The sequence below is a fragment of the Leptodactylus fuscus genome, chromosome 3, assembly GCF_031893055.1.
Source record: "Leptodactylus fuscus isolate aLepFus1 chromosome 3, aLepFus1.hap2, whole genome shotgun sequence".
Taxonomy (NCBI): domain Eukaryota; kingdom Metazoa; phylum Chordata; class Amphibia; order Anura; family Leptodactylidae; genus Leptodactylus; species Leptodactylus fuscus.
In genome coordinates, this window is record NC_134267.1 from 38,628,057 (window position 1) to 38,895,477 (window position 267,421).

The 267,421-nt window shown below is 43.4% G+C and overlaps 3 protein-coding genes and 1 pseudogene across 5 annotated transcripts; 1 reads left to right on the forward strand and 3 right to left on the reverse strand.

The window, feature by feature from the left end:
* Positions 1-24,359: 24,359 nt before the first annotated feature.
* LOC142197279 (retinol dehydrogenase 7-like) lies at positions 24,360-35,805 on the reverse strand. Its single transcript, XM_075267451.1, has 4 exons — positions 35,418-35,805; positions 31,224-31,376; positions 26,250-26,380; positions 24,360-24,735 (listed from the first exon to the last, which is right to left on the reverse strand). Exons 1-4 carry the CDS (start codon positions 35,785-35,787, stop codon positions 24,373-24,375), a joined length of 1,017 nt encoding a protein of 338 aa, XP_075123552.1. The 5' UTR covers positions 35,788-35,805; the 3' UTR covers positions 24,360-24,372.
* An 8,545-nt stretch (positions 35,806-44,350) lies between these two features.
* Positions 44,351-46,854, reverse strand: LOC142198468 (17-beta-hydroxysteroid dehydrogenase type 6-like; annotated as a pseudogene).
* Positions 46,855-76,432: 29,578 nt separating this feature from the next.
* On the forward strand, positions 76,433-190,317 carry PAK5 (p21 (RAC1) activated kinase 5). Of its 3 annotated transcripts, none has more exons than XM_075267415.1 (10): positions 76,433-76,573; positions 124,846-125,069; positions 130,346-130,381; positions 160,824-161,606; positions 178,771-179,262; positions 183,270-183,403; positions 186,369-186,495; positions 186,621-186,746; positions 187,841-187,975; positions 189,491-190,317. In XM_075267415.1, exons 1-10 carry the CDS (start codon positions 76,450-76,452, stop codon positions 189,644-189,646), a joined length of 2,337 nt encoding a protein of 778 aa, XP_075123516.1. In that variant the 5' UTR covers positions 76,433-76,449; the 3' UTR covers positions 189,647-190,317. The 3 variants fall into 3 exon arrangements, with proteins under 3 accessions (XP_075123516.1, XP_075123517.1, XP_075123518.1); XM_075267417.1 differs by lacking the exon at positions 76,433-76,573 and adding an exon at positions 84,517-84,717; XM_075267416.1 differs by lacking the exon at positions 130,346-130,381.
* A 13,359-nt stretch (positions 190,318-203,676) lies between these two features.
* Positions 203,677-209,488, reverse strand: LAMP5 (lysosomal associated membrane protein family member 5). The gene is made up of 6 exons (XM_075266555.1): positions 209,262-209,488; positions 208,925-209,097; positions 208,485-208,616; positions 208,039-208,141; positions 206,180-206,368; positions 203,677-204,128 (listed from the first exon to the last, which is right to left on the reverse strand). The coding sequence occupies exons 1-6, from the start codon at positions 209,317-209,319 to the stop codon at positions 203,950-203,952; spliced, it is 834 nt and encodes a 277-aa protein (XP_075122656.1). The 5' UTR covers positions 209,320-209,488; the 3' UTR covers positions 203,677-203,949.
* Between the last annotated feature and the right edge of the window lie 57,933 nt (positions 209,489-267,421).

Consider the following 267,421-nt stretch of genomic DNA (forward strand, 5'->3'; position numbering starts at 1 on the left):
TTGATCAACTCCTCCAGCTAAGTAAAGGAGCACAGTGGCGTAACTAGTAACGGTAGGGCCCCGTGGCGAAATTTTAACATGTGCCCCCCCCCCGACTGACGCCCGCCAAAGACCCCGACTGCCCCCCCCCCCGCATTCCTGCGCTCTCTATTATGCCCCATAGTGGCCCCTACACATAGTATTATGCCCCATAGTGGCCCCTACACATAGTATTATGCCCCATAGTGGCCCCTGCACATAGTATTATGCCCTATAGTGGCCCCTACACATAGTATTATCCCCCCATAGTGGCCCCTGCACACAGTATTATGCCCCATAGTGGCCCCTACACATAGTATTATGCCCCATAGTGGCCCCTACACACAGTATTATGCCCCATAGTGGCCCCTGCACACAGTATTATGCCCCATAGTGGCCCCTACACATAGTATTATGCCCCATAGTGGCCCCTGCACACAGTATTATGCCCCATAGTGGCCCCTGCACACAGTATTATGCCCCATAGTGGCCCCTACACACAGTATTATGCCCCATAGTGGCCCCTACACATAGTATTATCCCCCATAGTGGCCCCTGCACACAGTATTGTGCCCCATAGTGGCCCCTACACATAGTATTATGCCCCATAGTGGCCCCTACACATAGTATTATGCCCCATAGTGGCCCCTGCACACAGTATTATGCCCCATAGTGGCCCTACACACAGTATTATGCTCCATAGTGGCCCCTGCACACAGTATTATGCCCCATAGTGGCCCCTGCACACAGTATTATGTCCCATAGTGGCCCCTGCACACAGTATTATGCCCCATAGTGGCCCCTACACATAGTATTATGCCCCATAGTGGCCCCTGCACACAGTATTATGCCCCATAGTGACCCCTGCACACAGTATTATGCCCCATAGTGACCCCTGCACACAGTATTATGCCCCATAGTGACCCCTGCACACAGTATTATGCCCCATAGTGGCCCCTGCACACAGTATTATGCCCCATAGTGGCCCCTGCACACAGTATTATGCCCCATAGTGGCCCCTGCACACAGTATTATGTCCCATAGTGGCCCCTACACACAGTATTATGCCCCATAGTGGCCCCTACACACAATATTATGTCCCATAGTGGCCCCTGCACACAGTATTATGCCCCATAGTGGCCCCTACACACAGTATTATGCCCCATAGTGGTCCCTACACACTGTATTATGCCCCATAGTGGCCCCTGCACACAGTATTATAGCCCATAGTGACCCCTGCACACAGTATTATGCCCCATAGTGACCCCTGCACACAGTATTATGCCCCATAGTGGCCCCTGCACACAGTATTATGCCCCATAGTGGCCCCTGCACACAGTATTATGCCCCATAGTGGCCCCTGCACACAGTATTATGTCCCATAGTGGCCCCTACACACAGTATTATGCCCCATAGTGGCCCCTACACACAGTATTATGTCCCATAGTGGCCCCTGCACACAGTATTATGCCCCATAGTGGCCCCTACACACAGTATTATGCCCCATAGTGGTCCCTACACACTGTATTATGCCCCATAGTGGCCCCTGCACACAGTATTATAGCCCATAGTGGCCCCTACACACACTATTATGTCCCACTGTGGACACCCATGAACAATTATTATACTCTTTATTTTTCAGACCTCAGAGTATAATAATCGGAGACTGAGGGGGGATACCAGCATAAAAAACAATGCTACTTACCTATGCCCGGCTCTGCTGCAGTCCTTGGTGGTGTCAGCCATCTTCAATGATGTCTGGGATGTCACATGACCTGGGACGCAGGCCCCGGTCATATGTTGTCAGGGAGAGTTACAGAAGCCTGCCCGTAGAGAACCCTGCCAGTAAAGGTAAGTAACACAGTTTTTTATGTTCCCTTACCTCTCCTGGACCTCCGATCATTATACTCGGGGGTATGAAAAGTATAGTAATGTATAAGTATAATAATGATGTTTGTGGGGCCCATGGCGTCACTTACCAATCCTGGCCTGTGCCAGGAACGGTAAGTAAATAGTAACTCCAGCCGGTAATGAGAAAAGAAAAAAAACGCAGCGATAGCGGTTGTTGCTGAGCTCCTAATGTACGGGCCCTGTGGCAGCCGCTACCCCTGCTAACCCGGTAGTTACGCCACTGGAGTGGCAATAAATTGAGGATGGGGAGGCAGGCGCCAGCCATCAATGGAAATTAAAGAAGTATATCCAGTCCTGCTGTTTTGAGGATGACCTGAGGGCCCCCTGATTTATAGTCCTGGTGGCAGCTGCGAGGACACTGACGATAAAGTAATTAACCCTAATTTTTAACCCTTGCCATACTTTATGGCGAAGGTTAAAACATTACAATATTTTCCTAAAGAACATTCAATAATTTCACAGTTCGGACAATAAAGTAAAACTTCCAAGCTCTGTGACACAATTACGCTTCCTTTACCTATAAACAGTGAACTAAGTACCGTATTTTTTGGACTATAAAACGCACTTTTTTCCCCAAAAATTTTGGGGGAAAAGAAGGGTGCGTCTTATAGTCTGAAGGTGGCGCCTGGCATCCGCTGTAATAGAGAGGCGGAAGCTGGCAAGTGATAGACGCCATTACAGGTGCCGGGGCCTGAGACATCGCTACATTCCTCTGCCCTGCATGAAGCCAGCAGCAGCGATGCTATTCCGCTCCTCCGTCCCCCCGCTGCTGGCTTCATGCAGGGCAGAGGATCGTAGCGATGTCTCAGGCCCCGGCGTCTATCCCTCCCCGGCATCCGCCTCTCTAGTACAGCAGATGCCGGGTCAGTATCCGTGGCCCCTTCTACCCCGGGGCCGGTCCCCACCGGCCCCGTACCTGTAAAGTTGCAGGCCGGCTCCTGCGCGGCGATATCGCAGGAGCCGACCTGTTCGGGTGAGAGCCGGGAGCCTAATGAGGCTCCCAGGCCTGTCACTGCTATATATTAGTATTGCGGCTGGGTCTATGACCAGCCGTAATACTAATAGACAGAATGTCCCATAGACGGCAATACAGTTGTATTGCCGTCTATGGGACTTGCGATCAAGTGACCGCAGGCTCAAGCCCCCGGGGGGGAATAAAATAGTAAAAAAAAAAAAAAAAAAAAGCTTTAAAAATATGAAATAAATAAAAGTTCTAAATCACCTCCTGTTTTTTTTTCAATACAAGGTGATCTAAGCAATAGATATCCCCCAAAATGGTATAACTAAAAAGTACAGCTGGCCCCGCAAAAAAAACACTCTATGCATCTCCGTACAGCTGCAGGGTCACCTGTCAATGTGGTTTTGCAGCTGTTGCAAAACTACAACTCCCATATATTAAATATTTTACCAGTTTTTGCTTCAAAATTTTTTTTCCCTATTTTCCTCCTCTAAAACCTAGGTGCGTCTTATAGTCCGAAAAATACGGTAATACACTGTACAGTGAGATAAAAAAATAAAAGTAGTGCATTTTCTTCAATTGTATTCTTTCTCCCCACCAGCAGGTGGCACCACTATATCAGCATCAGGAAGATTTCCTCAGTTTACCGTACATCATTTTTTTGTTGCAGATGTGGATTGATTTATTTTTGAGCCAAAATCAGGAATGACTACAAAAGGAACGGGAAATATTTAGGAAGTTCTTATACTTCTTACTTCTGCTCAATCCACTCCTGGTTTTGGCTCAAAAAACCGCAGCAACAATAAAAACAAACTGTGTTTCCGCAAAAAATGGCATCTCAGCCTTAAGACTGAGGCCCCACGTTGCGGAAACGTAGCTTTTTTTGTTGCATTTTTTTGTCCCAAAGTCAGAAGTGGATTGAGCAGAAAGTAGAAGTATAAGAGCTTCCTGTAAATCTCCCATTCCTAGGTTTGACCCAAAAAACCGCAGCAAAATCTGCAACAAAAGAAGCTGCGTTTACGCAACGTGGGGCCTCAGGCTAAGGCCCCACGGGCTGTATCTGCAGCACTAAGGCGCAGCGGAAAGAACGGCTGCGTGAATGCATTGTGCTTCTTTCCGTAGCGCTTTTAAGAGAAAGTTCAGAGTTTTCCTCTGCAGACTTTCTCTTAACATTATATCTACGGGAAAGCCGCTGGCATTTCCGTACATATAATTGACATGCTGCGATTTACAAAGCCGCAACGGCTTTGCATATCGCAGCGTGTCCGTGCTGCGATATTTTCGCATGAATCTCATCCACTTTGCCTGCGCTGTACAACACCGCGATTTTTCCCGCAGTGTCTCTGCTGCGGGCAAATTGCGGCGCTTACGTACTGTGGGGCCCCAGACTAAAGGGGTTTTCTGGGACTTCTCTGATAATTTTATCAATGATACCTCCCCACAGTCAGATGGCTGGTAGAGACCCAGGAAAGTAAATAAACCATGAAGCGCGGGACCACACCCATTGGAATAAATGCATACATAGGGTGTCTGCGAAAAATGTGGACATGAAATGTGTGAAAATCCGGACATATGAATAAAGCCTGAGTGATACTATAATACAACACAAGACATAATATAATATAACATCGCCTGCTAACTGGCATGTTGTGACTAGAGATGAGCGAGTACTGTTCAGATCAGCCGATCCGAACAGCACGCTCCATAGAAATGAATGGATGCACCTGGTACTTCCGCTTTGACGACGGCCGGCCGCTTAACCCCCCGCGTGCCGGCTACGTCCATTCATTTCTATGCGAGCGTGCTGTTCGGATCGGCTGATCCAAACAGTACTCGCTCATCTCTAGTTGTGACTGATGGTACCTTCACAATCACTATGACAGTAGGATATCCACCATGGAAGAGAATACAAGGGATGATGGTCCTATAGATCTTGCAGCGCTCCTGTGCAGGTCAGGGCTCGTTCACATCTGCGTTGTTCGGTCCTTATTGCAGGTTTCCGTTTCCTGCATAAAACACAGGCAGGATGCGGAAACCTGCAGGAGTCTCTCTCACCCATTCATTTGAATGGGTGAGAAAGCTGTCCGGCCGTGCGCGGCAGTGAGCGTTTTGCGCTCTCCGCCGCGAAACCGGGTTTTATAATCCGGACACAGAGTCGGACATGCAGTACTCTGTGTCCGGATAAAAAAATCCGGTTTCGCGGCGGAGAGCCTAAAACGCTCACCGCCGCTCACGGCCGGACCCGGTCTATGGTTTCCGTCTTCTGCCATGCAGAAGACGAAAACCATAGAACGGAGTCATGAACGCAGGTGTGAACCCAGCGTAACTGAGCCCCATTCACTGGGTGCTTGGGAGTGGCGCTCCCAAATAAAAGGATGTCATCCCTGTACTCGGCGAAGCTCCCAGCAGGTGTAACCCGCACGTATCACCAGCTGATACCATAACTTTGGGCTATGTTATCAATTTGGTGAGAAAACAGTTTTAGGCTAAGGCACAGTATAAAAACGCTGCGGAAAAAAATCTGGCAGAAACTAATTAGGGCGGGTTCACACCAGCGCCCGGTCTCTGCTTTCAGGTTTCCGTCTTCTGGCAAAGAGAAACTGGACAGGGGATGGAAACCCAGTGGTGATTTTTCAAACCTATTCACTTGAATGAGTTTGCAAAGTGACCGCCCGTGTGCGGCGAAACCGTCCTGCATGTCTGACTTTGTGTCCGGTTAAAAAAAACAGTTTCGCCACGGAGAGGCAGAAGACGCACATAGGCGGTCACTTTGCAAACCCATTCAAGTAAAAATTCACTGCCGGGTTTCCGTCTCCAGTTTCTTTGGGCAGAAGATGGAAACCCGAAAGCAGAGACCGGGCGCAGGTGTGAACTCGCACTTACATTTTTTCCGACGCGTTTTTGATTGTGTTTGCACCAGGTTTTCCTCTGCGGACTTTCTGTCCCTATTATACCTATACGGAAAACATAGCTTTTCCACTGCAGATTTTTTTCTGCCATGTGTGAATGGAGCCAGAATCTCATCCACTTTGCGCCTGCTGTAAAACACTGCATTTTTTGCTACGCTGCGGTTTTTTGAGCCAAGGCCAATAGTGGATTAAACAGAAGGGAGAAGTATAAGAGCTGCCTATATATTTCTCATTACTTATTGGCTTGACTCAAAAAAAAAAAAAACGCAGCAAAATCTGCAACAAAAACAGCTGCATTTCCGTAATGTGGAGCCCCAGACTAATACACAGGAGAGAGACATAGCACATTATATTGGATAACCCCTGCCAATCATGGCTCATGGGGTCACATCTCAGCAGGCTCCAATGCAGGTGTGAACACAGCCCAAGACACTTGTTAGACGGTAAATACAAAGCGCAGCCCTTCACATTTATATACAATGGACGGCTCTATCTATCAGAGACTTCTCCCTCACTCAGGCGGGCTGTAAGTACCTGGTAATGTGAATTCAGTCCGCCGCTTGTGTCTTCCTCTTAGCACAAGATGCCGCAGACAGCGCTACATTCCTGCAGCCGGAGCTCAGTGTTAGGAAGGACGCGCAGCTCCGTCTCCATGGCAACCGCGACACCGGATCAGCGCTGTCTGTCCGTCTGGGCATGCGCAGACCGGCCTACAAAGCGCCTGCGCAAATCTACTTCTGTGCGCTGCGTGCACTGGCTGCAGCTCCGGGAGGCAATGCGCTGTGTGTACGTGTGCGAGAGGGCTGAGGTGCCGATAAAGGAGTGGGCACCCTGGTCATCTATAGGGCTAGTGTGAGGGTTGGGGGTTTGCACCAGACAACTGCTAAAATAGCAATTCTTTATACAGCACTGAATACTCAGCATGCTTAGCAAGCAGAGGCTTGTGTTCACACGGTGCTTTTTTTTAAAAAAAATAAATCAATAACTGTTGTTCTTAAAGGGGTTGTCCGCCCCCAAATGAGATTTTATACAGATGTCCTATGTACAGGATATGACACCCAGACCCCGCACAGACCGTCTGCAGGTGGACATGCTGTATTGCTATAATACAAGTATTAGAAATGGCGCTGCAGTTCACAGGTATCACCACTATGCAGTGGGCGGCGCACTTGCCTCAGTCCTATTACTATAGAAGCGACGCTGAACACACTGACAATCCATTAACAGCTTCCGACACCCAGAAGCTGCTAGAAGATGTGATCTGTGCAGGGTTCAGGTGTCAGACCCCCACACATCATATACTGATGGCTTACTGTTAGTTCACACAGTTTTTTGCCAGTGGATTTTGACACGGAATCCGCTTGCAAAAATGCCTCCCATTCATTTCAATGGGAGCCGCTAGCTTTATATTCCCCGCTAGCGTTATCTATCTTCAGACGGATTCCTGGAAAAACCCATTGAAGTCAATGGGAGGCGGAAAAACCGTTATGGTTTTTGGTGCAGTTTTTGAGTGTTTTTCAAAGAGGTCCATTCACTGTGCTGGAGCAAAAAAAAAAAAACTAAACAAAACTAAAAACGCCTGTCAAAAAAACCATTTTCTAATTCCTGAAGCAGACTCTCCAAAAAACTCTACAAAGCTGAGTTCACACAGAGTTTGTTGGACCAGATTTTGATGCAGAATCCGCCTCATAATCCGACTCCAAAAAACAACTTCCATTGACTTCAATGGGAGCAGTTCACTTCTTTTTTCCGCTAGCAGTTTTCTGCAGCTTGTGGAAAAAAGAAGTGAGCTGCCCTATCTTGCCGCGGATTGCGCAGCGGAATTTGCTGCAGAGTCCGCGGCGCCACATCTCACTCCTGACTAGGCTGATTCATTTGGGCCTAATCTGAAGTGGAATGCTGCGACTGGATGCCGGTGCTGTGAGCGGAGGGGACGCCCCCAGTGCTGTGTGAAAAAAAATTTACATAAGGAAGAAAGAAGAAATTTCTCAGGAACGGAGGCGCAGAACAGAATTATAAAGGTGAGAGAAGAATCGCCTTTCTTAAGCTATTCCTACGAGTACTTAGCTAAAAAAGGGAATTCTAATGATAAAATCCCTTTAAAGGGAATTTAAAGTCATTTTTTAACTAAACGCATCCTTGCGTAGGCTTTAGAAAGTCTATTCCACACCTACCTTTAGTATGTAGATTGCTTCAGTGGTTCTTGAATAAGTCCGTTTTTATTCATATGCTAATGAGCTTCCAGCCAGCACAGGAAGTTCCCAGCAGCACTCGTCTCTGCTAGGAAGCTGAGTCATCAGCAGCAGCCTCCCATAGGAAACAATAACAAAGGGGTGCACGATGTATCGTGCACCAATCTAATTAGCATATGAATAAAAACGGACTTATTCAGAAACCACTGAGGCAATCTACATACTAAAGGTAGGTGTGGAATAGACTTTCTAAAGCCTATGCAAGGATGTGATTAGTTAAAAATGACTTTTCCCAGTGATATTGATGACCTATCCTTAAAATAGGTTATCGATATCTGATCGGCGAGGGCCATATATCTGTGTTATCGGAACCAACTTGGGTCCACCTCTGATTGTCAAGTGGTGCCAAATTCTAAAATATATTGTCACGTCGGAGAAATAACCAGGAAGTGTTACAAAAGCAATTTCTGTTTATTTGTCGTGCAACTCAAATTTTTATATTAAAAATAGTCTAAAATTATGCCTAGAAAATTTAACATATAATTCTGATTTTTTCAGCAGTGATGCTTCTGACCTCTTTTACATTTGCCAGTGCTTTGACTGCAAGCAAGCAATTTGATACCTTTTAGGGTATTCCCTCCGCCCGTGCATTTCGCCAAATCATATGTGAGACCGCTAATATAAATAAAGAAGATTGAAAGCAGAAGTTCCTAACAAGTTTGAGACATAAAATATATTTTCATGACATAAACTGGAGATAAAATATATTTCTCTATAACTAGAGATGAGCGAACACTAAAATGTTCGAGGTTCGAAATTCGATTCGAACAGCCGCTCAATGTTCGTGTGTTCGAACGGGTTTCGAACCCCATTATAGTCTATGGGGAACAGATACTCGTTAAGGGGGAAACCCAAATCCGTGTCTGGAGGGTCACCAAGTCCACTATGACACCCCAGGAAATGATGCCAACACCTCTGGAATGACACTGGGACAGCAGGGGAAGCATGTCTGGGGGCATCTAACACACCAAAGACCCTCTATTACCCCAACATCACAGCCTAACAACTACACACTTTACACACTCAATACCACCTCTCTGACAGTAGGAAAACACCTTGAAACATGTGTATTTGGCACTTGCAGTGAGGAGAGCTTGTCACCAGCAGTGAATTTGGCCCTTGTAGTAAGTTGAGGTTGGCACCAACATTTGTTTTGAAAATCAGGGTGGATTGAGCCTCTAACCAGCAGAGTTTGGGCAAATTCATGGTGGAGGGAGCCTCTAAAAACCCCAGTTTGGACCAATTCATGGTGGAGGGAGACTCTAAAAACCCCAGTTTGGACCAATTCATGGTGGAGGGAGACTCTAAAAACCCCAGTTTGGACCAATTCATGGTGGAGGGAGCCTCTAAAAACCCCAGTTTGGACCAATTCATGGTGGAGGGAGCCTCTAACCAGCCCAGTTTGGACCAATTAATGGTGGAGGGAGCCTCTAAACAGCCAAGTTTTGGGAAATTCATGGTGGAGGGAGCCTCTAACCAGCCCAGTTTGGACCAATTCATGGTGGAGGGAGCCTCTAAACAGCCCAGTTTGGGCAAATTCATGGTGGAGGGAGCCTCTAACCAGCCCAGTTTGGACCAATTAATGGTGGAGGGAGCCTCTAAACAGCCCAGTTTGGACCAATTAATGGTGGAGGGAGCCTCTAACCAGCCCAGTTTGGACCAATTAATGGTGGAGGGAGCCTCTAACCAGCCCAGTTTGGACCAATTAATGGTGGAGGGAGCCTCTAACCAGCCCAGTTTGGACCAATTAATGGTGGAGGGAGCCTCTAAACAGCCAAGTTTTGGGAAATTCATGGTGGAGGGAGCCTCTAACCAGCCCAGTTTGGACCAATTCATGGTGGAGGGAGCCTCTAAACAGCCCAGTTTGGGCAAATTCATGGTGGAGGGAGCCTCTAAAAAACCCAGTTTGGACCAATTCATGGTGGAGGGAGCCTCTAATTAGCCCAGTTTGGACCAATTAATTGTGGAGGGAGCCTCTAACCAGCCCAGTTTGGACCAATTAATGGTGGAGGGAGCCTCTAACCACCCCAGTTTGGGCAAATTCATGGTGGAGGGAGCCTCTAACCAGCCCAGTTTGGACCAATTAATGGTGGAGGGAGCCTCTAACCAGCCCAGTTTGGACCAATTAATGGTGGAGGGAGCCTCTAACCACCCCAGTTTGGACCAATTCATGGTGGAGGGAGCCTCTAACCAGCCCAGTTTGGACCAATTCATGGTGGAGGGAGCCTCTAAACAGCCAAGTTTTGGGAAATTCATGGTGGAGGGAGCCTCTAACCAGCCCAGTTTGGACCAATTCATGGTGGAGGGAGCCTCTAAACAGCCCAGTTTGGGCAAATTCATGGTGGAGGGAGCCTCTAACCAGCCCAGTTTGGACCAATTAATGGTGGAGGGAGCCTCTAAACAGCCAAGTTTTGGGAAATTCATGGTGGAGGGAGCCTCTAACCAGCCCAGTTTGGACCAATTCATGGTGGAGGGAGCCTCTAAACAGCCAAGTTTTGGGAAATTCATGGTGGAGGGAGCCTCTAAAAAACCCAGTTTGGACCAATTCATGGTGGAGGGAGCCTCTAATTAGCCCAGTTTGGACCAATTAATTGTGGAGGGAGCCTCTAACCAGCCCAGTTTGGACCAATTAATGGTGGAGGGAGCCTCTAACCACCCCAGTTTGGGCAAATTCATGGTGGAGGGAGCCTCTAACCAGCCCAGTTTGGACCAATTAATGGTGGAGGGAGCCTCTAAACAGCCAAGTTTTGGGAAATTCATGGTGGAGGGAGCCTCTAACCAGCCCAGTTTGGACCAATTCATGGTGGAGGGAGCCTCTAAACAGCCCAGTTTGGGCAAATTCATGGTGGAGGGAGCCTCTAAACAGCCCAGTTTGGGCAAATTCATGGTGGAGGGAGCCTCTAACCAGCCCAGTTTGGACCAATTAATGGTGGAGGGAGCCTCTAAACAGCCAAGTTTTGGGAAATTCATGGTGGAGGGAGCCTCTAACCAGCCCAGTTTGGACCAATTAATGGTGGAGGGAGCCTCTAACCAGCCCAGTTTGGACCAATTAATGGTGGAGGGAGCCTCTAAACAGCCCAGTTTGGGCAAATTCATGGTGGAGGGAGCCTCTAAACAGCCAAGTTTTGGGAAATTCATGGTGGAGGGAGCCTCTAAACAGCCAAGTTTTGGGAAATTCATGGTGGAGGGAGCCTCTAACCAGCCCAGTTTGGACCAATTCATGGTGGAGGGAGCCTCTAAACAGCCCAGTTTGGGCAAATTCATGGTGGAGGGAGCCTCTAAAAAACCCAGTTTGGACCAATTCATGGTGGAGGGAGCCTCTAATTAGCCCAGTTTGGACCAATTAATTGTGGAGGGAGCCTCTAACCAGCCCAGTTTGGACCAATTAATGGTGGAGGGAGCCTCTAAAAAACCCAGTTTGGACCAATTCATGGTGGAGGGAGCCTCTAATTAGCCCAGTTTGGACCAATTAATTGTGGAGGGAGCCTCTAACCAGCCCAGTTTGGACCAATTAATGGTGGAGGGAGCCTCTAAAAAACCCAGTTTGGACCAATTCATGGTGGAGGGAGCCTCTAATTAGCCCAGTTTGGACCAATTAATTGTGGAGGGAGCCTCTAACCAGCCCAGTTTGGACCAATTAATGGTGGAGGGAGCCTCTAACCACCCCAGTTTGGACCAATTCATGGTGGAGGGAGCCTCTAACCACCCCAGTTTGGACCAATTCATGGTGGAGGGAGCCTCTAAACAGCCCAGTTTGGGCAAATTCATGGTGGAGGGAGCCTCTAACCAGCAGAGTTGGGGGAAATCAGGGTGGAGGGAGCCTAGTATTAGCAGAATTGTGCAACGCTTATGGTGGATGAGTATGAGGATGCGGAGGAATTGGAGAGGTTGAGTACAGACATGGAGTTTCATGTTGGGGTGCTTTACACAGGTGGGCACAAAAATGACGGCTCTACCCAGTGGTGGTTCATTTTTATCAAAGTGAGCCGGTCGGCACTCTCAGCTGACAGACGGGTGCGCTTGTCAGTGATGATGCCACCGGCTGCACTGAACACCCTCTCAGATAGGACGCTGGCGGCAGGACAGGACAGCACCTCCAAGGCATATAGGGCAAGTTCAAGCCACAGGTCCAACTTCGACACCCAATACGTGTAGGGCGCAGAGGGGTCGGAGAGGACAGGGCTGTGGTCGGAAAGGTATTCCCGCAACATGCGCCTATACTTCTCACGCCTGGTGACACTAGGACCCTCCGTGGCGGCACTTTGGCGAGGGGGTGCCATCAAGGTGTCCCAGACCTTAGACAGTGTGCCCCTCGTTTGTGTGGACCGGTGAGAACTTGGTTGCCTACTGGAGGAACTGCCCTCCCTGCCGCCAACGTCACATGCTGGAAACATCTCCATCATATTCTGCACCAATTGCCTGTGGCAAGCATTGATGCGATTGGCCCTCCCCTCTACCGGAATAAAAGACGAGATGTTGTTTTTATACCGGGGGTCAAGGATAGCAAAGATCCAGTACTGGTTGTCCTCCATGATTTTGACAATACGCTTGTCGGTTGTAAAGCACCCCAACATGAACTCAGCCATGTCTGCCACAGTGTTAGTTGGCATGACTCCTCTGGCCCCACCGGAAAGTTCAATCTCCATTTCCTCCTCATCCTCCATGTCTACCCATCCGCGCTGCAACAATGGGACGATTCGAAGTTGCCCGGAAGCCTCCTGTATCACCATCACATCATCGGACAACTCTTCTTCCTCCTCCTCCTCCTCCTCCTCCTCCATTAAACGCAGTGAAGCGGACAGATGTGTGGACCTACTCTCCAGCTGTGACGGATCGGATGCTATCCCTAACTCCTCTGTGTGATCTGAGTTATCCCTGATGTCAATCAGGGATTCTCTCAGAACACACAAGAGCGGGATTGTAAGGCTCACCATCGCATCCTCAGAGCTCACCCTCCTTGTGGACTCCTCAAAGACCCGTAGGATGTCACAAAGGTCTCTCATCCATGGCCACTCATGGATGTGAAACTGAGGCAGCTGACTTTGTGGCACCCTAGGGTTTTGTAGCTGGTATTCCATCAAAGGTCTCTGCTGCTCAACCACTCTATTCAACATCTGAAACGTTGAGTTCCAGCGTGTGGGGACGTCGCACAAAAGCCGGTGTTGTGGCACATGCAGGCGTTGCTGGAGAGATTTTAAGCTAGCAGCGGCTACTGTCGACTTGCGAAAGTGGGCGCACATGCGCCGCACTTTCACCAGTAGCTCTGGAACATTGGGGTAGCTCTTTAGGAAACGTTGCACCACTAGGTTGAAGACGTGGGCCAGGCATGGAACATGTTGGAGTCCGGCAAGCTCCAGAGCTGCTACCAGGTTCCGGCCGTTATCACAAACGACCATGCCTGGGCCCAGGTGCAGCGGCTCAAACCATATTGCCGTCTCATCGAGGAGGGCATCCCTCACCTCGGAGGCAGTGTGCTGTCTGTCCCCCAAGCTGATCAGCTTCAGCACAGCCTGCTGACGTCTACCAACGCCAGTGCTGCAACGTTTCCAACTCGTAGCTGGGGTCAATCTAACAGCGGAGGAGGAGGCGGTGGCGGAGGAGGAGGCGGTGGCGGAGGAGGAGGCGGTAGAAGAGGAGGAGGAGGGGGGTGTTCTTCTCGTGTCCCTGCCAGGAATGTTAGGCGGGGAGACGAGGTACACCGGGCCAGTTTGGGAAGCAGTCCCAGCCTCAACTACATTCACCCAGTGTGCCGTCAGTGAAATGTAGCGTCCCTGTCCGCATGCACTTGTCCACGCGTCGGTGGTCAAGTGGACCTTTGTGCAAAGCGCGGAACTAAGGGCCCGCCTGATGTTGAGTGACACGTGCTGGTGCAAGGCGGGGACGGCACACCGGGAGAAGTAGTGACGGCTAGGGACGGCATAGCGAGGTGCCGCAGTTGCCATCAGGTCCAGGAAGGCGGGAGTTTCAACAAGCCGGAACGCCAACATCTCCTGGGCCAGCAGTTTAGCGATGTTGGCGTTCAAGGCTTGCGCGTGTGGGTGGTTAGCAGTGTATTTCTGCCGCCGCTCCAATGTCTGAGAGATGGTGGGTTGTTGTAAAGAAACGCCTGATGGTGCCTTTGATGGTGCAGGAGAAGGAGATAAGACAGGACCAGGGGAGGATGAGGTAGAAGTCAACAAAGTGGCGGAGGCAGATGAAGTGGTGTCCTGGCTCGTCCTCTGGAGTGCATCGCCAGCACAGTCAGCAGTGGCAGTGGCAGAGGCAGAGGCAGAGGCAGTGGCAGTGGCGTGAACGGCAGTCGGCCTTTGTCCTGCCGTTGCTGCCTGCCACTGATTCCAGTGCTTGGATTCCAAATGACGGCGCATTGAAGTGGTGGACAGGTTGCTCTTCTCAGAGCCCCTAATCAATTTCGAGAGGCAAATTGTGCAGACAACACTATATCTGTCCTCGGCGCATTCCTTGAAAAAACTCCACACCTTCGAGAAACGTGCCCTCGAGGTGGGAGTTTTTCGGGGCTGGGTACGAACTGGAACATCTTGGGAGATTCCGGGTGTGGCCTGGCTTCGCCTAAGCTGCTGACCTCTGCCTCTGCCTCTAGCTACCCTTTTTGGTGCTGCACCTGCCTCAACATCCACACTACTTTCCCCGCTTGACATCCCCCCTGTCCAGGTCGGGTCAGTGTCCTCATCATCCACCACTTCCTCTTCCAACTCCTGTCTCATCTCCTCCTCCCGCACAATGCGCCGGTCAACTGGATGCCCTGACGGCAACTGCGTCACATCATCGTCGATGAGGGTGGGTTGCTGGTCATCCACCACCAAATCGAACGGAGATGGAGGAGACTCTAGTGTTTGAGCATCTGGATACAGATGCTCCTCTGTTAGGTTCGTGGAATCGTGACGTGGAGAGGCAGGTTGAGGGACAATGAAAGGAGCGGAGAACAGCTCTGGGGAGCAGGGACAGTTTGGGTTATTGTTCTGTAAAGCTTCGGAATTTTGGGAGGAAGGAAGACAAGACTGTTGGGTAATAGGAGGAGAGGAGGCAGAGTCTGACTGGCTGCTGGACAATGTGCTGTAAGCGTTCTCTGACAGCCATTGCAAGACCTGTTCCTGGTTCTCGGGCCTACTAAGGTTTGTACCCTGCAGTTTAGTTAATGTGGCAAGCAACCCTGGCACTGTGGAGTGGCGCAATGCTTGCTGCCCCACAGGAGTAGGCACGGGACGCCCTGTGGCTTCACTGCTACCTTGCTCCCCAGAACCATTCCCCCGACCTCGCCCACGGCCTCGTCCACGTCCCTTTCCGGGAGCCTTGCGCATTTTGAATTCCTAGTTAGAAATTGGCACTGTATACCAGTAGTAAAAATTGTGGGTGCACGTAACCCCAATATATTCTTTGAATTCCCAGTCAGAAACTGGCACTATATGGCAGTAGCAAGAAATGAGGGTATTTGTATTCCCAATATACTCTTTGAATTCCCAGTCAGACAATGGCACTGTATACCAGTAGTAAAAATTGTGGGTGCACGTAACCCCAATATATTCTTTGAATTACCAGTCAGAAACTGGCACTATATGGCAGTAGCAAGAAATGAGGGTATTTATAACCCCAATATATTCTTTGAATTCCCAGTCAGACAATGGCACTGTATACCAGTAGTAAAAATTGTGGGTGCACGTAACCCCAATATATTCTTTGAATTCCCAGTCAGAAACTGGCACTATATGGCAGTAGCAAGAAATGAGGGTATTTGTATTCCCAATATACTCTTTGAATTCCCAGTCAGACAATGGCACTGTATACCAGTAGTAAAAATTGTGGGTGCACGTAACCCCAATATATTCTTTGAATTCCCAGTCAGACACTGGCACTATATGGCAGTAGCAAGAAATGAGGGTATTTGTATTCCCAATATATTCTTTGAATTCCCAGTCAGACAATGGCACTGTATACCAGTAGTAAAAATTGTGGGTGCACGTAACCCCAATATATTCTTTGAATTACCAGTCAGAAACTGGCACTATATGGCAGTAGCAAGAAATGAGGGTATTTATAACCCCAATATATTCTTTGAATTCCCAGTCAGACAATGGCACTGTATACCAGTAGTAAAAATTGTGGGTGCACGTAACCCCAATATATTCTTTGAATTCCCAGTCAGAAACTGGCACTATATGGCAGTAGCAAGAAATGAGGGTATTTATAACCCCAATATATTCTTTGAATTCCCAGTCAGACAATGGCACTGTATACCAGTAGTAAAAATTGTGGGTGCACGTAACCCCAATATATTCTTTGAATTCCCAGTCAGAAACTGGCACTATATGGCAGTAGCAAGAAATGAGGGTATTTGTATTCCCAATATACTCTTTGAATTCCCAGTCAGACAATGGCACTGTATACCAGTAGTAAAAATTGTGGGTGCACGTAACCCCAATATATTCTTTGAATTCCCAGTCAGAAACTGGCACTATATGGCAGTAGCAAGAAATGAGGGTATTTGTATTCCCAATATACTCTTTGAATTCCCAGTCAGACAATGGCACTGTATACCAGTAGTAAAAATTGTGGGTGCACGTAACCCCAATATATTCTTTGAATTACCAGTCAGAAACTGGCACTATATGGCAGTAGCAAGAAATGAGGGTATTTATAACCCCAATATATTCTTTGAATTCCCAGTCAGACAATGGCACTGTATACCAGTAGTAAAAATTGTGGGTGCACGTAACCCCAATATATTCTTTGAATTCCCAGTCAGAAACTGGCACTATATGGCAGTAGCAAGAAATGAGGGTATTTGTATTCCCAATATACTCTTTGAATTCCCAGTCAGACAATGGCACTGTATACCAGTAGTAAAAATTGTGGGTGCACGTAACCCCAATATATTCTTTGAATTCCCAGTCAGACACTGGCACTATATGGCAGTAGCAAGAAATGAGGGTATTTGTATTCCCAATATATTCTTTGAATTCCCAGTCAGACAATGGCACTGTATACCAGTAGTAAAAATTGTGGGTGCACGTAACCCCAATATATTCTTTGAATTACCAGTCAGAAACTGGCACTATATGGCAGTAGCAAGAAATGAGGGTATTTGTATTCCCAATATATTCTTTGAATTCCCAGTCAGACAATGGCACTGTATACCAGTAGTAAAAATTGTGGGTGCACGTAACCCCAATATATTCTTTGAATTACCAGTCAGAAACTGGCACTATATGGCAGTAGCAAGAAATGAGGGTATTTATAACCCCAATATATTCTTTGAATTCCCAGTCAGACAATGGCACTGTATACCAGTAGTAAAAATTGTGGGTGCACGTAACCCCAATATATTCTTTGAATTCCCAGTCAGAAACTGGCACTATATGGCAGTAGCAAGAAATGAGGGTATTTATAACCCCAATATATTCTTTGAATTCCCAGTCAGACAATGGCACTGTATACCAGTAGTAAAAATTGTGGGTGCACGTAACCCCAATATATTCTTTGAATTCCCAGTCAGAAACTGGCACTATATGGCAGTAGCAAGAAATGAGGGTATTTGTATTCCCAATATACTCTTTGAATTCCCAGTCAGACAATGGCACTGTATACCAGTAGTAAAAATTGTGGGTGCACGTAACCCCAATATATTCTTTGAATTCCCAGTCAGAAACTGGCACTATATGGCAGTAGCAAGAAATGAGGGTATTTGTATTCCCAATATACTCTTTGAATTCCCAGTCAGACAATGGCACTGTATACCAGTAGTAAAAATTGTGGGTGCACGTAACCCCAATATATTCTTTGAATTACCAGTCAGAAACTGGCACTATATGGCAGTAGCAAGAAATGAGGGTATTTATAACCCCAATATATTCTTTGAATTCCCAGTCAGACAATGGCACTGTATACCAGTAGTAAAAATTGTGGGTGCACGTAACCCCAATATATTCTTTGAATTCCCAGTCAGAAACTGGCACTATATGGCAGTAGCAAGAAATGAGGGTATTTGTATTCCCAATATACTCTTTGAATTCCCAGTCAGACAATGGCACTGTATACCAGTAGTAAAAATTGTGGGTGCACGTAACCCCAATATATTCTTTGAATTCCCAGTCAGACACTGGCACTATATGGCAGTAGCAAGAAATGAGGGTATTTGTATTCCCAATATATTCTTTGAATTCCCAGTCAGACAATGGCACTGTATACCAGTAGTAAAAATTGTGGGTGCACGTAACCCCAATATATTCTTTGAATTACCAGTCAGAAACTGGCACTATATGGCAGTAGCAAGAAATGAGGGTATTTGTATTCCCAATATATTCTTTGAATTCCCAGTCAGACAATGGCACTGTATACCAGTAGTAAAAATTGTGGGTGCACGTAACCCCAATATATTCTTTGAATTACCAGTCAGAAACTGGCACTATATGGCAGTAGCAAGAAATGAGGGTATTTATAACCCCAATATATTCTTTGAATTCCCAGTCAGACAATGGCACTGTATACCAGTAGTAAAAATTGTGGGTGCACGTAACCCCAATATATTCTTTGAATTCCCAGTCAGAAACTGGCACTATATGGCAGTAGCAAGAAATGAGGGTATTTATAACCCCAATATATTCTTTGAATTCCCAGTCAGACAATGGCACTGTATACCAGTAGTAAAAATTGTGGGTGCACGTAACCCCAATATATTCTTTGAATTCCCAGTCAGAAACTGGCACTATATGGCAGTAGCAAGAAATGAGGGTATTTGTATTCCCAATATACTCTTTGAATTCCCAGTCAGACAATGGCACTGTATACCAGTAGTAAAAATTGTGGGTGCACGTAACCCCAATATATTCTTTGAATTCCCAGTCAGAAACTGGCACTATATGGCAGTAGCAAGAAATGAGGGTATTTGTATTCCCAATATACTCTTTGAATTCCCAGTCAGACAATGGCACTGTATACCAGTAGTAAAAATTGTGGGTGCACGTAACCCCAATATATTCTTTGAATTCCCAGTCAGACACTGGCACTATATGGCAGTAGCAAGAAATGAGGGTATTTGTATTCCCAATATACTCTTTGAATTCCCAGTCAGACAATGGCACTGTATACCAGTAGTAAAAATTGTGGGTGCACGTAACCCCAATATATTCTTTGAATTACCAGTCAGAAACTGGCACTATATGGCAGTAGCAAGAAATGAGGGTATTTATAACCCCAATATATTCTTTGAATTCCCAGTCAGACAATGGCACTGTATACCAGTAGTAAAAATTGTGGGTGCACGTAACCCCAATATATTCTTTGAATTCCCAGTCAGAAACTGGCACTATATGGCAGTAGCAAGAAATGAGGGTATTTGTATTCCCAATATACTCTTTGAATTCCCAGTCAGACAATGGCACTGTATACCAGTAGTAAAAATTGTGGGTGCACGTAACCCCAATATATTCTTTGAATTCCCAGTCAGACACTGGCACTATATGGCAGTAGCAAGAAATGAGGGTATTTGTATTCCCAATATATTCTTTGAATTCCCAGTCAGACAATGGCACTGTATACCAGTAGTAAAAATTGTGGGTGCACGTAACCCCAATATATTCTTTGAATTACCAGTCAGAAACTGGCACTATATGGCAGTAGCAAGAAATGAGGGTATTTGTATTCCCAATATATTCTTTGAATTCCCAGTCAGACAATGGCACTGTATACCAGTAGTAAAAATTGTGGGTGCACGTAACCCCAATATATTCTTTGAATTACCAGTCAGAAACTGGCACTATATGGCAGTAGCAAGAAATGAGGGTATTTATAACCCCAATATATTCTTTGAATTCCCAGTCAGACAATGGCACTGTATACCAGTAGTAAAAATTGTGGGTGCACGTAACCCCAATATATTCTTTGAATTCCCAGTCAGAAACTGGCACTATATGGCAGTAGCAAGAAATGAGGGTATTTATAACCCCAATATATTCTTTGAATTCCCAGTCAGACAATGGCACTGTATACCAGTAGTAAAAATTGTGGGTGCACGTAACCCCAATATATTCTTTGAATTCCCAGTCAGAAACTGGCACTATATGGCAGTAGCAAGAAATGAGGGTATTTGTATTCCCAATATACTCTTTGAATTCCCAGTCAGACAATGGCACTGTATACCAGTAGTAAAAATTGTGGGTGCACGTAACCCCAATATATTCTTTGAATTCCCAGTCAGAAACTGGCACTATATGGCAGTAGCAAGAAATGAGGGTATTTGTATTCCCAATATACTCTTTGAATTCCCAGTCAGACAATGGCACTGTATACCAGTAGTAAAAATTGTGGGTGCACGTAACCCCAATATATTCTTTGAATTCCCAGTCAGACACTGGCACTATATGGCAGTAGCAAGAAATGAGGGTATTTGTATTCCCAATATACTCTTTGAATTCCCAGTCAGACAATGGCACTGTATACCAGTAGTAAAAATTGTGGGTGCACGTAACCCCAATATATTCTTTGAATTACCAGTCAGAAACTGGCACTATATGGCAGTAGCAAGAAATGAGGGTATTTATAACCCCAATATATTCTTTGAATTCCCAGTCAGACAATGGCACTGTATACCAGTAGTAAAAATTGTGGGTGCACGTAACCCCAATATATTCTTTGAATTCCCAGTCAGAAACTGGCACTATATGGCAGTAGCAAGAAATGAGGGTATTTGTATTCCCAATATACTCTTTGAATTCCCAGTCAGACAATGGCACTGTATACCAGTAGTAAAAATTGTGGGTGCACGTAACCCCAATATATTCTTTGAATTCCCAGTCAGACACTGGCACTATATGGCAGTAGCAAGAAATGAGGGTATTTGTATTCCCAATATATTCTTTGAATTCCCAGTCAGACAATGGCACTGTATACCAGTAGTAAAAATTGTGGGTGCACGTAACCCCAATATATTCTTTGAATTACCAGTCAGAAACTGGCACTATATGGCAGTAGCAAGAAATGAGGGTATTTGTATTCCCAATATATTCTTTGAATTCCCAGTCAGACAATGGCACTGTATACCAGTAGTAAAAATTGTGGGTGTATATAGCCCCAATTCTATTGCTAGGGGACTTGCAGGGTATTTCTGGGGTGAAGGTGGGGGGGCACACCGTTGGAACGGGTATCGGGGTATATATCGGGTATACGGGAATACACTGACAGTGTATTCCATTCAGGATCCTGGGAAAGCTGGGTTGCGGCGATTGAGCCCGTCAGTGCCACGTTACACTGACAAGCTTCTCCCTGGAATTTAGCTCTTACAAGAGCTGTTGGTTGTCTTCTCCTTCCTATCCTAGCCTGTCCCTGCCTACCCAGAATCTAAGCCCTAGCTAGCTGGACGGAAACCTCCGTCCTCGGTGAATTGCAAGCTCAGAATGACGCGAAGCTGGGCGTCGCTGTTCTTTTAAATTAGAGGTCACATGTTTTCGGCAGCCAATGGGTTTTGCCTACTTTTTTCAACGTCACCGGTGTCGTAGTTCCTGTCCCACCTACCCAGCGCTGTTATTGGAGCAAAAAAGGCGCCAGGGAAGGTGGGAGGGGAATCGAGTAATGGCGCACTTTACCACGCGGTGTTCGATTCGATTCGAACATGCCGAACAGCCTAATATCCGATCGAACATGAGTTCGATAGAACACTGTTCGCTCATCTCTATCTATAACATCTTAAAGAGACAGCATATTTCCATAACAGCCCGGGAACACCCACAGATCAGCTGGTCAGTATGGCAGAGGCATTTCACCCCACAGCCCAGTGACATCACAGTCATGGTAATAACTAGCAGGGTGGCAGCTGCTACGTAAGTTACTTTCTGATAACAATAGATGATGGAAAGGGATATATAAAACTGACTGCAGCTCCATTACTTTACTGGGACATCATAATGTCTGCATGTGATATTACACAGTCCAGTCCTATTAATGTGGCCACCGCCTACTTTTGACGTCAACGTTAAATAACCGATCGCAGAAGGCGCGTGTCATCAGCCATCTGGGTGCACTCATCATTGTGGAAGGCACGATGGATCAGCACAAGTATGCATCTATCCTTGTGGACCATGTTCACCCCTACATGCAAATTGTTTTTCCTCAGGATGATGGCATCTACCAGGACAATGCGATGTGTCATAAAGCTCGCAGTGTATGTGCGTGGTTCGAGGAGCACCAGGATGAGTCTACCGTACTCCCTTGGCCAGAAAATTCCCCGGACTTGAACCCAATCGAGAATATGTGGAACCACCTCGATCGGGTTGTTCGTGCCATGGATGCTCAACCGCGTAACCTAGCGCAGCTGGCCACGGTACTGGAGTCGGCATGGCTCAACATCCCAGTGACATCATCACAGCATCCCCTCTCTTCCTGCAGGTCTCGCAGCGGTCCGCTCTGCCAAAGTGGGTTATTCTGGATGTTGAAATGTGACTGGACTGTGTATAATTACTTTATTCATATGCTGTGATGTCACTATGTACACAGTGTTTATTATACCTGTGATGTGACATCACTGAACCTACTATCCCGGTACTGTGAAATCATTGTGTTTATTATACCTGTACTGTGACATCACTGAGTTTATTATTAGAGATGAGCGAGTAGTGAAATATTCGAGATTCAATATTCGTTTCAAGTAGAGCCTCAATATTCGACTACTCGAATCCCATTATAGTTTATGGGAAAAAATGCTCGTTTCAGGGGAACCACTATTCGACTAAAGGAGAGTCACAAAGTTCACGAGTAGCAGGAGGAGAGTGTTTAGGAGGAGCGCTGTGCAGTTAAAGCGCATGGACCCCATAGACTATAACAGGTCCGTGTGCTTGCAGTGCACTGCCCGCACAAATGATTAGTGCGCGGCAAGCACACGGACCCCATTATAGTCTATGGGGTCCGTGCGCTTTATCTGCACAGTGCTTGCAGTTGTGCTGATATTCCGTATGGGGGGGTCCTCCTGTGGACTCCTTCCGGACGGGAGCTAAGCGCTAATGTGAACCGGCCCTTACTCGTCCTGCAGAATCAGCATTGATTGGCTGAATGCAGTATAATACACTGTATAGCATTCGGCCAATCAACGCTGGTTCTTCAGCAGGCTCATCTTTGCTAGTCGGGAGAGCTGGCAGCTTGTGGTTATGCGGGAACTGACTTTTTCTCATAGGAATGCATTGAACCAGCGTTGATTGGCCGAATTCTATACAGTGTACAGCATTCAGCCAATCAACGCTGGTTCTGCCGGAGGCTAGTATGTGACGAGGCGGAGTCTAAGATCGGACCACAATGAAGACTGTTGTGGTCCGATCTTAGACTCTGCCTCCTCACAGACGAGCCTCCGGCAGAGCCAGCGTTGATTGGCTCGAATGCTGTACACTGTACAGCATTCGGCCAATCAAATCTGGCCAATGCATTCCTATGAGAAATAGTAATCTCCCTCATAACAGCAAGCTGCCAGCTCTCCCAACTATCAAAGACAAGCCTGCTGCAGAACCAGAGTTGATTTGCCGGATGCTATACAGTGTATTGCATTTGGCCAATTAACACTGGTTCTGAATCGAATCTTTACTGCGAATAGCAAGTAGTATTTGAATGAGTGCGAGTATTTCAAATACTGTAGTATTCTATCAAATAGTACTCGCTCATCTCTATTTATTATCCTTTTACTGTGACATAACTGAATCTATTATCCAATAACTGTGACAGCACTGAGTTTATTATCCCTGTACTGTGACATCACTGTGTGTATTATCTGTGTACTGTGATATTACTTTGTGTATAATGCCTGTACTGTGTGCAATATCTGTACTGTTAAATCATATATGTTATCCTTATGGGGCTACATGGTAAGTGTTATCCTTATGATCACAATAAGTTGTCACACGGCCTTTTTACAGCTTAGTTCCATTCAAGTGAATGGGGCTGAGCTCCAATACTAAGCACCGCCCCTTTGCATTCTCTGCAGCTGTTTGGTGGTAGTCCTAGTTGTCACACTCTGACTGAGCTGGCATCAATATTACCATCCCTTAGCCTGAAGCCTCACGTTGTGAAAACTGAGCATTTTTGCAGTTGCAGAAACACAGCGGCAAAAAAGTTATATTTTACATTACCTGCCAAGTGAATGAGATTCTGGCTAATCTCATCCACACATCGCAGAAAAAATCTGCTGCGGAAAAACTGCTTTTTCACCAATGCCTGTGTTTTTGAAAATCGCAGTATGTGAACTATACCAGCGGAAGAATATCTGATGTAGTGTGAATTGAAGCCAACTATGGAGGGGTTCACTGTTTGTGAAGTAGATGTCATCTTCATTCGATCATTATTCAGCACTCGGTAGCCCTTTCCAGCATTTTCTAGTTGGCAAAAGTAAAATTTGATCAAAAACAAATGTTGGCAGCCACATGTATAAGTAAAAAAGAATTTTTTCTGGAACACTGGCAACCTGATTACGGGGATTTGGTGTAGGTGATGTGAGCGCGTCTACAATGGCGTCCACAACCTCATAGCTATTTTTGCTGCCATACTTTAGTTTCTCCTGTACAAAATTTGCTGTTGCCTCTATGACTTCTTTGCTGTAGCCCTCCTTCACCTCTTCTGAAAGAGAATCCCAGACTTTTTCTGCCGAAATATGTGGTTGGATATTTGTGGCTGGAGCGTAATTGCCGGGCTCAATAATACATACCTGCAAGCAACCAATACAGTAAGAGAATATTATTGCCTGTAGGCATGGTGAAGCATATACATTAGGCATCATTCTATACAGTGGCGTAACTAGGATTGGCGGGTCCCGTGGCAAACTTTTGACATGCCCCCCCCCCCCCCCCGACAGACGCAAAAGACACCGACCTAACCCCCCACACATTCCTGCGCACTGTATTATGCCTCATAGTAGCCCCTGCAAACAGTATTATGCCCCATAATGGCCCCTGCACACAGAATTATGCCCCATAGTGGCCCCTTGCACATAGTATTATGTCCCATAGTGGTCCCTGCACACAGTATTATGCCCCATAGTGGGCCCTGCACACAGTATTATCCCCCATAGTGGCCCCTGCACACAGTATTATCCCTCATAGTGGCCCCTGCACACAAAATTATGCCCCATAGTGGCCCCTGCACACAGTATTATACCCCATAGTGGCCCCTGCACACAGTATTATGCCTCATAGTGGACCCTGCACACAGTATTATAACAGACAAACTAATATGAGTCCACAGCCCGTCTGATGGAATGACTGTTGATGCACGGACCAGTCCCCCGGATTGGGATGGTAAAATATATGCAAAGAGAGAAATAGTCCAGCACCAGAAGCATATAATGTGCTAAAACATAGCTTTTAATTGAATAGAAAAAATAAAAACATATAGGTGGTCCCTGCGCACAGTATTATGCCCCATAGTGGCCCCTGCACACAGTATTATGCCCCATAGTGGTCCCTGCACACAGTATTATGCCCCATAGTGGCCCCTGCACACAGTATTATACCCCATAGTGGTCCCTGCACACAGTATTATGCCCCATAGTGGACCCTGCACACAGTATTATGTCCCCATAGTGGCCCCTGCACACAGTATTATGCCCCATAGTGGCCCCTGCACAAAGAATTATACCCCATAGTGGCTCCTGCACACAGTATTATTGCCCCACTGTGGAAACCCATGAAAAATTATTACACTCTAGGGTCTTTTCAGACCTCAGAGTATAATAATCGGAGACCGAGGGGGGATACCAACATAAAAAAACTTTGTTACTTACCTATCCCTGGCGCCACTGCACTCCTCAGTGGTATCGGCCATCTTCAATGAAGTCCAAGACGTCACATGACCCGGGACGCAAGCTTTCTTACCTTTCCAGGGCCTCCGATCATTATACTAGGGGGGTCTGAAAAGACCTAGAGTATAATAATAGTGTTTGTGGGGCCCGCAGCATCACTTACCGATCCCGGCCCCTACCAGGATTGTTAAGTAAATAGGGCCCATTACCGCTGGAGTAACTCAAGGCGGTAACGGCCTTTTAAGAAAAAAAAATGCAGCAGTAGTGGCTGTCGCCGGCCCCTAATGTCCCAGGCCCTGTGGCAGCTGCTACAACTGCTACCCCAGTAGTTACACCCCCGATCCTATACATTCTAGGGTGGATGGAGGTTTAACTTACCACTACTAATGAATAATAAAAAAGCAGAAATTCTAGAGTCTCACCTTCACTCCAAACGGCTTCATTTCTAGTCGGAGACAATCGCAGAATTTCTCCATTCCGGCTTTAGTCAATGAATAAATGCCATTCAGGGCACTCGCGTATGCGTTCATGCTCGACATAAACACCATACGACCTAAAAGCATTGTAAGAAGATCAGTATGAAAACACACAGTAGGCATACAGTAACACTTTTGCCCTGCATGCAGGGTTATTCTGTCCGCTTGAGAAGTCGGACATCTTCTCTTGCGGACAGGGAAGGACGGGCACGGAGTGCAAAAGAACGCACCCGATGCCCATTCAAGTGAATGACAGGTGTCACGGACACATCTAGTGTCCGCTCCTAGTGTCCGTGACAGATTTTGAGCGGACACTAGGAGCGGACACTACATGTCGGACACCGACGGTAGTGTGAACGCCCCCTAAAATACATTTTTTGATGTATGTAAATATTTTGGTATCGCAGTTGCCGAAGAAAAAAACAATGTTCCCTAGTTTATCCTTAGAATTTCTTGGTATTATTATTGATTCTGAGTTAATGGAATTTCGTTTGCCGGTTAGTAAGTTAAATATTATGAGAGCGCTGTTAATTGAAATGTTAGCTAAGGTAAAGGTTACGTTAAAAGAGATGCAATCTCTGTTAGGTTTATTAAATTTTGCGGGACGTGTAATACCAATGGGAAGGGTTTTTTCAAAACGCTTGTACATGTGTGCTAGTGGTTTGAATTCTCCTTATTCCCATATTAGGCTGACCAGAAGTTTGCGAGAGGATTTGGGCCTGTGGCTAGAGTTCTTGAGTAAATTCAATGGAGCAAGCTGTTGGCAATATGAATTCATTGATCCTGAGCAGTGGCGTAACTAGGAATGGCAGGGCCCCGTGGCAAACTTTTCACATGCCCCCCCCCCCCCAACTAACATCCCATATCTACTCCATTATTGGAAAAGATGTGGGTGGTGCCGGAAAACATATGTTTTAATCATTATGAATTATGTTTATTTAGACCTGCCTTTACTCTGGCCTTTTTTGCAGCTTTGAGAATAGGTGAGTTGGTGGCAGCAAGCAGTATGTCAAACACAGGTTTGGATTTTAAAGATTTACATTTTTATGAAAAAATGCTGGTCATTCATCTCGGGAGATCAAAAACCGATCAATTGGGTAGAGGATGTTTCATTCACTTATATTCATTGGATAATATGAAAATTTGTCCAGTGGCAAATGTAGCAACTTGGCTGGGATTGAGACCACAAATACCTGGGAATCTTCCAATTAAATTCCAATTTAGTGCTGTTTTAAAGATATGCTTAGGTCATTTAAATATTCTGCATACTAATATTTCATCCCACTCATTCAGGATTGGTTCTGCCACGGAAGCAGCACGTTTGGGATTGGATGATGCAATAATCAAAAGAATTGGTAGATGGGAATCGAATCGGTTTAAATTGTGTATTAGACCTGAGTTATTATTCTCTTAACTGTTTGTATTTCATTACAGGTTTCCAATTAGTACTATGGTTGATTGGTCATTCCTATATACACTGGGCCCAGAAGAGGGCTGAAGTGCGGAAGTATACTGAGACTTATCGTTTGATATTAATGAGGTGAATGTGTTTTGGAGAGGTATAAGGGGAATGTTGTGGAAATCAATTGTGTTGGAGATTAAAAAAAATGACTTTTCCTGTGGCCTACCCCTAACATAATCTTTATTCATTTAGGAGGAAATGACCTAGGAAAAGTTAAAACCCTTGATTTAATATGGGAAATTAAAAGGGATTTTTCAATTTTAAAGTGTATGTTTCCAGATGTGGTTCTGCTCAGGTGGTTTAACGTACCCTCATGTGGATTTAGGGGGCTTTATTTCAGGGCTCTACAGGCGTGACGGTGTGCACCTCTCGGATGTTGATAATGATATCTTTAATCTGGGTCTGCAGAACATAGTTGAAAAGGCCGTTTGTGTTTTTTTGGGGGGGCCTTGTCTGGTTAGACAAGGCTGGTGGGGGTTTTAGTCGCCCAGCTATTGCTGGGAGGACTACGTGTTGAATTATTTAACTATTTATTGGTATTTTTTTATTTATCTATTTATTAATTAATTGATTATTTTGATCAGTTATGGTTCAGTATTTGATCGTTTTAAAGATTGATGGATTTATTTAATTATTTATTTGGTAACCCCAATAATAAGCATCACGGTCTATTTACTCCACTTGAAAAAACTTCCAAACACAAAACGGTTTTGGAAAACACAGTGTTTCCGCTGCACGTATTTTTCTGCAATGTGTAGATGGGATTCGCTATAAATGTAAAACGCTGCAAAATCCACAATGTGGGGCCTCAGCCTTAAAGTAGTAATGAGTGATAGACCTTGTGTACATGTCAGGGCCATATGGTGATACGTGGTGTTCCTCGGTATACCACCATATTACATATGTATTCTCCTCTATAAGCTTTGCAATGTTTCTCTAGTTGCTTGAATTCACACACAGCTTAGTTGATGAAATTTCTGTGACTATCACTTCTATTCATCTGAATAGCAACGTTTTTCTCATTCAGATGAATGGACAGTTGTAGAAATTTGTGAAACAAATCTGTCACTTATGAATTCCTTATTAGGCTCAAGCACCACGTTGCGGAAACACAGCTTTTTTTGTTGCAGTTTTTTGGAGCCAAACCCAGGAGTGGATTGGACAGAAGGAAGACATATAAGAACTTCCTATATATGTCAAAATCCTTTTGCAGCCATTCTTGGCTTTTGCTCAAAAAACTGCAACAAAATCTGCAATAAAGCGTTTTGTTTTAGCTGAAACCAGGGGTGGATTGTGCAGAAGGGAAAAGTATAAGATCTTCCTTTATATGTCCCATTCCTATTATAGGCTAAGGCCCCGCGGGCAGTATCCGCAGCACTAAAGCGCTGCAGGAAGAACCGCTGCGTGAACGCATTGCGGTTCTTTCCACAGCGCTTTCAACAGAAAGTTTGCGGAGTTTTCCTCTGCGGACTTTCTGTTACAATTATATCTATGGGAAAGCCGCCGGCGTTTCCGTAGATATAATTGACATGCTGCGATTTTCAAAGCCGCTTTGGCGATTTCTTCCGCAAAGTGGGCATAGGATTCGCATGAATCCCATCCCCTTTTCTTGCACTGTAAAGCGCCACAGTTTTTCCTGCAGCGCCTAGCCTAGGAGTGTTTCTGCACCTTTCGGGAGTCGACCTGGAAACAGCTTAGTAGAAAGCAGAGCTTAGTCCAATCTGAAGCTTCAGAACTATCTTGTAAGCAAATGGGGCATAACTTGTTGATAGCGCCAAGTAGCAGAGTTCGGGAGAGCTTGATGTGCATCTCCATGTGCAAAAAGCACTGTGAGCTTTGAGATGCTGATGCTGTCAGTGAGGGCCATCAACTGCGACCGTTCTGACTTTGCTATGAATCCAAGTGAACAGTTGGTAACTTTAACTACCATGAGTAAGGTACCTGATTAACCAGAATCCTGCAAGTGTCTAAGTGCTTTTTAGGCCATATCTCATTAAATGGATCTATCATTAAAATGCTATTTTTTGTCCCTAACATGTAGAAATAGCCTTAAGAAAGACTATTCTTCTCCTACCTTTAGAAGTCTTCTCTGCACCGCCATTCTGGAGAAATCTGGGTTTTCTTTGATATGCAAATGAGTTCACTTGCAGCACTGGGGGCGTCCCCAAAGCTGTGAAAGAACTCTCCAGCGCCGCCTCTATCTTCTTCTGGAACGGCCTCTCTCTGCGTCTTCTTCCGGTGCTGGCTTTCAATCTTCTAGGCATGCGCAGATTGTGCATGCCCGCGGCATTTTTCCTGTGGCCACTTACATAGTAAACTGGTGTAAGTGGCCATTTTCTTGTGGTTGCTTACACAGTAAGCTGGGGTAAGTGGCCACAAGAAAATTGCCGCGGGCATGCGCAGTTGGCTCTGCCAACTAGGCATACCTAGAAGTTTGAAGCCAACGTCAGATGAAGACGCAGGAAGAGGTCGTTCCAGGCGAAGATGGAGGTGGTGTTGGAGATTTCTCTCAGAGCATTGGGGACGCCCTCAGTGCTACGAGAGAACTCATTTGCATACAGAAGAAAAATGGGATTTCTACCGAACGGCGGCACGGAGAAGACATTTAAAGATAGAAGAATAGCCTTTCTCAGGCTATTCCTACGTGTTAGGGACAAAAATAGCATTTTAATGATAGAATCCCTTTAACCCATTAACTGCTAAGATCCCCAATTGTGGATCGGATACTTTAACCCGCCTACGAATGCCATCTGTCATTGAGGAATAGAAACAGGACATTCCCATGCTCCAGCACCATGTCCCACGTGATAGGAAACCTAAACTGACCACATGCATGCATTGCCTTGCGCACACGAGATCATTTTCAAAGTGCAGTTCTCTTATTATTAAAAATAAATAAATTGGCAGTTAATGGGTTAAGAAGCACTGAGAATAAGTAGGTCAATACCTACTGTGAATTACACAATTGTGTGAGCTGACATGTCAAGAGGTGTGGTGCATGGGCTTCATTTCAAGACAATGAAATACAGCGTAACATGGCAAACCTCCATATAAAATGTATCAGAAGGTGCAGAAGTGTTCCAAAGTCTTCTATGGAAATTGTATCACAACTGGGATTACTTGGGGTTTGTGTGCACAAGGCCTAAAGGTTAATCTGTGGGTGAAATTTCCATATCCATTCCAAACAAGTGAATGTGTTTGCTTCTGCAGCGTGTGCGTGGATTTCTGCAAGAGCAACTCATTAAAGGACAACTTTAAAAATTTCTACAGAGAAAACTTACTGTCTGTATTACTGACTGTATTACTAGTCTCACATTCTGCCAAGCAAAATCCACAGTCACTAATGTCCCCAGGCTCCGACAACATACCCATTACCAAGACCTGAGCCGGCATGGGGTGTAACCAGACCTGCTCATTACTATGTATTGAGGATTTTCGTTTTTGGTTATGAATCTCACCTTTGCTTTTTCTGATGAGTGGAGCAAAGGCCAAGGTAGTCCGAATACTTCCCAACAGGTTGACGTCAAGAACTCTCTGGTATTTTTCAACTGATAGCCATTCAGACATTCCCCACATGGATATACCAGCATTATTTACAAGTCCCCAAAGCCCTGGAAAAAAAAGAAAAAGGACCTGCCTGTAATAAGAATGGAAACGTAGTAATGGAACCAGTAAGATCAAATGTGACAGAGAAATAGCTTGATGGCGGCACTGCAATGATAAAATGAGTGCTTGGGAATAGGAATGCACAGCAGAGTGCGCCATCTTATGGTCTTCTTAAAATGAAGAGCCAAACCACCATTAGGCTGGAGCCCACGGGATGTAAAAGCTGCGATTTGCCCGCAGCGGAGACGCTGCGGGAAAAATCGCGGCGTTGTACCGTGCAGGCAAAGTGGATGGGATTCATGCGAATCCCATCCCCACTTTGCAGAAAAGATCGCAACGTGGACACGCTGTGATTTGCAAAGCAGTTGCGGCTTTGCAAATCGCAGCATGTCAATTATATCTACGGAAACGCCGGCGGCTTTCCCATAGATATAATGGAAGAGAAAGTCTGTGGAGGAAAACTCTGTGAACTTTCTCTTCAAAACGCTGCGGAAAGAACCGCAATGCTATCACGCAGCGGTTCTTTCCACAGCTCATTAACACTGCGATTACAGCCCGATGGGCCTTAGAGAGCCTTCACACGGAGTTTACGCTCCGCTCATTCAGACATGTAAACACGTGTCAAAGTGACCGCTGTAAAACACAATCCCATAGACTTCAATGTGTGCCGGTCTTACGTGTGCTACACATTGAAATCAATGGGTTTAAAAGCCTCCCATTGATTTCAATGTGTAGCGCGCGTAAGACCGGCACACATTGAAGTCTATGGGATTGTGTTTTACGGTGACCACTTTGACACGTGTTTACGTGTCTGAAAGAGCGGAGCGTAAACTTCGTGTGAAGGCTCCATAAATTTGGTTTGTCAACAGGTCTGTTGTGTAGATAAAGAATATTCTAGTAACTTTGTGCAATGTATACATGTGGATGACGCAGCGGTTCCCACCATTAATGCACATAACTTATTACACCCATAGATCTATTTTGCAGCATGTGACAAGGTCGCCCGCTCTCCCCTTTATTATTCATCACTATTACAACCCCTTTTAACCATTTCTAGATTTAACTGCACAAAAGATGGTCATTTTCCATTAAAAGTCACATCGTTTGCCAATAATGTATTGTTATTCCTTTCTGATCCTAAATCCTTTCTATCATCTTCACTACAGTAGATATCTACGGTGAATTCCCTCTCCGACTCCAACAACAATATCTATAAAAGCAGAAAATTTATAATTGTGTGGAACTGGAGGATAATGGCATTTTCGTGACTTTCTGGTATGTGTATACTATAAATCGGTACAATTCCACGGATACAGGTGAAACTTGGTCGTGTGCAGCTAGCCTAAAGCATTCACTGTATAGGAAAATGTTGTTATAAGTTTATAGACTGGGCGTTTTTGGACACAGGGATATCTAATGTTCTTTTTATGTGTCCTAGAGAAGGGGGAGGTGTAATTTGTATTTATAGTTATCTTTTTAAACTTTTTTTTAAACTGTAATTATTAGACGGCCTATGGGTTTTGAACATCAGAGGGTCACTAATGAATGTTTTACAATGATAATGCATTGCAAACTGAAAGCACTCCTATTACAGGCTGCATAGAGCAGCCTGTAATAGAAGTGATAAGGAAACATGCCTGGGAGGCTTCAGTGGTCTCCTAGCTGTCATAGCAATGGATCACCAATTCTAGATTTCACTCCTGGGGCTGTTAATCCATGGGAAAATAGCTGCACCCATGTGGCGCCAGGAAGATGACGTCTTATTCAGCTTTGGCTAACCACATAAATACCTGACATCAAACATACTAATGGTGGATGTCGGGAAAGGGATAAATAATAACCTGTATACTCACACCTGTCACACCCCTTGTCTGCTCCTGCCTGACACCGCAGGAGCACACTCGAAGGGGGGAGTTCACACGGTGTAAAGTGGAGTGCAATCTAGCACATACACGCATGTCAGCAGTTTGCGCGCTCAAAAAGATCCCATTGATTCCAATGGGATATATTACACTATGCCAGAAAAAAAGGCAAACTACCACCACATAAGTAAAATACATAAATATTTTATTAAATAGACATGACAAGTCCAATACATAACACACATATGAAGTAGGATAGGGGAAACAATATATCGAGCCAGCATTAGGGGATAATTACAGTATATAGCATGCAAGAAATGTATATACCATAAGTCGTCTCTCTAATAATAAGCATATAAATGATGGAATTTTTTATTTAAGAGAATTTCTATCTATCTATCTATCTATCTATCTATCTATCTATCTATCTATCTATCTATCTATCTATATATATACCACCAAGCCCATATATAATAAAAGGACATCTCATATAGAAATAAAGACACTATATAAAGGGCAGGTGCACATATCAAAGAATATGAAATAAATAACCAGTTTACCATCATAGATTTAACAAGCAAAAGTAGAGAAAAGATAGGTATAAAGGTGATACAAGTGTTCTACCTATTAACCGATCTAAGCTGGTCACGCGCCCCGCGGTCACCTTTATACCTTATTGTTCTCTACTTTTGCTTGTTAAATCTATGATGGTAAACTGGTTATTTATTTGATATTCTTTGATATGTGCACCTGCCCTTTATATAGTGTCTTTATTTCTATATGAGACGTCCTTTTATTATATATGGGCTTGGTGGTATAATATACTTGTCATGTCTATTTATTAAAATATTTATGTATTTTACTTATATGTACCAGTGTTGCCCTATAAATTTATGTGTTGATTTCAATGGGAGTTACGATCGTATACGGCGGCCGCAAAATTACGCGCCGTATACGATCGTAACTCCCATTTAAATCAATGGGGTCTTTTTCAGCACGCAAACTGCTAACACGCGTATACGTGCCAGATTGCGTGCCAGTTTACTCCATGTGAATTCCCCCTGAAGAGACCGAACAGTATAATAATGTCACTTTTACTTATTTATTAGTTATTATTTATTAGTTATAGATATAACTCAGCTGATTTTTCCTTAGAACGCTAGAAGTTGGATTGATCAGTTCCTAGCAGTCCTGGGAATGTTATACACTATGTTGTACACCATTTTAAAGGGATCCTATCACTCAGACAATATTTTTTCTAAGTACCACGTCGGAATAGCCTTAAGAAAGGCTATTGGTCTCCTACCTTTCGTCGTCTTCTCCACGCCGCCATTCGCCTACAAACCCATATTTTTCAGTATGCAAATTAGCTCTCTTGCAGCACTGGGGGTGGGCCCCAGCGCTCAAACAGCACTGGGGGCATCCCCAATGCTGCGAGAGAACTCTCTCCAGCACCACCTCCATCTTCGTCAGCAGTGTCCTCTTCTTCCGGCGGTGGCTTGTAACTTCTAGGCCTCGGGCGTTGGGCTGAGCAGACTGCGCATGCCCACAGGCCACAAGAAAATGGCCGCAGGCACAGTATTGTAAACGGCCGTTTTCTTGTGGCCTGTGGGGATGCACAGTCTGCTCTGCCCAAGGCCTGAGGCCTAAAAGTTACAAGCCACCGCTGGAAGAAGAGGACGCTGCTGACGAAGATGGAGGTGGTGCTGGAGAGAGTTCTCTCGCAGCATTGGGGATGCCCCCAGTGCTGTTTGAGAGGTGGGGCCCGCCCCCAGTGCAGCGATAGAGCTAATTTGAATACCGAGAAAAACCGGGATTGTAGGTAAACGGTGGCGCAGAGAAGACGACAAAAGGTAGGAGACGAATAGCCTTTCTTAAGGCTATTCTGATGTGGTACTTAAAAGAAATGTTGTCTGAGTGATAGGATCCCTTTAAGGTATGATTTGTACCAAACCTTGGACTTGAGCCACCCCAATTTGAAACTAAACGAATCCTGAAAGGTTCACCTATCTTTAAAAGGGAGTCTATCATGAGAACCCAACATATTAACCCAGTCCCATGTGTTTTCCCATGTCAACATGTTGATAAAGTAAATTGTCCAAAATGTACAACTCAACTCTCCTACCCTGTTATTATACTGTATATTTGTATATTATTGGTAATAACCGATTACCTTTGTCTTACCTTTGTCGGGGAGGTTTTCTTGCACATATCGTTTCGCCTGTTCCAACTCTTTATCACTGGTCACATCCAGCCTGATGACTTTCAGTTGCCCTGGGGATGAATGGGTTATTAGAGACTGAGCCCCTTCTCCATCTGGGAATAGACACGCAGCAAACACTGTGAAACCCATGCCAAGGAGTCTTTTTGCCAGCAGGTTTCCAAATCCTGAATCGCAGCCTGTTATAAGCACCGCTCTTCCCCGTGGATCAAATAAAACATGTTTGTTTCTTAGCCTTTTGTGGATTGCAATACTCAACAGTCCAAAGAGTAAGATGTATACAAGATTCTGTGTGCTCAGGCACCAAGACCAGAGCCAAGAGAGAGACGCCATAGCTCTAACCTCAGTGTATAAAAGAAGTGTATTCAATGCTCAGTCTCAGTCGGTCGTGCGAGGAAGAACACTCCCCTTTCATAGGGCTGCACCCTGATTCATAATAGGAGAAGAATACAAACACTAGAACAATGTACATTGAGATCAAACCATGCTCTATACTATGGTGTGTATAAACATAGGTTTTTAGATGCAGTTTTTGAAGCTAAAACCTGGAGTAAGGTAATAGGTTTTTTTTCGATATACAGTGCAAGACTTGCAATATTTAAGAAAGAAAATGGCCGTGGGCATGTGCAGTCGGCTCTGCCTGACGGCAGAGCCGACTGCGCATGCCTAGAAGTTTGAAACTGGAAGAACACACAGGGAGAAGCCGTTCCAGGCGAAGATAGAGGCGGCGCTGGAGAATTCTCTTACAGCATTGAGGGATGATTCTGACCTACAGTGTTGGTCAAAAGTATTGGCATCCCTGCAATTCTGTCAGATAATACTCATTTTTTTCCAGAAAATTATTGCAATCACAAATTCTTTGGTATTATTATCTTCATTTCATTTGTCTTCAATGGAAAACCACAAAAAGAATTGTCAAAAATCCAAATTGGATATAATTCCACAGCAAACATAAAAAAGGGGTGGACAAAAGTATTGGCACTGTTTGAAAAATCATGTGATACTTCTCTAATTTTTGTAATTAACAGCACCTGTTACTTAACTGAGGCACCTAACAGGTGGTGGCAATAACTAAATCACACTTGCAGCCAGTTGAAATGGATTAAAGTTGATTCAACCTGTGCCCTTGTGTGTACCACAATGAGCATGGAGAAAAGAAAGAAGACCAAAGAACTGTCTGAGAACTTGAGAAGCAAAATTGTGAGGAAGCATGAGCAATCTCAAGGCTACAAGTCCATCTCCAAAGACCTGAATGTTCCTGTGTCTACCGTGCGCAGTGTCATCAAGAAGTTCAAAGCCCATGGCACTGTGGTTAACCTCCCTAGATGTGGACGGAAAAGAAAAATTGACGAGAGATTTCAACGCAAGACTGTGCGGATGGTGCATAAAGAAACTCGACTAACATCCAAACAAATTCAAGCTGCCCTGCAGTCCAAGGGTACAACAGTGTCAGCCCGTACTATCCGTCGGCGTCTGAATGAAAAGGGACTGTATGGTAGGAGACCCAGGAAGACCCCACTTCTTACCCAGAGACATAAAAAAGCCAGGCTGAAGTTTGCCAAAACTTACCTGAGAAAGCCAAAAATGTTTTGGAAGAATGTTCTCTGGTCAGATGAGACAAAAGTAGAGCTTTGTGGGAAAAGGCATCAACATAGAGTTTATAGGAAAAAAAAGAGGCCTTCAAAGAAAAGAACACGGTCCCTACAGTCAAACATGGCGGAGGTTCCCTCATGTTTTGGGATTGCTTTGCTGCCTCTGGCACTGGACTGCTTGACCGTGTGCATGGCATTATGAAGTCTGAAGACTACCAACACATTGTGCAGCATAATGTAGGGCCCAGTGTGAGAAAGCTGGGTCTCCCTCAGAGGTCATGGCTCTTCCAGCAGGACAATGACCCAAAACACACTTCAGGTCAGCACTAGAAAATGGTTTGAGAGAAAGCACTGGAGACTTGTAAAGTGGCCAGCAATGAGTCCAGACCTGAATCCCATAGAACACCTGTGGGGGAGGAGAGATCTCTTGATGGCAGTTTGGAGAAGGCCCCCTTCACATCTCAGGGACCTGGAGAAGTTTGCCAAAGAAGAAGGGTCTAAAATTCCAGCAGAGCCTTGTAAGAAACTCATTGATGGTTACCGGAAGCGGTTGTTCAGTTATTTTGTGTAAAGGTTGTGCTACCATGTATTAGGCTGAGGGGGCCAATACTTTTGTCCGGCTCATTTTTGGAGTTTTCTGTAAAATGATCAATGATTTGACTTTTTTTTTTTCATTCTCTTTTGTGTTTTTTCATTGCAACCAAAATAAATGAAGATATTAATACCAAAGAGTTTGTGCTTGACAGAATTGCAGGGGTGCCAATACTTTTGGCCAACACTGTATAATACACTGCTCCTGCAGCAGCCTTATCTCAGGTCCCAGGGTTGTTATCTCTTTGTTGTAAACACATTTGCATATTATCTGATCTGCTCCAGGCAGTGCAGACAAACTGACATGGGCAATCACCTTTAATTCAAATTGGTAGTCTGTCAATTTTAAACATGCCGGGAAAAAGAAAATGTAATTTGTCGCAAACAACGAGAGCTATGAAGGAAGCCAGAAATCACAGAGTTCTCCTCAAGCGGAGCTGAGGGGGATCATCGATGCCAACAACGCATGCATTATATGGCGTTGCAGCGAACTGCTGAGATGCCGTGACAATTACAGACATGGTACGAAGAACAACTTCAGTGCCTGGCCAACGCCGAAACAGGCGGATCATCAACTCCAACAACACGCTCATTATATGGCATCCCAGCGAGCTTCTGAGATGCCACAACAATCACGGGCACAGCGCAAGGAACGAGTTCAGCGGCAGGCCAGCTTGAGAGTTGCCAAATCACGGGAGCATGCGGATCAACAATGCCAGCAACATGCTCATATGGCTTCCAAGCGAGCTGCTGAGATGCCGGAACAATCACGGGCACAGCGTGAGGAACAAATTCAGCAACAAGCCAGCTTGAGAGCTGCCAAAACGCCAGAGTATGCAAATCATCAACGCCAACAACAACACTCTCATTATATGGCGTCGCAGCAAGCTGCTGAGATGCTGGAACAATCATAGGCACAGTGCGAGGAACACGTTCAGCAACAGGACAGCTTGACAGCTGTCGAAATGCCGGAGCAGGTGGGTCATCTACGCCAACAACTCGCTCATTATCTGGCGTCCCAGCGAGCTGCTGAGATGCTGGAACAATCACAGGCGCGGTGTGAGGAACAAGTTCAGCAGCAGGACAGCTTAAGAGCTGCCGAAATGACGGAACAGGCAAACCATCGACAACAGCAATTTGCTGAATATAGGCGGATCATTGACACCAACAACCCGCATACGAAATCACGGGCAGAGGCTAGTAAAATATATTTCTCTATAACATCTTAAAGACACAGCATATTTCCACAACAGCCCAGGGCCACCCCCAGATCAGCTCCTCAATATGACAGTGACATCACAGTCATGGGAATAACTACCAAGGTAGCAGGCATAGCAGCTGCTATGGAGCCATACAGGTAAGGGGGTACGTTTCCACTGAAACAAGTTAATTTCTGATAATAGATGATGGAAGGGGATATATAAAACTGACTGCACCTCCATTATGTTACTGGAACATCATAATGTCTGCATGTGATATTAGAATTACTTTTTTCATATACTGTGATTTCACTGTGTACACAGTCATCTTTCCCTGTGTTAGGCCCTGTTCACATTATCTGTGTTCAGGTTTCAGGTTGGGGAGTTCGCTTGGGGACCCCCCAAACGGAAACCTATACGCATTAAAAAGCAGTTACAGACACTTATACTCTGAATTTCCTCCCGGTTCTACGCACTTTGCGGACTGATCTTGAGCGTTGGGACACCAGGGGCCTCTCGTGGCTGGGACGCATCAACTTATTGAAAATGAACGTTCTCCCCAGACTGTTATATCTTTTCCAGATGGTCCCGGTAATCCTGCCCTCATGTTTTTTCTCTGCGCTTAACAAAGCCTTTACCAAATTTATTTGGGCCTCGAAACCCCCTCGTATTGCACGCACCACGCTGACTCGGGCCAAACAGAAAGGGGGTCTTGCGGCCCCGGACTGTGCGAAGTATTATCTGGCGGCGGTAGCTACCCGCGTCCTTGACTGGCACCACGCTGCTAAGACGAAGCTCTGGGTTGCCCTGGAGGACTCGTTGAGCCCCGTTCCCCTCACTGCACTTCCCTGGCTCCCTGAGAAGTACTGGTCCGATGATCAGAGGTATCCGCTTCCCTACGTGGCGCGCCAGACCATGGGAGTTTATCGCAGGTACAGTGCCCTGCGTCTCCTCTCCACGAATGACGGCCCCATGACTCCCGTCTCGGGTCACCCGGATTTTCCCGCAGCCCTGGGTTCTTCCTTTCTCTCTTATCGTGCGGGTCTTCCCGTCCTCCGCTTCAAACAGGTCACCTCAGGGTCCTCACTTCTCTCCTGTTCTGAGATTCTAACCCAGACCTCCTGTCCGGACACACCTCTCTTCCACTGGCAGTACGCTCAACTTTCCCACTTCTACTCTTCTATACGATCTTCCCGGGATCTCCACAGACCCCTGTCACCGTTCGAGCGTTTCTGTATTTCCCCCTCCCATACTGTCTCTCTTCTTTATGGTCTCTTGTTGGACGGGGCGGAGGATTCGCTTCCATCATTTACCACTGGGTGGGAGAGGGAATTGGGAGTTTCATTCCCCCCAGATGTGTGGTCGTCGGCCTTTCGTGCGTGCCATACTTTCTCCATGTCATGTAGGGCACAGGAGACCAATTTCAAAATACCCTCCAGATGGTATAGAGTCCCAGCCCTCCTGCATGATATATATCCCTCCACCTCAGATAGATGCTGGAGGTGTCTCTCCGAGCAAGGCACGATGACCCATATCTGGTGGGGATGCCCTCTCCTACGCCCCTTCTGGACCGGGGTCAGACAGGTTATTCGGCAAGTGATGGGAATTGACTTGGAGGACGATCCTGAGCCCCTACTTCTTTCATTATTCTCCCGGACGTTTCGCAAATCCACCCGTAGGCTTCTTGGATTTTTGTTAGTTGCTGCTCGCTCTGTTATTCCTAGGCTTTGGAAGTCCTCGACTCCTCCTTCGCTCCTTGGCTGGCTAAGTGAGATTCTTGCTCTGCGAACTATGGAGACCCTGGTGGCTGAGCTCCACCAAGACGAAACCAAACATCAGCAGACTTGGCTCCTTTGGAACCATTTCTATTATTCTGCCGATTTCCGCTCCCTCTTCCCTCCTGTGTCCCCTGTGTAGTGTCCCCTTGTGCTGTCTGTTCATATATTTTTCTGTTTGCTTTATCTGGCAATAGATATTCCGATGTTTTCTAGGTTTATATATCTGTTTTGTTTTGGAACTCTGCTGCGACAGAGCGTTTCTTTGTCCCTTGCACCCTTACCTCCCCCTTCCTACCCCCCTTTCCTCGTCCCCCGAATTTTGCCATTGTTTCATATTTCTTTGCACCTCCCTGACCCCCCTTACCCCCCTTCCCCTTTTCCCCTCTCCCCTCCCCCTTCTGGTTTTGTAAAAATTGTAAAACTTTCAATAAACTTTTAATGTTGAAAAAAAGCAGTTACATGGGAAACCCGTGGACCCCATAGACTGTGATCGGGTTCGTATGGTTTCCGCATGAAACATGAGTTGAGAAAAGTCCTGCAAGCAGCAGTTTTCTCTCCGAATGTTCTGTGCAGAAACCACACAGACCCCATTATAGTCTATGGGGTCTGTGGGTTTCCTTTCGGTAACCACTTTTTAATGCTTATAGGTTTCCATTCGGGAGATCCCCAAGCGAACTCCCCGACCTGAAACCTGAACACAGATGTGAATAGGGACTTGCAATGTCATAGTGGGTATAATCCTTGTACTGTGACATCACTGTTTTTATTATTCATGTACTGTGACATCACTGTGTGTATTATCTCTGTACTGTGACATCACTGTGTGTATTATCCCTGTACTCTGACATCACTGTGTTTATTATCCCTGTACTGTGACATCACTGTGTGTATTATCCATGTACTGTGACATCACTGTGTGTATTATCTCTGTACTGTGACATCACTGTGTGTATTATCCCTGTACTCTGACATCACTGTGTGTATTATCCCTGTACTGTGACATCACTGTGTGAATTATCTCTGTACTGTGACATCACTGTGTGAATTATCCCTGTACTGTGACATCACTGTGTGTATTATATCTGTACTGTGACATCACTGTGTGTATTATCCCTGTACTGTGACATCACTGTGTGTATTATCCCTGTACTGTGACATCACTGTGTTTATTATCTCTGTACTGTGACATCACTGTGTGAATTATCTCTGTACTGTGACATCACTGTGTGTATTATCCCTGTACTGTGACATCACTGTGTGTATTATATCTGTACTGTGACATCACTGTGTGTATTATATCTGTACTGTGACATCACTGTGTTTATTATCCCTGTACTGTGACATCACTGTGTGTATTATCCCTGTACTGTGACATCACTGTGTGTATTATATCTGTACTGTGACATCACCGTGTGTATTATCCCTGTACTGTGACATCACTGTGTGTATTATATCTGTACTGTGACATCACTGTGTGAATTATCTCTGTACTGTGACATCACTGTGTCTATTATCCCTGTACTGTGACATCACTGTGTGTATTATCCCTGTACTGTGACATCACTGTGTTTATTATCCCTGTACTGTGACATCACTGTGTGAATTATCTCTGTACTGTGACATCACTGTGTGAATTATCTCTGTACTGTGACATCACTGTGTGTATTATCCCTGTACTGTGACATCACTGTGTGTATTATATCTGTACTGTGACATCACTGTGTGTATTATATCTGTACTGTGACATCACTGTGTTTATTATCCCTGTACTGTGACATCACTGTGTGTATTATCCCTGTACTGTGACATCACTGTGTGTATTATATCTGTACTGTGACATCACCGTGTGTATTATCCCTGTACTTTGACATCACTGTGTGTATTATATCTGTACTGTGACATCACTGTGTCTATTATCCCTGTACTGTGACATCACTGTGTTTATTATCCCTGTACTGTGACATCACTGTGTGTATTATCCCTGTACTGTGACATCACTGTGTGTATTATATCTGTACTGTGACATCACTGTGTGTATTATATCTGTACTGTGACATCACTGTGTGAATTATCTCTGTACTGTGACATCACTGTGTGTATTATCCCTGTACTGTGACATCACTGTGTGTATTATCCCTGTACTGTGACATCACTGTGTGTATTATATCTGTACTGTGACATCACTGTGTGTATTATATCTGTACTGTGACATCACTGTGTGAATTATCTCTGTACTGTGACATCACTGTGTGTATTATCCCTGTACTGTGACATCACTGTGTGTATTATCCCTGTACTGTGACATCACTGTGTGTATTATCCCTGTACTGTGACATCACTGTGTGTATTATCCCTGTACTGTGACATTACTGTGTGAATTATCTCTGTACTGTGACATCACCGTGTGTATTATCCCTGTACTGTGACATCACTGTGTGTATTATCCCTGTACTGTGACATCACTGTGTGTATTATCCCTGTACTGTGACATCACTGTGTGTATTATCCCTGTACTGTGACATCACTGTGTGTATTATCCCTGTACTGTGACATCACTGTGTGTATTATCCCTGTACTGTGACATTACTGTGTGAATTATCTCTGTACTGTGACATCACCGTGTGTATTATCCCTGTACTGTGACATCACTGTGTGTATTATCCCTGTACTGTGACATCACTGAGTCTATTATCCTGGTACTGTGACATCACTGTGTGTATTATCCCTGTACTGTGACATCACTGTGTGTATTATCCCTGTACTGTGACATCACTGTGTGTATTATCCCTGTACTGTGACATCACTGAGTCTATTATCCTGGTACTGTGATATCACTGTATAATTCCTGGACTGTGTGCATTATCTGTACTGTTAAATCACCATGTATGTTAACCCCATTTGCAAAGAAGACCAAAAAATCATGCACTTTTCAAGTTTTTATTTGCCACTTAAGATGTTCATGGTAGATTGTTGCCCATTACAAGTGCTTGCTATGGGGCTATATGGTACTTGTTACATCCGTGAGCACAACAATTTTTCACACGGCCTTTTTACAGCTTAGTTTCATTCAAGTGAATGGGGCTGAGCTACAATACTAAGCACCGCCCCTATGCTCCCCTACCCTTTGCTGTCTCTGCAGCAGATTGCTGGGAGTCCTGGTTGTCCCAGAAAACTCCTTTAGGCCTGATTTGCGCGGGAAAAATCACGGCGTATTACAGTACTTGCAAAGTGGATGGTATTCATGCGAATTCCAAGCTCACTTTGCGGAGAAAAAATCACAGCGCGGACATCATGCGATTTCCCAAACCGTTGCGGTTTTGAAAATCTCAGCATGTCAATTATATCTACGAAAACGGCTTCCCCATAGATATATTAGTAACAGCAAGTCCGTGGAGGAAAACTCTGTGAACTTTCTGTTCAAAGCGCTGTGGGAAGAACCTCGATGCATTCACGCCGCAGTTGTTCCAGCAGCGCTTGCGCGTGATTTCCGGAAACGCAACGGCAAAAAAAGTTACATTTTACATTACCTGCAAAGTGAATGAGATTCTGGCTAATCTCATCCACACATCGCAGAAAAAATCCGCTGCGGAAAAACTGCTTTTTCACAGATGCCTGTGTTTTTGAAAATCGCAGTATGTGAACTATACCAGCGGAAGAATATCTGATGTAGTGTGAATTGAAGCCAACTATGGAGGGGTTCACTGTTTGTGAAGTAGATGTCATCTTCAGTCGATCATTATTCAGCACTCGGTAGCCCTTTCCAGCATTTTCTAGTTGCCAAAAGTAAAATTTGATCAAAAACAAATGTTGGCAGCCACATGTATAAGTAAAAAAAAAAAAAATTTCTGCAAGACTGGCAACCTGATTACGGGGTTTTGGTGTAGGTGATGTGAGCGCGTCTACAATGGCGTCCACAACCTCATAGCTATTTTTGCTGCCGTACTTTAGTTTCTCCTGTACAAAATTTACTGTTGCCTTTATGACTTCTTTGCTGTAGCCCTCCTTCACCTCTTCTGAAAGAGAATCTCAGACTGTTTCTGCCAAAATATGTGGTTGGATATTTGTGGCTGGAGTGTAATTGCCGGGCTCAATAATACATACCTGCAAGCAACCAATACAGTAAGAGAATATTATTGTCTGTAGGCATGGTGAGGCATATACATTAGGCATCATCCTATACATTCTAGGGTGGATGGAGGTTTAACTTACCACTACTAATGAATAATAAAAAAGCAGAAATTCTAGAGTCTCACCTTCACTCCAAACGGCTTCATTTCTAGTCGGAGGCAATCACAGAATTTCTCCATTCCGGCTTTAGTCAATGAATAAATGCTATTCATGAAACTTACATATGCGTTCATGCTCGACATAAACACCATACGACCTAAAAGCATTGTAAGAAGATCAGTATAAAAACACACAGTAGTCAGCACTAACAATTTTGCATCTTACTAATGGTTTGCATCCATCAGGGCCACTACCATAATAAGTTTATTTTTCCATTTTTGCCTAATTCCCAGAAAACCCCCTATTGCAGGCTGCAGCAATAAAGCACTGCAGGAAAACCACAGCAGAAACACATTGCAGCTTTTCCTGCAGCATTGCTCACAGTGCAGACTTTCTGCTTGGAGTATACCTGTATGTATTTTTCTGCAATGTATAGATGGGATTTGCGAGAAATGTAAAATCCACAACATGGGGCTCCACAGAACACTGCGAGAAAGCATCAAAATCCGCAGACAAAAACTCACTGTTTTGCTTGGTTGAGGCTAAGGCTCCGTTCCCACGGAGTAACGCGCCGCTCATTTAGACACGTAAACACGTGTCAGAGCGCGGCACTTCAAAACAGATCCCATTGACTTCAATGGGTGCCGGCTTACGCGCGCTACACATTGAAATCAATGGGAGGCTTTATAACCATTTATTAAATGTCACAAATGCTGCCCAAAAATCAAAAGTTTTCAAAAGTTTGAAAGTTTACGAAACCTATTGCCCCTTCCCAACATCTGAAATACTATTATGGCGGAGTTAGGTATATAAATATGACGGCCGATACAGAGACCTGGCACTATTGCCCTGCTGACATGTCATTTTGGCTGCACAGTGCAAAAATGAAGGCCATAAGAAAGTTGCACAAAGGCACATTTTCTCCAATTCTACCCCATTCAGAAATTTCTAACATCCCAGTACATTGTATGAAGTATAAAATGCTACCATTATTAAGAACATGTTTTTCCACAATCAATAAGCCCTCATATGGCCCTGTGAACAGAAAAACAAAAAAAAAGTTACGGGCTTTGGATAGTGGGCAGTCAAAAGTGAAAAACGCCTACAAAAATAGATTTAAAGGGGACGTTTCGCCACCTCCATCAACTCCAGTTCTTAGCATCTGTTAAACAGGCGCCATTCCACTGATTCTAGCACAGTTAGAATTTTTCTCTAGTCCCCTCCCTTTTCTGAGTAAGAAGTGCAGGTAGTTTTGGTGCCTGATGTGCTATGTAAGCTCTGTAATGTCAGGTGGGTGGTGTCAAGAAGGGGGTCATGAATCAGAGCTGTAATCAGAGGCAGCCCCCCTTCCCCCATTACAACAAATGCAGGTAGTTTTGGTGCCTGGTGTGCTATGTAAGCTCTGTAATGTCAGGTGGGTGGTGTCAGACAGGGGTGTGATTCAGAGCTGTGATCATAGGCAGCCAGTGTCAGAGCTCAGAGTCACTCCCCTTGTCTGCTCCTGCCTGACACCGCAGGAGCAGAATCTGAAGAGACCCCAGAGTATAATAAAGTCACTTTTACTTAGATATAACTCAACTGATTGTGCCTTACAAAGCTAGAATTTGGATTGATCAGTTCCTAGCAGTCCTGACAATGTTATACACTATGTTCTACACAATTTTAAGGTATGGTTTGCACCAAACTTGATCAACCCAAAACAAATCTTGGACCATAGCCACCCAAACCCAACACTAAATGAATTCTGAGTGGTTCACCCATCTCTAAAAGGGAGTGTGTCATGAGAACCCAGCATATTAACCCAGTCCCACGGACAGATTGTATTTTCCCATGTCAACATGTTGATAAAGTAAATTGTGCAAAATGTTAAACTCAACTCTCCTACCCTGTTATTATACTATAGATAGATAGATAGATAGATAGATAGATAGATAGATAGATAGATAGATAGGTATATTATTGGTAGTAACCAATTACCTTTGTCTTACCTTGCACATAGGTTTTCTTGCACATATCGTTTCGCCTGCTCTATCTTTTTATCACTGGCCACATCCAGCCTGATGACTTTCAGTTACCCTGGGGATGAATGGGTTATTAGAGACTGAGCCCCTTCTCCATCTGGGAATAGACGCAGAAAACACTGTGAAACCTATGCCAAGGAGTCTTTTTCCAGCAGGTTTCCAAATCCTAAATCGCAACCTTAGCCTTTCTTAGCCTTTTGTGGATTGCAATACTCAACAGTCCAAAGAGTAAGATGTATACAAGATTCTGTGTGCTCAGGCACCAAGACCAGAGCCAAGAGAGAGACGCCATAGCTCTAACCTCAGTGTATAAAACAAGTGTATTCAATGCTCAGTCTCAGTCAGCCGTATGAGGAAGAACACTCCCCTTTCATAGGGCTGCACCCTGACTCATAATAGGAGAAGAATACAAACACTAGAACAATGTGCATTGAGATCAAACCATGCTCTACACCAGTGATGGCGAACCTTTTAGTTGCCCAAACTGCAACCCAAAACCCACTAAATTATTGCAAAGTGCCAACACGTCAATTTAACCTTAATACTGTGCAGATCCACAAGTGTGGACAATTACGAACTCGCAAAATACAGTCGTGTGAATGGGGCTTTACAGAAACATTTTTGTTGCACAAATCTGTTTTTTAGTGACCATGCAATGTTATTATGACCTATAATAATATCACGTCTTCTATAAAACCAATACTGTGTGATAAAAAATAATGTGGGGCCCCCACACAGTCCAATCTGCTCCACAGTGGCTTCCATACAGTATGATCTGTGCCACAGATGGGTGCCCACAGACAGGGCTCTCAGTGCCACCTCAGGCACCCGTGCCATAGGTTCGCCATCTCTGGTCCTTAGTATGGTGTGTTTACACCTATAGGTTTTTAGATGCAGTTTTTGAAGCTAAAACCAGGAGTGAGGTAATAGTTTCATCTTAGATATACAAGACTTGCAATCTTTAAGAAGGACAAGCTTACCTTGTCTCTTATTAATAAGTAACTTGATATTTAATTCCTTCTTTTGTTCACAATTCTTGCTCTCTGCACTGAAACGCTATTTAACCCCTTCTAACACTGCGCCTTACTATTATGTCACACTGAGCTTATAGTTAATGCTCAGCTTTGTATTATTGCGGCACTTTCATTCTGCAGACACATGATACATGTCTTATCTGTATTACTAAAATACATCAACTTAACCCTTCAGATACTGTGATCATTAGATACAACATCTGAGTGGTTCGGGGTCAAGTTTTTACCTGTCAGATCCCCCATGATGAGTTTGTTCTGACCGAGGAGTTGCCATGGTTAACCCCTTCCCAACATCCACGCTAAACAGTATGGCGGATGTCAAGTGTTTAAATATTGCGGCCGCTCAGGAGTTGAGCGGCCGCCATAGCCCACAATCTCTGCTGTTTTAGGGAGGGTGGAGTCAAAAACGAAAATCGAAAAATTCCCATGGAAGGAATCGGTTAAAGAGTATAGAAAAAATAATAATAAAAGGTTCAAAATGCCAACCTCATTAAAATAAATATATATATATATATATATATATATATATATATATATATATATAATGTAAAAAAAAAGCATGTTATCCCCAAGTGCGTATAAGCCTATCCAAAAATAGCATTAGCCTAGTTAAAAATGATGAAGAATTGGCTTTAACAAAAAAAAGTCACCAAAAATTATCCCTTTATGGGACCAGATATGTAATGTTTTTTGTTTTTTTTTCATGGCAACAATGTGGCATAGTGGAATGTGACTAGGCTGCAGGACATGTCTGGCAATCACATTGGTGGTAGCTGTGGCAGCATGAGTGGTAGTTCAGCCCCACGTTAAAGGGGTTGTCCAGGATAACTGTAATTCCCTACACTAATCTAAACACCTCCATCACCCCTCCTACTTTCTAAATAACACAGTTAATCAAAAATGTATGGGACAGCGACAGATTTGATTATCCAGGGACAATCCATTTCACCATTTCCGGAAACGGATCGCCACTATTAGTCCCCCCCCACGAATCACCTCATTATACTTATCCTCCAGGCTTCTTCCTACGAGATGGCTCCTCCTCCTGTACTGATTCTGTCTGTGCACGCTCTTCTCCAAACACTGTGCGCACTGCTGTTGATAATGTACCTTTACTGCTCATCCATGCGTGCCCAGTAGAGATGGATCACTGCTGCAGAGAACAGAGCAGCGATGGAGAAGAGTGCACACAAACAGAATCAGTACAGTAGGAGGAGTCATCTCGCAGGAAGAAGCCTGGAGGATAAGTATATAATATGGGTTGGGGGTTGGGCTGAGTAGGTAGGGGAGAGCAGGATGCTAGAGAGACAGGGAGGGGTTGTATGGGAGAGAGGGAGAGAGGAAGGGTTAGTGAGGAAGTTACATAGAAGGAAGCTGAAGCAAGTAAACAAATGCAGGAGATACCAGGAGCTCCCAGAGACAACCAGAAATCACTCAAAACATGGCTAAAGGTACATTGATGCATTTATTAACCCATTAATAGCACTAACAGACAATTTTAAAAAACAAACATTTTTTCCCACAGAAAACCCCTTTAAATAACAGATTATTTTCAGATTAGCGCAGGCTGAAAAATCACACCATGTATTCATATGACATTTTATGCAGCAGAGACCCCAAAATTGTGGTTTGGAATTTATAAAAGAACTGGTCAGATTACATTATATCCTGTTTTTTGAAGACAAATCTAAGCAATTTCTGAGCGCACAAAGGAGAATAAGGAAACATCCCAGGAAAGTGTCTCAGGAGGCATACCTTCAGTGGGACATATTCCTTCACTTTCTGTATCTTTAGAGGTTGGGGGTTGTGTGAAACTTGGAAACTGGCCGTCACTGGAGATAATTAACTCCTTGTTGACTGTTATCAGAAAAGAACTGTAATAAACTGGGTTATGACAGACGGTGTCCTCAATGAGTCAACAGACAGTCCAATACCTAATGGAGTAATACAGTTTAAAAACATTAACACAATTCTCCCGACTCCACTGATTGCGAAGGAGTCAGTGACCAGGATATCTATAAAATATTTATTCTATATTTCCTAAAAATAAATTGGTCCACTGAAAATATCACTGTTTGGCAAATTCAACAGAAGTGCCCGATCACCAACCAGAAGCGTCCAATCACCCACCAGAAATGATCACCAAACAGAAGTGTCCAATCACCAGCCAGAAGCATCTGATAACTAGCCAGAAGTGTCCGATCACCAGTCAGGAGCGTCCAATCACCCACCAGAAGTGATCACTGGCCAGAAGCGTCCAATCACCCACCAGAAGTGATCACCAGACAGAAGTCCAATCACCAGCCAGAAGCATCTGATAACTAGCCAGAAGTGTCCAATCACCAGCCAGAAGCATGCAATATCCAGCCAGAAGTGATCACCAGCTCAAAGCGTTCGATCATCAGCCAGAAATGTCTGATCACCAGCCAGAAACGTCCAATCACCAGCCAGTTTGCGCAGACTCACCGCAAAGTTGTTTTGTACAACTAAACTGCCCCCTCACCATGCAGTGTTCCTGTTAATGTTGATAGTACAAACAACAGTGTATTTTGTTGCCCTATAGATCAATAAATAACAATAACATCTCATAATCCAAATCACTATATTAAATACAGTATAATGCTTATTTTGTGTCCCCTGCACGGGATACTTCCCAATCAGCTCCCTCACATAGTATAATTCAACCTTAGTTCCCCCAGTATAATGCTGCCAAATAATAATTCCCCCATTAGTGCTACAACACAGTATAATTCCCCCTAACACTCCTACACAGTATAATGCCACTCACACGATATGATTCCTCCATCAGTGGCCCCCATGCAATATAATGCCCCATCAGTCAGTTCCACACTGTATAATGACCCCTTGTGGCCCTCACACACAGCATAATGCCCACAAAGTGCATCCACACAGAATAATGCCCCCTTGGTGGTCCACACAGTGTATAATGCCCCTTAGTGGCATCCACACAGTGTAGTAACCCCCTTAAGACTCCTGCACATACTATAATGCCCCTTAGTGGCCTCCACATACAGTGTAATGCTCTACTGTGGTCCCACACAGTGTAATGACCCATTGTGGACCCAACACACAGTATAATGTGCACTGCTGCCGGTAAATCACTTCTACTGCGTGTCAATGCATGCGCAGTAGAGGTGGAAAAAGAGCATGCGCACACAGTACAGGAGGAGACCATGCTCGGCGACCATCAAACTTAACTGAACTTGAATTGTTTTGTAAAGAGGAATGGTCCAAAATACCTTCATCCAGGATCCAGGAACTGATTAAAAGCTACAGGAAGCGACTAGACGCAAAAGGAGGATCTACTAAATATTAATGTCACTTTTCTGTTGAGGTGCCCATACTTTTGCACCGGTCAAATTTTGGTTTAATGCATATTGCACGTTTTCTGTTAGTACAATAAACCTCATTTCAATCCTGAAATATTACTGTGTCCATCAGTTATTAGATATATCAAACTGAAATGGCTGCTGCAAACACCAAAATATTTAGAACGAAAAATGATTAAGATTAATAGGGGTGCCCAATCTTTTTCATAGGACTGTATGTGCTGGGGAGCATATAATAAAGTGTGTGTGTGTGTGTGGGGGGGGGGGTATGGCGTACTGAGAAACATATAACACAGTGGTGGGTGTACTGAGGAGTATATAATACAGTGGGATGGGGGGCGTTTTGAGGAGTTGATAATACAGTGGGGGTGTACTGAGGTGTACATAATACAGTGGGTTAGGGGGGGTGTACTGAGGAGCATATAATACAGTGGGAGTGTACTGAGAAGTATATAATACTGTGGGGCGGGCGTACTAAGGAACATATAATACAGCGGGGGGTGTACTGAGGAGCATATAATACAGTGGGGTGGGGGAGTGTACTGAGGAGCATATAATACAGTGGGGTGGGGGAGTGTACTGAGGAGCATATAATGCAATGGGGTGAGGGGCGTACTGAGAAGCAAATAATACAGTGGGGGGCGTACAGAGGAGCATTTAATACAGTTGGGTGGGGGGCATACTGAGGAGAATATAATACAGTGGGGGAGTGTACTGAGGAGCATATAATAGTGTGTGGGGGGGTTGTACTGAGGCGCATATAATACAGTGTGGGTCGGTGTACTGAAGAGCATTTAATACTGTGGGGGAGGGGGCGTACTGAGGAGCAGATAACACTGTGTGTGGGGGGGGTGTACTGAGGGGCAATAATATTGTGTGTGTGTGGGGGGTCGTACTGAGCAGTATATAATACTGTGAGTGGGGGCCTGCTGTGGAGCGTATAATACTGTGAGGGGCGCTAATGTGGAGCATATAATATAAAAAAAAAATTAAACTATATTTCGGGCCTCCAGTGGTTTGAGGGACAGTGAGCTGGCCCCTTGATTGAAAAGTTTGAGGATCCCTGTATTAACCCATTAATAGCACCAATAGACATTTAAAAAAAAAAAAATTGCCTGGAAAATCCCTTTAAGCCACATCATCCAATCATAAATACTACAAAACAGGCAAAAGACAAAAAAAAGTGGAAGTTGACGAGAAATCAGACAAAAAAAGCAATAATGAATGTGCTGTTGTCCCCTCTTTATATGATGCGTGTGGTGCTGTTGGCCGAGAATACTGACAGCACACATCTGTTATATAACACTGACATGTGAATAAGGCCTTATAAGTAAAGATGTTCTAGAATTTTTATATTATGGGCATTTTCTAGAAGAGACATGTCAGGAGAACGTACAGAACCTGCTCAGGACAAATACCTGCTCACACGACAGGTTACGGATATACCCTATGCCAAAAACATTTCATTGCACTTGAGAACCTGTTCATTTTGAGCTACGGGATTTCTTATCACAGGTGAGGGGTTTTGCACTTAACTTTGCCCCTGTTGCGGTATTGTCTGCTGCCATATGAATGTTTTCTGTCTCCTAATTCCTCTACAGGCCATTACAGGCTTAAATGTGAACCTGAAAAACCTGTTTTGCAATAAGAGAATAAAACACAAAATTATGAGGGTGAAGATTTGTTCATGTGTATTTCGGTACATGGGTTTTGGAAAAATCTGGAGAATGGGTTTGTCTTTATCAGGTGTAGACCATGGAGATGATGCCTCAGTAGTGTATATGTGTTTGTGTATTTATACACGGGTGTAGCTATAGGGGTAGCAATTGCTACCAGGCCCTGGAGCATCAGGGGGCCCAAAGACCTCTCGGTAACATAAAAAAACTCCGCTATTATGGATAGCACATGGTAGGTGGGGGCTCAAAAATAAAAAACACTGTTACCCATCTATCCCTGCGCTCCCTGCTGATGTAGATCATCTTCAATGACGTATGGGACGTCACATGACGCAACGCATAAGGACGCAGGACCGACCATGTGATGTCAGGGACGCCACTCAAGTAGGCCTGAAGCCTGCCTAGATCCTGGAGAGGTAAGTAACGCTGTTTTTTATATGTTCTCTGACCCCTGAGTATAATAATTGTGTTTGTGGGGCCTGCGGCGTCACTTACTGATCCCCCTGCTCCTGCTCACAGCGGCCTACACAGTAGAAGCTCAGGAGGCTGTGAGCAGGATCCAGGATCAGTAAGTAAATAGGAGCTACTCCAGCCGGTAATGGCCTTTTATTAAAAAAAAAATAATAAAAAATGCCGTGATAGCGGTTGTCTCCCGGCCCGCTAATGTCCTGGGCCCTGTGGCAGCCATTACTGCTGTTACCCAGGTAGTTATGCCCCTGATGCCATATAAAATGATAGACATAGTGTAGTATTGAGCAAACCATTTGTATACAGCGAGGACTTTACATTGCATATTACTGCTCGCCGGGTGACATCTGCTGGATCTGATGAGTATTGCAGCATTTCATGGACAGCAATAATGTAATGTGATGGTGTGTTCTAGATTCCAGCGTTTCTCAGCTCCAGATCTCAAGTCCCCCAATACGTCTTATTTTCAGGTGACTGAACAAAGTATAGGATATATTATTCATATATGGCAGGATTCTAAAAGTCAGTTTTATTTTTCCGAATAGGGTGGAGATGGAGGGGACATTAAACCATGGAGGGTAGCAGGAGGAGGGCATGTCTGCTTCTAGTTGCCCCCAGTTTCACCGCACATTTTGTCCCTCATTCTGTCCCTTGAAAGTTGGGTTCCTTGGTGTCAAGAATAGGTCATCAATTAAAAAGTGCTGGAAAACTCCTTGAGGCTGAGGCCCCACGTTGCGGAAACGCAGCTTTTTTTGTTGTTGCAGATTTTGTTGCGTTTCTTAAGCCAAAGCCAAGAATGGCTTCTAAAGGAATAGAAAATATCTAGGAAGCTCTTATACTTCTATCTTCTGCTCACTCCACTCCTGGCTTTGGCTCAAAAAACTACAACAAAATCTGCAACAAGAAAAACTGCATTTCCGCAAAGTGGGACCTCAGCCTTAAAGGGGTTGTCCCATCACAAGGATGCTATCTATACTGCTTGTTAATGTGAATGTAAGACTTTTCCTAAATACACTGCTTCAGCAAAACTGCTTTGTTTGTCCACTATATTACTTTATTCATTTTTTTTTTTTTTGACACATCCCTTGACTTATCTGGTCATAAGTCAAGTGATGTATCTGCTGCTCTGAGGGGGGAGGGAGGAGGGGCTAAGTGCACGGGAGCGAGCCTGGAGGGGGGGGGGTAGTTTACCATTTGGGGGGAAGGGGCCGCCAATACAGACCCGGCATCCGCTGTAATAGAGAGGCGCATGCCGGGGACGGTCAGACGCCAGCACAGATGCCTGCAACATCGCTATGCTCCTGCCCTGCTTGAAGCCAGCAGCGGCAGAAGCGATGCTGCTATTCCCGGCGGGGGGGGGGGGGGGGGGGGCGGCGACGGAGCGGAATAACAGCATCGCTTTTGCCGCTGTTGGCTTCATCCAGGGCAGGAGCATGGCAATGTTGCAGGCATCTGTCCCGGCATCTGTGCATCTGTGCCGGCGTCTACACTCCCCGGCATCCGCCTCTCTATTACAGCGGATGCCGGGTCTGTATTCACATATGCAAAGCCAAGCGGCGAGATGCCGCTGGCCCTGCGTGCACGCTCATAAACCAGTCTAGCCTTCACAATGCGAATACAGACCAGTACCCACTGTAATAGAGAGAGGCGGATGTTGGGTCTGTATTCGCATTGTGAAGGCTAGACTGGTCTATGAGTGCGCATGCAGGTCCAGCGGCATCTCACCGCTGGCTTTGCATATGTAACCCCGCCCACCAATGACGCAACAAAGCAGAAAGACAGAAGAATTTACAGCAACAAAGACTGGTGAGTATGCGACGTGGGACAACCCCTTTAATGTTACATACAAGACAAGGAGAACGGTGCAAAGAGCAAAAATCAATGGTGTTTCTTCCATTCCACTCGCTAGAAAGCATTAATATCAGTCAGTAATATGTATCTGATCCTGCAATAAACAAGCCTCATACAATGATGTCTATGGAGAAATACAAAAGGCCTTGATGCTAAAAAGTACTAGAAGTTAAAGGGTTAAATCCTGGGCTGTATATGTCACCATGGTAACTGCAGCCACCAACAACCAATAGGATTGCAGGATGTAATTTGAATAGAACAGTTGGCATCTGTCAGTTGCTCCTCAGCGATGCAGGAGATGGACGTCTACACGATCGGCTCTGCCCAGCATAGTGGTGAAGACTGGTAAGAGCCCGGGGTCTGACCTTAATACTGACAGGACATATCATGGATAACAGCTAGGGGGCGACTGGTAGTAAATGTTCAGTATTAGTCCTCTCTGTTATTCGGCTCCATCATGTATAGAACAAATCATGTCCATTAAGGGTCCTCAGTGCCCAGCCCCCCTGATATTATCTCCTCACAGGGGTCTATGGAGGGTCAGAACATACGAGACTGCTAAATCCTGAGCCCACCATGTCTAGTGTTATTGGGCCAGGGCTGGAATAGTCACACCTGACACCTCCAGACATCGCACCTGATAGAAAAGATGGTTTCATTCTATTCAGCATTTCTTATTGCTGCCTATCATGTGGTAAAGTCCAGGGTCAGATAGGGGTCTCTGCACCCTCACAGGACATTACTATGACTGCCCCCCCTCCATGTATATGGGATATATGTATGGCCACTATGACTTCTATCATACACTGTGCTGATATCTGACATTGGTTTTTACTCCCTGACGAAGCCAAGATGGCGAAACGCGCCACACATGGTCGGATATCCAGATGGCGATATTTCTATGTTATAGGGACGATGTTATATTATACATTTATACTCATGTTTGTTCCCTTATTGTCACTTCTCTGGTTAGTACAATGTTGTCTTTACTATGAAGTGCACTTGTTCATATCCAGACATTTGGCCTCTTTGTTGCGATATTTATTATTGTTTTGTCAGGTTCTCTTACCTGTGAATTCATTTGGATGTGGTTATTTCCCTTCCTTTATATGTCTTTTTGTGTATTTACAAATGTGTTATTATTTTCAATAAAAATTTTACTTCATGGGCATATATGTATGTGTACAGGATGTCCATTTGTCATATATATGTGTACAGGATGTCCATGTGCCATATATGTGTGTGTACAGGATAGCCATGTGTTATATATATATGTGTACAGGATGTCCATGTGCCATATATGTGTGTGTACAGGATAGCCATGTGTTATATATATATGTGTACAGGATGTCCGTGTGTAATATGTGGATGTGTACATGATGTCCATGTGTCATATATGTATGTGTACAGGATGTCCATGTGTCATATATGTATGTGTACAGGATGTCCGTGTGTCGTATATGTATGTGTACAGGATGTCCATGTGTAATATATGTATGTATACAGGATGTCCATGTGTCATGTATTATTTTCAATAAAAATTTTGTATTTATCTAATAATCTTTTTTGGTAGTTCTGCCTTCATTGGCACTGTTTTTCTTTATATACATATATATATATATATATATATATATATATATATATATATCTATATTATAAAAATGAATTCTTGTCTGTCTGTCTGTCTGTCTGTCTGTCTGTCCGTCTGTCTGTCTGTCTGTTCTCTAATGCGAACCAAACGACTGGACCGATCTTCACCAAATTTGGTACAGAGATACTTCAGGTATCCGGGAAGGTTTAAGACGAGACTCCAACTCGCTCGGACGTACCGTTGCTGAGTTACAGCATTCCAAACACAATGCCCCCCCTCCCTTAGCCAATACAAACCTGCAAGTCTTTCACTCATATTCCAACTGCAATACACACGGTCACTCCACATGCACAATACAACACTGATATCCAAACTGAGATACATGCATCAGAGGATTAGATACACAGATCAGCACACAGTATCACACGCCAGAGGATTAGATACACGGGTCTGCACACAGTCCCACACACCAGAGGATTAAATATGCGCTTCTGTACACAGTTCCTCACACTGAAGGATTTAATATGTGCATCTGCACATGGTTCCACATGCCGAAGGATTAGATACAGGCATCTACACACAGTTCCACACTCCAGAGGATTAGATACGCGCATCTGCACACATTTGTACACAGCATAGGATTAGATGCACGCGCCTGCACAGAGTACCACATGCCGTAGGATTAGATACACGCGTCTGCACAGAGTACCACATGCCGTAGGATTAGATACGCGCCTCTTCACACAATACCACACAGGGGAGGATTAGATACGTGTGTGTGCACACAGTACCACACTTTGGAGGATTAGATACATGCCTCTACACAGAGTACCACAAGCCAGAGAATTAGATCCGCGTCTCAGCACACAGTATCACACGGGGGAGGATTAGATACGCGTCTACACACAGTACCACATGCCGGGGGATTGGATACGCGCGTCTACACACAGTCCCACACGCCGTCGGATTAGATACGCGCCTCTTCACACAATACCACACAGGGGAGGATTAGATACACGTGTCTCCACACAGTTGTACACACCATATGATTAGATACATGCGTCTGCACACAGTACCACATGCCGTAGGATTAGATACGCGCGTCTACACACAGTACCACATGCCATAGAATTAGATACACGGGTCTGCACACAGTCCCACACACCAGAGGATTAAATACGCACTTCTGCACACAGTTCCACACACTGAAGGATTTGATACACGCGTCTACACACAGTTCCACACTCCAGAGGATTAGATACACGCGTCTGCACACAGTTGTACACGCCATAGGATTAGATACACGCGTCTGCACAGAGTACCACATGCCGTAGGATTGGATACGCGCGTCTACACACAGTCCCACACGCCGTCGGATTAGATACGCGCCTCTTCACACAATACCACACAGGGGAGGATTAGATACACGTGTCTCCACACAGTTGTACATGCCATAGGATTAGATACATGCGTCTGCACACAGTACCATATGCCGTAGGATTAGATACGCATGTCTACACACAGTACCACATGCCATAGAATTAGATACACGGGTCTGCACACAGTCCCACACACCAGAGGATTAAATACGCACTTCTGCACACAGTTCCACACACTGAAGGATTTGATACGTGCGTCTACACACGGTTCCACATGCCGAAGGATTAGATACAGGCGTCTACACACAGTTCCACACTCCAGAGGATTAGATACGCGTGCCTGCACACATTTGTACACGCCATAGGATTAGATACACGCGTCTGCACAGAGTACCACATGCCGTAGGATTAGATACACGCATCTACACACAGTTCCACACTCCAGAGGATTAGATACGTGCGTCTGCACACAGTTGTACATGCCATAGGATTAGATACACGTGTCTGCACACAGTACCACATTCAGTAGGATTAGATACGCGTGTCTACACATAGTTCCACACGCCGAAGGATTAGATACGCGCCTCTTCACACAATACCACACAGGGGAGGATTAGATATGTGTGTGTGCACACAGTACCACACTTTGGAGGATTAGATACGTGCCTCTTCACACAATACCACACAGGGGAGGGTTAGATATGTGTGTCTGCATACAGTACCACACTTTGGAGGATTAGATACGCGCGTCTACACACAGTACCACATGCCGTAGGATTAGATACGCGTGTCTGCACACAGTACCACATACCATAGGATTAGATACGCGCGTCTACACACAGTTCCACAATCCAGAGGATTAGATACGCGCATCTACACACAGTTCCACAATCATGAGGATTAGATACGCGAGTCTGCACACATTTGAACATGCCATAGGATTAGATACACACGTCTGCACAGAGTACCACATGCCGTAGGATTAGATACACACGTCTACACACAGTTCCACACTCCAGAGGATTAGATATGCGCGTCCGCACACAGTTGTACACGCCATAGGATTAGATACATGCATCTGCACACAGTACCACATGCAGTAGGATTAGATACACACGTCTACACACAGTTCCACACTCCAGAGGATTAGATACGCGCGTCTACACATAGTTCCACACGCCAAAGGATTAGATACACGCCTCTTCACACAATACAACACAGGGGAGGATTAGATATGTGTGTGTGCACACAGTACCACACTTTGGAGGATTAGATACGCGCCTCTTCACAAAATACCACACAGGGGAGGATTAGATATATGTGTCTGCATACAGTACCACACTTTGGAGGATTAGATACGCACGTCTGCACACAGTACCACATGCTGTAGGATTAGGTACGCGCATCTGCACACAGTACCACATGGCGGGGGATTGGATACGCGCGTCTACACACAGTACCACATGCCGTAGGATTAGATACGCGCGTTTACACACAGTACCACATGCCGTAGGATTAGATACGCGCATCTGTACACAGTACCACATGCCGTAGGATTAGATACGTGCGTCTACACACAGTTCCACACGCCGTAGGATTAGATACGCGCCTCTTCACACAATACCACACAGGGGAGGATTAAATATGCACGTCTGCACACAGTACCACACGCCAGAGGATTAGATTAGCGCGTCTGCACACAGTACCACATGCCGTAGGATTAGATACCCACGTCTACACACTATTCCACATGCCGTAGGATTAGATACGCGCCTCTTCACATAATACCACACAGGGGAGGATTAGATACGTGCATCTGCACACATTACCACACGACCGAGGGTTAGATGTGCGCGTCTGCACACAGTTACACACGCTGAAGGATTAGATACGTGTGTCTGCTCTAAGTACCACACGGGGGAGGATTAGATACGCACATCTGCACACAGTTCAACACGCTGGAGGATTAGATACGCATGCCTTCACATAGTACCACCGCCAGAGTATTAGATACGCGTTTCTACACACAGTATCACTTGGGGAAGGATTAGATATGCGCATCTGCACACACTACCACACGCCAGAGGATTGGATATGCACATCTGCACACAGTTCCATACGCCAGAGGATTAGAAACGCACGTCTGCACACTGTACCACATGCCATAGTATTAGATACGTGCGTCTGCACACAGTTTCACACACCGGAAGATTAGATACGCGCGTCTGCACACAGTACCATACGCCGGGGGATTGGATACATGCGTCTGCACACAATACCACATGCCAGAGGATTGGATACGTGCATCTGCACACAATTCCATACACCAGAGGATTAGATAAGCAGGTCTGCACACAGTACCACATGCCATAGGATTAGATACGTGCGTCTGCTTACAGATCCACACGCCAGAGGAATAAATACACGCATTTTCACACAGTTGTACACGCCATAGGATTAGATACACACCTCTTCACACAATACCACACAGGGGAGGATTAGATACGTGCATCTGAACACAGTACCACACTTTGGAGGATTAGATACAGGCCTCTGCACACAGTACCACATGCCAGAGAATTAGATACGCGTCTCAGCACACAGTTCCACATGGGGAGGATTAGATACGCGCATCTGCACACAGTACCACACGCCAGAGTATTAGATACACGCATCTGCACACAGTACCACACGGGGAGGATTAGATATGTGCATCTGCTCAAAGTACCACACCAACAAGGATTGGATACTTGCATCTAAACACAGTACTACACGGGGAAGGATTAGATACAGCGTTGCTCCAGGTATCCATAACAACTGATCACAGGTTTTTCACTGACATTCAAAATGAGATACACATAATCACATGATGCTTATGGACATACACGCAAACAACATACAAAATACATCAGTGCAAAATTGGACAATTCTTATGGGGCCACTACACAAACATAAAATGTAATATACCCGTGCGAAGCCAGGTCCTCCCTCTAGTATATATATACAGTCCTATGAAAAAGTTTGGGCACCCCTATTAATCTTAATCATTTTTAGTTCTAAATATTTTGGTGTTTGCAGCAGCCATTTCAGTTTGATATATCTAATAACTGATGGACACAGTAATATTTCAGGATTGAAATGAGGTTTATTGTACTAACAGAAAATGTGCAATATGCATTAAACCAAAATTTGACCGGTGCAAAAGTATGGGCACCTCAACAGAAAAGTGACATTAATATTTAGTCGATCCTCCTTTTGCAAAGATAACAGCCTCTAGTCACTTCCTGTAGCTTTTAATCAGTTCCTGGATCCTGGATGAAGGTATTTTGGACAAACAATTCAAGTTCAGTTAAGTTAGATGGTCGCCGAGCATGGACAGCCCGCTTCAAATCATCCCACAGATGTTCAATGATATTCAGGTCTGGGGACTGGGATGGCCATTCCAGAACATTGTAATTGTTCCTCTGCATGAATGCCTGAGTTGATTTGGAGCGGTGTTTTGGATCATTGTCTTGCTGAAATATCCATCCCCGGCGTAACTTCAACTTCGTCACTGATTCTTGAACATTATTCTCAAGAATCTGCTGATACTGAGTGGAATCCATGCGGCCCTCAACTTTAACAAGATTCCCGGTGCCGGCATTGGCCACACAGCCCCAAAGCATGATGGAACCTCCACCAAATTTTACAGTGGGTAGCAAGTGTTTTTCTTGGAATGCTGTTTCTTTTTGGACGCCATGCATAACGCCTTTTTTTATAACCAAACAACTCAATCTTTGTTTCCAAAATGAAGTTGGCTTGTCCAAATGTGCTTTTGCATACCTCAGGCAACTCTATTTGTGGCGTACGTGCAGAAACGGCTTCTTTCTCATCACTCTCCCATACAGCTTCTCCTTGTGCAAAGTGCGCTGTATTGTTGACCGATGCACAGTGACACAATCTGCAGCAAGATGATGCTGCAGCTCTTTGGAGGTGGTCTGTGGATTGTCCTTGACTGTTCTCACCATTCTTCTTCTCTGCCTTTTTGATATTTTTCTTGGCTTGCCACTTCTGGGCTTAACAAGAACTGTCCCTGTGGTCTTCCATTTCCTTACTATGTTCCTCACAGTGGAAACTGACAGGTTAAATCTCTGAGACAACGTTTTATATCCTTCCCCTGAACAACTATGTTGAACAATCTTTGTTTTCAAATCATTTGAGAGCGGGCTGTCCATGTTCGGCAACCATCAAACTTAACAGAACTTGAATTGTTTTGTAGAAAGAAATGGTCCAAAATACCTTCATCCAGGATCCAGGAACTGATTAAAAGCTACAGGAAGCAACTAGAGGCTGTTATCTTTGCAAAAGGAGGATCTACTAAATATTAATGTCACTTTTCTGTTGAGGTGCCCATACTTTTGCACCGGTCAAATTTTGGTTTAATGCATATTGCGCATTTTCTGTTAGTACAATAAACCTCATTTCAAACCTGAAATATTACTGTGTCCATCAGTTATTAGATATATCAAACTGAAATGGCTGCTGCAAACACCAAAATATTTAGAACTAAAAATGATTAAGATTAATAGGGGTGCCCAAACTTTTTCATAGGACTGTATATATATATATATATATATATATATATATATATATATATATGTAAATAGTTACCAATCATGTAGCATCATATCTATATAAAGAATGACATGTGTACTGTATATATACATTTTAGATGGGTGAACTTCACAAGATTCATTTTGAAGAATATTCTTGAGGTTCAGATATCCAGTTCTTTTAGGACCAAACATGCTCAGCACGAAGCAGAAGTGCTATTATTATCCTCTGACTATATACCCCAGAGTATACAAGGAGGCCCGGGCGAGGTGAGTGCACACACCAAACAGTTATACCCACCATGTCTCACCTCTCCTGGGTATTCTCACTATGTCCACTTTCCCTGGACCTTCTGGGTCTGAAGACATCACCAAGTATAATAGTGTTTAATGGGTGACGAACCCAAAAAGTTTCAAGTATCGGTTCAGTCTCGGATGAGATTGAATCAGCTTTGATCTTAACTAGTTCACTTATCTCTAATGTGCACATATATGTATTCAATTATGTACACATGTCTGTAAATGATGGCACTTATGTACTAAGTATAATTAGTAATAATAAAATATACTAAGTATACATTATGTGTACGGTGTGTTTACTCTCATATATATATATATATATATATATATATATATATACAAATCTGTAAATATGTATTTCAGTATAGAGTTTACATATACAGATATATATTTAGAGTAAAGGTATGTGCATTGTATGTATATATATGCAAAATGTTGTTAAATATAAGTACTTCTATATAAAGTACATGATGATATATATGTGTATTAATATATCTGTAAGCAGTGGCTACTCATGTAAAGTCTATATCTACAGATATAGTATTCACTAACATGGCTTTTAAAGCAGTAAAACCCTTAGGAGGAACTGCCTGTCACTTCACATGAATTGGCAGACCATGCCCTCCTACCAGCAGCCACTCTGCCATAACTTTATGCAGCTTCTTCTCACAATGCCGCCAATGATGTCATTATCCCTATCCTGTACATCATAGTGTCACAGCACAGGGATAGATCATAGCGGGGCTGTAGTGGCGGCTCCACTAGGATTTTATGCAGCTTCTCACACTGCTGCTAATGATATTTTTTTGTAGGCTGCAGGGAGGGGGTGAGAGGGAAGGAGGAGGGAAGCTCTGCCTGGCAATTCAAATGAATGTGCTGGAGTGAGACATTAGCGGAGGAACACAATAACACAATCCGACATTCATGTTAACAAATACTACATCTGTATACCACTTATGCTTAATGTGTCTGTATCATTTATTTATTGAAACATGTGTAATAAGTATATTTGTATATAGTAAATGTAAGTTGTGTGTATTGTTTACATAATATATGTTTATATCTATATTTACATATCTGTATATGTAAGTTCTGAGTACTGTTCACATATATACATTTATATATAACATTTATACACTGTATATCTGTATGTATTTCACACTTGCCAACTTTTTGCAGAAACTTAAAGGAGCTGTCTAAGATCCAAGGTTAATGAATACTGATGAACTATCCACAAGATTGATCTGGCAGTCGGATCAGCTGATTGGTGTGGGGTCCGGTTGTTAAACTTCCACTGACCAACTACTGATAATGTCATCAATATCAATTATCCCTGGGTCTCAGGCAATCTCTTTAAGATGTTTGTAAAAAAATAAATAAATAAATAAATAAATAAATAATAAATATATATATATATATATATATATATATATATATATATATATATATCAGTAATTAGTGCAACTTATGTACTAAGTATTTCTATATACAATATGTGTAACTTGTGTATACTGTATATATATTTCTTTACATAAGTATGTAGTATATAAATATTGTTATGTAGTTAAACTTATCAGAAATTAGTGACTTATATAAGTATCTCTTTATACACTAGGTGTCAGGTGTAAGGTTATATAAGTGTATATGGGTGTTTAAGTCTGTACACTGTGTCACTTATGTAAAAGGATTCTCTATATTCTAAATATTTAATGATTGTGTTCTGTATATAGAGAATAATAAATAAATATATGATACAAGATACAAAGATACAAATAAGATTTATTAGCATTACCAAAGAATAAAGCATTTGGTGTTGCCAAAGCAGAAAGAAGGTTGGGGGAGGTGGAGAGGGATGGGTACGGGGTTCGTGGGTTGGGGGTTTGAGTGTCTTTAGGGTCTCCTCGTTCTTGTTTGGGGCGTTTGGGTGTCAGTGGGTATGGGGTAGACAGGAGATGGGGGGGTTTAGGGGGGTTTGATAGTCCATGCGTCTCATCTTCCTCTTAGTTGGTGACAGCTGGACACGTATTGGGCAGCGATCTCCACAGTGGTCTCCTCTTCTCCTAGTAGGATGTTGAGTTTCCTCTTCTCGTCTGCAGATGTGAAGTCTGGGATGTGGTCAGAGAGTCTTTGGTAGTAGACGGCCCTGACAGCTGAGTATTTGGTGCAGTGTAGCAGGAAGTGGGTCTCGTCTTCTAGGGCCCCCTGGTCACAGTGCTGGCACAGTCTGTTCTCCCATGGCTTGTACGTTTGCCTGTGCCGCCCCGTTTTAATCTCTAGGCTGTGGGCGCTCAGTCTGTACCGGCTCAGGGTCTGTCTGTGTTTGAGATGGGGTATTCTCTCCAGGTAGGTGGCCATGGTGTAGTCCCTTTGTAGGGATTGGTACATGGTGAGTTTCTTTGAGTTATTTATTTCATTTCTCCATTCTTGGATGTATCGCTCTCTGTTTGCCTCTGTGGTCGCCTTTATTTCGGCCTTGGTTATCATTTGTTGGTGTTTTTGGTTTGGTGGTTGGCTGTTGTTTGATTGGGGGGTGTCGGGTTTGCTCAGGTGGCTTAGCCATGCTTGGTGGTGGTGGCAGTCGGGGGTTGCTCACCTAGAAAGCTAGCGCCCTCTTCTGTATGGTGAGCCATAGGGGAAGCCTGCCTAGCTCTGCCCTGCAGGCCATGTTGGAGGTGTTGCGATGGACATGGAGGAGGTACTTGCAGAACTCCAGGTGGAAGGTTTCTGTTGGGCTAGAGTCTCATTTTGGCTGGTCTGGGTAGGTGGCTGGGCCCCAGACCTCGCTGCCATAGAGAAGGATCGGAGCGATGACTGCGTCAAATATCTTCAGCCAGACCCTCACCGGTGGTTTGAGGTGGTACAGTTGTCATCTGATGGTGTAAAAGGTTCTGCAGGCTTTTGCTTTCAGGGTTTCTATTGCTGCTTTGATGCTTCCTGATTGGCTGAGCTCCAGCCCCAGGTAGGTGTAGCTGTTGGTTTTCTCCAGTGTGGAGCCGTTCAGTGTGAATTGTGGCCCTTCTTCTGAAATACCATGACTTTGGTCTTCTTGTGGTTGATGGGTAGAGTCCATGTGGTGCTGAATTTTTCCAGCACTGACAGGATTTCTTGGAGGTCTTTCTCGGTGGGGGACAGGAGTAGGAGGTCATCAGCATATAGCAGGAACTTCACCTCCCGGTCGTTCAGGGTGAGGCCTGGGGTTGGTGAGGCCTCCAGGGCTGTAGCCAGTTCATTGATATAGATGTTGAAGAGCGTTGGGCTCAGGCTACAGCCTGATCTGACCCCTCGGGCCTGTTGAAATTATGCTGTCCTTTTCCCATTCACCTTCACACTGCACTGGTGTCCGGTGTAGGAGTTCTTGATGACGTCGTACGTTCTTCCTCCTATTCCACTCTCTAGGAGTTTTAGGAGTAGGCCTGGGTACCATACTTAGTCGAACGCCTTCTTAAAGTCCACAAAGCAGGTGAATATCTTGCCTCTTCTGATGTTGTGGACGGGGTCTTGATGAGGCTGTGTAGGGTGTAGATATGGTCTGTGGTGCGGTGGTTTGGCATGAACTCTGCTTGGCTCTTGCTGAGGACCCTATTTTGTGTGAGGAAGGTGAGGATTCTTTTATTGATGATGCTGTTGAACAGTTTCCCTAGCGTGCTGCTGACGCAGATCCCTCTCTAGTTGTTGGGGTCATATTGGTCTCTATTTTTGTAGATGGGGGTTATGAGGCCTTTGTTCCAATCTTCGGGGAAGAGTCCTGCATTGAGGACGAGGGTGAATAGCTTTGCCAGTGCCGCATGTATTGCTGGAGGGCTGTGTTTGATCATCTCTGCTAAGATGCCGTCAGGGCCACTGGCCTTTTTGTCTTTCAGCAGGGCAATTCTTTCCTGTATATCTTTTATGGTGACTGGTGAGTCCAGAGGGTTCTGGAAGTCTTTGATGACTTTCTCCATATCCCTCAGTTTGGTGATTATCTGTTGCTGTTCTGGGGTTAGGTCTTCTTCAGGGATGTTTTTGTAGAGACCTCTGAAGTAGTTGAGCCAGATATTGCCATTTTGGATGTGGAGAGAGTTTTTCTTGGGTTTTGTGCCCATATGGTGCCAGGTCTCCCAGAATGAGCTGTCCTGGAGGGAGTCCTTCAGTTGCTCCTTTTTGTGGGAGAGGTACCTCTGTTTCTTCTCTCTAAGGATGCCTTTGTATTGCTTGCGCATATATTTATATATACATAAATACATAAATATTGTTATGTAGTTAAACTTGTCAGAAAATAGTGACTCATATAAGTATCTCTTTATACACTATGTAAGGTGTAAGGTTATATATATATATAAGTGTATATGGGTGTTTAAGTCTGTACACTGTGTCACTTATGTAAAAGGTTTCTCTATATTCGAAATATTTAATGATTGTGTTCTGAGATTTAGAGAATTCCCATAATATAAGAAACCTTTAAGAAATAAGAAAATATTCTAATACTTTTACAGAAAAACTTCTCCTCCTTCTCTGAGCCTTCTGTTGTTCCCCCATAGATCCTGTGTATAAACTAGGATCCATAGTGATCTTATATCACACGTTATTTGATGTTTTTCATCCCATCGACCACTTAGTGGCCTTATTCCGATGGGTCCCTACACTAACACTTTATATATAGGGCAGGAGATGACCTTCTTATATCCTTACTGTTACAGGGCAGTCTCTGAGAACTTGACCTCTAGGGTCTTGTCTATAGGGGGGTAAAGTCTTAGTGTAGGGACCCATCTGAATGAGGTCGCCGTGACGTGGCAGATGGGCTCGCACAATTCATGAAACTGTGCGCTAAGAACCTCACATTTATATCTGTAGTCAGTGATACATGGAAGTGCAGGCCAGGGATTTTATCATTCGAAGCTCTGCACCAGACGTATAAACTCACTATACTATATAGTGAATGGAGTTAGAGGCAGATTGATATCAGAGGTAGCAGAGCTACAGTAATAGCCAATACCTTACTGCTACATGCACTGCACAGTACAGGGTATGGACACATCCCAAAACAGTGGATCGGCTGTCGCCCATTAAGAAAAATCAGGGACAACCCCTTCATTGACCTCCAACATCTGCATCCCGCCATGCACTAGATTATTCAGAGTAGAACGTCTGGTTTATTGAAGTGATTATAGACAATCCAGCTGCAATCTGGAGATATTAGAGGGGTCATATCCCTATTGTACCCGCACCGATTACTAATATATCATCAAACATTTCTACTATGGATTAAAGAATGAATGAGAAGAGGATTTATGGCCTGGTCATACAATGGACATGTGTACTGGAGCCTACCCCTACTGTGTTACTATGTAAGACACACAAGTTATCTCAGCTAAGTGCTGAGTCACAAAAAAGATAATGCACCCAGATAAAGATGTCGGGTTGCTGCAAAATTCAGAAATCAATGATGTTTCAGACAGATATGTAGATGATTATAGGTGTGGTCTGGTTAGACACTGGATACAAGAGGGTATAGAAGTGCTTCTCCAGCTGCCCTATAAAAAGGCTTGACGTTAGGGTTCCAGTATGGCAGTCTTATGGGGAGTGCATGGGGAGTGCTTTAATCCTGGCTTTGCTATGTAGTGGACACATTGCTTACACTGCTGGTGTCATAATCTGGGGAGCCATTGCATATGACATTCAGTCACCCCTAGTAACAGCTCAGTGATATGTGCAGGACATTCTGCAGACACTTCTGTTGCCTTTCAAGGCAGGGCGGACAACTGGCATTTCTCAGCAGGATAATGCTCCTCCACTTACAACAAAGGTTTCTAGGATGGTCTCTGCCAGATATTAACACTTTCCTGGTCTGCCACATTTATCTCCAATCAAGCTTTTATGGAACGAGCCGGGACAATAGTTTCAGTAACCTACAAGCGTGCAGGATCGACAGGCCTAGCTGCAACCTCTGTGTGCTAATGCATCACAGGATATCATACGAAACCTATATGCCTCCATGCTTATCTGTATCTCGTCCTGTATCCAAGCTAGCGGCGGCCCATCAGGGTACTAGAGCTTCCTTTCAGTTGTAATGTTTTACCCAATAAACTTTTTTTTTTCGTCGATTGCACGTCAACACCCATTGAACTCTACACCACAATGATCTAACTCTGTTCTGAATACCAAAGAAAGTCCATTGCACTACTAGATAAGTGTCTCTAATAGAGATGAGCCGATCCGAACAGCACGCTCGCACAGAAATGAATGGACGTAGCCGGCACGCAGAAGTACCAGGTGCATCCATTCATTTCTATGGAGCGTGCTGTTCGGATCGGCTGATCCGAACAGTACTCGCTCATCTCTAGTCTCTAATATAGTGGCCATCCAGTGTAAATGTTTTTGGGACACAAAAATAAGTGAAGAATCCCATTAGAGCTGACGTGGTTCTGTAGGATGAAGTGATACTTGGTCATTTCCTTTGACATCTAGTAAACCATATGCTAAACATGGATGTTGATGGTAAAAAGAATTGTGCCAATTGGTTTTTGGATAATCCACCATCATTACTATCATTTTTTGTTTTTTTAATATGACAAGTAAGAGTTTCTATCCAAAGCTTTCACTGGGCTGATTCTGTCTCTCCATATCTGTATATTCCATACTTCATGGTTACATATGGAGAGGAATCATTTATTTTTTATTACTAAAGGACTAAAATAGCATCTCCTTGACCTTCGGATGTTCCCAGAGCCCCGTCATACAATTGCTTCATAATCTGGAGCTGTACTTGGGCTTTATCTCTAGTTGTCCTCACATTCATCTATGCAGTGGACTAGAAAATGAGACTGGACAGCTCCTGACTAGAGATGAGCGAGTAGTAGTAGTAGGTATTCGATCGAACACTACGGTATTCGAAATACTCGTACTCGATCGAGTACCACTCGCTATTCGAATGGAAAAATTTGATGCAGAACCAGCGTTGATTGGCCGAATGCTATACAGTCGGCCAATCAACGCTGGTTCTTCTCCTACCATTAGAAGTCTTCTCCGCGCGGCGTCCCCACGGTGTCTTCTGGCTCTGAATTCACTCTGCCAGGCATCGGGCCTGGGCAGAGCCGACTGCTCATGCCCGCGCTACAAGAAAATGGCCGATTTGACTGTAAGCGGCCATTTTCTTGTAGTGCGGGCATGCGCAGTCGGCTCTGCCCAGGCCCGATGCCTGGCAGAGTGAATTCAGAGCCGGAAGACGCCACGGGGACGCTGCACGGAGAAGACTTCTCGGAGAATCCAGCCCGACCCTCACTCATGGACTTGGTAAGTTCAATTTGATCGAATGTTACCTACCCCTGAAACGAGCATTTTCCCCCCATAGAGTATAATAGGATTCGATATTCGATTTGAGTAGTCGAATATTGAGGGGCTACTCGAAACGAATATCGAATATTTAACTACTTGCTCATCTCTACTCCTGACAAATAACACCCTGAGGTCCATCTATTACTAACCCAATAAGTCAAGGCTTCTTTTTTGTAATAGTCATGAATTGTCTCAATGAATTGTCTATACAAATCATAGACTTATCGGTGGTATTCCAAATGATGACGTATGATCTGACCAAAGCTACTGGTAAAATACGACGACAACCAGATGAATCCTTCACTAACTCAGGAATACACTGGACTCGTCCTTAGGATGAAATGCCCAGCTGACAAATATTCAGTATTGTGCTAAAAGTCTTGCAGGGGTGGGAAAAAATGTGGCAAAGTAAGAATCATTTCAGAAATAGAAGGGTTAATAGTTTATTTTTGTCAATTAACAAAATGCGAAGTGAATGAACAAAAGAGAAATGTAAATTCCATCAATATTTGGTGTGACCTTTGCCCTTTGCTTTCCATCAATTCTACTTGGTATCTGCAGGCATTTTTGAAGGGACTAGGCAGGGACGTTCTTCCCGCCGTCTTGGAGAACTAAGCACAGATCTTCTGTGGATGTAGTGGATGTAGGCTTGTCCAATCCGTCTGTCCCTTCATGTCATCCCAGACAGACTGGATGATGATGAGATCAGGGCTCTGTGAGGGCCATATCATCACTTCTCCAAAGGGCAAAGGTCACACCAAATATTGACTAAATAAACTGGCCACATACAGACACATATAGGATAGACATCCTGTGTTGTGATATGATAAAATGATGGTTAATAAAAATTGCTCATCTCACGACACACACATGGACACGTCCAGCTAAGAGAAAGGGTAAAGAAGGCCCTGAGACACAGATAGTCTGATGGCTTTAATCCCATATACCATGCATGCCTTATGCTCAATTACAGACGGCACGGCGGCTCAGTGGTTAGTGCTGTTGCTTAGCAGTGCTGGAGTCCTGGGCTTCAATCCAGCCAAGTTTTTATGTTCTCCCCATGTTTGCGTGGGTTTTCTCCAGGTTCTCCAGTTCTCTCCCACACTCCAAAGACATACTGGGATTTAGATGGTGAGACATGTACAGGACAGTGAGTGATGACAAAGTGATGTGGAATATTTTGGCGCCATATAAGTAAATAAATAAATCATATATGGCTTCTGAATGTTTGCTCTTACAAAATATGACAGAACATTGTAATGAACTTGCATCCTCTGCAGCATTCATCTTCTCCTTCCATGAGTGTCCTACTCTCACTCCAACAGTATTTTATGGTCAGAAGTATGTGGACCCCATTACACCTACATGAACTTGTAGGATGCCTCGTCCGATGAGTGTTGAGTGCTTCTTTATAGCCTCAGACCTTCTCAGAAGGCTTTCCATAAGATTTTGAAGTGTGTCTGTGGGAGTTTGAGCCCATTCACCTAAAGAAGGATTCAGGTACCAATGTGAAATGAGAAGGACTGTCACAGAGTAACATGAGAAGGTCTGTCTCTGAGAAGGTCCATGTCACAATAACATGAGAAGGTCTATCTCTGAGAAGGTCTGTCTCACAATAACATGAGAAGGTCTGTCTCTGAGAATGTCTATCTCACAATAACATGAGATGGTCTGTCTCACAATAACATGAGAAGGTCTATCTCTGAGAAGGTCTGTCTCACAATAACATGAGAAGGTCTATCTCTGAGAAGGTCCATGTCACCATAACATGAGAAGGTCTATCTCTGAGAAGATCTATCTCATAATCAGTGATAAAACTGATTGCAAAAGTTTTTGTAACTGCACTTGGGGACACTTTCAAGATTTCTCAAGTTTTCAGACTGACACCTTCATTTCTTACAGTAATGATGGCCACTCGTTTTTCTTTACTTAGCTGCTTTTTTCTTGCCATAATACAAATTCTAACAGTCTGTTCAGTAGGACTATCAGCTGTGTATCCACCTGACTTCTGCACAACACAACTGATGGTCCCAACCCCATTTATACGGCAAGATATCCCACTTATTAAACCTGACAGGGCAAACCTGTGAAGTGAAGACCATTTCTGGTGACTACCTCTTGAAGCTCATCAAGAGAATGCCAAGAGTGTGCAAAGCAGGAATCAAAGCAAAAGGTGGCTACTTTGAAGAACCGAGAATATAAAACAGATTGTCAGCTGTGTCACACTTCTTTGTTAAGTATATAATTCCACATGTGTTACTTCATAGTTTTGATGCCTTCAGTGTGAATCTACAATTTTTATAGTCACGAAAATACAGAAAACTCTTTGAATGAAAAGGTGTGTCCAAACTTTTGGTCTGTACTGTATATAGGGGTTGGGTGCGTGAAGAAGTGAAGAGTCAAAGATGTCTGTGTGCTGTCTGAGGCAGACGATCAGAAGATGAACACCCCCCCCCCCCCCGGACTCAATACCAGAGGTGGGGGCATCTTTTGATTGTCCGCCTCAGGCAACAGAGAGGCTAAGTTCACCACTGCACAAATGTGTCCACCAGAGATGCTTTCCTCCATGACCATGCACTATAGCGGGGGACCTTCTATTCTACCTTCTAGCACCCTCTATTGTACGGTGTGTCAATGTAAATAAAACAATTAATTCTGATAGAATGTGGGCAGAGCGATGATAAGGCACAGAGGTGGGAAGATGCCATGCCAGGAAGTTATGACTCGCAAGCCATTCTTGGCACGTGTTCCGGGGGTTGCTGATTTCTGTATTATAATTTGGATACTGCCTTGAAGCCTGAAAACACATTCTAGATATCATAGATTCATGGTATGATAAGACAATAGATGGATGACTGGATACAAAGAGTTATTAGGTAAGATATAAGTAATTATCAGACTGACCTGAGATACAGTTGTGCTACAAAGTTTGCATATCCCGGCAGATTTTTGTTTTTTGGTCTTTTTTTTCAGATATCAGATAATATGAATGATAACACAAAACTTTTTTCTCCCTCATGGTTAGTGGTGGGGTGAAGCCACTGAGCGCCCATAACCTGGAGATGGAGATGGGGCGACACAGACAGATGTACAAGTCACGGGAGAACAGACTGTGCCAGCACTGTGACCAGGGGACCCTAGAAGACGAGACCCATTTCCTGCTACACTGCACCAAATACTCAGCTGTGAGGTCCGTCTACTACCAAAGACTCTCTGCCCACATACCAGACTCCATATCTGCAGACGAGAAGAGGAAACTCTACATCCTACTGGGAGAAGAAGTGGCCACTGTGGAGATCGCTGCCCAATACGTGTCCAGCTGTCACCAAACAAGAGGAAGATGAGACTCCACGGACTGTTACACCCCAAACCACCCACCCCACCCCACCTCCCCATATAGCGGTCACCAACTAAGAGGAAGATGAGACTCCACGGACTGTTATACCCCAAACCAACCACCCCGCCTCCCCATATAGCGGTCACCAACTAAGAGGAAGAAGAGACTCCACGGACTGTTATACCCCAAATCACCCCCCCATACCCACCACTCACCCATCCAAATCCAACTCCCCCCCCCCCACTTTACTAGCTTTGGCAATGTCAAATATCTATTCGGACGTGCCAATAAAGCTTGTTTGATTTGATTTAGATCAGTATACACAGTACGTATAGGTCTATAGCCCTATAGTGTTGGATGTATACAGTATGTATTATTATAGGTCGGTATGGATCAGTATACACAGTACATATAGGTCTATATCCCTATAGTGCGGGATGTATATGTATCACTATAGATCAGTATATATAGGTCTATATCCCTATAGTGCAGGATGTATATGTATCATTATAGATCAGTATACACACAGTATATATAGGTCTATATCCCTATAGTGCAGGATATACACTCACCGGCCACTTTATTAGGTACACCTGTCCAACTGCTTGTTAACACTTAATTTCTAATCAGCCAATCACATGGCGGCAACTCAGTGCATTTAGGCATGTAGACATGGTCAAGACAATCTCCTGCAGTTCAAACCGAGCATCAGTATGGGGAAGAAAGGTGATTTGAGTGCCTTTGAACGTGGCATGGTTGTTGGTGCCAGAAGGGCTGGTCTGAGTATTTCAGAAACTGCTGATCTACTGGGATTTTCACGCACAACCATCTCTAGGGTTTACAGAGAATGGTCCGAAAAAGAAAAAACATCCAGTGAGCGGCAGTTCTGTGGGCGGAAATGCGTTGTTCATGCCAGAGGTCAGAGGAGAATGGCCAGACTGGTTCGAGCTGATAGAAAGGCAACAGTGACTCAAATAGCCACCCGTTACAACCAAGGTAGCCAGAAGAGCATCTCTGAACGCACAGTACGTCAAACTTTGAGGCAGATGGGCTACAGCAGCAGAAGACCACACCGGGTGCCACTCCTTTCAGCTAAGAACAGGAAACTGAGGCTACAATTTGCACAAGCTCATCGAAATTGGACAATTGAAGATTGGAAAAACGTTGCCTGGTCTGATGAGTCTCGATTTCTGCTGCGACATTCGGATGGTAGGGTCAGAATTTGGCGTCAACAACATGAAAACATGGATCCATCCTGCCTTGTATCAACGGTTCAGGCTGGTGGTGGTGGTGTCATGGTGTGGGGAATATTTTCTTGGCACTCTTTGGGCCCCTTGGTACCAATTGAGCATCGTTGCAACGCCAAAGCCTACCTGAGTATTGTTGCTGACCATGTCCATCCCTTTATGACCACAATGTACCCAACATCTGATGGCTACTTTCAGCAGGATAATGCAATGCCATGTCATAAAGCTGGAATCATCTCAGACTGGTTTCTTGAACATGACAATGAGTTCACTGTACTCCAATGGCCTCCACAGTCACCAGATCTCAATCCAATAGAGCATCTTTGGGATGTGGTGGAACGGGAGATTCGCATCAGGGATGTGCAGCCGACAAATCTGCGGCAACTGTGTGATGCCATCATGTCAATATGGACCAAAATCTCTGAGGAACGCTTCCAGCACCTTGTTGAATCTATGCCACGAAGAATTGAGGCAGTTCTGAAGGCAAAAGGGGGTCCAACCAGTTACTAGCATGGTGTACCTAATAAAGTGGCCAGTGAGTGTATGTATCACTATAGATCAGTATATATAGGTCTATATCCCTATAATGCAGGATGTATATGTATTATTATAGATCAGTATACAGAGAGTGTATATAGGTCTATATCCCTATAGCGCAGGATGTATATATATCACTATAGATAGATCAGTATATATAGGTCTATATCCCTATAGTGCAGGATGTATATGTATTATTATAGATCAGTATACAGACAGTATATATAGGTCTATATCCCTATAGTGCAGGATGTATTATTATAGATCAGTATACAGACAGTGTATATATGTCTATATCCCTATAGTGCAGGATATATATGTATCACTATAGATCAGTATACAGTGTATATAGGTCCATATCCCTATAGCGCAGGATGTATATGTATTATTATACTTCAGTATACAGTGTATATAGATCTATATCCCTATAGTGCAGGATGTATATGTATTATTATAGTTCAGTATACAGTGTATATAGGTCTGTATCCCTATAGTGCAGGTTGTATATGTATCACTATAGATCAGTATACAGGCAGTGTATATAGGTCTATATCCCTATAGTGCAGGATGTATATATATATCACTATAGATCAGTATATATAGGTCTATATCCCTATAGTGCAGGATATACTGTATATGTATCACTATAGATCAGTATACAGTATATATAGGTCTATATCCCTATAGTGCAGGATATATATGTATCACTATAGATCAGTATACAGTATATACAGGTCCATATCCCTATAGCGCAGGACGTGTCCTCCTATCGCACACAGATAGCCCCCAGGCCGGGTGTAGCGGGTGTTGAGTCCCCACAGCGCCGCCTCCCGGTTCAGCTCCGCCGCGTTCTGGAGGTCGGGGCCGCGCCTTCTCTCCGCCGTGCTCTCTCTCTCTCTTTCCCCCGTTGTGGGATGGCCGTGGGTCGGGAGCGAGCAGCCTGGGCCGGCACATGCCCGGACCCCGGGGATCAGCGGGAAGATGGCGCTGAGAGCCGAGTGAGCAGGCGGGATGCCACGGATTTCATGACGGCAGCGGGTAGGTGTCAGCGCCCTGTCAGCATCAGCACCAGGCGGGAGCGGAGCATCCTCCCCCGGCCGCAGCCTCTGCATCCCTCCTCCGCTTCCCTTTTGTTCTCGGCCCGGGTGCCCTGCTCATCCCGTTGTGTAGCCGTGCAGCAGGCTGCCATCCCGGCGGTGCCCGGGGCTGCCGTGTGTGCGGGGCTTTGTTGTGTGCGGGCCTGCAGTGTGTCATCAGACATTGCCATCTTGTCATGTAGGACTTTCTGGTCTGTGCCAGTCCTGGGGTCACTGCCATGACTTTCCCCTCTGACACAGATGTGACCTCTGCTGGTGCCCCCCAGGTCAGTGCCAGGGTCAGGGCCTGCACATGGGTGACTTATTCTGTATGTGATGTGTCCTGTATACTTATATTACATTGTGTGGTCATCCTGATATCTGGTGTCATAGTCACTGCAGGTGAAAAAATAGCAAAACATGTAACGTACTAGTCACCTGCTTGCTGATGGTTTCCATAAATATTCTCATATTGTTTATCATTGTGTCTTTAGCTAATAGTAATTGTTACCATTGGGTTCTATAGCATGTTATTATTATTGTATCATGTAGAACTTCATATCGTTTTCTATATTGGTGTCTTCTCAATATTTTGTGCCTTTTACCCACTTTCCTGCCCACATTGACACCTAGGGCAAGAATTTACTTGGCTTCCCTAGCCTAGTATCTAAATCCCCTGGCCTGAGTAACTTGTTGGTACCCCGAGGCACGCAGCACTTTGGGGCGCACACCCACCAGGCAGGGACACCCGACCAAATTCTAGCCAATGGGGTTCCGCAGGACCTGTTGTTAATAGATGGGCCATTTTTCTCTTCTTCTGGTACTTCAATGGACAGAATAAGGAAGATGTGAACAGGCTCTTAATAGTCAGCCATCTGCGGGTTGTGCAGTCTCCAGTTCATTGATACGTTTCGGACTTGTATGGCGGTGGAGATTCTCTGGGCTATTGCTGAGCAGGTTATCCTATATGCTGATACAATAGTCATTGGCACTTAAAGGGGTTGTACAAAGTTTTTAAGTTATTTGCTATTGATATTATAGGCCCTATGTATATGTATAATATAGAGAATAACTTTAGATCGGCGGTGGTCTGACCACTTGGACCCGCACTGATCCTGAGAACAGGGCTGTGATTCTCCCGGCTAAGGCCTGGCTCACATCTGCAATCGGGCCATTGCAGAGAGAAAAGTCCTACAAGCAGAAACTGAGCGGCAACCACACAGACCCTGTTATAGTCTATGGGATCCGCGGGTATCCTATGGTAATCGCTTTTTTAGCCGGAAACCCATTTGCAGATGTGAACTGGACCTAAGCATAGACCCTGTCGCTCCATTCATTATCTATGAGAGTGCCTGAGATTTAACTTATCCAAGTATTCGCAGGATCGGTGATAAGGGTCTGATCAGTGGGGACCCTTGTACCCCGACACAGGGGCACTGCCACGCCATTCATTTCTTTGGAGCTGATGAAGATAGCCCGGCGCTGTGCTCTGACCCTCTGCGCAGTCCCATAGAGATTTGTGGTGCACTAACACAGTTACATGACCCTCCATTTAGAGCGGAATACAAGGGTCCCATGTTCTTATGATCGTTGGCCGCCCCCAAATTCATACCCTGACAGTCATGGTCAAACTTTAGCAGGTCAAAACTGTTTACATACAGTATGTTTTCTATATGTTTCTGGGAAAGCTGGGTCGGTTTGATAACAATATTAAATTCAATGTTGGTTGTCAAGCAGGGGTTAAACTTTTCCCATTCATGCGGCAATAGACTAATATATCACTAGGCAGATTTATTATTCAGGGCTGTGGAGACCGTAGGCCTAACCACCGACTCCTCTAGTTATCCATAGCCTGACTCTGACACTTGCCCTGACTCTGACTCCTTCAGCTGTGGTCAGTCAGAAGCAGTAAAGATCCTCTAATTCACAAAAAAAAAAAAAACAGGGATTGACTCCTATGAAAAATTATCATGAAATATTAATAAGTGTAACTTTTTTCCAACTCCACCCAAAATTGTTCCCGACTTAGGAAAGCGTGTTTGTTGTTGGGAAAGCTGGGTATGGCAGCTATATTGGATGTTGAAGGATGCTTTCACATGAAGTAACACTCTGCTCATTCTGACAAGTAAACACTAGAGATGAGCGAACACTGTTTGGATCAGCCGATCCGAACAGCACGCTCCCATAGAAATGAATGGAAGCACCTGTGACGCTGACTTTGCTGGCGGCCGGCCGGCGTCACAGGTGCTTCCATTCATTTCTATGGGAACGTGCTTTTCGGATCGGCTGATCTGAACAGTGTTCGCTCATCTCTAGTAAACACGTGTCAGGGTGAGCGCTGTAAAACAGAATCCCATTGACTTCAATGGGTGCCGTCTTACGCACGCTACACATTGAAATCAGTGGGAGGCTTTTTAACCCATTGATTTCAATGTGTAGCGCGCGTAAGACGGCACCCATTGAAGTCAATGGGATTCTGTTTTACAGCACTCACTCTGACACGTGTTTACGTGTCAGAATGAGCGGAGCGTCACTCCGTGTGAAAGCAGCCTAAAACCGATATAAGATGAGGTCCTACGTTGAGGAAATACAGTAGAAAAAAAAACCGCAGCATTTTATATTAGCGGCAAAGTGATCGAGATTTTGGTTAATCCCATCCAAACTTTATGGAAAAATACAGCGGCAGAAAAGCTCTACCTCTAAATACGCATGCGTTTTTGGAAAACGTAGCCTGTCAATTTTAAGCCTCGGAAATACAATTTATTACAGATTTTAATATAGGAAGAAAAACTACAGAGAAAAACAAAGCAAAAAGATAATGGAAAATCAAATGAATTTTCGCTACGCTTTTTCCCTGCTGCGTTTTTTAACTGCGGTTCGCTAGGTGGGGCGTTAGCCATAGAGAGATTATATGAGAGCTTTTACCAACTTTACAGAAGCTGTCTCAAGGAACTATAGAGACTAAAGGTATGTTCACACGTCAGATTTGCGTATTATTGATCTATGGCAGAGTTTCACAGACGACGTTTATTTCTGACATCGATATATAGGTAGACGTGTCTTGGACCTGCACACGGATTAGTCCCATCAGGTGATGCTGGTCAACACCATGCTAACCCGCAGAATAAGTTGCATGCTACTCATTGTCGCAACTTTTCTTCCACATGGACATTTTTCATAGGTTGCAATTAGAGTCGCAGAAACCCCATTCACATGCATGGGATGAGGATTGTCACAGATTATACACAGATGGCAGTGTGGGGTTGTAGGTCGGATTTAAAGGGGTTTTCTTGGACATATAATAATGAATCATCCATGGTCTAGGTCTTCAGTATGTGAGTGGTGGGGTCTGACATTTGGGTGAGTGCTGTAGCCTAGTCACTGAATACCAAGTATAACTCTGCCCGTGCATGGGAACTTTTACAGGAGGCTCTGCTGATTTGTTGGGGTCCCCGGTGTCAGACCCCCACTGATCACATATTATTGACCTATCCATCAGTAAGTAAGAGACACCGTGTACTTATTGCCGGACTGTTATTGAACAGCACGAACCTCCCCCATTTACTGAGGTCAGTGATCATGGGAACTGGACAAGAATAGGACCAGTCCTGAGTTTTGCCCCATATACGGGACGTGAAAATACATGTGTATGAATGGTTTAGTGTACCAGTCATGAAAAACATGGCTAGCACACTGACAGTGCACACGTGTGCATAAGGTCTTAGTCCTAAGCCGGAAACCTCTTTTAGGCTAAGGCCCCACCTAGCGAGCCACAGCCAAAAAGCGTTGCAGAAAACACTGTGGCGGAAGCGCTTTTCACATGAAGTCCGCAGAATTTTCCTTTGCGGTTGTTCTGCCCCTATTATACCTATGCGGAAACGCCAGGGTTTCCTAGGTATAAGTGACATGGTGCAATTTACAAAAGTGCTTGTGTTTTTGGAATCGCAATATTTCTGTAGCAGATTATTTTCTGCAATGTGTGGATGGGATTAGTCAGAGTCCCATCCACTTTGCAGGTACTGTAATATGCAGCGTTTTTTGGCAAAACGCTACATATCCACAAAGTGGTCCCCCGGCCTTAGGTAGCTGAAAACACACAGCAAAATCTTCACTGCATTTTGCGTTTTTGCCTCCCCCATATAAGTTTTTAGGGAAAACACTGTTTTTGCAAGTAAAATTAATTCTGGTTTTTTTTTGTTTTTTTTTTTTCAAAAATACCTGCGTTTTTAAACAATGGGGCACATTTTTCAATTATCAATGATATTGTGGCGCACATTTCCTGCAAGGACTATTCATGTGCAAAACCTGTGCTACAACCCCTGTTCTGCCCCTCACTTGCCACATGGTGTGAATGTGGGCCAAGTGGGGCCGACAGATTCATTATAACTCAGATCAATTTTCCGGTATGAGTTATAATGGAAGTCCTGGTGTAGGTTTCCTTTCTGGAGAAGGCCGAAGCCTCTTCATAAACCTCTCGTTCCCTGCGGTACACTACACCAATCTTAATGAATCTGCCTCACTGTGTTGCGGGGATGAGATTAAGCAAAAATGTTTTCACTTTTCTGGGACTGTAAAATAAGTAATTAATCGAAAAAGAACCGAAACTGAACGTCAACGAGGATAACCAATGGGATTTTGTTCACATCAGTGATTTTGGTCCAATTATTACAGTATTCATAAGGTTCTGAAGTTTCTTTCGGATTGAACACGTCCGAACTGAAGCTGCTATTTTTATACTGTATTCTGTGGGTCTCTTCAAACCTACCAGTATAATGATCGGCATCCCAGGTGAGCAAACATAAAAAAACAGTATTACTCACCTCTCCTGGGCTCCGTGAAGCTCCCTCTTCTCTTCCGGTGTTCTGACTGATGTCAGGCCGGTGATGGAGCAGTCACATTGGTCATGCAGCTTCGTGATACTTATGTCTATGCGTCATGACACCACATTTGGCAAAAGAACAGGGAGCTGTGCCAGAGCCCAGGAGAGGTGAGTAATAGAGATGAGCGAACACTATTCGAAACAACCGTTTCGAATAGCACGCTCCCATAGAAATGAATGGAAGCGGCCGGCATGCAGACTTTGCCGGCGGCCGGCCGCTTAACCCCCCGTGTGCTGGCTACGTCCATTCATTTCTATTGGAGCGTGCTATTAGACTGTTTCGAATAGTGTTCGCTCATCTCTAGTGAGTAACACTATTTGTTATGTTTGATCACCTTCTCTGGGTCTCCGCTTGTTATACTTTTAGGGCTGAAGGGACCCCAATGTATAATAGTAGTTTTGGCTCGGACATGTTCGGTTGATATGAAACCGCTGGGCAAACCTTCCAAATTGAATTTCACAAGGTTCGCACAACACTTATTTATACTTTATAAGGTGCATGATTTTAAAAGGGGCGTGCCCAAAATAATTGACATTAATCCGAATCAAGGTAAAATGCCCGCTCTACTGTAAAATGCAACATTTGTTCCATTGCGTTTTCACAAAGGGCAAGAAGTTTTGTTTGTGTTGTAGTTTTTTCCAACCTTATCAATTATATCAGTTATGCGGAATTTATCTCACACCACAAATCTGGCACCGACTAGGGTGTAGGGAGTCAATTAAGACTGGTGCACAGATCGCCAATCTTAATAAATTCTCCCCTATGTTTCTTATATTTACGGTTTGCCGTATGACTGAATGGTTTGAGGGAAACATATAGCTTTGGAGGAGCTATAGAAAAACTTTACCACCCAAAGTCAATGTTAGGAAATTATGTCACAAAATGTTCGAGGTTCGATATTCGTTTCGAGTAGCCCCTCAATATTCGACTACTCGAATCGAATATCGAACCCCATTATAGTCTATGGGGGGAAAATGCTCGTTTCAGGGGTACCAAATCCACGAGTGAGGGTCGGGCTGGATCCTCCGAGAAGTCTTCTCCGTGGAGCGTCCCCGCGGCGTCTTCCGGCTCTGAATTCACTCTGCCACGCCGCGGGGAAGCTGCACGGAGAAGACTTCTAAAGGTAGGAGAAGAACCAGCGTTGATTGGCCGACTGTATAGCATTCGGCCAATCAATGCTGGTTCTGCATTGAACTTTTACATTCGAATAGCGAGTGGTACTCAATCGAGTACGAGTATTTCGAATACCGTAGTATTCGATCGAATACCTACTCGATCGAATACTACTTGCTCATCTCTTCATGTGTTATGCTCCGCATCCTGTGGAGAATCCTAAGGATCGGACCTATTGTAAGACAATGGCAGACACTTGCGTGGATCTACTTTTGCACGTGCTACAGAAATCGGTGTCCACCTGAGGCCTAGTTCACATCTGTGTTCGGGGTTTGGGGAGTCCACATGGGGACCCCCTGATCGGAATACTGAACGCATTGACAAGCGGTAAGCACTGAAAGCACACGGGCCCTATGGACTATAATGGATCCATGTGTTTTCCGCACCATGTCCGCACGAGTCATGCAGAGAGGAAAGTGGTTCTTGAGTCAGGAGGCTCTGACTCCTTCATAAATGGCTGAAAGCCACGGTCAGATGGAAGATTTGAAGCTCCTGTAGTGTAGCAAAACAGTAGTGATTGATTTCTGAAGAAGTTACATATGCAACAAGCTCAGCGTGTAAGACTATGTGCACATCTGTGAGCATTCTCTGTTCAGAGACTCTGTCGCAGTGTCGGTCAGAAATGTCCAACTTTAGTAAAAAAAAAACAAAAAAAACCCCACATGGACACATATAGATCCCATTGTAGCCAGTGAGGGTCCTCAGGATCCATTTGTGTCTCACCCTGAATCCGTTTGTGTCCGCCATTTCTGGGGTTCTGCCACGGACCAGAAAAACAGATAGGACAGTGCAGATGTGAATATGTGAATGTTATGTAATTATACAGTATCAATAATAGTATAATAAAATTTTTAATAATTGTTTTATATTGAAGCTGGAGTCGGATCTGACTCGGACCATTCCAAAGTCCTGATTTCGCTTACAATCCTATGACCTGTATAGATGTGTTCAGCCTCTACGAGGTATCTGATCATTTGCAGGGGGAGGTGGAGACATTATCCCATATACTCCACTTCATGTTCAGTGAATCAGAAGAACTCTGTAGAAGGCCAGGACCACACAGTGACAAAGAGTTGTGCGACTTTATGCGATAAGGCCCCACGCTGCGGAAAGACAAAAATGGCTTCAGAAGGAATGGGAAATACAGTATATAAGAAATTCTTATACTTCTCCCTTCTGCTCAATCCACTTCTGGCTTTGGCTTGAAAAAACGCAGCAAAATCTGCAACAAAAAAAGTTGCGTTTCTGCAAAGTGGGGCGTTAGTTTTAAATTTCCTTTCAGGACATGTGTCATGTCCCTTCTTCTACATTCTCTATGGCCACGTTCACATCTTCGCCATGGCAGTGTCCGCCTGAGCAGAGGAAGTTGTCCTGCACGGATGACTTTTTACTCCACCGGTTTCAGTTTTAAAATCACGGACCCCATTTTAGTCAATGGGGTCTTTCAGACGAAGTATGTTACCGCTATTATGAATGGAGCAGAACAACGGAGTGTGAACCTTGTATTATATGCTATTATAACTGCTTTGATCTATTTTGTACCTTGTCATACCAAATACACGTGTTGGATTCCCTATCACTGACCCCGAGGGTCCTACGTATAGTAAGATCACGACCGGGTACGTTTGTTGCTCCTGAAAAGCCTACGTAAATAAGCGATTTCATCTCCCTGTTACTTGTAAGAGTTTCCAGGCCGTCCTGTGGAGCAGCAGAGCTGAGCGTGCGCTCCATATGGCCACCCTACAATGTTTGCGGCGCTCCCACATGCTCATATGGATTGTAGGCATCTCTCTAGGCTGCTGGAAGCCCCCAGTTGCCTCCCATTCTTATTTGACGGCGCAGTTGACTTGTTTCCCTGGTGATGAGAAGCGACTATTAAGATGAGCAGATGGCTCCAGATTATCAGGGTCAGGCTCCACAAATCCTGTTTTTGTGAAATTTATTGTTATCTGACAATAGGCGTCTTTGATATCGGGACCTGCTTTAAGAAAACGCTTCAGTGGTTCAGGATGGGAAGATGGAGGTAGTTGTTCTTAGACTTCGCTCGCTGCCGGTACGTACGATATCCCTCATTTCACTTTTGCACTTATTAATATTTGAAGGCTTGCACTTTGTGACATGGAAATAGTTGTCGGCCGGGAATCGCTCATGCATACTGTCTATAAGTGCAGCGTTACCGTTCATTGCATGCTATATCATAGCAGAACAATGCAATATACACGGGGCGCAGAGCCCGGGGCAGCACATGGAGGACATATGGCTCCCTAGATCGCTTTTAGGGGAGAATACTTCTGTGCATGTAACATCCAATATGTCATAGTATTTTGTGTTGGATTTGTAGGCACTATGTATGCTTCTGTATGAATTCGGGTGCACACAGGGGTACGCTAGATGTCTCAATGGAAACCCTGCTACATAACTGACCTGCTGTACCCCTGTGTACATGAGCCATAGTCTCTCCAGAAGTCAACTATAGAAAAGATGACTTGGGGTAAAGCCCTACATTGCCATCATGTAGGATATTTTCCAAAAGCTGCGTTGTACAATATCTGAAAAGTGAATGAGATTCTGGCTAATCCCATCCACACATTGTAGGAAAAAAAAATGCTGCAATTTAAAAAAACACCCACATTTGTAAAAAATCTCAGCATGTCAATAAGGCTGGGTTCACACCTGCGCCCGATCTTCATTCTGGGATTCTTCTGTTCCCCATTCCGAAAGCAGGACGTTTGTGTCCACATTTTTCTGGCGGAAATTGGGCGCTAACCTGGCAGATCCCATTATAGTTTATGAGGTCTGCGGGTAACCGCTTTTTTAAGTGGATTAGGTTTCTGTTCCCCAAGAAGACCCCACATATGGAAACCCAAACACAGGTGTGAACCTAGCTTTATACCCGCGGAAATGCTGGTGTTTTCCTAAGGGTAAATTCACATGGCAGCAAAGGTTTCCGGCTTTTCGTGCGGCTAGCCGCGTCAGGATGCCGGTGCAGTGCATTGCCATTCCATCGCAGCATCCCGCTCCTGATTAGTCCCCAATGAATGGGCTTAATCAGGACGGAGTCTCGAGCCTCAGATGCCGCGGCTGACTCAGCTGCAAAATCCGCATGAAGATTGGGCATGTTGCTTTTTTTCCGCACTAGCTGAAAAAAATCGCTAGCGGGCAAAAGCGGCGAGTGACTCCCTTTGAAATGAATGGGAGACGGATTTTGAGGCGGATTCCGCGTCAAAATCCGCCTGCAAAAAACTCTGTGTGAACATAGCCTTATAGGTTTAATTAGGGAAGAAAATCTGCAGATTAAAATCTCTGCAAAAATGGAATGAAAACGACTGGGGAGAAAAACATTTTTTTCGCATTTCCATTGCGTTTTTTCTGCCACTTTTTTAAAACTGCTTTCCACTACGTAGGGCCTTAGGCTAAGGGTATGTTCATGAAGATTTTTTTTGCAGGCTGAAAAAATCTACTTCAGAAATTAGGAAACTTTTTTGATGCTTTTTTTATGATTGAAAAAAAAAAAAAGCTTCAAAAACCAGGTTAACCATTTTTCCGACTCCCATTGATTTTAATGGTTTTTTTCAAGGCGGAATCTGCCTGAAAATAGGACGTCGCTTTTTTTGTTTATTTTTTCAGCTAGATGAAAAAAATCTGCTTCTGACTCTGAATGGGAGGTGTTTTTTGAGGCAGATTCCGCTTCAAAATCATTGGAAAATTCCAATTTTGCTGGAGTCAGTGGAGCAGCACCTATAAATGGATGGTAAGAACTTGAATTGGTGATGGTGAAAGATTCTCTCTATGGCTTGATATACCGTAGATTATCTTGTTTTTTTTTAATCTAAAGCCAGGAGTGGATTGAGCATTCCCTTTGTAGTCACTCAAAAAAACGTAACAAAATCTGCATCAAAAAAAGCACATGGGGGGGGCGGATTTTGGCACCGAGAGTGATGCGGGGAGCCGCGTCACTCTTGGGTGAAAACCAGCCTGTCGTGGACGCGGCTTTCCCTTTCAGAGTCGGCTCAAATGAATGGGCCGACTCCGAAGGTTGCTGCCACCAGGCAGAATCCACGCAGCTCGCTAGTGGTCTCCATAGACCACGATTGTGAGGCAGCGGATTATAACATGGATTCTGCGCCATAATCCGCCACCTCTTTCCCCTTGTGAACAGGCCCTTACCCTAATGCTTTCTCTGGCAGTTATGTGACAATTTTAATATTACTGATATACAGTAATATTCTCATTCCACCTCCTTCACCTGGGCCTAATCAGCAGTGCAATGGGAATGCTGCAACGGGATGCCAATGCCACATGCTGTCTCGGGTAGCCTGCGGGAGGAAAGCGACGGTGGAAAATTCCTTTTCCTTTTGCGCTGTGTGAACTTACCCTTAAATGTTTATTGTGCAAAATCCCGTTAAGGATAAGACCCCACGTAGTCTCAAAATCTGCCATAAAAAACGCCTCCCTTTCATTTCAGTGGGAGTCAGAAGCAGATTTTTTCCTCTAGCTGAAAACCTCCCCCCAAAAAAACGACATGACCTCACTAGTCTCATCGGACTCATCTCTGGTGCTCCCGGCACCTGTGCAGTTCTTCATTGAATCCAAGGACATACACTCTGGCTTCACTGCGCACGTGCTGACATTACAGCGCAAGTGCACTGAAGTCAGGGTGTGTTCTGACTTCTTAGAAGATCTGCATCAGTGCTCTGGGGGTCTGTTGTGACACCAGCACTTGGCATCTGGAGCAGAGAAGAAAAGCGGAGTTGAGTGCTGAGCAACAAGTGCAGTTAGTTTTGGTGCCTAATGTGCTATTTAAGCTCTGTAATGTTACAAGGGCGGTGTCAGGCAGGTAGGCGGTGCCATGAGGAAGGTACTTCGGTACCGAAACGCGTAGCAACTTTTTTGGATCTGAAACTCATGTAATCCCCTCTTTTTTAATGGGAAAAAAATAAAAGTTAATTTTTATTTATACCGGATGTCTCTTGGATCCTTTCCCAGTTTGAGCAGAGTCTTTTTATCTGGAGTCTTATATTGTGTAGTGGCCTGAGTTCATGCAGTGGCTTTTTTCATCTCCTGGGATTTATAAGGATACGCTATATGGTGAGCTGAAAACAATCTTTTTTTGTTTGTTTCGGTGTCAGGCAGGGGGTGTGACTCAGGGCACCAATCAGAGGCAGCCATTGTCAGAGCTCAGAATCACACCCTTTGTCTGCTCCTGCTTGACACGGCCCTTCTAACAGTACAGAACCTAAATAGTATATCAGGCACCAAAACTAACAGCAATGATTGCTCAGGAACGGTGGGGGCTAGAGAAAAATTCCGATTGTGCTGGAATCGCCGGAGCAGCAGCCATTAACAGATGATATAGAGATGGAGGTGGTGAAAGGTTCTCTTTAAATATTGATGACCTATCCGTGACCAAAATGTCGGACATACTCCTAAATGATATAAATAAATAAAAAAAAATACATGTTCCGGTGGAAAAAGAAAAAGCCCTACATAGCTAAGTACACAGACAGGTGTCAGAATATTACCTTTATAATAATGTTTTTGAAGTTTTAGATTTTTGTAAAAAAAACTATATAAATTTGTTATCGCCAACTCAAACAAGTTAAGGAACGCGTCATTTTTACCATACAGCGAACGCCGTAAAAACGAGACCCATATGAAGGCAGTTTTTCTCTTAATTCCACCCGATTCTGAATTTTTAGAGCTTCCTATGGAATATTAAATGGTATCATGACAAAATAAAATTTGTCCTATAAAAAATAAGTCCCCATACAGTTCTAGGAACAGAAAAATACAGAAGGTGTAAGTTTTGGAAGACGGTAAGTCAGAAATGGGCTAAGGGTGGTGAGAAAAGCTAGAATTGTGTAGCCAAACATGGATGAAGATTTTGCTAAGCCTTGTTGGATAAGGCATTGGGTTAATAAAGTGCCAGTGTGAACGTGGCTTCTTTAATACTTTTCGTTATACAGTCCTATGAAAAAGTTTGGGCACCCCTATTAATCTTAATCATTTTTTGTTCTAAATATTTTGGTGTTTGCAACAGCCATTTCAGTTTGATATATCTAATAACTGATGGACACAGTAATATTTCAGGATTGAAATGAGGTTTATTGTACTAACAGAAAATGTGCAATATGCATTAAACCAAAATTTGACCGGTGCAAAAGTATGGGCACCCTTATCATTTTATTGATTTGAATTCCCCTAACTACTTTTTACTGACTTACTGAAGCACAAAATTGGTTTTGTAACCTCAGTGAGCTTTGAACTTCATAGCCAGATGTATCCAATCATAAGAAAAGGTATTTAAGGTGGCCAATTGCAAGTTGATCTCCTATTTGAATCTCCTCTGAAGAGCGGCATCATGGGCTACTCAAAACAACTCTCAAATGATCTGAAAACAAAGATTGTTCAACATAGTTGTTCAGGGGAAGGATACAAAAAGTTGTCTCAGAGATTTAACCTGTCAGTTTCCACTGTGAGGAACATAGTAAGGAAATGGAAGACCACAGGGACAGTTCTTGTTAAGCCCAGAAGTGGCAGGCCAAGAAAAATATCAGAAAGGCAGAGAAGAAGAATGGTGAGAACAGTCAAGGACAATCCACAGACCACCTCCAAAGAGCTGCAGCATCATCTTGCTGCAGATGGTGTCACTGTGCATCGGTCAACTATACAGCGCACTTTGCACAAGGAGAAGCTGTATGGGAGAGTGATGAGAAAGAAGCCGTTTCTGCACGTACGCCACAAATAGAGTTGCCTGAGGTATGAAAAAGCACATTTGGATAAGGCAGCTTCATTTTGGAAACAAAAATTGAGTTGTTTGGTTATAAAAAAAAGGCGTTATGCATGGCGTCCAAAAAGAAACAGCATTCCAAGAAAAACACATGCTACCCACTGTAAAATTTGGTGGAGGTTCCATCATGCTTTGGGGCTGTGTGGCCAATGCCGGCATCGGGAATCTTGTTAAAGTTGAGAGTCGCATGGATTCCACTCAGTATCAGCAGATTCTTGAGAATAATGTTCAAGAATCAGTGACGAAGTTGAAGTTACGCCGGGGATGGATATTTCAGCAAGACAATGATCCAAAACACCGCTCCAAATCCTCAGGCATTCATGCAGAGGAACAATTACAATGTTCTGGAATGGCCATCCCAGTCCCCAGACCTGAATATCATTGAACATCTGTGGGATGATTTGAAGCGGGCTGTCACTTTTCTGTTGAGGTGCCCATACTTTTGCATCGGTCAAATTTTGGTTTAATGCATATTGCACATTTTCTGTTAGTACAATAAACCTCATTTCAATCCTGAAATATTACTGTGTCCATCAGTTATTAGATATATCAAACTGAAATGGCTGTTGCAAACACCAAAATATTTAGAACAAAAAATGATTAAGATTAATAGGGGTGCCCAAACTTTTTCATAGGACTGTATATGTATGGACTCATTCCACCCTGTGGGTTGTTGCAGCAGATACTGATGAGAGAGGGAGGTGAGACTTGCCGCCTACCCACCACAGGAATATCCCTAGAACAAATGTTCTTATGACTCACGTGTAAGACAACGAATGTTAGTGGGAAAAATGTGCGAGATGATGAAAGCGACTCCATCGGAATACATTACACGAAGCTTTGGTGCCGACTATCATTGGAGCATATCAGAAAATAACAAGGGCTCCATAAGCTTGCACTCCCATGGTTGGCAAGATGAAGGTGCTCACTTAACCCTACAAAGGGCTACCATGGATTGATCAATCTCAGCCATACAAGGAGAGAAAAACAGACTTTAGTGATGTGATCTCACTTTTCCAGATTTGGAGAAAAACAACTTTGATGCCAATGAGGCAGTTGGTGCACTGGGGGCGGGCCTTGATCCCTGGGAGCACTGCTCTTGTTGCATAAGTAGGATGGGGGATGTCATAGCAGTGGGAACAACTACTCTTACTGCATGAGGTGGTGCCTGCAGACGATGGTAGTGGTCTGAGTGGCCAAATCAGTGGTCCGTGGATGAAGTCCCGCCCCCAGAGCACCATCTGCCTCATTTGCATAAGACTTCAACGTTGTTTCTTTGTTTCTCTCCAAATCTACAAAAGTGACATATAACAGAGGTATATTGTTTGTCACTGTGTTATGCTCTGTAACACGGTGGTAGCTGTTACGTATTCTTGGAGGAGGTGGTCGACTCCCTTCATTGTTTTGCATTTTCATTTCTCATTTTTTGCCTTTCAAAGGTCATAACTTTTTCTTGTAATTTTGGTTGACAATGGTGTGTGAATAAAGCCATAGGCCCAGGTCACGTTTGCATTTGGAGATTCCGTTCCCCTCTCCGCATGAAAAATGCAGAGAGAAAATTCCTACAAGCAGCGCATTTCTTTAGGAGACTGAGCGGAAACCACACGGACCCCATTACAGTCTATGGGGTCTGCGGTAACCCCCTTTTTTATACGGATTAGGTTTCGCAAATGTGAATCGGGCCTTAGTCGTAAACCTCAGTAGCATACTGTCAGAGGCTCTATATGCGATATTATCTTTATGTTACAGTTTTTTGGCTGTATTTTATGCATTTGATTCCTATATTTCTTATGTTTGCTGCTTACAACATGTCAGTTTTACTTACTGTAGTTCACTTGTATCAACAGAGACTTATTCTCTTATCTCCTGGGACTGTCTAAAGCCTGTTCTTCCTTCTTGATCCTGATGCTTGCTAAAATACTTTCCCTGTTCACTGAAGTAGTAAATAATGTGCTAATGTTATTAACGGGGAGAAGGAAGGAAGAGAAAGGCCAAGATTTCTTCTCCCAAAAATATGCCGCCAATGTCAAAGGCAGTAATCCAAAGCTCTGGATGTACCTATGGATGGTGGGGTGTAAAGTAGTGATGTGAAGAGTTAACCCCGTTCCTAGATTTGCTGAAACTCAATCTGCCTTCACTGGGAACACCAATCCCAAACACTCTCTGTACGATTAGTAATGGCGGGTTTAGCTGCAGTGCTGCGGTATCTAAAGCTGCTGCTACATTTTGTATGGCAAGTAAACAGCATAGTTTCCACCATGTAAACATTACACTATCCTAGTATAGCTGATCTGCGGAGGTCCAGGGTCCTTCGTAAATGGCCCGGTTCACATTTGTATATGGGTTTCCATTCAGGGACTTTGCTTTGGGACCCCCTGAACGGAAACCTAATCCTCATAAAAAAGCGGTTAACTTAGGAAACCCGCAGATACCATAGACTATAAATGGGGTCCATGTGGTTTCCACTCGGTTTCCGCATGAAAAATGAGGACAAAATAGTGTTGTTTGCATATTTATCATGCGGAGAGGAGAATGGAGTGACCTAAAAGTAGATGTGAACTGGGTCTAAGGGTCCGTTCCCATGATGTAACGCGGCGTTGATTCTGACATCAGAGTCAGCGCTGCAAAACATAATCCCATTGACTTCAATGGGTTCCGTTTAGCTCGCGTAACACATTGAAATCAATGGGAGGCTTTTTAATCCATTGGTTTCAATGTGTTACACGCGCTAAACTGAACCCATTGAAGTCAATGAGATTCTGTTTTGCAGCGCTGACTCTGATACGAGTTTACGTGTCAGAATCAACACCGCGTTACATCATGGGAATGGACCCTACTACTGATAAACTATCTTAAAGGGGTTGGCCACCCTTAAGCTGAAAAAACCACAGTGCCCCAGGCAACTCAGAAAGATGGTTATAGGACAAATGTGCGGTAAAAATGAAATTTATCTTACCTGTTTCCCATTAACATGAGATATTGCAGTGTGAGCTCAGCCGGCCTGTGTGGGCGGGACATCAATAAACTGAAAGTAAAACTCCTGGCCTGCATTCCAGGCTGAGGCGCATCACAGCGCTGCCCACACATAGGATGTGATCACACAGCTTCATTCACCTCAGCACCTCCAGCCAGCAGAATGCGCTCACAATGGCTGTCACTGTCACAACACTGGGCTGAATCCTAGGGGTCCTGCACAATTAATAGCCGCTGAGGGCCGCTATGATTCATCCAATATGAAAGGAGCCCCAAAACACCTTCTTTAGCGCTAAATTCAAATGGACTAATCAATAAAATGCCACTGGACACCATTGATTACAATAGGGTTGTGACTAAATCCTATACTCAGTAAGGACCTGCTCCTTATCACTTATAGTATTAGCCACCTCAGTGTGATCTAATTCCCATTACTGGTCAGGACCTATTCCCCCCTAGTGGTCAGGATCTGAACTGAAGTAGTATTTAGCCAGCTCACAGTAAAATGGCTAAATCTCCTACTCCAGAAGGACCAGGTCCTCACCAGTGACTGTATGTATATATATATATATATATATATATATATATATTTATATATATATATATATTTATTTATTTATATACACACAGCCAGGTCCTCACCAGTCCAAATTCCAGAGAAAAGTTCAAATTCTTATGACCCCCCCTGCAAGATACCCCCGCACTGCTAGCAGTTATTTCACCAATAGCTATATATTTCCTGTGCACCCCCAGACAAGCATTATACATCTCTCTAGTGCACCCCCATAGTGTTAATAAGCACTCCACAGCTCAGAGCACTCCAAACAAGTTTCACACAGCTCCCCATGTGCCTTTTATGGCCGAAGCCCAACGTTTGCCTCTCATGGAAACCTAAGGCTTAGTTCACACGTAAATTATGTGTGGCTTATTTTGGCACCGGAAAAAAATGCTTCCTAATTAGGAAGCGTTTTTTTGGACCTTGGCCTGTTTTTGTGGAGCTTTTTTTTGTAAAAACTACTTCCAACAAGGCCAGGTGCTTTTCCCATTCCTTAAAAGAGAACGGGCCGCAAAAACCGCGTTGCATTTTTACCGTGCGTTTTTTTGTAGAAAAAAAAAACGCGACGCATTTGTATGCAAAAAACCGCGCGGTAAAAAAAAAGCCTGAAGAAAGATCATGTAGCTTCTTTTTTCGTCTAGGGTAAAAAAACGCTAGCGAAAAAAAAAAAGCCTCTACATAGACTATCATTGTATGGAGGCAGATTAGGACGTGGATTCCGCAGTCAAACTCCGCCTCCATGTCCCCGTGTGAACTAGCCCTAACACAGATATGAAAGATTCCTCCATTCTTCATGAGCCTCTTGTGCATCACCACAACCACCCCCCAGCTCTCCATGTGCCTCTCTACTACCGTATGCACCCCACATCTTTCCTCCATAGTACACCATGCACCCCACATCTCTCTCCCCACAGTACACACTACTAAGTACCTCCCCCACCACCACCCCACAGAGCACACCATGCACCTACATCTCTCAGCCCCACTACACAATGCAGCCCAGATCTCTGCATGTTCCTCCACTGCAATGGGTAAAGGCTAAATACTAGACACCGTAAGGACCTTCTGACGTCACAAGGTCACATGACCGGATGGGCGTGTCTTTAATTGTAAGCAGGACCTTCCACTGTATCCTGTGTAGTGGAGCAACATGGAGAGCTGCTGTGAGGTGCATGAGGTGGTGAAGGGGGAAGATACAGTAGGTGGACTGCAGGGAGCAGTGTAGAGGGGGAGAGATGGTGGGGTGCAGGGTGGGGGGGAGAGAGATTGTGGGGTGCAGGGTGGAGGGAGAGAGATTGTGGGGTGCAGGGTGGGGGGGAGAGATGGTGGGGTGTAGTGTGGGGGGGGAGAGATGGTGGGGTGCAGTGTGGGGGGGAGAGATGGTGGGTGGGGTGCAGTGTGGGGGGGAGAGATGGTGGGTGGGGTGCAGTGTGGGGGGGAGAGATGGTGGGGTGCAGTGTGGGGGGGGAGAGATGGTGGGGTGCAGTGTGGGGGGGGAGAGATGGTGGGGTGCAGTGTGGGGGGGGAGAGATGGTGGGGTGCAGTGTGTGGGGGGGAGAGATGGTGGGGTGCAGTGTGGGGGGGGGGAGAGATGGTGGGGTGCAGTGTGGGGGGGAGAGATGGTGGGGTGCAGTGTGGGGGGGAGAGATGGTGGGGTGTAGTGTGGGGGGGAGAGATGGTGGGGTGTAGTGTGGGGGGGAGAGATGGTGGGGTGTAGTGTGGGGGGGGAGAGATGGTGGGGTGTAGTGTGGGGGGGGAGAGATGGTGGGGTGTAGTGTGGGGGGGGGAGAGATGGTGGGGTGTAGTGTGGGGGGGGAGAGATGGTGGGGTGTAGTGTGTGGGGGGGGAGAGATGGTGGGGTGCAGGGTGTAGTGTAGGGGAGAGATGGGGTGCAGGGTGTAGTGTGGGGGGGGGAGAGATGGTGGGGTGTAGTGTGGGGGGGGGGAGAGATGGTGGGGTGCAGGGTGTAGTGTAGGGGAGAGATGGGGTGCAGGGTGTAGTGTGTGGGGGGGGAGATGGTGGGGTGTAGTGTGGGGGGGGGGAGAGATGGTGGGGTGCAGGGTGTAGTGTGTGGGGGGGGAGATGGTGGGGTGTAGTTTGGGGGGGGAGAGATGGTGGGGTGCAGGGTGTAGTGTAGGGGAGAGATGGGGTGCAGGGTGTAGTGTGGGGGGGGAGAGATGGTGGGGTGTAGTGTGTGGGGGGGGGAGAGATGGTGGGGTGTAGTGTGTGGGGGGGGAGAGATGGTGGGGTGTAGTGTGTGGGGGGGGGAGAGATGGTGGGGTGTAGTGTGGGGGGGGGAGAGATGGTGGGGTGTAGTGTGTGGGGGGGGAGAGATGGTGGGGTGTAGTGTGGGGGGGGGAGATGGTGGGGTGTAGTGTGTGTGGGGGGGGGAGATGGTGGGGTGTAGTGTGTGGGGGGGGGAGATGGTGGGGTGTAGTGTGTGGGGGGGGGAGATGGTGGGGTGTAGTGTGTGGGGGGGGGAGATGGTGGGGTGTAGTGTGTGTGGGGGGGAGATGGTGGGGTGTAGTGTGTGTGGGGGGGAGATGGTGGGGTGTAGTGTGTGTGGGGGGGAGATGGTGGGGTGTAGTGTGTGGGGGGGGGAGATGGTGGGGTGTAGTGTGTGGGGGGGGAGATGGTGGGGTGTAGTGTGTGGGGGGGGAGATGGTGGGGTGTAGTGTGTGGGGGGGGAGATGGTGGGGTGTAGTGTGTGGGGGGGGAGATGGTGGGGTGTAGTGTGTGGGGGGGGAGATGGTGGGGTGTAGTGTGTGGGGGGGGGAGATGGTGGGGTGTAGTGTGTGGGGGGGGGAGATGGTGGGGTGTAGTGTGTGGGGGGGGGAGATGGTGGGGTGTAGTGTGTGGGGGGGGAGATGGTGGGGTGTAGTGTGTGGGGGGGGGAGATGGTGGGGTGTAGTGTGTGGGGGGGGGAGATGGTGGGGTGTAGTGTGTGGGGGGGGGAGATGGTGGGGTGTAGTGTGTGGGGGGGGGAGATGGTGGGGTGTAGTGTGTGTGGGGGGGAGATGGTGGGGTGTAGTGTGTGGGGGGGGGAGATGGTGGGGTGTAGTGTGTGGGGGGGGGAGATGGTGGGGTGTAGTGTGTGGGGGGGGGAGATGGTGGGGTGTAGTGTGTGGGGGGGGGAGATGGTGGGGTGTAGTGTGTGGGGGGGGGAGATGGTGGGGTGTAGTGTGTGGGGGGGGGAGATGGTGGGGTGTAGTGTGTGGGGGGGGGAGATGGTGGGGTGTAGTGTGTGGGGGGGGGAGATGGTGGGGTGTAGTGTGTGGGGGGGGGGAGATGGTGGGGTGTAGTGTGTGGGGGGGGAGATGGTGGGGTGTAGTGTGTGGGGGGGGGAGATGGTGGGGTGTAGTGTGTGGGGGGGGAGATGGTGGGGTGTAGTGTGTGGGGGGGGAGATGGTGGGGTGTAGTGTGTGGGGGGGGAGATGGTGGGGTGCCGTGTGTGGGGGGGGGAGATGGTGGGGTGCCGTGTGGGGGGGGAGAGATGGTGGGGTGCCGTGTGGGGGGGGGGGAGATGGTGGGGTGCAGGGTGAATTGGGGGGGGGGATTTAGAGCTGTGTTACAGTAGGGGATGACAAGCTATGGTTGATGCTTGGTGGATTTAGGGTAAGTTCACACGGGTTTTTTTGGTCAGGATTTTGAGGCCGTATCCACCTCAAAATCCTGACTAAAATGACAGCTACCATTGAAACGAATAGGAGCCGTTTGTTCCAGCTCCCGGAAAAAAGAACGGACATGCTGATTCTTCAGGCTGAGTCACCTCGCAACATCCGCCTGAAAACACTCCGTCCTCCCGACTAGGCCCATTCATTTGGACCTAATACGGAGCGGAGTGCACTGCACCGACATCCAGTTGCGGCTACCTGTATTTTGTACTGAAACCTGAGGCAGCCTTCGTCTCATGTTCCGGTCCAAAATACCCCATGTGAACCCGTCCTAAGGTTTGTATAAGAGGCGCAAAGAAACTCCTCCATTGGCGGTGCAGAGGTGATTGACAATGTGCTTTAGGTTAAAGCCCCACATAGGGGGCCACAGCCAAAAAGCCCTGCAGGAAAAACCTCTGTGGAAATACATTGCGATCTTCCCACAAGGCCTTTCACATAAAATGCGCAGTTTTCCTCTGCGGACTTTCCACTTTCGATATACTTATAGGGAGTCTGCCAGCGTTTCCATAGATATAGTTTCCATGTGCTGCAACGTCCATAAACTCCCCAGGTATTTTCTGATATTTGGGATTCGCTAGACTCCACTTTGCAGGGACTGTAAACGCTGCGGTTTTTGCTGTGGTGTTTCTGCCACATTGGGCTTCAGCCTTAATAGACACATGGGGAGCTGTGGGAAACTTGTTTCGGGGGCTCTGAGCTGTGGAGTGCTTAACACTATGGGGGTGCACTAGAGAGATGCAGAATGCTTGTGAGGGGGTGCACAGGAAATATATGGCTATTGGTGAAATGCTAGCATTGCGGGGGCAGGCTTATAGGAACTATCTGGTCACCACAAGGTAACCCCTCCCCGTGGGTATCATGCACAGGGGTGATAAGAGTTTGGGTGTTTTGCACACCAGTTTTAATGGAATGGCTGCTCTTTAAGGTTCATGGGGGATAGTAACAGTGTGGGGGCAAACTGGAGGGACATGGAGGAGAGTGCGGTGCTTGTTAGTAATGTGGGGTACACTGGAGGGACATGGGGGATAGTGCGGTGCTTGTTAGTAATGTGGGGTACACTGGAGGGACATGGGGGATAGTGCGGTGCTTGTTAGTAATGTGGGGTACACTGGAGGGACATGGGGGATAGTGCGGTGCTTGTTAGTAATGTGGGGTACACTGGAGGGACATGGGGGATAGTGCGGTGCTTGTTAGTAATGTGGGGTACACTGGAGGGACATGGGGGATAGTGCGGTGCTTGTTAGTAATGTGGGGTACACTGGCGGGACATGGAGGATAGTGTGGTGCTTGTTAGTAATGTGGGGTACACTGGCGGGACATGGAGGATAGTGTGGTGCTTGTTAGTAATGTGGGGGTACACTGGAGGGACATGGAGGATAGTGTGGTGCTTGTTAGTAATGTGGGGGTACACTGGAGGGACATGGGGGATAGTGTGGTGCTTGTTAGTAATGTGGGGTACACTGGCGGGACATGGAGGATAGTGTGGTGCTTGTTAGTAATGTGGGGTACACTGGCGGGACATGGAGGATAGTGTGGTGCTTGTTAGTAATGTGGGGTACACTGGAGGGACATGGAGGACAGTGTGGTGCTTGTTAGTAATGTGGGGTACACTGGAGGGACATGGGGGATAGTGCGGTGCTTGTTAGTAATGTGGGGTACACTGGAGGGACATGGGGGATAGTGTGGTGCTTGTTAGTAATGTGGGGTACACTGGAGGGATATGGGGGATAGTGTGGTGCTTGTTAGTAATGTGGGGTACACTGGCGGGATATGGGGGATAGTGTGGTGCTTGTTAGTAATGTGGGGTACACTGGAGGGACATGGAGGATAGTGTGGTGCTTGTTAGTAATGTGGGGTACACTGGCGGGACATGGAGGATAGTGTGGTGCTTGTTAGTAATGTGGGGGTACACTGGAGGGACATGGAGGATAGTGTGGTGCTTGTTAGTAATGTGGGGGTACACTGGAGGGACATGGGGGATAGTGTGGTGCTTGTTAGTAATGTGGGGTACACTGGCGGGACATGGAGGATAGTGTGGTGCTTGTTAGTAATGTGGGGTACACTGGCGGGACATGGAGGATAGTGTGGTGCTTGTTAGTAATGTAGGGTACACTGGAGGGACATGGAGGACAGTGTGGTGCTTGTTAGTAATGTGGGGTACACTGGAGGGACATGGGGGATAGTGCGGTGCTTGTTAGTAATGTGGGGTACACTGGAGGGACATGGGGGATAGTGTGGTGCTTGTTAGTAATGTGGGGTACACTGGCGGGATATGGGGGATAGTGCGGTGCTTGTTAGTAATGTGGGGTACACTGGAGGGACATGGGGGATAGTAGGATGATTGTTAGTAATGTGGGGTACACTGGAGGGACATGGGGGATAGTGTGGGGCTTGTTAGTAATTTGGGGTACACTGGAGGGACATGGGGGATAGTGTGGTGCTTGTTAGTAATGTGGGGTACACTGGAGGGACATGGGGGATAGTGTGGGGCTTGTTAGTAATGTGGGGTACACTGGAGGGATATGGGGGATAGTGCGGTGCTTGTTAGTAATGTGGGGTACACTGGAGGGACATGGGGGATAGTAGGATGATTGTTAGTAATGTGGGGTACACTGGAGGGACATGGGGGATAGTAGGATGATTGTTAGTAATGTGTGGTACACTGGAGGGACATGGGGGATAGTGTGGGGCTTGTTAGTAATGTGGGGTACACTGGCGGGACATGGAGGATAGTGCGGTGCTTGTTAGTAATGTGGGGTACACTGGAGGGACATGGGGGATAGTAGGATGATTGTTAGTAATGTGGGGTACACTGGAGGGACATGGGGGATAGTAGGATGATTGTTAGTAATGTGGGGTACACTGGAGGGACATGGGGGATAGTAGGATGATTGTTAGTAATGTGGGGTACACTGGAGGGACATGGGGGATAGTGTGGGGCTTGTTAGTAATGTGGGGTACACTGGCGGGACATGGAGGATAGTGCGGTGCTTGTTAGTAATGTGGGGTACACTGGAGGGACATGGGGGATAGTAGGATGATTGTTAGTAATGTGGGGTACACTGGAGGGACATGGGGGATAGTAGGATGATTGTTAGTAATGTGGGGTACACTGGAGGGACATGGGGGATAGTGTGGGGCTTGTTAGTAATGTGGGGTACACTGGAGGGACATGGGCGGATAGTGGGATATACCTGGATGTAGTTATAGCTGCACTCATTAGTATCGGGTCTCCATTATTCAATACTGTGAAGACCCAGTGGCTATGATGGCCGCCATCTTTAAAGGTCCAGCATGTACTATTACGGATGTTGGGAAGGGGTACAATTATTTAAAGGGATCCTATCATTCAAACGCATTTTTTTATGACTAGTATGTCGGAATAGCCTTAAAGGGATCCTATCATTTAAACACTTTTTTTTCTAGCTGACACGTCAGAATAGCCTTAAGAAAGGCTATTCATCTCCTACCTTTATCCGTCGTCTCCGGCCCGCCATTCGGTAGAAATAACAGTTTTTTACCGGTATGCAAATGAATTCTTTCACAGCAGTGCTCAGACAGCACTGGGGGCGTCCCCAATGCTGCCAGAGAACTCTCTCCAGCGACGCCTCCATCTTCAACAGCAACCGCCTCTTCTGCGTCTTCTCTTGGGTCACACTCCGGCGCCTGCGAAGTCAGTTCTGCCATTGGGACGCAGGCAAGAGCCGAGCGCACAGGCCGGCTGGCAGCTATTTTTTTGGAGGCCACTACGCACGCATACGCAGTAGGCTCCTGTTCTCCATACAACTACAGGAGCGTACTCTGCATGCGCACGCAGTGGCCCCGAAAATAATGGCCGCCGGCCAGCCTGTGCGCTCGGCTCTTGCCTGCGTCCCAATGGTAGAGCAGACTGCGCAGGTGCCGGAGTGAGACCCCAGCCGGAAGAAGACGTAGAAGAGGTCGTTGCTGTTGAAGATGGAGGTGTCGCTGGAGAGAGTTCTCTGGCAGCATTGGGGACGCCCCCAGTGCTGTCTGAGCGCTGGGGCCTACCCCCAGTGCTGCGAAAGAACTCATTTGTATACCAGTAAAAACCTGGTATTTCTACCGAACTGCAGGCCGGAGACGAATAGCCTTTCTTAAGGCTATTCCGACATGTCAACTAGAAAAAAAAAAGTGTTTAAATGATAGGATCCCTTAAAGAAAGGCTATTCGTCTCCTACGTTTCGTTGTCTTCTCCGCGCTGCCGTTTGCCTGAAATTCTGGTTTTTGTCGGTATGCAAATGAGTTCTCTTGCAGTACTGGGGGCGGGCCCCAGCGCTCAGACAGCACTGGGGGCGGCCCTAATGCTGCGAGAGAACTCTCTGCAGTGCTGCCTCCATCTTCATCAGCAACGGCCTCTTCATCTTCTTCTTTCGGTGCGCGGTGGGTCAAAATTCAATGCGTGCACAAGTCTGCTCTGCCAGTGGGCCTTGGGCAGAGCCAACTTCACATGCGGGTGACCCTTTTTTTGTGGCTGCTCACACGAGCAGGCACAGTAAGAACTCCATAGAACTACAGGAGTGTACTGCGCCTGCTCGTGTAAGCGGCCACAAAAAAAGGCCGCTGGCAAAGCCGACTTGCGCATGCGTTGAATTTTGACCCACCACGCACCGGAAGAAGATGAAGAGGCTGTTGCTGACGAAGATGGAGGCAACGCTGGAGAGAGCTCTCTCGCAGCATTGGGGATGCCCCCAGTGCTGTTTGAGCGCTGGGGCCCGCCCCCAGTGCTGTGAGAGAACTAATTTGCATACAGACAAAAAAACGGGATTTCAGGCGAACGGCGGCGCGAAGAAGACAAGGAAACGTAGGAGAAGAATAGCTTTTCTTAAGGCTATTCCGACGTATTAGTCATAAAAAAATGCATTTGAATGATAGGATCCCTTTAAAAAGTGACCTCTGAGTTTGTTCATGTTTTGCTGTTATTTTGTTGTTTTTACTTTATATATTTTTTTGCCCCCAAAATAAAATTTAATAAAAATAAGTGTAAATAGTGTTTTCTGAGTGTCATAGCTTTAATAGTAAGCCATAACTTAGTAGCCAATTAGCCATAACTTAACCCCTTCCCACCCCACCCCCCTTGTGTCACCAAAGCGACTCTGACCCATCAAGGCACAACAAGATCTCTGCATACAGTAGTGGAAAATCTAGAACATGATGGATGAATGTGGATGAGCTGCAATACTCAGCACGGCCTCTGTACAGTGTATGGCGCTGTGCTTGGTAAGTAGAGAAGAGACCGCAGCAATCAATATCATAGTCCCAATAATCCCTTTAATTAATACCTTCATGTAACTCTAGGCTGAGGCCACACAAAATAGGACTGATCTAAGGGCAGCTCCACACTTGTGCCCGGTCTCTGCTTTGTGAGTTTCCGTCTTGTGCCCGAGAAACCCTGATGGAAACCCGGAATTCAGTGTCCGCTGGTGAGCATCTTCTGACTTCCAAAATGAAAACGTTTTTATTTTTTAACCAGACAAAATGTCCTGCATGTCCGACTTTGTGTCCAGTTTAAAAAAAAAAAAAAAACGGTTTAGCCACGCAGACCAGAAGGCGGACACTTTGCAAACCCATTCAAATGAAAAGTGACTGCCAGTTTTTGTCTCCTGTCCAGTTTCTCAGGCAGAGGACGGAAACCTGCAAAACGGAGACTGGACGCAGGTGTGAACCCGCCCTAAGATACATTCAGCACAGTTTACTATACAATTGTATAGTGAATACTGGATATTACCGGAAAACAGCGGCTTCACTCACAAAACTTCTTCCGATGTTACAAGCCATGCAGATTCTGGGTAATACAGCAGTTATCTACTATATATAAGCAGTATACAGTACTCATATTATAAGCCTACCTTCACACCACACTGAATAATGGCCATGTCATCACATGGCAGCCTTACATTCAATGAGGGGATTCACATTATTCGGGTTGCGGACCGTCAAACAATACAACATGTTCTCTTCCGTCACAGATCTCTTCATACACTGACTATATACTATCTTATACCATCTGACACCTCCTAAGTACAGTATATGATACATGGATACAGTGTGAGACATAAGAAAAGGTCCTTACGGAGTATAGTAAATAGCCAGTTCAGTGTGAGACGGCTAAATACTATCACTGGAAGGACCTCACCAGTATGAAACCTTGTAAGTATAGGATACATGGAAAAGGTCCTTACGGACTATAGTAAATAGCCAGTTCAGTGTGAGACGGCTAAATACTATCACTGGAAGGACCTCACCAGTATGAAACCTTGTAAGTATAGGATACATGGAAAAGGTCCTTACGGACTATAGTAAAAATAGCCAGTTCAGTGTGAGACGGCTAAATACTATCACTGGAAAGGACCTCACCGGTATGAAACCTTGTAAGTATATGAAAGGTGGAAAAGGTCCTTACGGAGTATAGTAAATAGCCAGTTCAATGTGAGATGGCTAAATACTATCACTGGACAGGACCTCACCAGTATGAAACCTTGTAAGTATATGATACATAGAAAAGGTCCTTACGGAGTATAGTAAATAGCCAGTTCAGTGTGAGACGGCTAAATACTATCACTGGAAAGGACCTCACCGGTATGAAACCTTGTAAGTATAGGATACATAGAAAAGGTCCTTACAGACTATAGTAAATAGCCAGTTCAGTGTGAGACGGCTAAATACTATCACTGGAAAGGACCTCACTGGTATGAAACCTTGTAAGTATATGAAAGGTGGAAAAGGTCCTTACGGAGTATAGTAAATAGCCAGTTCACTGTGAGACGGCTAAATACTATCACTGGAAAGGACCTCACCAGTATGAAACCTTGTAAGTATAGGAAACATAGAAAAGGCCCTTACGGAGTATAGTAAATAGCCAGTTCAGTGTGAGATGGCTAAATACTATCACTGGAAAGGACCTCACCAGGATGAAACCTTGTAAGTATAGGAAACATAGAAAAGGTCCTTACGGAGTATAGTAAATAGCCAGTTCAGTGTGAGACGGCTAAATACTATCACTGGAAAGGACCCGACCACTAGGGGGCAAAAAGGTCCTTACCAATAATGGGAAATAGACAACTCACACTGAGTCAGCTAAATACTAGACGCCGTAAGGACCAGGTCCCTCTGGAGTACGGGATTTAGCCAATTCACTGTGAGCTGGCTAAATACTATATCAGTTAAGGACCTGACCACTAGGGGGCAAAAAGGTCCTTACCAGTAATGGGAAATAGACAGCTCACACTGAGCTGGCTAAATACTAGACGCCGTAAGGACCAGGTCCTTACGGCGTCTAGTATTTAGTCACAACCCACTGCAATGGGATACAACTTTTATACAGTACATATTCAAGGACCTTCTTGCAAGCACAGACACGCCTACCCAGTAACAAGACTAGAGAGTCATGTGACTGTGACGTCATAAGGTCCTTGCTGAGTAGTGAAAGACCAGGCAGAAGAGCAGAGCAGGCACAGACACGTGACATGGTCAAGCTGTGTCAGATGCCCCTCCATGTCAGGAGCTCAGTGGTCAGAGAAGGAGTGTCAGAGAGCCGGCAGAGCCAGGGAAGCGGGGGGCGTGGCTTCAAAAATAAAGAGACAGAAGCAGAATTGAAAATGAATGTCTATGAGAAAGTCTATTATTTATCTTTGGGCTACACATTACAGACTGTTAGTTATAAACTGGCCAACCCCTTTAAGGATAAGCTACAGGTACTAGAGATGGGTACAAGTGTTAGACATGAATAAAAGTACTAGTCCTAGGTACAGATACTAGACATGGAAAAAGGTATAGACCTAGGTACAAGTATGGTACTAGACATGGGTACAGGTACTAGACCTAGCTATGAGTATTATACATGGATACATGTACTAGTCTTAGGTACAGGTACTAGACATGGGTACAGGTTCTAGACCTAGGTACAAGTATTATACATGGATACATGTACTAGTCTTAGGTACAGGTACTAGACATGGGTACAGGTTCTAGACCTAGGTACAAGTATTATACATGGATACATGTACTAGTCTTAGGTACAGGTACTAGACATGGGTACAGGTTCTAGACCTAGGTACAAGTATTATACATGGATACATGTACTAGTCTTAGGTACAGGTACTAGACATGGGTACAGGTTCTAGACCTAGGTACAAGTATTATACATGGATACATGTACTAGTCTTAGGTACAGGTACTACACATGGGTACAGGTTCTAGACATAGGTACCAGTATTATACATGGATACAAGTACTAGTTTTAGGTACAAGTACTAGACATGGGTACAGGTTCTAGACCTAGGTACAAGTATTATACATGGATACATGTACTAGTCTTAGGTACAGGTACTAGACATGGGTACAGGTTCTAGACCTAGGTACAAGTATTATACATGGATACATGTACTAGTCTTAGGTACAGGTACTACACATGGGTACAGGTTCTAGACATAGGTACCAGTATTATACATGGATACAAGTACTAGTTTTAGGTACAAGTACTAGACATGGGTACAGGTTCTAGACCTAGGTACAAGTATTATACATGGATACATGTACTAGTCTTAGGTACAGGTACTAGACATGGGTACAGGTTCTAGACCTAGGTACAAGTATTATACATGGATACATGTACTAGTCTTAGGTACAGGTACTAGACATGGGTACAGGTTCTAGACATAGGTACGAGTATTATACATGGATACAAGTACTAGTTTTAGGTACAAGTACTACACATGGGTACAGGTTCTAGACCTAGGTACCAGTATTATACATGGATACATGTACTAGTCTTAGGTACAGGTACTAGACATAGGTACAAGTATTATACATGGATACAAGTACTAGTTTTAGGTACAAGTACTAGACATGGGTACAGGTTCTAGACCTAGGTACAAGTATTATACATGGATACATGTACTAGTCTTAGGTACAGGTACTAGACATGGGTACAGGTTCTAGACATAGGTACGAGTATTATACATGGATACAAGTACTAGTTTTAGGTACAAGTACTAGACATGGGTACAGGTTCTAGACCTAGGTACAAGTATTATACATGGATACAAGTAATAGTCCTAGGTACAGGTACTAGACATAGGTACAGGTTTTAGACCTAGGTAGGAGTATTATACATTTTGTATTATACTTTTTGTTTTATTTTGCGCCGTTCTGGGTTCTTACCACTTCATTAAAAAGGGGCAGCACTGCTAGATTTATTGTCATATATGCCAGGAATCCGGTGTAAGTGATGCTGAAAATCTACGCCGTGTGTTATGTGATGTAGATAGAGAGGGGACCTATGACATGGGTGTGGCAGTAGCCCTCTTTTTTATTACTTTTATTTTTTGTCCACGAGCAGCTTATTTGTCAGAGTTGGACCGTCACTGATCAGTTACTAAGGCTGCCAGATGAACATATCTGTGCAGGGCCCAGGTATCGTACCCCACACAACAGATACTGATGACTTGTCCCGGATAGTTTTGGGGTTGGCAAACCCCTCTAATATAAATTTGTGAATTCAGTTTGAGTATTGTTTAGGGTATATTTGCAGATCTTTAGTACATTCTAGTCCATGAGGGCGCTTACGTAATTATTATATAGTGTTTTACAGAATTTATTCTCTGCTTGGCGCTCTGTTGCCTGACAGATAAATAGCTGATTTGCTTTACAAATGTAGAAGACTGAATATTATTTAGCTCCTTAGAGAGAATACGTCTTACTCTGCTGTCTGTATTCCAGCATAAGACAGTTGGGAAGGTGGGGGTGACACGACCTCTTATATGGCTGCTTTAAGGTCATATTCACGCGAGAGAATCTGACGTTGATCTTTAGGAGGGTTCCTAAAATCAGCAGTTGACTAAACCCTAAAAAATGTCCTGCCCAATATGGCCATGGATTCTGCGGCTGTTTTAGTCGCCGAGTCTGTGACTTGAGACCCCCACTGATGAGGCCCATTGATCCATTCAGTAATATATGGCTTAGTCCATGTTGGGTGAAGGATGAACAGTCTTTCTCAGTCTTGCTACCAAGAAAATCAAGGTGTTCAGTGTACTTGGGACATGGCTATATCTGTTGGAGCTACCATATAAGTAGGTGAATATTGTTCAGAGTGGCCATGGCCATGTTTACTGGATCACCCATTTTCGCCTTTGGTCACCCCTTTATTTAAGCAAGCTTAGGTGGGTGAATGTAGTTGGCCATACCCAGTGACCTCACCCAAAACTGGTTAGCATCACCTGATAGACTGTTTATCCGAAGTCATGTACATTTGTGACTGTTGTACAGATATGCATTGATGATGAAGTATATAATGTTGTGTTTCCTTTGCTGGTACAATGTGTACATGCAGAACATTGGTTACGTCTGTTCGGATGTTCCTGATTGATGACACTTTAGCTTGAAAGTGATATTTGGTTATATTGGTGCAAAGACTCAATATAAAGAGATGTCATCAGACAATTCTGTACAATTGGTTGGTCTGCTCTGTTCCAAAAAACAGTTGCTGCATCACGAGGGACTAGTGTGGTAGGGAGCGTCCCCTGTGGGAATAATAGTGGTGCCCTCAGGATCACTTACAATCAAGGTTAGTAAAATTTGGCTCCAGTATTTAATATCACTTAGTGGTTTTTGCTTCTGACATGACTACACTACCCCACCAAGCCTGAGCGGAGGTTCCTGCCAAGGCAAGGATACTACATGCAGTGCAATAAAGTGGCTGCTGCAGAGTATTACTAGAGAAGTGAATTTAGTACTATGGGAGTAATATTAACAGCCGGGCAAGCTTGCAACTCCTGTAGAAGTAAATGGTGAGAGCTGCACATTTGTTCAACCACCTCTCCTTTCATTCACCTACCTGAAGGCAGGGGTGGCCCCCGTTCTCCATTTAGGTGTGGGTCCTAGATGTGGCATATCATATGGAAATGCCATATACGTATAAGCTTGGTATACATGTCCCCAGACAATCCTCAGTACTAGCTGTAGGGGGATGCAATTTCTGCTGTGAGTGCTGAATGCGGAGTCGCAGTTGATGAGACATGTATGGAGCTGTATGTTGGTATTATTTGGGTGCTGTTATCTAGTATTTTCGTAGTCATTATGTGGCAGTGTTTGGGAGATTTGGGGAGGCTGTGTTCTAGGTGCACTTGTACCCACTGACCATGGTAGTAGATATCTTCTGTAATCTGGGTTAATATTTTTGTTACTGGGCTTACTGGTTATAACTTTGGGAACCATTGCTAGCCATTAGTGACCTGTTCAAACACTCGCACAAATGTCATCTACATTAGTTGTATTGTAAAAGTGCTGTAAAACGCTGCAAACATTTGATGTAGCAATTTAGGAGGACACCCTTACTGATTTAGGGTCCTACCAAGTGCTCCTTTGTTCCTTTTTCAGCCTGGATCAACAATAGGTGATGCCCGCAGGTCCCCTCCAATTAGGGGAAACATGCCGATCTTTGTGGAGTTCACCTATAATGCCCATGAAAGCAATGTTTCATGTCACCTCCGATCCTTTGGCAGGTGTTGTGGTGCCATTGTAAGGCAATGATGAAAGCTGTCTAATTGTCAGCAAAACTTTCAGAAGTAAAACGGTGCAGAAACCTGATCTAAAGCCCATGGCTTAAATTGCTATAACTAGCTTTTGACACAATGAAAGTGAGATTGAAGTAAGGTTCAAAGTGCCACATATCACAAATTTCTAATAGATTAGAGTCTTTGCCACATGTATGGGTGCTGTGTACTCTCTCTGACTGTATGCCACTGTTTGTGTGTGACGAGAAGCCCTGTGGCCCTGAACAGAAGCCCTTGCTCCTTACAAAAACAGCAGACTCCCTCCCTGACTGTTTGTTCCGAAAAAGCAATTGATCACCATCGACATCATGGTTTGCATTAAAAACGGAAACCTTCACTCGTGATCCAATTAAGATGGGTCCTTAATATTCAGGAGTTGACCCCTAATGGGAAGGAGTCCTGTTTGGCCCTGTATGCCGATGGCCTCATGTTATTTTTCCAGGATAATGGTCCATCCCTTGATACCACTATTCCCTCGTTGAACCTTCTGCACACATTCAGGCCGTCTTGTCAATTGGTATAAATCTATGTTGCACCATTGGAGGGCATGACCTTGTTTTGTAGAGTGGGTGTTTTCGGACAAAGGGATACCAAATGTGTATGTGTTTCTCAGTAATATTTTAGGTTTATATGTATCATTAGGAAAGGTGGGTTGATTTGAACTTTTATTTATTTTGTATACATGTAATTTTGAAAAAAAAATTTTTAAAAATTTAATTTTTTGTTTTAAACTAGTGCTTGAACCTGCAATTGATTGAGTGAAAGTTCCATAGACTGCAATACAACTGTAGACCAGCCTCAATAGTAATATCTCCATTGCTGGCCTGGAAGCCTTCAGAAGGCTTCAGGGTTCCCTGGGAAAAGGTTCTCTCCCGCAAACTCGGCCTGTAACATAAAAGGTAACTAATGGCTCATTCCTGGCTTTTAAGTTCTCTAGTCCTTATGGTCTCTGTTGCAGTTTATGTGCACACATCCTTGCCTTTAGTGTAGGAGACCTACATGTTCCTCAAAAGAGCCTTGTTTTATATATGTTGCACCAGGATTACATCTTTGACATTAACTCCGAGATCTATGATGAGTAATGAGAGCAAAAAAATCTGAATCACGGTTATTTATCCTCCCCACGTATACTGTATATTCTCTAAATTGTGACAAATTTGGCAGGGTGGTGATTAAGAGACCCCCTGTCATAAATCACCCCTTGTTGACTGCCCTATGTGATATACTAGTTCATTCATTGGTAAAGTGTCAAGAATGCAGTGGCGGATTCCAAATGATGGCTATATGACCTAACAAATCAATGGACCTGACCAAAAACCTCAATAAATCAGTCCACTCATTAACTAAATGAAATTGGAGAAGATATGTAAGGAAAGTGAATAAGACCTCTTACTTTCCATCAGTGGTATATATAGAAGATCACTGGCCCCATAACAAAGCTTAAAACTATAGATGTGCCCTGTGTTTGGACATGATGTTACAATTCTCTGTCAGATTACGTGTAAGCTATATGTGTCCATATCCTTCCTTAAATTTCCTCTTGGAAGGACATGTCCAGATATGCGTGGCTAGAAATGAGCAGCTTTTCATGATATGATATCACAAAGTGTTATGCTATTCTCTATGTGTCTGTGATGTGTTGTATTGCTAGCATGTTATGAGTTGAAGTGCATTGAATTGGTTTCAAGTGAGTTGCCAACCAACTAAATTAGGGGGGAAACACCTGTACTTGGTTACCTGTTGGTTGGGATATGAGTGTTATGGAATTGCTATATAAGCAATTCCCCAATAAGCCACGGGTAACTGATAGGACCAATAGCATACACGTTAATAAACTACCTATAATCCAACACCACTGTGGTTCAAGAGTCTAAGACTAACCAGAGGTACTGACCAGAAGGTAGGATGGGATGGACTTGGCAGCTTGGGAACCAGGTTGCATCCCCAAAAACAAAGTGTCAGAAAACAGGTGCAATTGAAGGCTAAGGACTGAAACTGAAATAATATGTCAGGCAATGAGAATAATATACAAGCTGGGGTCAAAAACCAGGAGAGGATGGGATTAGTCAAAATGAAAGCATAGGTATAACAGAAGTCCAGGCCATGGTCAAGTCTAGGAGGTTGCAGATGAAGCCAAATCAGCACCAGAGTGGTTAACCAGGAAAACAAACCAAAATCAATAAAACAGGAGATGAGCGTTAGAACAGGATAAGGTACTTGAAGTGAGTTCAGAGAACAAAGAGCCTAGATACAAGATGCAATCACAGGCTGAACTCTTGGTTGGACGTTGAACTACTGCCCTGATTGGCTCTGTGTTCTAAACCTTTAACTGACGAAACAGACCCAGCCAAAGCTTGACTGGCAAGCATGGCAACCTTAAAGCGACAGCCATGTGACAAATGCAGATGTCATACAGGATCGGACAAAAACCCTGAACAGAGACCCAGTGCAGGTGTGAACATAGCCTCAGCCCCCAGGACAGGTGGCCTGGGTGTCTCCTGTGTACTCTTATCGTCATTGTTCCAATTCTCACTATGGGGCCCATTTCCTCCATAGAAGCCTCATGTGTTGACTACTTGGTATGGTATGAGTTCTTGCATCCTTTCTTAGTGCCTAGAAAGGAGACGTACAAGAATGCAGATTTTATTTAGACGTGGTTCAGACGTGGACTGAAGCCTGCAGTTGTAATGTAGCGATGAGCACGTAGGTGTAAAAATGCTGCAATAATGGAATATTAATTGGAAAGTTTCTGTTTCAGCTTCCTGGTAACCTAAGAAGAAAAGGGATCCCATGCATCAAAGAAAATGTCCCTTATTTGTAGTAAAGAGTTAAAAGGTACCTAGTATACAATAAATGGCATCTTCAGCTAAACTGCACGGCTAATACGGAATCTGAAGCTGCATCGAATTTTGACCTGGCTTAGTGTAGAAAAAAAATCATTCAACACATATTCATGCACATATAAAACCAAAATTCTTCTGTCTCCATTAGTTTGACAGCATTTTGGCATCGTTCAGACCATCTTACAATTTGCATGCTGTTTTTTAGCTAGATGCAACATTGAAGCCTGAGGAGATGTATGGTCAGAAATGCATTTCATAATCCATTGGAACTTATAGGAACTGCATGCCAAAACTGCATTAAATGTGAATGATACCTTTATGTATGGAAACCTTGCTTGTTCCACCATTTCTTATTAGCTCTCATTGCTTTCATCATTCCTTGCACATCATTAGCGCACACATGCACACCCTTCCTCACATAGATGTTCGTCCATCAATATTCATGGCTGCCTGTTTAATCTTGTATATAATGAGCTGTCCTCCATAGTAAAAAATGTTATCTGACCACAATATCCCAGGGTGATGTTCTTAGTGAAGGCACATCACCATAATCATTGTGGTCAGCTTTGTGGTCAGTATGGACATATCATCGATATCAATCAATCAAGGATCTTACCCTAGATTCTCAGGACTCGGTCCATGTGGTGGCCAGATTTACCAGCTTGGACATTATTTCAGGAGCTGGAGTTCTAGCCATACAGTAATCTATACTGCTAAGAGTCCGTGTGACATAGTGTCCCTTACTATTAGGAGTCCCTCTCCCATAGATAACTATACTACTAGGAGTCCCTCTCCGGCATAGATAACTATACCAATAGGAGTCCCTCTCCCAGCATAGATAACTATACTAGTAGGAGTCCCTCTCCCATAGATAACTATACTACTAGGGGTCCCTCTCCCGGGATAGATAACTATACTACTAGGAGTCCCTCTCCCAGCATAGATAACTATACTACTAGGAGTCCCTCTCCCATAGATAACTATACTACTAGGAGTCGCTCTCCCGGGATAGATAACTATACTACTAGGAGTCCCACTCCCACCATAGATTACTATACTACTAGGAGTCCCTCTCCCACCATAGATAACTATACTACTAGGTGTCCCTCTCCAGACATAGATAACTATACTACTAGGAGTGCCTCTCCCGGGATAGATAACTTTACTAGTAGGAGTCCTTCTCCAGACATAGATAACTATACTACTAGCAGACCCTCTCCAGGCATAGATAACTATACTACTAGGAGTCCTTCTCCAGGCATAGATAACTATACTACTAGGAGTCCCTCTCCCGGGATAGATAACTATACTACTAGGGGTCCCTCTCCCGGCATAGATAACTATACTACTAGCAGACCCTCTCCCGGCATAGATAACTATACTACTAGGAGTCCTTCTCCAGGCATAGATAACTATACTACTAGGAGTCCCTCTCCTGGGATAGATAACTATACTACTAGGAGTCCCACTCCCACCATAGATAACTATACTACTAGGTGTCCCTCTCCAGACATAGATAACTATACTACTAGGAGACCCTCTCCCGGGATAGATAACTATACTACTAGGAGTCCCTCTCCCTGCATAGATAACTATACTGCTAGGAGTCCCTCTCCAGGCATAGATAACTATACTACTAGGAGTCCCTCTCCCATAGATAACTATACTGCTAGGAGTCCCTCTCCAGACATAGATAACTATACTACTAGGAGACCCTCTCCCGGGATAGATAACTATACTACTAGGAGTCCCTCTCCCTGCATAGATAACTATACTACTAGGAGTCCCTCTCCCTGCATAGATAACTATACTGCTAGGAGTCCCTCTCCAGGCATAGATAACTATGCTACTAGGAGTCCCTCTCCCGGCATAGATAACTATACTACTAGGAGTTCCTCTCCCATAGATAACTATACTGCTAGGAGTCCCTCTCCAGACATAGATAACTATACTACTAGGAGTCCCTCTCCCGCCATAGATAACTATACTACTAGGAGTCCCTCTCCCATAGATAACTATACTACTAGGAGTCCCTCTCCTGGCATAAATAACTATACTACTAGGAGACCCTCTCCCGGGATAGATGACTATACTACTAGAAGTCCTTCTCTAGGCATAGATAACTATACCACTAGGAGTCCCTCTCCCGGCATAGATAACGATACTGCTAGGAGTCCCTCTCCTGGCATAGATAACTATATAATGAAGAAGAGATACGTTTCCACAGCCCGGCTTCTTAAAATTTAACTTTTAATACATAAAATTAAAAATTATAAAGTGTAATTTTTAATTTTATGGATTAAAAGTTAAATTTTGAGAAGCCGGGCTGTGGAAATGTATCTCTTCTTCATTATATATTACCCAGCTCCGTTGAGTCCCGGAGCACGAATCGCAAACCCCGAAGTCTTCCCAGGTGTATATGGTGAGTGGCAACTGATTTTTCTACTTTGAATAGATAACTATACTACTAGGAGTCCCTCTCCCGGCATAGATAACTATACTACTAGGAGTCCCTCTCCAGGCATAAATAACTATACTACTAGGAGTCCCTCTCCTGGGATAGATAACTATACTACTAGGAGTCCCTCTCCCGGCATAGATAACTATACTACTAGGAGTCCCTCTCCCAGGATAGATAACTATACTACTAGGAGTCCCTCTCCCGGCATAGATAACTATACTACTAGGAGTCCCTCTCCCGGCATAGATAACTATACTACTAGCAGTCCCTCTCCCAGGATAGATAACTATACTACTAGGAGTCCCTCTCCCGGCATAGATAACTATACTACTAGGAGTCCCTCTCCAGGCATAAATAACTATACTACTAGGAGTCCCTCTCCTGGGATAGATAACTATACTACTAGGAGTCCCTCTCCCGGCATAGATAACTATACTACTAGCAGTCCCTCTCCCGGCATAGATAACTATACTACTAGGAGTCCCTCTCCCGGCATAGATAACTATACTACTAGGAGACCCTCTCCCATAGATAACTATACTACTAGGAGACCCTCTCCCGGGATAGATAACTATACTACTAGGAGTCCCTCTCCCGGCATAGATAACTATACTACTAGGAGTCCCTCTCCCATAGATAACTATACTACTAGGAGTCCCTCTCCCATAGATAACTATACTACTAGGAGACCCTCTCCCGGCATAGATAACTATACTACTAGGAGTCCCTCTCCCGGCATAGATAACTATACTACTAGGAGACCCTCTCCCGGGATAGATAACTATACTACTAGGAGTCCCTCTCCCGGCATATATAACTATATTACTAGGAGTCCCTCTCCCGCCATAGATAACTATACTACTAGGAGTCCTTCTCCAGGCATATATAACTATACTACTAGGAGTCCCTCTCCCGGCATAGATAACTATACTACTAGGAGTCCCTCTCCCATAGATAACTATACTACTAGGGGTCCCTCTCCCGGGATAGATAACTATACTACTAGGAGTCCCTCTCCCGGCATAGATAACTATACTACTAGGAGACCCTCTCCCGGGATAGATAACTATACTACTAGGGGTCCCTCTCCCGGGATAGATAACTATACTGCTAGGAGTCCCTCTCCCGGAATAGATAACTATACTACTAGGAGTCCCTCTACAGGCATATATAACTATACTACTAGGAGTCCCTCTGCCGGCATAGATAACTATACTACTAGGAGTCCTTCTCCAGGCATATATAACTATACTACTAGGTGTCCCTCTCCTGGCATAGATAACTATACTACTAGGAGTCCTTCTCCAGGCATATATAACTATACTACTAGGAGTCCTTCTCCAGGCATATATAACTATACTACTAGGTGTCCCTCTCCCGGCATAGATAACTATACTACTAGGGGTCCCTCTCCCGGGATAGATAACTATACTACTAGGAGTCCCTCTCCTGGCATAGATAACTATACTACTAGGAGTCCCTCTCCCGGCATAGATAACTATACTACTAGGAGTCCCTCTCCCGGCATAGATAACTATACTACTAGGGGTCCCTCTCCCGGCATAGATAACTATACTACTAGGAGTCCCTCTCCCATAGATAACTATACTACTAGGAGTCCCTCTCCCATAGATAACTATACTACTAGGGGTCCCTCTCCCGGGATAGATAACTATACTACTAGGAGTCCCTCTCCCGGCATAGATAACTATACTACTAGGAGTCCCTCTCCCGGCATAGATAACTATACTACTAGGAGTCCCTCTCCCATAGATAACTATACTACTAGGAGTCCCTCTCCCGGGATAGATAACTATACTACTAGGAGTCGCTCTCCCGGGATAGATAACTATACTACTAGGAGTCCCTCTCCCGGCATAGATAACTATACTACTAGGAGTCCATCTCCCGGTATAGATAACTATACTACTAGGAGTCCCTCTCCCATAGATAACTATACTACTAGGAGTCCCTCTCCCGGGATAGATAACTATACTACTAGGAGTCCCTCTCCCGGCATAGATAACTATACTGCTAGGAGTCCCTCTCTCAGCATGATGTTCAGGCCGTTAAATCCGGTGATCGCAGAGGCTGAGTTTCGCAGTCTAGGTCATCGATATCAGATTGGCGGAGGTTTGACACCTAGCACCCCCATCGATCAGCTGTTTTCAGTGGTGGAGGAAGCAGACAGCCCTGTTCTCTAGGTAGTGGATAGACCAGATTACTAATGGTCAGCTCCCATTCACTTGAATAGAATCTAAGCTGCAGTGACTGACTTGAGTGTAGCCCTCAAAACCCCCTTAACAGCTTTTTAAGATAATATTTTTTTTTTATGTTTTGTGATATCATCTTGTAAGGCAGAGGATTAACTTGAAGCTCCTGAGCCCCAGTACAAATTATATATTAAGGCCTCCACTTACCATGTGCTAGCTATAATACAAGTGTCTTCTTATGGTTTAGAGAGACCTTTGGGCCCACTAAGATCTCAACCCAGTGTAAATATGGCATATCCGTATGTGTATATTTATATAATCCTTACCTATAGCTTAAATTTGGTTAAAAGGATTCAATCATTAAAATGACATTTTTTCTCCTTAACACGTAGGAATACCCTTAAGAAAGTCTATTCTTCTCCTACCTTTAGATGTCTTCTCCGTACCGCCGTTCGGTGGAAATCCCGGTTTTCTTCTGTATGCAAATGAGGTCTCTCGCAGCACTGGTTCATTTGAATGAGTTTTTAAGGGTAACCACTGGGATTCGTAAGCAGCCTGTCCGCCTGGAAACCATTTTTTTTGGGTGGATACAAGGTCCTGCATGTCAGACTTTTTGTCCATGCCAAAAAAAAAATGGTTTTAAGGCGGAGAGGCCACATAGGGACACCGGCGGTTACCTTTAATAATCCATTCAAATGAATGAGTTTTAAAGCTGACCACCGACAAGCTGTCCCCTGTCCAGTTTCCCCGAGGTTTAGGATGAAAATCTCAGGGTGGACAGCGGCGGTAGTGTGAACAACCCCTAAACCATTAAAGGGAAGGATGGAGATATCTGTAGGGCTTGGGATGTAGATAGTGCCCTGGAAATGGGTGTAAAACCTGGATAGAGGTTGGATTATCTCCTAAATTACTTAAAGACTAAGTTCCCATGAATATACAGTAGTGCTGAAGAAAAGACTGCGGCAGAATCGCATCACTTTTTTTCATCTGCAGTGTTTTTCACAGTAAGTCAGCAAAGGATAACTTTCTGCCCTATTGTAACTATACGGTTATACAGTGTTTTTGAAATCACAGATTTTCCTTTGCAGATTTTTTTTTTCGCAATGTGTGGATGGGATTTCGCAACATGAGAGCTCCGGCCTTAAGCTAAGGCCCAACATTGCAGGAAACAGCTTTTTTTTCGTACAGATTTTGCTGTGTTTTTAGAGCTAATGCCAGGAGTGCAAAAAAGAAAGCATATGTTCTGCAACGTGGGGCCCCAAATAGATTTTTCATGAAGACCTACCTGTGGGGGTGGGGGTCTAACAACTGGAATCCCTACAGATCAGCTAGAAGCTGCTAGTGGGCAGGCATCATGTGTGTCACTGCTCCTATTGGAACGCAACACTCCTGTCTACTGTATAGTGGTGGCTCATGGGAATTGTAGTGCCACTCCTATTACTTGAATAGGAGCAGTGCTTCCAGCACAGAGGCTGCTGCAACAGCTGATCTGTGCAGGGTCCGGGTGTCGGACCACCACAGATCACATACTAATGACCTATCCTGTGGACCTGTGTGTAGGTTATCAGTATGAAAAATTGGTTTGGGGTCCGAAAAATCCTTAAGGCCGGGGCCCAACAGGACGTAAATGCCGCGATTTGCCCACGTACAGTGCAGGCAAAGTGGATGGGATTCATCCACTGAAGAAATCACTGCGTGGACACGCTGCGATATGCAAAGCCGTTGCGGCTTTGCAAATCGCAGCATGTCAATTATATCTATGGAAACGCCGGCGGCTTTCCCATAGATATATTTGTAACAGAAAGTCCACAGAGGAAAACTCTGCGAACTTTCTGTTGAAAGCGCTGCGGAAAGAACGGCAGTGCGTTCACGCTGCTGTTCTTTCCGCAGCGCTTTAGCGCTGCGATTACGGCCCGTGGGGCCTTAGCCTAAGCTTGGAACCCCACATGGTGTAAATGCTGCAGATTGGCCCCAGTGGTAACGCCGTGGTTTACGCATTCCCTGCTGAATCCCATCCACACATTACAGAAAAATACAACCAGCAGAAACGCAGTAATGTCTAAAACTGTTTTTGTAAATCGCAGTATGTCACTTATACCTACGGAAACGCCGGCGGTTTCCCTATAGCTATAATTGGAGCAGAAGGAAGCGGACTTTCTGTTAAAAAGGCAACGGGAAAACTTGGCCTAAAGGGGCTATTCCAATTTGCAAATCATTGAATTGTGGTGTAAAAGAAATAGTGAACTTTGTGAGCTCAGGTAAGCAGCGGCCTTATTGCTAAGGGGAATATCATTTTATATAGAGCTATGAGTTATACGATTTCCTAATATTGTATGTGAATTGTCTCCAAACCCGAGATACTCTGTAACTGTGTCATGTGTCAACAATATCTTGCCTATGCAAACATTTCCTAATATCATTCCGCTTCATTTAAAATCCATTTTTTCCACAGCTTGATGAATCTAGGCCAAAGCCGCTCAAGTATTTTACAAAATCCAACTTGACACTCACAAGCATTAAAACACCATATGATAAAGCTGGGAGTCTTTTTATAGAAATGATGAAATGAAGAGCCTGACACTTAGAAAGTACTTGAAGCTCTTTTGTATGTATTTATATACTCCAGGAATAGTCGTAGGCTTCTGCTATTGTATGTCGTCTGCATCTACTAAACAGAACGCCCAGAAGTAAAGGTGATTTGCAAATCTGGAAATAACGCAGACAGCAGAAACTAAACCCTAAGTGCTCTAATCCATGATACCAGCTGCATAGCCATGATATAATGGTGCACCTTGAAAAGAAATAATTCCTATTGTGCCCCCTTTAAAGTGCTTGTCACATGCAGACATGAAGGGAAGGCCTACACAATAAAAATGCATTTCTACTTACCTGCATCTTCACCTCTATTCCTCCGCTTGGCCACCCATCACACCACTGCTTTGGCCAGCCATTGACTTGCATAGCCATGACGTTATAGGGGACCATGCTGTAAGAAGGACAAGCCGTAATTGAGGAAGTAGCGGGTGCTGCTAAGATTTGCGCATAGTCAAATTTTCAAGCATCTATCTCCAATCTATGGCATGTGGGAGGGGCATAAAAGCTACATTTTTAAGCCACATGAAACTTTAGATTAACTCCCTTAGGGTAAGTTCACACGGGGTTTTTTAGTCAGGATTTTGAGGCTGTATCTGCTTCAAAATCCTGACCAAAAAGATGGCACGCATTGAAATCAGTGGGAGCCGCTCAGGAAAAAGAAGTGAGGTGCTCATTCTTCAGGCCGTTTTGCCTTGCGATTCAACTTGAAAACACACCCTCCTCCCTACTAGGCCCATTCATTGGGCCTATTTGGGAGTGGAGTGCACGACTGGATGCCAGATACCCAGTCGCAGATACCCAGTTTTTGGTCCAGAACCTGAGGCGGCCTCCACCTCAAGTTCCAGACCAAAGTACTTCGTCTGAACTTACCCTTACTGTTCTTAATGGGATTCTATCATCTATCTATCATCTATAGTTTTTAGTTAAACCCACGTTGGAATAGCCTTAAGAGAGGCTATCCTTCCCCTACCTTTAGAAGTCTTCTCTGCGCTGTCATTCAGTATATATTTCTGGTTTCTTCATTATGGTAATGAGTTTTTTTGCAGCACTGGGGGCATTCCCAGTGCCACTTTTTTGTTATTCTCCGCCTCCACCTCTTATCTCCTGTTCGGCCACTTTATCTTGGGTGCAGTGATAGCCAGAGACCATGGACTGGAGACCATGTGGGCAACATCATGAAGATGCCCTTGTAAGGGAATGTAACTTAGGTGCTACTCCCAGGATTACGGTGTGGAGTGGCAGAATGTACGGTAGCTGGACCTCTAGTCTTTATTTCAGGTACACTAATATCACGGTGTTACATTGTGGAACCAGTGGTATGGCCCTTTCTCCAAAGTCTCCCAGAAGCTCTTTTTGAACAGGACAAACTTCTAAAAAAGTTTGGGGCCAATCTCGATGATACGTGTGCCCAAGTGCATTCAGCATGGCATAACATTCCTCGGACAACCATTAAAAACTCATTGGTAGAATGCCAAGGCATGTATGTGTGTGTATTTTTGTGCGTGGTGGTCATACTCAATACTGAATACATTGACATGTTTTTAATCTATAATTTCCATAGATTATCATTTGCATATCATTAATATGCCTATTTGTTCATAATTCCTAGATATTTCCTTCTTGGTGTTGCAATTACAATATTGAGGAGTTTAGCTTGTCCTATAAAAGGAACCAGTTACTTAAAGCATGTTACTATGGATCTTCAAGAATCTGTAGCTGTTTGACTGGAACCCCTGTCATTTGCACATGGTCCTGTATGCCAGGCACGGGGTGGACACTAACAAAACTTTGTCCTAAAAGCAGCTGACTGTGGCTGGAATGTAACAATGATCCAGTTGCAACTTCCAGTAAGGCAATGGACAGGGCCGCTTGAATCATTGTGCTGCCGTGTGCACTTTTCCTGGAATCTGTCCGAGCAGTGAGCCGCCTGATTCATTTAACCCAGTGAGCGCCCATCAGTAAGCTCATCCTTCTTGGAATAATCTTATAGAGCTCCATAAATACTCTCAATCAAAGATTATGTGCTTAGAGTGAGGGACGCGCGCGGCGCAGGATGCTTTACCTGACTGGTAAGTTCTAAATGACTATTTTATTAACCTTCTGTTTTAAAAACGAGATTGTTACAAACTTGCGTTGCAATGTATATGTTGCCCGATTATGTCATCAGGTATCACCTGATGGTTATGGGAACCTACGCATGGGTTTACTTGATACATGTGTAACAACCAACCAACACCAAGATGTCGAACACTAAATATTATATAACATTTGTAGTTATGTGGATACATAGTTTAGACTTTAAAAGGGTATATGAAGTCAGTGCCTAGGGGAAACATACTATATCATTTATTTAGCCTTGACTTTTTGGCTGTTTTTTTAACCAGGTACCATTAGGTCAGGGCCCTGCATCTATTTTGGGCATGACTCCCATTGCTGTGCTACGCTGTGACTACTTCACTAATATAAGTAAATGGAGTTGCGTTGCAGCCTGAAGGGCGCTGTGATCTCAACCTCTATTGTAACATCCTCAGGGTCACAATGCAACCCCATTCATTAACAATAGTGAAGGAATCACAGGGCGACATTAATGCATTCATAAAGTATGTGCGCATGCCTTACGGGGACCCTCCTGTGAGCCAGCATAATGGGCATCACTGGTACAACTAGTGCCGATGGGTAGTTACCAGCATTGGAAGATGGCAATATGGTAGCTTACACAGCGGGCACTGCTCTCTTCTCCGATCTTTTCCCGGGTTTCCACCTAGCTGACTTCCCCTACAAGTCACCTCAAGTGTTCCCCGGCAGAGAAAGGACCCTCTTGACACCTAGCTTTTCACTGTGGTTTCCTCTTTTTCTGCAGTAGGTTATTGTAGTACAGCAAGTCACAGGGTTTGTAAACACAGTGGAGTGTTAAAGTGACTGTGTAGGTCTCAGGATCGTAGGAACACAAAACACACCTCAGTTGTAGTGGTGCATGGACTGACTGCCACTGCAGAATCTGTACTGTACTTCTGCTTAACAAGGACTTGTTGGAGATTCTTTGAATCAGCTAGGGTCTTATTTCTCTCCTTCTGTAAGCCTTCTGCTCAGCTTCTCTAGCTCATGGCTGCTCAAGGTGTTTTTCCCTTACAAGTTGACCTCCAGCAGAGAGCCATCCCACTGCTGCGACTAGCCATCTCCATACCATCTACCGAGCTGTCTCTCTCTGAACAGGCCTGAATAGCCATTTTTCACCTCCCGTGGTGCAGCTGATAGGGGTAACTTCTTTCAGCTTTTAAGAAGTCAGCATGGAATATAATCTCCAGAAACCTTGACTGACCATACAGTGGCCTGCACCCCATAAAGTGGCATTACACATGCAAATACAACATCATGCACGGGTCAATGCAGCAGTTACCCAGTGCACAATGATACAACACGTAGTTGTATTGCAGATATCTAGAATCCCTAGATCCTTTAGTCCTTCTCCTACTCTACCACAGAGCAGCTCAATTTTGGCCTAACACTTTCCGCGCCTGCCATAGGCCAATCTGACATTCTGACAGGGAAAATAACCAACTGTTCAAGGTGTCTGCACCGCCTTACATCTCTTCCTTCACAGGCCTCACTGGTGACCTCTTCACAAACAGCACTTAACTGACTGGTCTCTATGAAGAGGTCTGTGATTGGCCGCAGTGGTCATCTGACACAAATGGGGTTTCATTGGTGGCATCAACGTTTGCCGTGGGAGGGCATTGCAGGAAGTCTGTTAGGCTCAGATTCAGCCAATCAGAGAAAAGCACAAAGTGATGTCAGAAAAGGGGGCACTGTTTTAGCAACGTCTCGAAATTCTCCCATACAACCCAGCGTTTTTTTTAAATTTTCTTTCCCGTAGTATTAAAGCGGTTTTCCAGCACAAAATGAGTTTGTAATCTGTTCACATCTGTGGTACATTTGTAACATTTTATATTTGTGATAAAATATTTTTGTTACAATCCAGTCTCACCCAACATACAGATGTAGGGAATGATGTGGCGCTTTACGGTATTAATGTAGTGTACTGTACGGCGCCAAATATTCTCCTGTCCCCGATACTCCTGTGTTCCAGACCACTGTCCTATCCCCATCCCCCGGGGTTTTTCCGTAGTACTGTAGAAGGCCAATCATTGTAAAGGAACCAGAACGTCACCTGTGGCTTCCGCAAGTGATGTCCCATATCCCAGAACCTCAGCGGTAGCATGCAGCAGAGACTTCTGTTGTAGAAGTCCCAAGGCACTGCAGGGACTGGATAGCAGTCTGGGATAGGCGAGCATGTTCTTTTATTTTTCACCTCCCTGGGCCTACTGTCACAATCATAAAATATCCTGGACATCCCCTTTAAGTTATTAGCATAGGGCGTCACATTTTTGTTTAGTGGTGGCTAAAGCTCACATGGTTTGTCTTCTACTTAGAGGAACAGACCATGTTATTTATAAACAATACTTTTCCTAAATTGTCAGCCCTTTGGGTTGTGAGTAGCTGATGTACGGTATATAATAAGGAGGGCGAGCGGTCAGTGAATATTGAGATACGGATTTACAATGGAGTGGCATTGGAGTATGTATAATATGTGCCCCTGTGTGTTCACTAAAAGTTGGCATATTAAATATATATGAAGGATATACAATATTGGCCAGGAAATAAATATTTTATTGTGTTGAGTGAGTCGAGGCATGCTCATGGTAAGAACTCTGCAGTGGTGATCTTATATGTATTTTTCATGGTGAGTAATGTCACTGCATTGATGCGGCAGGCTTCAATGAAATAAATGATTTATTATATTTTTACCTCCTTTGGGGCAGAAATATGGCTGATCAGGGACTGCGCTCTGCTTGGTTGGACCTTCGTAAATCATAAGAGTCTGCAGGAAATGTGTGTTATATGTATGGTTTCTTTATTTCTTTTGATGCTTTTAGTATCATGGAGTTATTATTGCCCTTTATGCCGAACATTATAAACTCAGGACGATAATGCAGCTATAGGGTCAGTTAGATTTAAGGCTAAAGCACAGTGGGAAAAACCGCGGCGGAAACGCGCTGTGATTTATCTCACGGCACTTTTCCAGAAAGTCGGTAGAGTTGTCCTCTGCGACTTTCTTTTTTCGATTACACCTATAGAGAAACCTTTTGGCGTATTCGTAGGTGTAATTGACACGCTGCGATTTCCAAATACACGGTATTTCTGCTGCGGGTATTTTTCTGTACACTTAGTAGAATCTCATTCACTTGCAGGGACTGCAAAATGTCGCAGTTTTTACAGCAGTGTTTTCACCGTGGTTTTTATACTACATGGGGCCCCAGCCTAAAAGGGTTTCCAATGACTAAAATACCAATGGACTATCCTAAAGATAGGTCATCAATATATGATCAGTGTAGGTCCGTCACCCAGCACCCCTACTGATCATCCATTTGGAGTGACTGTGCATAATATTTCAGCTCAGTTCATCCACTTGCCATTGTGAGTGCATGTGAGTGCACAGGGCTATGGAGTTCGACTGGTGGAGTTAGAGCTGGGACCAATTTTGGGTGGAGTCGGGCTCAGAAAAAAGTTACCAACTTTGGCTTTGAAATAAAAAGTTTAATTATTTTTAATTATACTTTACTATTTTTAATATTATATAATGAATTAGATACATAGTTTACATATTTACTTTTATAGAGTTTTAATGAATTAGGGGGTGTTCACACATGCGCCCGTGTCTGCCCTGTGCAGTCCGCCGGGTTTCCGTCATCAGCCTCAAGTAAATGAACAGGTGACAGCTAACTGGTGGTCACTTTAAAACCCATTTGTTTGAATGCGCTTTTAAAGGTGACCACCGTTGTCCGCCTGCGGCCTCTCCGCGGGGAAACCGCTTTTTCCGGCCAGACACAATGGGTTTTTGAATGGGTTTTAAATCTGACCACCAGGTAGTCGTCCCGTTTTTCGGGGCTGAGGACGGAAACCCAGTGGAATGGCACAGGGCAGACACCAGGCGCAAGTGTGAACGCCCCCTTAGAGGATATTTATTTCTGTCTAACTATGACTGTCAGCCATTTATGAAGGAATCGGAGTCAGAGCAGGAGTTGGAGTCGGGCTGTTGAAAAATAGAGAACCTACTCCACAACCCTCCTCGTCCAAACAGAGTGTGCATGTGTATATGGAGGTGTAGAGGAATTAGGCATGCAAGCCTATTTGACCTGTAGCCACCTTATAGCAGACCTATGATACTCAAGACTAAGTGCTACAAGTTATACTGATATGTAATACTTGTATATGGGATTTTGTATATGTGCTTGTTTGGTTTATTACCTGGTTTTGGTATCAGGAGGCAAATATGTGCGCATTAATTCACTTTTGCGGTTGTGTACTTCAGACTTATACATTGCCCCTGAAAATACACCTATTGTGTGCTTGACTTCTATGTATGCCATGACTTCTATGTACTAACAGTACAAAAATACTGTACAAAGATGGCACCCTTACTGAGAACATGTCACCTTTCTCTTTAGGTTTAACCGGATTGCCCAAAATGTTTGGGAAGAAAAAGAAAAAAATTGAAATATCAGGGCCTTCAAACTTTGAGCACAGGGTTCACACTGGATTCGATCACAAAGAGCAAAAGTTCATTGGCCTTCCTCAACAATGGCAGAGTTTGCTGGCAGACACAGCCAATCGGCCCAAGCCAATGGTGGATCCATCTTGTATCACACCCATACAGCTTGCACCCATGAAGGTAAGATATTTTAGAACTATATTGTATTTCATTAAAGTATAAATGTCCAAAAATGACAAAAATATGAAAAAAAAAATACAACATTATCAAAAATAATTGTGTCAAAGACCTGTTATATTAACGGAAACAATGCAAGATTATATATAGTGATATTTCTCGTCTACACATACTGTTAAAGGAACACTATAGGTCATAACATATGTAATGTGGTGTTCGTTTTCAGATATTTCACTATAGGAATCCATTCTTGGCCATCGGCCATATCTCTGTTGCTGAGTGTTGGTGCATGTCCGCTTGTCGTGTCCATCCCTAATAATCTGCTGCCGGTGCCTCCGACCAACTGTGGTGCCTTCATTTCAAGCCGTGGTTTGTGCCAGTGTTCAATAAGACATTTATTTTTCATATTTACGCAATAGGAGAGATTCTCTAAGGATAATCCAGACAGAACCGCACTTTGAAGTATTTTCAGTGTTTTCTATTAAATACATGAACCGTTCCGGCAAAGACGTCAGCACGGAATCCCAATATTTTCTGCAAATGTCTTTGTATATCGTCCGCACCTACGTAAAATAGTAGTGTAAATAAGCAGGTGTCGTACAGATCATTGGCGGGTCTAGGGGGATTCTCTGGAGAATGTAAGGGTAAGTTCGCACTGGGTTTTTTGGTCAGGATTTTGAGGCCGTATCCGCCTCAAAATCCTGACCAAAAAGATGGCTCCCATTGATTTCAATGGGAGCCGGTCAGTTCTTTTTTCCGGGAGCCGAAAACTAGCGAGATGCTCATTCTTTCAGGCAGATTCGCCTCGCGACATCCGCCTGAAGACGCTTCCTCCGAACTAGGCCCATTCATTTGGGCCTAATCCAGAGTGGAGTGCGCGACTGGACGGCATCCAGTCGCAACTACCCGTATTTTGGCCTCCGCCTCAGGTTCCGGTCCTAAAAACCCATGTGAACTTACTCTAATAGCACATCTCTTCTTAAAGCTGGGCGGATGAAGACGGACAACTATGTGGAGACAGAAAATCACAAGGAAATATATGTTTTTCCAAAAACAGTGCTACTGTGTAAATCCACATGTCTGCATTTTGCAAATGTGTATTGACCATGGGTCATCTGTTAAAAACAGATCAATTTTTTTTTTTACATTTCCTATATTTGGTAATATCTCTGGACAGCAGACAGATAGCATCAGTGTATTGTCTGTGATTTCCATAGACTTTAAAGGGGTTGTCCAGGATTAAGATTTTTATGGCCTATCCTGTACTTATTAGCCATATGAAGGCTCTTCCGGCAACCATCCTATACACAATACAGGCCCAGGACTAGAAAGCTCCAAACCTTGTATAGTGGCCGGGCCCCGATGCTGCCACCCAGCTCTCCTTGAAGACTGTGGGTGTTGAGATGCATTGACTGCACCCAGATGTTATATAATGGAATGAGCTTTCTCCTTCTGTTTGGTGCAAGAAGCAGCTACGTACAGCTGATCTATACAGATGTCGCTTTCAGCCCCTAAGTGATCAGGTATTTAAGGCCTAGATTAAGGAAAAGTTATGAATCTTAATTCTGGACAACACTTTTATTTGGAGCACCGTGGTCCATAAAATGGACCTAAATACAGCATATGTCTTCTTTATGACATCACACATCCTCAAAATGTGGACATGTAAATAAGGCTTTACTGTGGCTGAATGTAGTGGTACTGCAGTGAGAAAGACGGAGTGCTTAGGATAGGCCATAAATGTGCGACCCATGGGAATCCCTCCATTTACACGTGTAGGGTTTGTTGGGTTATTCGAAAGTTAGGTCAATATTGTTTTATTCTGAGAATAAGGACCTGAAATGGACATCCATATCAGATGGTTGGGGGTCCAAGTCTTAGTACCCCTGCTGATCAGCTGTTTGAAGGGCCCACAAGCTCAGTTAAGCTCATTCGCTTCTTCATTATTGACAATTCTCCATCTACATGCATGCTGAGCACTTTAGTAGATGGCACATAGCTGAAATACTCTGTCGCTGCTAAGTATTCAGCATTTAAACAGATAGACCAGTGTCAATGGAGGTGCCAAGGGATCCAACAAACCAACCTAGCAATAGGCCACCAGTATTCTGATCCTGCAAAACCCCTTCAAGTTAGTTTATCTGAGTATAACATGGTGGGGCCTGTCACATGTTGTTGGCCTATCCTAAGCCCTGCATCTTTTTCACTGCAGTACTGACACATTTAAGGGCAATTTATTGTGTTATTGTACACCATGGACAATCTCGCCCCAATAATCACATGTCTTACATGTGCATTGTGATTGAGATTCATTCTTTGCATTGGTACGGAATGTGCAACATAAGCTCTCTTTGATGGAATAAGGAAAACCTGCTCTAGTGCTACCTTTTGGAAGGTAGATCCCTATAGATCAATGCCTGGTTTTCCAAGAAACTTAGTGACATTGACTGGAAGAGGGAAAAGGAAGAAAGACCCATATTCAGACAGCTGTTTTGTGGTTATTGCCTTCATTAACCTGAATGAGGGTACTGGTTTGGCTAGGTAAGAGGTCATAGATGTGGGTCTGAAGAAGTACTATGTCACCTTAGGGAGACATTACCTTTTTAGGCCTCATTGCTCTGTGTAGAATCCTACAGATTCTAAAAACTGTCCTAGAAATTCTGGGAAATGAATATGCAAATAAGTTTTCATTGATGAAAGAAAGAAAAACCTGCTGTAGAACCACCTTTTGGAAGGTAGCTCCCTAGAGATCAATGCCTGGCTTTCCAAGAAACCTGGAGGCATTCACTGGAATTAATGCCAAACCAGGACATTTCTTGGCTATAATGGGAGTCTGCCACCAGCATGAAGCATATTAAACCAACAACACAGTTGGATAGGTCAAATTCACGTGAGTGTAATTTGTTCCTCCACTTGTGCTCGGTCTGCGCTTTTCAGGTTTCCATTTTCTGCCCGAGAAATTGGACAGGAGACGGAAACTAGCAGTCAGTTTTCAAACCCATTCACTCGAATGGGTTTGCAAAGTGTCCGCCTATGAGCGTCTTTTGCCTCTCCACAGCGAAACCTTTTTTTTAACCGGACACAAAGTAGGACATGCAGGACTTTGTGTCCAGTGAAAAAAAAAAACGGTTTCGCCGCAGAGAGGCAAAAGACGCTCACAGGAGGACACTGATTGCTGGGTTCCGTCTCCTGTGCAGTTTCTCGGGCAGAAGACGGAAACTCACAATAGTAGAATTTGGGCGCAGGTGTGAACCCGCCTTCAATGTCACTAGGTTTCATAGAAAACCAGACATTGATCTATAGGGAGATACATTCCAAAAGGTGTCACCAAAGCAAGTTTTGTTTTCCATCCAGGATGACTTAGGCTAAGTTCACATCTGCACAGAGGACTTTTCTCTCCACCGGTTTCAGTAAAAAAACTTCAGACACCCGGCAGACCCCATTATAGTCTATGGGTATCTGCTGTTTTAGCGCTGCGGCTCCCCATTGTTCGGGATCACCAGTGGACCCAAATGACGGTGAGTTGGGCACCAGTGTGAACCTAGCATTATTTGCATATGCCTTTCACAGAGTAAAGCATGCTTAGTATTAGGCTGAGTTCACAAAGGGTATTTTGGTCAGGATTTTGAGGCCGAATCCGCCTCAAAATCCTCACCAAAAAGACAGTTCCCATCTAAATTGATGAGAGCCGGACAGTTCTTTTTTCCGGGAGCCGTTTGTTATGACTCCCGGAAAAAGAAGCGAAGTGCTCATTCTTTCAAGCGGATTCGCCTCACAACATCCGCCTGAAGACACTCCCTCCGGACTAGGACCATTCATTTGGGCCTAATCCGGAGCAGAGTGCGCGACTGGATGCCAGTGCACTGCAGCAGCATCCAGTCGCAGTTACCCGTATTTTGGACCGGAACCTGAGGCGGCCTCAACGTCTGGTCCAAAATACCCCGTGTGAACTGAGCCTAAGAGACGCTATACAGAAAGTGGCCTGCAAAGGTGACATACCCATAAAGACACATGGTACTCTTTCTGATCCTTTCCATTGTGAAGAATTAAAACCGGAGCAAGTCCATGGTAAATCCATATCAAAATCTGCATGTAAGAAGTGCAGTTTTGTGGCAGGTGATTCCACCCAATCCAACACACACTTACCAGATACCTATGCATAACGCATGGATGGCTTTGTGTCACGTACCTTACGGAGGGAGCCACAGAACTTCAACAAGTGTTCTCGTTCTGCGGATCGCTGATATACCAGGAAAGGACCAAAATGGAAACCCACATTGAGCTTGTACATCTGGACTTATAACTGGTGAAGAGTCATATTAAGTAAGCTGGACTTGTTGGGGAATTTATTGGATGTACTTAAAGTGTTTCTTGCCAGGCGTACTTAAAGGGAATGTCCACGATTAAGAAAACAATTCAGCATTTTCAGAAACAGCGCCACCCTTGTCCCAGGGCTGTTATTGGGATTATAGCTTGGTTCCATTCATTTCTATGGCACTGAACTTCAGTACCAGATACAAGATATGGGCTGTTTGTGGATAAATAAAATTCTGAATTGTTTTTCTAACCACAGTCAACCCTTTTTACACCCGTCATTAGTATGTAATGGTTATGTCTTTAATAGCTATTCTCATGCCTTTATCTTGCTGAATGACCGACCATGTGGTAGAAACGCACAACACAATATTAGTTGCCTCTGGTTTACTCTGTGCAGCCAGTGAAGTGCTAAGCATCCGAGGTGACCACTGCGGACAAGCATGGACCTCCTAGCAGAGAATTGCTAGTCCTCCAGCAGTTGTCCTCCCAAGGCTTCTTCTCCGCTTCCTTGTATGTATGACTGCATGTCTCCTTCTGTATGTACATACTATACATACAGGTTCTTATTCCTGATTTTTTTTGTTACATTAATTTTCGATACTTTCTATCTCATGGGTGTCTGTCCCCATCCTGAGCACTGCTTAGTGAATCTCTCCGAATTTATGTTTTCATGTTAGCCGGTAGGCATTTTCCTTTCATGCGCTGACCTCATATTATCAGACGTGGTTCACACTTTACACATTATATTTGTCAAAGTCAGATTACGGACTTTGAGCCACTATTGATATTATTGGGCTCTTTTTAGGAGAGTGTTCCGCTTTTTCAGTTTGTGTCTTTATAAACCCGATAACACGAGGGTTGCAATTACGTTTCTTCATATAAAATATTCTGAAAACATAGATAAAACACATTTTCTATTCATAGTCCATGCTGATGTGTGTGTATAATCTTTTCACCTTCAGAGCCCCATAAAACTGGAACGGGAAGCTTCAACCAAGGTAGGCACTACATACATACATGTCATATGAAATCTGATGTCTAATATTAAAGGGGAGGTATCATTTTTTCCCATTGTTTATATGTATAGTTGTAGATCTGCTCAAAGGGATGTTTGGAAAATGCAAATTATTTAGAAAATGCTCAAAACGGCACAAAAAGTTAAAAAAATAACTTGGTCCCCACCCAGTCTCTATTCCTGGGCCCTATCAAGACACAGGAAATGACCTGTCAGCCAATCACAGACTACAGATTTGACCATCCTCGCTCACTGATTGGCTATGATGTATGTAGAGGGACCAGAAAGCAGAAACTGTTGGAAAATCTGGGTGTGGCTTGGGATCGGCACGGTAGCTATAGGTTTTAAATACTTTTTTACACCATCCTGAGCCTTTTCTAAATTATTTTTTTTAGCAACCAGACATCTTGAATTTCTATAAAATGCCAAAAATTTAGATTATCTGCACCCTGTATAAATATCTGTAATTTTGTGTCATTATTTACATCCAGCTTTCTGGAGCAGAGGTATAATTAGAATTGATGGAGTATCAGAGCAAAACTAAGAGTCCAGACCCTGGTTGATAGTGGTACAGTCAATCCCTGATGGTTAGTAGTACAGTTATAACCTGGTGGACAGTGATACAGTCATTCCCTGATGGTTAGGGATACAATCATTCCCTGAAGGTTAGGGATACAGCCATTCCCTGATGGTTAGGAATACAGTCATTCCCTGATGGTTAGGGATACAGTCATTCCCTGATGGTTAGGGATACAGTCATTCCCTGATGGTTAGGGATACAATCATTCCCTGATGGTTAGGGATACAGATGGTTAGGGATACAATCATTCCCTGATGGTTAGGGATACAATCATTCCCTGATGGTTAGGGATACAATCATTCCCTGATGGTTAGGGATACAGTCATTCCCTGATGGTTAGGGATACAGTCATTCCCTGATGGTTAGGGATACAATCATTCCCTGATGGTTAGGGATACAGCCATTCCCTGATGGTTAGGGATACAGTCATTCCCTGATGGTTAGGGATACAGTCATTCCCTGATGGTTAGGGATACAGCCATTCCCTGATGGTTAGGGATACAGCCATTCCCTGATGGTTAGGGATACAGTCATTCCCTGATGGTTAGGGATACAGCCATTCCCTGATGGTTAGGGATACAGTCATTCCCTGATGGTTAGGGATACAATCATTCCCTGATGGTTAGGGATACAGCCGTTCCCTGATGGTTAGGGATACAGTCGTTCCCTGATGGTTAGGGATACAATCGTTCCCTGATGGTTAGGGATACAATCGTTCCCTGATGGTTAGGGATACAGCCTTTCCCTGATGGTTAGGGATACAGCCATTCCCTGATGGTTAGGGATACAGTCATTCCCTGATGGTTAGGGATACAATCATTCCCTGATGGTTAGGGATACAGTCATTCCCTGATGGTTAGGGATACAGTCGTTCCCTGATGGTTAGGGATACAGCCGTTCCCTGATGGTTAGGGATACAGCCGTTCCCTGATGGTTAGGGATACAATCGTTCCCTGATGGTTAGGGATACAGTCGTTCCCTGATGGTTAGGGATACAATCGTTCCCTGATGGTTAGGGATACAGCCGTTCCCTGATGGTTAGGGATACAGTCGTTCCCTGATGGTTAGGGATACAGCCGTTCCCTGATGGTTAGGGATACAGCCGTTCCCTGATGGTTAGGGATACAGCCGTTCCCTGATGGTTAGGGATACAGTCGTTCCCTGATGGTTAGGGATACAGTCGTTCCCTGATGGTTAGGGATACAGTTGTTCCCTAATGGTTAGGGATACAGCCGTTCCCTGATGGTTAGGGATACAGTTTGCAAGGGAATTGCAATAGCAGCAATTCCCCAGTAGCTGCTGGAAAACCCTGAGGGGAGGAGCATAACAAGACAGTGAGCCCTAAGCTGAACCCACCGCTGCCCCTACCTGCTTGCCTCACTGCCCTAGGCGGCAGAGAACAACTAGTCAACAAGCCCTTCCTATACAAAAGTGACAACACAGGATGCAGACACGACAAACAACAACAAAGGGAGGTCAGCTAGCCAAGGGTCCGGTAACAGTCAAGCAATGCAGTACATAATCGTAATCCAAGAGAGTAATCAGAAGGGAAGCCAAGGGTCAGAGGTAAGTAATATAATAATAGCAGAAAGAGGAGATTAGCAGGGACAAAGTCTAAGGACAGAGTCACAATAGCCAGCAAGCCTGTGTGGGCTTATGGCCTGTATATAGGAAGCCAAAGATCCGCCCTAGGCTTGAATAGTAGAAAGGCTGTCAATAACACAAGCCAGACTAGAATTAACTATTTGATGAACAGAAAGAAACAAGATGCAGGGTGTGGTGGAAATAGAATTACAGAGATAGGTAATAGAGTAGTGTTCACACAGTGCAATGATAAACTCTGAGCAACAAACTGTACATGCCTCATGCAGCATGTGAGCGGAGGTGGCACAGAGACCTGAACAGGCAGAGACGTTACACAGTTATTCCCTAATGGATAATGGTGCAGTGATTCCCTGGGGGTCAGTGTTACAGTTCTAGCCTGGTGTATGGAGGTACAATCATTCCCTAATGGTTAGTGATACAGTCATTACCTGGACGTCTATAATTAATGATGTCATCAGTATTTGGTTTCTGTCCGTTACAGTCAAGATCCTGTTACCAAGTGACCTGGTTGTTACAGTGAATTAAATCTAAAGACTTTTATCAAGATTGGTTAGGGTCACTTGAATCTAATGGTGTTTTCCCCTTGTGAATCGCTGCTTTTATTGCTAGGATACAACTAAAGCTAGGTTCACTCCTGCGCCTGCTCTACCATCGGAGTTTCCGTCCTCGAATCCGTTTAAAAAATTCAGAGAGAAAAGTCCTGCAAGCATTTTTTAGCGGGAAACCAGGCAGAAACCCAGGGGACATCATTATAGTCTATGGGTCAGCAGGTAACCTCTTTTTAAGAAGAACCTGACCTGGACCCTGAATGCTAGTTTGAACCAGGCGGGTTAAAAAGTAATGGGACACTAATGCAAAACAATTTATATATCAAACACGGAATCCTACAAGGAATGCAAAATGTATAAAAAAATGCATAAAACAGTCAATCATGGCAACGCGTTTTGGCGGTAACACAGTGCCTTTTTCATATCTATTCCAGTGAAACTCTATCTGATATTTAATATAAAGAGTCTCACTGTTATAGGGTTGAAAAAGGCCGTGGGTTACCGCCGGAACGTATTCGTGTTTTATTGTAAATAAATTCCTTGATCCCCATATACTTTTGGAGTCATCTCTTAATTATAGCCACAGGGGAGAGACGGCAATGACTTGTATTGAAGACGACTTCTGGACAAGCAGACATTGCCGTATTCCTATACAATCTAGACCGGTGTTATGGCAGCTCATAGCAGGTTGAGTTCTCCTGTTGCAGAGATATCGCTGTCACTGTTTTTGTCAATATGCAAATTAGCTTTTTGAAGCATTATGGGCATTGCAATTGCTTCATAGAGACGTGGCAATGCTCACATCGCTTGACAATATCTTGGCAACGGAGGCAACCATTTACAAGGGGAAAACTTGCTTGGTTCTGCTGACAGACTCTCTTTGCGGATCACAGCATAATTGTGATCTGTTGTGTCCCTACTATAGATATGGGTAAAAAATATGCAAATCTATTCTCCAGGATGTAATTAGGAGAACTGTGCACTCTGTACGCTGCCCTCTAGAGGGCAGCATCCTTAACATCATGCATGAAGTCTAATTAATCATGATGTGGATTTAATTGCCAAAGTAGTAATTCTATTCCAAAAGGAACAGATTCCCAGCTATGGACAGCGCTGTTTCGGCCTATTGGACCATCCTCAGCATAGCGTAGGGATACTGATTTAGCAGAGTGAGAGACTATAGACCAGGGTCAGGGGATAATCGTACACATCAGGGAGAGCGTGTGCCTACATAGGCAGTACGGAGACTTACAAGTCATTACTGCTCCGCTAGGGATTCTGGGTAAAGAATATGCAAATCTATTCTCCAGGATGTAATTAGGAGAACAGTGCACTCTGTACGCTGCCCTCTATAGGGCAGCATCCTTAACATCATGCATGACTCAGTTATAAAGTCTAATTAATCATGATGTGGATTTACTATAGATATATTAGTCTTTACACTGAACATTGCCCCTCTGTCATGCCATATGTTATCTTTGGTTATGTTCACATCTGCGCCGGAGTCTCCGTTGGAGACTTAGTCGCTGTGTCTGCTGTAAATCGTCACAGGAAAAGGTGACAGGTGATTTTAGTGAGAACTTAGTGTCATGCAAATATAGTGACATACAGTAGGCATATAAAAATCCAATGTAGCCACAAAAATAGCAATGTTATAATGTGACATCAACATTATACGCTGCAAACATATATATTACATAGTACCTCAATACCACAAATAGTGACAAATGGCCTTTGATATTAACAGTAGTGGTTGCAAGCCTTTGGTGTCAGGCTATTGGTGTCCTAGTAGAATGAACGTAGGAGTATTTTAGAGTGCTTGTCTAAGTTGATATCTATTGTAGATCCTTGAGAGTCCCTATTACTCGGGACAATGATTTGACCAAACTGGCTATAAGGGGGTTGCTCACTCTAGAAATAGCAGGGCAGATGCAGCTCCCTAAAATCCTATGTCAGAGACTGCTGATGATAAGACTAGCTTCTGTCACACAGTTATAATGAAGGCAATGACAGAGTATATTCGGGGTATCTTAGGCTAAGTTCACGTCTGTGCTGGAGTTGACTCTACCGCAGAACTGCCAAAAATTGGCGGAGAGAAATGTCCTGCATGGAGGACTTTTCTCTCCATTGGTTTCAGTGGACACCTGATGGCTAAAACAGCAGTCTGGCTCTCCATCATTCTGGTCTCCAAATGGACCCAAACAATGGAGAGATCGGTGCAGATATATAAACCTAGCCTTAGATTATTTAGGAGAATACAGACATAAGAATAAAGCCAAGAAAGAAGATGTAGGATGGCACTGCTGAATGCGAAGACAAAAGTCTCTACAAGCTGGAGGTGAGTATGAGGAATATAACCTTGTATATACAAAGCTGTGGAGGTGCTCAACAACCAAAAAAAGACTATAGAAAAAATGGAGCAAATACAAGAGAATGAGGAAGGGCACTCACCCACGTTCACGCTTATCTTCATAAAATACTTCTTTTATTGAGGTAACATATTCCTTTAAAAACAGGTAGTGCAGGGAGGGAGTAGAGCATATATAGGCATGTAGGCCTACATGCCTATATATGCTCTACTCCCTCCCTGCACTACCTGTTTTTAAAGGAATATGTTACCTCAATAAAAGAAGTATTTTATGAAGATAAGCGTGGACATAAGAATAAGTTCACCAGGCAGAGATGGTACTGTCTCTAGCTGCCCATTTGATGTTAAGCAGAGGCATTATGGGATTGATACAAAAAAAAAACAAGATGGTGTCTTATCAGAGCAGAAGAGAAACTGGAAGGAAGTGCAGAATGTGAAAGACTGTCAGATGGGCTGGGAAATGTGTTATTACTGGATTGCTTACTTAACATGTCCGACCTAGTGGCGGCAACACACAGGCAAGATGTCTGTGCCTGGGAATGAGATTACATAACCTCTGATCATTTGCTCTGAAAGCAATTAGAATGTGTATTAGTATATGAGAATCTCCTCAAGTATCTTGGTGTACACATTATAACCACTTACATATATTGGTTTATTTTACCAGTATGTGGTTGGAGGTTCTAGCTATAGGATGCTCAGCATTCAGAGGAGGAGGTCTACTGCCCTGATATTACATAGACAGAGATGGCAGATGACCGGGCCATACAAGTGATGGGCAGGCATTGATTTCATCCTGAGAAAGAGATGATTCATTAAATCTATGTAACTCGTAAGTTTGCAATAAGGCTTAATGAGATAAAAATCCCATGACTGTATTTTGTTTCCACAGCATCAATGCAGATTGTGTCTCCATGGTAGGGTGCGTTCACACGGAGTAATGTGCCGCATGTTGTGGCACATATACGGCATGTGAGACTTTGCGCGCCGTAAAAGCTCCCATTGATTTAAATGGGAGCTTGGATCGTATACGCCGCGTTATTTTGCGGCCGTGATTTTGCGTATACGATCCAGGCTCCCATTGAAATCAATGGGAGCGTATACGGCGCGCAAAGTCTCACATGCCGTATACGTGCCACATCACACGACACGTTACTCTGTGTGCACGCAACCTAACAGACAACAAATTCTGCGTAGTCTGATCTTCCATTCATATTCCATTCTACCTGTTTTCTACTGGATAACCAACCCAATGTACAAACTATAGAATGTGGAAGAAAGTACAAAGCTGCAAGACTGAAGGGTCACAGTACACAGGATATATGGTCTGTTTCCATGGAAAAACTTAGTATGCCTCCACCAACGTAGTATGCCTCCACCATGTTTCTTAGTTACAGTTAGGTTTTAGTATGCATTTGTGCTAAAAAGCTCATCTGTTTTAGGTTTGCCCATTGGGCTATTGGAGTGATCTTTATATGTTGCAGATAAGTTGGGGTCTGACCACTGGGACCTCCAGTCAACATGAGAATAGGGGTGTTTGCTCCCCAGTCTGCATTTAATGGTGGTTGAAAAGAGTCACTACCTCTTCATTCATTTCAGTGGGACTGGGGTTAAACCCCCACCGATCTGCAACTTATTCCCTATTTTGCAGGTAACGGATGACATGAAAAGGGGGGAACCCATATAACAGGATGTATAGCGTGCACCAACAGTCCTTAACTTCCTCCATTTGTAGATAGTAGTTTAATCGTGATTTATTGTATACTCAAGTCTTTAAAGGGAGACTATCATTAAAATCACATTTTCTTCTCAATCACACGAAGAAAAAGCCTTAAGAAAGGTTATTCTTCTCCTAGCTTTAGATGTCTTCTCGGCGCCGCCGTTTGGTAGAAATCCTGTTTTTCTTCGGTATGCAATTGAGTTCTCTCGCAGCATTGGGGGCGTCCCCAATGCTGCGAGAGAAATTTCCGGCGCCGCCTCTATCTTCTTCAGGAACGGCCTCTCCGCGCATCTTCTTCCGGAGCTGGGTTCAAACTTCTAGGCCTCGGGCAGAGCAGACTGCGCATGCCTGCAGCCACAAGAAAAATGGCCGCTTACATAGTAAGCTGTGTAAGTGGCCATTTTCTTGTGGCCACTTACACCGTAAAATTCCAATAGACGATAAAAATTTCACTCCGCTCCAATCAGGCAATTCAAACCGATATGTAAAATTTAACTTTTATTTTCATCCAGCAATTTAAAAAAGCTACATCATAACTTTGGAAGTAAATAAGTCATGATAAGCTACGCATTTCGGTACCCAATGCTGCGAGAGAAATCTCCGGCGGCGCCCCCATCTTCTTCAGCAACGGCCTCTCTGTTGGTCTTCATTCGGTGCTGGGTTCAAACTTCTAGACCTCGGGCCATGAGGAAGGTACACAATTGTACCGAAACGCGTAGCTTATCATGACTTATTTACTTCCAAAGTTACGATGTAGCTTTTTTTTAAATTGCTGGATGAAAATAAAAGTTAAATTTTACATATCGGTTTGAATTGCCTGATTGGAGCAGAGTGAAACTTTTATCGTCTATTGAAATTTCCACTGCTTGAAGTCTGTGCAGACATGTCCAGCTCTCAGGATCAAAATACTTTTTATGGATTTCATATGGTGAGCTGAATATTTATATACTTTTGGCTACTTACACAGTAAGCTGGTGTCAGTGGCCATTTTCTTGTGGCCTGTGGGCATGCGCAGTCTGCTCTGCCCGAGGCCTAGAAGTTTGAACCCAGCTCCGGAAGAAGACGCGCAGAGAGGCCGTTCCTGAAGAAGATGGAGGTGGGCGGCACCGGAGATTTCTCTCACAGCATTGGGGACGCCCCCAGTTCTGTTTGAATGCTGGGGCCCGCCCCCAGTGCTGCGAGAGAACTCATTTGCATTACGAAGAAAAACAGGTGTGGTTCTGTTTCTGGGAGAAGTAATCCTGTTTGTCTAATATGGGATAATCCCTTTAACTTCCTCCATAGATATGATTAGTATAACCATGTGACAAGCCTATTGCCTTAGTTTTTGGTTATGTAATCACTGTGACGGGGAAAAGTTTTGTGCCACTAAGTAGAACCTCTGTCAAAATGTAACATTTTTCAGTGAAGGGAGAAAAAAAAAGTAAAATTAAAGTGGTTAAAGAGAACCTGTCATCACCTCCGCCAAGTCCAGCTCTTTATCATTTAACAGGCCCCACTCCAGTTGTATAATTGGAACTTTTTCTTAATTCGTTGTCGTTCCGGAGCAATCGGTGAAGTTAGTTTTAGTGCCTGATATGCTGTGTAGGCTCTGTACTGTCAGGAGGCGGAGATACTACCCTCCTCTGATTGGAGCTCAGAAACACACCCCTTGTCTGCTCCTGCTTGGCGCCGCCCACTTGAAACTACAGTGCCACCAAACTAACAGCATTGATTGCTCAGGAACGGTGGGGGCTAGAGAGAAAATTCCGGCTGGCAACTTAACACTTGCTACAATTACGGTGAATGAAAGTTTCATTTAACCACTCGTATTGTAACATACATGTAATGGTAGGTTCACACAACTATTATCAATGTTCGTTGCTCTCATCCATCACAAGATCAGAGCAATAGTTGAGACATTATGACAGAGTAATAATAATAGGTAAAAATACACAAAATAAATATCTAGGGTCCGATTTTCCATACTAGTCCAGATAACAGATGCCCCATTTGGGTTTGCACCTAGTTTATGATGATTCCCTCTTGATGAATTAGGTGCATCCTCCAGAGTCCATGCACCTAAACAAAAATCAACTCCGGCTCCAGCAGTATAGCACGTGACTGCTGCAATCTCATGCCATCAAATTGGGAAGAGACTTGTGTTATAAGCAAGTAGATGCATACTGCCATCTAGTGGACACTTCATGCCATAGCGTGCAGATTTTGAACGATTTTTTTTTTTTATCAAGCTAAACTTTTTACTGTAATCCAGTAGTGCAGGGTTAAATTAATATATTCGCGTAAGCTTTTATCATGGCATACACATTTGGAGGTAAGAATAATACATATTAAATCTGACATCTAGCAGGTCTTGGCTTAGAGGAGACATGGCAGGTAAGGAAGCGTCAGGGAGAAGTAGGAGGGAATGTGTAATAGCTGAAATGATACCGAGCCGCCTTAAATTCTATATATATATTAGATGCAGGATTAACTAGCGGTGGATTAGACCGGACTTAAAATAGAGGAATACAGTAACGTGGACCTACATCAAATATATGGGGCCATTTTATTACAGGCTCAGGGTGTTGCACCTTGGCATTTAAGTAAAGGGAATTAAAGGAACAGGATTATCCTGGAAGTCTTCTGAATTTGCTACGTCTGTACCTGTCACTTCGCCTTAGGACTTTTTAGGTTTAACCCCTTAGTGTCTACCAATATGCCACCACCAATATCTCTCCAGTACCACGTGTGCTCTGGTAGGGGCAGTTCATGGCTTAGTGAATATACTGTATACAGTATATTCTCTTGTGTTAAAGTGCAGTCAAATTTTAATCCGCGTGCAAAGGAGCTATTCTGTGAACCTGGGGCCTGTTCTCACGTATTCTCACCACACATCCCATCCTGTCAATCTTTATATCTGGGGGCACTGGATGGATGTCCTGAGAGATGGCACATCCTGGGGGAATACAGATTAATTGCTGATTTTCATAACAGCAAGATTTTTACCTAAAACAGGTATGTTCACTATAGTACTAACCACCCCACAACACCATATACAGTAAGTGGTTTAGACTCCCTTTAAGAAGTCCAGCGCTGGGGATCTCCTGCTCTCATGGCCTGTTTTACAGCAATCTCCTACTCAGACCGTTGATTGTTGAGAACATAAATAACTGTGACACAATATTAGGAGACCCCCCTTTCCTCCCCATTGATCAGGTGATTGGGTTTTCCACTCACATGATCGAGACCTGGGCAAATAGCCCTAGAAAAGACATAGCTACCTGTAGGCTAATGCTGGCATTGCCCAGACGATATTTGTCTGAAGACATTTGGCAGATCCAGCTAAATGTGGTGAAATCAGCCAAGAATTTGATATCTCTGGTGGTCAATCACATAACATTCACAATGAATGCTAATAAAATTAGCTGGATCTGTCAGTGACCTGCAGGTAAATATCTCATATGGTCAGTTTAAAGGGGATTGTCCCTCCAAATAAAGTCAGCAGGACCGTTCTAGTGAGACTGAGCACAGCCAGGCTGAATGTCAGTGGGACTGATGGCGGTCAGCGCTACCATTTACTACTCTTTCCGGTGGTACCGTTGAAATGAATGGGCGTACTGACCGTCATCTTTCCCACCCACATTCAGCCTGGCTCAGGAAAGTTCCTACTGACTTTACTTTGTGGGATACCCCTTTAAACAGTTTTCCAGAGCTATAATATTGATGACCTATCCTCAGCATAAGCCATCAATATTAGATTGGTAAAATCGGACCCCCGGAACCCCACCGATCAGCTGTATGAAGAACTTGTATGGGCCCCACTTCCTCTTCTTAGGCCAGTGACATCACATCTGTTGGGTCACATGGCCATGCTGCAGCTCTGTACCTTTCAAATGAATGGGGCTGAGCTGCAATACCAGGCCCACGCACTATATAATATATAGCATTGTGCTTGGTAAGTAGTGAAGCGGCCACAGCACTTGTCCAAAAGCTGCAGCTTCTTCAATCAGCTGATTTGTCAGGGTTTTGGGTGTTGGACCCCCACCTGGCTGATACTGGTACCCCTTAAGCCTACTAATAGAACAAATAAAGGCCTCATTCAGATGTAATTCCTGGACTGATCACAGGTCTGACTGTCGCACGCGGGATCAGAGATGTTATCTGTCCAGGTTATTGGACGTGCAATATTTGTTATGGATTTGTGGCTATAACGTGAACGCTGAAATGTGGCCTCATGGTAGCCATCAGAATAAGGACGTGTCACCCTTAGTCTGTACTATAGTGACACAGATCATGGGGAGTATGCTAATGCTTTCATAAGCTCACCGCTTGTCAATGCGTTCGGTATTCCGTTCGGGGAGTCCCCATGCGGATGGAATACCGAATACAGATGTGAACCAGACCTTATCCCCAGGATATGCCTTACATTTCTGCTATATGCAGGTCCCTCCTATCCCCAGAACAGGAGCCCCCCAGCTTCCCGGTCCTGTCTAGTGCTGTAGTCAATGTAAACACTTACTTCTATGGGACTTATGAGAACAACGTACCCTAATACATCGGCTTGGAATTTTTCAGGGGTCCCTTAGAAGTACAGAGATCTGTGCATACATTACCTGCCCCAGACAAGGCGGGTGGTGGTGGGGGGGGGGGTCTGGAAGTAAGTGGTAATAAATAGTAGAAACAGAGGTGGGAATTTCATCTATTACACATTTATGGCATATCCTGGCAAATTTTTGAATAATGTCATCTATTTTTCAAGTGTTTCTGTAGATATTTAATTTTAGCCTGCAAATTCATAATTCACCACAAGATGGCAGCGGAATGTCTTGAAGAAAATGGATTTGTCTTCTGTAGTACATTGATTGTTCCTGACCCCGTTACCTGTATGAAGAAAGAGATCTTAGGTTATGGGTGTGCTTGTAAAATATGTTTTTATTCATCTTACTTTGCATCAGACTCTTTTTAATATCATATTATGTTTGTTACCTATGGTTTTATATAGGGCTGCTGCTCTCTATATTAGCTAGATGAAATCTTAAATGATACCAGGCAATGCTGTGAGTGGTGACAATCTCTGTACTGCACTGCAGAATATGTTGGAGCTATAGGCAATAGACATTAACCAATAGGAAAGAACTGCAAACATCATTGACATTTTTAGAATCTTCTCAGATCTGGAGGTATTTAAAGGGGTATTCCCATAACTCTTGTTCTGCAGCCTGCAGGCTCTGTGCTCTCTTCACTTCCTGGATTTCTCGGCACATTGGTGGGCAGGGTTTCACTTGCTCTGCTATCTGCTATGTTTGCAGTCAGTAATGAGGGATTGGTTGTAAATGCATTACCACAGTATGACGCTGATGTAGCAGAGCTGGATTTGAGTCAGCTTGCATTACATACAGAGGTAACAGACTCCTTATCTCAGCCCTTATCAGCCAAATTCAATTAAACCAGCTGATAAGTGGAAAAGCTGAAGATAGACAGCACAGTAATCCCGGAGCTCTCACCTCCCTCCTCCCCTATCTGAGGAGCTCTGTTGCTTGTCAGCCCCTCCCTCTCCCCCTGAGAGCAGGCAGCTACATCACTTGGGAAATGAGCAGATAAGCCCAGTGGCCATAGAAACGCAGTGTCAACAATGAAGTGAATAAATTAAGATAGTGGCCAAACAAAGCAGTTTTGATAAAGCAATGTATTTAGGAAAATTCTTAAATCCACATAAACTAGCAGTATAGATAGGATGCTTTTCATGGGACAACCCCTTTAAAGGGAACCCATTCCAAAGATATAAATCCTTCATATAAGTCTTAGTGTTGATGCAAATGAGGGCCTACTAGTCAAGTGGGCGGTCTCCAGGCTGTATGTCATGCAGTGTTATTGTCCACTTGGTTTCCTACAACAGATCACATATGTTATAGGGGTTTTCAGACTTAGTGACAAGTCCGCTTTACAGGTTTCAGTAAATTTTGCACATTTTAATATCTCTGGCGGCAGGTACCTTCTGTTTTTGGCACCATAAATCTGTGCTCTCTCCTTGCATCAGAAATGTGGCTTAAAACAAAGCACATGACTTGTCATATGAAAAAACCACAAGCTTTCCGCAGTGCAGCTCCAAAAATTTACTTAAAAAATGTGATCAATGTAGTCAACGATTTTAGATTCGACACCACCCCATTAAAACCTGTTTTAGGCTAAGGATCCACGTAGCGAGCTGCAGCTGAAAACGCTGCAGAAAAGACCGTGGCGAAAATGCATTACGTTTTTTTTGCAGCGTTTTTTACTGAAATTCTGTAGAGTTTTCCTCTGTGGACTTTCTGTCTCTATTATGCCAATAGGGAAGCCGCCGGCATTTCCGTAGATATAATTGGCATGCTGCGATTTCCAAAAAACACAACAGTGTTTGAAACAGTGTTTGAGACAGGGTCGGCCAGATTTGAGGGCAGAGTACAATATCATTTCTTTGGCCTTGTGCACACATTGGGCCCATAGTAACCAATCACTGCCCCCAGCAACCAATCACAGCCCCTAACAATCACAGCATTTTCATTGCGGATATTTTTCTGCAATATGTACATGGGATTAGCCAGAATCTCATCCACTTTGCAGGTGCAGTAAAACGTGGGTATTTTTGCTGTGGCGTTTCCACCGTAGCCAAAACGTCACATTTTTGCAATGCGGGGCCTCATTTTACAGTATCCATAAAGTGTATGGGATTCTGGCTAATCCCAACCACACACTGCAGAAAAAAAAATCTGCAATGAAAATGCATTTTCACAAATTTCAGCATGTCAATTATACCTACGGTCTTTTCCACAGTGTTTTCCAGGTGCAGCTCACTACATAGGGACTTAGCCTTACTGACACTTTTTAAAGAGGACCTTTCACCTCCTGGGACACATGCGGTGTAATACACCTCTAGAAAGCCGACAGAGCACTGAATTCAGCACACTATTGACTTTCCTGTTCTGTGCCCCCGGTGAAGAGTTATCAGTCCCGGTACTTTAGCTCTTCACTGTCAGAAGGGCGTTTCTGACAGTCAGGAATGCCCTTCCTCACAATAGCAACTATAGCGCTGTACTGTGAGAGCGGTGAGGAACGCCCCCTCCCCTCCTGATAGTACTCGTCCACAGACGCGTAGGGGAAGGGGGCGTCATGGCTGGCCGGTAAAGATGCCCCCTCCCACAGTACAGCACAATAGACGCTACTGTGAGGAAGGTCATTCCTGAATGACAGTCAGAAACGCCCTTCTGACAGTGAAGATCTACAGTACCGGCACCGATAGCTCTTCACCGAGGGCACAGAACGTGAAAGCCGATAGTGCGCTGAATTCAGCGCACTGTTAGCTTTTTAGCGGTGTATTACACCATATGTGCCCCAGGAGGTGAGAGGTCCTTTTAAGTAAAAAAAAATGCCGGAAATTTTTCTTAACTACAGCCAGATGGCGCTGCTGACAGATTAGTATTATAGTATAGTATTAGGCGTATCTTACTTATAGCAACCAAGCAGATACATATGACTTTGTTTCTCTCCAACTTCAGGCTTTATGAAGTATTTTCTGATTTCTTTTTTTTTTTAACTTTTGACCCTATTTTTAATTTTCATTGTGTCAAAGTGTTGCCATTGATTCCATCACCCAGTGCTTTATTCTCATATTATTAAGCCCTTTGTGTTTCAGAGCAACTTTCTGCAGTCTGGTGATATTGATGTGTCCACCATTTTCTCAGCTTAAAGGGGTTGTGCGAGGTATTATACATGCCTGACTTTCTCCAGTGGTTTCTTCACACTGGGCACGTGGTTCCCGTGGGTCATGTTATCAGAACAAGCCCCTGGGTCACTCCACTGATTTCACACGTCGGAGGCTGGTTGTGATCACATGACCTGGAGGTCAGAACCAGGCCCTGGACAACTCTTTTAAATTTGGTTATAGGAAGTTTGTCAGCACCAGGACCTTAAAGTGCTCAGAGCCGTGAGCTCAGTGCTATCATTTGTTTATAAAATGGCCGCTCAAGTTTGACAAAAGCTGAAGCAAATGAGCTATGCGAGTGCATGAGAGGGGTCTGAGTGACAGGAAGCACTATAAGGTCCTGGGGTTGGTTTAATAAATGTAATCATTTTGGTGCTGACAGGCCCCCTTTGTTGCTGATAGACTCCCTTAAAACAATTTTATTACATGAAAGCAATATTCTTAAAAGGTGCAATACACAACAACACCGCTGAGTGGCTGTCCATAGACATATACAGGGTAGACATCTTCTCATACTGCAAATAACTGCACTTGTCCAGCAAGGAGTAAAGGTGAGGGAAGACACATCAATACCTTGTACATTGGTTCCTACATTGCAGAGTAGGTCTATAATCCCCTGGTTCATTTTTGTAACCAGGAAGCCATCCCCTGTTCAGTTTCTCGGGGCGGATACCAGAAACCCAGGAATAACACAGGGCGGACACGGGCACAAGTGTGAACACCCCCTGACTTGTCTCCAGTGTTACATTATTTGCCACTGCAGTCTATATGGCCGTGCCTGGAGCTGCAGGTATTAGCTGCTCCCGTACAGGCCTGAATATCCTTAGGAGAAATACACACGACTGCGGTACAAAACGGACATGAAAAACATCCATTTTTGATGGCCGTCTTGCACCTGAGGGGCAGCTGTATTCACAGATCTCCCATACATTTCAGTGCATGGAGGGATCCTTGAAAGTGACACAAAGTAGGACATGACTTATATTTTGATGGTCCAGGACCGCACACCATCACACTAACGGTCATGAGACTAGCCCCCTTTCACAATGAAGTCAATGCCTCCATTAAAAAAACAGATGTCACACTGCCAGGTTTCACTGTCATGTGAATGTAGCCTTAGGTTAGTTGCACATCTGCACCTGCTCTATGTTCACGCTTTCCATCCCCAAATCCGCTTGAAGTTTTCTAGGGGACCCCATTATAGACTATGGCGGAGCCGAAGAGCAGAAACCCAAAAGTAGTTGTGAACCTGGCGTTAGAGCCAGAGAAAAAGAATCCAATGGAAATAAAAGATTCCAGCTTACATCCACGGTCCTTATAAAACGTAGCGTTTATTCCAAAGTTAAAAAACACACATGTTCACAAGCAGTATCGTCTCGTAGCCAGGCTACGACTAAGAAGACTTTATGTCTTCGAAACGCGTCAGCGAGTCTATGTAAGGGATGGATATACCTACGAGACGATACTGCTTGTGAACATGTGTGTTTTTTAACTTTGGAATAAACGCTACGTTTTATAAGGACCGTGGATGTAAGCTGGAATCTTTTATTTCCATTGGATTCTTTTGCTACGTGACCCATAGCCGGTGGGGTTGATTTCCGGGCTTCATCCGTCCTCGAGTCTACAAGACTACACTGAACTCCCAGTAAGAACGCTAGATGAAGATTCATAAGTAAGTGGGCTGCATTTTTTCTTCCTGTTTTTCGTCTATATGGTTAGAGCCAGAGAGCCTTACATTGCTTATGGGGTTATGAATGTCATAGGGCCCGTTCACACGGAGTAAACGCGCGTGTATTTTGGTAAAATACACGTGTAAAAATACACATGTAAAAATAAGACTCCCATTGACTTCAATGAGATTTTACACGTGTATTTTGACACGGAGGATACTGTGGCTGATTCGGAACGTGTAAACGTTCGGAATCAGCAGCATTTAAAGCAGGTCCCATTGATTTCTATGGGAGCTGGCATACGTGCGCTCCCCATAGAAATGGATGGGCTGCTTTTTCCCATTCATTTCTATAGGGAGCGCGCGTATGTCGGCTCCCATAGAAAGCAATGGGACCTGCTTTAAACGCTGCTGATTCCGAACGTTTACACGTTCCGAATCAGCCACAGTATCTTCCGTGTGAAGGGGCCCTAGACGTGTATTTTTACGTGTTTTTTTACACATGTAAAAAAAAAAATGCCGTTGAAGACAATGGGAGTTTTATTTTTACACGTGTATTTTGCCAAAATACATGTGCGTTTACTCCGTGTGAACGGGTCCTTAGAAGGATATGCGCTACCCGAGACCTGTAGAGACAGGGTCGGCCAGATTTGAGGGCAGAGTACAATATCATTTCTTTGGCCTTGTGCACACTTTGGGCCCATAGTAACCAATCACTGCCCCTAGCAACCAATCACAGAGCAGCTTTCATTTTTCAGAAGCAGAATATAAAATTGAAGCTGCTCTGTGATTGGTTGCTATGGGCTATGATTCATTGCTATGGGAAACTAAGACAGTTGTGCTTTTAGGCCATTTTAATAAATCTGACCACGGGGCTATTGACAAATTGGGGGGGGGGGGGGTTGGCTGTTCATTTCAGTGGATCACCATAATACAGGGCATGTCTTATTTTTGTCTATTTTCATGGATACTTCAATAGGCTCAAGTGTAATCTAGGATGGGTTTCTCAGACACAACACTGGCAGCCATTTTATATACCGCTCCTCTAGTCCGTGGAGGATTGCTAAGACAGCAGATATACCAAGTGTGCCCGACAGACAAGATTGACTATAATGGGATCCATCAGGTGTCAATTCTTTTAAACTGAAACCGCCAGATGGAAAAGTCGGACTTGCAGCACTTTTTAGTCACCGTACACTGCGACTGAGTCCCAAAACAGAGACTCCAATGCCGGTGTGTCCTCAGCCTTAGATAATAGGGACACATACGCTAATTTGTCGTAATAAACCCGCAGGAGATGTTCCTTTCTTCGCCTATCCTCAGAGCCACAGTTGTAGATAAATGAGGCCAAAACCAAAACCTTGCAAAAGCCGTATTATGCCCCTAGCAGATAGCACCAGCTTGACATGGCGTATTTCTGCCCACTGGGCTGTGTATTTCTCGGGGTTGCCATGCCTTTGTCAGCTTGTGTAGCTATGTACCAATATTCCTGCCTAAGCTCCTAGTTAACACTAATTCTCTTATCATTGGACTCGGCAGGGACTTTACGTGTTTCGCCTGCATAAACAGTAGTGTGGATTCGTCCATAGAAATGAAGTGTTTTAATGCACATTGAGTCATTTATATTCCTATTGTTGTGGCCCTATAAGCTCCTGTAGTGGCAGAAGACATGCAGTTTTCCATCTTGCAGCAGGATACGGAGATCTGTACCTTGCATAGAAGAATTTACAGCGAACAGCATGAACTATGGCTTCCTGCTTTTCTCCTAGGGACATCGGTCTTACCATTCTTATCTGCTTCGCTGGATCCTTATCTCCGGAGACCAGAGCCTCACAAATGGATTATCTTAATAAAACATAACCTGATGTCATATGTAAATGAGAAAATGACCGAACGAGTATAAAATACTATATTATTATGGTGCATTCAGGCTGCGGTGTATGCCAGGGGTATAGGCGTCCATAGCAGACATAGCAGATGCCTTGGGGCCAAAAACGAAGGCGGTCATTTCCACTGAGACCCACTCTATGTATCAGCAACAGAAGGAAGTGCAGGGCAATATGGCGGGCACAAACTACACCATCTGTAGCGGAAGTGACCTGGAGACTTTATCTGATGGTTTAGAAAGTACACCAGCGAGTTCACAGTATCCCATAGAAATGAATTGAGCAGTAATCGCCACTAGGACCCCCAATCTTGTGAATGTCGTGGGGTCCCTGCAGTCAAATCCCAAGTGATCAGATACATGTCAACTATCCAAAGGAAGGGGAAAAGTTAGTTCATGTAGTAAACTAGTCCCCATATAAAACATGAGAATAATTGTGTCCCTATAGACGGGCACATGATGCTTACTCTACCCGAAAAGCTTTCTGATCTGAAAATGAGAGGGAATGAATCACTGGAGCTTTTTATCTGTGTCCTCCCACTAATGTGAATCACGCCATTAACAGGCAGGATTAGAGCCGTATTACTGGATATGAACATTGACCGAGTGCCGAGATTTCATCTATCCCGCAGTAAGAGCCGGATCTGTGCCGCACATAGATAAAATACATTATTAATAGAGGTATCTGACTCACAGCCATACTGGTGTGTTACTCAGTGTGTGGGATTATATGAATAATTTTCCTGCATTCAAATTTTCATGTTTTTGCCAAAAATGTAAAGATTTTTACTCTTCAATGCCGTACAGAAATTCAGAACCCAGAGCTGAAGCTAATGTGAAATTAAAGGACTCCTCTGCTTTCAATAAATGGGGCTCATTGCTTAAAGGGGTTATTTGGTTTCTACTATTGATGGCTTATGACCTTTGAACGAATCCTGTTGGTTGCAATCAGGATAGGCCATCAATAGTAAAAGCCATATAACCTTTTTATTCCTTTCCCAACATCCGCGCCGCTCGTGATAGCTGCAGGATCTCTACAACCCAAAGCCTCAATCAAAGCTGACCAAAGCACTATTTTCCTGGAGGCGCATGGGCACCGCCATTTTGCTGTGGATTGTTGGCTTCCAGAACAAGATCCAGCTGTAGATATCCATTACTATGACAGCTGGGAGTCTATTGAAGGCTTCCAGGCTTCTCATTCAATTGCTTTATTAGGGTAATTTCACACTCAGTTTTTTGGTCAGGGTTTTGAGGCCATATCCGCCTCAAAACCCTGACCAAAAAGACGGCTCCCATTGAAATCAGTGGGAGACGCTCAGGTCTTTTTTCAGGGAGCCATTTCTTCCGGCTCCCGGAAAAAAGAAGCAAGGTGCTCACTCTTCAGCGAGGTGCTCATTCTTCAGCGAGGTGCTCATTCTTCAGGCCGAGTAGCCTCGCGATACGGCCAGAAGAAACCCCCTCCTCCGGACTAGGCCCATTCATTGGGCCTAATCCAGAGCAGAGTACGGATGGATGCCGGTACAGTGCACTGGCTTTCAGTCGCGGCTACCCGGTTTTTGGATCGGAACCTGTGGCAGCCTCATTATGAACTTACCCTTACAGGCTGCACAAGGCAATCTGTTATACAAGTACAGGGATTTTACAATGCATAGATGTCAGGTATAGTTCTCACTATCTTACTGGAATCAGTTATAGTACATCTATTGACCTGAGGGGCTAAAGGGATCTCTAGCCTAGTCTTCCTGCCCATCGCCCACCAAGTTGAATGAATATGGTGTACTACATAAATAGTGTACAGACATTTGTAATACTGTGCCATACAGGGCCAAATGTTCTTTCTCCACCTATAAGGGCCTGTTCACATCACGTTTTATTTATCCATTTAACACATGTATTTTGTGGATGCTAAAACTGGATGAAAACAGATGACTGTCCATTTACATAGTCAACGGTAAATAAGAACAGGTTAGTTTCTTTCCAGGTATTTTTTATGTAGGGCACAAAATTGTAGTATTATTATAGTCTATGGAGTACGCGGGGAAAAACTTTTTAAGCGGATTGGGTTTCTGCAGTGGCGTAACTAGGAATGTCAGGGCCCCGTGGCGAACTTTTGACATGGGCCTCCCCCCCCCCTTCGCCCGACACCAACGCTGAAGACCTCGACCGACCCCCTCCTACGCATTCCTGCACGCCCTATTATGCTCCAAAGTGGACCCTGCACACAGTATTATCCCCCATAGTGGCCCCTGCACACAGTATTATCCCCCATAGTGGCCCCTGCACACAGTATTATCCCCCATAGTGGCCCCCACACACACAGTATTATCCCCCATAGTGGCCTCTGCACACAGTATTATCCCCCATAGTCGCCCCCGGCACACAGTATTATCCCCCATAGTCGCCCCCAGCACACAGTATTATGCCCCATAGTGGCCCCCACACACACAGTATTATCCCCCATAGTGGCCTCTGCACACAGTATTATCCCCCATAGTGGCCCCTGCACACAGTATTATCCCCCATAGTCGCCCCCGGCACACAGTATTATCCCCCATAGTAGCCCCCACACACAGTATTATCCCCCATAGTGGCCTCTGCACACAGTATTATCCCCCATAGTGGCCTCTGCACACAGTATTATCCCCCATAGTCGCCCCTGCACACACTATTATGTCCCACTGTGGACACCCATAAACAATTATTATACTCTGGGGTCTTTTCAGACCCGGGGGAATAAAAATTCTTCAATGACGTCGGACGTCACATGACCCGGGACGCAGGCCGGGTTCATGTGACGTCAGAGACGTCCGACAACTAGGAAGGAGGCCTGGCAGGATTGTGGAGAGGTAAGTAACAGTGTTTTTTATGTTTCTTACCTCTCCCGGTCCGCCGGTCCGAAAAGACCCCCAAGTATAATGATAGCAGCGGTAGCGGCTGTCGCCGGGCCCCTAATGTCCCGGGCCCTGTGGAAGCTGCATCTGCTGCTATGGTGGTAGTTACGCCACTGGGTTTCTGGTTTTTGGGACCCGCAGGTGTGACATAGCGTAACACTGACTTTTAGTAAAGAAATGGCCACTTATTTGCATCTGTGAAAACTGATCCATTAAACAGTTGATGAAAACACAATGTGAATGGCCCCTTACTAAGGCACAAACACGGGAAGAAAACACATTACCTGTCCTCTCAGCTTGATAACAAGTTTTCTCCTCTGGCGTCTCTTCTATTTTGGTAGCTTCAGTGACTAGTCTGAACATTTCTTGACAAGGAAATAAATTCATCGTGGCAGATTTATCAATTACATCTTTGGGGACAGATTTTGGCAGAAGGTGAAAATGATCATTAATGTGAAGAGATGACTGTCTCCATAGCCGAAGACTGTCCTAACCCAGACACAAGGTCTGCCCTAGGTCTGGTTTCATCAGGAGAGCAGCTGGGGGCATCTGGAGGGGCACATGCTCAGGTAATGGGTGCATTGGCACCTGTGGCACCAGCAGTCATGCACAGCATAAAGTCTGTGTTTATATATCAGCACATATATAGGTTTTATTGTATTACTTTGTGGGGTGAGGACACCAAACTAAATCCTTGCCCCTGGTAAAAGGAGTCCATGCATCACATCGGCCTTGATACATATCTTATATTTATACCCCTTTAAAAAAAAAATCTCTAAAAAGGCATTTGATTCTGGCGCAAAAAACATATCTGATCTGATGACTAACTACATCCCCTGCATATAAATGAGGTTTCCCAGTATCACGACAGTAAGATACACAGAACAAAACAAAATAAAGCCTGTGGATTACCCCAGTTGAATTGGGCTAATCCTCAGATGGGGTGACGTGGCAGAAACTTGAGTGCTAGGCCGCATTTTTGCTGCGTTTTGTACACCAGTCTTGGTGATCCCTTTACCACCTGAGGACATGCCACCTTGCAAAACAAGAGCGTCCTCCAATGGGCCATGAACCTGTTAGATAGAAGGCACTACTACCTTACAAAATTGACCTTGGGTAGGTGACGGGTTTAGGTCCTTACCCAAGATTGGCTTGTGTAATTGTTGTGTTCAGTAGGTGATATACCTTTGGTGCCACTAGATATACAGTCTTTGTGCGCTACTCCCTCTCACAACTTCTAGTTGTGGTGGGGGGCAAGCTACTCATATGTGTGGTTTTCACAGTATTGCTGCCAATCTGGCTTTCCATCCTTGGGGTGTAATTCCAGAGCTGAGCCTGTTGCTTATTGAATCAGTTGTGAGCCTGGGAACTGATTTTTTTTTTTTTTTTTTTTTTTTTTATGTAGATTGTGAGCCCCAGATAGAGCTCACAATGTACATTTTCCTTATTATTATGTCTTTTTTGGAATATGGGATGGAAATCCATGCAAACAGGGGGAGAACATACAAACTCCTTGCAGATGGTTTTATGCCCTTGGCGGGATTTGAACACCAGGACTCCAGCGCTGCAAGGCTGCAGTGCTAACCACTGAGCCACCGTGTGGCTCCTTGGGAACTGATTATTGTGAGCGCTAAATGCAAACCCTCACGAGAACACGGTGTGCACCATGTTGTTCTCACGCTGAGAGAGGTGTTTTGTTTCCATCATGTGACTGAACCGGTTGACTGTAATGGGGTCCGACGGCCGTCCTCCATGCAGGTCTTTTTTCTTTGACCATTTTCGGAGGCCAATGCACATGTGAACCCAGCCTTAGTGGGCATAGTCACGTGCTCTGTGGGCCCTTGGTATCTATACATCTACACTAACTTGTAGCTGGTGTAGATTTTCAGATATAAAATACGCTAGAAAACTTATATAAATAGCGATAAATCCACACCACTCCCCTGTTTCTTTGAGGAAAGTATCGGGATGGCATAAAAAAACAAATTTCGTTACAAATGGCGTTTAAAAACTTGCAAAGTTTTAATGCCAGAAAATTGGCATTCGTTTTTTATTAAACCCCCCCCCCTCCCCCCTTTAATAGTGTGCTGGAAACTTTTGGATCAGATTTCTGCACTGGAATTTTGAAGAAAAAAACAAGCAGGACTAGATAGCACAATGACAGTGACTTTCTTGCCTCTGCAGAATATTCTCACAATGTTCTATTTTTAATAACGCCTAATGCGTTGTAGATAACCGTGATTGTAATTATATGTTTCTGGTGTTGTTATGGTAACAGAAAATTGAAAAACTGCTGTAAAGAGTGGTAAATTACATACCGCACGTAGCGCCTGGCATCTTTGTTTATCTTTTTTGTATATAATATTCATTTTGTTCAGGGAAACTAATAGGAATGTTTCTTACGATCGCCATTATTCCCGTATTCATCTGCTTAAAGTACTCATTACAAATGCGACCCGAGCCACATCCAGCCTGAAGACGTTTTACTTGGGCATAAAAGTTGCATCGGTGAAATATATTTTCAAAATTTATTGTGGCCTTTGACTAAGGCTGGGCGATTATAATCTCAATCAAAATTGCAAAATTTTACCTTAATTACCATTATTGACGATTATCTGAGTCATGCCCCAATTAAACCACGGACTTTTATAGTATGACTATGTGTTGAGTCAACATTGTGAGATTTGTTTCCAAAGGTTCACCCAGTTGTTTTGTTCAGGCCGAACTGAAACTGCTATTAAACTCTTGGGGTCAAAGAAAAGGTGACCAAACATCACCCTCGGCGCTTTTGACTGATTCAGCGGACACATGGGTCACGCAGCGTCATGTTGCTTGTGTCTATGTGTCACTACGCCACAAGACTGCTGTGGCCCAGTCATAGGCCTCAGCTGTCACTGACATCAAACTGAAGCTCCGGCGACAGCAAAGAGACTACTCTATAGTCTGAAGAGACCCCAGAGTATAACAGTAGATCCGATTCGGACATGTTCGGTTCAAAAGAAACTGCAGATAGAACTTTGGATATAATGTAATAACCGAACCAAATTAATCAACATGAACAAAATCATGTCTGTTATCCAGGTTGTTTGGTTTCGGTTATTTTTCGATCATTTTTCGCCCATCCCTACTTCCAACACATTTCTACTTTTTGACTAGGGGTGTAACTTTATAGGCAATTAATAGTGAATTATGATACTGTACCCAAATGATGGCAATGCTTTAGGCTTAACCAGATGGACCCCATTATACACAGTCCAGTCACATTAATGTGCCCACCTGTCAAAATCCAGAATAACCACCTCTGGCAGAGCGGACCGCTGCGAGACGTGCAGGAAGAGAGGGGATGTTGTGATGATGTCACTGGGATGTTGAGCCATGCCGACTCCAGTGCCGTGGCCAGCTGCGCTAGGTTATGCGCTTCAGCATCCATGGCGCGAACAACCCGATCGAGGTGGTCCCACAGATTCTCCATTGGGTTTAAGTCCGGGGAATTTGTTGGCCAAGAGAGTATGGTAAACTCATCCTGGTGCCCCTCGAACCACGCACGTATACTGACATACGCATTGTCCTGCGGGTAGATGCCATCATCCTGAGGAAAAACAATTTGCATGTAGGGGTGAACATGGTCCGCAAGGATAGCTGCATACGTGTGTTGATCCATCGTGCCTTCCACAATGATGAGTGCACCAGATGGCTGATGACACGTGCGCTGAGATTGGTTATTTAATGGTGACGTCAAAAGTAGGCGGTGGCCACATTAATAGGACTGGACTATGTAGTCAATGGGGTCTGCAGGTTTTCTAAGGTAACCGCTTTTTTGTGTGGATTAGGTTTCTGTCTGCTTGGGGACCCCCCAAATGGAAACCTGAACACACATGTGAACCAGGCCTAACCAATAGCCTGCCCACAATAAAGAAATCATAGAAATCTTCTTCGTTTATGGTCATATCTACTGGCAATCAATCAATCAAGATGGTTAAGAGAAAATCTGTAAAACGGTGAAAACTTTTACGTTTCTTATATGTGCTTAAATGTTTAACTTTTAATTGTCTGCAAATTTCAATATATTTATACTGATGGGAAAACCCCTTTAAGGTCAATTACAAGCAAGTACAGTCTTTTTATGGTTGGAATGATCTGCCGTAGGTAAGGCTGACATTTGCAAAGGTTGGTTGGGACCAACTTCTCTACCTGAAAAGGGGGACAGCCAGGCTCCACAGATCAAATGGACACAATGGACCTGGTACCCCTGTTATATTAATACATTGAATATAAGGTGCCTGCGTGCAGTGGTACCTCCTGTATTGGCATATAGTATAGTATATAGGTAATCACATACACCCTAAAGATTTATCCTATCTGCTAGTTAAGTCTCATTGAAAGGGAACTATGTCACATTAACAATTGAATCCCTTCTGCAGGCGGCATGTTATAGAGCAGGATGAGCTATGCAGATACAGTATAACTTATTGATCTAAATCTCAGTTCATTCAGGTCTCAGGAGTCCAGTGGGCGGTCCTGTTCAGTGCATTGTCAGTATTTCTATGCATGCTCATACAGAAGAAGCTGTTAGTCACTATATAGGATCGCCCACTGGACTCCTAGTGATTTAGACCAATGAATCACTATTTATATTGAATCCTGTCCCATAAAGCTAGCAATCTGCTCCGATCCCCCTGCTGCTGTATAACATGATGTACATGAATTGGACTAAATTGCCGATGTGACTGATTCATTTTAACTTAACTCCCTCTCCTGGGATCCTGTCACAACTGTGATCTGCCATTAAAGACCTCATTTGTAGGGTGTACAGGGTGCAACTCTCAGGAGACCCCGGGGGGGGGGGGGGGGGAGTACTTAGCAATGTCACAGGAAGAAACAATTGGAGCACTTTGCCATTCCTATAATATTATACCATGTTTGGAATCGAATTGCACAACGATAGCTTAAGGTGGATCTATCCACAATTGGGGAGATAATGAAGTCCATGACTGGAACATAAAGTATATACCAGAAGAGGGTCGATAAACAATGGGTTAAATGGCTGGAATACCCAGGCCTAGCGTCACCTGCACTGCTCTGGAATGGGGTTTATAACATTACAATGATGTTCCCAGGTATGTCCTGAAAAAGCTGTTGCTTAAAGTGACATAAAATCAGGGAAATATCAGATGTCTTGGCTCCTATGGTGTATTGCCTATTTGTTTAATGGAGACATTGTAATTTGGAAGCGGGGGGAGGGGAAAGGGTGGTAGGGGCGGTCGTACTGTGCGGGTAGAGGAATGTCCTACAGTTGACTATGATCGCCTTTTATTTTTGTAAGTTGACTGGTCAACAGAATAAAGTCAGTGGTGCGTCCCAATCCAATTTTTTTTATGAGGCAGCAACCTACGAGACAGCACTATCAGGGTGAACACAGCCAGGTAACATGGTCCAGGTGAAGGAGATATGTCCTCAACTGGACTTTACATCATTGCGATTGCGTTCCACGACCTACGGTTGGGTTGGAACTCAGATAACTTCGATGCAATGAGATTAGTTCAGCCCATCCAGGTTGGCCTGGAAAATGAGACCTTTTTATCTAGACCACACATGGCCACCCCTTAAAGGGGTTGTGTAGGATTATATAATATATATTATATTCCCAGGAAGTGACCTCACATCCATTGTTCACATGGCTCAACAGGAGTATCAATGGACGTGATGTCACTTCCTGGGAGGCTGAAAGCAGCCATGTTATCTAATCCTGCACAACCCCTTGAGGCGTTCCTCATCTCATGATGTGCTTTTCCATAGACGTGAACTTCCCATGTACTAGATATTCTTTCTGACCTTGCGTTCCGCCGTTACGGCCGATCTGGACCCGTCTAGACTTTTTCATTTTTTAGGCGAATAACAAGAAAATATTTTTCATGTTACTGAATGTAACGGATAAAACGACAAAAGATAACAGCTGTTTTTCTTTAACCTGTAAAGTGTATGTAGTTGTGATCTGAGAAAACATCCCATGTAAGGGCTTCTAAGGGCAAACTGTTAATTACCTACTTCATTACTGTCAAAGTTAATTCAGCGCAGGGGAAGGCGAGCCGTTTTTCATCTTCTGTGCTGGAGTCGGAGCAGACAGCTGTTTTCACAGCTAGATCCATTATAGCTTATCACTAGAGGACAGACCAACACAGGCGCACCGTGAAATATGGCCACTGTCATGGCTGCTGGGAGCCAGTCTGGGACGAGCGCAGGAAACTGGAGAATAAAAATCGCAGGAGATATTATTTTATGTGGAAGTCAAACCGGATATAAATTATTTGGAGAGCCGTTCTATAGGCTTGTAATTGTATCTTCATTATTGCTACTTTATTTTACAGCTTGTAAGTTTGATTTACGGTTTTATTATTTCTCGTACAGTTTTAATATCATTGTATTTTTATTGATCATCAATATCTCCTTATATATTGTAGTCAGGTATAGTGGAAATAGGAATATTTCTGACAATAAAATGTTTGCGTCGGTCCAAATAGCACAGATTATATTCAAGATTTGTAGATTGAAAAAAAAAAAAATTATAATAATTAAAAAATATATTATTTTATTATATTATAGTATTATTATTATTATTGTATAGCAGAAGGGTTCAATTTTTCCGATCTTTAATTGTTTTGTTTTTTTTGTCTTTTGTTTTTTTATTGTGTTTATGATTTTTTTTTATTTGGGTGTATGTCAGATTAATGTGTGTTCATTGTTGTTGTTTTTTTTTTTTGTTTGTTTGTTTCTAAATCCTAAGAAAAAGTGGAAGTATCTAGTAAAATTTAGTCACACAAAGTACATTCTAAAAAATAAAAAAAAATCGGGTAAAAATCTTTCCAAGTAGGGGAAAGGCTATTAAGGCTGAGGCCCCACGTTGCAGAAACGCAGCTTTTTTTGTTGCAGATTTTCCTGCGGTTTTTTTAACCAAAGCAAGGAGTGGATTAAGCATAAGGAAGAAGTATTAGAATTTCCTATATATTTCCTTTTGTAGCCACCTCTGGCTTTGGTTAAAAAAACGTTTCAAAATCTTCAACAAAAAAAGCTGAATTTCCTCAATGTGGAGCCTCAGCCTAAAACATTATTTTCCTAATAAACACTCTTCCATTACAGCACTTCTGCTCCACTCCTACCTGTTAGGCCCCTTCACATCTGCATTCGGTATTCCGTTCCAGGAGTCCACATGGGGACACCCCCACCCCCCCTCTGAACGGAATACCGAACGCATTGACAAGCGGTGAGCTTATGAAAGCTCACAGACCCCATAGACTATAATGGGGTCCATGTGTTTTCCGCACGGTGTCCGCACAAGTCATGTGGCAAGGAAAGTACCGTATATACTCGAGTATAAGCCGACCCGAATATAAGCCGAGGCCCCTAATTTTACCACAAAAAACTGGGAAAACTTATTGACTTGCGTATAAGGGGGGAAATGCAGCAGCTACTGGAAAATTTCAAAAATTAAAATGGTCGGAGTTGCTAGGTACAGTAGTTGGTGGGTGCTGGGGAAGGGAAGGGGGTGTTTGGGTTGTCTGTCTGCCCCTTCCCTGAGCTTGAGGACTGTTTTTTCTTCCCCCACTTGGAATTCAGTCTGGCTGAATATAGGGGATCTGCAGTGCTCCTATTAACCCCTTCCTGACGGAACAGGAGCACTGCAGATCCCCTATATTCAGTAGACTGGGCACTTTTAGACACAGGGATACCTAATGTGTATGTGCTTCACAGTCATTTTCTACTTTTATATGTATTCTAGGGAAAGGAGGGATTTACAACTTTTATTTTTTTTAAATCTTTTTTTTTTTTTTTTTTTTTTTTTTCCTTCACTATTTCATGGGAGATTTTATACATTAATATTGTGGCTGGTCATAGACCCCCTCTCCTTAAAAAAAAAAAAAAATATTTATTTTTTTTTTTTTGCTGACTCGAGTATAAGCCGAGGGGGGCTTTTTCAGGACAAAAACTGGGCTGAAAAATTCGTCTTATACTCGAGTATATACGGTACTTCATGAACTGCTTTCCTCTCCGCATGACTCGTGCAGAAAACACACGGACCCCATTATAGTCTATGGGGTCTGTGTGCTTTCAATGCTCACCTCTTGTCAATGCGTTCGGTATTCCGTTCACGGGGGTCACCATCTGGACTCCCTGAACGGAATACCGAACGCAGATGTGAACCAGGCCTTAGTCTTCCTTTCCTTGACTGCAGCAGTGATGTCATATCTATAACACATGACCAATGCAGCCAATCCCTGGCCTTGGCAGTACTCTAAAGGTCATATGTTGTAGCTGTGACATCATCACTGACTAATTAAACAAACGTCAGCAAAGAGGACTGGAAAAGTGATGGGAGATTTGTTGGATAGGTGATAGGTCTTTTGTTTCTTTGTACCCCTTTGGCTAACTGTTTTGCATATGGCCTAGAAGAGAGAATGTATGCCTATGTTTACTTCCATTGTCTAGAGGCAGATTTTGTTATGCCAATTTTTTTATTACAAAATGAATATATTTTTATTTACATACAGATGTAGCCATCTTCAACTTGAATCTGATAATTTGCTGCACAGTGATAACTGTGACAACCAACGCCATTGAAAGCAAAGCCAAGTTAAAGTGATTAACAACTAAGGCTCCATTCACACAGAGTAACGTTGGCGTTTTTTGTGCTTATTTTGGCACATAGCGCCGCGTATACGCCGCGTAACGCCGTGTTTGCGCCGTTCAACGCGACTGCAAAATAGCGCGGTGTTACGCGGCGTATACGCGGCGCTATGTGCCAAAATAAGCACAAAAAACGCCAACGTTACTCTGTGTGAATGGAGCCTAAAAAGTCATGTTAAACTTGGCTAGATCTGTTCATCCACGACAATCGCAATGTAAACCTTGTGATTAATATACATTAATGAGGATTAGCAATATGCATATTGGAAGTTTTTAAGAGATGAATAAGAAATTGTGATCTGTAAACTCTAAAAAATAATAATTAACGTGACAATGATATCAAAATGAACATTTTGTTAACCCTGATTTAAAGGGGACCTGTCATATTAGCAGGAGGAGCTGAGCAGCTTTATGGGAAAAGATTCAGTATAATTTGTGTTTTACAAGTATAAATCTCTACTCTTTCTATGCTTAGGAGTCCAGTGGGCGGTCCTGATGAGTCATAGCTGCCTCTGTATAGTCACACAGGATTGGCTGTCAATCCCTAAACAGCACCGCCTACTGGAAAGAGTAGGCGGTGCTATCTTTTCCCACAAAACTATATATCAATCTGCTCCGCTCCTCCTGATCTACACCATGTTACCCAAAGATAGGCCTGCAATACTGTGCAAAATGGCAGGTTCCCTTTAAGAATGTAATGTCTTAAACTTGTAATTTTTTATAAATACATGTAAAACTGTTTTCTTTCCTTGTTTTTTAGACTATTGTTAGAGGCAGTAAACCTCCACTCGACGCTTCCATCAATGGCTTGCTAGAAGACTTTGACAATATCTCCGTAACACGCTCAAATTCCCTTAGAAAAGAAAGTCCACCTACCCCACGCCAGGGATATTCTAACCATTCAAAGAGTTACCCTGAAGAAAACGGCTTCTTTACCTTCTCCCACTACACTGAAACCGAAATCCCCAGAAGCAGCATAGCTGAACGATACAAGGAGAGGAGCCTGAGCGCCGAGGAGGCGGAAGGCTACTACAGGGCCAGCAAGCCAACCAGACATAATGGGCATCCGGTTAAAATGAGGTCTTACGAAGCCTACTTCCCTGAAGTGAAAAACGTGAAGGCTGATATGTTAAGTTATCCCTCCGAATACCACCCACACCTGGAAGCAAAAAGTAAATCTGTTGATCAGTGTGGAACGTCATGGGACTACCACAGGGTCACTGGTGCATCTCTTCAGGACTACAGGGACTACTTCCCACCTTCTATTACAGGGACCGTCATGTTAAGCGAAGGCTCTAAAGAAAGACTAGAATATAGTGAATGGGGAGATGGGCTTTCCAAGGATGACTACGATAAGAGGCCGAAGTCATCATATGTAACCCAAACAAGCCCTCAACCAGCCATACGACAAAGGTCAAGATCAGGATCAGGCCTTCAAGAACCGGTCATACCATATGGTGCACTAAAAACCAACCAGCAAGGGCACTCTTTTGCTTCGTACACCTACCCCCGTTTGTCGGAAACTGCGGCATGCATTCCAAAGGTAATCTGGTCCTTTCCTATACAAGCAGTTGAGTTATAGCATTTCCGGCTAGAATATACTTTGGTTTCTCCATATTACGTATAGGCGACTCTCATAGAATTGTTGCTGATAATTATTGGTTTATAGAAGATAAGAATATACTATAGGAAGACTTGTTCACAAATGTCTCACGTTCACATTTTTGTGATAATTATACGTGCCTTTGTTTTCATTGAAAGGCTGGATCCATCAAGTTGTGAGATCCATGTTAAGTAATCTGCAAAGACTATAATCATTCCTTATTTTTATTCACGACGCACTAGTTAGTTAGTACATTGTTATTAGCTCCGTAAACTGATGCCATCTACTGTCACTTCACTTTTATTAGAAATCAGGAGGCTAATCTAGACCTAACTAATCTAGGCCTATTATCAGCGGGTAACCATTGTGCTCTAGAGGAAAAGCAGTCCCTGAGATCAAACCAGTCTTAAAGAGTTCCTTTTGCAGCCTAGACCACCTTGAGCTCTTTTTCATCCTTTAGTAGGCTCCATTCACTGATTTCAGTGCTATTGAGCAATCAGTGCAGTTAGTTTTGCTAACTAGACTCTCTAATGTGGGTGGTGTCAGGCAAGGGGGCATGAGTCTAAGCTCTGACACTGCCTCCAATTGGGGATCTGAGTCACACCTCCATGCCTGCTTCTCCCTGACACCACTCACTTGACATTATAGAGTCTAGTTAGCATGCCAGGGCCCAAAACTGGAGGGATAGCTATTAAAAGAGACAAAGAAAAGGAGTTGGTAGAGGAGGGGAATGGTCAAGATTGAACTGCATTATCAGTGTGGCGGGTTTCCTTTAAGCTGCCTGAGGATCATTCTTCATTAGCAGAGTGATAATCTGATCCCATAACTGGAGTCTCCTCTGCTTTCGTGTTTCAGCTATACATGCTGTTACATCTGGGAAAAGCGTTTATAATGCAACAAATAAGTGATAGAAAAGTGTCCATGTAATGCTCCCTGGATACAGAATATGCATATTCCTAGAAATGTATATACTGAAGATACATTGTGCTTGTATGGGAGAACAAATGCTTTCCCAGTGCATTAATGGCTCCGTTACTGAGAATGATTTATTCTTTTGGAAAGCAACAAAGAATGTAACAAAAACTGTAGCAGATAATAGTACATACGTATATTGACATGGTTGTCTCCCTAACAAACTTAAAGAGAACCTTTCATCAGATTGGGCACAGGCAGTTCCATATACTGTTGGAAAGCCAACAGTGCGCTGAATTCAGCGCACTATCGGCTTTCCCGATCTGTGCCCCGGGTAAAGAGCTATCGGTCCCGGTACCGTAGCGCTTTACAGTCAGAAGGGCTTTTCTGACAGTCAGTCAGGTACGTCCTTCTCCACAGCACCGCGTATCGCGCTGTACAGTGTGAGTGGGGAGGAACGTCCCCTCCCTCTGCTCACAGTGCTCGTCTATAGACGAGTATTATCAGGAGGGGAGGGGGCGTTCCTTCCAGCTCACACTGTACAGCGCTAGTGGCGCTACTGTGGAGAAGGACGTACCTGGCTGACTGTCAGAAACGCCCTTCTGACTGTAAAGTGCTACGTTACCGGGACCTATAGCTCTTTACCCGGGGCACAGATCGGGAAAGCTTTGGCTTTCCAGCAGTATATAGAACTGCCTGCGCCCAATCTGATGAAAGGTCCTCTTTAAACTACGAGAAGCATTTGGAAAGCTTCAATAGCTATTGAGGGATTTTGCCATAGACTGCAGTACAATAGTTAAAGGGGTTTTCTGGGCATTTTTTTTTTTAAGTGTCTATTACTGCTACTAATGGGTTAATAAATGTAACCATGTACTTTTTAGCATGTTTTGAGTAATTTCTGGGTGTCTCTGGGGGCCCCTGGTGTCTTCTGCTTTTGGTTACATCCTTCTGCTTCCTGCCATGCAACTTCCTTACTAATCCCTCTCACCTCCCCCCCCCCCCTCCTTCATCACTCCCTCCCATAACCCCCTCCTCCCTGTCTCTCCAGCTATCCTGCCCTTTCCTACCTAGTCAGTCCAAGGGCCGACTCATATACTTACCCTCCACGCTTCATTCTGTGAGACAGCCCCTCCTCCTCCTGTACTGTGTCTGTGCGCGCTCCTCTCCTTCAGCGATGATCCACCTCTACTGTCCATGTGTGGACGCGCAGTAGAGGTGATTTACTGGCAGCAGTGCGCACACACTGCTTGGAGAAGAGAAGAAGAGCGCGCACTCTATCAGTACAGAGGGAGGAGCCGTCTCGCCGGAATAAGCCATGGATGGTAAGTATGAGTGGATTGGACGGAGGGGAGTAGTAGGGATGATTTGTTTCCGGAAATGGGGAATTGGATCATCACAGGATAATCAGAAAATGTCCCTGGGGCACATGACAGCCCCAGGAATATAGGTAAATACAAAGTTTTTATTAATAATTTTATTTAGAAAGTAGGCGGGGGGTGGATTTTTAGATTAGTGTAGGGATTTCAAAATATCCAGACAACCCCTTTAAAAATGACTGCTATACTAAATGAAAGAAAAAAAGTTTTGAAAAATATATTTAAGAACTAAAAAATGTGAAAATTCAAATCTCCCTCCTATACGTAAAATCAGATCAGGCATCCCTGTGTCACCAAATGTTCACTCTAGAAAAATATAAACTGATATATCCCTGCTTTAAACAGGTTTTCTTGTATAATACATAACATGCATAGTTTGTTCCATATTTTCTTTAATAGGATGTCAACCACAGTTTTTTGTTCGTGAATTAGAGGACCAGTACTGCTTCTGACTGACTATGGCTATCAGCCATTTATGAAGGAGTCAGATTCGGAGTTGGGCTGTGGAAAAATAGAAGAGTCGGAGTTTGGGCATATTGTAAGGGAATTGCTGGGACAGCAATTCCCCAGTAGCTGCTGGTAAACCCGGGGGGAGGGGCACAAGAGACGGTGAGCCCTAAGCTGAAACCCCTCGCTGTCCCTTCCTGCTTGCCGGTCCCATCCTAAGTAGTAGGCGACAACTGGTTGTCGGTCCCGGGTTGTCGGTCCCGTCCTATATATGTGAAAATACAGACAAGACAAACAACAACAAAGGGAGGTTAGCTAGCCAAGGCTCCGGTCGAGCAAGGCAGTACAGAATCAAATGCCAAGAGAATAGTCAGAAGGTAAGCCAGAGGTCAAGAATAAGAATACAAGTAACTAACAGCAAGAGAAACGCCAGCATGCATGAGGCAATAGCAAGCACCAATGTGAATGTGAGCAAACAATAAATAGGGAGGAAGAACCCGCCCCAGACCTGATAGGAAGATAGGCTGTCAATCACACAGGCAAGAGAAAACTTAACCATTAGTCTGAGTTCACACAAAGTTTTTTGGTCAGGATTTTGAGGCCGAATTTGCCTCAAAATTCTGACCAAAAAGACGGCTCCCATTGATTTCAGTGGGCTCCCGGAAAAAAGAACGGACATGCTCATTCTTCAGGTCGATTCACCTCTCGAATCCACCTGAAGACACTCCCACCTCCCGACTTGGCCCATTCATTGGGCCTAATCCGGAGCGGCATGTGAGACTGGATGCCGGTGCCTCTGCCTTAGTTTCCAGACCAAAAAAACCTCTGTGTACTCAGCCTTAGGGTAAGTTAACACTGGGTTTTTTGGAATCAATGGGAGCCAGTCAGTTCTTTTTTCCGGGAGCCGGTTTGTTTCAGCCCCTGGAAAAAATAGCGACATGCTCATTCTTCAGGCCATTTTGCCTCGCGATTCGGCCTGAAGACACTCCCAACTAGGCCCATTCATTGAGCCTAATCCGGAACGGAGTGCACGACCGGATGCCAGTGAAGTGCACTCAGGTTCCGGACCTAAAAACCCCGTGTGAACTTACCCTTAGAGGGGCAGAGGAAAACCAAGGTGAAGGAGATAGGTGTGGTGGTAAATCAATTATCAAACTGAGGGAATAGGACAGTATTCAGACAACACAAGAAGAACCCTAAGCAAAGAATCAAAACTGTACACGCCTTCTGCGCCACAGCATGCGAGCGGATGGCGCAGAAGTTCGAGCAGACGTGACACAATTATTGTAATAATGTGCCCCAAACACTTTTTACATTGTTTTGTCCCCATCTGTCACTATAGTGGCTCTTCTAGAGGCGCGCTGTTTTGCTTACCTTTGTCATTTCTAGTCCATGGACCTTCCAATCTCCCCCACCTACAGTCCACATAATTCCTAGCACATTGCAGCTCGGACAGTCTACCCGAGGACATGCATGCATGGTGGAAACTTGTTGTGCGTTCAGTTTCTGGTCTTGCCCACCCTGCCTGTGTCCGTGAGGTCAGTACTGATATGTCTGGGGGAGAGGTCACCAAAAGCTGCACGTGACATCAGAGGAAGTAGTCAACATTGCGTGACTGCCTGGAAGAAACAGTGATCAGCACGGAAAACATGCCACAAGTATAGTATGAAGATCACTGTCTTTACATGCTTAGATAATGTAAGGCACGTTCTCTGGTCCCAGAAATCCCTTTAATAGGATTCAGAGCTCCAGGTTCCTCTGCACATAGAGGGGAATTTACTAAGACCGGAATTTCCATAAAAACCTTAAATACATTGGGGCCCTTAGGTCTCCAGTTACACCCTTCAATCCAAACCAATATATTTTTATCTGATCTCAGAAACATTGGGAACCCACGTGTCCAACGTTTTCAGTGGTTGGCATAAGAATGGCTGTCACTGTTACCGGTCTAGTGATCTCAGACTGTACAGACTGACTGCGGTGTGCCTGGAGCGACCTTATGCTTACCCATATGGACATATCAAATCGAATCCTTTCCCTATAGACAACTCATGCATTCATTTGAGAAGCAAAAGTTACATTCTACAGTATATAATATAATAATCTATAACATTCAAGCCATAAAATATAGAAATCAGCACTTAGTAGAGTTAGCACAGTCTGTATTGACACTGAAGATGAAAATGGAAAGTGACACTTTAATTATTGAGCCCTAATGAGCTTTCTGTGATGTAAAATTAGCAATTGGCAGGTTAGTGTCACCAACATGTTGCTGTGAGTCAGCTCAAGTCAGGAGCAATAATTCCCCGCTAGACTCTACGGCAGCGAATCTTCAGGAGTTGTCAGGAGCCGTTCCTCCATCCGGGAAGCTTAGTTCAAAGCAAATCTTCCTGGCTTAATTCTTAATGGCTGACTGCTATATATATATCCTGTAAAGCCCTGTGTAAAAGACTATCCGTATAATGTACCCAACCTCTTAAATTAGACTCATGAATTTTCATGTATAATCCATATCCCTGACCAAATTCAGTAAAGAGCTTACAGTGTGTAGAAAACCAAAGAACTCTTCAGTTTCTCTATTTTGAGAAATGTTTCAAAATGAAAAGAAATGTGAGTATGTGACAAAGCTTTAAAGGGGGTGGTCCATGAAGACAACCCCTTTAACACAAATTTCAGCCTTTTATGTCCATGTTCTTTTTGGTCCAGAATTCTGTACTGTTTAGCTCAGGGGTGCTCACACTTTTTCCGCATGCGAGCTACTTATAAAATGACCCAGTCAAAAAATCTATTACCCACTTCTTGTGGGCGGGGCCTGGGCCGCAGCATTGTCAGATTGACATTGGATCCCGGAGAGGTAAGTAACAGTGTTTATTATGTTCTCTCACCTCCCCTCGGGCTCCGATTATTATACTCGAAGGGGTCTGAAAAGACCCCCGAATATAATAATAGCGGTAGTGGGATCGCGGCCTGGCCCGGGCCTATTCACTACCACCCGCTGAGGCCTGTAGTACAAGGGGAAGCGGGAGCGGCAGTGAACAGGTCCGGGGAGGTTGGTAAATAGGTTGCTACCTGCTGGGAATACTCCAGCAGGTAGCGGCCTATTATAAAACAAACAAACATAAAGTTCTCATACTTACCACCCTCGATGCTGCTGCTGCTCCTGCCGCCGCATCCTTTTCTCCTGGCAGACGTTTGCATATCAGCGTAGGCGGCATGATGACGCCGCCTATGCTGAAACATGGACTTCTGAACCGCTCTCCTTCACTGGTTCAAACAAAAAAAAGTAAAAAAAAAAATGTCACGCGATCGACTCATACTTCCTTTGCAATCGACCAGTAGATCGCGATCGATGTATTGGGCAACACTGGTTTAGCTCCATGCCATCCATAAAACTAAAATTGATACTTTTAGCTTGTGGTTCCCTGATTCCTGACCAGTTTGTTTTCTTTACCCCCTGCCCCCCTTGTTACTCCTGCAATTGGTACTGATATGCTTATGAATGAATACAATGTGTCAATGCTTACTGGACTCCTAGCAAAGGCAGTGAGAGTCCTGTTTATCCCCATAATAGTTAGTATGACATCCTCACAGTAGCCAACACAGCCCCATAATAGCTAAGCACGGTTCCCATTATACATAGACACCCACCCTTTAGTAGCTAGGCACTGTCCCGCCATAATAGTTTAATACAGCCCTCGCATAATTACTAAGCAAAGCCCCTATAATGGCCAGCACAATCCTATATAATAGCCAGTACAGCCTCTTCATAATAACTGGTACTTCCCCCTCATAATAGCTAGCACAGCCCCACAGCAGTTAATAAAGTACCCCCATAATAGCTAGCACAGCCCCCCAATCTTACCATTTCCGCCACCTTCCAAAATAGCCAGGGCAGCATCCAATAATAGTCAGCACATCCCCATAGTAGCTCATACTGTCATACTGTCATCCATAACCCCCCAAATAGCCAGCAAAACACCTTATAATAGTCAGCACATCCCCATAGTAGCTCATACTGTCTCCCATATTAGCCAGTACAGCCATAACCCCCAAAATAGCCAGCAAAACACCTTATAATAGTCAGCACAGGCTTCCATAAAAGTCAGCACAACCCCTTATAATAGCCAAATAGCCAGCAAAGCACTCACTGACAGCCAGCACAGCCCCCATAACAGCCAGCACAGCCCCCATAACAGCCAGCACAGCCCCCATAACAGCCAGCACAGCCCCCATAACAGGCAGCCGCAGTTTTTCTCATACACATCTCAAACTTCAATATACAACTCTGTGTATTGCACTATGAAGATGTCCATTGTCCTTATGGGGGAAGAGGATGTATTCCTGACATGCCTAGAATATTGCTCTTAAGAATCAGGAGTACACACCCAGACTGAGCAATGCACAACCAGATTGCAGTGTGAGATGTGACGCCAGACAGGGAGCGACAAGCTCCTCCCACTTCACTCCTGACTTTAGAAGCAAATTCACACTGCTGGTTTTATGGCAATCTTTAGAGCAGTCCCTCCAATCATGGAACAACAACTCTATAGATGTCAGTTCCCATAGAGGAAATGAAGATTATACTGAAAGCTAAAGATGCAGACTCAGAAAATATAACATACAAATTCTTAAAAAATACCTTTATAAATACATTTAAGTAATGCAAAAAATAAAACAACATGTGACATTCCATTTAAGGTTTCAGATTTATGACCTTCTAACTACTTGAGGTTGGTGTCAGACAGTTGTGATCTGTTAGTGTGTGGGCATTAGTGTTACAGCCACAGTACAAGGTTTACAAATAATCTAAGTTCAGTTGAACCACAGGGGTCCATGTGAAACCTTAGGCCTCAGGCTTGTGTAGCAGTGTACAAAACCACAGGGGTCCATGTGAATCCTTAGGCCTCAGGTCTATCTGGAAATGTACAGAACCACAGCGGGTCCATGTAAAGCCTCAGGCCTGTGTGGCAGTGTACAGAACCGCAGGGGTCCATGTGAATCCTTAGTCCCCAGGCCTGTGTGGCAGTGTACAAAACCACAGGTGGTCCTTGTGAAACCTTAGGCCTCAAGCTTGTGTGGCAGTGTACAGAACCACAGGTGGTCCATGTAAATCCTTAGTCCCCAGGCCTGTGTGGCAGTGTACAGAACCACTGGGGGTCCATGTGAAACCTTAGTCCTCAGGCCTGTGTGGCAGTGTACAGAACCACAGGTGGTCCATGTGAAACCTTAGTCCTCAGGTCTGTGTGGCAGTGTACAGAACCACAGGTGGTCCATGTGAATCCTTAGTCCCCAGGCCTGTGTGGCAGTGTACAGAACCACAGGGGTCCATGTGAAACCTTAGTACCCAGGCCTGTGTGGCAGTGTACAGAACCACAGGGGTCCATGTGAAACCTTAGTCCCCAGGCCTGTGTGGCAGTGTACAGAACCACAGGGGTCCATGTGAAACCTTAGTCCCCAGGCCTGTGTGGCAGTGTACAAAACAACAGGTGGTCCTTGTGAAACCTTAGTCCTCAGGCCTGTGTGGCAGTGCATAGAACCACAGGGGTCCATGTGAAACCTTAGTCCCCAGGCCTGTGTGGCAGTGTACAGAACCACAGGTGGTCCTTGTGAAACCTTAGGCCTCAGGCTTGTGTGGCAGTGTACAGAACCACAGGGGTCCATGTGAAACCTTAGGCCTCAAGCCTGTGCACAGATTACAGCGTCCTCTCACCTTTCCAGTACAAGACTGTTCAACTTCCATTATGCTGTACAGGGCTTAAATGGAAAGTTTTTCTCTCCAAGAAGCAATGCCGCCATGCCTGACAGATATAACCTTCACACCCAAGAATTATTACTATAAAATAACATTTTCAGTTTTATATATGGGTTGGTTTGGACCTCAACACTTTCCAGCACTCTTGTAATCTGCGATGTCAGAGGTGTTAGACGGTGCAGCATATTGCACTTATACTCTAAAACAATAGGAAATATTCCCAACATTGTGACAAATATAAACAAAAAAGAAAAAAAAAAACATTATGTGGGAGAAGATCAAGCATTATCTTTGAGGCATCGGAGACAACATAATAGCTAAGCATTTGTAATTTTCACCGACCTGGAGAAAAAAAAAGCAGCGAAGCGTGAAAGATATTCTGCAAGTGAACATCTCAAGCTGTTCTCATATTTTGCAGAACATTAAAATTCTGTTGTTTGTAGGTTTTGTATGCAGCACCCCATCCTCTTGCATACAGACTATCTGTGTTGCTACTCATTTCTTTCAGATTGTCTAGATCCCTGCAGTGTAAAACATTAAGTAGTTTTTAGTAATATAAATTATTGTTGATATCACAGATTTTGGTGTCCTATGCAAAATATTCAGGGCCCAAAAGTATCATCATTTTAGCAGTCGCCTATGTTGCTGTGAGTCTACAAGCACTGACACATTTATTCCTTTAAAGGGATTCTACCATTAAAACCTCTTTTTTTTGTGGATAAGACATCGGAATAGCCTTTAGAAAGGCTATTCGTCTCTTACCTTTAGATGTGATGTTCGCCACGCCATTCCTTAGAAATACCGTTTTTACCGGTATGCAAATTAGTTCTCTCGCAGCGATGAGGGCGGGCCCCAGCGCTGAAAATGCGATGGGAGCGTCCCAACTGCAGCTTGAGAACACGATCCTGCGACGCCTCTATCTTCAGCTGGATCCTCCCCTTCTCTGTCGTCTTCCTCCTGCATCACCTCCGACGCCTGCGCAGTTGGCTCTGCCAGTGAGACACCAGCAGAGCCGAGTGCGAATGCCGGCCGGCTGCCATTTTTGAGAGGCTGCTTCTGCATTGAACTACAAGAGTAAGAGCGGCCTCCCAAAAATGGACACCGTCCGGGATACGCAGTCGGCTCTACTAGTGTCTCACTGGCAGAATCAATTGCGTAGGCGTCAGAGGTGACGCAGGAGGAAGACGACAGAAAAGGGGAGGATCCAGCCAAAGATAGAGGCGTCGCAGGATTGTGTTCTCGAGCAGCAGTGGGGACACCCCCATCGCCTTTTCAGCACTGGGGCCCGCCCCCACCGCTGCCAGAGAACTAAATTGCATACCGGTAAAAATCGGTATTTCTAAGGAACGGCGCGGCAGAGATCACGTCTAAAGGTAAGAGACGAATAGCCTTTCTAAAGGCTGTTCCGACGTCTTATCCACAAAAAAAGAGGTTTTAATGGTAGAATCCCTTTAAATAGTGCTGAATATCACTGCTCACATCTGTCCCTGTCCACACTGGGGGTCGCAATCTAGATTCCAAAGGAACCTATTAGTACATACCACTGATCAACCAAGGCCTGCACATAGATAGGTTAGGTTCACCCAAATCAAGTGGGTTTCCTTGTGAATCGTTCCCTCCATCGTTGAGATATCATGGTTTTATCAATATGCAAAATTAGCTTGCTCTGTTGCACTCGCTACTGCTCATATTGTCGGCGCATGCGCAGTACTGCACATAGGCCAAGAGAAGCGGCAAGTGCGAAAGAACTCAGGGCTAGGTAAGGAATTAACAAAGTTATTTGAAAGAGTTCATTTGCATATTAAAAAAAACTGTGATATCTTGGCAATGGGGGTACTGATTCACAAGTAGAAACAGATGACTCTAACCTGTCTACCAAAAGCAATGGAAGGTTTACCTCTTTGGTGCAGCAGCAATGCCCTAGTTGCTCCAAAGAGCTTGTTTGCATATTGTCAGAAACTTTGATTTCTCGTCTCGTTTGATTCAGGTGACTCTAACCCTATGGGGCTGGGTTGATATGCTGAGTCTTGCTGACAGACTCCCCAATGCTGTCCCTAGCCAGTTGATCTTTGACTGTAGGTGTAATGTGTTGAATGTATTTTGGTGAGTTTTTAACATGTGCGCTACCCTTTGTCCTGTAGACAGATCTGGATAAGGAAACATTTTTTCTTCGGGCTACCCAGTAATGATATTAGCACGCTCGGTTATCCATTTGTACTACAAAGCATTGACCCGGCTCTTAGACAAGACCCACAATTGCATCTCAGCACAGTACAGTGATGGATTTCATGTCAAGGCACAGTCCGCTTGGCTGATCAGATCTTGAATGGTTTCTGCAGTCTCCACCTACCCTACTGTTCACTTCCCTGGGGAACCTAATTAAATACTGCAGAGGAGAAACTGAAAGAGTCCCAGCGCGGCGTCCTATAGTACTAGAATCCCTGCTCTCATATTTCCTTAGGAGGGAACCCATACCTATATACTTACATAATAAATACATATATATATATATATATATATATATATATATACACACACACATATTTATACTATACACACCAAGGGGTTAATATAGACGTGCCACACACAACGCTAATTACCGCTCATCTGTGAACGACGAGCTTCATTAATTTTGCTCAGCTGCAGCTTTAAGCAGCAATTTGCATTGAAATAGTCACGAGCGCTCTATTTGCCCCATTTTGCAGCCAAAATTCAACGTATCCTGGTATGTTGCCTCGCTTGCTCAGCAATCCAAGCCCATATCAGCAGCCATTTTTTTTTTTTTTTTTGGTAGGATAACATTTGCTGCTATTTCTGCATTTCGAGGTCGCGAACAAAAGGATGATTCCGTTTCATGGCATCTCGCACACCAGTAGTGTCAGGGCGCTGCTGCAGTTTCACCTCCGTGGGCTATGTGTTTTTAGATGGAGTTGCTTTGTTTCACGTAATTCTAATTTTGTCATTCCCCTCCTACCGAGCACAGCATTGCAAACATGTATTGTGGAGGGAGTTCTGTGACAAATTGATTCTGCGGCATTTTTTTTTTTTTTTTTTTTGCAGCCTTAGCATAAAACAGTCCTATGATGTTCCACTGCAGAATTCAATTTCACAGTTCAGTTAGGTCCTTGATTATTCTGCCAAATTCAGATTAATGTTCGCCTAACGAACATGAATCAGGGGACTTGTGGCTGACAGCCAGTAGTAATACTAGGACTGGATGGCAGGGCTCAGTTTAATGCCCCGGACGCCTCTGTGCTCTGCTACTGATATTGATGGATTAAATGAATTCAATAGTATAATTATTTGTAAGCATTACATTAGTCGCGAGTGTCAGATTCACCTTAGATACATAACCGACACATTGTAACGATTGTAGGCAGAGATGAGTAACCGTTAAAGAAGAATATTATATAATACAGTCTCATCGGATATTGTATAACACGCACTGGATAAAGAATGGAGGTGCCATTGGCAGTAGCATTACACATAGGGAAAGTGACTCAGATGGTGAGTAAATATCACCTATTTTAAAATTGAAAGAAGGAAATGTATTAAAGGGGTTGTCCAGACCCAAATTGAATTTTATATACTGATGTCGTATCCAGAGGATGTGATCTGTTGGGGTCTGACACTCGTACCCCGCACAGACCCTCTGTTGTAGTAGCCCCCAGTGCTGCAACACATGCAGTACCACTCCTGTCCTGAAATTTGATTTGGGTCTGGACAGCTCCTGAGGGCACAGGTTAAAGATACACTGTTTGGTCCAGAATGTCTTACAAACCATTGAAGGTGCCATGTATTAGAAATATACCCTATTAGCCACAAAGCAAAGAGACAATGCCAAGATATGCATCATTTTATGTAGGGTATATGCAAATCAGCCTGCCAGTTCCTCAGGGGCAGGGCCTTATTTGTCTATACACAGCTGTGATGGGGCAGTGCTGGGAAGCAATTCATTGGACTCCCTTTACTATACTATAGGTGCAGACTTGGAACTCATTGTATTTTACAGCTCGGTTTTGTACACAGCCATATTAGAGCTGCCATGTAAGTTTGTGAGACCTCTTCTGTCCAGTTTCACAAAAACATACATAGAATTTTTTGTTCGAATACAGAATATGTAGAGGCATTCTTCACTAGAAACATTGCTTCAAGGGGAGAATATGACCAAACTTATGGCCTTGGAGCAGTTCAGGCTACCTGAAGACTGCAAAAGCACGTGAACACAGAATGCAAAAATGTTGGCTGTGGGGAAGGTAACTCGGTAGCAGCAATGGTGCGGACCCAACCTGTCAGAGACAAGGATACGATGCCTGGTGCAAACAGGTTTATTTGGAAAAACAGCAAAAATAAACCTTCACGTCAGGCACAAAAATAAGCAAAATAAAATGCAGCCTTAAATTCAAGCAAAAGCGTCAAACAAAACAAAACCCTGCTCGTCTGAGCACTAACTACACAGTTAAAAACGAACGATATGTGTGACTTACTACCAACCACACAAACAAAACAAAGTAGCACAGTACAGTCTCACCAGACTTTCAGTGTTTCAGGACAGACCCAGGCACTTCCTCTCACTCCCAGGCTCTGCAGATTTTTATGACTCATTAACAAGCCTATGACCTGCACCTGCGGCTGAGGAATATTCAAGACCCATCCTGGACTACACATATGTCAGAAACCTGCGGCCGATATAGCGGGACTACAGCACTCTGCCTGTCACCTTCTCACAGGGCCCATAGAAATGAATGTGGTGTCCATACTTTGATCTGCAATTGCAGTAGAAAAGTACGGTCATGTGCATGAGGCCTTAGAGGATCTTTACTATGTCTAGCCATTGCTACCATTTATGAAAGAGTCTGAGTGAGAGCAGGAGTCCGACTGTGGAAAAATAGAGTCAAGTGGTTTGGACTACCACCTCCCCAGTTCTGGCTAATAGATACGGATCTGCAACGTGCAACCCTTGTTCGTTAACTTTTGCATGAAGAATGACCTTGTCGGGTGCTATAGAATGGGTTTTCTAATCCCCTTTAAAGCACTTGTCCTTTTGGCAAGATACAGCCTGACCCCATCTGCAATGATTGCACTAGCCACAGAAATAGCCCAAGAGCCACATTTACAATGTACAAGTTATAAATATAACTCATCTGATGTAAAACATTGTGACTTGGAATCTGCAGAACATTTGGCTTCTTTTCTTCCTGCAATTTATCAATGCCAGTGTACAATGCTGTTAATTTAGATGGGCTCAAGATTATTCTTCCCATAGGAAAGAAAGGAAGAAAGAAAATCCTTGCATTGAGAGATCGTCTATTGTAAATCTCTGTTCAGTTTTAGTTAGTTCCTCTATACACATTGATTGGGAAGGGACAGTGATAAATAGGTTTATATGCGGTGACGCTATATTCAACATAGTACAAACAACAGACTCAATAGTCGCACAGAGAGTTTTTGTAAAAGTTGGCACAAGTCATTATAGAATTCTAAATATATCTTGTGCTATGTACTTAGTCAGCATTGTGGTCGACAAGAGCCACATCGAGCTTGTGCACATGGCCATAATGCCAGTTTGTTGGTTCTATCTATCTATCTATCTATCTATCTATCTATCTATCTATCTATCTATCTATCATCTATCTATCTATCTATCTATCATCTATCTATCTATCTATCTATCTATCTATCTATCTATCATCTATCCTATATGACCACCACTACATTCAAATAGTTAACTTGGGGCCCCTGTTCTTGCAATGGGTGGGGATCGCAGTGGTCCAACCTCGGTAAACATACATTTCACTACACACGTGGTTAAAATTGTTGGTCCCCCTCGTTTAATGAAAGAAAAACCCACAATGGTCACAGAATCTGACAAAAATAATAATAACCAAACTACATGTTGATAAGCCACAAAGCTTCTGGGAGAATGTCCTATGGACAGATGAGACAAAGATCGAACTTTTTGCTAAGGCACATCAGCTCTATGTTCACACATGGAAAAATGAAGCAAATCTTGAAAAGAACACTGTCCCTACTGTGAATCATGGAGGAGGCTCTGTTATGTTCTGGGGCTGCTTTGCTGCATCTGGCACAGGGTGTCTTGAATCTGTGCAGGGTACAATGAAATCTCAAGACTATCAAGGGATTCTAAATGTGCTGTCCGGTGTCAGAAGGTTTGGTCTCAGTCGCAGGTCATGGCTCTTGCAACAGGATAATGACCAAAACACTCAAGAATGGCTAAGAGGAATACATGGGACTATTCTGAAGTAGCCTTCTATGAGCCCTGACCTAAATCCTACTGAGCAACTTTGTAAGAAGCTGAAACATATTGTCTGGAAAAGGCCCCTTCACACCCGAGACAACTGGAGCACTTTGCTCATGAGGAGGGGCCAAAATACCTGCTAAGAGGTGCAGAAGTCTCATTAACAGTTACAGGAATCGTGTAATTGCAGCGATTGCCTCAAAAGATTGTGCAACAAAATATTAAGTTATGGGAACCATCATTTCTGTCCAGGCCTGTTTAATGGGTTTTATTTAAAAAAAAAAAAAAATTCTGTTGAAGCGAATATAAATGTCTGACTTTTATTTGTTCATTTTCATAGAATTTTTATTTACTATTACTTTTCTAAGATCCAAGTTATTTCTGTGACCATTGTGGCGTTTTCACTCATTAAACGAGGGGGGGAACAATTTTTTCCATGTGTGTGTATAGACATTTACCAGCCCAGATGTTAAAGCTGAACTGCATCTATCTATCTATCTATCTATCTATCTATCTATCTATCTATCTATCTATCTGTCTGTCTGTCTGTCTGTCTGTCTGTCTGTCTGTCTGTCTGTCTGTCTATCTATATCTATCTCCTATCTCTATCTATCTATCTATATCTATCTATCTATCTATCTATCTATCTATCTATCTATCTATCTATCTATATCTATCTCCTATCTCTATCTATCTATCATCTATCTATCATTGCCTCATATCTATCTATCTATCATCTATCTATCTATCCATCATTCTATCCATCTATCTATCTATCTATCTATCTATCATCTATCTATCTATCTATCTATCTATCTATCTATCTGTCTGTCTGTCTGTCTGTCTATCTGTCTGTCTGTCTATCTATATCTATCTCCTATCTCTATCTATCTATCTATCTATCTATCTATCTATCTATCTATTTATCATCTATCTATCATTGCCTCATATCTATCTATCTATCTATCTATCTATCTATCTATCTATCTATCATCTATCTATCCATCATTCTATCCATCTATCTATCATCTATCTATCTATCTATCTATCTATCTATCTATCACCTATCAATATCTCTGCATCATACCTCTCTCTATCTATCTATCTATCTATCATCTATCTATCTATCTATCTATCTATCTATCTATCTATCTATCTATCATCTATCCTATATGACCACCACTCCATTCAAACAGTTGACATGGGACCCCTGTTCTTACGATGGGTAGGGGTTGCCGTGGTCCAGCCCAAGGTGAACATACATTTACATATGTTAATATATGATAATAATAATAATAAATTTTATTTATATAGCGCCAACATATTCCACAGCGCTGTACAATTTGTAGGGTTCAAATACAGACAGATACATAACAAAGAAAGTCATTTCACACAATGGGACTGAGGGCCCTGCTCGCAAGAGCTTACAATCTATGAGGTAGAGGGGGTGACACAAGAGGTAGCAGGGGCGGCATTGCTTATACAGAGGTCAGACAATGTTGTAATAGAGGTTACTGTCATTACACAAACATAAGACTTTATGAGCCGTCAACAGTCGTGTCCTTTAAGATGTGGATGGAGCTTGGACCTATAAAGTTATACTGAAAAGACATCATATCATGTGGGGTAATGTGGGAGCGGGGACAGAGGAGGGTTAGATTTTGGGGATTCTAATTATAGTACGGAAGGGTTTAAGTTAGGAATTCTGATAGGCCTGTCTGATAAGATGCGTCTTTAGTTTGCGTTTGAAGCTGTAGAAATTGGGAGTTAATCTGATTGTCCGGGGTAGAGCATTCCAGAGAAGTGGTGCAGCTCGGGAGAAGTCTTGTATACGAGCGTGGGAGGTTCTGATAATAGAGGATGTAAGTGTTAGGTCATTGAGTGAGCGGAGAGCACGGGTTGGGCGGTAGACAGAGATGAGGGAGGATATTTTGTTTGTGGGCCAGGCAAAGTAGAAGTGATAGTTGGTGACATTTGCACCATATTTATTGAAAGCCTTCTAATAATTTATCATATTTGATCTAATTTCAGCCAAAACTTCACCTCCTGGGAGGCCTCGCCCTTTGTTCTTTTTACTTCTTAAATTGAGGAGTGAGGAAAATAACAAAGGATTTTGTGGCCTTCTCTGTCAGAGGTCGTGAAGCTCCCAATGATTGCTTGCTTAACTATCAGTCTGTTATAGAACAACATCTATTGACTTTCCGCGGCCTCGCTCTTTGTCTCCTGTTGTCTAGGATCATTATGGCTCCGTTCTGATCTGTAATACCTGTAGTTTCTCCACTTTCATACTTTTCATCTTCTTCTTTTGTAGGATTTTCTATGACCACACATTTGTGACGCTTTCCGTTTTTTTTGCAGGCAGACTATGATCGAGCACAGGTATCCTTGAGCCCTCCACTCACTGGATCTGACACATATCCTCGAGGTCCTACAAAGCTACCTCAGTCACAAAACAAATCCAACTATCCCTCAAGTAGTTACCAGTATCCATCAGTATACCATAAGCCATCTCCTTACCATCAGCCCCCGCTTCATGGGAGCCCCCACTACATGTCTACGGGTTCTTACCCTAGTTCTCCAAGTACATCATCCAGTGTTTACCCTCCCCCCAGCTGGGGCTCATCCTCAGATCAGCCGCCATCAAGAGTGTCCCATGAACAATTTAGAGCAGCTCTGCAGCTTGTGGTCAGTCCTGGAGACCCCAGAGAATATCTGGATGACTTTATTAAAATTGGAGAGGGCTCAACAGGTATTGTCTGTATCGCAACGGAAAAGCACACAGGAAAGCAAGTAGCTGTGAAAAAAATGGATCTCAGGAAACAACAGAGAAGAGAATTGCTCTTTAATGAGGTAGGAAATGTTTATTACACGCACAAGACAGTTCCCCCACCCCCACCTTTTGCATCACGTCTGCCAAGCCTGTGTTGCATGCTAAAAAATACTGCAGCTATGACAGTCCAAAAGCAACAGAAGCCTGAAGATGGACCGAAATGTGAGGCTGAGGCCACACGTTACACAAAAGATGCGTTTTGTTACAGATTTTGGGTTTTTTTTGCTCTTTTTAAACCAAAGCTAGAAGTGGACTTAGCGGAATAGAGAAGTATATGGAGGTTCGATTTCTTCTGAATCCATGGAAATGCAGCTTTTTTTTGCTGCAGATTTTCTGCAGCAAATGGCCACAAAAGGAATGGGAGATATCTAGCAAGTTCTTATACTTCTCCCTTCTGCTAAATCCATTCCTGGCTTTGGTACAAAAAAAACAGCAGCAAAATCTGCAACAAAAAAAAAAAAAACTGCTTTTCTCAGCTTTAGGCCGGGGCCCCATTGGCCGGAAACACCGCAGTAAAAATCGCGGCATTTTACAGTACCTGCAAAGTGGATGGGATTCATGCTAATCCCATTCCCACTTTGTGGAAAAAATCGCAGCGTTGCAGTTTTGAAAATCGCAGCATGTCAATTATATCTACAGAAACACCGGCGGCTTTCCCATAGATATAATTGTAAAAAAGGAAGTTTCTGTTCAGAGTGCTGTAGCAAGAACCGCAATGCGCTCACGCCGCGGTTGTTCCCGTAGTGCTTTAACGCAACGGTTCCGGCAAGTGGGGCCTTAGGGCTTTAGCTCAAAAAACACAAAAAAATCTGTAGCAAAATAAATAAACAAATAAATATGTCCCAGGCTAAAATGTTTTCTGCTGGGATGTAAATGGTTAACAGGGGAAAAAAATGGGTTAAAAATAGAGCGGGCATTTCTTGTGTTGAGACAGGAGCTAGAAGTAGAGGCCAGTTTTGGAATAGGAGATATGGAAAAATTGTGACATTAGTTATGCTTTTTTTTTTTTTTACCCATTCTGCCCCTTTGTTTAACAGAGTCTGCCAGAAGGATAAATCGTAAGGTCAGTACATTGTAGTTCTCTTTACTCACTTTCCAAATATACCTTAGTTATTCTGCATTGCAGCTCCATTATTGAGAAAATCACAGTTTTAGCCATATGCAAATTAGGTGACACGGGCGTTTTTTTGGCGTTTCTTCCCCAGGCTTTGCTCTGTGCCGTACATTACCTCCCCTAACTGTAGCCCTGCTCTCTCTGGGGGGAGGGGGCTGTCAGTCAAAGGATGGTGGGTTGAGCTGGGCAGCAGTTCAGGGAGGTAATCTACAGCGCATCACAAAGTTCGGGGAAGATCAAAGACATCCCAAAAGCCCTTTTCACCTCATTTGCATATGACGTAAACACTGATTTTTCTAAACAGTGGAGCTGCAATGCTGAATGGCAAAGACAGATTTGGAAAGTGTGTAAGCAGCACTGTAAGTTAGTGGGATTACAATCATCACGATTTATATCCATTTAATTGGACATAACAGTGATGAATACCCAAGCCTACCATTTCTCTTATACTGTGAAATATATGCACTGTTTTTTGTTTGTTTTTTTTAAATTGTATTGTATTCTGAAGGTTAGTGTACCAAAGTTTTAAAGACAAAGCACCTTGTTATGCTGCAACCCCTGTGTATTAGCCCTGACAATACAATGCCTCACATATAAATACAATATATCAATATAAATATATAAATACATAATTCTATACACAAATAGTTGGGTAATATTAAAGTACAGTTTTAAAGTTTTCAATTATAAATTAAATATCCAGCAGGACATACAATGAGCCTAAATGTGTACTGTTGCTGATTCCAGCTCCTTGCAAACCCCCCGGCACCATATCTGGATTGTAGACCTATAGACCTGTATATACCAGTAGACTATAGACTGTAGGTCCATATCCTGCAGGGATCCTCACTGTACGCCTCTTATTGTAACTCGTTTTTACTGTATCGTATTGAGACTTCCTTTTAGTTATAGATGTCTAGAAAACACAGCACTGGGCTCAGTCTGTGGCTGACGCTTAGGGCTACGTAGTAGCGATGAGCGAGTAGTATTCGATCGAATACCTCGCCGGCATAGGAATGCATGTAATCGGCCGAACACGAAGGGGTTAAACGCATCGAATATTCAAAGCGTTTAACCCCTTGGTGTTCCGCCGATTACACGCATTCCTATGCCGGCGAGGTATTCGATCGAGTACTACTTGCTCATCACTAGTATGTAGCCATGGCATCCGCCGCAGGAGCTCAGAATGGAGGTGGGCTTTGCTTATCAAATACATTAAAGCTTATAGTAAGTCCTACAGCATCTGATAACCAAAGGAGCATTGTGTAATACCATTAGCTTCCCTGATACCAAAAAAGTACAACAGTCTCAGCCAAAGCAGTAGCTGATAGGTCACGGTCATGTGTAACATAATATGGCGCTATAGTCTCAGCCAAAGCGGTAGATGATAGGGTATGGTCATGTGTAACATAATATGGCACTATAGTCTCAGCCAAAGCGGTAGATGATAGGGTATGGTCATGTGTAACATAATATGGCGCTATAGTCTCAGCCAAAGCGGTAGATCATAGGGTATGGTCATGTGTAACATAATATGGCACTATAGTCTCAGCCAAAGCAGTAGTTGATACGGTATGGTCATGTGTAACATAATATGGCACTATAGTCTCAGCCAAAGCAGTAGCTGATAGGGCACGGTCATGTGTAACATAATATGGCACTATAGTCTAAGCCAAAGCAGTAGCTGATAGGGTATGGTCATGTGTAACATAATATGGCACTATAGTCTCAGCCAAAGCGGTAGATGATAGGGTATGGTCATGTGTAACATAATATGGCACTATAGTCTAAGCCAAAGCAGTAGCTGATAGGGTATGGTCATGTGTAACATAATATGGCACTATAGTCTCAGCCAAAGCAGTAGCTGATAGGGTATGGTCATGTGTAACATAATATGGCACTATAGTCTCAGCCAAAGCAGTAGCTGATAGGGTATGGTCATGGGGAACATAATATGGCACTATAGTCTCAGCCAAAGCAGTAGCTGATAGGGTATGGTCATGTGTAACATAATATGGCACTATAGTCTCAGCCAAAGCAGTAGCTGATAGGGTATGGTCATGTGTAACATAATATGGCACTATAGTCTCAGCCAAAGCGGTAGATGATAGGGTACGGTCATGTGTAACATAATATGGCACTATAGTCTCAGCCAAAGCAGTAGCTGATAGGGTATGGTCATGTGTAACATAATATGGCACTATAGTCTCAGCCAAAGCGGTAGATGATAGGGTACGGTCATGTGTAACATAATATGGCACTATAGTCTCAGCCAAAGCAGTAGCTGATAGGGCACGGTCATGTGTAACATAATATGGCACTATAGTCTAAGCCAAAGCAGTAGCTGATAGGGTATGGTCATGGGGAACATACTATGGCACTAAAGGTGTCACTTGAGAAAATGTATCACAAGTAATGAGAAAAGTTTCCTATCACAAACAAATACGTTCATTATTGTCCTAGTATTATGTAGAATATCTCCTCAATTATCAAAAGGACTAACACCATTATTACACCGATCTTTATCATGTATGATGATAGGCCTTCCCATATTGTAAGGGTATGTCTACTTTGGACATCCCTTTTTACTAACAAAGTCTGTATATGATAAGCTGATCGCCCACTGTCCACCGCAGCCACCTTCACCTATCCGCTGTCATCCGTGAGATACACATGTAGCAGAGTTAACCCAAACTTCTAGAATTGTCTAAACCGCTAATAACTTATCATAGAAGTTCACAAAAGCAATGAAAAGTCATTAATAAAAAAATGTCTCAATTACTTTTACAGCAGTTTAGCCGATTGCAGAAGTTCAGGTTAACTCTGCTACATCCCAACAGCAACCTCTACCAATACTTATACATGGCACAGCCTTCTAAGCAGAATCTAACATGTGTTTTCTTGTGTCTGCAGGTAGTGATCATGAGAGATTACCATCATGAGAATGTTGTTGACATGTATAATAGTTACCTGGTTGGTGATGAGTTGTGGGTAGTCATGGAGTTCCTAGAAGGTGGAGCACTGACGGACATTGTCACACATACAAGGTATGTCACCATAGTATGATTGTTATTATCCTACATTGTATCTGTATTTCTGTATTGCAGTTAAACAATATTTCATATGGACATGGAATTATTCACGTGTTTTCATGTAATTTTACAAAAATTGGGATCTATTTTTTGACTTACATAACCTTAAGTTTGAGATGATATTTTGATTGTCTCCATTTTTACGATGGCCATATACATTAGATATTTATGGTGGTCATATATATCACTCATGTGAATGACCAGCTTAAAGGAGTTGTCCAATTATAACTTCTGCTCCAACTCCTTTATAAATGGCTGACAGTCATTGTCAGGCAAATGCAGTAAAGCTTCTAATTCAGTAAAAATCTCGCTATTGAGTTCCTGTGTAAGTAAATATAAAATGTAAAACTGACTCCAACTCTACCAAAAACGGACTCCAACTGTACCCAAGACTGGCTCCAAATCCACTTAAAACTGACTCCAACTCCACTCAAAAGTAACTCAAAATCTACCCAAAACTAACTCCAACTCTACCTAAAACTGGCTCCAACTTCACTCATAATCAACTCCAACTCTGTCCAAAACTGGCTCCAATTCTACCCTAAACTGACTCTAAATTCACCCAAAACTTACTCCTACTCCATTCAAAACTGACTTCAACTTAACTCAAAACTGACCCCAATTCCACTCAAAACTGACTCCAACTTAACTTAAAACTGACCTCAACTCCACTCAAAGCTGAGTCTAGGTCTACCCAAAACTGACCTCAACTCCACCCAAAACTGACTACAACTCTACCCAAAATTTACTCCAACTCTACCCAAAACTTTCTCCAACTTCACCCAAAACTGACTCCAACTCCACCCAAAACTGACTATAGCTCTACCTAAAACTGCCTCCCAACTCCACCCAAAATTGACTCCAGCTCTACCCAAAACTTTCTGATAAAAACAACTCAAAGGGGTTATATGTGTATATACTGATATAGGGAGCTTGAATGCTGCAGTATACGGTAGTTCTATGTTGTAGGCCACATTAATCTTTTGGGACACTGCAGAGGAGAGGACCCACTTTTTATGTGCATCTTTATATCCCAATTATACAGCATGTTCCTCATTTTGGGACAAAGTAAGATAAAATCCCATCTAAGGTCACAAAGGCCAGCAACAAAGCGTACATTTCAGAAGATCTGCTAACTTACCATTACCCACAGGCAGAGAAGTCACAGACAAAATGCAAATGATCTCCCATTCTCCCCGACATTGATAAATTGCTGTTCCCACTCCCAAGCTAATAACAATCGAGATAGTAAAGTCCTGAAGGTGAAAACATTACAGCAGATAAAACAATATAATAAAGTGAAAAAGAGACTGCTCGTACTCACCCAACAACAGAATAAGGGGTCAAAAGCTGCGGTAATGTCTCCGGTATCCACAGAGGAAAAAAATCATGTAATAAAAACATCACAACGCCGGCTCTCACAACTCCTTATCAAGTAATATCCACATCAGTAATGCAGACAGAGGGTCAAATAAAGGTCTAACAATGGTCTAAAACATATCCATAACGCACTATGAAATTATAGAATACTAGTCTATGCCCACAAATTCGTCTACATGTTGTTGGCGGCGATGATTCACCTATATTCAGCAAATTGCTGCCGTCGAATGTTCGCCTGCTCTGACGTTTCGGCAGCTCTTAAGCTGTCCTGCTGCTGAACTTGTTTCTCATGCCGTGCCTGTGATTGTTTGGGTATCTCAGCAGCTCGCTGGGACGCCATATAATGAGCGTGTTGTTAGCGTTGATGATCCTTCTGCTCCAGCGTTTCGGCAGCTGTCAAGCTGGCCTGCCGCTGAACTCACTCCTCGCAGTGTGCTCATGATTGTTCCGGCATCTCAGCAGCTCGCTGGAAAGCCATATAATGAGCTTGTTGTTGGCGTTGATTATCCACCTGCTCCTGCGTTTCGGCAGCTATCAAGCTGGCCAACCGCTAAACTCCTTCCTTGTGCCATGCCCATGATTGTTCCGGCATCTCAGCAGCTCGTTTGGACGCCATATAATGAGAAAATTAGATTTTTTTTTTCCCATCATGTTTAAAAGTAGCAAACTGCCAATTTGGATTAAAGTGTTTTCCCATCCAGTGTGTCAGCACTGCCTGGAGCAGATCAGATAATATGCAAATGCATGTACATAATGGACTGAGGATTAGCTGACTGTTTACATAGAGAGATAACAGACCTGGCTTTATCAGAACCTGAGATAAGCTGCTGCAAGAGCAGTGTAATATAGTATGTGAACATAAATTCATAACAGTCGTGAAGCCATGACATTTACTGGGATAAAGAGTAGCCTATGTGTTAATTGAGGTAACAAACTAGCTATGTGCCAAATTTCATCTAAATCCCTTCAGTTGTTTTTTGCTTGAGTAACAAACACAGAAACATCCAAACACACAAACGTTCACATTTATATTAGTACATGAAATAACACCTGATAAAAGGTCTGTATAAAAAAAATCCAAGTATGCAAAGTATAGAAGCAAATGGCCATAAAATACTACTAAATAACCATAAGTCAGAAAATACAAGTGTGTCTGTTGCAGGGCCCTCGCAATCCGGTGGCTAAATATATAATATATATAATATGACACCAAAAGCAAGATTATATGTTTTACAATCTCGGAGATATAACTGTTTGCAGTGACCCTCCCCTCATTTTCTTCATGTATTACACATCCCGTACTCCATACACAGTAACATTCAGTGAGAGGCAGGAACAGCTCTCAATACAGGAGCGATGGGAGGAATACAGAGATACAGGGTTTCACAGAAAGGAGCTAAAATCTGTTAATATTACAAAATGTATTAATGACACAAATATTGTCATAAGTTGTCTGAAAGTTTAGTTACACTGTAAGTGACATTGGTTGTCACTACTTCCATCTATTGCTCATTATTCACACTGACATCTTCTCTTCCAGGATGAATGAGGAACAAATAGCCACAGTGTGTTTCTCTGTCCTGAAGGCCTTGTCCTACCTGCATAATCAGGGAGTAATTCACAGGGATATCAAAAGCGACTCCATCCTGCTGACCAGTGATGGCAGGGTAAGCAATTGTGCCATGGCTATTAATTTTAGCGGTTAGTTAGACAGTTATAATGGCGGTATCATGCCGCCAAGCTGGAAATAACAAGCTACTACAGTAATGGTTTATATCCTCTGTATTTGCAGATAAAGCTTTCTGATTTTGGATTCTGTGCACAAGTGTCAAAGGAGGTTCCCAAAAGAAAATCTCTTGTAGGAACTCCATACTGGATGGCTCCAGAGGTTATATCAAGACTCCCATATGGAACTGAGGTAAGGTTGGTGAATATACTGTTATAAGACACAACTGAGTAAGGTGCAGAATTACTATAGGAGTGATGTACAGTAGGTATGATATGTACAGAAGGTCGGGTTAGATACTACATTCTCTAAGGACTGCTAATATGGTGGGCAACCCCTGGCAATGCTGTTCGGTCAGATTCATTTAGACATACATGTCCCCGTATTCACTGCTGTGTGGAAATATAGTAGGACCATAAATTTCCTTTCTTTATATGGTGCTCTTGTATGGTACATAGGCTGCAGTCACACTAGTGTTCAGGAACTCTGTCCCCCATTCACTTAAAATAAGTGGGGAGAAAAACCTGCAATCCTTTTCCCTCTGCTGGTTTTGGGTGTTTTTTGGGTCCCCGAGCAGACCTGAAGAACGGAGACCCGAATGCTAGTGTGAACCTAGCGCTAGTTGGCTTTAGGGAAATTGGGACCAAGGCCTTAATAGGTCCGGACAATAACAATGTGTAGCGCAGACCAGTACAAGGGCATACCGTATTACCATAAGCACTCTGTGTCACCTGGGGTCTCAGTTATAGGGCGCATAGGGAAGACCAGTACAAGGGCATACCAGACTAGTACAAGGGCATACAGACCAGTACAAGGGCATACCAGACCAGTACAAGGGCATACCAGACCAGTACAAGGGCATACAGACCAGTACAAGGGCGTACCGGACCAGTACAAGGGCGTACAGCATTACCATAAGCACTCTGTCTCACCTGGGGTCTCGGTTATAGGGTGCATAGGGAAGTTTTCACGTGGTTGTTCAGTAGCTCATGCAGGGTTCTGTTTCGATGTCATGGAGAAGGCTAGGACCTGCTCTATAGTCATCGGAATGGAATGGAGCCCTATTGGGCAAGCCTTAGCCTGCACACTCGGTCATATGCAAACTTTGTAGTCAATGGTTAAATATTAATCTTCAATTTTTATTCCATTTCTTTCCATCCTAAAGTAGTATCCTAAAGTTTTTTGACCAGGAAATAGTGGAAGTCTTTCCGAAAAATAAACTACTGTCTCAAGCCTAAAGACCAAGGATATCAATGACCTTGTATTGAATGCCGTCCTTTTTCTAGGTGGATATCTGGTCACTTGGAATCATGGTGATAGAGATGATTGATGGAGAACCTCCTTACTTCAATGAACCGCCATTGCAGGCAATGCGCCGGATACGAGATAATTTACCACCAAGAGTAAAAGATGTTCATCAGGTAATATTATTCACATCTACCTATGTAAGGCGCAGACCCTTTACTTATACAAGTTTTTTTACTTTTATTTATTTGACTCCTTTATTTAATGCCAACATATTCAGCAGCGCTGTCCATAAAACGTCATCATTGACACTGGTCTCTGTCCCCAATAAGGCTCATGATCTAAATACCATATTAACCTATCAGTATGTGCATGGAGTGTGCAGGAAGAAAGCAGAGTATCAAAAGGAAATTCTCTAAATCACATGTACCCAGGACAGTGTTGCAAGGCAACATAGGGAATGAAATAATTCTCAAACCAGACATTCCTCTTTATTCCCATATAGATAGATCAGGAATTCATCAGGATTAAATGACATGTGGGATTTCCTTCTCAGTAAATGCTAGTTATACTCATCTTTATTGGGCATCCTAGCTGAGGACCATTAATAGGCATCAGTGGTGTAGCTGAGACGTGTGACATCAGACAGAGGCTGGGAGAGGCCGAAGAGAACTCTGGACTCTGAGGAGTCTGTTACCAGAACCCAGCATGTCACCCCAGCCCTGCAGATAGATAGGTTACTGTCACCAGAACCAGCATATCACCCCAGCCCTGCAGATAGATAGGTTAGTGTCACCAGAACCAGCATATCATCCCAGCCCTACAGTTAGATAGGTTAGTCTCACCAGAACCAGCATATCACCCCAGCCCTGCAGATAGATAGGTTAGTGTCACCAGAACCAGCATATCACCCCAGCCCTGCAGATAGATAGGTTAGTGTCACCAGAACCAGCATATCACCCCAGCCCTGCAGATAGATAGGTTAGTCTCACCAGAACCAGCATATCACCCCAGCCCTGCAGATAGATAGGTTAGTGTCACCAGAACCAGCATATCACCCCAGCCCTGCAGATAGATAGGTTAGTGTCACCAGAACCAGCATATCACCCCACCCCTGCAGATAGATAGGTTAGTGTCACCAGAACCAGCATATCTCCCCAGCCCTGCAGATAGATAGGTTAGTGTCACCAGAACCAGCATATCACCCCAGCCCTGCAGATAGATAGGTTAGTGTCACCAGAACCAGCATATCACCCCATCCCCACAGATAGATAGGATAGTGTCACCAGAACCAGCATATCACCCCACCCCTGCAGATAGATAGGTTAGTGTCACCAGAACCAGCATATCACCCCAGCCCTGCAGATAGATAGGTTAGTGTCACCAGAACCAGCATATCACCCCAGCCCTGCAGATAGATAGGTTACTGTCACCAGAACCAGCATATCACCCCAGCCCTGCAGATAGATAGGTTAGTGTCACCAGAACCAGTAACCCAGCTCTACCTATCTGCAGTGCTGGGGTGATATGCTGGTTCTGGTGTCAGATTCCCTTTAAATCAAAAATAAACAAAATAACATGATATTTTCTCTTTTTACAACTTTCTTCCTTCTCGAACACCTTCCATAGTGTCCCTGCTGTTAAATGTCCTAAATTTCCAGTCTCAGCATGTCTCTAATTCTTATTCATAGGTTTCTTCAGTGCTACGTGGCTTCCTAGACTTGATGTTAGTGAGGGAACCATCGCAGAGAGCAACAGCACAAGACCTATTAAGACATCCATTCTTGAACCTCTCAGGACCCCAGTCGTGTATTATACCACTAATGAGGCAATACAGACATCATTAGGCTCCTGCTTCTCGGGGCAGGGCCAAGGAGGAAGACGAGAAAACCAACACCAACAAACACAAGAAATGCAAAACCGAAGCAGCTAAAAAATCATAACTGCCTATATTTCTGTACAGTGACTACAAGATGAAACGCTGGGGTGCGCTGAAACACAAACCTCACTTTTCACTCTTTTTTGCTTTGGTTTCTTTGTTTTTTTTTTCTTTTTAATTGATTGACAATGCAGACTTTTTACAAAGTTTCTTTTGACGTGAATTTAGATATAAGTCCCGACATCATCCCCTCCCCCCCTCCCCGAAGCTTATTTGAAACAAAGGGAATTTAGTGTCATTTATTTGAACAATGTAAAATCCTTCTTTGAGGTAAAATGCACTTTTTTTCAACAGTAGGAGTGTAACGTATTTTGAAATGAATTTGTAATTTTCTGTATAATACTTTTGATAATTTGCAGTTTTTTGATGTTCTGTAAACATTGTGCCAGTTCCAAAAACCAGGTGTAATTTACCAAACATTTTCAAAAAAATAAAAATAAAAAATTCCTACTTTTATAATCCTTTTGGAAATGCCCACACCTCCGTTTCAGTGTCGACTGTCTATTTTGCTTGCATCTGAAGACTAGAGTGGTTTGCAAATATTTAAGGCCCTACCATTATCATTACTCAGTGTTACCCCCCCCCCCCAAAAAAAAAAAAAAAAAAAGAAAAAAATTCTGAAATAACTAGGGAAAAAAATCAGTATTTACTCAAAAATTTTGCAAAAATATTTAAGACATGGTAATTTCACAAATATGTAAAATATTCATAAATATAAATATTTATAGGGTCCATATATGACAAATAGCGGGGGGTTATTTCACATTATATAACATTTAACAAATAAAATCCAGTACAGAGCTGTCATTGAAAACGAAGGGCTAGTTGACACGGGACAAAATGGCGTGGATTTTGCCGCGGAATCCGCTGACGCAGGATCCTATGTAAACCGCTACCGTTTTTTTTCCACTAGTGGAAAAAAGAAGCAACGTGACCTTTCTTTAGGCGGATTCCACCTGCAAAAACCAACAGGAGTCAATGGGAGGTGGAAAAACCACTAGCAGTTTTTGATGTGGTTTTGGACACGGTTTTTGGCAACAAACGCTTCAAAAACCCCTAGCGGTTTTCTCAATGTCCATACACTGTGCTGGAGTAAAAAACCCAAAACTAAAGACACTCCAAAATACGCCTCATGTGAAAAAACGCTAATTCCTAATTCCTGAAGTGGATTTTTTCCTGACCAAATTTCTTGACACCTAACTACGTGTGAACTAACCCTAATGGTCAATGCATGCAGAGTTTTTTGTCAAGGATATTGGACAGGAAAAAAATCTGTTTCTGGAATTAGGAAATGTTTTTTGTTTTTAATGTAGATTGTGAGCCCCACATGTACATTTTTCCCTATCAGTATGTTTTTGGAATATGGGATGGAAATCCATGCAAACATGGGGAGAACATACAAACTCCTTGCTGATCGGTTTTTTGCTGTTGGCGGGATTAGAGCACCAGGACTCCAGCGCTGCAAGGCTGTAGTGTTAACCACTGAGCCACCATGTGGCCCCTGAATTAGAAAACTGTTTTTGAAGCAGTTTTAGAGGTGTTTTTAGTTTTTGTTTTGTTTCCTCCAGCACAGTGTATGGACCTTGAAAAAACCGCTAGCAGTTTTTGACGCAGTTTTTGCAAAAACAGCATCAAAAACCATTAGCGTTTTCTTCCGCCTTCCATTGGCTCCCGTTGGTTTCTTTAGGTGGAATCCGCCTGAAGAAAGGTCATGTCGCTTTTTTTTTTCAATAGCGGAAAAAATCCGCTAGCGGAATACATTGAACTCTATGTTGATGTGGATTCTGATGCGGATTCAGTGTTAAAATCCTCGCCAAGTACTCCGTGTGAACTGTCCCTGAGTCTCCAAAAATCATCTGAAATCTGATTGGTTACCAATAGTAAATTCCTCCACTTTTCCCTTGCCCCAATTTTAATAACTTATATAGCTATGAGGAGCGTTTTTATATTTATTTTGTATTTATTTTGTATTTATTTGGGGTTTTTTTGGTTTTTTTTACAGTTATTCATTGAATTAATGTTTTACTTAATGCGATTTTTATTTATTCTGATTTATTTATTTGATTTATAGTCTCATTTTTTGGAATCCCAGTTATTTACTGTCCCAGTTGGCAGGAAATGTCAACATTTTAAGCGGGTATTTTTCCAAACTGACCTACTATTTTCATTGTAATAATGTTGTAGGATGTGTTTGACTCAATACACTTGTGCTGCTGTCTATAATTTTTTTATGTCAAAAAAAAAAAAAAAAAATGGATGACAATAAATTTGTGTTGCTTGTTGAATGAACTTGCATGTCAATTCTAGGCCTAGATAGATTTGTGTTTTGCAGCCACTTGATTCATATTTATTTCAATGCAAAATAAAATTTATTTATTAATGAGCACAGTTGTATTTTATTTATTTTTTTGGCATTTTTTCTGGTTTGTAATATTTGGCAGGACTGGAACCGGAAGTTGTACTATGTCTCATTAGGGTAAGACGGCACAGGGACCTATTGGCAATGCTAGGAATTCAGGGTAAGGAATATGCAGATAAATCTTATACCGCTCACTCGGCTATCCATTACCCTGCTGTACATGGATTAGAGGTGACATGTCAAAACAGCTGCCTGAGAATGTGAACTTTCTAAGGGGATAGGTTGGCTTGGTTATTATTCCCAAAATATGCAATTATTTATTTTATTTTATATTTTTTAAACCATGCATTGATCTATAGGGAGCTACCTTCCGTATGGTGGCGCTAGAGCACGGCTTCAGAACTAGAAAAGACATTCTTAATGTAGGTTTCTACATGTATCATAAAACACATATCTTTATTATATTTTGGTTTTCCTTTGCAGATCACCTACATATACATAGTGTGTAGTGAAAGGGATTTTTAGGACTTACATATTGATGACCTATCCTTGGGATAGGTTACCCATATCTCATTGGTGGGGATCCAACACTCCACAGATTAGCAGATCGAAGTCAGCGCCACTTCTGATTCACTGGCCATTTCTCCAAAGATGTAAGCAGCAACATTCTCGTCACTCCAAAGAATTCATTGACATATTAACAAAAAGTGATATCTCAGAAACACAGGCACCAAGGGGAACACTCCATAGGATTGAGGTAATCCTACCCTAATCTGTGGGGTTGGATTGATATGCTGGGTTATGGTGACAAACTCCTTTTATAAGGTGGCTCGGCACTAATTCAGCGCTGTGGCCCCCTCATCATCAGGATTGTGGGTGTCTGACACCTGCTATCACCAATAAGGGTCATATCATTGATTTTTTTTTTTTTTACTTCTTTAAATAATCGACATGAGATCAGTGTCGTAGTTTAGAGATAATTGTGGATTCCTAGATAGTTTACGCTGTACCATAGATTTATTAATTCTGAAGCCATGGAAGCACAAGCTTTGTGATTAGCGGATGAATGGGTAAAATGACTCCATTATGTGTGCATTATTTCCAGCTCCTACCCTTTGCTGTGCGGTTTATTTTTAGCCCGGTCTTTCTCTCACTTGCAAGTTTCCTATCAATTGCCGTGCGTATCTGTCAGTTCTGGAAATGACCCAATGGCAGTAAATACGTGAAGACTCATCTCGGAAATGAACGCTCCACTTTTGATTAAAGTCAAGATTTTCTTTTACAATATATTTGGTCTCAATTATTAGTAAACTATATTGTTTGGGAGCTTTGGTGAATTGGGTGATATATAACATTACTATTCATTTATTTTTAGAGCACCATTAATTCCATGGTGCTGGATATTATTATATTAATTCCATGGTGCTGGATATTATTATATTCATTCCATGGTGCTGTACATTATATTCATTCCATGGTGTTGTACATTATTATATTTATTCCATTGTGCGCACATTATATTCATTCTATTGTACGGTACATTATTATATTCATTCCACGGTGCTGTACATTATTATATTAATTCCATGGTTCTGTACAATATTATAGTAATTCCATGGTACTTTACATTATTATATTCATTCCATGGTGCTATACATTATTATATTAATTCCATGGAGCTGTACATTATTATATTAATTCCATGGTGCTGTACAATATTATATTAATTCCATGGTGCTGTACATTATTATATTAGTTCCATGGTTCTATACATTATTATATTCATTCTATAGAGCTCTACATTATTATATTCATTCCGTGGTGCTGTACAATATTATCTTAATTCCATGGTCTGTACAATATTATATTAATTCCATGGTGCTGTACATTATTATATTAATTCCATGGTCTGTACAATATTATATTAATTCCATGGTGCTGTACAATATATTAATTCCATGGTGCTGTACATTATTATATTACTCCCATGGTGCTCTGTACATTATTATATTAATTCTATGGTGCTTTACATTATTATATTAATTCCATGGTGCTGTACATTATTATATTCATTCCATAGAGCTGGACATTATTATATTTATTTCATGGAACTGTACATTAGAGGGTTTACATACAATACACAAAAACAAGTACTATACTAACAGTGACCAGCTGGCACAGTGGTGTAGAGGTCCCTGCCCACATGTGAAGCTAGAGACAGTAGGTGAGGGTAGAGGCTGTTCAGATGGTGGTGTGGTGACAGTAGTGTTATTGAAGGTTGTACACCTTCCTGAAGAGGTGAGTCTTCAGGGTCCTCTTGAGGCTTGTGATTACGGGGGTCAGTCTCATGGTGGCAAGTTCCAGAGTATAGGAATAACATGGTAGAAGTCTTGGAGGTGGTTGTGGGAAGAGCAGATAAGAGCGGAGTAGGAGGTCTTTGGAGGATTGAAGGTTATGTGTGGGTAGGTAGCGGGAGATTAGGTTACAAATATACAGATGGGAAAGGAGTAATTGGTAATGGTAATTTCAAGAGGAAGGAAGGAGCAGAATCAATCAATGTTTTTGAGTTGGAGGCAGTAGAAGTTTTGTGGGCATGGATATGAGACTCAAAGGATAGAACAGAATCAAAGGTTGCCCCCACATAATGGACTTGTGAGACTGGGGCTATGTGTGGCACTATTGACTTTGATAGATGGATCAGGGGGTTGTGCAAGGTGCAGGAAAAAATGATGAACTGTTTTCTACAGTTTCTAAAGTGGCAGGAGAAGAAGGAGGCTATGGCTGCTAGACTGGAACTCTGGGTAATGATATTTGCCAATGAATAAATCTTACATGAGTTCAACGATATTTCTCCTATTCTAGGGAATTTTTCACTTTACTAATGTAGTACCACTGGCTTTACTATAGGGGTCGCAGCTGCTGCCAGACCCAGAAGTCAGGGGGCCAATAGATCACCTTTAAGGGTAAGTTCACACAGAGTTTTTTGGTCAGGATTTTGAGGCCTCTCAGGAGTTTTTTCCAGGAGCCATTTTTTCTGGCTCCCGGAAAAAAGAAGGGAGGTGATCATTCTTCAGTCTGAGTCGCCTCGTGATTCGGCCTGAAGACACTCCCGACTAGGCCCATTCATTGGGGTGCAGATGGGGTGCAGCTGATGCTTGTGAGAAGTTACACAGGGGGCACAATCTGGATTTTTCAGCAGGGTACATGAGCATTTACTTACTATCCTTTGTAATACTGTTGCTTCTCTAAAAGTAACAGAAGATACATAATTGCAATCATCCGCCATGTTGTCTTTGTTGAACTGGTCACCCACCTGCACATAAGCACTTTTCTCCCATAGTCTCTTGGATACAAATGTTTCCTTCTTCTCTTCTTTTCCTTTCCTCTTAGCTTGAGAAATCCTGAGATCTGTGGTGCTAGGTGACCAACTCCAAAAAGACAATGCAATACTCTTGTCACAGGTTGTCTAGCCAATATGTAATATAAACTTGCCACATAGTGATTAAATAGCTGACAGCAATTCCTGGAAATAAGCGCGAGGGAGAAAATGGCCCGATTCAAGAGCGCTTGGGCATAATTAGACCCGAAGTCAGTAGTTTATGGTTGTTTCCTAGGCAAAAAATTGGGCTGATTGAGTACAATGTCCCAGATTTTTGTTGCCAGCTATGTGTGCGGCTCTACTGTGGCTTGCAGCATTGGGTGGTAGCTAGAGATGAGCGAACACTGTTCGGATCAACCGATCCGAACAGCACGCTCCCATAGAAATGAATGGAAGCACCTGGCACGCAGACTTTGCCGGCGGTCGGCCACTTAACCCCCCGTGTGCCGGCCGCTTCCATTCATTTCTATTGTAGCGTGCTGTGAGCGTGCTGTTCGGAACGGCTGTTCCGAACAGTGTTCGCTCATCTCTAGTGGTAGCATGTTGTGGCAATTTATTGAGGGTTTTTAGTTACAGAAAATTTGAAGTCCTTAGAGAGATTGTCTGGGGACTGTTAATTTACTTACTTGTTCCTGATTATTGAAACTGATGGACCCCGGGGTTCTGGCCATCACGTCATGTCCCAGTCATGTGATCTGAAGCACCTCCAACTTCATCACTACCTGGGTCCGATAGCTGCAATAACCCAGGACAGGTTAGTAAATTAGCAGTCCCCAGACCATAAATGTATAAGTGTGAACAGATCTGTATACTACTGTCAATAGCCACAGTGTGTGGTGTGAATTGTGACAGACCTATGTGTCACAATGAAACAATTCCTACTCGATACTGTACCTTACTGTCAGTGGAACTGATCCTTAGATCCGCATTACTACCAGTGACCAAGTATACTTGCATTTGTTAGAGGTTGGTCTTTATGGTTCCGTCTTTATCCAACCTCTATTATTAACCCTTTCTTAAAGGGATTCTACCATTCAAAACCTTTTTTTTCCCGTTGACGTAACAGAATAGCCTTAAGAAAGGCTATTCTTCTCCTAGAGAGAAGATGTCTTCTCTGCCCTGCCCTTTGGTTAAGTATGCAAATGAGTTCTCTCACAGCACTGGGGGCGGGCACCTGCACTCAAACAGCAATAGGGGTGTCCCCAATGCTGCCAGAGAACTCTCCATCTTCTTCAGGAACAAAGTCTTGCGTCTTTTTCCGGGACTGGCTTCAAACTTCTAGGCCTCGGGCCTAGGGCAAGGCCGACTGCGCATGCCCGCCAGCCACAAGAAAATGGCCGCTTACACAGTATTATGAATGGAGAACCTATTGTGGCGAGAGAACCTCTTTACAATGATTTAGATTATTATATTATAGATTATTAAATGAATTTCTCTTATAATGATCTAAAATACTGTTGCCTGGAGAACCTCTACTATGTATATTTCTAATGAATACATGTTTCTCCCCAAGGCCACTATTAATAAACCCACGAAATTTCATAATTTGACAATTGACAACTTAATGCATGACCAAGGTGCAAAAGGGCCGTTAAAAACATACATTTTTCATTGCCGTCTTGCATCCATGGGGCGCTCATTTTAACAGATTCCCCCCCCCCATACATGAATAAGACATGACCTATATTTGGACCGTCCGTTACAATAGACCATCGATATAACGGTCATGTGAGTAGCCCCCCCCTTTCACTTGAATTCACTTTAATGCTGCCATGTGACAGTCACATGGCCATTATTCATGTCGTGTGAATGTAGCGTAAGGCTTCATGCACACAACTGAGTGTGTAATCCTGGTGTGTCCTGATGGTCTTTGTCATTCCTATATTTTTAGGGCAGCTATTCAGATCTGTCGGAATGGAAAAATCAGATGCACTCGGACTGCACACTTGGTCATGTGTTTGAAGCCTAAGAAGAGTGGATTACTCCAAGGGTACATGTAAGCGATTTCTATAGGAGTGTAGGAATGGTTTTCCCAGGACATAGTTGGGACGACAGGATTAGTCGACTGGATGGTAAGGGCATGAGGAAGAGACAGCAGAGAAGTGTTGGAGGACCCAACAGCCATTCTCCTCAATAACCAGCATGGGCATCGTGTATGTGTGACAACAGCCGATGGCTGAACGTTTCTGAAATGAGACAACTTTATGTAAAAAATATAGTATAGTGTCTACCACATCGAGGCAAGGAATCCCTAAACGCTATGTCTGACTGCTCATTTTGTTCCCATGCACGCTGGCTCTTTATAATGATGAAATTGCACTCCTGAAGCCAGGACCCAGACTAGGGAATATGATGGGTGTAGAGAGCAAGATGGATACACAAACAGTCAGTCATGTACCCTTTGTGTACAGGTCACCACTGGGTCAACAACTGACTGAAACTCTGACCTGAATAGAACAAAATGTCACCAATCTGATGATCAGCACTAAAAACAATGGGGATTGAGCTACCAACTGGAAGGGAAGACTATAAAAATTGAGTTAGGAGACAATCGCAGTCCCCTCGCAGGATGACAGCAATGGCCATCATTAGAGTGACAGATGCGGATGGAGAACCCTGTATCAGTGTCTGTTCCCACTGACTCTAATGTAAACCTCATGATGGTCGCCGTCTTCCGTCATGTTTGTTTACTTTTACAATGAAAGAAAAAGTCTTGCATGTGCAATTTTTTCTTCCATCCGGAAAGTAACAAATATGGCGGAAGACAGCTTCCATCAAGTATCTTACACGAGAGTTAACACAGGCGGATGCCCGACAAGGGGGCTCTATCTGCATCGGTCACTCTACTACGGTTAATGTCCGCTGCTGTCATTGGTCACTCTACTACGGTTAATGTCCGTTGCTGTCATCCTATGACAGATGAGAGCAGCAGAAGTGAACAACCTACTCTTAGGCTGCATTCACACTGGGTTACGTTGGCGTTTTTTGTGCTGTTTTTGTGCTGATTTTGCACATAACGCCGCGTTAACGCCGCGTTTGCGCCGGGCAACGCCACCGCAAAATAGCGCGGCGTTAACGCCGCGTTAACACCGCGTTAACTCCGCGCTATGTGCAAAAATAAGCACAAAAAACGCCAGCGTTACTCAGTGTGAATGCAGCCTTAGCTTTATTTCATTCATTCTGACAATTTGTCAAGATGTTTTAATTTCTGTCAAAAGTGGCCCGCTAGGTGGGATGGGGTCAGGGACTACCATGCTGGAGTTGTGTATAGGACCTCAATCTATCAGACGTTTATGGCATAGCCATAGAATAATCTAAGATGGCAATACTCCATAAGGATTCAGGACACTGCTATTCACAGTGAAGGCCACAATCTACTTTTTAGCCACCAATGGTTTAGGAGAAAGCTGGTTAATCCTCCAGTTCATTGAACTATTGATATGTATATATGCAATACATACAGTATATGATACCTTCATATTCTTAGAATATATTCTATAGGTTGCAGCTCTCCAGTTTTTATGATATTGCAATTTACAGATTTAGCTTTTAGACCGTGCTGGGAGTTATAATTTCTCACCATCCAGAGCGCCATGGGTTGCAGAATTCTGAGGCCTACCCAATTGTCTCCATGTCTCCATATCTTTTAGGTCTTACAAACTCTTCTTCATTAAATTGCAAAAAATAAAATGCACTACACGTCACAAAATATTATGGCAGGGGAAGCAGAGCACTAATCCTAGGTCTGTATTAACTGTGTATCTCTATGCGTTTTCTGCAAATGAGCCCAAACATAAAGGGTTAATAGGAGACTTCCGCCACGATTTTTGCAAAAACGACAATAGAATAAAATCTCTATTGTCTCTTATTTCTACAGCGGTAAGGTAAGGTAAATGGATAAAGTAATTCTTTATGTTTGGGTCAGAGAACTAGAACTGTGGCCAGGCTGGCAGCTTAAAAAATACATTACAATTTCACTTAGTAGCCATTACCCGTAATAAAGCCTCCTGTCCCCCAGCACATGATGACCTGACACGGGAGATCAGTCTCTGATTATTGGCACATTAGGCAGACACAAGAAAGAGTGCTGGCGTAAGCAATCCCCTTGTGCGGCACTACATGTGTGCAATGAATTGTATCCATCACATGACAGCTGCTGATTGCAGGGAGACCCCGCGCGCTTCTCCTCTGGAAGAAACAATTACACTAGATTTTCTCTTTGGAGCTGGGAATTCACTCATTACTGTACGGTATAGCTACATTTAACAGATCTTACAAATTACTTTAAGAACATTCACTTTTAAAGGGAAATCATCCTTAGGCTCTCGAACTTTGTGTGTGTGTGTGTATGTGTGTGTGTGTGTGTGTGTGTGTGTGTGTGTGTGTGTGTGTGTGTGTGTGTGTGTGTGTGTGTGGGAAGGAAGGTGGGGTTCCATCCTTTTATGGCAAGGACAGGACAAATCAGGTCTACAAAACTGACTTGAGAGTCCAATCCATGAAAAGACATATCTGCATATCATACTTCTCCTTGGTTCATAAATAGCGCACAGCCATGAGCCCTGGTCCTGTGAATAAAGCTTAAGACATATAAAACAGATTTGCCTTTCCTTACCTTTCCACTTGGCTCAACATGTCCAGATATACATGTCATAAGAAGACCAGCTTGTCAAGACAATATTGTTTCATGATATTGTATCACAAAGTGGTGTGCTATATTATATACTTGGCCACCCAGTGGTGATGTTATGAATTGCGGGGTTCAGATAGTTTTAGCAAATTGCAATATTGCTTTGGTGACATTGGTATCTTTTGCACACACGGTAATTTCTTATGTTAGATACAAAGGAATATACGTCACGGCATGTTTAAGATTCTAGTGTTGCCTTTTAAAGGGCTATTCCAATTTTATGCAAATATTACATACCTACAAGATATGTTCCATTCATCAGGGACTCACATTTATTGGAAAAGTAGGGACCAGATACTCCGATGCAAAATTATGAAGGTTACAGAAATATGTGAAGGTTCTAAAGGAGGATTTATCAGGAATATGGAGAATATCCCTTTAATAAATCTCAGACCAGCTTTATATATTGATTTCTTCCTTCTACATGTTCTTACTTGTCCTGTAACATGATGTAGAATGTAAATGTCTACTCGCCTTCTGTCCCACACATTTGGGTGTTGAAAAAGGAGTTGAAGAGCTGCAAAGGCCTGAGTGTAACCACAGCTGTAGCCTCCATAACTGGACATAGTGTATTTTTCTAATAGATCTTGGTAAACAGAACCCACTACTTCTATTATTGAAGTCTTGAAGAAAACAATATTACAGGTCATTCATTCTAGATTTTAAGGACATGCTGATCCAGAGTTTTTATACTGACTGCCAGATTGGAGTCGGGAAGGAATTTTTTCCACTGAAATGGGGCAATTGGCATGAGCCTCATGGGGGTTTTGCCTTCCTCTGGATCAACACTGTAGGGGACTGTAGGGTTATAGGTTGGACTTGATGGACTAATGTCTTCATTCAACCTCATCTACTATGTAACTATTGGTAAAAGTCATTATGAAAGGTCCCTCTGAACCCATCCCTGGTGTTGTCTTGTGTAATCATAGAGAACACCCCATTGATCTGTATCATTGTATCCCTTTTAGTAGGGTGACCATTCTCCTTGCAGAGATTCATTGCTCACTGGGACAAATATGCCAAATAGTTTTGCTCCAAGAAGAAAACTCGTTGTCATCTATAGGTTGCGACCCTATATCGCTGCCTAACATTAACATGCAGGTTAGTAACTTATAGACGCAGTGCACAGAGATGTTTTGTAGCCCGTGTAGACGTGATAGAATATTTCTGCCTTTTGTGATCCCTTTTGATGCAGGGATCAGACGATTGTCGCAAGTCTTTCACCTCCAGCAATCGCTTGTTATCATCGTGGCACGCCAAAGCCACCAAAACATAAGAGAAACAAAGCGTTGCATGTGGCCAACTCAAATGTATCAAAATGGCTCATGCTGAAGCAGAAATTTGGTGCAGTGATTTCTAATTCTAAAGGGAGTCTACCACTAGAACCCACCCCTGCAGATAGATAGGCCAGGGTCACCTTTATTAGACATTGCTTTGCCCTTGCTGCTTCCTGATATGCTAGGTTCCGGTGACTCCCTTTAAAGTACATGCACCTCTTAATAAACTTGAGCCATGCACCTAATATGTAAATGTTGCACCTTTTACTCTGATGAAATCTGATTTATTACTTACTAAGCCCTTCTATATGTAGCACGATTGGCTTTGTATGTCCCCACTAGAGGAAATCATTTCCACCCAATAAAGTCTGTGACCCAAGCCGCCATATTCTTTTCACAACAAGGAAGGAGATGCATAGTAGCCAAAGCTGTATTTTACAGTGTGATGTCATAATGTAAAGAATTGCACAAGAACAAATCATGCAGCATGCCTGTGGAGCTCGCACCGCCTCATGTATCAAAACCGGTGCGGACAAAGTGGAGCATGAAAACGTTGCGGCTACAATGTATCAGACTGAATGCTGCCGACGACCGCTCCACTTTTCCCTTGCGCCTGTTTTTATACTTCCGGCTTGCAGATCTTGTCGTAAGCAAAATAATTGTCACAGCGTTAAGATGTCTATTACTTAAAGGGAAACACTCAACGTCTATCTGCAGTAGAAAAGCATCCGACAATTTTTGGTGTTTACAATTGTCCATAAAAACTGTGTAAAGCTTAATATTATTTAACAATATTTATAAGTTTTCTGCCTTAGATTTCAGTATTTTATCTAACATGCATAGATTTTTTTTTGTAGTAGAGGTTCACAACAATTAATGTATCTCAATATATGGCATTAGATATGTACAGACGTAGCAATCGAGCGGAGAGCCGAAAGGGATAGGCTATTAATGTACCGCACCGCGGCTCACTATGGTATTAACATAGCCTTCTGATAATAGGAAGTATATTAGACAGGTAGGCTATGGTAATAGTAGTGTGCACAGCGTAGGATTGCTGCATCTGTAGGATGGTTATATCCTAAAATATTAGTAGTAATAATAATGATTAGAATCGGATATTAAAAAATATTTCAAATAAAAATACACTAAGACTGTCATGGATTCTACACTGGAAGTACCAGGCCTCATGCACACATCTGTATTATGGCTGTACAAGTTCCAAGCTGTATGACACTGTAAGGGTGCATGCACACTACATAACGCCGGGCGTGTATGAGAGCCGTACACGCCGGCATTACAGCAGACTGCCGAACACTTCCCATTCACTTCAATGGGAGCGCTCGTAACAGCGGCGTTTACGAGCGCTCCCATTGAAGTGAATGGGAAGTGCTCGGCAGCCCTGCTGTAACGCCGGCGTGTACGGCTCTCATACACGCCCGGCGTTACGTAGTGTGCATGCACCCTAATATATCATCCAGAAAAATACAGTATATGGGGCCATTCTGTACCTGCCTCTAGTTTCCTGCGTCATGTTATATGATGTACAAAGGCCATATATGACAACATATGGAGTGCCTACAGCTCCATATTCTAGGACCATAGAGACTCAATATGTTCCCTTACAGGATGGTGCATTCACCTTGGCTGTGTATATGGGATTTCAAGGGCGTCTGTCAGGCCATTTTTCCCTGTGGAACTACCCACAGTATTTGATAAGGCCACATAAGACCACATATACATAAAAGTCCATATATACTTTTGTTTGCCTTGGTACTAGTCGGCAACCTTTTTTGCAATATTTAAATTAGCTGGCTATACCGTTTCTGGCGAGGGCTCGGGACTAGTCTGCTAAGTTTCGGCTCTTGTGACCATACCCTATACGGTAAAGAACAATGAAGCTATGGTAAGGCTTCATCATAGATCACCATGATACAAGGGGTGCCGTCTACTGGCTAGGTACAGACCTGGACATCCAGATGATTTTCTACTCTGGATTACCTCGCTTATACAGGGCCTAGCTTTGTCTTATTGGATAGCATTTGCTTGGGCAAGGGTCAGCAGTATCAGCAATGAAATTTTGTACTTGTGCCAATTGCTTGTGACTTCAAGGATTGCTGTCTCCAGACTTGGAAATCCTTCCGATATATGGACAGGATTTACAGAGGTTGCAGCAAGCTAGATCCAGGGAACTCACGTATTGCAGAACAAGGTCTCTTTCAATAGAAATTGGGCTTCCGCCAAGGAAAACAAATATCTGTGGACTTGTATGTAAGGTCCTACCAAATGCTGTGGTAGCTTGATAGAGCAGAATGACCCAACAGACGCCCATCAAACCACACAACTGGTTTCCAGTGCAGTAAAAGTAACCACTACCTGCACATCACAGCTAAGTGAGGAAATGTTTGTAGGATACAGCTTGAAGGAAGACAGTGGAAGGAATATCAGGAAAGTGCTGTTTGCTTTTCTACCTGATAATCAATGTGCCTTGCATTTAATAAGTCTTTGTCTATCCCATGTGCTTGTATAGAGATCTGTCTCGAGGAATTTGCACTTGGTTGGCTGTCATTTTATGATGTACGTGGTATACAGCCAGGATGATCACAATGGCCACTCCCAAGGTCAGGCCTAATATCAGAGGTAATGTCTCTTCCAGTTGTTTCCTCTGATCTGTAAGGCATTTGTATTCTGAAATAGGAAAGAAAACAATAAGTAACATCTTGTCATTCTCTGCACAAAAATGAATAAGATCAATAGCGATTGATCTGAGAGCAAACTGTGCCGTAAAATAAGGTCCTAGAGGAGCGGTCTCATAACAATGGTGGCATTGTGATAGTGGACACTATTGGGTAGTCAACCCTCGGTAGGCAATGGCTGTTGATTCGACTGCCTGTAAAAAATTACATGTGGCATTGATAGGAGACAATATGGCATAAGGCTTTGCTCAGTTGCAATTTTATTTCTGTTGAACGAAAGGGTTACAGTAGTCTGAGCTTCAAGAATTGGACAATGGTGGGGTAACGTAACAGTATGCCACCAATGTCTGATGAGACAATTCCTTTAGATCAAGGTAGCAACAAGTAGTGAAACAGAAGGAATTACAGAATAAGGCCCCGTTCCCAAGGAGTAACGCGCCGCTGATTTAGACATGTAAACACGTGTCAGAGCACGGCGCTTCAAAACAGATCCCATTGACTTCAATAGGTGCCAGCTTACACACGCTACCCATTGAACTCAATGAGAGGCATTATAACCCATTGATTTCAATGTGTAGCGCGTGTAAGTTGGCACCCGTTGAAGTCAATGGGATCTGTTTTGAAGCGCTTCGCTCTGACACGTGTTTACATGTCTAAATGAGTGGCGTGTTACTCCGTGGGAACGGGGCCTTACATTCACAGCCACAGTGTTCTCCATGGCTGTGTGCACAGTGTTCCAGTCTTTGCTTGTAGGGTGCTTTCCATTTTGTGGCTTGTTCCCAGCCAATCTCTAGCCCCAGTGGGTTATTTAAGGCACTTTTCTCCACAGAAAGTTACCTAAGCCTAACACTTCCTAGCTTGTTAGTGTGCTGCAAAGGTGTTTCTCTGTGCTCTACCAATATATACTTTAATCCTTTTTCCTGTGCTGCCTGGCCTGACCTCTGCCTGTTTACTGACTCTGAACCTATTCCACCTGCCCTGACCTCCATGCTGGAATGTACTCTATATGCCCTGAAGTCAGTCTGAGTTTTTACAACATCTCTTGTCTATATTATTTGTGCCGCCATGCCTGGCCCAGCTCTTTAACGCTTCCCTTAGGGGTAGCCCCAAGCTACATACATCCACTTATTACACAGTTATTTCATCACTGCTGCGTTACAGGAATTACATTAAGTCATAGGTAGTTATGAGAGCAATGCACCTCCTCTGCTGTAAATTTATTGAAAACATTATAGTATAAGGGTATATCACAGTTATCATTACTGCAGCTCATCCCCATTCAAGTGGATAGGACAGAACTGTGATAACAGATACAGGCTCAGAGACATAGCATGATAGTTGATCCCAATGCAAAATCTGTAATGTGACCACTACTCAGGTCGTACCATTTAGAATATAAATTTTAGAATATTTTTTATGTCAGGGAAGCCTTAAAAAAAATAAAAAATTGAGATACACTTGTCCCTCTAGCACTGCACCAATTACATACTTGGCTCCCACATGTGACTGCTGAGGCCAGTGACTGGCTAAAGCAGCAATGTGGTGGGCTGCTGACATTAACATGAGGGGAACAGGACCCCTGTTCTTGTGTTCAGTGACCCCAGCAGTTGAACTCCCACTAATCAAACAATTGGTGCAATCGGTGTTTGCACAGATACAACTCTAATAATACACAAGGAATAGAAACTACAGACATCGAAAGGTGGCAATACACCTTCAATGTCACCAGCAGATATTCCTCCAAGATTCTTATATATATATATATATATATATATATATATATATATATATATATATATATATGTTTTGCTGTTAGGAAAGTATTTCCAATTGGGAGCCGAAGTTTACACTGTATCTCCACTGACAACAAAAAGATCAGGCGTGTTAAATTCAACATGCCTGATCCTTCTATCTCTGAGCCCTTAGCTGGATGCAAACTGACCCACGTACTTGGTAAAACAGTACAGTGTGTAATTTCTAGTAGATCCCGTGTGTCAGTGCAACAAAATTAATATTTTCTACAAAAACAACCAAACACTTTACCTTCACTGTAGACAAAGTCACTCTTAATATCGAATGGCTGAATGTGGACTTCAGATAGGTACAAGACCACCGTCTTCTTCTGGTCCGTGGAGGTCAGGCTCACTTTCTCAGAAGCCTCACATTCATATGACATTCCAAGTGGTGTGACCATGAGGGATAGGTGATGGCGACTGGCGGTGTGCTTCCCAGCTAAGAAGAGTTAGACAATATCTGTAGTTATGTACAAACCAGACATATTATAGAAGCCTTCAAAATCTGAGCTTCTTGAGTTCTCATCATCTTGCAACCTACTGTACTCATACTTGGTCTATCATAACTCTTAGTCAATACAACCACTGTCCTGAGCTCATGTTCTTCTAAGATCTTCCCTTTACTCCTTATAGTGATTCATTCCCATGGTCTTGCAATTTTTATTAAATTGAGGAAACAGCCAAATCTCTTACTGTTGCTGTGACTCCCTGTTGTCTTGACTACTGTAACTCACTACTAATCTGTTTTTTTCTTTCCGATCTCTCACATCACCAATGTATCATGAATGGATCATGCTAGGCTAATCTTTCTGTCTAACCTCTACATCGATGCCTTCCCCCTGTGACAGTCCTACCCAGAGCTCCTCACCCCCTGCGATCAGCATCCTCCTGATTTCCAACTCCATGACTGCTCTTGTGCTGCAGCAGGTCTCTGGAATGCTTTACCCTGGAAAATCAAAATAATTCTCCCCATCCACATTGGTCTATCACATTTCATAAGCAGACTCCTGTCCTTTCATCAGAACGTATCACTTAAAAGAACTGGAGCATCATCCAGATAAGGCACTGTCACATCTTGTGTCATCTCTATTTCCTTCTAGAAGATAAGCTCTTGGGACCAGTGTTGGACTCAGTTGCCTGGGGCCACTATAAAGCTCTATGCATATAGTAGCTGGCATTCATTCATATATTTCTAAAGTAGTGTAGTTGAGAAGATGGGGCCCAGTGAGGAAGGATATTGGTTGGCCTGACTCTGTACCTGGGTTTTATCTCAACCGCCCAATGTATCTACAGTATATAAAAATAATCCGGGTAGTTTTGTAAAAAAAATACCAAGTACACTGATGCATAGCCTGGTTGACATGTTATATGATGAGTATGTATGAAGTACAATGAGTATTACTCTGTCATGCCATGGTGGGCCCACCTGGCCCAGGGGCCCACATGCAGATTGACTTGTTCAACTGTAGGCCAATCCAATGCTTATGAGCAAGGCCTTGTATAATAGTGCTGTTTACTATGTTGACCCTATATAAACATTATTATAATGCTGATTATGATAAATAGATACATCTATTCTCAATGGCATGTAGTACATGGGGGTTGTTACTAATTTTCAGTGGAGACCAGGCCCTTGAGATTACCCCCTGTAGCTACCTAATTTTATGCATTACATGCTAATATTATTTTTAGGTGGGACTATTATTTAGAGATTGTGCATTTCTTTGTCTTCCAGTATATTGTGTACTATAGAAACAAGACCCAGATGGGAGCGCTTGGGGCAGGAAAGCAAGCGATGTACTCAGCATTGGATGAACATCTGTTGGTGGCACATCCGCAGTCAACTGAACAAAATGACTCAGCTACTGCAGATCCTTCTCCTCCGACCACATTAGCGTCCCTTATTTACTCTTCTGGACATAATGCAGAAATTGTGGGTTTTCACATAGAAGAGGTTCCTTTCCCGTGTTCTCAGGCCGCATTACACTAGATATAGGAAGTACAATGCAGCAGCTCCTGGTCCCTGGCTGTGTGCTAGAGTAGACAATCGTGATTGGACTTTGGACAATGAACATGATAGCGTATGCCGCAGTGGCTGCAGATACTCACGTCTTGCACCACTTTTGAAGTTTGTGCGGTCGGACAAGTCATATATGAATTGGATTTTATTCATTTTCCAGCTTCTTCCACTGGATTTTGCTTCTTGCCCATCCTATAAATGACATAAATCTTTGCTGAACCTGGATATTCATAGTCAGTGCATGTCCAACCACTCAAATGACAGAACATTAAGTTGTGATATTGGTTGCGGTGAATTATGTAGCAGAGCTAACGTCATATATGTCTTCTTTTTATACTATAGATTTACTTGCACCACATCCATATGCTCTGATCCAAATGATAAACCAGACTGACAAACTCAACCCTGCTACATCAGTAAACCAGTAGATACATTATTCTGACAATATTACATGTAAAGGCAGTGCCTGGGTTTATAGAATAATCTACGTCAATGGATAGTCATATAATAATATTACAAGGACTGTCTGAGTTACCTTGATAAAGAATAATTTCAGGGTATACGATTTGTCTGCCCATGACAGATGCAGTTCAGATTCATTATTCCAGCATTTCCCCTTTATCTCTGTATCTCTGGGTAGCTGAATATTAGCTTCCTCCAAATTCCACTAAAACAGATAAATCATCATCACCATCATGTTATAGGGCACAACTCACATCACATTACTGTGTACTGCTGCTATTACGCAAGGCATGCACTGACTGCATATACTATATACCACTTAGGAGTTGTATATATTAATATATCTTCACCGATGATACTGTTACCATTAGTAACCCAGACATAATATTTTATTAATCCTATAGTGGTTTCGTTAACCCGTTCCTATACAACGAAAAGTTTTTAAACCCATTTCTTCCAGTCCCTAAATAGTTAATGTTACTAGATCTTACTCGATAATACTAAATCACTTACATCTACTTCATTACTGGAGGGCACCTCATAAGGAACAAGGATCCTTGCTGAGAACTCTGCCATAAGACAGGTCGTCCCATTTTCTCGAATGGCAAAGATATTTTTGTCAGGGTTACTAGATAACCCTGAGAGATTCTCAACTTCTTGTTCTGCCATGTTAGGACCAACAATGTCTGTGGAACAAAGAAGAAACATCATTGAGCTCTTGCTACAGCACACACTGCAGTCTTATCCCAGACCTTGCTGCATACCTTACTACATGACACATGTCTAATGCTACACTTATTACAGTACATCAATAGCTAGACCCTTAGTGTAATGGAATATGGGCACTTACATGTAAGGAGAAGGAGTAGGTGCAGTCCCAGGACCTGAGTGGAGACACAGATATCCATGCTTGCAAAGACTTTTTGCAGTTGCTAGTTATCCTGTAGAAGCAGGTTGTGTACTGCGCAGTGCTAGCACTGAATCATCCAGCCCTCAGTCTTATACAGTCTCCAACGTGATTCACTTGGATCTCTACAGGCAAAAAGTAATTGCTGAAGTGACTATGGATTCACATAGGCGCAAAAACTAGGGAAATCTCTAGGGAAGCTGATCAAAATGGTGAGATCTCTATAGAAATTTACAGCAAGGCGCAGGATTAAATCTCTAGAGCTACAAAGACAAACTCCTGAAGATTGTTAGATTTCTATGCATATAAGTGATCTCTGTACAAGATTCTGAGCAAGGATAGATCTCTATAGATACATGTCAGTGTCCGGGGTGCTGAAGAAGATTGGATCTCTATAGAATTGTACACCAAGTAGTCACTGTGTAAGGCGTGGGGTTAGATCTCTAGAGATACATAGGATCACTGTCCAAGGTGCTGAAGAATAGATCTCTATAGATACTTAAGGTCACTGTCCAAGGTGCTGAAGTAGGTTAGATTTCTATAGAATTGTACACCAAGTAGTCCCTGTGTGAGATGCTGGGTTAGATCTCTATGCATACAAGTGATCTCTGTAGCTTCTGAGCAAGGTTAGATCTCTATAGATACATAGGATCACTGTCTGAGGTTCTGAAGGATAGAGCTTGGTAGACACTTATGATAAATTCCCAAAGTACTGAAGAAGGTTAGATCTCTATAAATACATATGACCACTGTCCAAGGTGCTCAAAAAGTTAGCTCTCTATAGGTTAGATCTCCATATAGGCTGGTGATCTAGGTCCAAGCTGCTGAACCCCTTAACTTTTGATCTTCATCGAAGCAAGTGAACACTATATAGAAACAATCAGTGCTGTCCAAGTAGTTTAGATCCTTATAGACAAAAGTGATCACGGTACAATTTGCTGAAGAATGTTAGATCTCTATAGATATAGTTGTTTTTACAATCTTCTGAAGAAGGCTAGATTTCTATAGATGAAGTTGTCTGTACAAGCTTCTGAAGGTTATGTCTCTGCCTCTGAAGAAGGTTAGATCCCTATAGATATAAATGATCAAAGTCCAAGGTGTTGAAGTAGGTAAGATCCCTATAGAATATAAAATATTACAGTCCAAGGTTCTGAAGAAGGCTAGATCCCTATAGATACAAGTGATCACAGCTGGTGGAGAAGGTGAGATCCCTATAGATGCAAGTGATCACAGGTCCTGAGGTTAGATCCTATAGGCATAAATGATCGCTGTCCAAGGTGTTGAAGAACATCAGATCTCTGTAGATACAAGTGATCACTGTCCAAGGTGCAGATGAAGAATAGATTTCTACAGACAAGAGATTGCAGATCAACTACTGAAGTAGGTTAGAGCCTATAGACATAAATGATCACAGTCCAAGGAGTTGAAGGAGGGCAGATCTCTATAGATACAAGTGATCACTGTCCAAGGTGCTGATGAGGATTTCACAAGTGAGGTCAGATCAACTACTGAAGAAGGTTAAGCTGCTAAAAGCCGTCCGATGTGATCGCTGTCCAAGGTGCTGAGACATCCACATAGACATCTGCCTTCTGTCCGAGGTGCTGAGACTCAGAGCAGCAGCACAGATCTCTGCCTGCCAAGGGGACATATAAAGGGAGATTAGTGTAACCCCCTGTGTCTTCCCCTCACACAACATTACAACCATCACATGCTTCCCTGACTACTGCCATTGTCCATTGCACACAATAAGCTGTGAATCATAGAGGGACATGGAGTACAATAGTATTCAGTTGCTGCTGGGAGCCCTGTATGGGGTCTATAGATGATGGCAATGACTCACAGGTATACAGCTTAGTCATGCTTTTAGTTAGTCAAGCACAGAAATGAATTTGGATTTATGCAAAGAGCTGAGCACTTACCACATATCACAGGAGCAAAGCCGGCATGTCTGCAAAGGGAGAAGATGATAAGTTAGACTGACGCCCCCATCTGCAAGGTGGCGGTGAAGATGTACAAGCAGCAGGATTGTTCTGCAGATGAGGGCTGTCTGAGGAGGTGTATTACTATTATTGCTATTACTATTACTACTATTACTATTATTACCACTACTATTACTATTACTGAGGCTTGCACTAGGCTCTTTTCTTTTTTGCCATCACTTGCAGACAATATATCATTTGACAATTGGCGATCGGATATTGTGATTCCTGCTGCCTAATGATCCAGTAACTAATTCATCCGCCTTCACTTCACTGCACCATGGTGTCTCTGCTTTCCCCCAAGATACCAATTGACCCCTTCCTCACTTACAAAAAAAAGCAATACCTATTTGTATAGGCAAAAATGTGCTATTACCGTATACCGCAGCAGTGCTAGTTATCTATATACTCATATGGTAACCTAATGATTTTTACATTTGTGTTGGGATTTGGGGACTTCATTGTGCTGTATATGACATGATTTATGGTTACCGCATCTTACATTGAGTGGGAAAGCAGCCTTCATCTCCATAGGGATGTGCCCATCCTTACCGCTTGGTTCAACAAGCATGACCAGCTTTACAAAAAAATATATAATTTTGTCATACTCTGTTATGTTATGTATATTCTATGTGTGTCAATATGTGGCCACCTAGTGGTTGTGATATGAATTACAGACCGTCAATGGTTTTGCTAGAATGCCTCAATAATATATTGAATTTGTCGCAAGTTATTAGCGTTTTTAAAGAAGTTTTCTGGGTTAAATATATCGATGGCCTATCGTTAGCGTGACTTTTACTTTAGATAAACATGAGATAACCTGCACCCCCTCCGATCAGCTGTTCACAGCAGCCGCCTCACTAGACTGCACAGCTCCACTCTCTGTATAGTGGCAGTGCTGGGTAACTGCAGCTTAAGTCTCATTTACTTTAATAGGAGATGAACTGCAGGGACTTGGCTTTGCCACTACAATGACAACAAAGCCGTGCTCTGTCCTATATGATAGTTATGGAAGCTGCTGTACACAAAGTCTCCGAACCCCACGATCTGAGACAAACTCGCTATGGATATATATATACCAAATAAATTAATAATCTCAGATATCAGATTTAATTGTAGTGCTGTATATACAGTGATCTAGTTTTTTGTCTTATTATTCTATGATTTAAGAGGTTAATGGTAAACAATTACCTTGTATCTGCACACAGCTGCCACTAGAAGGCGCTCCCATTGAACTCAATAATAAATCATTATGTATTGGCATTGATAAAATACAGAACTTTTCCTATACCTAACATAAACTGTCCCACCACCGCTTCTCCCCATACCTCGGTGGCTACCATTCAGTATCCGCACCTACCACCGAGGTGTGGGGAAAAGCGATTGTCACTGCTGTTATCAGGGAGATGGGTGGTTGTATTAATATTTGACCAGCTATACAGCAATAGTCTCCTGAGGAGCTCTGCCAATGCAAAGTGAAATACGTTGAGACGTAGTTGTGGGTACCGTGGTGGCATTATATCATTACGGCACTATAGTGGCAGCAGGGAGAGGTTAAAAGGGTTGTCCCACGTCGCATACTCACCAGTCTTCGTTGCTATAAAATCTTCTTTCTTCCGGCTTTGTTGCGTCATTGGTGGGCGGGGTCACATATGCAAAGCCAAGCGGCGAGATGCCGCTGGCCCTGCGTGCACGCTCATAGACCAGTCTAGCCTTCACAATGCGATAGAGACCCGACATCCGCCTCTCTCTATTACAGCGGATGCCGGGCTGTATTCGCATTGTGAAGGCTACACTGGTATCACCACCTGTGAGCATGCATGCAGGGCCAGCGGCATCTCACCGCTTGGCTTTGCATATGTGAATACAGACCCGGCATCCGCTGTAATAGAGAGGCGGATGCAGGGGAGTGTAGACGCCGTCACAGATGCCAGAAACATTGCCATGCTCCTTGCCCTGCATGAAACCAGCAGCGGCAGAAGCGATGCTGTTATTATTAAACAAAGCAGTTTTGCTGAAGCAATGTATTTAGGAAAAGTCTTACATCCACATTATCAAGCAGTATAGATAGGATCCTTGTGATGGGACAACCCCTTTAAGTCTATGTTACCCCTGTATATATGTCCTCTGGTCTATTTATCTGCATGACCATAGCAGTATCTAGTTGGGTCCAGTGATAGTTTGTTGCAGAGGGCGTCTCTAGTTCATCAATAGAGGGTCCATCTGTTATTATGTTGCAACAGGTTTTCTAATACAACTCACAACATTGATTGAGTTGGTTTACAGCTGCGGGATAGGTAGCAGATACGGTGTTACAGTATTTTCTTCATCAATTTAATAGGGTATAAGTCATCTCTTTGCCATTTGAGACACAGGCAGCCCTTGGTGCAATATTAGTCATCTCTCCTAGGGAAAACTTTAGGACTTGGGAATACTAAAGTTTTGGGATCCCAAACCCATGTTGCTTTTGGCTTTTGGAGGTCTTTTTGGAATGGGAATAGTAGAATAGTAAGTCATTCCAAGCATTGACCAAAAAAGACACCAGTACACCATCTGGATAGAATATTTTAATAAATTTTATATATTTATACCCAGGATAGACATTTTAACACAAATCAATAAAAAATTATTATTTTATTATTTTTGCCATTTTTTTCACATAGAATTGGATTGTTTGTATATCATTAGTTCATTGGGATTGAGATATAATATACTGTATATGTATATGTGTATTGTACTATACTGTAAATGTCAATCTGTGTTTGTACTATACTGTATATGTGTGTCATATAATTTTAATGTTATATATATATACAGTATATGTACTTATTATATACTGTATGTGTGTATTGTACTATACTGTATATGTATGTGTATTGTACTATACTGTATATGTATGTGTATATGTGTATTGTACTATACTGTATATGTACAGTATGTGTATATGTGTATTGTACTATACTGTATATGTGTGTTATATACATATATATGTATATATATATATATACTTGTTATATACTGTATGTGTATATGCTGTACTGTAGTATGTATACATGTATACTGTACTATAGTGTATGTGTATATATTGTACTAACTATACTATGTATGTGTGCTGTACTATGCTACATGTGTGTTTGTACTATACTGTATGTGTATATGTGCCCTGTACTATACTATATGTATGTACTGTACTATATTGCATGTGTGTGCTGTACTATACTCTATGAGTCTATGTTTGTACTATACTGTGTGCACTGTCCAATACTGTATGTGTGTATGCTGTACTATACTGTACGTATATATGGGTACAATACTATAATGTATGTGTATATGTGCACTACACTATATGGTATTGTACTGTATATGGCACTATACTATACGGTATATGTGTACTGTACAATACTGCATATTTAAATGTGTACAGTACTATACCGTATGTGTGTGCATGATCGACTATACTGACTATACTGTATGTATATATGTGTACTTTACTATAATGTATGTGTTTGCTGTACTATACTGTATGTGTTTATATGTTCTGTACTATACTGTATATGTGTGTGCTATTCTATGCAGTATGTGTCTATGCAGTTTTACTATACTGTTTATATGTGTACTGTACTGTACTATACTGTATGTGTATATATGTACTGTACTGTATATATAATTCCTGTCTTATGCTGTATGTGTTTATGTGTACTATACTGTATATGCTGTACTATATGTGTGTACTGTATACAATGCACTATATGTGTGTACTGTACTGTACTATACTGTAGGTGTATATGTGTACTATACTGTATATGCACTAAGCTGTATGTGTTTATGTGTACTATACTATGCTGTATATACTATACTGTATGTGTGTACTGTACTATACTGTATATAATGTACTATATATGTGTACTGTACTATACTGTAGGTGCATATGTGTACTGTACTGTATATATATTTTCTGTACTAAGCTGTATGTGTTTATGTGTACTATACTATGCTGTATATACTGTACTATATGTGTGTACTGTACTATACTATACTGTATATACTGTACTATATGTATGAACTTTACTATACTGTAAGTGTATATGTGTACTGTATTGTATATATATTTCCTGTCTTATGCTGTATGTGTTTATGTGTACTATACTGTATATACTGTACTATATATGTGTACTGTACTATACTGTAGGTGTATGTTTCATCTGTTTATAAACTCTCTAGTGTATATCACCATAACGTTAGAGTATACATGTAGTTACAATATCTGTATGTCTGTACCTATATGAACATATATACGTATCATATTTGTGTCTGTGCATATTTTAGGATCTGTATCTGTGAGTATCATACACTAAGATTTGTATCGTTTGTGCCCTATCCTTTAGATCTTGAGCGATCACTTACTGTTATTGGGTTTTGAAGGTTTTTTTTTTAGGTTTTCTTAGGCTTTGTGTAGACATATATACGTCTGTGTGATTAATTCTCACTATATCCCCATGTGGATGCTCGGCAGAGGACATGACATGTGGGCCGGCCTCACTAGCTCAGGGCTGCTTGTAATGGGGGAGCAGGTAGCAATGAGGCAGACATTACATCCTGGGCTAGGAATCAGTCTACACAGACTGTGGGGATAGGACAGCGCCACCGAATATAGACATACAGGGCGGGAAAGAAGAGAGGACACAAAGGAGGCGCCAATATGATACCAGCATGGAGCTAATGTCATCTCCACTGATGGGGTATACAGGAGATATCTATACATGGACCCAACTACCTCACCTGGACAACCTTGTACTCAAGGCCACCACTTCTTAACAATCCAGAAGACTTGGCACATCAATAAGAAGATACAACTCCAACTTTCTGACGTAGATTTCTGGCTTTTTACTTCATTTACTTTGTTTTCTAGGTGAAAATTCAAGTTTTGTTTCCAAAAAAAGAAGGAAATTTTACTACAAAAAAATTCTGGTAAGAATTCCATCTATATTTGCTGCACAATAGTGATATAGGAATATATATATATATATATATATATATATATATATATATATATATATATATGTACATATATATATCATAGCTATGCTGCAGGCCCGGATGTGGCCCCATTGTTTCTAGGACTTTGCTGACACTTCTGTTTCTACAGAGTCTGGGGATACAAAGCTCAATATGTAGTAAGTCAGCGAATACTCAAACATCTGCCTCTGTTTAACCCTTTATCTTCATATATTGGATACAAATATACACGTATACTTATATACACTTACGTATTACTAAAACTGCATGGGGACGGGTCATTGTACGTTGTAAGGAACCATCTGCAATATTAATAAATAGGAATCACTAAGTATAAACAAACATTAAGTCACTAATTGTGGATTTTATGAAACATATAACATTAGTCTGGCTTGATATAGAATATATATATATATATATATATATATACTGTACTACTACAATCTCAGTATATGAATCGTCACAAATCTTTGCAAAATTACCAATGACTGTACAATGTTTATGATTTTATAGGAATTTTATTTTTTTTGTAATATACTTCCAGATATGACATATTAGTACATGGAAATATATAACACACTATTTTAAAATGTTGAAAGTGTATTTGTTTTTCTTGTGTTTTTATAAAATCTAGCTTTTTTACATCTAATGTGCAAACGTGAAACACGGACTGAAAGAATTTTACAATAAGAACAAAAAATAAAAACAGAAAATGAAAAAAAAAAACAATGAACAAAAAAAAAAAGTTCACAAATCTCTGCACTTTTTGGTGTAATAGTTGAAATAACTTTTTGCTTATTATGTTTTATTGTATTTTTATGAATATTAATAAAGACCAAAATATAAGCTGCAAACATAGCCTTAGTGTCAATCTATTGTTCAGTTCAATGTTATATATACCGTATTATATATATAAATAATGTGTATACATGTTTGTAATGAATGTTATATATATATATATATATATATATATATATGTTTTATATATTATCTCCGATATATCCCAACATATGCCATTTTGTGTATTTTGTATATTTTATTTTTTATTTTTTGTGTATTTTATATATTTTATTTTTCAGATATTGTCAGAAACAATATATACTATTATTATTATTATTATTTTTTTTTTTTTTTTTTTCATGTCACCTAGACCATGCCAAGGCTTAGAATACAGGTCTCAAAAATTTCTATAGGGTGGGAGAGGGCTGTAATAAATGTAATAATAACGCATTTTAACATCCAAAGTTTACCCATGCCTGGGATCTGACATTCTGCTGCTGAATATTGTGATATAAATGGCGCTCATATAATGTAATTGTCACATTAAAGTAGCAGAATGTAGCAGAAAATAAATAAATATATAAAATAAAATAAAAATAGCCAAAAATTCCAAAAGTGAAAAGCTTGATATATTTTTCAGCTTGGATATTACATTTAAAAAATTTCAGCCTTCCTTTTTCCCCCCTGGATTTCATTATAAACAAGTTTTATTCCAGTAATTTATTTATTTATTTTTATACCAGAGGCCAAATTCACATTGGGCAGTGTTACATTTCCACATGTAGCAGAGACGAGTGTGACATTGTGTCCTGTACGCGTTCTCTCTGCTCGCACATAATTGTTAATTAGTGAGAAATTCACACAAGTTGTTCCTATTCTTCTCTGTGATAGTACAAGGCTATAGGTTGACTATTTACGTGGGAAGGTAATTTACTCTAAATAATATATTTGTCCCACTCTTTTTTATTGCAGGGTAGGATTTACTTTGTAGCTTCTTCTTCACATACAGGGGCAGATTTACTAATCCTGTCTAATTTTTAAAGCAAATTTAGTAGGAAATATATTAAGCAGAGAGCGCTTGTTTTCTGGCAATTTTTTGCTGCACAGCCATTTTGCTCCAAAAAATGACCCCGATTGTCTTGTTCCTACATTTTTGCTACTATTGAATAAAATGGGCAAAGCAATACCCTACTCGGACTAGGACGGTGACAGCATTACTATATCTAATGCAAAAAATACTGGCATGAGTTTCAGACGAAATCTCTGTCACCCCCGGCCTGGCGTAGATTTCCCAGTATGTGCCAGAATTGTAAAAGGACGGAGCCTCTTAATAATAATATGCTTAATAAATTATAGACTAGGCAATCTTAAAATATGCCATAGGTATCATCGAGGCTGATGCTGGATTATCTAGTCTATATTTATATAAAATTTTGCCAAAATTTTAATGCACTTGTTTGGATCATAAGCCCCTACCCTTTCTGCTATGTTACATCCCCTTGTTGGACAAGTTCAGTGACGTAACTGTCCATAAGGGAATAAATGGATAGGACTTATGAGATAAGCCCTTTTCATACAAGGCTGATGTTAGCTGTATAATGTAGCCAGCTCTGGCCGCTAACAGCCACGAATGGAGCCAGCACTGTTTACAGCTTCCAACCCTTTAGGTGCCGCAGTAAACTGCAACAGTGGCAATAGAGCAATTGTCACCCTGCACAACATCATCTGGGGGGCTTTGTATGGTCGCAGATCCTGTCATTACTATGATTCTATTACACATTGTCACGTCATAGGAGACAGGCAAAACAAACACACAAGACAAAAAATATAAAAATTCTAATCACCCCTTTCCCCTAAACCACATAAAATAAACAAATGTAAAAAAAATAAAGAACTTAGGCATCCTCAATCTGAAAATGCTCAAGATCGTATGGGATTTTTTTTAAAAAAACAAAAAAACCTAAAGGGCCAAATCATTATTTTTCTCTACTTTGCCTTAAAAAATTTTTTTGAATCATTTAAAAAAAAACAAAAAAAAAAAAAAAAACATTATACATTCCTCACAACGGTATCAATAAAAATTGCATCTTGTCCCGCCATAAAAAATGACACCTCACCCAGATGGATAAACAAATGAGAAAAAGTTTTGGCCTGTAACAATATGGCAAGGCTAAGAAATTTTTGTATGTTTTTACATTTTTTTAAAGCTATTAGATCAAAACCATGCCATATGAATTGAGTATTACCATGAACGTACTGACCTGCAGAAGATGGTTAACATAGTCATTTTTACTGTACAATGAACGTCGGCAACACCAAACCCATAAGAAATTGGCACAATTGAGTTTTTCTCCAGTTCAATCCCATTCTGGATGTGGAATGAAATATAGACTATGGAATATATGGAATATTAAACAATGTCTTTAAGAAAGATAATCTGTCCCGCAAAAACTAGGCCCTCATAAGAAGTGATGGCTCTGGTTAGCCAAGGAATGAAAAACAGAAAAATAAAAAGTTATATTGGCTCGGATAAACAAACTATTGCTAGGATGGACCCTATAGACATCTCTGGGTGTGTCGCTATATGTGTGTTTTATTACTTATTCAAATTTTCAATATTGTGAATGGAAGTAAAATAAAAAATTCCAGATCTATTTAAATATATCAAGTCACGAGATTTCATCTGAAAATAATCTAATATATTCTTTCTATAGAACATTATTTCAGTCTGGAGTTATTTCTGTATAGTGGACACGGCAATCATAGGGCATTTAGTTGTGATTTCTCATACCGCCATCCGGCGTCCTATTAATCAGTCACTGATTGTTTGGCGGGATAGCGGAAGAGCGCAGGTAAAGTACAACAGCCATTCCATAGTCACTGGTCAATCATACACAGGTTAATCAGACGCCCAAATCCTCAGCGGATAGGGTTAATTATGTGATAAAACCAGTGATTGGGAAACTACAAACCAATTGCAATCCTGATATATTCATGTTATATTCTGGGATTAGAAAACAAGGTCTACTTTTTTTTTGAGGGGGGGGGGATTTTTTTGGGAAAATTGTTGTTTTTTTTCAATGTTTTCTACTCCTTTCATTTCTTCAGATTATCATAAAATTTCCAGCAAAGACCTTTACTAACACACATGGCATGCGTGTCTTCTCTTTCTGCAATGCATAAAGTGATATCAATGGCGAAACCACAATAGACTCTGCATGCAAAAAAATTTGTAAAGTAGAGGAGCCGAACAGATTGAGATCAGGGAAAACCTGGTTCCTCACCCACTATCTGTAATATTCACCTCTGGCAGCAGAGATCAGTTCTCATCTCTACTGCCTGTAGACAATGTCACCGATGAAAAGCGGCCTGTTCGCATGTGATGTTAGAAGTCTGTTCAGGGGAGGTGAATAAAAATAACAAACACTTATACTCACCTGCTCTGGGCATCCGATGGTTCCCAGCATCCTCTTTGGGCCTCTTCCAGTCTGCAGCAGATGTCATGCATCCCTAGGTAATTGCTGATGTCTGTGATTGGGCCTTGGTGGTCACGTGGTACATGTCGGAGTGACAGCTGAGGTCCCATCACAGGTCTCAATCCTGACCCTGAGGCACGTGATGTCACATTCTGAAGAAATACAAAAAGGACACTGGAGACCCCTGTATGCAGCGAGGATGCTTAGGAGAGTCGGGGCATGATGAGTACAAATATTTGTTATTTTTAATTACCCCCCCCCCCTCAGCCTTTACTTATTATACTCTGGGGTCTGGGTGTTGGACCCCCACTGAGATCTTAGACTTTTAGGACCCAACAAATCAGCAGTTTCCATGAATATGCAGTTCCCAGTATTATTTACATGGCTGGTTGTGCTGCTAACGCAACGTATGATGATCCCCACATACTGTCCCCATTCAATAATTTTTTATTTTTTTTTAAAGTTATACTCACCTTACTGCTTCCCACGGAGCTGTCTGCAGACTCCGGCTATAGTGCTGTTCCTGGCTTGGGGTTCATCCACTGCAGCCTGTATGGTAGAGCAGGAAACTGATAGCTCTATGCTCTACCATTGTATTCAATTGAAATTGTGACTTGGATCAGCTGAGGGGATCCCCACTACCATGTGGCCTGGTGCAGATACACTATTTGCCCTATGGTTAAAGTGATCCTGAATACTATGCAGATTTTGTTCCAGAATTCAGAATTAACCCATTGCCTATTCTGTGTCTATTTTCATGTGCACTTGGTTTAAAAAGTGCACAAATAATCCTTATGGAACCCTTCACCCTCTGCCTAGAGAACTGTGATAGATTCATGAACCAGTGTGAGACATTTTGATACATTTGTTGCCAAAAAAAACTTCACTAGTAGAAAAAAAAATCCCTATCATTCCTCTGCAACAAAATGTTTGACTTTACCCAGCAAATTCATCTGCTTAGCAGGAGGGCCAGAAGGTGCCTTGGGGGAAGGGGTAGCTGGGGTCAAGCCCTACATAGTCCATATAGGGGGTTGTATTCTTAAAACAGTTGTCTTTGATGATACCACCCCTTTAAGGGAAATTTCTATTGCCAGACTTAGTTTATGTTTCTTCCCCGCGCTCTTGGTGGAATATACAGCACTGGAGTGCAGTCTATCTAATAAAATCCTAATATACTTTATATGCTATAACTGCAATAGGTTCATCATAGTCACACATTAAAATCTGACTCCGGAATCCCAGGCGAATTATTATATCAGGCGAACGTAACACCAAGAATCTTCTTACCATACGAGAGGTTTCTCGACACATCGGTCAGTTTGTAAATTCAATTATCAGATATTTTTACAAAAACTCGAAAGTCAACAATAGGTTAAAAGAGAACATTTTTAGGATCATCTTAAAAATGTATTAATAGAAACGGGTCAATGAAACGCATCTGGTGCCAACACTGGGAAAGATTACCTGGGGTGATTGTTATTGACTTCTCGACAGATGTGACTATGATCTACAACCTAATTTCCAGGCTTGATGGAGCGGAACGGAAATCTTCAGATATGATCACAGTCTGCCAGGAAGAAGACCAAATGATGCTCTATCATGGCTTTCCATGTTCTCCTTTATGCAGTGAAAGGCTAAAGGCTTTGATCATAGATTCAATTACCTCCAGCCTATTGTTCACATCCATTAATAGAGAGCGTGGCGGGCGAGACAACAAGGGACATTATGTAAATATGAGAGCTGGGTATACAAGTCCTTTTATATAGAGAGGGTGTGTGTATCTATTCTCCATGTCTTTGTATTAGAACCTGATCTGCAATGAGAGGAGCTCAGCTATATACTATGGAATATGTGATCTCTTTCCTATACGCGATGTGTTAACCCATTTAATGGCAGAAGGATTGACATTTTAGTTTAGCCCCTTTCCTTCCATGGTGGCTTTGGCTTCCAATACTATATTACACCCTGGGATGGCATCAGACCTATTTGATCGAATACTACTCGCTCATCTCTAGTCTTGTGTAATTTCAAGAGTCACACGTCATGTACCAATAGTCTAGTAACATCTCAAGAGGTTACATAGAGATATACTGGGGGACTAACTAAAAATGAATGAAATCTTGAATATAAAGCAAATTCTTGACAACGATCTTGGATATCAGGTCGATGTATTGTACAGAATATTGAATGCAGGACACAAAGAATATAGCAATGTTACTAGATTGTAAACGTCTGAGCAGATCCCTGGAGCCTTGGAAGAACCAGTCATTAGAAATAAGAAATCGATGTCTTTAGATTATTATTGATCCCTGCCATTGATTCTTCAGTTGTGTATAGCATTGCTTCCTTACATATTCTCCATTCAGGTGAAACACTTGGGAAAGACGTCATTTTCTGGCTGCTTCCAGCTGTAGGGGCAAATAGACAAAAACCATCGGGTTCCAGAAAGGTGGAAATGTAAAAAATGATTTACTGACACAGGAATGTCCATTTAATAACCCAACAGGTTGCTGAGAATGTCATATACCCCGCACCCTGGAATGTGTATGCTATAGAGCTGCATGTTCTGCTCCATATGTATTTGTCACGTGCACTGAATTTAGGGTTCTATGTTCTTTTAGGAGAAGCCATGCTGTCCTGGTGTTGTAGTTAGAAAATGTAAATGTAAAAAATGCCGCCATATTATATCCTACACACCTATATGTTTCATCAAAACCCTATTACATCACATTGAACAGGGTAAATCTACATCTACTGTGTCTCCCAGGCTTTATACCCCTTTATATAGCCATGTGTATTCCCGATCACTGCTGGTTTGTAAATGACCTAAAGGATCAATCCCATGTTTTGAGTCATTTTCCAGGCTAGTAAGAGGAGATAGAAGGACTTTCCTCTGATAAGATATATTACAGAGTTTCTTATATTCACCTGAACTGTTCATTTACAAAAAGTATTCCAAGCAAGGGCAACACGGTGGCTCAGTGGTTAGCCTTGCAGCGCTGGAGTCTTGGGTTCGAAGCCTGCCAGGAAAAACATCTACACGGAGTTTGTTTGTTCTCCCTGTGTTTGCGTGCATTTTCTCCCATTCTACAAAGACATACTGATAAGAAAAAAAATCTACATTGTGTTCCCTATATGGGGCTCACAATCTACATAAAATAAATAAATAAATAAATATATATATATATATATATATATATATATATATATATATATATATTCCAAGTGACAAGTACATGTTAAATGAATATGAAGTGACGGGCAATACCAGCCACAGCCACTACACGATGTCCAGCACTGGGCCTGTTATACAATGTAACGGCCACCCTGATATTAATGACCTATACTAATAATTACCGTATTTTCCGGACTATAAGGCGCACATAAAATACTAGAATTTTCTCAGAAATTGCAAGTGCGCCTTATAGTCCAGTGCGCCTTATATATGGATCTGTCCTACCTCTAATGGAAGTTGCAGAAACTCAATTTGAAGCTGTCTCTTCCCCAATACAACTGGTTGGGTCCCGGTCGTGCTGCCCTGGTCTCTCCGCCGCGCCGAAGTGACCGCTCCGTGACTGCTGCACTCTGTGGCGCGATGTTAGGACAGCGTCCGGCCATGTTGGCTGCTGGCCATGCCCCCTCGCTGCCTTACGTGTTCTTCACAGCAGTCTGTTGTGTGGGCGGGGCCTGGGCCGCAGCCCCACCTAATTTGTGTCACACTGGAGAGCTTGGAGCGCATCATCCCCCGGAGCTGCTGCTGCTTCTGTCCCCTGTGTCTCACACAGAACAGAAGCAGCAACAGGCGCCTTATAGTCCGGTGCGCCTTATATATGAACCTAGATGCCTTAGCAGGCTTTTATTGCAGGTGCGCCTTATAGTCCGGTGCACCTTATAGTCCAAAAAATACGGTAGTCATTGATATTAAAGCCCCAGTAACCCCATTTCTAGCAGATCTTCACTGGGCACATGCAGGAGGGCTGTGCAGACAGTTGTGATGTCTCCCTATATATATTTTTCACCTGGTTTGCCTTCCAGTTTATACTTCTTACACTCAGCCGTCTAATTCTATTTAATTCCATTAGACATAATTATACTCATTCCAGTCCGCACACAGACAGGCAGCGCATTAAGGACATCAATGTGAATTAGGACTTCATTTGCTAATTTAGGTTTAGTGGAAAACATTGCAGCATTTTCCATATCATGACGAGTCAGAGAGCAGCATTGTAAAGCCGATATTCTACTGCCGCATATAGACAGTGTATTGTATGTACCATAAACTGTGGGTTCATTATGGCCGTACACCCTGTTATCACTGCCCTTAACCTCTGTGTACATGAGCGATGTAGTAAGATCAGAGCATGTGCACTACTAGCTGCCTTTCCATAGGATTGCTTGTGCAAGTTCTGGGTTCCCAGGTCATTAGGGTGGATGGCGCCCCCTTCAGTGATGGGACACTTTGCATGACTGCACTATTCACACACCCCTAAAACTAAGCCTGTCTGCGTTATGGGGTGCATTCATCAAAGACAAGGATTTTCCACATATAAAAAACACTGCAACATCATACAGTATGATGAATTTAACCCCTTAGGCCTAGTTCACATCAGCTGCGGTAATCCGTTCGAGGGAGTCCGCATAGAGACCCCTCAAACGGACTACCAAACGCATTTGCAATTGGTAAGCAGTGAAAGCACATGAACCCCATAGACTATAATGGGGTCCGTGTGCTTTCTGCATGGTCTCCGCATGGAACATGAGGACAGAAAAGTAGATTGTGATGCAGATGACAATAGGTAATATGCTTGTTTATGTTTTTGCTCCATGGATTATTTTTGAAATGGGAATTTTTAAAAACTTTTTTTTAGAATTTATTTATTTTATACTTTTTTTTTATCTATCCCACAAAGGGACTTGATCCTGGGATCTCTTGATCCTCTACAATGTACTGCAATACAGAAGTATTGCAATACATTGTCCATTGCAGTACGTACATAAGCTCCCTATGTGTGATAGAGGAATGCAGCCAGGAAGCCACTGACTGACCTGCTGGTTGTGATAGACCTGAGGGGATGACAGGAGGGGCGCTCTTGAGCCCCAACCACCCATATGCTGTGATTGCTGTTGATATCTGAAGGATTAATCTGTTGGAATTAAAACATTTTCCGTCTCCTGCAGCTAGTCCTGGGTCTGACTGTTAAATACACCCAGAACCTAGAAGTCATGTGGTAGGTGCATGTAGACTCTGTGCCTTCTATAGGACTATTACGATACTTAAGATTAACAATGGCATTCTTTCCTACTAGCATGGCATTAAAGGAGTTTTCCCACTAATAAGACGTATCTCCTATCCAGAGAATCCCAGTAGTCAGACCCCCAGTGGTTATGAGAAAGGGGATCCCAGAGCCCCATGTGAATGTACTCGAAGTGTCAGATATACAGAGCCACGGCTGTATATAACTGTATGAGACTCATCGAGCATCGCACTCAGCTATCTCCATCAGTTCTACAGGAGTGTATGGAGTGGTGGCCAAGCTTACATATCACTGCTCCAATAGCACAAGGGACTCAGGGGCCCCCATTCTCACAATTGCTGATGTTCCAGTAGACATACACTCCCCCCATTCGCCAGTGATCAGGAATTTATCCCTTATCCTGTGGAAAAACGTATTTAAACCTAGAATATGGTGTCTCATGGCAGCACATGGTCATAACTCAGACTCCGGTTACCAGTGGCGTAACTAGGAATGGCGGGGCCCCGTGGCGAACTTTTGACATGGCCCCCCCGATCGACACCGATGCCGAAGACCTCGACCGTCCCCCTCCTACGCATTCCTGTGCGCTCTATTATGCCCCAAAGTGGCCCCTCCACACAGTATTGTACCCCATAGTGGCCTCTCCACACAGTATTATCCCCCATAGTGGCCCCTGCACGCAGTATTATCCCCCATAGTGGCCCCTCCACACAGTATTATCCCCCATAGTGGCCCCTCCACGCAGTATTATCCTCCATAGTGGCCCCTCCACACAGTATTATCCCCCATAGTGGCCCCTCCACACAGTATTATCCCCATAGTGGCCCCTGCTCACAGTATTATGTCCCACTGTGGACACCCATATACAATTATTATACTCTGGGGTCTTTTCAAAAAAACTCTGTTACTCACCTATCTCCCGTCTCCTACGCTGTCGGCCTCCTTAGTAGTCCATCTTCAATTACATCAGACGTCACATGACCCGGGACGCAGGCCAGGGTCATGAGACGTCAGACGACTAGGCCGAAGCCTGCCCGGATCGTGGATGTAACAGTGTTTTTATGTTTCTTACCACTCCATGGCCGCCGATAGCAGCGGTAGTGGCTGTCACCGGGCCCCTAATGTCCCGGGCCCTGTGGCAGCTGCCGCTGCTGCTATGGCGGTAGTTACGCCACTGCCAGTCACCTAAGCCTAGGCCAATATACAGGGGTAAGCACAGGGTATTGCTGTGTGCTGTGTGTCTTTAGTGTTTAGTATTCATTCATTCATTCATTCATTCATTCATTCATTCATTCATATTACAGAGAAAGCAGTTAATAACCTATACAATTATCAGCCATTAAACGTTCCAAAAATATTACCATGTTTAGAAAGTCCAGAACATACCAGCAGAGGGAGCAATTGTATAAGATTTCTGCACAGGGAGTATTTGTGCAGCTCAGTTCTGTATTAATAATACTTTTTACGTCTATAGCGCCAACATATTCCGCAGCACTGTACAAATCATAGCGTTAAAGTACAGACAAAAAGATACATTTTAAAGAAATTGTCAATTGACACAATGGGACTGAGGATCCTGCTCACAAGAGCTTACAATCTATAAGGTGTTTTCCTTATTCTATTTTATAAGAAGCCAGCTATTATAGCTATTCTATTCTTGCATTTAACTAGTTCATCGTCCCAAGGCTTTTTCCTTCCTTTCCGGTTTCATTTACATATAGAATATTACATCACGTCACAATTATCAGGTGGAATCTCTTGTATTTGTTACATTGTATTCGTTACTTATTTCTTTTAATAAACATTTGTCTTATTTGTGAATAATGGATCCAGACCTCCAATATTAATCTCTGAAGTTCATCCATGTCTCAGCTGTTTTCCATGAACCAGTATTTCTTTGAAAATGGCCGATCCCAAAGACTTCAATAGGCAAAGTGTTTTGTGAAAAATGGACAAGAGCAGGACATGCCCAATAAAATGGAATGAACACAAATCTGAGAATTGCTCCAGTGAAGAAACGAGATAACACAGGAGATGAAAACAGATATGTGTAGGAGCTTCAATGAGGATTTGTGGACTAAAAATATTCAGTTTGATACCTGGCACCCTCGCTGATCAGCTGTTCTCTGCAGCAGATATGCAGAGAATAGAGCAGGAAGCAGACAGCTTAGTTCTGAGTTGAGGCACCACAGCTGAGATAGCCTTCAATGGAAGGGGAATAATGCAAATCAGAATCCACAGACAGCTCATGACAGAGTAACTGAATCATGCTGGTCATTTTGCACCACATATGTTGGGATGATATGGAGGTATACATCAATATCACAAGGTATCAACCAAACCTGCCTATGTGTTGGAGGGAAAACGGACAACAAGGTTAAACAACATTAACCTCTTTGCGCACAATCATGCACATGTACATGATTAGACGCAGGGACTGTGTGGAGCGGGCTCAGGCGCTGAGTCCTCTATAACCATGGTATAATACTGCACTAACGCTAACAGACGTAACTGGTGCCGGCACCAACTGTGGCTGATAACGCTTCAGAAGTCGCGTCAAAAAGGCATGATGTGCAGGCCATTGGTGCCACCATTTCTAATGATTATGTTCCGGCATTACTATAATTCTTTTACACAATGCCATAGGCCACGCTGATCAGCTGTTCCCAGCAGCTGCTATACAGAGAACATAGCTGCAAGCAGATAGCTCTGTTCTCAGTAACAAATTACTGCTGCCCACCTCCTGTTCACTTGTATAAGGGAGGGTTCACACGGTGTAACGTGCCACGTGATGTGGCACGTCTACGCCGCGGGAGCCTTTGCGGGCCATACACGCTCCCATTGATTTCAATGGGAGCGGGGATCGTATGCGCCGCGCTATTTTGTGGCTGTGATTTTGCGCAAGATCACAGCCGCAAAATAGCGGCACGTTACACCGTGTGAACCCTCCCTAAGAGCTAAGACTGGTTACTATGAGTATCGGCATCCACCACCAGGGTCCCGAGAAATGCGGTTTTAACTGCAACTGCATTATCTGGTTATAATTTATGAGGATGTTATAATGTATCCGGAATATATTGGGGATACCCCTCCCATTTATTATTGAGGTGTTTAAAACTTATAAAACACCAAAATTGATAGGGGGTGGCGCTCACTAAGAGACCATAGTGTTTAAACTATTAGTGGGAGGTAGTTGTGTGAACGACTTTGGGGCATCCGAATACAGAATGGACCTGAGCTTTGCACTCAGATGCGTATTGGGATTCCCACTGCGGAAACAACTACTTACCCTTATGTATCCACATTGTAGACGGTGCAGTGATTTGCATCTTATAAGCACTACGATACATGGAGATTGTTGCCTTGCATTTTTATTAATAATTTATAAATAAAAGTTACATTTTAATATTGTTAATTGAGGGCATCCATTTTTTGGAAATTAGTTACTCAGACTTTCCAAGAAACTTCTGGGAGCTTTAAGCCCCTCCCCAACCACACCCACAACCTGCCCAGGAACACCTCTTTTTTACGCTAAGAAATACCCACTTTGGAGATTACTTTCACCCCAACCCTGACTATTTTCTGGTTAGCATCGTCCTTTCTATCTTATTTCCTGGGAGTATTGACAACTATGCTTCTAATCCCTAGGCAGATGTTTGCTGTACTTAGTGTTTGGATCATCTGGGGTGGTCACATCTGTTGGAACACCCATTTTGTCTGTGGTTGGCACACATCAGAAATGGTCAATCTTAGTTCGTAATAGAGCAAACTTCTCAAGATTTGTTTTGTTTTCAGGTTTGGCGGCTCAGGTCCCTGGTTCATTTCAGGATGGACAAGTTTGGCATGAACCGCACTTTAAATTGGCTTACTGCATTGTGTAAAACACTCTTAGGCTCCTACAAACCTGTTTATAAAACATAGTGTATAACACTGTCAGGACTCCTAGAAACCTATCTATAAAACATAGTGTAGAACACTGTCAGGGCTCCTAGGAACCTATCTATAAAACATAGTGTAGGACACTGTCAGGGCTCCTAGGATCCTATCTATAAAACATAGTGTAGGACACTGTCAGGGCTCCTAGGAACCTATCTATAAAACATAGTGTAGGACACTGTCAGGGCTCCTAGGAGCCTATCTATAAAACATAGTGTATAACACTGTCAGGGCTCCTAGGAACCTATCTATAAAACATAGTGTATGACACTGTCAGGGCTCCTAGGAACCTATCTATAAAACATAGTGTAGGACACTGTCAGGGCTCCTAGGATCCTATCTATAAAACATAGTGTAGAACACTGTCAGGGCTCCTAGGAACCTATCTATAAAACATAGTGTAGAACACTGTCAGGGCTCCTAGGAACCTATCTATAAAACATAGTGTACAACACTGTCAGGGCTCCTAGGAACCTATCTATAAAACATAGTGTAGAACACTGTCAGGACTCCTAGGAACCTATCTATAAAACATAGTGTAGAACACTGTCAGGACTCCTAGGAACCTATCTATAAAACATAGCGTAGAACACTGTCAGGGCTCCTAGGAACCTATCTATAAAACATAGTGTATGACACTGTCAGGGCTCCTAGGAACCTATCTATAAAACATAGTGTAGAACACTGTCAGGACTCCTAGGAACCTATCTATAAAACATAGTGTAGAACACTGTCAGGGCTCCTAGGAACCTATCTATAAAACATAGTGTAGAACACTGTCAGGGCACCTAGGAACCTATCTATAAAACATGGTGTATAACACTGTCAGGACTCCTAGGAATCTATCTATAAAACATAGTGTAGGACACTGTCAGGGCTCCTAGGAACCTATCTATAAAACATGGTGTATAACACTGTCAGGACTCCTAGGAATCTATCTATAAAACATAGTGTAGGACACTGTCAGGGCTCCTAGGAACCTATCTATAAAACATAGTGTATAACACTGTCAGGGCTCCTAGTAACCTATCTATAATACATAGTGTAGAATACTGCCAGGGCTCCTAGGAACCTATCTATAAAACATGGTGTATAACACTGTCAGAACTCCTAGGAATCTATCTATAAAACATAGTGTATAACACTGTCAGGACTCCTAGGAACCTATCTACAAAACATAGCGTAGAACACTGTCAGGGCTCCTAGGAACCTATCTATAAAACATAGTGTATAACACTGTCAGGGCTCCTAGGAACCTATCTATAAAACATAGTGTATGACACTGTCAAGGCTCCTAGGAACCTATCTATAAAACATAGTGTATAACACTGTCAGGGCTCCTAGGAACCTATCTATAAAACACAGTGTATGACACTGTCAAGGCTCCTAGGAACCTATCTATAAAACATAGTGTAGAACACTGTCAGGACTCCTAGGAACCTATCTATAAAACATAGTGTAGGACACTGTCAGGGCTCCTAGGATCCTATCTATAAAACATAGTGTAGAACACTGTCAGGGCTCCTAGGAACCTATTGATAAAACATAGTGTAGAACACTGTCAGGGCTCCTAGGAACCTATCTATAAAACATAGTGTACAACACTGTCAGGGCTCCTAGGAACCTATCTATAAAACATAGTGTAGAACACTGTCAGGGCTCCTAGGAACCTATCTATAAAACATAGTGTACAACACTGTCAGGGCTCCTAGGAACCTTTCTATAAAACATGGTGTATAACACTGTCAGGGCTCCTAGGAACCTATCTATAAAACATAGTGTAGAACACTGTCAGGGCTCCTAGGAACCTATCTATAAAACATAGTGTAGAATACTGTCAGGGCTCCTAGTAACCTATCTATAATACATAGTGTAGAATACTGCCAGGGCTCCTAGGAACCTATCTATAATACATAGTGTATGACACTGTCAGGACTCCTAGGAACCTATCTATAAAACATAGTGTAGAACACTGTCAGGGCTCCTAGGAACCTATCTATAATACATAGTGTAGAATACTGTCAGGGCTCCTAGTAACCTATCTATAATACATAGTGTAGAATACTGCCAGGGCTCCTAGGAACCTATCTATAAAACATGGTGTATAACACTGTCAGGACTCCTAGGAATCTATCTATAAAACATAGTGTATAACACTGTCAGGACTCCTAGGAACCTATCTATAAAACAGTGTATAACACTGTCAGGGCTCCTAGGAACCTATCTATAAAACAGTGTATAACACTGTCAGGGCTCCTAGGAACCTATCTATAAAACATAGTGTATAACACTGTCAGGGCTCCTAGGAACCTATCTATAAAACATAGTGTATGACACTGTCAGGGCTCCTAGGAACCTATCTACAAAACATAGCGTAGAACACTGTCAGGGCTCCTAGGAACCTATCTATAAAACATAGTGTAGAACACTGTCAGGACTCCTAGGAACCTATCTATAAAACAGTGTATAACACTGTCAGGGCTCCTAGGAACCTATCTATAAAACATAGTGTATGACACTGTCAGGGCTCCTAGGAACCTATCTATAAAACATAGTGTAGAACACTGTCAGGGCTCCTAGGAACCTATCTATCTATATGAATGGAGAGGGAAGGGGTTCTACTCATAGTCTCCACATGTCAGCACATAGCGTTCCTGTCAGCTGCTGAGATTTTGACATGCCCAATCCTTGCTTTCTCTGGGAGAAAAGAAATGCCATTGACTACTGCATGCTGCACGCTTGTTATTATAGGAACTATTCTATATCAGTCGTGTGGAATCCTGTATTACAGTGTTAAAACATTTAGAGACTCCTTTATCGGTCTTATAGTAAGATTATCTTTGTTGCAGGACATTTCCATAGTTTCTGTTTTGTGTTTATCCTGCCTCCCAAAAATTGTCAAAATGTCATATGTATCCCAGAACTGTACCAATGAAAACTGTGGCTTATAACAAAAAACAAGCCCCATGATAGCCCTCTTGACCTGTTTTTAAAGATTAATTTTAAAAAAATGAGTAAAACATAAAAAAAATACAAATTTAGTATCAGTGTAGTCATGAAGGGAAGAAAGTTTGCAATACACAAACTTATGCTTTAGTACATTAAATATATCAAAATATATATCAAATATACCACACTGTGAACACCATTCAGAAAAATTTCTGAATTGCTGTCTTTTGTGGATCCTGTGTACTATAAAATGAAATAAAATTCAATCAGAAACCATATGCACTAAAGAATATGATCGCAAAACAAATGATAATTTTATTATTTTGTAAAATTAGAAAAATGTAAAAGTATACAAAACAAAACCCAAACAAACAAAGGGGGAACATACAAACTCCATGTAGATGTTGCCCTTAGTTGGACTTGAACACAGGACTAGAAATTCTGGTTATGATGCAGCTGAACAGATCTTAAACACAGAAAAAGAAAAATTTGAGCACAGTTTGACTAACATCCCATCAGCAATAACACAAACTAGTCACATATTTATAAAAGTACTTGGTAAACTTTCCTTACATTGTAGAAGCTGTAGTATCCTCTCGGTTCCTGCAGTGCCGCACTGACAGGAACGCTATGTGCTGACATGTGGAGACTATGAGTAGAACCCCTTCCCTCTCCATTCATATAGATAGATAGGTTCCTAGGAGCCCTGACAGTGTTCTACAATATGTTTTATAGATAGGTTCCTAGGAGCCGCACAGGACACTGTCAGGGCTCCTAGGAACCTATCTATAAAACATAGTGTAGAACACTGTCAGGGCTACTAGGAATCTATCTATAAAACATAGTGTAGAACACTGTTAGGGCTCCTAGGAACCTATCTATAAAACATAGTGTAGAATACTGTCAGGGCTCCTAGGAACCTATCTATAAAACATAGTGTAGAACACTGTCAGGACTCCTAGGAACCTATCTATAAAACATAGTGTAGAACACTGTCAGGACTCCTAGGAACCTATCTATAAAACATAGTGTAGAACACTGTCAGGGCTCCTAGGAACCTATCTATAAAACATAGTGTAGAACACTGTCAGGGCACCTAGGAACCTATCTATAAAACATGGTGTATAACACTGTCAGGACTCCTAGGAATCTATCTATAAAACATAGTGTAGGACACTGTCAGGGCTCCTAGGAACCTATCTATAAAACATGGTGTATAACACTGTCAGGGCTCCTAGTAACCTATCTATAATACATAGTGTAGAATACTGCCAGGGCTCCTAGGAACCTATCTATAAAACATGGTGTATAACACTGTCAGGACTCCTAGGAATCTATCTATAAAACATAGTGTATAACACTGTCAGGACTCCTAGGAACCTATCTACAAAACATAGCGTAGAACACTGTCAGGGCTCCTAGGAACCTATCTATAAAACATAGTGTATAACACTGTCAGGGCTCCTAGGAACCTATCTATAAAACATAGTGTATGACACTGTCAAGGCTCCTAGGAACCTATCTATAAAACATAGTGTAGAACACTGTCAGGACTCCTAGGAACCTATCTATAAAACACAGTGTATAACACTGTCAGGGCTCCTAGGAACCTATCTATAAAACATAGTGTAGAACACTGTCAGGACTCCTAGGAACCTATCTATAAAACATGGTGTATGACACTGTCAGGGCTCCTAGGAACCTATCTATAAAACATAGTGTATGACACTGTCAGGGCTCCTAGGAACCTATCTATAAAACATGGTGTAGGACACTGTCAGGGCTCCTAGGAACCTATCTATAAAACATAGTGTAGAACACTGTCAGGACTCCTAGGAACCTATCTATAAAACACAGTGTATAACACTGTCAAGGCTCCTAGGAACCTATCTATAAAACATAGTGTATAACACTGTCAGGGCTCCTAGGAACCTGTCTATAAAACATGGTGTATGACACTGTCAGGGCTCCTAAGAACCTATCTATAAAACATGGTGTATGACACTGTCAGGGCTCCTAGGATCCTATCTATAAAACATAGTATAGAACACCGTCAGGACTCCTAGGAACCTATCTATAAAACATAGTGTAGAATACTCTTCGTGTTCCAAGGAACCTATCTATAAAACATAACGTAGAACATTCTTAGGGCTCCTAGGGATGTATCCATCTATTTCAGCCAAAGTTATGTCAAACTGAAAGTTAAATTATTATACTCTGGGATCGTTTCAGACCTCAGAGTATAATAGGTGGAGGCCCAGGAGAGGTGCAAAAAAAGTTAAAAAAAACAAACATTTCTACTCACCTTCCCTTATCTCTTTTGAGCCTCAGGGGTGACATGGGCATGCCAAGCCTCATGATTCTAGGTGTGCCCATGTGACCGCTGTGGCCCAATCACAGGCTTCAGCACTGACCCCGGCACATAAAGATAGTGTCGTAAATAATTTTTAATATTTGGATCAAGCCCAGCTTAGTACAAGTTGGTTTGCCTACCTCAAATAATGACCGGTATGCCAACAACCATTGTTGGACGTCCTATGTGACTATAAAGGTTACTAATCAATAAGATGGCGTTAAATGGATCACGCTGTATTTCACTGTGAAGTCATAAACCCGTCTACTCCGCTAGCTGCAGCACAGTATTCTCAGTGGTTGCTATGTATTATACCATATTGATTCACTTTGTTATGACATGAACTCTGCTGCATGATTTATAAAAAAAAAAAGGATTATATGGAAAAATACTGTATTCATATCTTCCTAGCAAAAACAGAGGGGTGTGGGGTTAGTAAGTGGCTTTTAAAAGTAATATCACTACAGGAGTCAAAAATGATGACAAATTGGGGGCCACACGGTGGCTCAGTGGTTAGCACTGCAGCCTTGCAGCGCTGGAGTCCTGGTGTTCAAATCCCACCAAGGGCATAAAACCATCTGCAAGGAGTTTGCATGTTCTCCCCGTGTTTGCATGGATTTCCATCCCATATTCCAAAGACATACTGATAGGGGGAAAATGTAAAAAAAAAAAAATAATAATTATGGACAAATTTAATGCAGAAAAATCTCAAATTTCAAACGCTTTAACACAATGCACTTTGTAGTGTCTACCAGAGATGGGCTCATACTATAATAGGTTATATATAGAGAGAGATCATAGTGTTATATGCACATCATCCCCAATACATAGAATAACCTTACGTCATAGAACAGTATTGGTAGACGTTTAATATGTGTCTAGAGTCCCAAATCAATAAGTTACATACACTTTTTAGGTGGCTGTCTGAGGCCCAAGGCTCGTGACGGTCCATGGTCACCAAAAACTCTCACCAACTTTAACAAATGGATGCCACATTGAAGTGACCTGTGATGGCGGTAGAATATACCATGTAGCTGTAAATACACACATAAGTGCAGTTCGTAGTCTTAACATAAGCAATAGGGTAACAATACGGTGGGTGGGCTATGTCTACTCCCAGCATAGTGAAGTTCCCATTAAAAATAGAATTGTCTTCAGCTACACTCCTCTGATCCCTGGGTTTGGCAGCAGCCCGGGTGCATGTTGTGCATATTGTATACACAATGTATAAACCCAACCTAACACTGGAGATTGATGGAGAATGAACAATCCATTGACTTTTTGTGCCCCTTTCTCTCCTGTTTTGTAGTTTTGCTTGTGTTTAGTAGCCCCGGCTTGGGACCATCCTCTCGTGTCAGAATAGAGAGTTGCCTTGTAAGATTGAGTCCTTGGTACTCCAGCACTGGTGCTCCCTCTGTACATGGTGCTGGCATGGAGCAGTCCCGTGTGCTGGCATGGAGCAATCCCGTGTGCTGGCATGGAGCAGTCCCGTGCCGCTCTGCTGATATCACTGCTCACTGACATACAGCAAAAGACCAGGTAAATAAGAGGACTGTTCTTTCATTTTTTGTTGCTTTACACCATTTGCAGTTGGATAATCTCTTGAACCCAATAAAATATATGCACAGATATCTTAATCCTTAAAAATGGAGTCTATCATTAGAAAAACAACTTTTTAGCTAATGACACGTTGGAATAACCTTTAAAAAGTCTATTATACTCCGACCTTCCATTCTTTTCTTCTCCTCGCCGTTTCTGATAAAATATGTTTCTTCTGTTATTCAAATTACAAAATGGAGCACCGGGGGCGTTCCACCTGTGCTCCGAGCACCCCCACATCATAACCTTCCTCCACTCCTTACCTGATTGTGTTCACTCCTCTCTTCCTCTTTTCCGGATCTTCTCATTTCACAGGCTAAGGTATACTCAGTTCTCCAGAGAACTATATGAGCATATTGCACAGGTACAGCACGCTTATGTAGTAGACCACCGCAAAATGGCAGCCCAGGCATGTGCAGGTGGCTCTTACTGAATCGGAAGGGGCAGAGCCGATTGCGCATTCATGAGATTTGATATCCGTACAGTGCTATGTATGTTGCCTGTGAAAGGCAGAAGATCCGGAGAAGAGGAAGAGGGGAGTGAACACAATTAGCTAAGAGGCGGCTGAACAGTATGACATGGGGGAGGGTGCTCAGAGCACAGGGGAACACCTGATAGAAAAGAGCTGCTTGTTGTACTTTTCTCTCCGCATGATTCATACGGACACCGAGTGGAAACCACATGGTCCCGATTATAGTCTATAGGGTCCTTAAACGGACTTCCCGAATGGAATACTGAACGCAGATGTGAAAAGGGCCTTACCTGTAGTGGCCCCAAGTCTACTGTGTTTTTTCTGAGCACAGTGTGCACCAATCTCCACAAACCTCTTGCTATGAAAGGCGCTTTCCCCATGGGGGTACCTGATGTTCACTATAATTTTTATCTTTTACCTGTTTCACCTCTGCTTGTATTCTTGACCTTTCCCCCCTGTCCTGACCTCTACCTGATCACTACATTACCTCTATGCTGTCCCAGCAAGCATGTCATATTCTTACCACTTTTACACATCTCCAAGGGTCATGAGGAGTACTATGTCTCCTTGGGGAAGGGTCTACTTTGCAGGCCACCTTATGGTTTGTAGAGTGTAACACGCCATGCATGTATTACTAGGAATTCTGGGAAAGGAATATGCAAATAAGTTCTCATTGATGGAAAATTGGAGCTACTTTCTAAAAAAAGGTGGTGCTAGAGTAAGTTTTCCTCCTTCCATCAAGTAGCGCGTATTTCTATATTCCTTTCCCAGAACTCCTAGTATAGCTTGCTTGGTCTACACTCTACACACCACAAGGTGATCTTCAAGGTTGACATTTCCCTCAGGAGACATGGTAGTAGCACGACTTTTGAAGAAACCACATCCATGACCTCTCAACAAGCCATCAGCCAGCACTGATGAAGGGAATAACCCTGAAACACTTGTCTGGGGATGGATGACTCCCTTTTAGAAGAGATGACTTGATTTGGCTTTATTCCCAGGCAATAGAGCAGATTTATTAAGACAGACATAACATACACCAATCTTAGTAAAAAGCATGACAGGTGTATAGCATGTCTGACTTATCAAGAAACTCTGGCCTTGTATCAAAGATGTGCCATATTGTCACCCATCTATGCAATAAAACTAGCGTAAATGCGATAATAAATTTTCTCCAATGTCTCAAAGTTTAATAGAAAACCAAGCATTGAGCTATAGGGTGTTGTCTTCCAAAAAGGTGGTGCTAGAGTGAATTTTACTTTTTTCTATTAAGGATACCTTATTTGCATATTAAATATTCCTTACACGTTTGCAAAATATGGAAGCTACAAAACTCTTCCTATAATCCATATATATGGAGTAAAATGTGGGTGCTTGTGAACTTCAGGGTTAGATCATGTAGAAAATATAACCCTGTATTGTAATGTACAATTATGTGTAACCATGGCCCAGGAGATGAAGAGTCACATATAACACATACTGTACCTACAGAGGGAGTCAGTCATCCTACTATTTGTGTGTTTGGATGTTTGTTTATTTGGATGTTTGTTTCTCAATCACATTTGACACATACCTAGATATCCACCAGGAAGGAAACATAGGCTACTTTATATGCCATCACACTGGCCCGAAATCCTGACCACGACCGGCAAAAGTATGCTCCGGCTCTGCTGCAGGACCTGAGATGACGTCATCCCAGGTCTTTCAACTGGGCTCCGATTGGTTCGCGGCAGTGTGTGGGAAGGCTGATGGACAAGCTGCGTGGCCCGATACATTCGCAGCATTCTGTGGGCAGGCTGATGGCCAATGTGCAATGAGGAGAAAGTGGCAGTTGCTTGCAGCCCTGGAGCGACGCTGCCATGCCGCCTGGCTGTGCGGGGCCCGACAAGGAACGCACAAGACGGCTTTGAGTGGCCCAGGGAAACTACGTGGGAGGTGGCCCGCGGGGGAGGAGTTTACGGTGTGGGGTGCAGGAGGGGTGGGCACGAAAGATAACTTTGGGGGTGCGCGGCGGGAGCCGCGGGCACATCGTCCCCCACTAATGACCCGCGGACGAAGTCGCGGGCAAATGCTAGTATATATATATATATATAGTGACATGACCAGGGGCAAAGTGGTAGAAGGTGTGTATATTTCTCCCAGGTTCCTGTCAAACACAATCTAGGTGCAGCTGAGCAAAGCTGCGCTCCTGGCTGGTGGGTCTTACCAAAACCCTGGAAAAGGTCTGGCTGCTGGAGTAGGGGTATTGGGAGTGTCTATACTCCACTCAGCCACTCCAGGTTTTGAGATGTGTGGGGTTAATTCCTGTGTTCCTAAAGGTTGTGTATAAAGAGACAGAAAGCCCACAGGTAGATGGCTCTCTCTGCTTCTGGAAAACCTCTTGTTGTGAGTAATACTGCTGTATTGTGTGTTCAGGGAGCTGTGCAGAAGGCCCAGCTCTCATAGTAGAGGTAACCTTTGTTGTTGGTAGAAGCCGGACGGCTAGGATTTATTTTGTATTGCATTGCATTTATTTTGTTCCTGCACAACTTTAAATAAAACTGGTTGCGGCCAGTTGCACCATACTTGGCTGGATTGGACTTTAATTTTGTGCCAAAAAGTGCTAAAGACAGCGATCCCTGAGCTAATCCTGTTACAATATATATATATATATATATATATATATATATATATATATATATATATATACACCGTACACACAGACTGACTAATAATACATTGGATGTGGTGGGAATCTCTTTGGATCAGGCAGGTCTGCTGTAAGAAGGGACAGTGGTGTAACTAGAATTGGTGGGGCCCCGTGGTGAACTTTTGACATGCCCCCCCCCCGACCGACACCGACGACCTTGACCGACCACCTCCTACGCATTCCTGCGCGCTCTATTATGCCCCATAGTGGCCCCTGCACACAGTATTATGTCCCACTGTGGACACCCATAAACAATTATTATACTCTGGGGTCTTCTCAGACCCCAAAGTATAATAATCGGAGACCCGGGGGAATAAAAACATTAAAAAAACTCTTACTCACCTATCTCCCGGCTCCTATGTTGTTGGCCTCCGCAGTAGTCCATCTTCAATGACGTCAGACATTACATGACCCGGGACACAGGCCGGGGTCATGAGACGTCAGACGACTAGGCCGAAGCCTGCCCGGATCGTGGAGAGGTAAGTAACAGTGTTTTTTATGTTTCTTACCTCTCCTGGTCCGCCGATCATTATACTCGGGGGTCCGAAAAGACCCCCGAGTATAATGATAGTAGCGGTAGCAGCTGTCACCGGGCCCCTAATGTCCCGGGCCCTGTGGCAGCTGCCTCTGCTGCTACGGCGGTAGTTACGCCACTGAGAAGGGGGCAGTTTTCTTACCTATAACTATTAACATTCTGAGATGAGCTACATTTGGAAACAATTATATGTGTGATAGGTCTCATGGAAAATATGTTTTGATAACATTGACCTCCATCTCTCATTTCACTAAACTATAGGGCTGGGGGGAGGTGGCTGGCACTTAGCGCCCCCCGCTGAGATTTGCAATACTACTCAGACTAACTATAAAGTGAAGCTTCTTATGTTCGTTTAGAGATAAGACGCTGCCGCTTTTAATCATAAGGAGGGCTCAGTGTGTCAAGATGAAGGGAGACGAACATAATCGTTGCTGTAAGTCCATGAAGATTTCTTCCATGGCTGGCGCTCAGTTTATTAATATCGCCTGTCGGAGGCATAAATCTTGTATTTTGTCAGAATAGGAGGTAAATATTAGGTCCACATTAATGGAGGCTTACCTGTATGGTGAATGAATATATTTATATATATATATATATATATATATATATATATATATATATATATATATACAGGCACACACACATACATATATAGGTACCTATAGACTTGTAGCCAATAGAGGCAAGGTTCTGCATATAAGTGCTATACTGTGTTATACACTCCAGTGTCCTTCCTAACTATAGGTATGTGGATTTTCATGAGATCAGGTCAGACATCTTGGAGAAGTTTCTATGAAGAATGTGCAGTAAGTGATGTTACATTATATTATCTTACATGACATGCCATTAGAGGACTGTTCACTTAGGGGTCCAAACTCCCCTGTGCGCTGTCCCCTACCATCATAGCACTTATACAATGAATGGGCCCAATTTATAGATACCAAAGGACAAACCTGGTTCCCAATATGGTGCCTATTATTACACATCGGTGAACCTATAGAGGTCCCAAATAGTATTCTGTTCCCCCATCCCTATGGACATGGGATTGATAATATTGTTTCCCTTCATTACTAAATCATTGAGTTATTGTAGACCCCTGCCCATTTCACCACCTCTCCTTTTTGGGAAAGTGGTGACGAAGGCACAGATTGAAAAAGTTGCAAATTTTTTGCAACTTTTTATGCCTTGTACAACAGAAAATTGTCCTACAAGGTATAATATATGTTCCCCATTCTATCTATATAGTATATCTTATATATGTATACATTACTATATAGCAGTAAATCAAAGAGGTATTTATGTACTGTAATGTCATTTATGTTACATCAGCTCGCACCATGTGAACACCTCTGAATGGGAATCAGCTGGAAGAGACCTCCAAGGGGCAGTCCAGGAGAGGTGAGTATAAGTGTGTACCATGTTTATGCGCCTCCCCAGGGCCTCCACTTATTATATTTTGGAGTCTGAAGAGTTCCGGTTCATGTCGCACAGGTTCACAAACATTCTTCTAAACTGATTTTATAAGGTTTGATCATCTCTATTTGGATCATCTCCCCTTTCCCAGTTGAAGGGGTTTCAGGACTTAGGATGGGTAATCAACTGAAGATCAGTCAGGTCCAACACCAGTGATCCTTTTGGATGGCCTGTTTGCAGAGAGAGCAGAGTATAGGCCGGTCTGTCTAAACATCAGATGGTTGAGTCTGCTTTACAGACTATGGGATGTTATCCCCACATGGCCTGTTCACAGTAAAGTCTTTTTCAAGTGAATGATACCAAGTATAGCCACTATACAATGTATGGAGCTGGGCTTGGTTTTCTGTGAAAAGCCCCCACCACTTTTTCGGAACGCTGTGGTCTCTTCAAACTCCCAAGAATAGGTCATCAATTAATAAGTCTGAAATACCCCTTTAAGTATACTCGTAAGCCAGGTGTGCATTTGTACGCAAGGGTCAGGAGAGATAGCTGTCTTCTGAATAATAGCCGTCAACTCAAGCAAGATGGTAAAGTGCATGGCTGGTGAATGGTACTTTTTTTTCATGCAGACTCCATTACAATTGAGATGAAAATTATTCTAAACTTTTTCTAGTACATTTCTGCCAGTTCTGAAAAAGATTTTGATGGCTTAACCTAGAATAAGCCATAAACGTGCGCTCTGTTGGTTCCATCTCCGATCATTACAAGAGGTTTCCTTCTCTGCCGTCCTAGACACAGTGTCAACCATGTCCATGCAACTGTGTCTGATATTGTAGCTGAGTCCATACAAGTGAATAGGGCAGAGTTTCAGTACCAACCACAGCCACGATGACCAGTGGGTGCCCATGATGGTACCATAATCCTTCAATCTGTTGATCAATGGGGTCCCTTGGGTTAGGTGCCTACTTATCTTATACTTATCTTGATCCTTAGATCTTAATCCCATATTTAGTCCATGGAGAGGGGGTGGAATATTATTTGAGGCCTATGTATTTACACCCATGTGCACTGATAGGTACCTTAGTGGGAACCCAACTTGCCCTTTGTTACGTCTAAGTTGGGACGAATCTTTTTATAAGTACAATGGCTGGTAAGTGACTGCTCCGATGGTGAGTTTGGACCCTGATGGTGTTACCTTCTACAAAAATGACTCCTAAAATATGGTTTTCAAGGTGTTAAAAAAATACAATTCAAAAGGCTACAAGGGCAATGTCGGAACTTAATTTTCGCAACATTAAAGGCATAAGTTGGGGGCAACAGACATATATATGTTTGGTTTAGATTTCTGGGACATGATGATGAAGTGGAAAAAACCCATAGAAAAACATGTATTGAGCATAAAGACCTTCCAGGATTTGGTGGGCTGTAGTCATCTGACATTACGTACAATTCCAAATACAGACCATTTCCATGATCATCCTCATTTTACGGAAATATCTTTCAAGTAACATAATATAAACTCCATAACCGGCAGGGGAGATACAACCCCAATAAGCAGCAGCTACTTGTAATGATAACATACACCATTATTTCCTGTGTATTATCGGCCGCATTGGAAGCGTGACCTTTAAAGGCTGCAAACCAGAAGATAATGTGATAAAGAAGAACACAAACTCGCTCCATGATTTCATTCACTTCCATAATCCCTGAGACACTGGTTTACTAAAAAGGTTCAGTCCTTACAATATTAACATTGCATGTGAGCTGAACAAGCGACAATGTAAAAAGTATCCATAACACTGATACAAAGTGACACCGACAATGGCACATAATAGAGTGTACAACATTAGTATGCATTGGCTACGTTAATAGTCCTCAGCAGCGTCTTAAAGGGAATGTAGCATGTACTTCAGGTTAGCTTCCTTATCTACAGCTAAAATAATGTCAGTATTCTTGTTTTTGCTAATGCGGCCATATTGGAGACACACGTCTTTTCTATGTTGTCTGCTTTATGACAGCTGTAAGGGAAATGTTATATATTACTACAGCCATCCGGAAGTGATGGAGCCCCGGCCAACCTTCCAGACACTTAGAAAGGATGGGATAGATGTATATTAATCTTCATAAACAGTTGATGTATATTGACTAGACCTGCCAATTTTGGTGGAACACTCCATCTTCCCCACCCCCAATGGCAAATTTCGGGGAGATAAGCCAACAACAGAGGCTTTCTTCCTATTTGGACCATAGGCTGAGATGGAAATCACCCTTCACCCCAAACTTGCAAGTGGATTTGAGGATCAGTAAAGATAGCTGTTGACTAAGTGATCGAGCAGATTGGATTAGGCAACAGGTACTTTATCTTATGTGAATGGCCACCATTATTCACCAGCAGGGTATTATCATTATCATCAAGGCTGGGTTCACATCTCCGTACGAGACATGACCACAGAGTCCACTTAAAATCAGTAGAGAGTAGAGTCCGTCGGAAACCGTGTGGACCCCATTATAGTCTGTGTAGTTCATGGGTTTTTGCAGGTAACTGCTTTTTTAAGCGGACAGGGTTTCCGTCTTAAGGTTCGCATGGCCCGTAAGATGGACACCCGAATGCTAGTATAACCCTAGAGTGTGAAGGGTTATTTCCATCTAATACTGTAGAGATGGGAGTAACTCCGGTCTGTCTCAATCCCTACAGCCTGGAAACATAAGAACAGCCGAGCGCCATTGAGCCATTCATTTTTTCATATAGAGGAGAATAGGAGCAACAGAAACAGCATAGTACAGCTTCATGATCATGGAAACAGTGTAGTGAAGTGTACCGCACAGTTTCTGTAGGTTCCATTCTCCAACAACTGTTCTTGTAAGTCACGGCTGTAGGGCTCGGAAGTGTAACAATTATTCCATCTTATTGTGTCCCAATCTGTACAGCAAAGCTGACAAATGATCTGCAGAGGACAGGAGGTGACAGAGGAGTCTTCTGCTTCACAGGGCAGTCTATGTAAATATTTCAATATATGTTCTATGCAAAAATGAAAAAATAGGTTTCGTCTAAAACTCTGAAATACCAGTAATTCATTTTCTCATGATACATTCCCTTTAATCAGATCATCTACAACTACATGAAAAAGTCACATGATCAGATTGGTTATGCAGACTATTGTACAATTTTAGCAAGTAATGTGCAATATCAGATCTGTATACTGTATATGTAGCAGAGCAGAAGGGTTTGGCACAGAACACTATAACAATATATGTTATCAGTGATTTTATATAGGACTGCGCGACTTGACCTACTGTACCGTACATTACTAGTTAGCACGATGACCCATAATTGTATATGACAAATTCAGCTCCGTCACACATCATATAGCCCATATTCAAGTCAAAAATACACTGAAAGCTGCCCGACAAGGTAGACAGTGCTAATCCTTAAGAGCATATTCGCATGTAGCAGATTTGTTGCAGAAATTTTCGTTACTGAAAATCATTTCCATTTAACTCAATGTGATTGTTCTGTAGGTAGGAAGGCATAGAGGAATGGGATAGTGATGGAAATTTCGGCAACAAAGCAAGTGGTAAAGTGAGATCTGTCTTTAGAAATGCAAAAATACATAAAATATGATGGCGGTGAAATGCAATAACTGGGTCAGGATCCGCTCTGCTGCTGAAAGTCAAATTCACACTTGACACTGCTGATGCTGTCCACACTGGGCTTGCTAACAACCCGTGGGTGGGTTTTGCTGAAGGGAAAGGTCTCGGACCTGGCGATGCCCCTGCACCCAGGCTCTTTGGTGGCTTCTTCATCGTGGCCATGGCTCTTACTTCCACCAGTATCGACCGTTTGTTGCTTTTTAAACTCTGGAAATGTGAAACGCCGGAACAATTTATTCCCAAGCACAGTGAAAGGGTTGCTGGAACTAACAGGGGGCAGAGAAGGGGCAGAATTTTTGTTGCGACTGCTTGGCTGCTCTCTGTCCGGGGGCATAGGAGACAAAAGTGTGGATGGCAGGCTGCTCCTTTTCTGATAATATGTGTCGTTGAACCTGCGTAACCCGGTCTCTTTGGAGCAACCAGGCAAGTGGTCCTTGGCTCCCAAATGTTTTGAGGGAGGGTTGGCAGATAAGGGTGTAAGTAAGATGCCCAATGGTCCAGGTAAGGGGGCAAGAGTAGGTTCATGTTGTTTGCCAGGACGAGGGGAATATAGATTGGTTGAGATCTGGATGGAAGCGCTGCTCAGAGCCGGCAGATAGAGCCCAGTTCCCTTACGTTCTCCTAAACGTCCTCCATATTGGAGGCTAAATGATCGAGGTCTGGGATTCAACACATTCGAAAATCCCAGAGAGCCAGCAGCACTGTTACCCTTATCTCCATCTTCCTCCTCAATAGAGTCCATCGACTCAAGATGACGATGAGTTGCCAATGAGCGACTCCTCCCCAGAAGAAAACTGTGTGCCCCTCCTCGTGCCATTGTTTGCTGTTCATTACAGGGGCAAATAGAAGGTTCAGGGGCATCGTTCTTGCGTCCTATGGTACCGCCACATAGCGCCAATTCACAATCCTTGTATCCAAGGTATCGAGCCACATCCAAAGCAGAGTTACCAACCCGATTAGCTCTATCTATCTGCAACCCCAGTCTCTTGAAGGCCCGGGCAAGAAAATCCAGCACTGGTGCATGCCCGGATACGGAGGCATAAATAAGAGCTGTGTTCCCCCATAAATCTGGTAACTCAGGGTCTGCTCCATTTTGTACCAAAATCTTGACTTCCTGCAGGTGACCCCGCTCACATGAGTAGCTGAGGGCCGTGCGCCCTGCACGGTCTCGGCTGTTTACTTCTGCACCCCTCTCCAGGAGTAGCTGCATGTATCTCTGGCGGGTACGTGGCTCAGGAAGAAGTGCACTGCAAATAAGAGGGGTCCGACTCAAGTCCCCTCCTCGAGTGTTGACGATTTTGCCATCTAGAGCATCCAGGATGAAGCGGGCCAGGTGCATCTGGTCATTGGACATGGCCTCGAGCAATGCCTGCGTTCCACTGTGTTCTTCTCTTGGTTTTCCAGACACTTTGAGCATGGCAAATGCTGAAGACTTCGCTACTGACGTTCTCAGAAATCCTCCTTTTAACTTTTTCTATCTTGGAAGGAGCTATTGCTATACAGATGTACCAGAGCTGAGTTTCTCAGGTGCAGGAGAGGTGAGTTTGTCATTTGGCACATCTCATTGCACTATAACGTGTTACTTTGGTTTTTACTGGGACTGATGGTAAATCCCACTACATTATTTTATGACAAACTCAGCTCTGCTACATTCGCTCTTTCAAAACTACCATCCATAGACTTCTTGAAAACTACAATGTAACTGTCTGGATTATAGACTTAAGGTAATGGAAACCTAATTTCTCCTAAACATATTTCCCGTCTTTGCACCCTCACCAAAAATGCATCACATTGCAAATAAGTGCATGTCACAACTTTTTCCAAACCTATGAGCGCTATTCTGTTGTCTCTCCCGTCATTCACCCTACATCCCCTTACTATGTGCCGCCATACAAAGCTGCTTTTAGCTACCTCTTCCCACACTGGGGTACATTTTCGGTCTGGAAAACCCTTAAAAGTGAATAGCTAATTTAATATTTCCCCTTTAAATGCCAAACCCTTAAATCCCCAGTACTTAATATGTAGCAGAGCTCAGCCAGTTAGACACAACCTGACTATATGTAATCACCATGGCTTTATAACAAGGCTATAAGGTTATCTTAAATCAGCGATATCTCTCAATGGATGTATGAAATGGTTAAGGTAACTAATTCAGCTCTGCTACTTCTGTTGGCCACTAAGCAATATCCCCTGATCAGTCTGCCCATAGGAACAATGTACTGCAGCCCTAGACTAGCTGAGAAGCTGTAAGGTTCAAGGAGCCTTGGTGGTTGTGTTGTCCTCAAGTCCCATGAACTAGACCCTGCTGAAGATCTATCCCACAAGGTTATCCTCACCTGAATCCTGTCCTTATACTACGTCTTCTCCTACGTGACTCTGCTGCGATGTCCTTGGTACCCTGATCCAGCACTCAGCTCTGCTACCTTCTGATTTCTCAAGGAGACTTATCAATCTCTCAGTCCTCGGCCAGTAGCGAAGCCTCCTGCTCTTTGCGTTCAGTGCCCAAGTTCATCATCAATGGCTGCTGCCACCTCTCGCCCTGTTTATAAGGTTGAAGTTAAGGGGGCGTAAATAGCATCACTCCAGTGTCAACCCACAGCTGTGCTCTGAGGCTGCTACAGACTCATTGCTAAGTGTCCAGCCTCCCTGTGGGAGAGACTTGGGGTGGGGGCTTTCCTATTTACACAGAATAGAGGGCTGGAACCTGTTGCAGTGTATAACATATTAACTCTTTAATCACTGCAATGCTTTAGAGGTATGGAGATGAGACGTGTGCATTGGGTACGTTCTGGAAATGATCAGCCTTTTGTCCTGTCTTGTGCTGCAGGAAGACAATATGGGCTTTATATAGATAGATAAGTATTAGTCTTCTCTGGAACTGGTCACATTAAGCTGACAGAAACCTGTAATTATGTCTAGTGATTCACCGACCGTGGCATAGCATCATTGGCTAATGCACATGCAAATTTGTAATCTATAGAATTTAGTACATTGGGCTAAAATAATACAGCCTGACGAAAAAGGGCGAAACGTGCGTCACATAGGGACAACCACAATAAACTGGATTTTGTATCGCTGTCCTTGTAGTCTTGTTACATTGTTTCATGCAGGGGAATAACACGTAACAATACCGGAATACCACTCATATTAATGTAATAGTAACACATGCAGTGATGTCACAGTACAGGGATAATACACACAGTGATGTCACAGTACAGGGATAATACACACAGTGATGTCACAGTACAGGGATAATACACACAGTGATGTCACAGTACAGGGATAATACACACAGTGATGTCACAGTACAGGATAATACACACAGTGATGTCACAGTACAGAGATAATACACACAGTGATGTCACAGTACAGGGATAATACACACAGTGATGTCACAGTACAGGATAATACACACAGTGATGTCACAGTACAGAGATAATACACACAGTGATGTCACAGTACAGGGATAATACACACAGTGATGTCACAGTACAGGGATAATACACACAGTGATGTCACAATACAGAGATAATACACACAGTGATGTCACAGTACAGGATAATACACACAGTGATGTCACAGTACAGGGATAATACACACAGTGATGTCACAATACAGAGATAATACACACAGTGATGTCACAGTACAGGGATAATACACACAGTGATGTCACAGTACAGGGATAATACACACAGTGATGTCACAGTACAGGGATAATACGCACAGTGATGTCACAGTACAGAGATAATACACACAGTGATGTCACAGTACAGGGATAATACACACAGTGATGTCACAGTACAGGGATAATACACACAGTGATGTCACAGTACAGGGATAATACACACAGTGAAGTCACAGTACAGAGATAATACACACAGTGATGTGACAGTACAAGGATAATACACACAGTGATGTCACAGTACAGGGATAATACACACAGTGATGTCACAGTACAGGGATAATACACACAGTGATGTCACAGTACAGGGATAATACACACAGTGATGTCACAGTACAGGGATAATACACACAGTGATGTCACAGTACAGGGATAATACACACAGTGATGTCACAGTACAGGGATAATACACACAGTGATGTCACAGTACAGATATAATACACACAGTGATTTCACAGTACAGGGATAATACACACAGTGATGTCACAGTACAGGGATAATACACACAGTGATGTCACAGTACAGGGATAATACACACAGTGATGTCACAGTACAGGGATAATACACACAGTGATGTCACAGTACAGGGATAATACACACAGTGATGTCACAGTACAGGGATAATACACACAGTGATGTCACAGTACAGGGATAATACACACAGTGATGTCACAGTACAGAGATAATACACACAGTGATGTCACAGTACAGGGATAATACACACAGTGATGTCACAGTACAGGGATAATACACACAGTGATGTCACAATACAGAGATAATACACACAGTGATGTCACAGTACAGGATAATACACACAGTGATGTCACAGTACAGGGATAATACACACAGTGATGTCACAGTACAGGGATAATACACACAGTGATGTCACAGTACAGGGATAATACACACAGTGATGTCACAGTACAGGGATAATACACACAGTGATGTCACAGTACAGGGATAATACACACAGTGATGTCACAGTACAGGGATAATACACACAGTGATGTCACAGTACAGATATAATACACACAGTGATTTCACAGTACAGGGATAATACACACAGTGATGTCACAGTACAGGGATAATACACACAGTGATGTCACAGTACAGGGATAATACACACAGTGATGTCACAGTACAGGGATAATACACACAGTGATGTCACAGTACAGGGATAATACACACAGTGAAGTCACAGTACAGAGATAATACACACAGTGATGTGACAGTACAAGGATAATACACACAGTGATGTCACAGTACAGGGATAATACACACAGTGATGTCACAGTACAGAGATAATACACACAGTGATGTCACAGTACAGAGATAATACACACAGTGATGTCACAGTACAGGGATAATACACACAGTGATGTCACAGTACAGGGATAATACACTCAGTGATGTCACAGTACAGGGATAATACACACAGTGATGTCACAGTACAGGGATAATACACACAGTGATGTCACAGTACAGGGATAATACACACAGTGATGTCACAGTACAGGGATAATACACACAGTGATGTCACAGTACAGGGATAATACACACAGTGATGTCACAGTACAGGGATAATACACACAGTGATGTCACAGTACAGGGATAATACACACAGTGATGTCACAGTACAGGGATAATACACACAGTGATGTCACAGTACAGATATAATACACACAGTGATTTCACAGTACAGAGATAATACACACAGTGATGTCACAGTACAGGGATAATACACACAGTGATGTCACAGTACAGGGATAATACACACAGTGATGTCACAGTACAGGGATAATACACAGTGATGTCACAGTACAGGGATAATGCACACAGTGATGTCACAGTACAGGGATAATACACACAGTGATGTCACAGTACAGGGATAATACACACAGTGATGTCACAGTACAGATATAATACACACAGTGATTTCACAGTACAGGGATAATACACACAGTGATGTCACAGTACAGGGATAATACACACAGTGATGTCACAGTACAGGGATAATACACACAGTGATGTCACAGTACAGATATAATACACACAGTGATGTCACAGTACAGGGATAATACACACAGTGATGTCACAGTACAGGGATAATACACACAGTGATGTCACAGTACAGGGATAATACACACAGTGATGTCACAGTACAGGGATAATACACACAGTGATGTCACAGTACAGGGATAATACACACAGTGATGTCACAGTACAGGGATAATACACACAGTGATGTCACAGTACAGGGATAATACACACAGTGATGTCACAGTACAGATATAATACACACAGTGATTTCACAGTACAGGGATAATACACACAGTGATGTCACAGTACAGGGATAATACACACAGTGATGTCACAGTACAGGGATAATACACACAGTGATGTCACAGTACAGGGATAATGCACACAGTGATGTCACAGTACAGGGATAATACACACAGTGATGTCACAGTACAGGGATAATACACAGTGATGTCACAGTACAGGGATAATGCACACAGTGATGTCACAGTACAGGGATAATACACACAGTGATGTCACAGTACAGGGATAATACACACAGTGATGTCACAGTACAGGGATAATACACACAGTGATGTCACAGTACAGGGATAATACACACAGTGATGTCACAGTACAGATATAATACACACAGTGATGTCACAGTACAGGGATAATACACACAGTGATGTCACAGTACAGGGATAATACACACAGTGATGTCACAGTACAGATATAATACACACAGTGATGTCACAGTACAGAGATAATGCACACAGTGATGTCACAGTACAGATATAATACACACAGTGATGTCACAGTACAGAGATAATACACACAGTGATGTCACAGTACAGGGATAATACACACAGTGATGTCACAGTACAGAGATAATACACACAGTGATGTCACAGTACAGGGATAATACACACAGTGATGTCACAGTATAGAAATGTTGCAGCACATGAATTACACAGTGACTTTAGTATACAGAGAGATAGTGCTCCATAGCATAAAAATAGCTTAAAGGGGTTGTCCCATCACAAGGATCCTATCTATACTGCTTGTTAATGTGGATGTAAGACTTTTCCTAAATACATTGCTTCAGCAAAGCTGCTTTGTTTGTCCACTATCTTACTTTATTCAATTCATTGTTGACACAGCCCTTGACTTATCTGCTCTATAGTCAAGTGATGTATCTGCTGCTCTCAGGGGGGAGGGAGGAGGGGCTAAGTGCAGGGAGCGAGCCTGTGTATCTAGCTATTCCTGAGTCTGCACCACGGTGACCTAGCTCCCTGCTCTCAGATAAGGGAGAGGAGCTGCTTTCATTTCTGAACTCATCTTCTGTTCTCCCAGTTATCAGGCTAGCTAATTCAATTGTGTTCATTATGGCAGAGACAGGCAGTCTCTGTATGTAACACAGAATGAAGTTGCTCCTGCCTGTACTTCATAGTCCAATATTGTGCATATAGTGTTGTTTGAGGACCTTTGATGACATCACAGGCCCTTCAGCCGGCCCATAGGATCACGCTATGTGGTGGGCGGAGCGACATGCTAATTTGGGGGGGAGCCAAACGGCAGGTTGCATGTGAAACCCCACCTACCAAATGACACAAGAAACAAGGAAGAAAGAAGATTTTACAGCAGTGAAGACTGGTGATTATTAGAGATGAGCGAACAGTATTCTATCGAACTCATGTTCGATCGGATATTAGGCTGTTCGGCATGTTCGAATCGAATCGAACACCGCGTGGTAAAGTGCGCCATTACTCGATTCCCCTCCCACCTTCCCTGGCGCCTTTTTTGCTCCAATAACAGCGCAGGGTAGGTGGGACAGGAACTACGACACCGGTGACGTTGAAAAAAGTAGGAAAAACCCATTGGCTGCCGAAAACATGTGACCTCTAATTCACCGGGGACGGAGGTTTCCGTCCAGTTAACTAGGGCTTAGATTCTGGGTAGGCAGGGACAGGCTAGGATAGGAAGGAGAAGACAACCAACAGCTCTTGTAAGAGCTAAATTCCAGGGAGAAGCTTGTCAGTGTAACGTGGCACTGACGGGCTCAATCGCCGCAACCCAGCTTTCCCCGGATCCTGAATGGAATATACTGACAGTGTATTCCCGTATACCCTATATATACACCCGATCCCCGTTTCAACGGTGTGCCCCCCCACCTTCACCCCAGAGATACCCTGCAAGTCCCCTAGCAATAGAATTGGGGCTATATACACCCACTATTTTTGCTACTGCCATATAGTGCCATTGTCTGACTGGGAATTCAAAGAATATATTGGGGTTACAAATACACTCAAGTCCTGCCACTGCCATATAGTGCCAGTTTCTGACTGGGAATTCAAAGAATATATTGGGGTTACAAATACCCTCATTTCTTGCTACTGCCATATAGTGCCAGTTTCTGACTGAGAATGCAAAGAATATATTGGGGTTACAAATACCTTCAAGTCCTGCCACTGCCATATAGTGCCAGTTTCTGACTGGGAATGCAAAGAATATATTGGGGTTACAAATACCTTCAAGTCCTGCCACTGCCATATAGTGCCATTGTCTGACTGGGAATGCAAAGAATATATTGGGGTTACAAATACCCTCATTTCTTGCTACTGCCATATAGTGCCAGTTTCTGACTGGGAATTCAAAGAATATATTGGGGTTACAAATACACTCAAGTCCTGCCACTGACATATAGTGCCAGTTTCTGACTGGGAATACCTGGCCGACACCAGCTCTGCCCTCTCCGATCCCTCTGTGCTCTACAGCCTACACTTATTTTCTCATCTTTTTTTCTGCACTGCACATCTCTTGCCTACTTCCTTTGGGATCTCAGAAGTGGTGGTCTCAGTGCTGAGAAACACATCTGAGTCCCCCATGCAATATGCATTAAGAGAACCCTGGAGCCTACCATAGCATCGAGCCTGGCTAAATGCAGAGAAAGATTTTGGACCACTTCCAGAGATGGTAATTTCAGTGCTGCAGTTGGCAATGGATGGTGTAATGGGATTAGCTGAGGGATCGCTGTCTTGACCACTTTTTGGCACAAAATGAAAGTCCAATCCAGCCAAGTATGGTGCAAGGATATGATGCAAGGACACCTACATATCCGTCTGTGACACATTGGGGAGTTCACCCTCATCCGCCCTTTTGGCCAGCACCATAATGCGCCTCTTCCCAGCTAAGCTAAGCGCTGAATTTAGGGACCGCCTCATGTTTGGGGGAAAGTGCTGGTGTGGACGGCACAGTGAGGTGGCGCAGTAGACACTCTGCCCAAAAAGGGCAGAGTGTGCCCCAGCCGGGACTCCAACATCTCCTGGGCCAGATTTTTGGAGATGAGGCCGTTGAAGCCTTGGGCATGTGGGTGGGTTGTGCTGTACTTTAGCATGAAATGAAAGGCCTGGGAGATGGGGAGTTGCTGGGAAGAGGCGCATGATGGCGCGGGCAAAAGGAGAAGTGGCAGGAAAAGGGGAGGATGAGGGAGAAGTCAACAAAGTGGCGGAGGCAGATGAAGTGATGTCCTGGCTCGTCCTCCGGAGTGCATCGCCAGCACTGTGAGCAGAGGCAGTGGCATGAACGGCGGGCGACGTTTGTCCTGCCGTTGCTGCCTGCCACTGATTCCAGTGCTTGGATTCCAAATGACGGTGCATTGAAGTGTGAAGTGGTGGACAGGTTGCTCTTCTCAGGGCCCCTACTCGATTTCGAGAGGCAAATTGTGTAGACGACACTATATCTGTCCTCGGCGCATTCCTTGAAAAAACTCTACACCTTCGAGAAACGTGCCCTCGATGGGGGAGTTTTTCTGGGCTGGGTACAAAAGGGAACATCTTCGGACATTCCGGGTCTGGCCTGGCTTCGGCGAAGCTGCTGACCTCTGCCTCTAGCTACCCTTTTTGGTGCTGCACCTGCCTCAACATCCACACTACTTTCCCAGCTTGACATCCGCCTTGTCCATGTGGAGTCGGTGTCCTCGTCGTCCACCACCTCCTCTTCCAACTCCTGTCTCGCCTCCTCCTCCTGCACAATGCGCATGTCAACTCATCGTTGTCGATGAGGGTGGGTTGCTGGTCATCCGCCACCAAATCGACCAGAGATGGAGGAGACTCTAGTGTTTGAGCATCTGGACACAGATACTCGTCTGTTAGGTCCGTGGAATCGCGAAATGGAGGGGAAGGTTGCGGTACAGTCAAAGGAAGGGAGAACAGCTCTGGGGAGCAGGGACAGTTGGGGTTATTGTTCTGGGAAGATTGAGAATTTTGGGTGGAAGGAGGACAAGACTGTTGGGTAAGAGGAGGAGAGGAGGTAGAGGCTGACTGGCTGGTGGACAATGTGCTTTAAGCGTTATCCGACAGCCATTGCAAGACCTGTTCCTGGTTCTCGGGCCTACTAAGGTTTGTACCATTCAGCCTAGTTAATGTGGAACTTTTGTGCAAAGCGCAGAACTTAGGGCCCGCCTGATGTTAAGGGACACACGCTGGTACAAGGCTCAACTCACCCTAAGGGCCAAAAACACTGCTGGTGCAAGGCTCTACTCATGCCAAGGGCCTCAATCTCTACTGGTAGCTCAGCTTAAGGTCCTGTAACTTTGTTTGGAAGGGCTCATGTTAAAGGCTAGAAAAGTCAATTTTGGAAGGTCTTACCACATCACACACACACACTATGACAGTTGTGGGTGAGGACTAAAGGATTTCCCATTGCCTATTCCATCTGTGGTTGTCATGGTTTAAAGGGGTGGTTGTTAGGGAGCATTCACACGGCATAACGTCCCGCGAGATTTGGCACGTGTACGCCGCGTGACCCTTTGCGTGCCGTACACGCTCCCATTCATTTCAATGGGAGCGGGGAGCGTATGCGCCGCGCTAGTTTGCGGCCGTGCATTTATTCACGGCCGCAAACTAGCGCGGCGCATACGCTCCCCGCTCCCATTGAAATGAATGGGAGCGTGTACGGCACGCAAAGGGTCACGCGGCGTACACGTGCCAAATCTCGCGGGACGTTACGCCGTGTGAATGCTCCCTTACTGTTTGTTGAGCTTAAATTGGGGTTTGTGTCCATCCATTTGGGGAGTAAAGAAGATTTCCAGGTATTTTCCCACTTTGATAGAGGTTTTTTTGAATGTGGAAAGTGTGTAGTTGTTAGGCTATGATGTTGGGGTAATAGAGGGTCTTTGGTGTGTTAGATGCCCCCAGACATGCTTCCCCTGCTGTCCCAGTGTCATTCCAGAGGTGTTGGCATCATTTCCTGGGGTGTCATAGTGGACTTGGTGACCCTCCAGACACGGATTTGGGTTTCCCCCTTAACGAGTATATGTTCCCCATAGACTATAATGGGGTTCGAAACCCGTTCGAACACACGAACAGTGAGCGGCTGTTCGAATCGAATTTCGAACCTCGAACATTTTAGTGTTCGCTCATCTCTAGTGATTATGCGACGTGGGAATACCCCTTTAAGGGGCATTCACACTTTCACCTGGGTCCACCAGCCCCGTCTCCGCTCTGTTCCCTGGGGAAATTGCATAGGGGTCGACTTCCCGGCGGTAAGTTTTAAAACCCATTCATTCAAATAGGTTTTTTAAAGCAAACTACCAAAGTCCGTGTGCAGCCTCTCCTTGGGGAAACAGGTTTTTTTGAAGACACAATGTCAGACATGCAGGACTTTGTGTCAGTGCAAAGAAAAAATAGTTTCCCTGTGGAGAGTCTGCACATGGACTTCAATGGTTTGCTTTAAAAACGCATTAAATGAATGGGTTTTAAAACTGACCACCGGGAAGCCGTCTCCTGTCCAGTTTTCCCGGGGAGTAGGACGGAGACCTGGTGGGCGGACACGCAAGTGTGAACACTGGGCAGACACGGGCGCAAATGCACCTGTGCCTCCACAGCATATGAAAAAACATATGCTGATGTATCATACAGGTAAATAGCACATATGATAGTATAGGAGTAATGTAACAGACAAGGGTTAACATACTTTGCAGAGATAACACTGTGACTCTATAGTATAACTTTGGCCACCAAGGGTTAATTATAATATGTGTTTAATGGAAGGTTGCCCAGAGCTTAAGGCTTTAAGGAGGCCCAGTGGCAAGTAACTGCCCATTTGTCTCCAACCTTGTAATCATCTCTATATAGCTTTAGCAGCAGCTGATACAGTTGATTATGGTGGTGGGTCATGGGAGTCCACTGGAGGTGAGTATGTATTAGGTGAACCCTACAAAATTCATCTTGTGAATATTCGTGAGGTTCCCCTGGCAGTTTTTTTTAGACTGAACATGTCCAAACTGGAAATGCCATTATAAGGGCCCTTTCACACGGGGCAAAATGGCGCTGTTTATGGTACCGAATTTTTTTAAAAAAAGCATCCCATTGATTTCAAAGGGTGCCGCTCGCGTTTTTCTACGTGCGTGGTAATTTCCGTGTATAGAAAGAAGCGAGCGGCACCCATTGAAATCAATGGGACGCTTTTTTTTATGCGCGGTAAACAGTGCCATTTTGCCCCATGTGAAAGGGCCCTAAGGGTGCATTCACATGAAGGAAAATGGTGAGGAATTGGGTGTGGAATTTCAGCGCTAGCAGAAAAAGGAACCCATTGAAGTCAATGAGAGGCTTTTTCTCAACACTGAAATTCCACACCAAATTCCTCACCATGTTCCCTCGTGTGAATGGACCTTTATACTTTGGAGTTTGGACTTGTATGGAGCCATAATATGCATCAACCTCAAGGCTGGGGACATACAGGCACTCTCAGCGGGTTCCTGATGTACATTACCAGTAAGGATTGGAGAACCTCTTGAGATGTCATGACGCTCAGGATGCCCTTGTCACTGCTGAGGACCAATCACAGGCCTCAGTGGTGACCATGGGCGCATGACATTACAGAAGAGCGCTAAATCACCAGATGACATGAGGAGGCCCAAAAGAGGTATTGGAATAGTGTAGATTTTTGTGGTACACCTCCCTTGGGCTTAGACCTATTATACTGTGTGATCTGAAGAGACCTCAGAATACAATAATTTACCACAAATCTTTTTACATTTTCCAATGATGTTCTGTTTCCCAGTTTCTAGAAATGGAAACTTCACCAATATTAACCCCTCCCATCATACTTACCTGTCTTCCTATCTAGTTCTTCTGGGCAAGGAACATCACTTCCTTCTAGGGGGTTGGATCCTCCTCTTATTGACGCCTGCTGGCCTCCTACTCCTGCACAATAGAGCCAGAGTGCTGGTAACAGAAGTCAAGAAGAGGAGGAGCCGGCGCCCAGCGACCTAATGAGTTGACCTAAGGCGACTGCCTCAGGCGACGCTATGCCGGGGCGGCATTTTTACTGACCTAAGCCAGTCCAGGACAAGCTTAGCATCACTGTCACGACAACCCGGCAGGGGAAGCGAGCGTTTGTTTGGGGTTGCCCTGTGGACGCAGCGCTGCTTTAACTCTCACCTCACCGCAGTGCTGCTCCAGCGGTATATAAAACCGCATGTCCCCCAACTCATGAAAGGTCCTCCCTAAGGGGCATTGTGTAGGTGAGGACAATATGGGTTGGGTGCTTGGAGAAGTGAGGAGTCAAAGATGTCTGTGTTGCAAACTTTACAGAGACAAATCACAGCGGTCCAGAGGGAAGAGACAGTTAATGTGAGTGAATAGTCAGGGATGTCTCTGGTAAGTCACCACAAAATGTTACTCACTGTAATGTTACCACTAAGATCTGGGCAGGAAGACAAGTAAGTATGATGGGGTGGGGGGTGGACTGTGTTAATTAGTTGGGAAGGGCTAGTAGTGGGTGGGCTAGCTAAAGAAACAGGGAGGGGGTGTGAGGGAGTGAGAGGGGGACATAGTGTGAGTCAGCTCATGCAATGCATCATGGTAGTTGTAGGCTAAGACAGCAGGAAGCTACCCAGGTAAACAAATGCAGAGAAACCCAGAAATCATTCAAAAATGTTAAAGATATTTGTGTGCACTTATTAACCCATTAATATAACTAACTCATCTTTTTCTTTGACCAGAAAACCCCTTAAGCCCCCTGCAGATGACTGAGTGCTAAGTCAGTGTGCTATGCGGGTTTTTCCTACTCATTTCTGTGGGCCCTTGCACATGACTGTGCATTACAAGGTCCCGTGTGTGGGTTGACAGTCCAGGCCGCAAAATATTAGTACATTCACGGCCAGCACATGGTTGTTTGCAACCCATCTCAGGCCGGGATCCACATGGTGGAAACAGCAAGCAGAGTGAACAGAAAGGCCAGTGGTTTCCCTATAGGTATAATGGAAGCAGAAGGTCCTCAGAGGAAACCTCTGCGAGCTTTCAGTGAATAATGCTGCAAGATAACCCCTTTAAATGTGTTGCTGGCGCTGTTTTTCCCGCAGCGCTTTTTTGCTGCATGGCGCCTCGTGGGACCTTAGCCTTTGGGTGTGTTTTTCTGTGTGTCTTACCAATTGTACAGTATATCTGGAGCATATGGCTGATCCATCTAATTAGCGATGTGCGGGTAATTTGCAAGAACACAACATGTCTAGCGCCCTGACAAGGTTATTACATTGAAGCAGATTTTCCAATTGCAGTTTTGCTGATTCATCAATCTGTTTTTTTGTCTGCTCTGTATCAGACCAAGTTCGCTCACCTCTATTGATAATGCTCAGATGTAGCAGAGCTGAGACAGTCGGCCACTTCATGAATTATTATTCCAGCATGTGTTCTTATTGGAGTTTTTATATAGAACTATAAGTGAAGAAACCTTAAAATCACAAGACTAAAGATTATCCGTCCACTGCGCAGGTTAATGTCTCGTACCTTGCGTCGACGCTGTTTATGAGGCACCGGGTTAGTGGCGGTCTCATGTTTGCAAACACATCATGGAGCTGATCAGTGATGATCGAAGGCTAATGATAGATCTGGAAAGACTGAAGCCTTGCAATGTTTATCATGGACATCAGAAATGTAATGAACGGAGCCATTGCTAGGAAACAGGCTGCAAATAAAAAGGACACTTGTCAGCGGGGCTCCTTTAAAAGCATAAAAGGAAGAATATTCAGACGCTATATTGTAATGAAGAATAGGAAATTGTGCTCTCCTTTATGGAGGGGTTGTATATGAAATTGAATTGGATGTGTCTTTTCAGCCTCAATGACTTTGTAACTATGTAATTATCCTCAATCTTTGTAAGTGCCCTTTGTATGAATCCAGGGCTTTTTATGTGCCATGGGTTCTCCGTCCCTGTCCTCAGTGACATGAAACGCACCGGATTTTTTACACAACCTCATAACTACAAATGAGTTAATTACCAGCTCGGTGCTTTTAATTAAACAAGTGCTGAGAAAGGTGAAGTTATTAACCAGGAATAGACTATAAGACATAGAGCGGTGTGGCACACGTCCTAGTGGTATTTCATTGTTCGGATGCCGCTATTCCCAACTCGGGTGCTTGGAAACCCACTGGTGTCAAGATGGCAAAAATGATGGTGTGCTATAGTGGAATGTGATCAGGGTGCAGGACATATCTAGCTGAGTGGTGGCAGCTTTGGCAACATGTGTGGCCGTGCAGCAGGGCATAATTTGGATATTATTCTATTATTCAAATTTGTATTCCCTTTGAGAAGCAAAGAAGAATTCCCCCATTGTGTCCTAATAGCCAGGTTTACAGACTGTGTATGTAGGTGAAACTGCTCTACTAAACAGCAGACAGACAAAATTAGATTATTGGCAATGAATAGGTTCACTGTCCTTTCCGTGTGTCTGTGTATTTCTATAGTTAAAGCAGAAATGTAGCAGCTATGACTTCAGTCCTATGATGATATCCTATCTCTATTATCAGCTTCTGTAATTGCTTAACCCTTTCCTGTTGGTGACATTTTTCAACTTTTGTTATTGAATCCCTGCCTTCCAAACCCTATAATTCTTTTATTTTTCTATTCACGGAGCCATATGAGGGCCTAATGTTTGCAAGACAAATTGTTCTTCATAATGGTACCATTTATTATTCTGTACGATGTATTTGAAAGCTGGAGAAAAATTCAGAAAGGGGTGAAATTGGCGAAAAAGTGCATTTGAGCAGCCAAAATGACACGTCACGTGTATTCTATGTTTTGGTATGATTACAGGAATACCAAATTTATATAGTTTTATTTGCATTTTTACTCCTTAACAAAAATCCGAAATTTTGCAAAAAAAAAAATTTAAATGGTGGGGGCGATCATTTTTACGTAGCAGCAGCCATTTTTGTTAGTCCAAGATAAAACGCCATTTGTTCGGTTTTGTAAAAAAAAAATGGAACAATTTGGAATATTCGGGTGACAAAGAGATTCACCCATCTCTAATGAGAATCTGATGGAAAAGGGATCCAGCCATTTCATGATGGAAAGTTGTTAATCCTCTACCAGCAAACAGTAAAATGTTCCTCTGCAATTTTTCTATACATTTATATTAAGGCAAATGTCAAGGCATTCTATTGTTGCGAGCTGAGTGATGAGGACATTGTACCTGACGGGAAATGCAAGGTAACATTTATTTCACAATTGCAATGAACAAGATAAAAAAAATTCGTAATATTATTTCCATTGATGAAGAGCTGCCAAAATAATTCCTGCTGGACACTATGATAAGAAGAAGATTTGGATTGTTCTATATGCTCAGGGTGGATATGCCAATGGAACAAATTGAGCACCAACACACGGGTTGGATAAATGAGGTAAGGTGGCCCTTCTACTACATGGGCCTGGTCTTCTGAATTATACTGAAGCAAAAGGGTAGCAATATTTGGAACTTGTGACTTCCAGGTTCCATATCTCACCATCCACTACAGCTTAGAACGTGAGACTACCACCATCTTATAGACAGTATTGGCTACGTCATACATAAATTTGACTTGCAGATAGGTAGAATATGATTAGTTGTGCAGATTCTTGTCATTGTTACTGTTTTGCTCCTGGTGGTGGAAATATCTTTTTCTTCTGGTAAACTACAAATTACAACCTGTTCTCACATTCCATAATAGCTCAGGGTGTTATTAGATTGATTCGCAAGCGAAAGGCCACTTCTTCAAATTGAGGGCCAGTGAAGTAGATTTCACGAGAGAAACAGTATCATCCAGCTCATCGATAGTAGTCTCTTGGCCAAGAAAACTCTGAAAATGGGTAATTTGGAGTGATGAGATGAAAGTCAATAGACTGGACTTTGATGGGGGAAAATGGCTCTGGAAGACTGAAGGGAAAAGGGTACTAACTGATCGAGAAATTGAAGGAACTGACAAATTTGGTGGAAGAAGCCCCATGGTGGTCTCAATGCTGAGCTATATGTAAGTATCCAATATGACAAGTTACTTTGTATACTCGAGTACACACTGGATAGGTAAACACCTTTATTCCAAATTGGCAGTTTGCTACTTTTGAACATGCCAGGAAAAAGAAAATCTAATTTGTTGCAAAATTTTAAAACAACGACAGCTATGAAGGAAGCCAGAAGTCACAGAGTTCTCCTCAAGCGGAGTTGATGGGGATCTTCGGTGCCAACAACACGATCATCATATAGTGTCCCAGCGAGCTGCTGAGATACCAGAACAATCACGGGCACAGTGTGAGGAATTAGTTCAGTAGGCAGGCCAGTTTAACAGCTGCCGAAATGCCAGAGCAGGTGAATAATCAATGCCAACAGCACGCTCATTATATGGCGCCCCAGCGAGCCGCTGCGATACCGGAACAATCACAGGCACAGTGTGAGGAACAAGTTTCGCAGCAGGACATCTCCGAATCGCCGGAGCAGGCAAACCATCAACGGCAGCAATTTGCTGAATATAGGCAGATCATTGTCGCCAACAACACGCAGATGAAGTCGCTGACATAAACACTCACACAAACAACATACAAAATACACAAGTGCAAAACTGGGCAATTCTTATAGGGCCACTACACAAACAAAAAATGAAATATACCCGTGTGAAGCCGAGTCCTCCTGCTAGTAAATAATAATAGATAAAAAATTGCTTTGATGATATATTTTATGATCTTGCTCACACAAATGCCGATGTATTCTGCACCAAACATCAACACAGACAGTGTCATGTTCTAATACGCGAAGCTAAGAAACCCGATGACAATGGCCTAACACGGCTGAATCATGCAATGGAACAAACAAAACCCACAATGGTTTATTGTTGTCCTCAGAAGGTAACAGTGAGTTGGATATAACGTCGGGCCCTTTCCGAGATTCAGAGGCTTACGACCAATCCATTATGAGCCCCGGTAAGCACTTGTTCTCCTGAAGACTCCGCCGCTTTCCCGCTATGGTACTTTTACATCCTTTCAGCGATTGTCATGGCAACCTCTCCATTTAACATGATAATGACAGAGGTCTTTGTAAATGTTTAGTAAGAAATTATATTTCTGAGGACAATGAGAGGTTTGCTGCGGTTCTCCGCACCTAGGACTCTGAAATGCCGCACAATGATTTTTTTTTGTCTGCAATTCAATTTACTCTCTTGTCTTAACACAGCGTTTTAGTAAATGATCTTGTGTCCTCCCGTAATGGCAGTCTACTAGAGAAAGTGATCTAAGCCTGACAGACGTATCATGGCGGGAGGACAATGCGATATCTTCTTTAGGAGACTTACAGTCCTATGAAAAAGTTTGGGCACCCCTATTAATCTTAATCATTTTTAGTTCTAAATATTTTGGTGTTTGCAGCAGCCATTTCAGTTTGATATATCTAATAACTGATGGACACAGTAATATTTCAGGATTGAAATGAGGTTTATTGTACTAACAGAAAATGTACAATATGCATTAAACCAAAATGTGACCGATGCATAAGTATGGGCACCTCAACAGAAAAGTGACATTAATATTTAGTACATCCTCCTTTTGCAAAGATAACAGCCTCTAGTCGCTTCCTGTAGCTTTTAATCAGTTCCTGGATCCTGGATGAAGGGATTTTGGACCATTCCTCTTTACAAAAAAATTCAAGTTCAGTTAAGTTTGATGGTCGCCGAGCATGGACAGCCCGTTCTCAAATGATCTGGAAACAAAGATTGTTCAACATAGTTGTTCAGGGGAAGGATACAAAAAGTTGTCTCACAGATTTAACCTGTCAGTTTCCACTGTGAGGAACATAGTAAGGAAATGGAAGACCACAGGGACAGTTCTTGTTAAGCCCAGAAGTGGCAGGCCAAGAAAAATATCAGAAAGGCAGAGAAGAAGAATGGTGAGAACAGTCAAGGACAATCCACAGACCACCTCCAAAGAGCTGCAGCATCATCTTGCTGCAGATTGTGTCACTGTGCATCGGTCAACTATACAGCGCACTTTGCACAAGGAGAAGCTGTATGGGAGAGTGATGAGAAAGAAGCCGTTTCTGCAAGCACACCACAAACAGAGTCGCCTGAGGTATGCAGAAGCACATTTGGACAAGCCAGATTCATTTTGGAAGAAGGTCCTGTGGACTGATGAAACAAAGATTGAGTTGTTTGGTCATACAAAAAGGCATTATGCATGGTGTCCAAAAAAAGCAGCATTCCAAGAAAAACACTTGCTACCCACTGTAAAATTTGGTGGAGGTTCCATCATGCTTTGGGGCTGTGTGGCCAATGCCGGCACCGGGAATCTTGTTAAAGTTGAGAGTCGCATGGATTCCACTCAGTATCAGCAGATTCTTCAGAATAATGTTCAGGAATCAGTGACGAAATTGAAGTTACGCCGGGGATGGATATTTCAGCAAGACAATGATCCAAAACACCGCTCCAAATCGACTCAGGCATTCATGCAGAGGAACAATTACAATGTTCTGGAATGGCCATCCCAGTCCCCAGACCTGAATATCATTGAACATCTGTGGGATGATTTGAAGCGGGCTGTCCATGCTCGGCGACCATCAAACTTAACTGAACTTGAATTGTTTTGTAAAGAGGAATGGTCCAAAATACCTTCATCCAGGATCCAGGAACTGATTAAAAGCTACAGGAAGCGACTAGAGGCAAAAGGAGGATCTACTAAATATTAATGTCACTTTTCTGTTGAGGTGCCCATACTTTTGCCTCGGTCAAATTTTGGTTTAATGCATATTGCACATTTTCTGTTAGTACAATAAACCTCATTTCAATCCTGAAATATTACTGTGCCCATCAGTTATTAGATATATCAAACTGAAATGGCTGCTGCAAACACCAAAATATTTAGAACTAAAAATGATTAAGATTAATAGGGGTGCCCAAACTTTTACATAGGACTGTACATGAAAGCTGGGTAAGCATTCTCCAGTTACCACCCCATGGTCTACATACAGATGTGTCCACACGTAATAGATTTCTAGCTTGGTTATTGTTTTGATTTTCCATTTTGACGCCCTGCCTTCCAAACCCCATAACTTTTTTTTATTTTTCCATCCACAAAGCCATATTAGGGCTAAATGTTTACAAGACAAATGGTACCATTTGTACTGGGAAGCTGGGAAAAAATTCAGAATGGGGTGGAAGTGGAGAAAAATCGCATTTGTGCGACATTCTTATAGGCTTTGTTTTTACAGTGTTCACTCTACAGCCACAATGACATGACACCTGTATTCTATGTTTTGGTACAATTCAGGGGATACCAAATTTATATGGTTTTATTTACATGTTAACCCTGTAACAAAGATCTAAATCTTTGCAACTTTTTTATACTTCCGCGTACGGGGATGCATAAGGCGACTTTTTTTTACTCTTTAGTTATACCATTTTGGATATGGACAGTATATTTTTGTATATATGTTTATATACACGTTTAAAATATATAAAAATTTCAAATTATCGAAAGGTTTCGAAATCTTTATACACTTTAATATTGAGAAAGGACGGGAATAAAAAAATGTTAGATTTCCCCATTGACAATGTTTTTGTCTTCCATGGAGCTGCTCACTTGATGAAACCTTATAGTAATTAATGCAAACAAAAGGCGCGTGTACTGTGACATTTAGCGTTCTGATACGTGTGAGTCAGCCTGGCGATTAAAGTGGAAAATCCACATTCATTCCTCGACCAGTAAGGCAGTAAAATGCCAGATTATCACCTAAGCTTCACAAACAATGCTCGGCCACAAATTATACTCCAAAAGCTGCAATTAAAAAGTTCATTCCTACTAATGGAAATAGAACCAGAGAAAAGACTGTTATACTTATACCCAGGTGAGCGGATGTATGTGCAACAAGCCGGATTTGAAGCGAATTTTCAGAAAGTTTTTTTTTTTTTTTTAAATAGATCCAAAATCTTTGTGATTTGTCTAAAATGGATGCATGACATTCATTGTGCAGTTAAAATACAGAGGACAAGGAAAAGAAGGTTGGCGTCCGACATCACCTGACAGTCTCTCAACCAATAATGAGTGGTAGGTTTTGATGTCGCATAGGGGCATAACTACCATGGTAGCAGTGGTAGCATCTGCCGCAGGGCCCGGGACATTAGGGGGCCTGGCGACAGCACAGTTTTGGCACAGTTTTGGATTTTTATTAAGGGATTAAAATGTAAATAAAACCATATATATTTGGTATCACCAGAATTGTACCGAAACATAGAATACAGGTGACTTGTCATTTTGGCTGCACAGTGAAAGCTGTAAAAACGAAGCCCATAAGAAAGTCGCACAAACGCACTTTTTCTTCAAATCCCCCCATTCTGAATTTTACCCAGCTTCCCAGTACATTGTACAGAATAATTAATGGTGGCATGATGAATAAAAATTTGTCCTTCAAAAATTAAGACCTCATATGGCTCTGAGAGCAAAGAAATAAAAAAATTATGGGGTTTGGAAGAAGGGGAGTCAGAAACGAAAATAAAAAAATGCTGTCGGCGGGAAGGGGTTAATTCACAGCCAGCTGTTCGTCCACGGTCGTCTGCAACCGGCTTTAACCATAGCAGTGAAGAAGAGATCCTCTAGCTCTGGAGGGCCTGTCCTATTCTGCATTAGACAGATAACCTATGGATTTGAATGCACACTGAATATACTGTACTTAAAGGGATCCTATCATTCAATCATAATTTTTTCTCATTAACACATCAGAATAGTCTTAAGAAAAGCTATTCTTTCCCTACCTTTTGTTGTCTTCTCCTCACCGCCGTTCACTTGAAAATCAGTTTTTTTGTCGGTAAGTAAATGAGTTCTCTTGCAGCACTGGGGGCAGTCCCCAGAGTTCAAACAGCACTGGGGGGTGTCCCCAATGCTGCAAGAGAACTCTCCAGCGCCGCCTCTATCTTCTTCTGGAATGAGGAAGAAAAATGGCCGCTTACACAGTATTGTAAGTGGCCATTTTCTCGTGGCCGGTGAGCATGCGCAGTTGGCTTG

Coding starts and splice junctions, on each gene's coding strand:
- PAK5 (XM_075267415.1), top strand. CDS start 76,450: ATGGCCGTGGGTCGGGAGCGAGCAGCCTGGGCCGGCACATGCCCGGAC. Junction 76,574..124,845: donor GGATTTCATGACGGCAGCGG/GTAGGTGTCAGC, acceptor CTTTCTCTTTAG/GTTTAACCGGATTGCCCAAA. Junction 130,382..160,823: donor AACGGGAAGCTTCAACCAAG/GTAGGCACTACA, acceptor CTTGTTTTTTAG/ACTATTGTTAGAGGCAGTAA.
- LAMP5 (XM_075266555.1), bottom strand. CDS start 209,319: ATGGATATCTGTGTCTCCACTCAGGTCCTGGGACTGCACCTACTCCTT. Junction 209,098..209,261: donor CCTACTCCTTCTCCTTACAT/GTAAGTGCCCAT, acceptor TTTGTTCCACAG/ACATTGTTGGTCCTAACATG. Junction 208,617..208,924: donor CCTCCAGTAATGAAGTAGAT/GTAAGTGATTTA, acceptor TATCTGTTTTAG/TGGAATTTGGAGGAAGCTAA.
- LOC142197279 (XM_075267451.1), bottom strand. CDS start 35,787: ATGGCGTCTCTCTCTTGGCTCTGGTCTTGGTGCCTGAGCACACAGAAT. Junction 31,377..35,417: donor AGAAAACCTCCCCGACAAAG/GTAAGACAAAGG, acceptor TTTTTTTTCCAG/GGCTTTGGGGACTTGTAAAT. Junction 24,736..26,249: donor TGAAGCCGTTTGGAGTGAAG/GTGAGACTCTAG, acceptor GGTTGCTTGCAG/GTATGTATTATTGAGCCCGG.